Genomic DNA, 288358 nt, shown 5'->3' with positions numbered 1-288358 from the left:
CCTTTTCACCTACCTGTGGGATTATTATGATACTCTAATAAAACAACAAGCATTTGCAGTTTATTCCTGAAGGGATTTGACTCTTATTTTCATCTCTTACTGCCAAGCAGCAGCCTTATATTGAAAGGTATTAGATTATCCTCTAGGACTCTTCCCAGCCTTCACTGACTGCATATAAATTCAAGGACTCAAGTTTGCTAAAGGACTCTGCTTGTGATAGACTCATGGGAAAGCTCTGAAACAAAACACTTCAAAGGTATTTCCCGGGAAAAAAATTAAATAATTTAAATTTTGTTTGAGTATATTTGCTTGCAATTTGTGCTTCTTTTACAAAGTTTGTTAACTTTTTCTCTGAAACATGGTAAAACAATGACAAAGCATTTTTTCCACTCCTGTGTATTGTTGATACTAAAAGCACCACAATAGGCCTATAATCTAACACCTGAATTCAAAGCTGAGTTCCTTTTGGCTAATACAAGATAATTACCTGCAGATACCTGTGTAAGTCACTTTATCTTCCTTAATGATGGGTAGCTATATAAAATAACAAAATTATATATTAATTTGGAATGATTTCCTCGTTTACTGTGAAGCTTCTGAAAAAAACATATCCTTTTGCCTGTTTCTTATCTTCATTGACTATGTTAAGTGGTATAATCGTACTTCCCCCATAAAGGCAATGGATATTGTATCAGGTACACAGAAGAAATTTTATTCAGTAAGAAACTTATTGTTTCTGCAAGTCACATTTCTGACTAAAAATGCAGCTTAAATGCATCATTAGCAATCATTATGGTGGAATGATACCATTTTAACATAAAAAGAGTTCTCTTTGTGATTTAAAACCAACAAAAATTAGTATTCACACCCTGCACTTAAGAAGGCTTGACCACTGGTTAAATTAGGTTAGACACTGGGTCATTGATATGTCGCCTAAGCTAAAAGCGATCTAAATTAATCTGTGTTAGAAGCTTGTATTGGGTTTAAAAGAACCAATTAAAACTGTTGCAACTTTTGTTGCACGCAATCAGAAAAGAGATATCTCTTAAAGACCTATAATTAATCTTCTTTTTTCTCCTGAAGAATTCTGAATTATTCCTTTAAATAACATTTTTTGTCATAAGCTAGTCCATACTGCATCCTTATGCAGTTATCCTCCTACTTCATTACTTTCTTGTTGCTTCTGGTAGTTTATAGATGTTTTAAAATTGTCTTGTTTTCAGTTTTAGCCAGTCATTACCAGACATACTGATTTTTATTATCTTTATTACATAAATTCCAGCAGTCCCTTTATTTTTTTTTTGACCATTTTTTTCCTTGTTCCTTTTCTGCAATTAGAAATTTTCTACTATGGAGAAAGAACAGGAACAAAGTTCCTAACAGATTAGTATTTCCAGATATTTATAAGCTTTCTTATGTTTACACCTGACACTTAACAATTCCCAATACTGTTGTTTAAAAAAAGTATTTTTTTAGTTATGAAGGTCTTGACAAAAAATGTATAGAATTTTTGTGGGAAATGCATTTTCCAAAAGATACCTTTGTTTAAAAAAAATGAAATTAACTAAATGGAATAGGTAATGAGTTTATTTAGTTCTATTCTTTGAAATTCATATTTAGGTAAAACTATGTTAAAAATGATGGAGTTTGGTTTTTTTTTTTTTTAATCTCTACGCACTCTTTCCTTACCTTGTTCTGTTCTTAGTAGGCATTGAGAATCAAATGAAAACTTTTATCTATGTTGTGTATTACAAGGTTACTGTTAATTTTAAAAATATATTCTGGAAGAATACTTCTTTTTATGCTTACTAAATTTCTTGTGTTATGTTGGGCCACTTGGAAATAAACCTACACACAGGACAATATGTAGTTTTAGGAAAGTGTTGGATTACTGCTTAGTTCTGCACCTGAAATACGTACCTTCTGCCTGCAGAACTTTGGAGAAAGGAAAGATTGCAGGCTAAACCCCAGGACATGCACTCAGGGACACAGAGATGCTGTTCTTTTTTTCTCTGAAGTTTTCAAAGCGAACCAGAGTATCAGCTATTATTTTCCTTTCTATACCTAAGCAGGAACTTCTTACCTGTATTGTGCTGAAAGCAGCAACAGCATAAACTCGTGAACTTCATTTCCTGCTGGTAACTGAGAACCAGAGCAAAGGCCAAGAGCTACACTTAGGATATAGAGAGCTAATGGAGGCATCACTTGGCTTTTATGGAAGAGCTTTCCATGGATTCTGATGAAACAGTGATCGGTACTCAACTCACAGGCTACCAGTTTCTAAAGATATTTGGTCTTGTTTTATTATTCTTAAAATCTCAGCTGTTTGATGTAAGCAATATGTTATAACAGCATTAAAGTGACTAATCAACTGATTTTTTTAATGGATGTTGAACTTTGAAATTAAAGTGTAAGATTACTGTAAGGATGCTGGAGAAATATTTACAATGATTTTAAATGCTTAAGACAAGTTCATTTACACTATGTTTGCAGATATTTTTCATTTGAAGTTGTGACTTTTCCATTTCAAAGTGTTAGTTTCCCTGTTAAAAAAAAAAGTTCTGGTGACTTTTAAGAAAATTAATTCCTTTTAGTGGAAAGTTTTATTTCACTTTAAAGAAACTGATACTTCAGCAAATTTTACCTATTAATATGAATCTATTAATTATTTGGTGTTTAATACCAGATATTGATATGTCAGATGAGGAAAAAAGAGTTATTTAATTATGTACAACAGTCTGTGTTCATGTCTTGTAGGTAGGGAAATAACATTTCTCACAGGCAAAATTCTTCCCATATTATTCATAATAGAAGAGCATCAACATCAAAAGATGACTGTGGAGTCTTCAAAACTCCCACACATGTATTTTAATAATTTCCAGAAACAGATTATTTGTTTTGAGTTTCACAGGTTATGTCATCAATGAAGACAGTAATGTAGAAGCGAACGAATCTTGTCCTGTTACCAGACTTTGAACTGTGTCTTTAAAAAAGTCTGTGAAAGGCATTTTTGGCCAAAATGCCTGATTTATCCTCCTGAGGTCCATGCCACATGCTGTCTAGACACAAAAGAGAGGGAAATTATCCCCAGTCATCTAATAAAGTAAGGTACAAACATGTTTTTATATATTTTAATTATTATTCTGTAATAAGTTGATAAGTCAGCTAAAATTTATTAGAAACAATTCCATTGAACTGCACAATGTCTTATGCCAAGCAATAATTTAAACTCTACATCTTGAAGCTGAATCACTGTTTTTAATCACAGATTCATATGATGCATTTGAAGACATATAAAAAGAAGGAGCTTTTTCTTCAGGCCTGTGCTCCTTAGATAGCATGCTTAGGATGTAAAGTATATAATTTCATCTATTTAAAGCAGCTTAATTGGGAGAATCTAAGGACAAAACCAGAGCTGTAGGTATGGCCTTTCCTCTCGAAACGTGATCGTTTCTTGCCATCCTCCATCTTTTTATTAAATTAGTATTTGCTCTGTGTTATGCATGTAAAAAAGTAAGTTAAAAATATTTTTGCACTGATACTTTTCAGTTGTAAAGCTTCAAGTGGAATATCTTTGCAAATCATTTGCTATCTGTGAACTCAAATTACTTGATCTGTAAATGCCACCAGGAGGTCCTTGTAAACAGTTTGCTTTTTGGTAATCCAGCCTTTGATGTGCTTCCTCTGCTTATGCACATGTTGCTCAAATTTATCTCTACTATCTATCTATCTATCTATCTCCCAAATAGTATCTGAGCTTGCATAAAAAGAGAATTTGTAAAAATGTAATTTAATTTTTAAAATTTCTTTTGAGGTTAAAAAAAGTATTTTTTATTTGTTTCTGCATACATGAAAACAGAAAAAGCCCCGAACTGTTTATCTTATCTTTAATTACTTCCAAATAATTGAATGAACTTCTTTTACATTATTACTTCAATAGCACATGGTAATGCTTCCTCAATACACAGGTTTAAATATAACACCAGTGAAATAATTTCTTTTTGCAAGTAAAATATAAAAGCCATGTAGGATATATTCAAGTTAGTTTTTCTGGGCTGATCTGCTAAAAAATTAAGTTAAAAAAGAAAGAAAAGCCTAGCAACCCTTTCTATTTTGGAAGCAGCTTTTGTCTCACTGCCACATTTTCTGCCTAATCCATACACTCATTTATCCATTTTAGGTTGGGAATAAAGTTATAAAGATGCTTTCCAAAGGTATCTGTGAAATTCAGTTCATATCTTGTTTTCCAAGTGACTCAGGATTTAAAATCCTAGCTGTTGAGCATCAGTTTCTGGAAAGCAGATTGCTTTAGAAAATTATTTGTGGTCTTCAGCCATATTGGTCATTAAGAATCATGTGAAAAATTACAACACTAATTCCAAACCATTCAGTATGAGGCTCTAGGATCTAGAGCTCTTACTTTAGGACCCTGACTAGTTCAGGCTCTCTAGCTCTGTAAACCTCAGCCCTACACTGATACATTTCTAGAGTTTCTAGTTCTGGGATTAATTTATTTATGGCCAGTGTGGGTACCTGGGCAGTGGTGGAGTAAAAAAAACCATGCAGAAACACAAGGCACCCCTGGATCAGTCTCATTCACTCTTTCCTCATGGTCTCAGAAAGATATTTGTGTAAGAGCTGGGTATTGACAAGCCAGTGTCCAGTTACCTGTACCTCTCCACACCCATTAGATGTGTATGCAGAAACAGATACTGTCTTTTATATTTGAAGATAAAAGGCTATTTCAGTCTCCATGGCAAAGCATCAAGGCTTGATCAAGCAGGATCTTGTCCAAAATCATTTTGTCCTTTTCAAATGGACACTCTTTGGACTTTGTAAGGCTGTAATTGACACAGGAAAAAAGGGCCTCAGTTCTTTGTTAGAGGAAAATAGGTTGAAAAAGGTACAAGCTGCTTTATTTACAAAAGCTTTTTGCTATCTGTAGCTGAAATTGGCAGTATCAACCTTGGCAGATGTCAGAAATAAGGAAGGTGAATAAATGTTATAGATGGGTATCATAGGTATGGGACTGGGAGATCTAATATCTTCGTCCAAAAATACAATACAAACTTAGCAAACTGTTCAGAAAACCTGTGGCATCGTTGATGTTCTTATATGATTCTTAACATACTTAAGAGAAATGAACTTATGTTATCTGTGGGAAGAATAATATGCAATAAAGAACACTGCCTTCTTCCTTAAATTAAAAGTGAAAGGCAAGAGAAAATAGATGAATTGTGATGGGAATCTATTTAAAAGAAATTTTAAATTAATGGAATGCAAAAAAATGTTGAGAGAAAAAAAAACCCCTCTGCTGCCATTGTAATTTGGTAGTCTTTAAATTCTAGCCAAAGTATTTTTTAACAGTTGTAGTGCTAACTAGTCAACCTTGCAGGCATGTTTAATGTTCTATCAAGTGAGTATTCTCAGTTCCATAGGAATTTGACAGTAATTACAAATATTCTCTCTTCTTGCAAAACCTCCATGGTACAGATGATTCCTCATCTGAAGCTTAATAATAAAAAACCAAAGTGTCTGGAAAAAAAATTCTGCTGTCATTGTTTGTGCATTTTATGTTATCATTTTCTGGTGGAATTTTAGCTTCCATATTTATAAAATATGCCCTATATTAAGATTTCTGCTTGCTTCTCTCTTCATTTTCACAGTTTGAATAAGTGAGTAGTTGTGTTACAGTTACGAATCATTCCATTTCAGATATTCCTGCAAGTATGAACTTAATAGAGGTATAATCAGCAACCAGGCTCTAAGTCATTTATAGTGAGGGAAGAATTTTGGTCCAATACATGGTCTATTTTTTTATAGTAATGGGATTTTCTAGGAAAGATAAGTATTTTTCATTTATGTGAGAAATTGTTACGCACTGCTTCATACAATGGCACTGATAGGTACATTTTGTAATTATTTTAAACATACACCTCAAAAGTAACAATAGGTTTGTAAATTAAATACACAGTTTGAAGACCTGTGCACCTTCCAGATCCTTACTTCTAAACAAAACAAATCTTGTTAAACTGCAGTAGAGGATACTCACAATTAAAGTAATAAGGATAATTTTTACAGTAACTGTGGCTTTGGGACTTACTTGTTTGGTTTGTCAAGGTATGAGAAATTCTTTAGAAGAAACTGGTGAAAAAATGTTTGATACAGGCAAGGTTCTGAACAAATTTAAGTTTTTTGGTTTTGTTTTGCCAACTGCTCATAAACATCCCAGTCAAAGTCTTTAATTAAAAAAATAAATAAAAATGGAATTGTATGGACACTTTTTGAGGAAAACTAACTTGGGATACATGAAAACAGGTACAGGTTACTGATACTTATTTTGATTTTGCTGTTAACTCAGCTGATTTTGAGGGTGAAGAATTAAGCACATGCTGAGGGTGCTACGTGCAGTGGGAATTAGAAAAAAGAGCTAGAAACTGGTTATTTTATGATAATATCTTTAGTGAGGCTTGCAAACGTCTGTGACCAGGGGTTGTGTCTTGTCCTCCCTCCTTTTAGGGAGGAACAAATGAGAAAAAGCCCATGTCAGAGCCTGACCAGTTGCCTGCCTTGGAGCAGAAGGACATAAAATGAGAGAGAAAACTCTCCTCTCACATTTCTATACTTCTGGACATGAAGTAGCTCAGCAGTTGCAACATTTTGAGAAAATAACTTTCCTACCCCCTAGTGACAATATTCAGTGAATTGCTGTTACTTTCTCTGTACAAAGTATAAAACCTATTGACAAAGTAAAAAGTGAAGTGATTACTTTTTAAAAACATGCAGGACCAACGAGCATTTACACATACTCCATGCAATGAGCTGCAAATACAGGCTGTCACTGGTGGAGTATTTTCAAGTTAAATTCTTTAGCCCACTTCAAATCTGTCAAGAGCTCTTCCTGGAACAATGAGATGTTAAGAGGTTCTGAGCAAAAACATAATATCTCATAAAGAAAATCTTACAAAGGGAAGAGATTGAGGATCTGTTCTGAAATTGCAGATTTTTTTGTTACTACAGTTGTCAGTGTTTTATTAGCTTATCAGGTAAGGCATTTGGTCTTAGCCTGCCAACAGATTTAAGCATTTTTCTACTATTCTTCTGAAATTAACTGGAAATTTGTTGTCTCATAACAACACATACCAATGAAATCCCAAATGCATACAGAGAGTAAAATGCTTTTGTAATTTTTGCATTAAAATAATGCATATGAGGAAATTTATTTCCTTTTTGTGCATATTTTCCATCATAACATTTTTACTTTTTTCATAAGAAAGAAGAAAGAAAGTAGTGTATGCTAATATGCAAGTCCTTAGATGCATATTTGGATAAATAAATTTATTTTTGTTTGCTAGGGAAAACTAGTAAAATATTAACAGTAAATAAACTGGAAACCAAGTAAGAAAATAGATTAGAAAAAAATCTACTTCTACTTCTATTCTATTCTATTCTATTCTATTCTATTCTATTCTATTCTATTCTATATCTGCTTCTGTTCAAATAATCAAAAATGTAGCAGAGTACACTTTAACGTAAAAGTTGCACTTTGTGTTAGGGGAGATTTTCATTATAGGACCTCATCCTTACTTCTCAATACAATATAATTTTGTTTGGAAAATATTTTAATTCATGTTTTGAACATATGAGCATATTCTATCAAGCAAAATATTTATCTCACATGTAAAAACCTATAAATGCTTTTATGTGTTGGAGTAGGTCAGAATTAATTTATTTAATAACTTTTTAATTATTTTGGACTTTGATCCTTGTTGAGGTAAATACTTTTTTCATATGTATGTTTATATGTTTATACATATACATGTATAAACAGATATAGAACAACTAAATTTTTACTTTAGTTATTTCTTACTTTACTTCTGGCTCCATTTTTTGTTGGGAGAGAAGATTCAGGCATTCCTCTTCTATGCATTTGTTGAGAAATTCCTAGCATTGTATCGCTGTAATTTTCCATAATTTTATTTTTTAAAAATTCCTTTTTGGAATTTTTCCTTTTGGTTCATAATATCAATTTATGTGGGAATTGATGTGATTTTTACCAAGGCTCAAACTCACTGGTTCTGGAGTGGCTGTTTTCTGAATAACACAAAACTATGTTTGGGTTATGCAAAAGAATAAAAAAAAGAAAAAAAAGGAATAGGATGACTGTGTGAGATCAGCTTTAATATTTTTAAAATTAAATATATTCTTAGTCTCAATTTTGGCTCTGAAAAAAAGGCTGTAGTGTTTAAATTATGTCTGGGTAGATACTCCACCCCCTTTGGCTCAAGCAAAGATCAGACAGGGTATTCAGGGTTTTTCCCAGTTTTAATCAAAACATGTCTGAGATATTTTTATTCTTAAAGCTATTGGTCTGGTGTTCTGGATTGTGCATATGTGTTTGATCATTATGCCTCAGAAATTTATCATTCACAAATCAGGTTACAAGTCTAGCACAGAAAATCTGTGTATATAAATATACACATATTTGTTTGTATGTTATTTATAAGAAGCAGAAGAAAAGAGTTTACTTGATTGGGCAAGCAACAATTCTAAGTACACCCTCTCTTACTCCTGTGGACTATAGGAATGTTTGTGGCAGGATATTTTCATATGTCTTTCCCCAGGATATTGCTTGATTTTACCCTGAGGTTCCCTATTCGTTTTTCAGGTTGAGGAGAAATAAGAAAGAATGTAGCAACACAGAGTGTTTGGAGACTAAACCTGTGTCTTGGTGCTGTCTTTTGTATCAGAAAAACTTTTATTGACCTTCATGTAAACTTCGCCTATAGAATGTTCATAGAATTTTTTTTCTCACATAACAATACCTTTCTAATATGATGGGAATTCACTTGTGCAAGTTCAGCTGTTACAGTTGGGTATCTGCAAGCCCCTTTTCCATCGTCTGTGCTTTACTGCTGACAAGGTTACTGCTTTTCTCACAGCACTACTCTTAGATAAGGTACAGTAACTGCAGCTCTGAAATCACAAGTGATGAGTTTATATAAAGGTGAAAATCCAAAGGGACAGGGAGAAGAAAAGACTACAGCACCAGAGGCATTTCTTTGTATCTGACTTCCCTCTCCAGCACTGCTGATTTTTCTCTCCCAACTTCTAAAGAGAATAAGTAGCACAAGTCAGAAGCTTAACTGCTTTATGTTTGTTCACTAGTCTGTAAAATAGAGAATAATGTGTATGTAATGCTGCTTTCAGGCTGAATATGGTGATGTCTAAAAAGCTTTTTAAGAATGTAAAACACTATGTAAATGTGAACTATTAGCATATCTTTCTGCTTTAACAAGAGGGCAAGATTCTGAAAGAGTTCACATGACACTCTTGGAGGAGTTCAGAGCAGGCCAAACTGTCTGTGAGAGCAGTGTCCTGAGAGAATCTCTGAAGCAGCAAAAGCCCTACACTCCCAACTCCAATAGACTTCAACACACTAGAAGCTGAGTCTTGACAGACAGGCTATTAATATTGTTTCTTTTTCCTCTCTTATTCATTTTGGGGATGGTTTTAATAACAAGCTTGACATACTGACTTGGGTAAGTGCCTCACAGAGTACCGTTTAAATTGCATAACTATCCACAGTAAAAACAAAACACCCCAAACAACACAACTTTCGTCATCTCACCCTGCCTATTCTTATACAAATCCAAGTTCTAGCTTAATTTAAAGCTATTGCTGGAGGAAGGAAAGTCTCAACTATCTTGTTCACCCTAAGACATAATAATATCACAAAAATAGGTGTGCAGGCAAAAGGTCAGAATAATTGGTCTTCTGTTTGATCTAGTACACTGTGAGGAAATATTTTTGAATGGTGGGCAGAGACAACAGGATGCAGAAGCCATGGCACATTTTCACTTTTTCCATTCAAAAGCTTTTTGTATTCTGGAAAGAACAGTTAGGTTTTAAACATTATTATGATACAGCTTGTGAAGGTGGAGAGACATGGCCCTCAGTGTTTTTGTATTTCCTTTTAATAACATAATATAACAGATATCCTTCAGTTTATTAAAGGGTTTAAAGTCTACCATATCTGTTTTCTTGTTTGTATCTCTCATATTTCCATAAAATAAAATGAAAAAAAAATAGCTTTGGTAGCCGAGGGAATCAAGGTTTCCTTGTTTGTGGGTTTTTCTCCTTTTTTTAATTAAAAATTGAAACCTTTTGTTCTAGACAACTTCTATGCAGTCATAAAAAGTGCTGTGTCAGAAAAAGGACACTGGAAGGCTATTCAGTGCAACTGAAAATTTCCTGTCTCTCTGCATACCAACAGTACTGTTTATCAAGGTTTTTTAAAAATATTTCATGCGGTAGGAAAGATCAAAGGTGATACATTATGTGCTTTATTTGGCCAAAATGTGGTTTATGTTTCTATTTCTTCGGAATAGCAGTTGGACCTGAAAAGTTGTGCATTGTCATTGACATCACATTTCCCATTTTTGTAAATAGTCATGACTTCAGGAAGTATCTAATACCTGGTGTGCTTTGCTTGTGATAGCACTTAATGAGTCTTCTTCATATATGCTACATTTTAATAGTGCAAGACTCCAAGTAAAACTGGCCTGAAATGTTTTAAAATGTATGCTCAACTACTCTTCTTCAGAGAAGATTGGAGGAGAAGGTCCCATGCAATGTTTGGCTCAAATAATTTTGTGTTCTTTTTGTTAAATTCCTTTATCCCTCCAAATGTAACAGTAGAACTGTATTTATGTAGTGATACTCATTTCTGGTCACTGACCATATAAACCTAAGATTTTTCATTGTTGAGATAAGTCTCTGCTGACATTCCTGACATTCTAGGAAAGGGTTAAGATGGTCCTGTAATGGTTCCCTCCAGCCCTGTGATGCTCAAAAACATAATTAATGAAATTGCCTAATTCTTGATGTACTGATTCAGCTTAAACAGTAGCAATGCCTTTGGAGTTATTGAAAAAGAAAGGCAGAATTTAGTGCAAGGACTCTAGCTTGTTGGGTTTTTTCCAACAGTTAAGTCACAAAATCAAGAGTAAAACTTTCTCATATTCAGTGAAACTGAGGCTCATTATGCTGGCATGCTTGTGCAGAATTCTGTTTTTGTTTCTTTAAGTCTGTGGCAAAATCATGGTTAGTTCTGAAGCATAAGATGGAAGACACTGAAATTGTTTCTTGATACTGAAATAGTATGTATATTTCCATACATGGAAATGCTTATAAGGACAAAAAAAGGTCGGTAGTTGGGCTTATTCAATTCATTCTGTAGCATCTTATTTTATTATTAAAGGGTTTTTTTTTAATAGTAAAATGCTTGAATTTTTAAAAACAAACTGAACCAGACTGTTTTGAAGTTGAGTATTTTATCTTTATCCTTATATTAACCAGAATAATAAACTAATAATTTATTTTTCATATTCTTCTGTGGAAGGTAAACTTAATAATACATCAGAAGACAAGGTGATAATTTCTAGAGAAACTGTGATTTGTTCAAGAAATACCACAGCAGTCAGTAATTGGTGTATGGTAGTTTTAGACAACTATATAGACAACTATAAAAAGTATATTTTCTCAGTTAGTTAAGATTTTAAAGTGCTATGCTTTTTTTGTAATAACTGGCAATAAGATTTTGATTGTGTGCTACTGGCTGTGACTGTTACTATTAATAATTTGTTTTAACCATCTTTCTTTCTGAAACAAGCACTTAATCAAACATATTAGTGCTGTTATGAGTATATTTCAGAACCTTTCCATTGCTTTAGATATATTATCATTTCAGAGTCACTTTTCATATGTTTTATAGTATACAGTGTATGTTATTACACAATATATCAGAGCCAAATACTCATGTTGTAAAATGGAAACAAAATCAAGAATGATCATGTGAATACTTCATTTTATGTAGCCTTCAGAATTAAGTGAATAGCAAGACTGGTAAAAAGGTATTAATTTTGTCCTATTCATTTATCACTTAGTAGTTTTAGGAAAAATACAATTAAATTGGTAATAACATTAGTCCCACTTCTAATTTTGCACTTGTGCTATTAGTTAGGGTTTTTTAATTCTAACTGAGTTTGATGATTTTAGATTTCATCATTGATAGGTTTTGTGTGTATAAATATTGAAGATACATGGCAGGACCAATTCATTTGCCCTCACATTCATGTCCTCAGAAGACAAATCTATTCTTTTGATTTATCTTAATTTTATGGGAATACTTACATAAATTTAGTACTTATGAGATACAGGCCTCTACAAATATTGCATTGTTTCTTTATTCCAGTGGAAATCAATATTTCAAAATAAATATCTATGGCTGTGTATGTTTTAATTTATGATTAGATACTTCAGGGTTTTTTTAAATTTCGTAAATTTGCTGTATGATACTATTGTATTTACCAGGACAACCTTATATTGTGGTACAGAACTCCCCTGTTAACAACAGTAAATATATTTTGTCTGTTTTCTTCCTGTCCCATTATTTTTGCCAGATATGATCACTGAATACTGTAGCAGATTCCAAAGGTTTAAATTCTGGGACCTTTCATTTGAAGCACCTTTTTTGTAATTTACTAATTAAAACTATATGTGTTTTTCTGAACACCTGATAATGTCAACAGAAAATGTTGGTCCTGCTTATTAAAAGATAATTGGATGTGGCTTAGCTTATACAGAAGCATTGACTATATTGACGTTTTTTCTCTGTGTTAGACATCTTAATTTATTTGTATGCTCCTCTCACTTTATATTTTCACCCAAATTTTGGATTTAAAGCTGCAATATTAAATATAATAAAATCAGTTTTCTTCCACAAAAATGCTTCCTAGAAAATGAATGAAAGACAGGAGAAATAAAAGTTAAGTCATAAAATAGTATCTAAAGTAAAACTATTTTCCTGGGGCTATGAATAGAATATGAATGTCACTTTTCCAGCAGTTAGTTTTTTTCTCATGGACATTTTTTGCACTTTTGAGACAGTGTTTGAATTAAATTTGGGGTTGGACTGCTGTGTACATGGTTTACCTTTTTCTAAAGGACTTTTCTTTAAACTTTCTGCTGCAGCTGGGAGGTTTGATCCGAGGACAAAAAGGTTTCAATGCCAGAAATGTGAATGACAAATTTTAATTAAAATTTTGAATATTTGATGCTCTTATTCTCTACAAATTGTTAGCCAAGGAAAGAGAATCTGGGTAGAGAATTGCAAGCTTTTATGAGTTTAGTAAGCATGATATTCAACTGTGTGTGTACATATTTGCTAAGGCTAATTTAGGGAGTTAATCTGGTTCATCCCTCCAAATCCGTGCATCTTGATCCTTTGGTGCTCACGCATACATTTTGTAGATGAAAATGTTGAAATAGTTCAGCTACCCGTGTATTATGCTTGCATACATTGTAATCAGGAATTTAGTGTTGCATATTTTGAAGTAATAAAGAAGCAGGAGGTTTGCAACAGTACCTCTGTGCAATGGGAAGACAAATGCTCTTCCAGAATACCTGCGCCTGGTATTTGGGAAGAAAGCCACTTTAGTGCTTAGTCTTTAGGTCATGAAAGCTCTGGAGATGTAATGTTTGGTGAATTCCAGTTCTGACCTCAGGCATTTAAAGATATGCACCGTGGATTCTTTAGGTCTTTGTCTCTGAAGTAAGCATTTGATACATTACTGGGTCCACAAAACAAACCACCCTTTAACAGAGCAGTAATATCTCAGACTGGCTGAAATAGTTTTGGATGGGCTGGCCAGAGTGGTAAAGGCTAGTCCTGAACACTGTAGGGAGTTAGGCTGTGTGGTTTTCCATCAGTTTTTAAGTAGAAATCTTACAATGCTCTAGGGCTGGTTAGTAACAACTGTGGCTTTATTTGTTGATGCCTTGAGTTATTAATTAGTAACTCTGGTTATTAATTAGTAACCTAATATGAGTTCATGCATATTGTTGCAACAAGGGAGAAGATGCAATTGGTGTCCTTAAACCCAACTCCCAGAAGCATCATTAGTTGGACTTCCCACAAAACAGTTGAGAAACTGAAGTTGAAAGGTTTTTCAGTTTTGTGGAAACAGAAGAATTTCTTCAGAAACTGCAAAAGGAGCTGAAAAAGCAAAAGATTTCAAAGCGTATACCAAGAAAATGGAAAAGGAAGCTGTATAGGGTTTGGTTTAATATATTCAACTGAATTTGATACAATCTTCACAAGAACTAGTACATTATCTGTTAAAAAAAATCAGAATTCTTTTATTGAAACTGATTATTTTACTTTCAACTCTTTCCTTATTAAATCTAGGGAACAGTTTCCCTGAAGACATTTGCATCTATTGGCAAAGGAAATATATGTATTACTAGAAAATACTTAACCTAGGAAAATTGATGACAGCAGGATATTGAGTAATTAAATCTGTGTTCTCAGGGAGGATGTAAAGGAAAATCCAGATAAATGTAAGAGATACTTAGGTTGTCTAATCAAGCTGCTTAGTAACTTTTTTTTTCTGAAGAATATATATATGAACTTTTGGTATTGAACTCTGAGTGCTTTTTGACTGTAGAATGCTTTTTGAATAAAATTCAAAGTTTTCTGTGGAGAGTAGGAGAAACAGCACTGTATTTTTCTACACAAAATTTGCTAATTTCAACACTGAATAACCCTAGTGAATAGAAGGAAAGAAGCGAGCGTCAAGTACTCTGACAGTCTGATGACAGACTACAGATAACTAGGAAAAAAGGTCATTCTGAACATTTAACTTCTGCTCTTCTTTAAAGTAATGTAATAACTTTCTCACTTTGCTTCGTTGTCTTTTATTTTCAGTATGATCAATCTCACTATAAAAGTAACTGAAATAAATTTAATCAATTATATTTAATACTGTCATTCAATGTATTTTGAACATATCTGTCAAATAATATGATGCCCACAGTTATATTCTAGACTATTTATTCATATAAAAAAATTAAAACTTTGTGCCTACTATGCTAAGTTTCCAAAAAGAAATCCTCTGATGTTCAGTCTTTTATGTCATAAAATTATCTGAAGTTAATATGACCACACTGATAAATAAATATATATTTTTAGTTCATTTAATAACTGGTCAGGCTTCTTGTAAGTGATCTTTTTTTTTCTGTCTTGAGCCCATAATTTGGAATTGCTATGTCCATATCTGTAATAATAATAATAATTTATGTCCTGGAGTCTACTTCATATGCAGACATGACAGACAAACAGAAGCAAATAAAGGCCTTTCAATCATTTAGAATATAAATGTGCATCACACATTTTCCAGAGTCCATGTATGTACATACATATAGAGTTCAGTAGTAGTTAATTAGGCTGGTTTGATGATTTAGCTAAAGGTGAGTGTTTGATGCTTATTTTTTTCCTCCAGTTCCACTGACTTGTTACAGTCTTTGTGTGCTTAATTAACGATACATTTCAGACTGATTTTCTAAGTTATTCTTCAAATACAAAGAGTAAATAATATTTTGCAGTGCAATATTATTTGAGACTGATTTGCCTCCAGTGTTAACCAAAATAGGTGTTATTTTTCCTCCAAATTCCCATGTTTTTAATTTAAAAGCAATATGTAATCTCAGTCATTCTTATATTGAAGAAATTCATTCTTGGGAAAATGCTGACTAATTCCTGAATCATGCTGCTGAATACTGAGGGGTTTTTTTCTATATAATAACAGATTACTGTCAGAGATTCAAATCTTACACTGGACTGAGACACATAAAGTACATTGCCTTTATGTGAAAACAATGTTGAAAAGAAAGTTCAAGTGATAGCAAACTACAGACATATCTGAATTTCAGTAAAAGATTACCTACTTTATTAAGGTACACTTGTTTTGTCTGATATTTAAACACCTCCCCTGCACACAAACCCTAAAACCCCACCCTTATCTATTTCATGGCAGTTTTCTGGAAGTTGATAATTATTGGCTAACTGAGCAGAGATTGGAGTGACAGGCTTTGGCTAAACTGTCAAGTACAGTAATTAGTGATTTTCAATATTTCCATCCTCAAAAAATTACATCTGACCCTGGTTTCATTTTATTATCCATTTGGAAATATGAATGTTTTAAAACTTGATTTTGTCAGTCCGTGTGTAAGAATAAAAGATCATATTTGAAATTAAATGGGGTATGCATAAAAAAATACACTCTGTACTACTTTTTACTTACAGATATTTTTAAAAAATAATATTAAAGATATTTCCATAAAGGGATTACTTATATGTATGTTATTTTCCAGAGCAGTCAGCAATCTAATTGTTGTGGTGCTCAGTAGTTGCAAAAAGAAAGGCAGAGTTTGATAGCAGTTTTGCAAATTATTTAAATTATCTGTCTCATGATATTATCCAAAGAATTTTTTAGGTGGTATCAAATAGTATTCTTATTTTCCCTCTAGAGAACCCGTAGGTCGCCAGACATTGGTATTGTGGTCCTACTGCTCTCTATGAAGAGGTGGATGTCTCAAAATCAGTTTGAAATACCCAACTGAGGACTCTGAGTTTGTCTGGTTTGCAGAGGAGGAGGCTGAGGAGTGACCTCACAGCTCCCCTACAGCTTCCTGAGGAAAGGAAGTTGAATGTGAGGTGCTGAGCTCTTCTCCTTTGTACCCAGTGCCAGGACACATGGGAATGGCCAAGAGCTGTATTGTTCAGGAGAAAGTCTAACCTCTCAACTAGCAGAAGGCATTAGATACCCACAGTCATGTCCCATCCTGTGCATGGACTCTAACATGTTTTGAAAAGAAGACATGTACTTTCTGATGGGGGTGAGAGCTGTGGATCACCTTGAGGTCATTTGACCGTCTGAATAAATTTGTAGGAATCATATATGATGTATTGTTTTCAAAGTGAGTTCTAGAGATAAAATATTGAATCTGATGCAGGACGTGCTCCTCAACTAAGTGGTTTCAAGCATGGATTGTTTTTCTCCTTTTACTAATTTTTAGAAATGCCCAAGCTATTTCCCATGGGAAAACATGCTAGAGCACAATATCCTGAGAACGGCAGCATTCCCTCAGAGAGGAAAGTCCATCCTGATACCCTGTCTCCAAAGCAGCCAGTCAATGTCTAAAGGAGAGCACTTGACCAGTGCAGTTCTGGTTCAGTCAGGGTCCCGGGGGTGCTTCAGTGGCTGGGACTGGCCTATCCTGGGACCTTCAGTCCAACCACCTCCTGCCAAGGTCCCAGGGACATGTCCCAGCTCAACTTGGGACCCTCAGTCCCTGCCTAAGCCATGTTGTATGTGTGCCAGTCTGATAACCCCACCATAATTAAAACTATTCCAAATACTAATTAACTAACAATGCAAAATGTATTTATACTACATGATAGAAGAAATATTTATAAATTGAACAATGTTTCTTTAGGTAATAGGCTTAATGTATGGTATTAAACTAATTGACAGCCATAAGTACAGACATTTTTCAAAATTTATTAGAAAATTAACATTTACTTCACAAATAAAATCCTTTTTACTCATAGTTTTGGGATATTTATCAAGGTGTGATCTTATTGGCTGACTTCTTTAGAAAGCGAGAAGATATTAGGAACAATTTCATCTAGGATGTTGCACAATAGCTACTCCAATAACTTAGGGTGAAACTAAGACTAATATTTTGTGGGTATATTTTTCTCCATTAACTTCTTTTCCCATTTTTAAGACCTATATAAATAAGTTATAATGCTGCTTTTAAGTTGATGAAGTTATGAATGCTGGCCTCATGCTTACACAAAGTTTTCATTTTTCATATAAGTATCAAGAACAGTAAAAGAAGTACAAATTTGCAGTTAAGGTAGCATGGTCTGACCAAAAGTTAAAATAGAAATCAGTCCTCTTGGAAATCTGTGGTCCAGACTTTATGAGTGGGTGTATATCAAAATATTCAAGGAAATACTCTCACAGCTAACTGAATGTTAAATAGGGAATGATAATTGCCAAGAACTTGGTTTCTAAGAAAAGATGTATGGAATATAAATAAAAAAGCAACATTACCTAGTCACTCATTGACAATATGACTAATTTCCCACAGAATATCTACTGGAGTAACAAGATCATTGTCTAACTCTTAATGAATGAATATAATTTTCCTTTTAAAAACAAACAAGCAAACAAACAAACAAAAACAAGCAAACCAAAACAAAACTAAAAAAGAATCCAAAGAGATTGAGATTGGTTGAGATATTTCTTTTTCTAGCAGTTGAAGTTAGAGGTGAAAATGGCCTTCAAATTTATTCTTATGATCTGACCTTACAGCCAAAAAGATATTTTCTCAAGGACTCATGACGGATATGATAGATAATTTATGGGTTTAACATACACACAGAACAAGGTATTGGAAATAGTACGTTCTCAGGGGTAGAAAAGTATGTTATGGTGGAAATCAAATGCAAAGAAGAAACATTCTGACATCTCTAGAGGTATCTTCACAGTCATAGCCAGTATTTCAAACAGTGCAAATTAAGTGGCAAAAAACCCAAACCTTTTTACTTGCAACTGAAGTTATCTATACACAGTTATTATCTATATACAGTGTACAGTTATTTTTACAAACAGCTGTTATTTTGTATAGAAAAAGCAGTGTTCAGTGGGGAACACAAAGAACATCTAGCATAACCTGTGGGGTTTTTTGATCTATTGCATTTAAACATTGCTTTGGTAGTACATAATAAATACATAATTTTATAACTCTTTGGCGGTTGATACCAAGATTATTTGAGATAAAACTATTCTGTGAGCAGAGAAGGTATGTTAATATTTCTAATTTGAATATTATTTCTTTGTATTATAAATCGCCATTGGTTATTTTATATCTACTGTCCTCTAGCATTTAATACAGATTCAGGAATATTATTAGCCATCTGTTAGCATAATATTAAGCATTCAAATTTATTTTAGTGTATATGAGTTTCTGCAATATTTTTGGCAATTATTGTATCCCTAGACTAACTGTAGCTTCCATGAGCCTCAAGCACTTCTGTGATGCTTATGCATTAATTTAGAGAGTATCCTGTATATTTCCAAAGGAATCACATCTCTCTAATTAAAATGTAAAATTCAGAACTGAAATTATTATTATTAGGAAGCTGAATTCAGTTAAAAGAGCAATAAACTCTGGATGCAGACATCCAAATAAAAGTTTTAATGATCTTGCAGAGGTTTAAATTGTAACCAGTGAAATGATAAGCAATGCCATATTTTTGTCTTTATAAACTAAGAGTTTCAGCTACAAGGAGAAAAAAATCTCTATTTTTTTTCTGACATTGTCATCTGTAAATACTGTTGACTTCAGTATTTACAAAAAAATTGGATATAACCTTGTAAAGGAGACCTTTAATCACGTTAGGTTTTAACATAGAAGCCAATATGCCTTGCTAAAGTTCTATAAATAATAACAGTTTGGGTTACTCAGAAAAAATAAGAGGAAGAAAACACTGTCTAGTTTCCTGGTTTTCCTTCTCAACAAAACTGCAGTGAAAACCACCAACAAACCCAGAGAATTCAACAAACAAGATTTTCTATTTGAAATCTACTTTTTTCCCTGGTATAATAATATTTTAATTTTATAGTTAAAATATTTAAGGTAGACCTCTTTACATTTAAAAGAAGAATTATTACCACTAGAAAAAGCATTTCTAGTTAAGATTAAATATAACTTATCTACTTTTTTTTTTCCTTATTCTGCAATTCTTTTTTAAAATTGTCATAAACTTTGTGTTGTAAAATATCAGAAAATCATAGCATTTTAGAAATTCTGAACACTGCATACATTTAATGTGTTAATGAGCTGTACTTTTGATGTGATTCATAGATATTTTTTACAAGCATTCTGAAACTTCTCTTATTTGGGCAGAACAGGGGCATGATATTCTTCAATTACCTTTTCATTACAGATGTCAAGAGTGGTGCTTACCTTGTCATGTTTATGGATATCTGCATCCAGTCCTTGGCAGTGCCCACGCTCACATGCCTGGACCAATGTTTTGCTATTTCATTAATTTGTCCCAGAAATAATAATAGCCATAGAATATTTCATCTTTCTTGTGCTGTCAGTATCACAGAAAAGGTGCCAGTCGATAGGTACAATTGGTAGGTACTTATACATTGTGATTGTATCTTTAGACTAATTTTAAAAACTTAGCATACTGTTATTGCTTTGAGTTGGAGTGGTTATTGTCCTTTGTCGTGATGGTACATATCTTTGTCATGTTGGCAGTCATGGAGAGGTCTCTTCTCTCAGGAGTTTAAATAAAGAAAGGAGGGCTTTGTTTCAAACTTGAAACAGAATTTACATAATAATAAGCACGTGGTGAAAATAGGTGCCTGAAAATGTTACAGCTAACCATTACTGAAAAATTGTTTGCCTTTTTCCCCCTTTTCTCCAGCATGTATCTGCTGTATGTCTTCACTGTTTTACCTTTATGTGATTATTCTTTCTGTCCTGGCTGGCTGCCTGACTATCCTTTTAGATTCTGTTTGCACCTTACTCTCCCACAGGATACCACTAGATCTTAAACACACTTTTTTTTTAACCTAGTGGCTCTGTAGCAAGTAGGACATCTGCCTCTGCAGCATTTGCTTCTGTATTATGCTAAATGTCTCTGAGAATGCAACCATGAATGGGTGTCAAACTGGGATGTTCTGCAAGGCAAAATGAAACCTTGAGAGGCTGCCACTGGCTCATGCAGAGACTTCGTAATTGAATGTTCTACATCATTTCACACAGTTCCAAAGTCTCATTTGCTGCAGTTTACATGGTAATTTAAAATATTAGTGGAGGGCAAGACACTTGCAAACTGGTCAGAAAGGGCTGCTTGAACCATGTCTTTGACAGAAAGGTGTAGAGCTTGTATGGCTGCTACAAGACTGCCCTCCATCAGGAAAGGCAAAAGCTAGCAGTGTCAATGAGCATGATGTGCCCAGAGTCTCTTTGCGTTAGAGGTAGCACAAACTGTACAGAATATCTGAAACTATGTGAATTTCTCTCACTTCAGTGACAAAAACGCGAAAGATAAATGAGAATTTAGGTGGGAAACAGATCTCTGTTACAAGTTAAGTAACAGTGTCTGGAATATGAATCATATGAACAAGATCTCAGATTTGCACTTGTGTCTCTCTATTAAAAACATGAATGTTAAGTTCCATATTTGGGGGCCAAATGTTTGTGTCATGTAAATGATCTCATTCCACTAAGACCAATGAGATATTGTGAAAGCGCAAAGATTTGGACAAATAGTATCTATGGGAAGCCTTTAGTGTTGCTGTACTTTATGGTGTTTCTACAGGTTTTCATGATTGCACTGTGGCAGGTAGTGAGATCAATGTTGTGGTGTGTGATTTAGCAGAAAGTGTGTAAGAGATGTGGATTTATTTCTCTTCACATCTTTAAAAACTCTGAAATGAATGCTTATTTCAGCATTGCAGCTCTATTCAAGGCCTCATTACTTTTTAATCAGTATTTGAAGAACTCCTTTTTCACCTTAAGCAACATTTTTTTGAATGTGAAAATGTGCAGGTTTCTCCAGGCAATAAAAAGCCATTAGAAGCAGGAGTGAGGGGTGCTGCAGGATAGAGTAAGCATTCTGACATTTCTGAGGAAACTTAATCTATAGAAACCTTATTTATACAAGATGATAGGAGTTCTTACAGTGATGCTCTAAACAGGGAGATATTTTGCTTGTGAATGAAAATCCCAGACCAGTAAAAGAAGTTTATAAATCATCCCACCATTAAAGATGATATGGTCCCATGTAGTTCTGTGGGTACATAGATTACCACATGGAACCCCAAATCAGTTCAGATTTCTGCAGTACATACACACAAATAAGTATGTAGGGCATAGATTAGGACTTCTTTAAAACACAACAGTATCACTATTGTGAAGAAATTGGATTTTACAAGATTGAGCTTAAAATAATCCCGTATTTTTCTTTTCAATTAAAATAAAATTACATTACCTATATTATTCATACTAACCCGGGGATTTTCTGTGGTGGATGGGAGGTTTAAAATGTGCTAGCTGAAAGATCTGTGGACTGTATAAAACCAAGTGTCTTCAGTTGCTCAATAGGATACAGAATTTTTCCATTTAATATAAATGCAAAAAATCAAAAAATAGCTTGTTAAACTTAGACACTCGGGAGAAAAAAACAGGAGAATAGGTAAACCATGCAGTTTGCTTAGAAACAAAGCAAATTCAAAGTACATTGAACTAAGATGAGAAAAGACCTGAGAAAAAATATCCTCTGTGAATTAGGTCCTTTAATATTTTGTGACTATGTTAGTTTACACTTAAATAAAAGGTAAACAATATTTTTCAAAATTTAAATATTTTAACTACAGTTTCATAATATTTAAGATTTTAAAGTTATTGGACATTAAATATGAAGGTATGTAGTTTGTACGTTTTTCATTTTGGTTTGTCATTACATACATCAGACTTTTTATTTAATTTGTCACACATTTGTGTAATTATTATAATTTTATTTGTTAACAGAGGCATATTTTCCCCTGGGGAAAAGAAAGTAATCTTTCCAAATTCTAACAGCTTAGGCTTACCAAATCTAAGAAAGGATACAAAGTAGTGTAGTTCCCTTACCATCAAATAGATTAGTTTAAAATTACAACTCTTGAATGTGATTGTATAATTTGGTAGGATAAATATTTGAGCTTATTTCCTGTGCAGTAGGGAAAGGAACATTTTAATTCACTTCTATCTCAAGGGATAAAATCTGCAGGCATTGTACAGAACTGTATCAAATGTCAGAAAGAGTGATAAGCAAAAAAGAAAAAGGCAAAGCAAAGCCCCAAACATCCTGACATTATGTGAGATTAGAATAGTGTTGACAGTTTCAAATTTAGCTTCAAATATATTAAGCCTTTGAGCCACGAGATTTGTTTTCAAAGATTTCTCATTTCCCAACTGGCCTTCACCTGATGTGGAACCCCCCAGTTCCTGCACTGTGGAATGGAGAACAACTGTTGAGATTGCCTTTAAAATGCTCAAAAAAAGCTAATCTGTAATAAAAAGAGCTTTTTAAAAGACTAATATTTTATAATTAGTCTGAGTTTGAATTCCATTTTCTATCAGTGCTACCAGAGGAAGAAAGAATTATTATAAAACAAGAAGAGATAAATGATATGTCTTATCAGAGAGAATGACAGGATGGGGACTGGTGGAGCAAAGTCCCTACTGCTGTGTGTAAAGACCAGGTTCATGATTACCTGAGGAACCTGAATGTACGATAAGTCTATGGGACCTGATGAGATACATTCCAGAGTCCTGAGAGAACTGACTGATGTAATCACCAAGACACTCTTTATGGTATTTGAAAACTCCTGGCAGTGAGGTGAAGTCCCAGAGGTCTGGAAAAAGGGAAACGTTGCACCCTTCTGTAAAAATGTAGAGAGTAGAACCCTGGGATCCACTGACCTGTCAGTTTCACCTCTGTGCCTGAGAAGATCCTCCTAGAAGCTGTGCTAAGGCACATAGAGGACAAGAACATGATTCAAGACACCAGGATGGCTGCACCAAGGGCAATACCTGCCTGATCAACCTAATGGCCTTCTCTGATGGAGTGAATTCATAAGTGGACAAGGGAAGAGCTATAGATATAATTTATCTATTTATTTATTTATTAATGCAAATTCTTTGACAGGGTCTTGAACAATATCCTTCTTTCTAAAGTGAAGAGTGATGGACTCAAGGAATGGATTGTTTGGTGGATAAGAAAGTTATTGAGTGTTCACGTCCAGAGGGTAATGGTCTATTCAGAGTTAACAGCTTAGAGTCCCAATGGACATCAGTGACAAGTGGTGTCCCTCAGGGGCCTGTACTAGGAGCAATGCTATTTTATATCTTCATTAATTACATAGATTAATTGATTGAGGTCACCCCTGGCCAATTTGCCAATGACACCAAGCTGAGTGGTGCAGTTGCCACACCTGAGGAATGGGATGCCATCCAGAGGGACCTGAGCAGGATCAGCAAGTTCAACAAGACCAAGGCAAGACTGGTGGTTGGGGCAGCCCCCAGTATCAGCACAGGCTGGGGGTTTAACAGATCAAGAGCAGCCTTGGGGAGAAGGACCTGGGGGTGCTGGTGGATGAGAGGCTGGACATGACCCAGCCATGGGCACTCACAGCCCAGAGAGACAAACGTGTCCTGGGCTGCATCCAAAGCAGCGTGGGCAGCAGGGCAAGGGAAGGGGATTCTGTCCCTCTGCTCCTCTCTGGTGAGACCTCACCTGCCGTGCTGCATCCAGCTCTGGGGCTCCCAGCACAGGAGGGACATGGACCTGCTTGAGCGCATCCAGAGGAGGCCACCAAGATAATTAGTGAGATAGAGCGTCTTTTATGAGGAAAGGCTGAGAGAATTGGGTTTTTCAGTCTAAGAGAAGGCTTCAGGCTGACCTAAGTGCAGCCTTTAAATAGCTACAGAACTACAGGAAAGATAGAGAACTACAAGAAAGATAGAGAGGGTTTATAAGTGCATGTAGGGAAAAGACAAGGGAGAATGGATTCAAACTGAGAGAAAGTAGGTTTTGATTAGCTATTAGGAAGAAATTTTTTACTGGTGTGAGACACTGCAACAAGTTGCCAGAGAAATTGTGGATGCACCATCCCTGGAAGTGTTCGAGGCCAGGTTGTCAGATATCTCTGCCCATGCCAAGGGGGTTGGAACTTTTAAGATCCCTTCCAACACAAATAATTTTATTATTTTAAAGCAGTGTGTCTATCAGGAAAAGACACTTGAGAATTTTCTTCTCAGACTTGAAACGGTGTTCAAACCCAGCTTTGAGTCACTTTTGTTCTAAAGTTCTGAATGAACATCGGGAGATGACATTAAGGAAGAAGGATTACTGATAGTGTAGCAATTTCTTTTATCTTACTGATGGGAAACTTAGTTTTTTCTTGGGTTTTTTTGTTTTTTTTACTTCTAATTGGTGTAGGAATGCTTTTGAATTAAAAAAGTGTTATTTGTTTTAAATAGAAAGAATCCATTATAACCCCAAAACAAACAAGCAAGCAAAAACCTGTGTTGAACTGAAAATAGGTGATGATACTTTTTTAGGAGTACATGGAAATAATTTATAATGAAAACCAAAACTTTTCCAGAAGGAATTTGTCAACAGTTCAAGATTTGTCAGTCTTGCCTACCAATTCTTACATTCTATATAGAACTGGGGAGTAGCATGGAGTGGCAGTCTGAACTCCGTGAAAGTGCTTTATGTGTTATTTAATGACCAAAATACCAAATTAATATTCCCCTTAAGTCATCATCTGCACGTGCAAAGCACTCAGCCTTCTCGTTTCTCTTCTGGGATGGACTCCATGCAAATCTCATAATTCCATAGAGAATGCTCTAAGGAAGTTGTAGGGTATAGGATATAAAACATAGTCTGTTTGGTAGGCTGATCTCTAAAGAAACAGATATAGGAAATACATCTTTTTTCAACATGAATCTCTTCTATAGAAAAAAAAATAATCTCAAGTGAAAAAATTTTATCACTTCAGTGAAATAAAGAACTTCAGCTTGAGACGTCATTTCAGTTGAGTTGTTTTGATTGAAGCTGAGTGAAATATTGTGTTTTGTCATTTTAAAACCTGTATTCTTATGGATTTGCATTACAGTGTTTCTGGGTTTTTTTTAGATACTTGCCCTTTTCAGTCCACGTTTTGGTAGAAATATACAAGTTCTGAAGTATCACTCCAAATGTTTTCAGTTAGTTTTCAAAGACTATTTACTTGATCAATACAAAAGCTTTCTTTGGCAGACCTATATAAAATAGTAGCTGCCATGGTGCAAGAAGAATTGCTCCCAGCATGAATTATGGCCATTAACACTTCTCTTAGAGATCATGCCTTCTTCGAGATACAAGACTGTTTTTCTGGAGTTTTTCAGCAATGACAGACAGCAGAGATCTGTGTGTTATTGAAACTTATTTTCTCATACTCATCTCTGCTGCTCTTTTTATTAAAGCAGGAGAAGAAATGATTCAAAATTACTCAGGAGGGTACAGTAGGAAAAACACCCACAAAGCTATTATTAGTAAATAACATCAAAATTATGCTATTATGTGACCTGTTTACTGATAATATTTCTTCAGCCATGGGCTGTCTGGTTTTTCCTCCACTGAAATAATGGCAAATCACATTTAAAAAGGAAATGATCTCAAAATTACTAAAGAAGACTGTCTTAGAAATTTGCTTTATTATCTTTTCTTGAGACCAGCAATGTAAAAGATAATAAACAGTCTCCTTGTTTTTGGAAATTGTCTTTGGCATCCTGATCTTGAAAATTGTCACAGTTTCACACAGCAAAGTTATTACATACACCTTGCTGTAGGTCATCTTATCTGTATACGGATTGATTTACATACATTAAAATTTACAGATAAAATATGGATGAATGTACAACACAAGTATGGACAGTGTGAATTTTGAACATTACTGCTAAGTTCAGCTATCTCATCTACGTGGTGACTCATCTCTGTAAGGATATTGTTCTAAAAATAGGACTGGCAACAGATATAAATATATCATAATGTTTCATCTTAATTATTCAAATCTGAAACATAGAATTTTTTCCAAAACAAAAAAAGAATCTCTGTACCTTCTCAATAAAAGCAGTCTGTCCTTTGTTTTTGATTGCAGGCATATGGAAAAAATATGCAAAATAACTAATAAATAGGAAAAATATGGTTAGTTCTAAATAGGCCTAAAGGAAAAAAGTTTCAAATAAGAGGTAATTGAGTTGAATGCCTTGGTAATTCAGCTGTGTGTTGTCAGATCCTAGTAGTGAATTCCACCTGAAAAACTCTTATATCTCAATATTTAACACACAAAGGTACTATCAAAGGCTTAGAGGATGAAAACAAGCATGTCTTACTCAGGCTGGTGCTGCGTCTGTGTCTCATGTGTTACATGTTGAAGTATGAGTGGTTTTTTGTCAGCCATACAGCAAGTAGAAAATGGCAAAATTATTTTCCGTTTTCTCCAAAACAAGGGGTTTTATTCACACAGTTGTAGAACTTCAAGGACTTATCCTCATTCTTTCATCCACAAACAGTATCAGCAACAAACAAAGGATGTCTCATCAAAGCAGACATTCATAGTAACAAATGTGTTACAAATTCCATATAACCTCCCCAACAGATCAGACCATAAATATTCAGGATGTGGCTTGGGCTGGGGAAGAGTGATGAATAGAAGAGGGAAGTATAACCATAATGCTAAGCATGCTATTCCTAAAAGTAAGAAGAGGTGAGAGTAGCTTCCTCGAATGCAAATACCACTTTATGGCATGCTTTGTTTATACACTTTGGATTCTCCAATGTTGTTGCTAAAAATGCAAAATATTTTTATTAAAACAAATACAGAATCCAAGCATGCTACAAAAATCCTGTTAAATTCTTTGAAATCTTGAAGAGTTGGAAGCTCTTTTCCCAGTGTTTTCATGCTCAAACTTTTACTTCCCTGCTGCTACATAAACTGTGTAATACACAGGAAAATTGAGGAAAAATATCTGGTTAGTCATTCTCTGCTTTGGTCTAAACAAAACATCTCTCCTTTCATGGTTTTTCAGAGGATAAGTATAGAGTATCTGTAAATATTATTAGAACTAAGATACATCTACTTTAAATTGGTATAATGTCAGAGTGCATTACAGGTTCAATGTTTGGTGAATGAGACTTAATAAAAGATTTACTTAAACTGAGGTTTTCTTGCCGAAGAATGACAAAGAAGTTGTAGCAGTCTGTTTTTACTTTGGCATGCTCTTGAGCTCTAGCACAGAGAGCTTCAAGGATTTGCAAGAACCAATCAGAGATTTTTTGCTTTGTTTCTGACATCGTTGAAGAATCAGTTAATCAAAGCCAGAAGTCTGTTTTTGTTCTAAGATCCCTCACATCTAATTTAAATTGCATGAGTGTAACAGAAATTTAAAAATAAGGATGATGCAAAACATTTTGGATTCATTTCTCCATGTAAATCTAGAGATCTGAGACATTCTTAGATTGAAAGTTTTCAAATGCAGTTTTCCCGAAGGCAATATTTTTTCTCACCCATTCTTACCAGTATCTTTGATAAACTATATTAACTGTACTGAATCACATTATAAGATTCAGTCTGTAACAGGTGTTACCAGCAAGGATATGTCCAACATACTGGATCTTTGAATCTGCTGATTAACTTTACCTCCACATTACTGGATGACAATTAGAGGATATTTAATTAGAGGATATTTTTGTACTTCTTATTTTGTACTACTGCTTTTGTTCTACTAATCCTTTAGGGATACCTCTAGGTGTCCTGGTCTAAAGCACTCGGTGCTCTGTTTTTCCAGAGATGTTTTCTATTACAAATGCATAGAAATGTAGTTTATCCATTTTAGTCAGCCTTTATCCAGTTTCACTAATCAATATCTGAAAATGAGGAGCTAAAATTATATTTGGAAATTTTAATATGTTTATTTGGAGATTGACCATTTTCTTATTTATTGCATCAGTTTTTTTGTGTACTGGCCATAGATAGAACTACCTAACACAAAATTGAGAATGTGGACTGTGTAATAATTATATCAGAGCTATATAAGATTTATATAAGAGTTATATTAGAATTGTTTAGTAATAAAGGAATATATTAGAGACAGATTTCAAAGATTATACACTTGATTCTTTCTCCTTCCTCTCTTTATATTCTCTTTATCACCACTGGGACTCTGATTAATTATTAGAGAACTAAAGGGGTGTGCTCTCCTTCTCAGGTGATAATTAACCTTGTGTTTAAAAGGTAGCACTTCTCCAAATAATCTTGAGCAACTTGATTTAATTAATAGACACAAGGCTATTCATATGATTGGAGTTCCATGGCAGAATTTACTCTACTTTTGTCTTGTTCTTCCCTCTCAGTTTTTGAATATTTATAGGAAACTTTGGGATATCATTGACATATATTTTGAAACTGAGGATCATCATCTCTGTCTTGCATGCAAACTCTTGAATAGGAAAATGACTTTTTTACACAGTATGATCCTGCTCTCTCTCTGGTGCAGTTTGGCATGAAATTTCATCACATAGCTTTTCCTGTTCAGCTTGTGACCTGAATATAGATCATCAAATACATAGATTTCTCCATGAACAAACATCCTTTTCTTACTTAAACTGTACTAAGCAAAAGGTCAGATAAAAGTTACAACAGGATTAAAGATGAACATGTGTAACACTGTATGTAGTCTTACAGGTTGCTGAGGGAGAAACAAGAGGCTTTCATGATATTCTGGCAGCTACATCCAGTGGATCAAGTGGGTTGTCAATCAAATATTGGAAGGTTTATATTGTCATTGTAATTATATATCTGTCTATCTGCAGATGGATAGCTATAGAAAGAATATCAACAGATTTTAATGAGAGAATATATACTATTTAAAATTCATGGTTATATTCACTATATCATTTTTATCCTGTGTCTCTCTCCTAAGAAGAATATAATTATAATGTTTAAAGGTAGAAGAGAAGAGAAAATGTTTGGGGTTTTTTGGTTTTTGAGGTTTTTTTCCCACACAAATTTGCATTTTAGGTTCTCATTTGTTTAGTGTATTATTTGAACAACTACTTTCAATCACCTTTATTTGACAAATAATTTTCTAAGATTAGAGTAAAACTAACAGTTTAAAAGCACGCCCTATGTACTTATGAGTTTTAAGAGCATTTGTACAATCTATAATGCCATTTGCTTGATTGCACTAAGACTTATAACAAATATTAGCCAAAAAATATTTTAAGGTGCGTATTTTGGTGTGGAGTGTATACATAAAATAATAAATTCTTATAACTTGTATAAATATGTTAAACATATAATGTACAAAGAATGCCAAATTCAAGCCTTCTGGGTAGCTGCCTCTCATTATTTCAGTTGAGATTCTTTGTGCTTCGTTATTCTCAATACTAGTCAGCAGGTTAGAGGAAGAGAGGATTTTCCTGATACCTCCTTAAGACAATTCCATTTTCAAACTCAAGTCAGAAGTATTCTCATAGTCACTGAGACTCTTCATAGTCACTGATTCTCTTTAGAAAATGTATGATGAAAAAATTGAAAATATATATTAATTTAAAAATATCACATAGGCTTGAATATGGAAAGTATGCCATAAAGTTGGATGAACTTCCATATATTTGAACATGGATGAAGAAGATATCTTCCAGTCATGCATTGCATATTACTAATAGCTATATTTCTAGGGATTGTCTTGCTTCTCTCTGTGTGGAATAATGAGTACATTTGGCTCTAAGATACAAAAAAAATGAATTTCAATTATGATTTCAAAGAATTAAAAAAAAAAAAATACAAACCAAATCAAAAACCAAAGAAGCACAGTGAAACTATTATTTTTGCTTTTCTTGCTGCTCTGAATGAAAATATTTTTATCATGGATAATCTCAATAGGCTTATCTACCTGGTGATGCTTTGAATTGAGACATTAGGAAATCTGACCTCTTGAAGAAAATAATGGCTTAAAGAAGGATGTCCTCTTTATTAGAAGGAATGGCTTTCAATGACTTAGTCTTATTTTCACTTTATAACTTCATCATTACTGCTCAAAATTGGCAGATTGGCAGAAGATAAACAGAAATTGATTCGGTTTACAATGAATATTTATTTCAACTTCATCTGGAAGAAAACCACTAGTTACTACATTCTTCTTTTCAAGATAAGGATGCGCATATTAAACACACAACACTCCTATAGGTTGATATATGAGACATACTTATTCAACCAGCTATGAATGGATTTCAAACTGTGTTTTATTTTGAGTGATAGCTAAGAAAAACATACATTTTGTAATAAACCAGATGCAGAATTCCCCAGAGGTGTTAAGAGGCTGTGTGTCTTTACAGATTTCTGTGGCTTTTTTCCCCTCCATTTGTTCCAGCAGACAAGCATTTGCTGTGCATGCTGTTTGGATGGTAGTGATAAGAGTTCCTTGCCTTGATCAGAGATGTTTGTTTGTACCAAAGCACTTCTTTCAGAAGGCTGTGCTATGTTTCTCTCTCATTTCATGGCCTTGGTAAAAATGTCGCATTTTGCTCAGGGCAAGGAGTGTTGCTGCTGAAGGAGGAGTGGAAGTTGTTCCACATTTGCTGATACCAAGCATTTGCAACAGCACTGCAGATAAGTAGAGGAGTTACTGTACCCATACCTAATTGAGTACTGCAAAGGAGAGACAATATGTTTTCATTTTTAATTCCTTTCCTGAAGTAAATTTGCCATTTCATTAGGTTTCATTTAGACAGTTCTGTATGCAGTTTTGCTGTTTTCAAAGTGAATAGATTATTTGCCCACATGACCACCTGTTGATCAGCACAAATGATTTGTGAAATGAAACAGAAATATCCATCATGCAAAAATAAAGAAAAAAAATCTTTAATGATCTTTAACGATCTTTAATGATCAATCACTATCATTGACCTTAGTCCAAATTATTCTCAAAAATATACTGCACACACAAATTTCTGAACCTTTCAATACAACTCAGATTCTAATTAATCATTCTGTTACTAACACATAAACCAAAAGAGAATTCAGCTCAGTATAAAAAAAGATACATTGGATATACTATACTAAAAATGAAAAACTGCTGACAATACACATATTTAAAGAAAAGTAAGCCTTCTGCTAATGAACTAGCACTTCTGCAACACTGCTGCAGGTGTAAATCCAAGTTAGTAGATTTTAATCTTTCTTTTCCCCTCCCCTGACTCATCCTGTCAGCTTTCTGTAAAAATAATCTGTAGAAATCCCTGTTTGAACAGTATCTGCTGCCCAGATGAGATCTTGGCAATGTAAATCAGTTATATTCATTCCCTGCTTGCAGAAGAATGAATATTTGCTGCTTCTGACACTCAAGGTCAAAAATTGTATTCCAGAATCCACCTCTCTATTATCTGTTTATGGAGACATGTCAAGTTGCCACCAATAATTATTTTGGAAAGGTCATTATTTAGTGTATTTTTCAAAAATGCATGCAAAATATATATACAAACAATAACAAGAAGGTAGTGGATTCTAAAATGTGAAAATTTGCCTGTGTAAAGAGGCGTCCCACCCAAACATGCAAAGTAATTAGAAATCTCAACATAATTCAGTTCTTATGGGAAGAAATACATAAGACATAGTAATAAAGGAGGAGTAGAAAAGAACCCAGAATGAAAAAGTTTTTGAGCAATTTTCTTTTGTGCATGGAATATCTTCAGGGGCAAATAAAAAATATATCAATTTTAAAAATTGGTATTTCCATTGATTATGATTATGTAAATCTTTCTCTTTTATGATGCAACAGTAGATAAAACAATGATGATAACACAATATTCTGCTAGCTTGGAAATCTAAGGAGGGAACTTAGAGGTGGCTGATTATGAAATATTTTGTCTTTTCTTTGTGAATAATATTTTTTATGTCACAGTTCATTTTCTTCCTGGTTTTATTCAGACCCAGAAATGAGATTAAAGTGAGTGAATTTAGCTTAAAAAGCTAATTTCTAAAGACACTACAAAATAAGCAACAAAAGGCAAGACAAGCAAAGAATACCATATCGTAGTGTTAAAACACTGAGATGTGTTCTATTTCTGTTCTCTTTCCTTTTTTAGAAATACTTAGTACATATGAGTCAACTGAGTTCCATGTATGTTTTTTATTGTTATCCTACTTTTACTTATTTAGGATTACATTATGTGTGTGCAATTTTTAGGTGAAATAAAAGATGATGAAAAAAGAAATTAAAATGGATCTGAGTGAGGAAAGGAAATTATTGAAAATGGTATCCCTGGGTCCAAAAAACAGCTTTGCCAAATCTGCTTGCAAGAATAAGACCAGTTCCTGTGTTTTGGTTCCATGTACTGCTGTTGCCATCAGCTTTACCTGTTTTTGGATTTGCTTTTTTTTTTTTTTTTTTTTTTTTTTACTTACATGGGTGGAAGAATTTTAAATGCATCCAGTCAGTGGAAGAAAATGCATGCAAAGAGAAGCATCTCATTCACAAATCAGAAACAGGTAAAATTCCGTGGAATTTTGTTTGCACTATTTTTCCCTGGGGAAGCATGCATAATTAATTATAGCTCTTTTAGACAGACATATTTTCATTCTTTTGTTGCAGGGAATGAAAGGCAGGATCTGCCCCACTGTGGTAGTGGCAGTCGCCGTTTTTCCTCTGACAAATATGAGACTCTGAATAGGCTTAAAGTGACAGACCAGAAATGTGCACAGACAGAGTTTTGTTTTGGGTTCTTTATCTGAAGAGCTTCCCACTCTTGCGTAGCCATTGTGACTTATGGCTTTCAGTCCAGGTGTTAAGAAACTGTGCTGATTATGTCTGTCTGGTGAAAGAGTATGCTAAAGCCTGGAGATGAGGTTCCTCATTTCATCACAGGGGAACAAATTTTAGTGGATACTTCTAAATATCATATTTTTTCCACTTCTTAGGAGATGTCTGAAAAACTTGACATACACTCATTCAGAGAAGCAATTTTCACTAATAAATCCAAAATAAGTTTGTTGGGGTTTTTGTTGCTGTAGTAGCTGTTCAGACATCAGTGTGCTGGCTCTGTGTGCCGCTAGATGTAAGATATTAGCTCAGTTTCTGGGAGCATTCATTCTTACCTTCTTGGAAATTGCCAGTTATGATTGTATAGATAGCTGTCCACAAGGACTGTGCTTGAAATCATCAGGTTTTCGTATAGAGCCGTGTATAGTCTTGTATTTTTTAGTCACTCTTCACTTGGCATAAATTTGAGTTGACGACTGGGGAGGTCAAAATGTGCATTCAGAATTGTTAGTACTCTGTGCCGTTCAGTTGTCTGGAACTGGATTTGGGGAGGTTTTGTGTTTGTTTGGCGAGGTGGGGAGAATAACAATCTGAACACTAAAAGGTTTCATCTACTCTTGTAGAGGTAGATGTCAAATAGAGAAAAAGCTACTTTAATCATATCCTTTCAGTTGAAATGTAGGGCTTTTTATGCCCTATTTTTCTGGGCAATACACATTATACTGCACCACTCAACCACATTAAGTACCACACAGGAAAATCTACAAAAGATGTTGCTATGGTCTAGATTTTGAGCCAATAGCCTAGCAAGACATTTTCGTTTTCGAAAGTCAGACCTGCCATTGTATTTATGGCTTTGTTTAGATTATTTTCTTTTTTTTCTTTTTTCCTTTTTGTACATCTCCATCTAGAGTTCACAGAGTAAATAGACCTGCTGTGATATGAACCCCAAAGGAAAGATACACTGCATCTGTAATATACTGAAATGTCAGGAAATCATTTATTGAGCCACTGGTGCCTTTAGAGGCTGGTTATAATTTGCTTTGCTGTCTGATAATGTGTGTGTTTGTAAATCAATTATCTCAAGAGCCCTTTGGAGCCATAAGGTCATCTTTCGCATATTTGTCAGATACTTCTGTGCAGAGATGCCAAGTAACACATTTTTCTTCCTGAACTTAATAGATCATCTCTCAAAGTAAGTGGAAAAAGAGATTATCTGGTGATGGCAGTATTCTCAATAGTGAAGCTTTGCCATTCTTTTAATGTATTCATAGATGTATATATAGTGAACAAATTATAGGTGTTTTACCTTAAAAAAGTAGCATGTAGTTTATTTCAGATTGGTGATTGATATTTCCCTTGTGAGCACCTTTATTCAAATACCAGTATTTTAATCTTGCCTGCATCCAGGTGGACAGAAGCCTTTTGTGACACCAGCACGATTTGTCTCAGTGGTCCCAGGCTGAATAGACATTCTGGAAGCAGTCACACCTATTATGTTGGGAACAGGACTTGTGACCATCAGCAACAGTTGCTTTTCTCTTACAACAGTGGCATTTGATGAGTTTTTACTATGAGTTAAGGAGATGGAAGGAAGAAGAGGAAATGAATTCACAGTGTTTCAAACAGATTAAATTATTTAATTGAAAATCAAATAGTAATAATAACTTAATAGCACCTCTACTATGAAACTTGAAGGCACTTTAGAGAAACAAGGACAAAAGTGCAAAGGGATAGTTATATAGATATGTGATTGACTTAGGTCCAGAAAAGTAAAGTGATATTTTAATATTCCATCTTTACAGTAGAAGTTCTGAGAACCGTCCTAAAAATCAGTTCCAGTTTACACAAGCTTTACACTAATGTATAAATTAGTGTATAAATGTAAGCAGTGGCTTGCTTCTGATGTGTATAATTGTGTGATTGATACTCCAAAAGATTGATCCTTGATCCAGTGGTGGGCAGAAGGGTGACCTCTGGCATGCCATCAAGTGGTGCCATCATGAATCTGATGGGCTCAATGCAAGAAGAGATGGGGAATGTTAAGCACAGGAGAAGGGATACTAGAATAACCAATGAGGATGGAAACGACATTGGGATATCTCAGCCAATGCCTACATTGGTAGGTAGGGCTGGCCAAGATGGATAGGACCAGAAAGCAGAACAGCTGATCCTGAGAGCCTGGGGTCAGAATTCTGTGTTTTCATAATTTTTACTGTGGACTGGCTCGAGACTGTCCTCATGACCAGCCAATTGTCATTGGTGAAACACTTTTCCCTGTAGCCCAGTCTGAGAGTAGGTTTGTGTGATGCAAGACCATGCTGCAATATGAGTAGGACAATCCTGAGGGGGGTCACTTGAAAACCAGCATCTGATCTGGGCTGCAACTCAAATGCAGACCTACTGTAAAAACAGGAGAAATGGAAATTCTGAAGAGAGAGATATGCCTCTTTTACTCAAATGGCTTTTGACACCTTGTGTCCGGAATCTCCATGCCATTTAAAACTCTCTCTTTAGTAGAACATAGATTCAATTATTCTTTAAGCTGTAGAGGGAAATGAGTGAATAACTCTTGTTAATATATTGGCTAATAGACTTCCTTAAGAAACGGAAGAACTTCTCTTTTAATTTTCTTTTTCTTTTATTTATTTTTTAAATCTTCTGTTATTCCGAATCTGTGGCTGTTTAGAAATACAACTCTGTTGGGGAATAGATTTGTTCCTTTTTTACGCTAAAGAATTTTTCCCATAAGTTACCAGGGAAACTAAGTGTTGGTACTTAAGAGTGCTCAACCTAAACAAAAGGGTGGTCAGAGCTTGGAGGGAGAGATAACAGCAAGTTTTGGGGGAAGTAAATGACAGAGCTTGAGGCAGCTAGGCACTCTGTTTTTCGGCATTCGGGGAGAGAGAACATATGGGTTGCTGTTAGAAGGGTTTACTCTCTCTGGAGAGGTCCAGTTCTTGGAAATCTACCATCATCTGCTTGCCCTGGAATTCTGAGCTTCTCTGCTGCCCTACGGCAGCTGGGCCAGCCCTGCCCTGCCGTCGCGGTTTTCTTCAGCACTGTTCCTCTTGCCACAGCAAGATCCTGCATCCCCCTGCCTGCTGGGACACCTACCCCTGCCTGCCAGGACATCCTGCCATCCCAGCTACCAGCCTGGGACTTTTCCACTGTTCCAGCTTGGTGCTCTGAGGATCCTACAGGGGCACTGAGACCAAACTGCCCTGCGTTTTTGTGAAGCAAAGCCCTCGAGGTTCTTAGTACTGGTTTTGTTATTAATGCTGTAGTTGTTTTTGTTTTCTTTGTTATACATACTAGTAAAGAACTGCTATTTCTATTCCCAAATCTTTTGCCTAAAAGCCTCTAACTGCAAATGTATAATTGGGAAAAGGACAGAGAGGTGATTTACATTCTCCATTCCAAGGGAAACTCCGGCTTTCCCTGGCAGATACCTGTCTTCCCAAACCAAGACCGACTCACAGCCCTAAGGAAAGTTTTTCCAGTGTTTCCCTTTTTGCAGATGAGCCTGAGACTTGTGTAGTCATGACTTGAACTGGACTGCGAGATGAGGCAACCAACAATGCGAGACTGATGGTGCGAGGGAAAGAGCAACTACTTTGATCATTAAGGCTCTCCCTTGTGTAGTGAAAGCCAAGTATTTTGTCTTGCTGCAAATAATATTTATATATTTTAACCAGGAAATTGAGGACAACGAAATGAAAAATATACTAAAATCCATCTATTGTCAAAATATATATGTTTGCCATCTCTGTTGTTCTGTTTTAGTGAGAATTTCACTTGTGAAGTTATTTTCCATTGCCTACTTGAAATTAAAACTTGAAATCTTTATGGAATGTATATTAAAAGTTAAGGAAAACTGAACTTGGAAAAAAGATTACATAACAGTCATTTCATGTAATCTAAAGACCATAGGTGAAGACCAAGTAATATGAAGAAAATGTTAATATAATTTCTTTGGTGCATAATTGCTAATTGGATTTTTTTTCTGTGAAAATTTAAATTCAAGACTTCTAAATATTTTCAAGGGGACAGAAGAAGAGGAACAGAAAACAAGACATGTTTCTGGTTATAGAAATCTAACTTTGGAGCAGCCAGTTTCAGCCCTTTCACAGTATGTTTCATGTATATTTATGGAGGCCACTGAGGGAAAAACAATATCTTGTTTTGGATCTTTAAAACCTGATGCAGCTAACAGCTAATTTGCTTTGAGGTCTCTTGGTGTTCTAAATTTAATTTATCAGAAGCAAACTAATATGAAATTGTAAAATAAATATAAAGGTAGAAGTAAAAATAAATTTTCAGAACATAGCAACAAAAGAAAATAAGTCAGATAACGTCTAAGTTTCTGGGATGTTTCTCATTTTAATTACATTAATCCTAATTGCTATTGGACTGGTGATAGAACAGTATTTTCTACTTTGTTTTAGCAGGTAAATTTAGAGAAGGGAAGTATATGGAAATAAGATGATGCAATCCAAATTGACATCACACAAAAGTGCTTTATTTGTAGAACTAGCCATTCAATGTACCTAGGAAGATGTGTATTTGTAAGTTTCATAATTATAAAAGTAATTCCAAATTTTTTTTGTTTGTTTTTTTCACTTGTTTGTTTCTTCTGTTGTTTGTTTAAAACTTTGTTATGTGTGCATGGCTTTTATGTAAGTTTTCCATGAATTTTTGAGTCCTGAGAGTTCACATTCACAAAGAATTACTGCTGTCATTATCTGAGCAATATTTTTTCTGGAATATTGCATTTGTCTTAACATGGAGAAGAGACAATACTTAGAAGTTTTGATCAGGGTATTTAGCTAGATTTCTGGGAATAGAAATCCTAATCCCAAATTTTTCCTCCTTTTGGAGATGAGCTAGATCACAAATTCCGAACATAGTGCAAAATTTTGTTTTATGACAAATTTAATTCATAGTTCAATTACTCCATGCTTATCTCCTTTAATGTCAACCAAACTCTGCCTCAGAAAGAACTTGTAGCTAGAAAAAATTGAATTCCATTTGAGGATGCAAACAAGTGCAGGGAAGTGGTGGTTTTCTACATGCAGGTGAAGGAAATTTAAATTTGCTCAGTAAGTCAAAATTGCAACTTTAAGTTCTCTTTGGGATCCCATTTTCAGTGATTGGAAACACTGAGAACCAAGACATGGGAAGAATGGTGACAATGAGCACATGAAAGCAACAATCTTAAGAATTCACCAAGATAATAGTGCTGTATGGATGTGGGTTTTTTGGTTGAACCTTTCCTTTCTTATTTTCAGCTTAGATGCTATAGATTGCTAGTGCACATACATGCTAAAAAACTCTTTAGTTAAAAAGAGATAAACTGTCTTATGTTTAAAAAAAATTAACATAATTTTTAAAGAAAATGAAGCATTTTTAATAAGGAAAACAAGTTTTGAATTTTTAGGACTTTTTAGGAGTATTGTTCATTTTTCCTTCTTACTGTTGCTTTTAATTGTTTTGAAATTTCATTTTGTGCCTGGATCTTTTCTGCTCATAAAAAAATTACAAACTTAATCCCTTTGTTTCTTCAAAAACCACTGAACACTCTGTAGTTAAGCATTGAAACAGAAATCTGATGTCTTAGATTAAAATGCCAGACCAGTATCATAATGAGTCACGTTTGAGTTAGATTTTTTTTCCTTTCCAAGTGTATAATGGGACATCATTCCTGCCTTTTTGTTCTGTCTTGTTCGTATAGCATCCACCCCAAAAGGCAAATCAATATACATGCGCATTTTATTTTTAAAATAAGTAATAAGGCATGGAGGCAATTAAAGCTATATGAAGTTTTAATGCCATGTACATTCTTTTATCAGAATTGCTATCTCTGCTCTCTTTATCATTCCTGCTGGGGACTTTTTTGGTATAACAAAAAAAATATTGCTTGTTGCTTTTTCTCATGCTGATCATGAATTCAATAGGGATCAGCTCCTGCCAGTAAAGGCTGCATACTTATGCTATTGATTTGTGAGGGAAGGAAGCTGAGGGCTGTTTGTATTGTGCTATAAAATTAATAAATAATGATTCATTAGAACAGCATCCTGCAGCTCACGGGTGAGCAGTAATTTGCTGTGAGGGTTGTATTTCTATTTTCTACTCTAAATGTGCTTGGGATACCACAGCAGGGGAGCACTGCAGTACCTATGAGCACTGTCCTAGTCGATGTCCTCTGGGATTTGCTCTTTTTCAAGGTGGGGACATTGAGCAACAGGAAGCAGGCAACATGTCTTCTCTGCCTCCTCTCTGGGGATACCTCACTCTCCAGCAAAATTATGAGAAGATCTGTGCATTGTATGCTGGGAATCCTCAGGTGTCAGGAGAAGGCTGAGGTGCCCTTATCTTTGTTGGTTAAAATAAGGAAATCATCTTGTGTGAATCTCATAAATCTCATTTTAACTGTGTTTTTACCACAGTTAAAATGCACTGGAAACCATTAACCTGATATTGCTATGGAGTATGAAGTTAGGAGCAAAAGGACACAACAGTTTCCAGTCCCCAGCAAAACCGGTGGCCCCTGTTCCAAATTATCTGATGGTGCTATAATTGCTATTGTTATTCAGAAATATTTCAGTCTTTGGGGGCTGTTTGGGCAATGAATTTGCTCATCCTTAATACGGTGCCTATTCAGTTCTTCCTTAGGAAGAATTTAACTGGCATAGAGTATAAAAATCTGAGCTTCAAGACCACAACTGGGGGAAGTATTCAGAAGCATTATAAAATACATTGAAGCTGAAGGAAGATTTACAGTATGTTTTAATTTGGCTGTATCGGAAATATAAATTTTAACTCATTTTTGAACCCTCAGAGGATTTTGCAACATTAACACCCTATGTGGTTCTGCAGAGCGTTGTGTGGTAATTACTACCTCCTTTAAACCCAGAAACAGAAAATAGACTCGAGCATGTAAGTGGTGGCAAAGTTGCACAAAAAAATGTGAAAGCACTGATATGCTGAAAGTGGTTTGTATTAGTAAAGATTTGATATTCACATGGCTGACAGATCTTTAAGATCACAAAGTGTAAACTGCAGTGACAGGGCAGAAGGGAGACCTGTTTTTAGAGGACGGTACCAACTAGGGGTTGAAAGGCTTTAGAGATTCCAGTGTTTTTAATTCAAAAATATGAGTTTAGATGCACAACCTCTCATGTCAGCTTTTACATGAAATGTGCCTGAGGGCACTGTCTTTGTGGTGGACCAGAACTAAAGTTTAAAAAAGAATGAATAGAAAGAAAATATAGTAATATACAGTAGGTGTGCATACATCAAAACTAATAACAATACTGTCACTTGCTAGGACTTACAGACTCCTTGTTTAAAGAACAAATTGACATCTCTGATACCTGACCCGTTTCAGTGACTTTTAATTTATTTTTCAGCAGTATTTTCTCTAGTCCCCTTCCATACTACAAACTATATAACTTGCGGACTTCTGAATTTCAGTGCAATTCATCCTTGCTAATTACTCCTTCCTGGTGGCTTTAGAAGATAGACAGGAGAGTGAATAACAGGATTACAAGTACAGTATGTCACTACAGAATAAACAGAACAGAAGGAAGGAGACAGATTGTGGTGCAAAATAGCCAAATATTTACATTTTCTGCAGTAAAGCAGAGCACAGAGGAGTCATCTTCTCAGCATGAGAACTGAAGTTAGAAACTGAATCTTTTCAGTATAATTGAGAGACTACTACTGATATAAAATAGTGAAGGTGACCACCTTCACTTTTTATGCTTTGTTTGTATTAATTTGATTTGTTCATTTTGTTCGGCCTTCAGGTTGTCAAGAATCTGTTTCCTATGACAAGCTGACAGTTTGGAGAGTAGATAGGAACTTCACTGAAGCTCTGCATGCTTTTCTAAATGAGAAAAAAGAGTTTGAGCTTTTCAGGGTAGTAGAGTTAGCTATGCTGATTAGGCATTGACGGAAAAGAAAGGCTGGGAAAATTGCCAGTGGAATTTCAGGTACTGGTAGAGGTAAACTAAATTTAATATGAAAAAGACTATATAAAGACAGAAATATAAATCATAAAGAAAGGAAGGAACCAAATTAACACTATATAAATGTATTTCATGCCTCCTCTCTTTTGAACTGTTATCTTCCAACTGCACAATAGCTTATATTAAAATTTTACTCTTACTCTTCCATTAAACTTTTTTGCTAATTCATGCCTTTCCCAGATGTAGCCTTTTTTGTCCAGAGAGGTTTCAGCTGGGACTTTTGTAAACAGTTCTGTGAACTATCTGAAGTCACTCAGAGGAAAATATGTGTAGAATCATTCAGTGTAGGAGGAAAGATTATTCTAGTTTCTACTTTCAGTTCATAATGTCCTGTGAGACTAGTCTTGGTAAGGTCCAAAACCTTAACTGCAAGCTACACTAGATATCTGAGACAACCTTCAAGGCTTGTAAGAGACATCAGATTTCCTCAGTGTGGGCAGAGGAAGTAAAAGTGCTGTCAGTATGTGATGGACTTCTGGAAACATTTCATGAGTCACAGAGAAATGTAGCCCAGATCTGGTGAAATAGGTTGCTTTCTTGGCTTACATTCACAATCTGGTAAAAAACATCTTGACATCATCCTGTTATTCTTTTGAGGATAAAAACATTTCTGCTTCTGCTCTGGGTGTGCTCATCTCTGGAGATCTCTGCCAGAAAAAGAGTTCATGTCCCCATTGGCTCAGCCTGAAATGTTCACCTTTGCCCATGAAAGGGACTTGGAAATCCGGTAGCTGTGATAAGGGACAGAGTGTGCTAATGCAGAACCATTCATCTGCTCTCAGCAGGAAGTGTCTTGTCAATACTGGAAATAAGTAATGTGCTAAAGATTTACTGTCAGGTGGCTGTCTTGACCACAGCAGGGTGGAAACTTGCAGCAGGCGGATGGCTGTACATACTCAGGTCACCCATGTTTACTTTGATGAATATGTGTACTATCCTTAGTCTGGATTATTACACTGAATTCAAAGGAAGCTGTAGTAATGATAAACTCAGAAAAAAAAGCATTTTCCACCATTAACAGAGAAAATAACAGTTAAATAACTGGACATAGGAGTCATCAGCACTATTATTTTCATTTTTTTCCTCCAGTTTCTAGCACAGTGCCCTGAATTAAATTGAAAAAGTTCTGGTCATGCTGTTTGTAGTAGATAAAAATTGATTGAACAGAATGGTTGCCCCATGGTTATTGTGATTTTTTATTTGTTTTTATTAATTAAAATTTATGTCATTCATTTTGGGGTTGTGCAGCTATTAATTTATTTTTCTACAAAGGAAAATTACATCGATTTGCTTATGTAACGCTTTTGAACAACTTTTAAAAGTATTGGGAGAAAATATGCCTTTCACAGCTTGTCTGGTATTAGAAATTTGCCTATTATAAAATGCACAAACACAGGCTGTTAATCATAGAATCATAAAATATTTTGGGTTATAGTCCAACAGCCCTCCCATGAGTAGGGGCTTTTTAAAATAAATCAGGTTGCTCATAGCTCCATTTAACCTGACTTTGAATGTTTACAGGGAAACGGCACCTAGCACCTCTCCGGGCAACCTGTTCCTTATGACTCTCACAGTGAAAAATCTCTTCTTTGTACCTAAAAAATATCTCCCCTCCTTCAGGGTAGCGCCTCATTCAGTTTGAAGCCATTCCCACTTGTCCAATCACTGCATACCCCAGTAGAAAGTCTGTGTAGATCTTTTGTAGGTTCTTCTGTAGGCTCTTTCCTGTACTGGAAGGAACAGGAAAGAGCCTGTTTCCCCAGTGCCTTGTCTTCTCCAGTGCCTGTTTTAGTAGCAGAGGTGCTCCGGTCCTCTGATCATCTTTGTCGCCTCCTCTGGATTGCAACAGGTCTGTGTCCTTCTTATATTCAGCATTCCAGTGTCATAAGAGTGGAGCTAAAGGGCAGTGTCTAAACACTAACTTCTTTCACAGAAATAACTTCTATATGGATCATCTTTTTTTAAAATCCAGAGTAACTACAAACAGGGAAAACTTCCTCTGCCATACCCCTAAGTAAATACATTTACTTATAAACTCACACTGACTGCTTCCAATCACCTTCTTGCACTACCTGTGTTGGAAATGCTTTCTAGAAGTATCGGTTGACCCATCACCTTCCCAGGTAGTGAGGCATTCTGACTTGTCTGTAGCTGCCTGTATCTTTCTTCTTACACTTAACAGACTCATGTAAATCAGGCCAATTGAACAAAAGTGTTGAGGCTTTTCATTTTATCCATAAAGAACAGTTCTTGGAATTTGAGAGTGTAGATGTAAGCTTTTCCATTAATTGAAAATATGCTTTTATGCTAGTTACTCTTTTGTTATTTAGAACATTGGGGAACTAATTCTTACTTTGCTCAAAAAATGCATAAAGAAAAGCTAATAAATGTCTATCTTCATTACATTCTGCTAGACACGACACTGTTTTTAGTATTATTTTAGTGCCATTTACAGAACAGCCATTTTTCAAGGAATCTTCTGAGTTTCAAAGTGCCTCCAAGCTGCCCCAAGCACCAGCAAGTTTTTCTGAAAGCCCTAAAGCAGTGTGGTACACTAAGGGACAATTTTAATAATTCCTTCTAATTGATATGTAGTGAATCCCTATGTCATCTAAGATAGATATGCCCCCTCTGCATTTCTGACCTACATCTGTCACTGTTTTAATAATAAATTCCATGTCAGTGCTTGCTCCTAATCAAAAGGTGCATGTAAGGAAAATCCTGTATCCCAAATTACTTGATTTTCACATTTTAATCATATGTGCATTTTGCTAATCATATTTCCAAATCTAGATTTCTTTCAAACTGAAAGGGTTCAAACAGGAAAACATCAATAGTCTTGATGTTTCATGGTCAAAATCAGGTTATTCTTCAGAGTATGTATGTTTCAGTTCCTTCTCTGTCTGTGATACTTGAAAATAGAATGAATCCCAGGTTCTGACCTGTCATTGAAAAACTGGATTGCTGTAGGGATTATAAAAGATTTTCAGGCTTTTTTTTTTTTTTTTTAATCTCAGAACATTTAAACATGCTTTAAAAAATATCATTCTGATATCGTAAGTAATTGAACAAGTAATTGAAGCTTGATTTTCAGTATATAATAAGGGTACAATAGATGTTTTCTGACAGCATGAAGCAAAGCACAGGCTACTTTTCTTGTCCATCATACACTTCAATTATTAATTCATGCTGTTGTCTGGGCAGCACGCCACATGCCAGATATATTCTAGATACAGTATATGCAAGAAATTTTCTGGAAATAGAGTGTCATGTCACTCTACTTCACAAAAATGTGACAAGATCTAGAGTTTGACTTTGAAGGGGTTTTCTTCTGATATAGAGAGTGTTTCCCTTGTCCCCTTTTCTTTATGAGCTCTTTGGAAAAAACAGAAGTATTTCATAAGCATTATAAATTCAACTATGACTGGAATACAAAGAGTTAATAGCACTGGATCAGTCTTCAGGTGTCTGGAAAATTTTTTTGGTGCCAGCTAGATGTTTGATTTCTTTTTTAATTGAGATATCATAAGCAAGTTGAAATGTTGTCCGCATTTAGCTGTGAGGCAAAGGAAATCCTCCTTACTTTAGCCTTCCCACAAAGACACAAATACTTAATACCAGCAGCAAATAATTCAATTAAATACAGTGCAACACTGTGTAGTTGCATTAAAAATTACAAGAACTGAATCAAAGTGGAAGCAAATGAGTTAATTCAGAGCAGACAAAAAGACATCCTTCATTCTATTTTTACCTGCTCGTTGTAAGATAATACATGCCTGTATTCCAAAAGGAGCATGAGACAAGCATGGATATTTTGTTCCTTTCTGAGTAGGAGATACAGGAAAAAAGAAAAGTCATAGCTTAATCCTAGAATTTGTTTGCAAAAGACCTGGAAAACCAGAAAATGGAACTTCAATTTCTTGTTTTCTTTCTGAACATTGCTGTGGTTGCAATAGCAGCCAGCGCCAAGGAGAGCTTAATCTCTAAGAAACCAGATAATGGTTTTAGCTGAATAGCCACACAGAAGGTGTAAAGAAATAAATACAAAGCAGTTTTTTTACCTTTCTATTTTATGGCCACACACACACACTAATTCTTAGTGGATGGATTTTCATGTTTCTCCCATTTCATTAAGTGCTCAACACTTTCTCTTTTGATTTATTTGTCTTTCAGACAATTTTAGACTAATGATGTCCAAGGCAGAAAGAGGTGTGACCCTGTGGAAGCAGAGGACTTCCTGGAGCTACTGTGCTCAGGTGTCTTTTGCTCCTGCTGCTCCTGCTCCTGCTATCACAGCAATTGCAACCAGGCACACCTGGAGAGACACAGCCCTCACTTAAGTGAGAGCTTAAAAAGAGAAAGAATATGTCCTTGATCTGATAGGGCTGTGCTATGCTGCAGCCAGATGACTGGAGACTAGAAGGAGCTTAGGTATTTGGAGCTTGCGGCCAGGATTGTTGCTGATTGTTTTTTGTGTTGCTGTGCATGCTGCTTTGATTCCTCATGAGCAAGTCAGGATCCTCAGTCTGGAAGAGAATGAAAGGTAAAACCATGATATTTGTATTTTTGAGAAAATTCTTTTAACTTTGAAGGTGGAACTTTTGTTGCATCCTGCTCTGGTAGAGGGAATTAGGACCCAAGTCATGTAAGTCTTTAAATATTTCAAACTTGAATCTCATGGTTTAAATATTTCAAACTTGAATCTCATGGTTATACGAGTATTTAAGAACATAAAACCCTTCTTGTACATGTTCTTTGTGCCTCTCCAATGCTAGGAGAGGCTACCTGGGTGAGGGGCTGAGGTGCTCAGGATGTAGGACAGGAACCTTGCTCTGCTTTATCCTCTGCAGGAGAGAGGCAGAGGTGTGTGGCCCATACTTTTGGCTCTGCATCTTGCTAGGCGGTAGCCAAATGCAGCTGCAAAAGGTTCGTTAGAAGGAGAGTAAGAGAAATAAAGGAAATTAGTGGCACAAAGAAGCATTTTGGTTACTAAGCAAGGATTTGTGGTGGGTGGTTGCAAACTCACACTCTACTTAACTCTAGACACTGATGCTTCCATCAGTGAATAGCTCCTATCAAGGGGATGAATTGCAAAAAACCTATAAATAAATATGGTCTGCTGCATGTGTTGATTTAACAGTTTGTGAGTTTTGCCAAGAAAAAGCTGAATATATGTTTTTGCAGCAGGTGTGAAAGGGCATGGTGGCTTTACCTTCAACAAGGGACCTATGACCTGCAAAAGTGTGTGACAAATTTGTATCTCCAGAGTTTCAGTTTTGCTGAGGAAAACAGATCCTTCTAGCCCAACAGTTGTAGAGATAACAGCCCAAATGTGAAACTGAGGTGGACTCATCTTGACTTTGTTAGTGTCTTTATACAGTATATTTAGAAGTGAGAGTTTTTTTTTTTCCCACTCTGTGTGAGCTGTGATAAAATTGTGAATTTGAATGCTTCTTGCTAGCATTGAATTTTCAGTGACTCTTGGCTGAAAGAAGAGAAAGGAAAGGCAGCAGGAAGTTGAACAGGGAGTATTTTGAGTTAGAGTGGGAAAGAAAAATGTAGTAATAAGATTCTTCTGCCTTGACTTCACACCTTTGGTATAGCTAGGAGTTGATGAAGAGAATGGTTTTGATGTGTGCTTAATTTGGAAAGAAATACACTGCACATTTTTTATATATCTTTTGGCCAGGAGTTTAATTTTAAACTTATTAAATTGGTGATTCTTAATGAGAGGTGTGCTGCTCATGGCTCAAATGGCAAGAAATCCTTGTGGTAAAACCAGAGACACAGGACTTTGGTGTTTTTATCAGCCTTGTCATATTCAAGCATACAACTTCCTCATTCTGTCTCCTTTCTTTACAGTTTAAAAAATGTTGCTCTAAGCTGTGAGCTTAAATAAAATTAAATAAATGCGGGAGGGTAGGACAGGTATAGAAGTTTCTATCTTGGCCTTGAGAAAGAGACCTACTAGTGTCTAAGCTATTCTAGTCAAGTTTTCTTGGTCACTTTCCTTTTGAAATGAGGAAAATTATAAAGAAGGAAACATCACCAATATCAGATAAAATACAATCAGGCTATAAGCCATTTCAGTAAAGAACTTTTTTATATTTCTTCCTATCTCTTCTGATACACAATTCTGTAAGTCAAAAAAGCTTGAAGTTACTTTGTGGGAGAATCGCAATAGAAGAAATTTTTTTCCTTTCCTGGGTATATTTTATTCTAACAGTAATAAAAAACCAAACAACCAGAGTTACAACCAACATGTAGTAATTGCAAACTCTTGCATCTGGGAGAATGGGTCTAAAGAGAAAATATGTAGGCCAAGAATTGATGCAGCTGGTGGTGATCTGTATCAAATTCAAGATCTGCATCATTGACTTCACTGATTCTGTGCTCACTTAGCAATTGTGCCTAAACTGATTGAAAATGTATAGCAAGAAGATTATTAATCTGGGAAAAGTAAACCGTGCTGGAAGTAGGAAAAACAAAACAGTGTTTCCCTAGGATCATATGAAAAGTTTCTCTTGGTATTAGTCTTTAATCCAGGTGTTGCTTTTCTATTATCTGTATTTCTAATACCCATCCTCGTGTGGGTGTGGTTCAGTGTCTCTTAAATTTGATTGAAAGGCTCACTGGGTTTGTGGCCTTTTTTCCCCTTCAATTAGAAAAAAAGACACCCAAAGTTGAAATATATCATAGCTTAAGCCTTAAAGCAGAGTTTTCTATTCTACTGACTGGGGTATTTTAGTAGCGTCCTGGGATAATTATCAGATAGGAGAGGTTTCCAGCCAAATAGAGAGACAGAATAGAAGTTGTAGCTATATGATTGTTCCTGAAATGGGTGGAACAGAGGGACTAAAGAGCTTTTTATGCTATACTGTTGTAAAGAAACTGTCTTCCTGTTTTAGAAGCTCAGTTGTGAGTGAAGTTGATTTGTGATGATTATGAAAGTTGTGACTGTGCTTCGTGTTTGAATTGGAGATGGCTTCAGGAGGAGCTGAGAGCTAAATCAAATCATTGGTTGTGCAAAATTGTAATCTTGAGACTTGGAGAGCCTTCCTAGCAATTCAAAGTGAGAAATTTAGTACCCATTTGCTAATCTGAATGGTGGGTAAATGAACAAGAAGCAGGAGCATTATATAATATAGGTCTTGATTTGAGGGTTTGGCTTTGTTGTTGTTTGTTTGAGGGGTTTTGGGTGTGTGTGTGTGTGTGATAACAAGAATTTTTTTCCATGTTGCTATATAGAATTTAGGTTCCCTGTAAATGGAAAGCAAAGATACCACTTAAAACCTTTTATTTAGAACTTAGACATAATGGGGCTTCTGGAACATGACTTCAAATCACTGTAATGGAAATCTATCCCTTTTGAGTTGGTAATAGCTTCACAGCTGGAGAAGGACATTAGAAAAGAAAAAGAACTCTGTGCAGTCCTTAGAGTGAAACAGATAGAAAATTCATTTGACTGAATATGTGAACTTGCAAGACAGTGAATGAAACTTGACAGCCTCAACATGCAGATCTACAGAAGAAAAGGCATGAGCTACTGTATTTTGAAATAAGAAGCAGTCTCTTGTCTTTGTTAGTGTTGAAAAGTAGTTTCATTGAGAGAGATTTTTTCCCCAGATTTTTTCTTGCTAAGCTAGTCTTAAGGAATATTCAGAACTTTTTTAAGTGAGGACCATTATTTTGTGAGCAAAAGGATAATTTGTTAATCAGTTAAAATACTCATTATGAACTTTAAACATAAATTCACTTAACTGAGGAAATGTATCTCTTTACTTGACTCAGAGAGATAATAGATGCAAAATCAAGAGGAGTTTTCCTTTTATTTTTAATTTATTTTTTGATTGGGTTTCTTTTTTAGTGTTTTTAGTTGTTTTTGTTTTCTAGTTTCTTTTTTTTTTTTTTTTTTAACAGAATCTGCCGAATTAAATGTGGCATGAATTACTTTAGGATTTGTCATGTTTTCTTTTTTCTGGCTATAAGAAAAAAGAGGTTCCTGCAGTTTTGTGAGCCTTTTTTAATGACTGTTTATCTCCCTCCTATGCTGTCAGAATGAGTGCATATTATATTGATGTTCCTAATAAAATGGAAGCTTGAAAAAGTGCTATACGGAGGTAAAGGAAACAATCAAACAAAAAAACCCAACAAAAACCTACCTGCTGTCATTGTTCAACTTAACATACTCAAATACTTCCTATTTGTTAATGGGGTTAGGGGCTTTTTGCTTGCTTTTTAAAAAAAACACCCTATTTTAACCCCTAAAATAGATTCTACAGGATGAGGATAAACATTTAGGTAAATGAAATGGGGTACTCAGGGAGGTGATGGAGCCACCAACCCTGTAGGTGTCCAAGAAATGACTGGACCTTGAACTCAGTGCTCTGGCCTGGCTCACAAGGTGGACATAAATCAAAGATTGGACTCCATGATCTTGGAGGTCTATTTCAAGCTTAATAATGCTTTGATTCTCTAAAATTCCTCTTCGAGCATCTCATTTTTTTAGGCATAGGTCATAAAACTGATCATCATTAAGTTTAGACCAGCTGGAATATAGGCAATAATTTTTTAATCTTTATTCCTATATGGTGAACTGATGACTTTTTAGGACAAGAAATGAAAAGAATAAAATGCTTAATTATGTAATATTTGTGTTGCCTTTTTTTTGTTTGTTTTATTTTTTTGATTTTTTTTTTTTTTGGTAAGACAGCATTGCCTTGGCTAATTATCTCTAGAAGGTCGTCTAGTTGAGATGCCTTGGAGAGAGAGACATGGTGTTTGGTGTTTTTGCACATTTATGAAGAAAAACATTCATGGAAATGCAGCACTAAGCTGGACCCTTGTTCTCTTGTAGGGCTGGTAGCAGGGGAAGGTAACTGGCAGAGGCTTTTTCATTTGATAAAGGACCTTAGGAGTGGTACTGATAGGAATATACTTCATTCTGATGAACATTGCTCTTTGGAACCTCAGCATGGGTTTGCAAAAGGCAGTTTTTCTTGTCTTGTGTCAAATATAGCACCTCTAGGGCAGAATTGGTGTAACTCCTGAACAATGAGAAAATTAAAATAGCAATTCAGTAATTCTTCCTTGCAAATATTCCAAGCTATGACCAGGTCTGAAAAGCTTTTAAGGAAAGCAAGTTTTAATGTTTTGCCCTAAAATTATTCCACAAAACACACTTTGAACAAAAAATCACAAAAGCTTTTCCCTACTTGCCCTCACTTGCCCACTCTTCCTGTGTTTCGTTTGGTTTGGTTGGATTTGTTTTGGGGTTTTTTTTCTAGCAATCTACTGGAATGAAATGGACTAAATTTAAGTCAACTGCTCTGCTTGTGTTGTTCCAGTGACTTTTCCTCTTTTTCCACATTGATCTTTCATATAAGTTCTTTTGGGTTTTTTTTTTTTTGTTTCTTGCTTGGTTTGGTATGATTTGGAGTTCGTTTTTTAGCTGCCCACTCTAGGTTTTTAAATAATTTGTATAAGTGCCTTCTGCTATTGAGGTATATTCTGCAGCTGACTTTTCTTTGCTTTTGCATAATTTTACACTTTTGGGTGTTGGTTTTATTTATTTAGTTTAGTATATCTAAAGAAACTTCACTCTGTAGTTGACATATAATCAAATTTTACATACACATGAACATGTAAATATAAACATCTTTTCGCTTTCCTGCTGGATCCATTTCAAGGTACTTTGACAATAACTTCCATAGTAAAAAAATAAATGGTTAGAAACAACTGTTGATTTTAATTTACTTCAACATCCTAAAGCAAGTTTAGGAGTAGTTTTTTTTAAATGTAAATCTCTTGGATATTTCATGTCTTTTTACATAATAGTGCTTATTCAGAAAATTACTGCATAATAACTTCATTTGAGAGTTATATTAATAGATCATTAATATAAATTTATATCCTTATTTAAGTAGAGTAGATTAATTATATTTGAAGAACACAAGAGGCTATATCTGAATGCATCCTCTTGAGTCTGAGAAAAAAGAGGCTGCATAAAATGTCACTTTCCTAATAAACTTATCTTCTTTTTATTTTTATTAAGGGGCAAAATCACGGTAAATGTCCTGTAGCTGTTTAGTGGCTTGCTCACTCACCTGGTCCACATACAGGGTACAGCTTTGTATCCTTTGGTTCAGTGGGTCTGAACCTCAGCAGAAGCGTGGCAATCTGTGGAAGAAAGGAGGAGTCTCACATGGGTTGGAGCTGAGGTTTATTGCTCCTAGAGAGCCACGTAAAAGTGACTTCTGGGCTTTGGGTATCAGCTTAAGTACAGGGGGTGTGGAAAGGGGCAGGGGGTGATCTAGAACCAATGCCAGGTGGGATGGGAGTGACCGGAACAAGAAGACAATTAGCAGGACATCTTATCCACAAAACAGGGAGGAGTAATGGAGACCTTGCCAAATCACAGTGCAGCTCCACCAGAATTTTCCAGGCTTCTGGGCAGGATTACAGGGTGATTGACAAAACCCACCACCAGGGAAAGACCAAGGGGTTTGAACAGGGGGTAGAGCGGACCAAACCATATTACAGAAATTTGATAACCTAAGTTTCACACTGCAACATTTTTTCTGTCAGATCAGCTTCTACTGCTTTGTATTTGTCATAGATCTGAAGCACAAATAAAAGCATGGGCAAGGGATCTGGATTTTCTCTTCTCCTTCATACATTTAGTCCCAGCTCCAGTTCTGAGCCTTTTCCAAGGTTTCTTGAGTTTAGTGGCTAAATCTTTGACCAGTGATAATGGCCATGGTGACTTCGGCAAAGTCTCAATTCATATTAGCTTGTCCTGAAATCTCTCAGATAATATTGCCCTTCACAGAATGGATAGTTCAAGTTCAGAAGCTATGTTGGGAGAAGCAGTGAAATGTTTAAGTGTCTGCTCCAGCTTTTTTTGACAGTTGAGTATAAAAATGCCAAAAAATAATGCATGCCTAAAAGACTTAGTTTTTCTGGTTTTCTTTCACTTAGAAAAGTTTAAACATCTTCCCCAGAATGCAACACACATTTTCAATCCTGGCAAAAAAGACTGAACTGGAGAAAGAAAAAAGGGGGAGAGAAAAAGAGAGGAGGATGGATGCTTACCTTGCTTTTTTGGAGGGGGAGAGTACGCTTGCAGACTTATTCTGGTAATTTTTTCTGTAGCTTGTCCAGTCTCCAAGGAAACGGAGAAATGAGCAATATGCAATTTTACCACATTACTATTTTAAAGTAGAGACAATGGCTTAAGCTCGTGTTGCTTTGAATGTAATAGAGTCTTTAAAAGGTCTTTATTGCCATACATGTGTCAACTCCAGTAGACCAAAATCTCTAATTGGAGATTAAATCTTCTTTTTTGGTCCACAAGTACAGCTCTTTTCATAGGCTTCAGACAATTCTGACCATGAATTGTTTAGTGAATTATGTTATGAGATGTATAACATAACATATTTTTTTCCTCTTTTTCCTCTATTCCTGGCAAGCATTAAATGGAAATAATATTAAGTTTCAATTTATGGTATTATTTTGTAAGCATGATGAGTCATTTCTGCACAGTAGACTTCACTGTCTGAAAAAAACTTGTTCAGGATGTTAGTCTCCCTAAGTTCACCACCTGAAAGATTAGTCTGTTTCTTGTAACAATTATGCATTCACTAAAAATAATATTTATTTATTAAATGTGAATGTCTTCATTGTGCTTGTGAGTTTCTTTAGACCTTAGGACATTTGCTTCCAGTGATTTCCTTATCTGGAAATATCACTTCTCATTCATCTGGTGATAGATTAATATTTATCTTTGTTTTGTATTTGCCCAATAGTAAACCTTTCCAAACAAAACCACTGTGATTTTTAAAATCACTCATGAGAAACCATGCTTAGAGGTTTTTCAAGTATTCAAAATCTCATATGTCCATTACACTTCTGTTTTTCTCCCCACCCTCAAATTAAATCAAAGGAAATTATCACCTTTTGGCAGATTGTTTTTTCTCATAAATATTAATGTGTCTGTTCTGATTTAACTGTTTCTCCTTTTTGTTTCCTTGTTTGTTCTGGTTGTCTTCAGCTCTAGACATAGTTGACTTGGTGCTGACTTAGTAGATGTCTGCTGCTAACATGAAACAAATGCATGAATTTAGAAGTATTCTAAACAATAAAAGTCTAAATGCATCACTATCACTTTGACTTTACAGAATGACTAGCATAAGAAAAGCCTACTTTTAAGAAAAGATATCAGGAGATCATTCCTGACAGAGGAGGAATGAATTACAAGGATAATCTTGATAGCCAAGGCCAGAAATGTAAATGTGCATTGTACTTGCCACTATTTTTAAAATGACAGCAAGGTCATTTCTGATTTACTTGGAGTACTTCACTAACTGTTTGTGTGTGTATGTATCTGCAATATGCATGAGAACTTGCTTACCTGATTGTAGAAAACAGGTTAGACTATGAGGCCTAGGAATTCATAGAAATTTTCTTAATGGAGTCGAGTGGCTACTCTAAAAGATGATTGCCATAAGAAAATGCAATTGTGGCCTTTTATTATTCTGCAATTTTTCATTGTATGTAGAAGCAGTATATAATCTTTTCCCCTCATACGTTAAGATTAAATGAATCTGACATTGCAGAATTATGTTGTTCCTTCAACACTCAATTTTTCAGCATTTTTGTACCTTTTATAAAGGTGTTTATATTTTCACACTAACTCTGTCCATTAATTCTTGACATGGTCTTGTGACTTTGCAAAGATTTGATATTTCTTATGTGTTCAAAGGAATTGCTGGCTCTGACCAATGTGTTATTTTTGAATCAACCTGTATGTTAATCTCAACCAAAGGATTATAAGCCCCTATATTTGGTTCCTCTAGATGTGTAAATGCTATTTCCCATCAAGTCTATGAAACAAATGTCTGTATTAAGGGAGCCAGCTTGTTGCTGAGGTCTGTACCACCTGGTGATATAACAGGAGTATGCTCTGAGATCTTGGTGCCCCAGTGTGGGGGTTTTGTCCTTGTTTCAACATGATCTTGGAGGCTCTTGCCTTCATCACTGACTCTTGTGTCCACCTCTGGTATTTGAATTAAATGCTCACAGTAGTTTCAGCTATGAGAAGATATTGGTGGACCGTTTAAGTTTATAGCTGCTTGGATGGCTGCTACCAGTTTATTTGGGACTTCAGAAAGGGTTGAATTAATGGGGGATTCAAGTCTTTCTGCAAACATGACTGCTCTTTTCTACAATGTATCTAATCTTAGATGGTTTTTCAAGGTTGCCATAGAAGATTTCATTAAGCTTTAGCATAGTAAACAAAACATTTTCAGTGTGGTTCATATTCAGAGTACATTTTTACTTTGTCTGGTATCTCCATGACTATTACTACCTTACTATAAGTCATTGAAGGTAGTTTATCTTCATTATCTTCATTATCTTCATTTAATCTTCCTTGCATTCAGCTCTGTGGGCCAAAGTCAGCATCTCATACTTACTGTGTTATAATTCATGGGGTTTATTTGCCAAATATGACTTGGTTGAGTGATAAAAGTTATCTTGGCATAATCTTTGTAGCTTCATTGCTATTCTGCCCAGGTTGGTGAAACTAGTGCTAAAAGCTACTGAGCCTTGGACAGTTGCTGAGGAGACTTTCAGGTTGTTGCATCTGGCTCTGTACCAGTCTTATATCAACCTTTACTTTGTAGGCACAATATTGCTCCCTTGAAAACAAAGTTGTATAGTGTTTCATACTGATGTGAGCTTCTTAAAAGCAGAACAGCAGATGCATTCTCATTCATAAGCATGAAACTAATCTTTAAACCAGTAACTTTTGCTTATTCTCATGGTAAAAGTTTCTATCCTATATAAGCATTTACAAGTGTGCAGCATTGGCATAAGCAGTGCAAGAAAGTGTAATGCAAACTAGAAAGGAGGATTTTCTGTGAGTGCAATGTTGTCTGTATTGGATAGAGAAACTTCTAAAAAAGGAAAAATATCATTAAAGAGAAGCCTTTTTTGTTTGTTTGTTTTTGTTTGGTTGGTGTTTTGCTTTGTGGTTTAAAAAAACCCTCCAACTTTCAGCAACTGAATTTATTTGTTTTTAATAAACTTTGCAGACACGATTGGCACTCTTTCACTACTTATTAACTAATAAATTTCATATAAATTGTCATGTTATCCCCCATTAATTTTTTATGGTCTGTAGATACCACTTCAGTTTATCAAGTCTATGAACACAAGAACCAGAAAGTCAGCAAAATTGGATTTAATTAAAACTAGACACCTTTCAATCCCTCTCAGTTTTAAATAGGAAAAGATTACAGAAAGAAGTTGATTAGAAGGAGGAAGGAGAACATCTTTCACTCTCCATGTCACAACAAAAGGAAGAACAACATTTAACTCGAATTTCACAAGGATAAATGGTAATGAACTTGCTTATCTATGAAACCTTCCCACTTAGTGTTAACTTGTAATGCCTCTTAAAATGAATGCAAGTTGACTATAAAGGACTCTAATTCCTGAGAAAAGGAAAGGCACAATGCCAAAAAGGGCATCAACTTTCTCTTCATTTCCAGTACCAAAGCAGTGAAGAGATATAATAGAGGGTCTAATCCAGGAGGGTAAACAAAGCCCTCGCTCGATATTAATTAAAAGACTTCAGAATGCTAAGAGTCTTAGACACTTAAAAAAGAAAATTTTAATTGGATTAACTACTGGACAAATTTCAAGTTTAGATTCTTTGTTTTTAAGGGAAAAAATAGGGAAGGCTCATTTGCAATGGGAGATTTACAAATTAAAATTATGTTAAAAAAAAATTAATCATGTCTTGCCTGTATTTAGTATCTTTGGATAAAAGCAGCTTGTGTGTGGACTTGGCTGACCAGTAAGTAATATACTTAGCTATGGCTTACACTGTATTGTTTGGGAGTGTGGGCAAGGGGATTTAATTTTTGTATGGGGTCTCTTAAAACTGTTAAAAATGCAAGCTGAAGTTAGTCCTTGTGGTTACCAAAATGACACTGAAACAAATGTGTATCCTGTAGGATTTGTTTAGCAAAATCTAGGGAAATCTCTACTGTCAAATGAAGTAGATTAATCTTCACTATGAATTTGTAATCATATCTGAGAAACAAAAAAGCTTTATTTAATGGGATTAAAATTTTTATTGACATTAGGATTAATGATTTATTTGCATCACAGAATAGCTCTCCTGCATAAATATTTAATTTAACTTTAAAGAAGTTGCTAACTCAAGATTTAAGTGTGATGAACAGTAACTACTACATTTATTTTTTTCAATAACCAAAAGTAATCAGGATTTTCTATTCTTATTTTTGAACTGCCAGAACTGTCTCTTGATACTTTTTATTCCAGCCTTTATGCCTCCATTTTCCATCTTTAACTTTGCTATTTATGTATTTCTGCAAAAAATAGCATTTCTAAATTAATGTTATTTTATAATTTTTTCACCTCTAGCTACATAAAATCAAAAAGGAACTGTTTTAATTGGAAATATTGAGAAGTTTTAAGCTGATGTGCTAAAAGAAAATGCTGCACAGACACTGACACACTGTAACAGTTCGATTTCATTATTTTATTCTGTCATGAATCCCAAGTAATAAAGATCATTTCAGGTGCAATAAAAAATCTCTCATGCAACCAGAGCTGTAGTTTAGTGTATGTAAGAGCTATAAAGATATCCTCTGCTGGAAAGGAAATGTTGTACAAGGGATATTTCTGTTAATGTTTCTTCTGTGTTCACTTTGTCTCATAAATGAATATTGCTTTTTTATGCTACTACTATGCTACTCTTTTTCTTTGCTACTGCAGATAGCAAACTGCGCAATATATTTCTGTACCAATTCTGATATGCTTTGCCTTTAGCTTAAAAGATGAAGCAAAATTATAATAAGTAAACACAATAGAAAAACTAAAGTGGTGGAAATAAGGTTAGTTCCCTACTAAAAAAGGGACAAAATCTCATTTTCCTTAAAATAAAGACTATAATAACTACACGCAATTTCTCTTCAGAAAATGAGCTGAAAATTGACAATGTTGGACACTTGAGCTTGTAAAACTGGGATACGCTAAAGGAAGTGTATAACTGCTTTCCTTAGAGAACTTTGAAAGACTTTTATTTTTAGTCGTCATAAGGATATTTTTAAAACAGAAGAAATACATATTTTCTTGAAAGATTTTGAAAAATCTTGTGACAGACCTTCAGGTGTGTTCCCTAAGAACCTTCTTGTGTTCTGATGGCAGATCTGGCACAGGAAATGGAGGTTTGCAAAAATAAAAAAAGCTGTAAATTGTAAAGATGAGCAAGTAAGATGACAATGTAATCATATCCTTAAATGAAGCAAATGCAAAAAAAAAAAAAAAAAAAAGAGAGAGAGAAATGTCCTGTCTCTTCCTTATTCCAAATATCCAAGGGTATGAAGAACTGGGGTTACTGGGGTTAAGGCTACTGGAAAATAATTTGCAGGCTATGTGCATCAAGCACTGTCTGTCTTCAAACAAATATTTTACATTAAACAACACATTATCATCAGACAGAAATGATAAATTTTCAACAGAGAAAAGTTGGGGGTAGGTAAGATGATGCCAGATTTACTTTAATGCAAAATGTGGAGCAAGATAATTGCATTAATGTTGAGAGTGTCTCTTGGAGGGCTATCTGTTTAAACTGCAGCCTGCAGTTTAATAACAAAAAAAAAAAAAAAAAAAACAAAAAAAAAAAAAAAACACAAAAAAAAACCTGTGAGCAAAGGGGAAGCTGGTGCTTATCAAAACTTAAAACATCATATGAGTGGCTTACCAAAATGGAGCAGTACAAGTTCTTGCATGAAAAGGAGGTTGGGAACGCACAGTTGCAGGGAAAGCTTTTATTTGATGCTAGGGTATTGGGAAGGAATGTCATGAGGGAATTTGGGATGAGGCCAAAAGGGTTTTTGTAATTCATATCTTTTAATCCTTGATTTAAGATTTGCTTATTGAAACACCTAATTCACCTCTAAGGAAGATTAAATGAAATTGAGTAACAGTCCAAACTGAAAATGGGAGAAGACATGATCAGTTCAAATCTCTGGGAAGTTTAGGTGGCAACATTTGGATTAGTAGTGTCAGTATTTCATGTTGAAGCTATTCTGCATGTTACTTCTTCCCATGAAGACCAGAACTCAGGTGAATAAAATTACAGAAAAGCTTTACTCTTTGTTGTTTTAGTTTGGTTTTCTAGTTTGTTGAAATGAAGATAACAAGGGAACAATTGAGACTCTTTGGTAAACTAGAGCCTAATTAGATTGAATATACATTTCATGAAATTTGGTCCATGAAGGAAATAGGACAGACTTGCCAGTAAAGTTTGTTTGGATTTTGTGACTACTGATGGGGAAAATCCTTCAAATCAGCAGGAGAACACAAAAAATCTACAACCCAATGCAAAATCATTGCATTGTGCTGTGATTCTACCAGGTCTTGACACTGCTGTTGAAGATATAAAAGCCTTTAGACAATGTATGGAAGCCTTTAAACTATGTACTGGAAGACTCTTGTTCTTAGCATGTATTGAGGAAATGGCTCACTTTTTAATCTGTAGTCAAGAACCTGAAGTGTCATTGAACAACTCTGGGTAACATCTTCTGTGCCAGATTCAGACTTGAGTCTAACATCATCTTAGAGTCTCAGACAGTCCAAGAGGTGTTCTAGTGCAATTATTGTTTTTAATCAGAACTGACAGGACCCTTTGTCAAAACCAAATTTTTGTGGCGAGCATAACTATTCATTTTCAAGTGGAAGGTTTGGGCCAGGTCCTTGCCTTAAGCTATAGGAACCCCATGCAGCCTGATTATAATAGGTAAATCAACAGCGTCGTCTTTGTTGATGCTCCCAAAAACATCCGGATCCCTTTCCCAAATTAGATGACCTCTAAAAGTTGTGAACCCCAAAGACAGTAAAAGTTTGAAGACTCCTGCTAGTCACAGCACGAAAAATGAAAGACTTTTGTGTTAATAGAGCTTGACAGGGGTGGCTGGGCAACTCCCAACATCCACTTGAGAAGCAAGGACAAGCCACCAGACTGTGGTGGAAAAATGTATTTTTAAAGACATAAAACTGAGAAGAGAGAAAGCGTCATCACTGATAGCCAGTTCTGGAAAAGAACCCCAGTGTAATGACAGCCTATAGCCCTGCTCTTGCTAGTTCTTCAAAGAAAATTGATGCTGTTAGTCATAGGACCCAGGTGGGCACTACTAGGGTAAGCTTACACCAGAGGAAGAAGCGAAGCTTTGGAAGTATTTTACCTGTATTATAATTTTTTTCTTATACTGAATAATTCAAACTATTCAGAAGTTAAAATATTAGATAGGGTAACTTTTATGAAATGCTGTTCTCTTTTACAAATAGCAGCATTTTGTTCCAGTTCTATTAAGATCTGTATTTTTCACTAATAATTTCATTTTGTAACGCTGTGTAATATTAGTATGTGTATCTGAGTTTCATTTAGATGGTAACAATTTGTCCCTATAACTGCATCACTATTAGCTTTACTGGTCACACAGCATGCAGCAGGGAACAAACTCTGCCCCTGTCATACAATTACAGGAAAGAAATTATGTCCTGTGATCTGATATACTTGTCAGATCATAGACCTTGATCACTCTAAGTCACTTTGCTCTGCACGTTATTGCTCTGCACTTTTGTTTTGTGAATATCACTTTCTAATGGACCAGTGGTGCACAACTAAGACTGATATACAGAGCTGCCTTTGAACAATATACATACCTGTATAACTTTTAAATGTCCTTTGGAGCCTAAGAAATCTGTCAGCCACAATGAAGCTGAGTGTCTTAATTTCTCAGGCAGGCAATCTGTCAGCTGTGAAATGAAGCTTCTTGATGCAGCTTGTGAGCTCAAACATCGTGTGCTTGTACACGGTAACACCCAGCTGGTGACTGCCCTCTTAGTGCTGGCACATAAGAGATTTTTGTGCTGGTCTCCAGAAAGAAGAATTTTTGCTCAGCTTAGCTCCTTTTGTCTTTCCCAGGACAGAGTGGCATGGAGCTGGGTCACAATTTCCAGGGAATCTTCTAGCTGCATAAGCAAATCCCTTTTGTTTGCTAGTGTTATTGTATCTCCCTGCTCCCTTGCTTTTAATGGCTTTGTATTTTACAACTTTCGTTTCTTTCCCACAAATTTAAAAGTGTTGCAGGTACACTGAATCAGTTGACTGAAAGGACAAATGGAAAGGAGCAAAGGTGATAAATTTGTTTGGGCTGCTTTATGCCTATGCCAAGGGCTTAGTTCCTAGCTAAAAGAAAAAAAGTCATTATTGTGTATGACCACAGTATCTTAATGAAAATCATTGCAGATAAGCATGATTATCTTATTTCTATCTACTTAAATGTTAGATGTCAGGTCTAGTCTTTGCCAGCTTTATTCCTAAATAAGTGTATTTTGAATTACGCTCTATAAGTAATAATTAACCTAGAAACATATCACTAGCATTATAACCTGGAAAAAGCCTAAATTCTAATATGTACGGATAACCAAAAACTGATGAAAAGTTTGCAAAAATTAACCATTATGAAGTGTTACTTGAGTAAGAGAGCACAGAAACTGCCTGTAACGGTTAGTTGAGGCTTCCTGTAAGACTCCAATGAAACCACTGATGTGCTTTGCTATTATTATTTCTTTGGCAGGTAGTATACATACTAAAGGTAATTTGCCTATGTTTCTCCTTATGGTATTTACCTTTCCTCAGAGGAAGTACTCAGAAGGCTTGTTTGTTTGTTGTTTTGGGGTTTTTTGGTTGTTTTGACATAGAAATGGAGATATATTATCAATAGTATACCAATATTGCATACTTTCTTTTTTCTGTGTGTAAACACTCTCTTGTCTTGCATCAAGGTTTCTGGAGGTATCTGAGCTAGAACTGGATTGGAAAAGAAGATGCAGCTGACGTACTGGGTGAGAGCTCCTTTTGTGAGCTGCTGCATCGCAAACACAGAGCTGTAATTTATTGGCGTTCACTCACTCAAGTCACTGCTTTTTCCATGTAGCTGTTGATGCCTGAACAATGCAGTTCAATTATTTTTTTAAGAAAAGAACTTGGAAAGAATACTTCAAAAACTTTTTTTTAAATCTTGTATTAATCACAACTACTTTCTCTGGGGTTAAAAAAACCTCTCAAGTGTTACTGGAATTACATACGGCTGTCCATTACAAAGAATATTTTAGCTTTGCTAATTCCTTTTATGGTGAGAAAGGAAAATATTGAGCTAAATACTTGAAAAAATGCTAATGAAGGAAGAATAATTTTGAAATTAACCCTTAGAAAATGTAATGTAATCTATCTAGAGTGTGCCCTATCAGGTTAAAGAAACCTTATTGAATTAAAGAGATGTATGAATGCAGGTACAGCAGTTGCCCAGTGGCCCACGCTGACAGCTGGTGATACAAAGAGGCTATTTGGTTTATATATGCATCAGTAGCTTTGATTTATGGCACTTGTTTACTGCTCAGAAACCTGATGGGTTTCTGAGGGAAAAACAAACTTGTGGCTCTCATACTTGACAGCTATCTTTACATTATCCCCTATAGTGATGCATTTGCAGAAGAGCAGAAGCTCCCAACATCAATTGATAAAAAAACCCCCCATAACTACCTAATTAAAAAGGAGATTTAAAAAAATAATTAGCTGTTTCTAACAACATATAAAACACAAAGTCATAAGAATTTAGGGGTTAGTGGTATTTGGTTTAAGTCGCTCAATTTTTCCTAAAATTTTTTCTTTCAAAAATGCAACCGGAAATATCAATATCATGGTACTGATGTGACAACAAGTTGAGTCTCTGCTCAAGAGGACGGATTTCTTTCTCTTTGTCATAAGCACTGAGTATTTGAAAAATCCATTTCCATTGAGAGTAACAGACATCTGGGGTGGGTGCTTGCTGCTGCTGGTCTGCCAGGTCACCACTGCTCCGGATTTGCTTTGAGTCTCATTTTCTTTGTCCTAGAAAGAAATTTTCTGAAGTTGTGAGGGGAAGAGAAATGTTAACCACATCTTCAGTTCTCAAAAAGTTTCATTGTATAACATTTATAGCCGGTGATGACATCAGAGCAATGCCAGCAGTGATAAGAAATGTGAAATGTTATCTAATTCAGTGACACTAGAGGCAAAAGCTTGCTGCTTTCCTGACATGTCACTGTTCATGTGTTGTGCTATCTTTTGTAACTCCTGACAGGATAGGTGTGTCCCTGCCCTACACACAGTGGAGTGTCTGCTTTCTGCTGTCTGCCCTGAAGCACACTGATGCTGAGTGTGCCCTCCAACCATTTCAGAGCTGATTTGTGAGTGCAGTTGTACCAACTCTGCCTAGTTTTCCTCTTTTCAGACTTTTGGAAAAGAAGCTTCTTTTTGTAAAGACTGGTAAAACTCTCAAGCTGTGCAAAGGGAAATTTAGGTTGGATATCAGGAAAAAGTTTTTCACTGAAAGAATAATAAAGCACTGGAATGGTCTGCCCAGGGAGGTGGTGGAATCACCATCCCTGGATGTGGCACTCAGTGCCATGGTTTAGTTGAGGTGTTAGGGCTGAGTTGGACTCCATGACCTTGGAGGTCTCTTCCAACTGAGTGATTCTGTGATTCTACTTACCTGTGTTTCTACTGTAAGGGTTTCTATTTACCTGATTGCCACGCCAGATAAGACAACAATGCTGAACAGAAAGGTCCTGTTTAAAGGATTGGTGAATTGGGAATTTAAGAAAAAAATCTTGGAAACACAGATTGTAATATTGTTATTTTATGGAGATGTTATAACAGATGTTATTTTAGGGAGAATCTATCTATATGTCTATTTTTATTTTGAGGTTTAGGTTTTTGGTTTTTTTTAATTGCATGAATATTTTAAAACAGCTTTGACATTTTTGAATAGTGTTCATTTAAAAAAAAACATTGTTTGTCTATTCTTAACAATATGGAGTTTTGTTTGATTTTTTTCCCTTTTTTTTTCTATTCCCTGTGGGTACGCATTTAGTCATGAGGACACCTTCTTTAAAAGTAGAATGAAGACTTGAACTGGATGATGGCATTATTATTTTTAATTATTAACACTATTAACAAGTCCAAATACTAGTTCCAGACACTGAAAAGGTGTGAAAGCTGCAAGAACTGTGGACATTGATTAAGGCCTGGCATTCCCTAATGCTATAAGGCAGGCTCCCCTGGCCTAGAGGTAAGTGGAAGAAAATTAAGATTGCATCAAACATAGCATAAAACTAAAGTAAAAAGAATAAATCTACATGGAAAGGCAGTGCTGTCTCTTCACAGGCAGCTATATTTATTAATTAGTAGTCTCTCATTTGCACTAAATTTCAATCAGTAGCCTCACCTCTCTGACATTTCATTTACTTAGTTATTAAAGTGATGTGATTCATCAGGCTTGTGATGCCCTTTTGTGTGTCAGGCTACCCAGAAAGTGTAGGCTGCAGGGTGGGCTGTCACTCCAGTGTTTGACAGTATAAATTTGGCAGAAATCTTCACTTTCATTTAGTGGCCCACGTGGTACCAACGATGGCAATATATGTATAGAATATTAAATACTGAGCAGTAGTCATGGCAGCAAAAGCAAGTTTAGTACACACATGGTACCAGGGCAGAGCTGCTTTTTTGACAAATATGAATACATCATGGCACTAATAGCTTCCTGTGTTACACAGTTATCTAAACCCCTTCAGTGTAAACACTGTGACAAACATAAACTCAGCAGATTAGTCTCATCCAAAGCGAATTTTGAGGACTTGCACAGGGGTCTAGGGCAGTGTTTGCTATGCTTTAGTATTGTCATGGCATCATTCTACCATGGGAATTAATTTTAGGGAAATAATAATGTGTTGAGAGGAAGAAACCAGACATTGTATCCAATTTAAATATCACACACACTGATACAGTTGTGATTCCTTGACAACTGAATGAAGAAAATGGTGGTTTCTTCTCAATTATTGCTTGGAAAAAGTAGATCAGTAAGATCCAGGCATTGGACTTGGCGATTCTGATGGGTTCTTTCCACCTGCACCTATTTGGTGATCTCTTGATTCCATGAATTGAATACTGACCTTCCCAATGTAGTGGCAATTCCCTCAAAAGAGCACAGATTAAGGATTACTTCCTTCTTTTCCCCCAACACCCATTTCTTGTTTTTGTTCCAAGTATGTCTGCTCTAAAATTTACTGTGAGTGTTGAAAACAAATTTTCATTTTATGTAAAATGTGTTCTAATAGGGTACAGAGTGAGAAATTAAAAGACAGGATCAAGAGTTCAAGCAATTGGAATAGGCTGCTTTTGTTCTGCTAGTTAGAGAATATTTAGCTGTTCCCTTGCTATTCCATAGCTATTCCCTTGCTATTCCATTCCATATTTATTTTTAATATGTACAAATAGTTGAAAGACAAATAAACCACCTGTGCACTAAGAAATGCCTCACATAGAAGTCCATTACAGGAAATTTTACTCAGATGAAGGAAATAAGACCAACTAGTTTGGGAGTGCTGCTGGAATTGGATCTAATATTAATTTAGGAGTGGTTTCTTGGCCCACAGGCATAGGCAGGAAAACTGGAGTAATTAAGTGTAGGAATAGTCAACTATCTTGCTGCTGCTCAGTGTTGACTTTCAGCTTGCAAAATGCATTATTTGTTTTCCCTCCTCCTTTTCTTGCATTCCTGGCTCTGTAGACAGAATCAGAAGAGCTGTAGCACACCTAGTCCACCCCCTTGTTATTCTGAGGAGTTTACAGCAAATTTGCTTCAGAAAATGGTTTTGGATATTTAAACTTAGAGGCAAAGTGATGTCTTTCCTGAGTTTTCTAAAAAAACTCCAACAAATCAGGATGAATATAGAAGTTCATAGGAAAAGGTATCATACCCCTGTTCCCTCTGCCCCATTATTCTTTGACTTAGTTTTTGTCATACCCATCATTGCATCAAAAAACATCAGGACTTTGTAGATCCTTGTCATAGTTAGCACATATGTACATGTACATATGTGTGGCTTCTTTGTCACTGTAGGCACCCTTGAAAATTTATAATCTTGAGATGCTTTGATTATTTTAACAGAACTGTATAGTTGTGTAATGAAAGCTCTACCTGCTGTTTCCTGAACTAAAACTGCTATGCATCTCCAGGGCTGGTTGTTGGCAAAATCTTTGGAGTAAAAATTATTTCAAGACTTCTGCACATTTTTTTTCTCTGATTGTAAAATCCACTGACAAAAAACTTGACATTTAGCAACTTTTATAATTTCAGATGCTGTGTGCAAAGGTCTAGATGAAAACACCAGAGTCCTTTTACACTTCTGTCTTATTCTTGTTACACTGAAGTGGAATCCAGGGGAATCCAGGGAGATTTTTATATCATAGGGAGGGAAACTAAAGCATTTTGTTATTGATAAAATGCATAATTGTTCTTTCTTTGCTGGGAATAAATGCCCCCATAAATATTCCTTCTTTTTGTGTTTAGTTTATTGTTTGATAGGTAATTACCTGCTAACATTTGTCCCCACAGGGGACCTTACAATCTAAATAAAAGTGAATAAAACTTTCTGGTCTGGAATTGCTTTTCCTTTTGTTCTCCTCCTGAACTTGCTTTGAAGCCTTCATGTAGCAGTGTCTATCCTGTGGAAGAGTTGCATTGATTTTATTTCCTACTCAAATGTGTTTCTTTGTCTCATCCCTTGATAAGAAGGGAATATTTTTTCCTTCATTTGCTTTTCCCCAAAGTATTAATGGTACTCAAATAAGAATCACCCTCTTGTGTGGCAAGCAGGAAGCTTATTCACTGGTCTCATAGTGGAAGTCTGGTCTCAAAGTTGCAGACACGAATGCCTTACTTCCTAGTATCTATTTTTAGGGGTTTTTGCCTCCATAAGTTATCATTTTATAGGTGCATAACAAGACTCATCTTTCAGGTGAGTGTTATTTGTGATACAGAGTTTATGAAAGATTTTCTGCTTTTTGAGGCCTTTTTGTTTGTCTTTTATCATGTTGTTTTTCAGCATGTGCCTTCTTTTGGCACTTTGCTTCAGTTTGGATTAAAGTTGCTGATTCAAGGAAGAGATATAAACAGCACTATTCTTACTTGGGGTTTTTTTCCCCAACTATTTAACATAAAAGCAAAGAGTTGAGCTATATTTTTTCACTGCACCTTTCGAATGCTGAACATAGAAAAAGCAGCTTTATCTAGTCATAAATTATGTCCAGCACAGGACACAGATTTCCTTGCAAAGTGGATTTTGGGAGGTGAGTTTGTGGGAGAGCAGTCATTGTGTTAGCTTGCATTTGTGCATTTAGCCCTCCTGTTCTAATTGTTTTAATACACAGTTCAGTTCTCATTAGCTAATTTTGGATCAGAGGTGAGTTCAAGAACAGTTCTGCTCAGCTTCTGCCTGAAGGGTTTATTACACATACCCCCTATAAAAATTATTGGGGATTTTACACATGTGTTATTTAAGGATTAAAATATTCTGAAACCTACTTCCATTTTAAAATTTTAGGGACCTAGACAGGGACAGAACTGCTGCTCTATACTTTGCTGAAGTGAATCCCTTTACAATGGCATGTCCCTGATCTCCAGCATGGTAAGGAAAAAAAATTAGCTCACTCAGACCTGCATGTTTCTGCTGAAACTTTCAGCAGAAGACAAAATTGGTGGTCTGACAAGACACCCCTTGAAATGTGACTGAAGCTAGCATTACTCCGTTGCATTGTGAAGATCAAGGTGCTTATGTCAGTGCTGGCCATGATTTTTCAGACTGCATCCTGTTCTTCTATGTCTACTAAGAAAAAAGTGGTATACACTCCATCAATTCTTCATCTGTTTAATTTATGGTTTATGAAATTTGAGGTGGTTTAAGTAAGACTATACTGTGTAGTGGATTCTACAGAGCTTTCCAAAACTGTCTGCCTTTGTGCAGTTGATCACTGCTAACATTTAACTTTTTTTCCCTCAGGTATTATTCTCCATTTGAAGAAGTAACTACTTACAGTAGGTACCATGGACATGAAATAACTCTTCCATCAGTCCCTTAAGATTTAAGAAAGACATAACTGCTTTTCACTCCTTTTCAGAGCTAAGCACGCCTCTTTTACTGTCACCCAACAGACCATATTTTCTGCATCTCCATTCTCCAGCTGTCATTCTCATGTTTCAGGTCTCCCTTGAGGCATGGTCCCACAGTGAGATACAGTATTGTTAAGACATTGTCAGTTTAAGGGGCAGAGAAATGGCTGTAATCCTGCTGTTCATGTATGCCAGGCAGATTTGGTTTTTCTACCTGAGAGGATGAAAATTTCAATTCCTACATAGCCTGTGATACTTTTGTTTTCTGGCCAACTGGTTTTAATCAGTCCTTTCCCAACTTATGTTTGTGCTGCAGATTAATCCTCTCTCTCTATATATGTATATATGTAACTCTTATACTGGTCTTTTTTCTTAGATAATTTCTTTAGTTAGATGCCAATAGTCTTTCCCTCCAACTGATTTCCTAAGCCGGCTTTATAATACCTCTGAATTTAATAGCAACTTTTTTCCTTTTATTATCCTTATTATTGGTGATGGTGTTGCATATGTCTTAAGTAAGGGGGGAACCTTGAATTTCATTTACAATATATGTCCATACTAACTACCCATATAGAGGTGTACGTACAATTCTAACCATTTTTCCTATTTTCATCTGTTGTTTCCCTAGGATACTTATGAAAATATTATATGAGTGGTAAAAGCTGAACTGAGGTCTTGATATAAAGCTTTTTTCTACTACTTCTAGAAAGGAAGACAAAAGATACATTGTCACACATAGAAAAACATTCTTTTTTCTAGGATTTGTTCTTGACAAATATTGTTTGACTTGCTTTTTGGGAACCTGAAAATTAGTATTTTTCTTCTAATTGAAGGTGCAATTATTAGATCATCATTCCTGTCCTTTTTTTGTTTTGTTTTGTTTTTTTGGTTTTTTTTTTGTTGTTGTTGTTTACTTGGGGTTTTGTTTGTTTTGGTTTGTTTTTTTCCTTTTAAAAGCAACATATTGGCTGCTTATTAAGATAGATGTTTGCTTTTTCTCCTTACTTGGTCACATGGCTTCAATTATAATTAAGGTTCATTATTGAATAATATTTTAACAATTAGAATGGTTTATATCATCTACAATTCCTCACATTTTGTATAGTAGCTTATTGTTACACATTTTTAGTAATTATAGCTTTCAATTAAAGAGAGTTTTTCATACTTAGTGTAGCTTTTTTCCAGTGCCTTTAGTTACCTAGACTTTCGTCACATGGACCCTTTAGACTGGGGTCAAATTCTTAATAATCAGTACATTATATGCTAATCTAAACTCAGAGTTTGCGTTAAAAGAACATATGTCTTCCTTGGAGGAAAAAGGTGATGGCGGAAGCATCCCTGACCACCAAGAGATCACAAGTTTTTCTATCCAGCAGCAGTTCTGATCTAAGTTTCTGGGACTTGCAGCTGTTTGATGCAACAGGCAGTATCTCCTGTGCTGTTACCCTTCCCTGTTCTACAACTGGTGTCACCAGATCCTGGAAAGAGTGTTTGGTGGGCAAAGAATCTTATTGCAGTGCTGACAGGGTTTGTCTGCTCTGTAACAGGAGCCATCACATCTTGGTGACAGCAACAGTGGTGACAAGGGGAAGACATAAGTGGTTTGACACACGATCAGCATGGTTACATATTGCCACCATTTGCCTTAGGAAAGGGTGTTGGTTGTGCTAACCTTATTGCCAGGGCAGGGAGGTCATAAACTATGCAAGTTTCTAAAAAGAAAAATGACTAGAGCCAGAGAAAACCACAGAAGATCTGCTAACTGCTGTCCTTCTGTAAATGTATTGCTAAATACATTTAGTTGTCACTTCTATGTCCCAATTTGTACCAACTGCTCCAGGAGCTGAGGATCTCACATATGTCTCACATCTTCTGCAGAATTATATAATTTTTTTTTAATTCTGGTTGTGCACAAAAAGTTAAATGATAGCATAGGTATTTCTTCCTCTACTAAAACCAAAGCTATTTGTTCAGTGCTATCAATCCTGCTCGAGTCACATCTTCATCACATCCAGTTCTTAAAATGTATATCTGTCTCAAAGGACTTGTGGTGGTCTAACCAGAAAGTTAAAAATGCTGCACTTTATATAATGACAATATACACAGCAATGTAAGTTATTAATAAAATATTTGTTTAGTGCTTTAAGACCTAAATGACAAATGGTCTTAAAGATGTTTTCCATATGAGAGCAATAGCTGAATAATCTGGAGATAAGGGTGAGAAGAGGGATACTTCCAACAGGATCTCATAGAAAAAGTAGTAAGCCTTCACGGTCATCTTCCAGATTGCTGCAGAAACCAAACAATTTTAATGTTACTGGTGGCAACACTTGCAAATGAAAAAAATTACTGGTATTATGCTGAATCATGAGTTGTCTTTGGGGGGAAAAAAGTATATTTTTAGCCAAATGAATCATGAATTTAGTAGGAAAACAGTGGTGTCATCATAGGACATGGGATTATCCAAAAGGCAGTGGTTATGGTACCATACAGTCAAGTCAGCCTGAGCTCCCAGTGGGTGAAGTTAAAACTACTATACTCCCTTGATACTGTATTCTGAGGATCAAATTTGAAGGTATGGTGTAACTAGTGACTGAATCCAGGAAAAAGATGGAAAAAAGGATAGTCACTTTTCTTAATAGCTATGACTTGCAAATGTATGAAGAACTTTGTTTAGGTCTAACATGAAAAATACTTGCTTATTTTTTCCCGAATCTCTAGTGTTCAAGTTATTGGGGGTAGAAGAATGTAGAAGCTGAATGAAATATTAAGCATGGATATGAAATCACTTGTTAGGCCTTACATTTTATTAATTGCAATCAGCTAATTAAATATTTAATAAGAAGCAATAAAACAATTAAAATAGGTTGGGTCTGAGCATAATAAAATATCTGGTGATTAGTAACAAAAAAGCCATTAAAGTGGCTGGAAAGATATATATCCTGGAAAGGTGCTGTATTTTATATAAATATAATATGGAAATTTATTTCTCTCCTGAGAAATACAGGGAACTATAAATGGCTGCAGTGAAATTCAATTTCATTGTATGAAAAGTGGCAGTCTGGCCATTTGATGTTCCCCTCAATGACAGTGGTCAATGACTTTTTTATAAAGTATTATATTTATTCATAATTTCAACTTTATAATATTAAAATAGAAATGCATAAGCAAAATAACATAGATGAAATAGTGAAATAAATATATTATAAATAAAAGTGTACTCTACTGATAATAACATCCAAGGAGAATAGAGCACATCTTAAATTGAAAGTCTCATTTATTTAAATGAGACCAGCTACCTCTGGTCTCAAGGGACAGAGGATTAATCAGTCCCAGGAAATATGAAGACTATTTCTAGAATTTTTAGCTGCTTTCACTTCTGTCTTTCCAATATTCTTGTTTTATCTAATACCTCTTATCCTTGGTATAGATGTTGTGAACCATATTCTGCTTTCCAAATTCACTTAGAATAGAAGAATGGGCAATATTTCTTGCTTTATTACAGAAATTACTGAACTCCATAGTTAGTCTCATCATGCTTTATGCTATATAACACATTTACATGATGCAGATGTTATTTCATAACAGGGATTTTCTCATATCATTACTAAGAATAACTATAGATGTTAATTCCAAGTGTCAGCAAAAATCTGCTTAATAACTTGTTTAAGGGGATGACTCCCACAGATTAGCCTGTGCAAATATCCTTTCAATTACTGCTCCCAGTAAATAAATGCTTATTCTGCTTATTTCCAATTTCAGAGTAACATCTAACCATATGGGATTCTTGTGCAAGAAATTACTTAGGATCAGACTTTCAGGCTGACTTTTCAATGAGTGCTACAGACTATGTTGTTGAGGTACAGGTGCAGAAACACAGATTCCTTTCACAGAATGCTTTAGGCAGAGACAAAACACTTGTCAGTAAACATCAGGACGATATGTCTAGAAACTTCTTGCTTCAAGAAGATTCTTGAATATCAAGTACCAAAAAAAATTTACCATATTGGAAGGAAAGTTCTCCCTTTGTTTTTTATTCACTCTGGAAATATCCCACTGGTAAGCACATAGCAATACCATTTGCAAAATTTTTGTTGAGCACTCTATTTCCCTGTGGCTTTGGTAATACAACTGAAGACATGTGCTGACGGCTGACTAACCTTGGGCTCTATGGCCAGAAAAATTGCAGCAGCAAACTTCACTTGACCTGCTCTGAGCTGCTTCCAGGGCTAGCTGGACTAGAAAGCCTTTGTTAAGCAGGAGGTTTTAGGTTGGCTCCCTTTCTCTGTGTATCCATGGCACAACAAACAGGGATGAGACCAGTCACAGAACTGGAATTACATGAGCAGTCCCAGCCTGGGAAAGCAGAGGGAATGTGAGTTTAGCTCACGAGATGTACTTTCTGATGTGAACTCTGAACTTTGAGTCCTGCCTCTGAAATAGGCAGCAAGGCTATTTGAACTGATGCCCACAGCCTCTTGACGAAGAACAAAGGATGCCCTCGACCTGCACAGCTGAGAAAATAGCGTGTGCTTATGTCAGGTCTGCCCCCCAAAAATATGTAACAGCTTGTTTTATAGTAAGTAGAACATTTTTTTTTCATACAGGGGTAAGTAACTTGGATAAAAGTTTCAAAATATGTTTTAGACCATAATTGTAGCTCAATCTATGAAACAATTCTCTCCTCCCAAATATTTGCACACCTCAACCAAACAGTTTTCTGGAAACATGTGATTTATTTTTTTTTTTTTACTGGAGATTTTATTTTGATCTCTAGGGATGTGGAGATGAGGATATGAAGAAATATGTTTCTAATCAGAATATGTGTTCGTTGACCTTTAAGATCAGGCAAAACAGAGCCAAGAAGATTACTTCTGGTGAATTTAAGCACCTATTAATTCACTTCTCCCAGAGGTAATCACTTCATAGGTAAAAATTTCGATCAAGTTTGTAAATGAATTTATATTTATTTCCAATAGGGAATGATGTGCCTGTTACTATGGCTTTGGATACAAGTAGTGGGAGGGGGATTTAAAAGCAGCAGCTCCTTTTACCTTGCTTTCCTATGTCAATAGCTTATGATAGATGTGTAGGGATTAAAATGAAACAGCTCCAGAAGAATAGCAGTCAGAACAGCAGTACCTTCCCATCCAATGACCTTTACAGTTTAAAGGATGAAAAGATACATTATGCACAAACATTTTGTTATCCTCAGGAACAAAGTGCTTGAAACTGAACCCTGGATGGTGGAGCCTGAATACAAATGAGCATCCTAATTGAGCTGGTTTGATCTTTCTTAAACTATAGTCCAAGTCAATAATATAGTGTTACTGAAAGAAGCAGTCCTCTCATTAGAGATGGCATAGCATGACAGAGAGTATCCCACCGTGGCATCTATTCTGTCATTGATTATGCACTGCTAATCAGTGAACCGTGGCATTAAAATCAAAGGTCTCCCTTCATCTGTTAGCTTCTTATTGCCAGGTTTTATTTTTAGACTCATTTCTTGAGTGAAATCAAAATTTTACCAAGAGAAAACACAATCTTAGGCTCATGTTGTTTCATTAGGTTTTAATTTTTGGGGAGCTTTTGTCTGGTTTTGTTGTTGTTGTTTTTTTTTTTTTTGGTGGTTGAGTTTGTTTTTGGCTGTGGTTTTTTGTTGGTTGGTTGGTTGGTTTGGTTTTTTGGTTTTGTTTGGTTGGTTTTTTTATTTGCTTTTTTTGTAAATTTGGTGAAGTTTTTTTCTGGTTGGAGGGGTTGGGTTAGTTTTTGTTTTGATTTGGTTTTTTGTTAGGAGAAGAATAAAAAAATAATGGCAAGTGATGATTGTTAAAATAGTGTTGCTTTGTATGGCATAGTCATAAGATAGTATAAAAATCAGTTTAGAACAAAATAGAATTACTTTCTCTAGTATGATCAAGAAGGGTTAAGAAGAAAAATTACACTTTTTTAGTAGTGTGCAATTCAAAAAATATCCTCATTTCCTTCTTCAAAACACTATGTTAGAAATCCCTTTCAACTGGGAAAATGCTATTGTGTGAGAAATGCAGATAACAGTTCTGACTGAAAACTGAAATTGAGATTGCATTCATGAAGTCTCATTCCTTATAGTCATTCAGAAAGCAAGATTTGTGGCATGTCTTGCTTCCTAAAGCACATGACACCAAGGTGCCATGCATTGCATTTGCTGACTTGATTTCTGTTGCGTAAAATCCCCATTTATAAGGCACAGATGTAATGACAGATCCTGGACCTGAGAGCTGATTTTCAACCCGTTGAACAGAAGTTGCTAAGTGACAAAGGTGCTTGAATTGATTCCTCTCAAATACAGAGGAGAGAGAAATGACTGCTAGTACAATTTTGATTATGCCCTTTAATTATTTAGCTACCATTCGGAAGTTGTGTATGTCTGCTTATTTCCTTGACCTTTGGGAATACGGAAAACTGTTCGGTTTGTTGCTTTTTCCCCCATGTACTATGTGGTGCTAACAAATTAATCTATGTAAATTTCTTCAGAAACTGAATATGCCTGGTAACCTTTCCTCCCCTCCTTAATTATTTATAAGGCAAAGCAAATAAACCTAAAATTCCTCCTTCTTTCCTCTCCTAACCTGTAGTGGTGCTGTTCTCTGCTGAGCTGCTTCTGCGTTTTACTCCTCCCATGGCTCTGCTTTGATGGGGACAGTGAAGATGCTTCTGTATAAATAACATGAATGATCACTTAGTAGAGACAGGGATTTTGGATTAAAGCAGACTTATAAATGCAGGTTTGTTATCAACAGGCAACACATTTTAAAAGGTAGTGGTGTGCCAAATCAGAACACAGTTTTAATTTAAATAAACCTTTCTAAAAAGTTCTGACATGTTAATTCAAAGTTGAAATGAAGCTCTGGTGCTTTAGCATCTTTTCATAATGAGCAGATTCAGTGTTTCTAGAGAATGTCTTACTTTGGACTACAACTGAAATTAGGCCACGTGCTTTACTTCCTATACACCTCCAATAAATGTTGCAGAAATGGTATAGTGAGATTAAAGTAAGCTGTGGGTGGGTTTTGTTGGTTTTTTTGTTTTCCCTGTGCTGAATTTCATATAGTTGCATGAAACCATATGAAGGTGTTTTTTGCTTGCCAGAGATTTAAGTATTCAGCTGGATGACTTTTTGGCTCAAATATCCTACTAAGAATAGAAAATTCTTAAATCAGAATTAGTGTGTTTGCTATTCCACTGGCTTTTTGTTTGTTTGTTTTGGTTTGTTTATTTTTAGGGAAAAAAATAGCTGAAACTTGCTTAAACTTAGTATAAGAATCTGATTAAATCTGGGCTCTAGTTATATAGTTTATAGTGCATAAATTAAACATTGATCTTGGTAATGTTTTGTTGCTCTTGGTTGCAATGCTACTAGAAATGAAAACTATGAAGGAAGCATGAAGAATGTACAATTTTTATTTGTTTTGGACTACAATTATACTTAAATCAGGTTAATATTTAATCTCATTTACTTTTCAACCTGCTTTGTTTGTAGTTTGTTCCAATTCAGCCTTGTTTCCTCCCCTTATTCTAAGACTTTTTGGCAGCAAAATGGTGGAATTAGCCCATTCTTCTGCAGTGATTAAAATAGTGCATATTACTGCTGTCATGGATAAGTCAAGGTGAATGAAATGGAATTGGCTGCTTTGCATGGCAAGTTTCTAATTTTTAATTGAATTTTTTTAGTTCTGTTTGTTGCAAATGGTAGGCTGCACAACTTGGATCACACTAAATGCAGGTACTGGGCTGGGACATTAGCATTTTTGATAAGAACCCTGCGGGCTTTTGTCCCAAAGGTCTTTTCCATGCTTGCCTTTGCAATTATTTATGCACAAAATCTCTTTGGGCCTTATGAAAATACCTCATTTTGTTGATACAAACTCTGCTATTAAAGAGACTCCTCTGTCTAAATTTCAGCTTTTTTTCTTTCTTTCCTCCTTCAGTCATAGTTAGGCAAATCTTGAAACACATGGTATTCAGGTTCCTCAGATAAATCATCAAGTAATTTGTTCACTTTTGCCATTATGAATTGTGAATTCCGTTGAGAAATAGCTTATGTCAGTAACATGAAATTTCATTGCCGGTACAAGGATGGGTGTCTTTCTGTAGTTTGGAAAGTAAGTGGAGCTCTGCTTGTTCTGCCAAAACTGGTTATTGAGGACTACTGGTGTTGAGAATTGATAATCTACCAAAGGACAGGCCATTTTTAGGTGTCCTGTGTTTAGGGACGATTATGATTTGAGCAAATGTGCAGATGCAGTATTATAAAGATGAAGTCACTGTTTGGCCTTGATGGTTGACGGGCTCTGCTTTGGAGCAGTCTCTCTCATAACACCATAAATCATAAATGCTTTGGAGAGGGTCCCTTGTTGCTTGCTGTGTAGGTATAAAGATTGTTGTACTCTGTCATGTAAAAGTTCTGGCACCTTACACTAAAAATGTCTGCTTGTGGATTCTAGGTATGTTAGAGAAATAGTGAAAGGGTTCTTTAAAAAATTTCTTAAAAAATACCTGGTTTGGTTTGGGGTTTTTTTCTGTTACATTACAGATAAAAAATTACAAACAGCTTTTGCATTAAGCAGCTAATTAGAGACTTCTAAAAAACTTAAAGGTTTGGATTATTGCTGACAATAATTTCCTTTCATTGTCAAAATAAATTAACCCAGATGAAGTAGCAGGTGTGTTGTAGCAAAACAGATGATTAATAAATGCATTAGAATTGAAAGACAAGAAAGAAAAATACTTTTTCATTGACCTTTGAAAACCAAAGACTTGTGAGAAAAAGCCTCCAACAATATACTCTGAGATTATTGTAAAAATGAAGATATTTAAGGGTTGTTGTGGGCTTTTTTTATTCTCTAGCATTCATTACCTATTGAAAGTGACAGAGTTTAAATACAAAGCATTTCTCTGCTTGATAAAGACAGTAGTTTTTGCAGACAGTGTAAAGGCAAACTAGTATATGCTGTCTTCAAAGAGTTTTGATATAGATCTCCCCAGTTTCCAGGGATTATTTCTTCCTTTCTGCATTTTCATTTGCAGCCATCATTTTACTTCTGACTGGGTTTCAGCTTCCACTAAGGAGAAGCTCTGTCTTTGATTAGAAGAGTTGCACAGTCCAAGTTTCTGTCTTTCTTTTGCTTCTTAAAATATTATTAATCACACAAATATTGGTAGGCTGGCACTCTTGAGCTTGTAATATTCTTTGGATAATTTTTAGCTCTTACTCTTAATAGCCCCAGTGGCCTCTCTCTTTCTGAAACCCTCATATTGATTCCATCAAATCAAAACAAACATTTGTTTTCCTTAAATAAATAAGTAAAACTGTTGACTCTTATGGAGTGCAGAGATTTATGGACCTATCAAAGTACATTTATTAAGTCATTTTCTCTTATGACTGTGACTTATTTCCAGTGAGGTTCTCTGTTTTGTTGATTCATATCACGTGCAAGTTTCTTTCACTAAAATGTCTCTGCTTCCCTTTGCTCTTTAATCAGTTTTGTGTTTTCTATTCTAGTTTGAGCACATATCTCATTGACTATCTTATTATTATAATTCACCCCACCCGCTTTTCCTCAACACTTCTACTCCCATTTGATCAATTTCTGGGGGTTATTTTCCTAATAACAACTTCTGATTTGATTTCTAAACTTTTCAGTCCAGCTTTCCAGAACTGATTTTAAAACAAATGTTGTTTTCACTTTGACTTTCATATGTAACCATGTTGACATTGGTCTTCTGGCCACTTATTCACCAGTGCAGTGTTTCATGATGTATTTTTTTTTTTCTTTTTCTTCCCAACAGTATCCAAAGGAGAATCACTTTCCCAATACTATGTTTGTGGATTGTGAACAAAGTTGGGTTTCTTAACTCGGTATCAGTACAGACACCATAGAACAAAACAAAAAATTCCATAATCATCCTCCTCATGCTTCCTCTAACACTTTTAGAAATTTTTCTTTCTGCATAACTTCTTTCATACTAGCCATCAGCTTTCACCATTATGTAAAATGTAATGCCTAATAACAGAGAGATCACATGATGTAGAGATACTGCAGTATACTATGGGCAAAAACAATGTAGAATTATGTATATTTTCAGAAAAAAATACTAATATAAAAATTTAATTTACAATGCTTTGTTGGATTTTTTTTTTTTTGGTCATGTAAATTCCTTGCTACTGAATACTGAATTGTTGTCCAACTTCTATGAAAGTTGAGCTCTACTAAAGTTTCCATTAAAATGCTTTATAATTTTTCGGCTTGAACAAGTAGTGTCACTAGAGGGAGCTTTAACTAGTTATATACTTGCAGCCTGTCCAGGGCAGAAAGGATGACAACTGCTTCTTACCGCTGACTGTAATGAATCATGAGTGCATAATATGCATAAAGTATCAGTGAATTATGTCTTTTTGAAATTTTATCTTTGATTTATGGAAGTTAATGACCTGGGGAGAAAGCCTGTCTCTGGCTTTCAAACAGTACACTAAGTTCTTGTGTTTAATGGTTCTTGATAGAGTGGTTTTTCCTCTTTCTCTGTCTTATCCTTTTTATTTTTTACCCATTTTTGTAACTTTTCTTATTCTCTCTGGCAGATTTTTAGTTAATAATATTTTATCCATATCAGCCATTCTCCATGTCTTGCAAGAGGCAAAGTTTTTAATCTTGTGATTTTTAGTTCTCAGATTTTTTAGAAAAGAGTCGTGGTGAAGCTCAACTGTCTTGTGAGTCCCAAGTCCTTCAGGTCCTCTTTGGCCAACGGGGTAATCTTGTGGCTTAATTCTGCCATAATTATAAGGAAAAAATGTCCAGCTGGTATTCCTGTTGCAGTTGTAACTCACTTTCAAGTATGGCTTTTTGATCTCTTCTGTGTCTTCTCCTCAGAGAATGTGAATCTTAGTGCCTAGTTGGCTTTTTTATCGTGGTTTTCAAACATAAATTATATCAGGAGATATGTTGTCAATATCAGGCATCTCTGGAAGCAATGCACTGAACTGTCTAGGATAGTTAGTTAATATCTTGGAACTTTTAACCTTTTGTGGGTTATCCAACCCCTATGTATGAATATTTTTCTGTTGATAACTTATCTCACACTTTTTTAGTAATTTTCTTTTGCTCTGCTTGAAAGACTATCATCTGTGACAGAATCACATTTTCATGCTGTTGAAACAGCAGAGTGATTTTAATCACGAGACTTAATAAATATTAATTATTATTTAGTGCTTCTAAACTTAAAGGGTATAACTATTAACAGTAATATTCTGAGCTTATTAGTTCAATTATTGTTGGTCTGCTTCCTCCTTACACCTGTTCTGCCTTCCATTTTGCATTACACAGACTAATTTTCTTTTATCCACAGGCGATACAACAAATTCTCATAAAGACTGATCAGAACTGAAAAGGAGAAAGATCGTGAACTAATTGCTACATAATCATGCCTGAAAACTGCAATATTGGCACTAGGCTAAAATCTGCTCTCATTTCACTTTAGATAAACTTCTGTCTTCCCCTGAAGCCAATTACAATTCTTTGGTTTTGCAGCTGGAATTCAGTGCTCTTCATGTCTGTCTTTCAATATGGCTGCAGAGAGCACTATCCCAGACATGCAGCATTCCCATTCATAAACTGAGTCCAGAAGCTGACAACAATCAATCTGGCTTTTCTGCAACAGGGAAATACCTCAAAGTATTCTGCTGATGCAGTCGTTGAAGATGTGGTGTGTTTTGGGAGGCACCTGTTGAGGCTAAGAATTTTCTCTTGAAAAAATAAAAGCATAAAAGCTGAGCTATCTCCCATATTGTTTTATTTTAATTTGGAATTTCTATGTGAAATGCTGCACAAAATTTGTCTCTCAGTCAATACACTATCACATGTCACAGAAGGAAATTGATTAGTGGAGACTGATTTACCTCAGTTGAAATTGCAATCCTGAGCTCTAAATTTTTCAGGTAAAACAGTCTGCTTCCAGCACTATCAACAGACCATAGGAAATAATGTTTCTTTATATATTTACATAACTTTATTTTATGGCCAGCAGCTGACCATTACCCCTAAACACAAATCTCACAGACACACACAAGGAACAGTGAAGTTTTCCCATTACAACAGCAGCAAAATTCTTGTTTTATATGGGGCTTACAAAAAAAGTCAGAATTTTTAATGACACAAGTTTTTACTGGAGATTTTGGCATATGCTTACCCAACAGCCTCTAAGACTCTTCAGAAAATATTTCTATAACCATTTCAGGTTTTGAACAAATTTGGAGCACAGTGTAATTAGCGTGTTCTTCTGCCATCTTGTAATTCTGGAAGAGGTGTGTGTTGTGTTCTTGACATTCCTTCTAAGGGTGCAGTAAGTTTCCAAAGTACCATACAACTACTGACATGATTTTTGGGGTAAAAATTGGGAACATAGGCTTCATGGTTTGCAATCTGTGACCTATAAATTATATTTCATAGGCAATAATGCATGTTGCTCCATGGTAAGCATTTTCTTTCCTAAACATTAAAGGAACACTAAATGGATTTTCAGGTGAGTAGAACAGTTTTTGGAAGTGGTACCTAGGTTTGATTTTTCTGCGCCTTATTGCTGCCTGTATTGAAGTACAGTATATTTTTTGCTAAATGTTTTGTACGTGTGTATTTTGCCATTATCAACACTACAAAAAGGGAGTATTCATGTTGATGGTGAGATATTGGCTGAGAAATAACAAGAATAGCTGCCTTACAGACTGTCAAGTGAACAGATTGACATCTGTATTTTAATATCATATTAGAAACAGCAGAACAGATAACATGAGACAGATTTTTGCACTACCATGATATAAAAGGTAATTCAGTGCATATGAATTGCAAAAAATATAAAATACAATATACCAATGTATTTTATGTTTTTATTTGAGAACAAGAGGCTTTTTTTCTTTTTGATACCCTTAATAAACAGTTAGCAGCAGGGGCAGTAAAACTGAGATAGGAATAAATGATTTGACATTTCAGCAGAGAACTTTGTTAATGAAGACTGATTTGAGGTCAAGATAATGCAGTAGTTGAGCAATATCTTTTCATTCTGTAAATAATACAAAATACCTTTATATCAGCTATTCAGATATTACCATATTATCTTTTCTTCTTAGAAGCAACTAAGGAACATAGTTGATACTTATTTAATTAATATTTTTCCTCTAAATTCTTGCCTGTGGAAAGCTCCGTCAGTCTTTCTTGTACTATTTTTCTGATACTTTTTTAAAATCTATTCTTGCTAATGCCACATATGAGAAGTCTAAGCATGAGGATTAATTCATAGGTCTTCATTTGTGATTTCTAAGCTCCAAATATCACATGATGGGCCTTGAATTTGAAATTATTTGGAGGAATTTTGGCATAAGTCATACCCCACTTCCATAATCTTGAGCAACCTCTGAAAACACACTTGAAAATAATTGTAGTAATTTTCAAAATACATGTGTGGGTACTTTACTTCACAGCATCAAATTGTGTTTGGGCCTTTGTTTATATATTTCCTGGGTTGATTATTTTATTCTTTTTGATTGCCAGCCATCCTAAGGTATCAATGAGAAAGGCCATAAAACTCACTGCAAGTTTTACTTAAATGGTTATTTAAGTAAACTCCACTTTTTTGTATAACAGAAATGGAGGGGAAAACTGCAAACTTCTACTTATAATAATAAACCTTAGAGTTTTATTGCCCTGTTTGAGGTAGTTCCTGCAATGGTGTAGGGCTTCTCTCGGGGCTTTCGCCTTCTTTCCCTAGCTAGCTCTGGCACTGGCGTTGCAATAGGGTCTGGTCCTGTATTCTGGAATACAGTTCTGATCTTATAGGTTCTTGCCTCAGCACAAGTGTGAACAATGTGAGAAATAAAGGGATAGAACTCTGGTGGGGGACTTCAACTGGGTTTTATTAAATTCTCACGACTTCCTTTCACCCAGGAGTCAGCCTGCCAAAGCCAACTAAACTCGTGGGTTTTTACCTTAAATATGGGGGTGGGGGAGTGGGAGGATACAACTTGGAAGCAATTGAGAATGGCAAGGGAGTGACCCTGAACTTAAATGACAACTTATGGGACAAATCAAGGGACAAATGGGGAAGGGGGGCTTGGACCCCACCAACCACTCGATGTCCTCACCAGAACTTTCTAGAGATCAGGGTGAGGCTTGGAAGTGACAGGCAGGACCCAGGTGTCACATAAGCAATGACTGATTAATAACAATAACTGGGGTAAAACATGGGGTACATGGAACAAACCATTACAAAACAAAGAACAAAAGAATGCAGAAACTTGATAAATTCCCAAAAGCACCACAAGTTCCTATTTTTTCTCAAGAATATTTTACTGGTACACATATACAGGAAGAAAAACTCCTATGTGCATGTGATTCCAAGTGTATTTTATCAGTGAAACTAAAAGAAGATGCATGGATGCTGGAAAAGGCTCATTAATCAAACAGATGTACTTTCAGTAATTATGAAATCTCCCTATTAAGCAGAAGCAGTAAGTCATTAAAATATCTTCACTGGCCTTTTGGCTAAGATCAAGCATAGAATGTCTTCTCATTAGGATAACGGATTTCAATAAAATGATATTCCATCATTCTCCATAAGGGAACAAAATGAAACTTTTTGGTTAACTGCAATCACTTAATCATTCATTATATCTTCCTCCAATCTTGTTCAAGCATTTATAAGAGAAAATTAATTCTTCACAAACTCAGCCTACTATCCTGGCAAACTGCATTGACCATAAAAGTTAACTTTGTAAATTAAATTAAGGGTGGCTTAATGAAATTAATCCAGAAAGTAAAGTGAACAAAAGTAAAGAAGTATATGGTTTTCTTTTTTTTTTACAGATATTTTTTTAATTAAGGAAGGAATTCATAAATGAAATTTTCAATTTCATTTTCAATTCATATCTGTTAATAGATACCAATTCTGTTACTTTTTAATTTCAGGAGAATTTACAGAGGAAAATTAGAGGTTTGTTGCATAAATTAATTTAATTTTTTTATTGTCTTTTTTGCTTGAATTTCACTTATGTTGATTGTTTCCTATTTGTTTTCAATACCTTTTGAATTAATTTTTCTTTGAACTAAAGATCTAAATTATGCATGTGTGATCTTGACATATCATTTATGGATTCAGAAACAGGAGAGAAAAAAAAAAAAAAGGCTTGAAAAGCACCATTTTATTTGGCATATGATCTGACAGATTTTATTATTGGACATTTTCCTTATCCTTACTGGCTGTTCTTTATTTGTAGTTGAATGAAAGTATTAAAATATTTTACTTTTTGCTTCTAACTTTTTGCTGATCTTCACTTTGCCACTTCTTATCCAGAACTACTCTGTGTAATCTAGTCATCTGTAAAAGGACAAGGCGTAGTGTCTTCAGTGCATTGAGTAAGTCATATGAGGTTTGATGAAAACTTTTAAATCCTGTTAGAGGCCAACATGTGAAGACTGTCTTATTGCAAAGCTGAATTATCACTGTGTTTATGGTGATTGACAACACAGTACATTTAAACTTTCCTGCACACTTTTGAAAATGCAGACAAGAAGAGACTTTCATCTAACCAGTATAATTTACGTGATTGCTGGCGCATATATGACAGGAATGGCAATTTAAGAGATGTAGAATAGCATGTAAATTCATGGTAGTTACCATGCTTAGTATGAGAAGTTCGCGTAACAAGTTCATTGCCACAGAAACAAGTAGTGAATCCTCCAATTCTGCCACTGGTTTCAGGCATTGGTGCCAGATATGGGATTTGCAGCCCAAGCTCAAGTTTGAAGAACTGCTGCCTAGAGCAGGCAAGTAAAAAATATTCCTGGGTCCACTCTTTCATTTCAGGAGAGGTCTTTCCTCTTCTGACATCCAGCTGTTTAGGCAGCTCTTCTGTGCTCATTAGAGGGCAAGCTGAGCTAAGCTCAGGCCTTTGCCAGTGTTTTATGTTTCTTAAGAGGACAGCATATTTGAGTTCCTTTGGTTTCTCTTCCCTATTTCTTTCATAGAGGAGGAATGTTTATCTGGATTATAGAATGGTTCAAGTTGAAAGGGACCTTAACAATCACTTAGACCCTACCGCCTTTCCACGGGCTGGGACACCTTCTACTAGTACCCCACGTTTCCTTTCAGTGGGATCCCAAGAGGCAGTGTCACAGAGAGATAAAATTCAGACCTTCACAGATTTGTTCTGGGAGTGAATATTAGGCAGTTAAACATAAGCATTAACATACAATTAAACATTATACATTAACAGGCAGTTAAAACTTGAAGTAGAAAGCTTCAAATTTAACTTTGCAGAAATCCTCTTACAAATTAATTTGAGGTTCTTTAGTTCTCTCAAATAGATCTGTAAAAACCTCAGCACTTATGCTTTTACCTTGCATTTAGTCAATACCATTGGCATGAATGTCCACGGTGTTTCTGAAGAGCAGTGCATCTGATGTCTGATCAGCAGCTTGGTGGTCAACCCTGGCCAGCTGCCAGGTCCCCCCACCCTTCAGGGGGAAAATAAGATGAAGATGGTTGTGGGTCAAAATAACCACAGAGAGATCATATGCCAACTACCTCATGGGCAAAATATATTTGACTTGGGAAAACGAGTTTATTTTATGCCAATAAAATAAACATCCAAAAATTTGTAACATCCAGAGGTGGATGTTACAAATAAATTAAACCTAACAACATGAAATGCCTTACCTCAGTGCCTCTTCTTTTTCCAGTCTTAACTTCATTCTTTTTCTGCTGACTCTTTTCTCTCTTGACTGAGTGGCAGAGGAGGATGGGGAATGGGTGGGGCCATTGTCTTCTCTGCTGCACCTGCTCTCTCTGTTTCTTTGCTCTGGTGTGGGCTCCTCTCCATGGGACTGGAACCCTCCAGAGGAATTTGGCAGCCAGAATCATCCTGTCCCTCTTCCTGTTCTCTCTTCAGGGCTCACAGGGGAGAGCCCCTTTTCTCACTCTTTTTTGCATCATCCCTCACTTCTGGCCAGTGTTTTGATAGCCACAGAGTCAAAAGACCCTTGCCAAGACCTGGGCAACTCCAGCTGGTATGACTGGAAAGTCCTGCAGGTGAACCTGCATTGCAGTACTTACGTACGTATACAGATTTTGCAATGTATTTACAGGAGGCATTCTTCACTTGGAACATAATGGGAGTTCATGACCCAGGCAAAGGTAGTAAACTGTAATGTTAGGAACTTAATATTCAGATATCTGATTAAAATTGGAGGGAACTGACTGTAATAATAATACACCTTCATTTTTCAGATATGCTAATTTAACTGTGCTGTGTTCTTTTGTTGACATGTTAAACATGTAAGAATAAGGTTGTACCAAGCATAATTATCACATTCTCTTGGCCTTAAAAATGCCTCAGTTGTAGCTGAGCATGATAATGAAAATACAATAATGGATGCTGCTGCTGTCAATACTGTTTGCATTTGATAATTAGAAAAACCTAACAACTTATATGTAAAGAATGCTATGTGAACAGCAGGATTAGCTGGATAGCTAAAGCCATTGTAAAACATTTTGGCTTGAATTTCCATAGAACATTAAAATAAGGTAGGTGTGATTGTTTAAAATCAGGAAGAGGTGAATTCAGTGCAGTAAAACACCACATCTAAAAATATGTCTTTTAAAACCCATATATATAGCATCTTTCTAGCCAGCTTTTAAGATTAATTACATTACAATTCTCTTCAATGAGTGTTTCCTAATTCAAGAGTTCCTGATGAGAAAAAAAGTACATGAGGAAAGGCTGTGGGCTTTTTAAACAAACAAACAAACAAAACAACCCAAAATAAATGTTGGGAGCATATGAAAATACCTGGAATTGTAATACTTGCACAGTGAAAGGGAAATGTGGTATACTAACCCTGCTCTTGATTAAGCCCTTTAACAATTGTTTTTAATGCACAGTAAGTTCAGAACTGTTTTTCCTACTTTGCATTTTCTTGTCTTGTGTTTCTGTCTAAAGCATTATTTCTCTTGTCCCAGTAATGCACTGGACAAGCACAAGTAAGAAAAAGCTGTTTTTACTGTGGGTGGAAAATATGATTTGATTTTTTTTTTTTTTTGGGATGCTTAGTTACCAAAGACAGGTGAATTTTGCCTGGGGCAGTGCAAACACTGGATGCAGGAGAAGTGCAGCACCACCCTTCCACCTTTTCTGTTCAATCTTTGCTAGTGTGATAGAACCATAAATATTTGAATTATCAACATTGATCAACACAGGCAGCCCATGTCCTCTAACTTACACTTTATAGTCGGGGTAGAAATTCTTTTCTCAGTTAGGTATCAGAACTCTTTGGAAGTGTTCACACTATTCGTTTATTTTGTACAGACAGGACAATGCATACACATTTTTGCTTTTTTGGGTGGAGGAGGCTGGAAAGAAGAAAATTCAATTTAACCACAATGTTCTTTGTATACATTAGGAACCTGTTATGTTGTACATTTCCTGTGGTATTCTTAGGGCAGAGAAGCTTAAAATATAAGCCTTTCCTCTCAGTAGCTTCAAGAGAAAAAATACAGCCAGAAAGTTTAATCTGAATGTGGATCTCAAAACATGGGGGTGTTCTGTATCTCTTGTGTTTGCATCTCACTGTTTCATTTGACATCATGACTTGCTCAGGTATTCTGGGAAATATCAGTAGAAGTTGTGCCTTTTTGACTGAACATCACCCTATTACCAAAAGAAAACCCAGATACCACTATGCAATGATTGATTGTTACCTATCCCTCTCTTCTGCCCCTCTAAAGCTGAATGATAAAAATTATTAATGAATGTTAGATCTACGACTAGTTTTGATTCCCTAAACATGAAAGGAAAAGTACAAAAAAGCAGATCTCATGGTAACTTCTTCTGTAAAATTGTACCTACAGCTGGATCTCACATGTCATTTACTAATATTCCTACTTTACAAAAAATTTCTGCTGCTCTAAAATTTGGATACATATTTTCCTGATAAGTGCCATGGTTTATGCACTTGAATCTCACTTAAACTTGTTTGAATTCTGCATCTGATCGTGATTTTTTTTTTTTTTTTATATTGATTCCTGTGCTCCTCTTAGGGGTTAATAACGGCTGACCCTGGATTTCTTTCCATTGGAATTTAATTCCTTTTTAAAATGAATATAGACCTGAAACACTCAAAATCAGTATCTCCTCCCACTAATGATGAAGCCATCATAGACTCACCATCCCCTCCAAGATTTTGTTTCCTGCCATGAATATAGAACTAACAGCTAGAGTTTGGATACACCACATTTTCTGGAATTAGAAACTGGCTGTCATCTCAGAACTGGAGATTGCGCCTTTGACTGATATTTCTCACTTTAGAAAAAAATTGACCCATCATTCATACAGATATTTTTAAATGTTTGCAATTTGCTTCTTCTGGCATTTAGTCCCTTAGTTTAAACATTGACTTTAATCCCAAATTTTACTCCTAGAAAACCATGAATCCAAGCAGACTGATGAGGAGTTTGCTTGTGATGCTTGTTGCCTGGACCTGTGTCAGAAGCAGGAATCCTATAAATACTTTACACTTGTGAATCAAGCATTTTCATCTATCCAACCTGTAAGTCTATCAGAAAGAAAAATGTTCCATTCAGCTTCAGATATGTCTCTTAGTGTCATAATGGTGGGATATAGTTTTTCATTTCTGGGGAAATAAATAATCATTCTACCTTTAATTAATAAATGCTAGATGCGTTCAAACCTTGGGGAATATGGTAAAGTGCATCTACAAAATGTGTGCTATGAAGGTATGCAATTGAAGCTGCCTATCTGAACTGATTTGTACTTTGTGTTGTTACTTCTGTGCTTAAGGATGCTGAACACATTGGAACCAACTTGCAGGTTTTTTATCGGCATATGAAAACATTTGTTAGCCTGTTCTGACTTACATATATCTTTTCTTCAAGGTATTAGTATAAGAAAATTTGGGACTCTAGTGTCAAAATTCATAACCACGTTCTATAATTGGTTTGAGTTTCCCAGTATGTATAACAAGTCTCAGAGAATATTGTGTCTCACAGGCTGGCTGTAATGCAGCTTGATCTTTTCAGTCTAAAATACAGAGAATTCAGAAATCTGAACTATGTTCATATTTTTCTGTTATCAAATGTTCCTCAATTTTTTTTGTTGTTCTTCTTTCTTTCCTAGCCACAGTTCTAGCCAGAATTTTGGGCCTAAAAACTACAGAAGATATCAGCATGGTTTAAAAGCTTATGGTTTTGGAAAATCAAATCAAGACCAGCATGATTTAAACATATGTCATATATACCCTATATTAATGCAGGAGTAAGGAAAAAGATCAAAACATATGTCATATATACCCTATATTAATGCAGGAGTAAGGAAAAAGATCAAAACATATGTCATATATACCCTATATTAATGCAGGAGTAAGGAAAAAGATCAAAACATATGTCATATATACCCTATATTAATGCAGGAGTAAGGAAAAAGATCAAATTTTGCTGCTTCTTTCACCAGCAAAAATACCTTTTCAGAACACTTTGCTGATGCTTTGGTGAAATCAATGTATTATGACAATTTAATTTCTTTAGTCACTTGATACTTCTTCAGAAATGTGAGAAAGAGTGCTTTTAACAACAGAGTTTACAAAATGCAATCAGAGTTAATCCTCCCATACACCAGTGATAGGACTTGAGAAAGCATATATTTTAGTCTTCGTTGGAGGTTAAAATCTTAAAAGAAGAGGCAGAAAACATAAGTTAGACCTTCTTTGTCTTTTGCATAAAGGAAAAGAATAATCTGTCAGTATAATAAGGTTACATTCATATATCACGCGTTATTTGGCTTTTGCTTCTTTCATCACTTCTAACATTAGACAACTGATAAACAGTAGGCTGATATTTTCTGCTATAAATGACACATCTGTTTTCTCTAACGGGGATACGAAGGTAAACAACAATGGACAAACATGGAATTAATAATCCTTTTGAATAAACCCCTGATTTTAAGCTTAAGCGATATTTGCTTTCTGCTTTGCAAACTGAGAGACCATTCTCTGCTGCATTTGCATGACCTGCTAATTTCTATTTTGATTCTCATCTAATCAAAGGCTAAATGTACTTTGCATTCTTAATGGTATTAAATATTTTGTCTGCCTGGTAGGAACAGTTTCCTCCCTAGCTACTATAGGGAAAGTGTAGTTTTGTGGCAATACCTTCAGACAGGAATCTGCAGCTTTTGCTCTGAGTTAACTTTTTAACAAGACTTATGTTAAGCATCTTAACCAATATGTGGGTAGGTAGATAGCCTCATTGCAGATAATACAATCTTTTGAACTTTTTCTTTTTAATTATATGATATTCATTCTATATACTAAAACATCTATTTTTCTGTACCTGTGATACATTGGTTTGTGAATTAATGTTTGGCTTTCTGTAAGAGTGCTCTTATTGTTGAAGTATCCAGCAATTTTAAAGCGACTGTTTGCTTTGACCTTGCTTAAATTAAATTAAATTAGATAAAGCCTAGTATAACGTCTGTAAATTCGGAACAATTGCGTTGATAAATATCTGCTAAAAGTAAAGAGACCATTAAAATAAGTAGGACTTTGAGGAAAAAATCCAACGTATTTTGTTTTTGCTAGAGATAAAAGCTTAATTTTAAAGATGGAAACCTGCTAAAGCAATGATGAAGAGTAAAACTGAGAAAAAATTTAGAAAATTAGTTGTTACCCATTAGTGTTTTATAGTTAGGTTCTGAAAAAAAGGATCAAAACAAGAACAGAAGAAAGCCCCACCCAAAAAAACCCATGCAAACGAACCCAACTCTCTCCCGCCAGACACACACATATCAACAATACCAGTTGATATAAAGTTGATTGAGGAGGAAAAAAGGCTAGGTTATTAATGAAATTTTTCTAATTTAGATGAGAGTGGGCAAAATAAATTGTGAAGATTTTAATCTTTTTCTTGATCTTTTTCTTCATCATTGTGGGTCCTTCTGCCTGCTATTCTAAAACTTCGCATAATCTGACTTCAGGTTTCTTCATACTTAACTCAGGTATCAGGCTGTGAAAAATCAAACATACCTGTAAAGACACCTAAGCTGGAGCTTTGTTTGCTGTAAAAATCCTTCAAAATTCTCAGGTGTTTTCAGTAGTGAAAAGGTTAAGTACTGTATTTGCATGCCAAAAGGTTAATAACCAAAGAGTCATCGAGGGCTGGATATGCAAAAATATGAGTTCTATTTTGCATAGAATTGATAGCCTACTGTTGCTTATGCACTAAAGACAATTTAATGAAAGCCCAAGCATACAACCAGACTGATTGGCTTTCAATTATTCCAGGCGCCATTGACCTGAGTAGTGGAGATTATTTAAATGAGAATAAAAGATGCAGGTTTCTCATACAACTGAGTTTCACAGGGTGCAAAACAGTTTACAAACGTGTTCATAAAAGCACAGTAAAAAGGGTGGGAACATTTGATGAATTCCCGAGGGACTGTAGACTAAAGCAGACCCGAGGCAATCCAGGTGGGCTGGTGTTTTAGAGTTATGTAAAAACTGTCACTGTCCACTCACTTCCAACAAAAAAACCCAAAACAAATCAAACCTCAACCTCAAGCCAACACCAGCTGTCTAGGTAGGCTTACTGTAGATAAGCTTAGACACTATAAAACCCCCATATTTAAAAAAAATAATTTAAAACTGAGTTTTACTAAATGATATAATAATGCATACATTTAGTTTTGATGTGCATTGTTTTTTGTGAATGTAAAATACTAAATATGCACTTTGATAAATGAAGAATTTAATACTATACTTTTCTGAAAAATTGAATTAGGCAAATTTTCAACTTTTCCTTTGTGAAAAGTTGAAATTTTGATAAATTTTAATTTCAGGAGGCTGCCTTTGCATATGTTTATATTTACAATGATTCCATACTGAATAATTTAATTAAAAAATAAATCCTAATATCACTGGTTAAGTTGTAAATCACAGTAATTAATTATGTTAGCTTTAACCCTTTTCTCATTTTCAGTGGTTAAAAGCAGAAGCTTGGACAGTACTGTGGATTATGTTGTACATCACTTGACAATGGCAATGCATCCAGGAATGTCTCATAGTAGTCATGTAGTACATTGCACATTGATACAATTCTTATGATATTTTCATTTCCAGTGTTTCCCAGGGCTGTTTAAAAATGTTTATTAAAAATTCCTCAAACCAAGAACGTTTTCCTACTTATTCAAAACCTGGGCCTAGTGATGGAATAAGATGGTAATATTTACCAATCAAAATTTATAGCCATACCATGACCTTTCAGATTATTAAGTCATTGGTTACTCTAAAAATTGGTCAATAGGTATCAGAAATGAAGTTCAGGTGAAAAGATATTGTGGAAAATCTTGTAAAGTACTATCTGTCTTAGGGCATCCACATGCACTTTTAGAAATGGCCCTGGTGATGTATTCAGTATTACCTAGAGATGAATTCCTGATTCAGAACCAGAACAAAGAAACAGATCCTACTGCCTGTTCACTGTTCTGAGCAAAGTAACCACTATAAAAAAATAATTTTCTGATACTTGTTCCTTTGCTCACAGACCTCTAAAGAAAGGCTTGATATTAACCTCAAAACAAGTAACCTTTAATGCTTAAGATTTGTGTGAAGACCACCAAGTTAATGTAATTTATTATTTCACCTTGGAGGGGGAAATAGAGGTGCTACGTTTTCTTCCATTCCATAAGCAGCTAACCTTTTGAGCAGCAATGTATTATGTGGAACTTGAAGTAAAATTTGAAACATCCCAGGTGATCAAAATGAGTTGCTCTAATCTTTTAGATTACAGCTGAGCTTGAGCAATACTTTCAAAAGAGCTTCAGTGACACTTGGGTGCATTTGCTCACAAAGCTGAATGTGAATTTGACTCCTAAACAGTCCATCAAGAGTGTTGTGTGAAATGTCATGTGGAGAATCTGCTAGCTTCTGCAATATGGAAATAGGTGGGACAGAAAAGGTTGAAAAAAATAAGCTTTACTCTAGCAACCATCATCCCTATTTACTATCTAAAGAGCCTCAAGAAACTTGGGGAAGAGTAAAGTTAGCTTGTTATCCCAAGAAAGAGAAAAATAAAGTAGCAGTATATGGTGAGTTTTCTTTAAACTGCATTCCAAGCCAAGAAAAGCACAATAAAACATTGAAAGGCAGAAGGTTGTTTGTTTGAACCAGCCCAAATGTATCAACGGCTGGTTCCTTTGGCAAATACACCTGACAGGCAAGTATTTGTTTTCCCCATAGAAGAAGGTTATCTATGATAAACTCTTCACTGATTTCTTTCTGACTTAGGTACTTGAGAGCATGAGGTATACTCTACCTGGCTTTTTTCAGCTATTTATCTGCATTGCTGTCACACATGATCTAAAGTTTGGATAGAGGCATACCGTATCAGGCAGCAGGGTTGTGACACAGGACAAAGGATGAAATTAAACTGTGCTCAATAACACCTGCTGCTAAATTTGATTTTTTGAAGGGGTTCCCATTGATTATGAGCTACTTTGAAGTATCTCCTGCTTTTTGTCTTGCATCACTTTAAAAGTTCATTTGAAATAGTGCATAAAATTTTCTAACAACTTGTGCTTATTTATTCCTACTCTTTCAGGAGACACAGGCTTCTAAATTAAACCTGGTGTATTCTAGTATTTATTTTGGATTATAAAACCTGCCTGTGCTATATAGAAAGTGAGGCTGTCTCAGCATAATAATACACTGCAATCCAAACCAGCAGCATTAATATTCCTATTGGTTGTCATTGGAGATGTGCCAGTTCCCATATGTACTTACCCACATTTCACAGTGTCCTTGCAATCTCATGACTGCTTTTCAGAAGTGCTTGCTGGCTCATTCTTCCTCCTCAGCACACTACAGTGGAATTATGTATTCAAATTGGAGGGGAAAAATGTGTTTAGGATAACTACCATTTAGCACACAGTGCAAATTAAACCCAGATGATATAATTCTCTCCCTTGCTCCCTACCATTTATTTTGGAATTCATATTAAAGCAGGAGTCTTTTGAGTTACAAGTAAAGATTGAAATTGCTTATAACTTTTTTCCCCCTACACTTAACAGGCATTCTTGTATAATTAATTAGTTGGATATACTGTTAATCATTCAGAAATTGTGGTTTGTATTGTAGATGTTCTGTTTGTCTAGTGTAAAAGAGAACTGATTAGGACTTTTGGTTAGAGTGTCAGAGCTTTGGATATTTCATGGCAATGATTTTTTTTCAATGCTGATACAGATTGAGTCACCTCTTCCATCTTCTGCTAGTGATTTATTATGGTTATTTTTAATTCAGAATACAATACTGACATTGCAGTCATCTGCCTTTTTGAATCAAAGTTGTTCATTTCTGACATAAACAGCTTTGTTTAGTAATTTTTTTATTGGCGGCGTGTTTGTGTCTTTGATCTATCCTTCAGCAAAATTGTTGTCCTAGATTTAAATTTGATAGGAAATCTTGACTGAAGATTTTAAAGCAGGAGCGGTGAACTGTGGATTTGGGATTTGGTATTTATTTAAAGGTATGTTCCTCAGTACACACTGGACCATGTGATGTAAAAACCTTTCTTATTCAAAAGCATACTTAGTAAGTCACCATCACTTATTTCTGATGAATTACTGTTATCAGTATCCAAATATTTTTCATTTTTATAACCACTGTACCCATCAAAGCTGTCTTTTTACTATGCTGACAGATTCTTTGGAAGAACTTCTGAGACACCCTCTGATGCAGCTTCAAGTTATTAATAAAAACTACCTGTGACTATAAATGTATATTGTTCCCATTTCTTAGTATTTTTAGTTAGTTTTTATGCATTCTTACCTACTGCTAGATACAAATGTCAAGAAGACACAGATGAACTGCAGATTAGGGGTTTTTTTATCTACTCAGACTACTTTGATGAGATATGTCAGCAACTTTACAGGTGACCTGTTTATTGATCAGGAAGCATTTCAACAGATTTCTGTGAAGTGAAGCATCAAGGTATTTTACTCTGCTTTGCCCATCAAAAGTCATTGAAGTGATTGGTGTAGTGAGGATAAACTTTAATAACCTATGGGGTTGATAAGAGAGTTCGTGTGTATATGGTCTGCTTTGTGCTGCAATCAACTGCTGTCCCTTCAAATAATGTGGTCCTTGTTCCCCAAATAGTTCACAGACTAGTAAGTGGAAATTAAAGGAATTGTAGGCAAAATAGGAGACAGGCCCTTTTTAGTTTTTCCAGTATGATGGGTAGGATGTAAAAATAAGCTGTAAATAGACTGTAAAACAGGAAATAATGGGTAGATATTTTTCTTTGTTGAGTGTGAATGCCAGAAATATGAGAGGCTGCAGGACGAGATACATCTCATCTGGCATCTCTGCCTGAGAGAACACGTAAGAGAGCAAATGCACAGCACAATTTTGTTTCATGGATTTTTGGGTTTGAGGAATTTAAAGATTGGGGATTGCAGATGTTTTCCATTTGTGTTTATTGTCATTAGGTGGCCTTCATTCCATTGATCTATCTATTAGAATCTTAAGAAGACTTCTTTTTGATGGACTTATACTTGTTATTTCCCTTTGAATAGGGAAGTCAGAGTAGCAAATGTCATCATACCTATGACAAAGTTATAAGTTCGCTTGATCTAAACAGAATAGAGTGGAGTGGAAGTGTCTTTTTGCTTCAAAAAGTTAGCATTTAAATGAATCTGAGGTGCCTTGGCCTTTAATATATCACTGAGATAAAGGGAATAGAGGAGAGTTTATTTCTTTCCTGCTGTCATGCTGGCAGTAGAGTGTGCTCTGTAATTGATTAACAGGCCACAGTGCATGGACTTATATGGCGAAGGCTATTATATCTGAGTAACAGGAAGGTATATATGATTCTGGTTACAGTAAGTGAAAAATGGGATTCTGCAGCGAGTAACTAAAACTGCTGGAAGAACAAAAGGTTCCCAAGGATTTTTTTTTTCTCTTAAATCTGTGGTATAGCAGTAATTCATATTCTGACTGAAGTTTAAATAGTGCAATATATTTAGTGAAACTTTCATACAGGGCTAGAAATATTAGCTTATGTAAGCAGTCTTTTAACTTTTGTTCTGTTGGACCTAAAGTCATGAGTTAATTATGAGATATAATAACTTTTTTTAAGTGTATTAATCTGAAATATAGTCCTTCCATACGATTCATACGCATTTATGGTGAATTTCCCATATTTTAAATCCTAAATGAGCAGGCAGATTGGGAGGCATGTTTTTTTAAAACAATGAGAAAGTGATATTTTTTCCTATTAGTTGGTATGTCAAAATAGACATAGGACAGGATTACAGTTCCAAACAGCAGTGAAGGCAAACGGTATCAACTCAGGGTTTTTTCTTAGCCCCCACCACAGTATAGATGATTGCAACCAAATTAAGAAATCAGAGGGCTCAGATTAAATATTTCAGAAGCACACATACATCATATGAAGTATATTTATTGCTGCCTGTAAAAATTGCGACCACAGCGGCAAAAACAGGGAGGCTCCCTGTGGGTTTGGGTTCTTTTTATTATTATTTTTTACTAAGTCAAGCTTCTCTGTCTTATTCCTTTAAGAAAGAATAAGCCAAGAATATGGGTTAGTGAAACAGAAATAAGGCAGACCATTAATGATTTAGAAATTAGTATTCATTCAAAATAAATTTTCCATATTTCCTTTTGTGCATCTTCAGTGCTAGCACAAATACAACAGCTGTCAAATTGAAAGAAGGAGAATTTCTCATTAGCTACTGGAACCAGTAAAAGATCTGAAGGCCTGATGAGCTTCTATTGTTGGGAGAGGCTTTTTTTCATCTCATGTTTTTTCTGAGCTCAATGTCAAAAATTTATATTTATTTTTGTTGCAGAAATGAAGAGTTTGCTCACGTCTTTAAAATAACTTTTTAAAAGTTTATGTTTTAAGATCTTTTATTTCACAAATTTTAGACTACAGTAAACAGTAGCCTCCCATTATATAAGTAACAAATCAAATTATATAAATTTAACACCTTTTTGTAACTAAGTTTTATTATTCTAATATTTTTCCAGGAAGATGCAGGTTTTTCCTCCCACCCCAGTTTGAAGCTATGGGTAGCAGGAAATTGTATAAACCTAACAATTTACTTTACAAAATGTATTTAAAAGCCCTCAGGAAACAGAACAAAAGTACATTTCATTACTGATGAGAACATGTTTTTTTTCTTTAAGGTTAAATATCATGTAATACAAGCATACAAAATTATATAAAGAGATTTTGTTATGTATTTTTAAAACTTCTGATTGTGTGTTGTTCTGCTTTTAAATGTTTCATTCCATTTTTACCCAGAAAACAGGATTAATGGCAAATGCCTTCGAGTCCCTAGCTAGGTAATGCTAAAAAAGAGGTGCAGCACAAGCACTTTGCAAGTTAAAGAGAGTTATTGTGATCTGCAGACAATAAACCAATAGATAAAGAAATACTTGAGAAAAACTTTGTCAAGTAGTTCTGCATTTATGCGATTGTGGCACTTAGGATAAAAATTGACAATTTTGGCAGTCTGCTACTCACTTCTGTTCTTAGCTCTAACCTTGTACCCCCTTGACTGAAATAAAAGCAACCTGGCACTCGGGATCTGAGAACAGAGGGCTTTCCTGTGTGTCATATCTCTGCTGCCAGGCAGAGGTGTGTGCTGCTGGAGAGGTGTGGTGTGAGGAGCAGCCAGCTCCAGGCTTCTGATCAAATGTGCTGCTCTGCTGCAGCTAAAGCAGAGTCAGGAGGAAATCGATCTTTCTGGTTTGTGGTATAAGCAATAAGGTTTCAAACCATTTATCTTCCTTTGTCAAAATTCCATCATTAAATACTGTGGTAGTGATCTTAAAAGTCATTGGAATTATCCTTTAATTCAGTCCAAAGCAGCTGCCCTTTACTCCTGCTTGTGCTTGTGTGGATTTTTTTTCCGTTAATGTTTGCTAACTTGGAGATTTGTAAAGGACACTTATTTTCTTTGTTAAATGTCAAAATGCTGATTACTGAATGAATGTTCTTTTGTATTTCTGTACTTCAGTTTCTATTCAGTGAAAATAATTTTATTTTTCACTACATGAGACTGCACATTTTAGGAGAATTGCATTGTTTATTACTTGATTCACTCAGAATCCGTTTTTTTTTCCTCATAAAATTCTTTAGAAGGTAGGATTAATTTGGTGTCCACATGTGATACAGTCTGACCAAACTACTGGTTTTTAATTGTACCAAAACTATGTGCTGTGGCTGAGCACCAAATATGCTGCTTATGGATATAGAGACGTATTGTGAGCCACCTATGGTGACCTAATGCTTTCTAGATACATAGAGGATATTTCCACTTACAGCAAAGACTGTGCTGCAGTGTATATGTTTAAAAAGATTAGTTGGGCTGACTGGTGTATGCTAAGCATTTTTTTAGATTTACCTGTGTTGCAAATGAGTAATTTAAGCTACATATTTCTCCCATCTGTCGAAATATCTACAAAAGCTCAACAAAAAGCAGTACATGAATTAAGTATTTGAAAAATCCTGAGCCAGTTCTCTTCATTCTAATTTGTATCATACAAAAGAGGGAGATTTGGTTTACAGTTTTTTTTCTTCATAGGAAGGCTAAGATACTGACTTTGAGGTTTTTTTCCCATTTTAGATGCTAATACCAAGTTAATCTTCTTTATAACGAGGTAAAATGGAAGTGAAGTACAGAAATGAATTGTAGAGATTAGTCAGTATAGGTTTTTTTTAGTGAATCTGTAGTATCTGATAATTCATAGGCATTCATTAATGTTCCCTATTTTCTTTTTTTTTTTTTGTATATCAGATTTATCAGCACTCCTATTACAGCAATGAAAATGTGTATCTTATCTACTTCTTAGAAGCTGTCATGATAATAATTTTTTAGCACCAGATTTTTGTGTCATCAAAAACATCTCAGATATATCAGGGTAGGCTTTTTGTTCAACACTGCATCCCTAAGGAGAGTGATGGCTCATGGTTAGATATTACTAGTACCTTATTTTGTCGATGGTTGCAGTCTTTATTTCCTCATGTTAGTGTGTGTGTCTGTGGTTTTTTGCAGGCTTTCTTGTGGATTTTAAGTTGAGTTTTTGTTTGTATGATTGGTTTGTGTTTGTAGGGTTTTTTGTTGAAAAGCTATGATGTAGCTACATGCATTCCACATGTACAAAATAACAAGGATGTGTTATCACCCAGGGGGAAAATAAAGGGCCCATTGTCACTTAAAACCTATGAATAATTAAGAGCATAAAGTGAACCTGTTTTCTTGTGTTTCAGAAAAGTGTGATGAACCTCTGGTCTCAGCATTACCCCATTCCTCCTTCAGCAGTTCATCATCCATGACAAGCAGCTATGTGCCAGGGTATGCCAAGTTAAACAAGAGAGGAGGTAAGGGACATTCTCAGCCTTAATGTTTAGATATTTCAAAAAGTGATAAATTATATTTTTCATGTGTAAATGTGTTTTATGTGGAATCCTATTGCTTATGCTTGTTTGAGCAGACTGTTTTTATGAACTGAATTAATTTCTCTTTCATTGTATGGGACAGTAATTTCACTGCAGGGAGAAGGGCACTATCAGTAACATGTAGCAGCATGGGCCACATGTGGATGGATTCATACATAATTGACTTCACATAAAAGCTCATACCTCTATTCACTGGGAAAATCAGTATTTGCTAGGTCAGGGTTGAAGTAAAAATAAACAGCTTTGATGTGATTTGTTGATGCAACTTGTTCTCACCTCAGCAATGACTGCTGTCATTCAGGTTTTTCTTTCACCATTGGAACTTTGGCTTTTGTATATATATCTCTAATGCAATGAGTATGTGTAATATTTCTTTGTTCAGATAACAAAGCTGCCTCAGACTTAGTGGTTGGAAGAACAGGTGCATCTATTTGATGGCACCTGTTATTAAATTAAATCACGTGTATTGATTAGCTCTACCTGGTGTAATGATACTGAGGCACCATCCTGATGCCTTGAGAGGCTACCTGGAGCAGAGGTTGGACAGTGTTAAAGGAATAAAGTAGGTATTCATTAAAAAGGTCTTCAAACTATACACGTTGGACAGTACAAGGGCCTGGCCAAGGCTACACCCCAGATGGACAACGGGTCACACGTTCCTACACTTTTATAAGTTTTGGTTGCTTTATATATTTGGGGTAATTGTCCAATTACATCTTCAGGTTATGATCCATTCTCCCAGTTTGCACTCCTCAAGTTACTACTGCTTATACTTTTCGGGCCCAGAGCTGCAATGGTGTCCTTGGTTTTCAGGCTGGAAAAGGATTGTTTTGTCTAATTAGTTAGACAAACTGTGAAGAGAACTTTCTAAAACTTTATATGAAGTTCAGAGTTACATACTAATGCAGTAGAGAATCTGGAAAATATGAAAGCTAAAACTTAAGGCCTCATTTCCCCACTTTAGACACAGAGCGAGTAGTGCTGGTAGCACTGCCAGCTCGGCCGGTTGTCTGGAGGTCATCATGTAGGAAGGGATGAGCTGGGTCCAATGTCAAGCCAGGAAGCATAATCTGTAAGTGGGAAAGAATATAGGGTGGGTCCAGGTATGGATATTCCTATGGTGTAGCTCAGGTAGTACCTGGAGGCTAAAAAGGGACTCCTGGTCTCACTGGCAGTGTGAGTGGTTCTTCACTGGGTAATGCAGTTATGACCTGTTGGTACTCTCAGAGCCTTAATACTGATCTTGGTTTACTGTCCTGCAACTTCTCTGTATATTTCTGTTGCACAGATGTAGAAATCGTGTTCTTTGATGTCTTTATTTACTTTTTTTTTTTTTTCCTTTGTTCTTTAAAATCAGCTTTAGGCAGGCCCTGGAGTCACTTTAACAAGTGGTAATTGACATAGTGAGTTACTTATAGCCCTGCTTCCTCTGATGTCAACCTGTGCCTGTACATTTAATATCTCTGCTATCATCCCATGATTGTGGTCCTCTACCCTACATTTTTATACAATAACAGAATACAATCTATTCTCTGCAGAATAGATATGATAGGTACAGAAATATATCAAAATTATTATACTGGTAAACCCTAGCCCATGCAATCACATAGCTAAATTAAATATAAAACAGATGGTTAAGTTACTGGTTGTTAATGCAGCTAAGCAACTAAACAAAAGCCAAAGACTAGCTTAGAGAAAATATGATGATGAGCTCTAGTGCTACAGGCCTGCAGATCTCATCCAAAGCCTGTGGCCAGACAGGATCATTGGCAATTTCTTTGGTTTTAGGCCTGCAGACTAGTAGATAACATGGTTTATTGCTTCTTAATGAAAATAAATGTTGCCTTATTCTGATGGTAGGCTTTTATTTCAGTGCTCCATGTATTTTGTTGCATGCAATTTTTAGTTCTCAGACTTTCTGTTGCAATGTGTTCAAATGTGTGTTTTGGTAGGCTGTCAGATCCTGTCAGTTGTGTCTTTAAATGTTCATCAGATGAAAGGAGTGCTACTTCAATTCTAAAGCACTGATCATCATTTAGGTTGAATTCTGTTGTATGACCATAGTTATGTCCATTTCCATTCTATTTGCTGCTCTAAATTTAAGAAAACATCATTAGAACCACTTCAATAAAATACAACTTAGTATCAGTTTGTCTGGGAGGATCTTCCTTTGTTTTTAGATGAGTATTTCTCCTTTTAGTTTACAAGACAACTTACTATGTTCTAAGTGAAAGGCAGATTGACATTTTGATTTTAATTTTTCCTTTAATTATATTTACCTTTCCTGTTCTTACATTTATAATCACTAAAGTGCAGTTTCTTTTAATGAGGTTTCTTTACCAATATGGATCAGTGTTGTCATTAATCAAACACTGGCTTTATTTCCTTATTGGAAATTTAGTTGCACCTCTTTGTTCAATAGCAGTTTCATCTCTTTGTTTAAATAGCAACTTTGCCAGATTGTTGTTATCCATCTCTTAGTACCTATGGAGCATAGCACAAATACTTTTCAAAACTGAGGGTCTATGTACGTAAACAAATATAATTTTTCCTAATCCTAGTGGCAGTAAAAGTACTGCCGAATTCAGGAGTGTGTTTAACATAGGAACTTATCTATCTGTGTTTATGCTTCTGCTTCTGCAAGTGATAGAAAATAGCTCAGTTTTAATACTGGGCTATTTTACAACTTCATGGAATTACAGATATTGCTAATCAGACCAGTAATAAGTGAATCCAATTTTTTTTTCTCTCTGTGGAGTCATTATCAGCTAATAGATTCCCAAATCAAATGTGCTATTTAAACCACACTGTGCTCAAGTCATTAAATGGAAAGAACTCCCCCTTCTCTAGCCTCAGACCCTTTAAATTAAAGAAATGTACATTTGAAAATTCTACTCTCCAACCCAATTATTTTTCTTTCCTGTTTTCATGGCACTTCACTCTAGACTGGCAAACATTTTATTTGAATAGATAGCATTTTTTATTCCATTAATTAAGATGCTGATGCACTGAACAGCCACATCACGTTATTAAGAAGGTTGGAGTTGTCACTATAGTTGTTGTGGTTCAGTTTCCTGCTGTAAATGTTGCAATTGGAAGGATGCACACCAAAAATAATTCAATACCATTTTAATTTAGGGAAGAAATTCTACATTATTTCAACATAATGTAATGTTATATAATATAATAGGAAGCTGCTTAAAACTGAGTAGAGTCACAGAACTTCAGAAATAATCTCAGCAGACAGTGAAAGTATGAAGGTCATAATGAATTTTTGGATATGTGGAAATTATCCTTTGCACAGTGGGATAAAAAAGAGGAAATTTGGCACCCAGGGGTTCTCTTTTAAGTCCAGTATTAGCAGGGAATCTAATGCTACCAATAAAATTGATAATGTAATATGAAAGGAAGTTTCTGTAAAGCAATTGATGTTCAAAAAACAGTCCTTCTAACACCACTGTGTAACTCATATCTAGGCTTACAGGTTATCTTTTAATCAGTGTACTGACCTTGGCCTGTTATCAGAGTTAATAATGTGACTATAAAACAAGCATCTGAAACTTTAAGTGTTGGCATAATTGTGACAGGGGATTTTTTTTCTCAGTGGAGTTTTAAATTCTGCCTTCTGTGTGGAAGATGCAAGAATTTATCTATAATGGGATATAATTCTTTTATTCCCCAGATCATTTCCAGTAAGTCAAACAGATCTATGGCAATTGTTCTATTAAAAAATTGTAAAAATGATTGCTAGAGCCTTGCCTTTGAAGGATTCTAGGGAGATCTAGCCTAGACTCTTTTTGTCTTCATTTTTAAAATCTCCAATACTATAATGAATATCACTACTTCTCCAATTGCTTATTGCTATTGTATAATGTAATATGAGAAAGATTTTATGTAGCTTTCCTTTTGGCAAAGTGAATGTGGAAGGAGCAGTTAGCATCAGCCTGGACTGTGTGAGCAGTGTGGGCTTGTACCTTCACAAGACTTGCCCGGAATTTAGTTTGTGTATGAATCTTAAAGTATGGAAGTTCTCCCTCTGAACTAACATTTGTCCAAATGAACAGTATGGAGTTAGCATGCAAACTGTAGGTCATCACCTTAAATATTATGATCTCCTTGTGTTGACAAAGACACCCTTGAGCTGACTAAGTATACCTGTACACAACACAACTCATTGTATCTTGATTAAAACCCTCTTAAGAAAACAGTTGTGGAGTTGCCAATGATTTGGAAGTTCACTATCCAGGTTACAGTATATATTGACTTTTGCAAGTAGACAAGATCCTGAAAGTAATGAACAAAGTAGCAAAAGAGAACTGTTAATTTCATGAGAGAGTGGTATCATCCACTTAACTTTTGTATGTCTATAAGACAGCTCTTGTTGACCTAAACCACTAAAATATGGTTGTCTTTTAAAAAGTAAATAAACTGAAGTTCTCCTTCTTTAAATATGTGCTTTAGATAAACTTAGATAAAACTAAGTTTTACAGTCCACTTCAGTAGGTTTGCTAAAACCATCTCAACAGTGTCAAGAAAAGGATAACCCTTTTTATTAAATAATTACTTATCTATTTAAAAATATGGAAAGCTACTTATGGTTGAAAAAGATAAGTTCTATTGGTTCACTTACTAATAGACCCCACAACACGTTTGTGTGTGACATAGCATTATTTATGCTGCACACAGTATAAGCAGTATTTCTGGAATACTTTGAGGAGAACATAAACAACTGATGTTTTGTATTGGAGGAGATCTCTGTGTTGTTTGAAGTTTTTTGATTTTGTTTTTGTTTGTGTTTTTTAATTTTTTTTATTCATTTCAAGACATGGCTCCTTTAGGAGCTCCATTACCTGTGAGAGTAGATGAAAGCTTTTTCATTTTATTAGTAACAAGTCCTTTTGGTATTGCTCATAATAAATTTTTGTGTAGTACTAACTTCATCCTCTGGGCTTGTTTCTGTTTTTCTTTTAAAATCCATAAATAATTTGGGTTCAACTCATTGTTTGCATCACAAAAAGGTATAAAATTTTCTGTCTTTATCTGCCTATCATATAATCAGTTTTGTTTATTCTTCACCTTCAAAATAAATAGTTATGCACTCCACTTTGGTTTGTAATGTAACCCACAACCCACTTCAGCTCCATAAACAACTACATCTCCTTTTAGAAGGTAACTGCGATTGCCACATGGTTGAAAATTGTTTTCTGGGCTTTAACGATCTGACCAAATGCAATATTTTTCATAAATACCTATTAGTTGTAGAAGGAGTTCTTAAAAAGACAAATTAAAATATTTGCACTATCTCATTCCTCTGAAAAACATTCCAACATTCATTGCAAGAGGAGAGTGAATTTAGTGAAGGTACAGGAAAACATCACAAAGAGGAAAGAAAAATGCTAGTGTATATCCAGGACAGACTCATGCATTGAAATAATCTTTAGAAAGGAAAGACATCACCCTTTTCGTTCAAAACACAATCCAAGAAACAAAGTCTGTAGAGAGTGAAGCTCAAGTAATTGCATTAAAAAAAGCATCATTAGCTTATGTTAATTTACCATAGCCTGATGAATACAGAAAGCATGACCGTTTTTTCCAGTTCATAACTAATTTGTTAATTAAAGTGTTCAGAATACCTAATTGGCTTATTTCATACATTTATAGATGGAGAGGAGGAAAAAAAATACTATGCTCTGCAACTTTATAAATTATTCGTACGGCAATCATTTGCAGAGGCAGCAGTTCCAATCCCAGCTAGAGACATAAGGCAAATGGGAAGCTTTCTTGGGCAACAGGGACAGGGACACCAGATCACCCTGGCTTTACTGAGCAACTAGCTTTTTCCAGACAAAATTCAGCTTAGTTCATTAATTGTTTCTGATGCTAATTGGCAGCTAGGCATGGCTGTGCTGGTGGCAGAGAGGAGGCAGCCTCATAGAGAGCCAGATTGGATCCACAGATATACTTTTCCCATATCTTTACAGTACCAGTGCAGCTCTGGCTGTTTATCCCCAGAGTAGCCAAATTCTGAGCTTTCAACTCCTTTGAGAGTTTAATTTGACTGTTTCTTAAATAGCATTGGGGCATTAAGTAAATAGCCAAGAAATTTCTTTTGGTGTTCTTACTGGCTTCATCTTGAATGAAGACCTGATTAGCTCTCCTGCTCTACTCAGAATACTGCTATGGTTTAAGTCAAGCTGGAAATTAAACTTGGGAAAGAGGTTTTGGGACGACCTTATAGCAACCTTCAAGTACTTAAATGAAGCCTGCAAGAAAGGCAGAGAGGGACTTTTTACAAGAGCATGTAATGACAGAACAAAAGGGAAATGTCTCTAAACTGAGAGGAAGTATGTTTTTATTGAATATTAAATGGATATTTAATTAAATATCAAAAGTTTTAAAAAGGAAAAATTCTTTACTCTAAATTTGGTGAGGGAATGAAACTGGTTGCTCAGAGAAGTTTTAAATGCCCCATCCCTAGAAATGTGTAAGGCCAGGTTAGATGGAGCACTGAGCAATAAAAGGTGTTCCTGCACATGACAGGAAGCTTGGGAACTCTATGATCTTTAAGGTTCCTTCCAACCCAAAATATTCTACGATTTTATTTAGAAAACTGGCACACTACAATTAAATCGTTGACCTAATATAAATGGAGATATGTCTGAAAAATGCACAGTAATGACATATTAGAGTTCAGCTAGATGCCCCTTGAAACCAATGCCTCACAAGGAACTTGTCCATACCAGTTGGCACACTGAATAAGCAAGTTGGAAAACTTCATGCTCCTCAGACAATGGGGCTACTTTGTTTGCAAAGAACAGTGGGAACATGCAGGATTAGAAAAACAAAACAAAACAACAAAACAAACAAACAAAACAAAACCACCAACAACAACAAACCCAACAAAAAAATCCCCAACAACAACAACCAAAAAAAATCCACCAAAACAACAAAAACTCAATGCAGGAAAACTTGGCCAACCCCTTTTGACAAGTCTGGTACACTTAAAAGGAGAGACTGAGAGTTTAGATATATCCTGGACTTGGTTTTATCTACAGATACTTCAGACTTATATAGAGCACTGTGTAAGTACAGAGCTCTGGAATTAAGGCAAAGATGTGTAGTGAGCTTGCAAAAGATGCACTGTCAGCTTTTCCCAAGGTCAGTGCCTCCTGCCAGATGCTGTGAGTGTTTCACCCTCTCCTGCACACAAAGCTCAGGTTTTCCTTACACAGATGGGTGTAATGCAACAGATAGATTGCTGCTTTGAGCATTTGAGCCAGAGCATTGCCTCTCCCAAATAAGTCATAAACAAGCATAAATGCTGGTAGAAATGGGAGCTATTTGGCTACCATTATAACCTCCCACTACAGTTATATGCTGAAAGAGAGAAAAGAAATAATGTGATAAAATGAGACTATTTGTTGCAGGATGGGAGAGTGCAGCTATTATTCATGTTTCAGCTTTCACGATGAGATTATTCACAAGAAAATCTGAGCTACACAGTTAGAGACAGAACATTAATACTTGTTTTTCTGTATGAAAGTTACTACATAAGTCACAAAAACATATCTCTGAATCTGGAGGAGTCTGACTTAGCATCCAGTCTCATGTCATAGATGTGCTGGTGGTTTCTCTTTGTTTTCTCTCACTTTGATGAAATTAATTTTTAACTCTTTTTGCATGTAAGACTCATTTTAACATTGATAAAAATAGGCCTAATTTGAAGCAGTAAATCAACTTTTGCTGAGCAAAATTATTTTCTTTAGAAATCTTCAGCTTTACACAGGCTCTCTACAGTGAATTAAAGGTGGAAAGGGATTAATGACAGCTCAGGAGTATTGTATAGATCTCCCTCAGAGCTTTTTGAGCAACAGAATATATTTGCTTTGAGTGAGGAAGAATAATTTTTCTCTATTATGTTATCACTGTAGCTGAGATTTGAGAAAGCTCCACTAGACCTACAGTTTATAAACAGAGAAGGGTTGGTGGGAGATGTGGTGGTCAGAGGCCATCTGGGGTACAGTGACCATGAAATAGTGAAGTTCTTAATATTCAGTGAAACAAGAAGGGACATCAACAAAACTTCTACGCTGGACTTCCAAAGGGCAGACTTTAGTTTATTCAAGAGACTGATTTGGAGAGTAACTTGGGAAACAGTTCTTAAAAGCAAAGGGATGCTGGAAGGATGGATATACTTCAAGAAAGAAATCTTGAAAGTGCAGGAGCAGGCTTTCCATATGGGCTGAAAAAGAAGATAACAGGGAAGACGACTGGTCTGGATGTGCAGGGAGCTTTTGCAAAAACCCTGAGAAAATAAGAGGGTGTTATCACCTTTGGAAAAAGGGGCAGGAAAGTCAAGAACTGTTTAAGATGCTGTTAAGTCATGTAAAAAGAAAATTAGAGAGACGAAAGCTCGATTAGAACTTCAGCTGGCCACTTCTTTAAAGGATAACAAAAATGTTTTTATAAATACATTGATAGGAAAAGGAGGGGCACGGAAGCCCTCCATTCTTTATTGTGTACAATAGAGGCTGAGGTACTTAACACCTTCTTTGCCTCAGCTTTCAACAATAAGAGATGTCCTCCTCAGGGCAACAAGCCTGCTGAGCTGCCAGATGGAGATAGGGAAGAGAATAGTCCCCCTGTAATCCAGGAGGAAGCAGTTAGTGACCTGCTGAGCCATGTGCATGCTTGCAGGTCAGTAGGACCAAATGGGATCCATCCTAGGCTCATGAGGGATCTGTCAGAAGGGCTCACTAAGCCACTGACCATCATTTAGCAACAGTCCGGCTCACTGGAGAGGTCCCAGATGATTGGAAGCTGGTCAGTGTGACACCTATCCATAAGAAGAGATGAAAGAAGGATCTGGGAAACTACAGGCCTGTCAGCCTGACCTGCCTGGGAAAGTTATGGAACAGTTCATCTTGAGTGCAATCACACAGGACCTACAGGACAACGTGATCCAGATGGCATGGATTTAGGATGGGCAGGTCCTGCCTGACCAATCTGATCTCATTTTGTGACCTTTTATGACCAGATGACCTGCCTGGTGGACGTGGGGAAGGCTGTGGATGTTGTCTACCTGGACTTCAGCAAGGTCTTTTGTGCCACCTCCCACAGCACATTCCTGGAAAAGCTGAAAGCCCATGGTTTGGACAGGAGCACTCTTTGCTGGGTTAAGAACTGGCTGCATGGTCGGGCCCAGATAGTGGTGGTGAATGGTGTTGCATCCAGTTGGTGGCCAGTGGTGTCCCCCTGAGGATCTGTGTTGGGCCCAGTCCTGTTCAATATCTTTATTGATTATCTGGATGAAGGAATTTAGTCTACGATTAGCAAATTTGCAATTGACACCAAGCTGGGAGCAACTCTCCATCTGCTGGAGGCTGGGAGAGCTCTGTAAAGGAACCTGGACAGGCTGGATAAATGGGTTGAGTCCAATAAGGTGAAGTTTAATAAGTGCAAGTGCTTGGTCCTGCACTTTGGTCACAACAACCCCCTGCAGCACTACGTGCTGGGGCCAGGGTGGCTGGAGAGTGCCCAGGCAGAAAGGGCCCTGGGGGCACTGGTGACAGCAGCTGAACATGAGCCAGCTGTGTGCCCTGGAGGCCAAGAAGGCCAATGGCATCCTGGCCTGGATCAGGAATGGTGTGTCCAGCAGGAGCAGGGAGGTCATTCTGTCCCTGTACTCAGCACTTGTGAGGCCACACCTTGAGTGCAGTGTCCAGTTCTGGCCCCTCAGGAAGGATGTTGAGACACTTGAGCACATCCAGAGTAGGGACTACAAGGCTGGTGAAGAATCTGGAACAGAAGTCCTGTGAGGAGCAGCTGAAGGAGCTGGGGTTGTTAGCCTGGAGAAGAGAGGGCTCAGGAGATGCCTTATTGCTCTCTACAACTGCCTGAAAGGAGGCTTTAGCCAGGTGGAGATTGGTCTCTTCTCCCAGGAAACCAGTCAATGGATAAGAAGACACCTTTAGGCTGGATATTAGGAAGTAGTTGTTCACAAAAAGGGGTAATTGGGCATATGTATGGGCTTCTCAGAGAGGTGGTAGAGTCACCACCCCTGTGGTGTTTAAGAAAAGGCTGGATGTGGCACTCAAAGCCATGGTCCAGTTGACAAGATGTTGTTAGGTAATAGGTTGGACCTGATGACCTTAAAGATGTTTTCCAACTTATCTGATTTTGTGATTGTCAGGTGACTATAATGCTGCAAGGTGATAAACTGTTGGAAGAAGAAGCAACAGTTTAGTTACGCTGACACAGATAGCTGTAGATAAAATGAAGAAGTTATACTTTATGTGTTCTCTGCATAAAAATTTGATGTGCTGGAGTTCAGTTAAGGACCAAGTAATGTTAAAAAAATGTTAATAGTGATTTATCTCTTTTCTCCTGCTATCTGCAATGGTTTTTGTCTTCTGAAATGATCAGTTTTTTGGCTTTGGTGTGTAGTTCACACAGGAAAATATTATTCTATATTGAGCATCTTTGACAGTTTATCAGCCAGTTAAGAAACAAATGAATATCAACAATTAACTAATTTCTTTTCAGAACCCTCACCTTTTCTGACTGTTTCTAGGACAAATCCTTTTATTTCTTTTAGGACAGACTTATATTCTTTATGACAAAATTTGAATGATCAATTTTCCAAGTCAAGCAGACACAGAGTCTCTGCTATGAATCATGAGGCTGTATAATGTGATAAGCAACGGGAAAAAAAGAATTAAAAGCTAGCTTCCTTGAAATCTGCTTTTTGAAAAGTTGTCTTTTAGATGTCTTTGCTTTTCAGTATTGACTACCATAAAATTTAACATTCCTGCTGGGCTTTTAGAATCTCAGCTCCCAGCGAGCTAATTTTGCTTCAGTTAAGAAAGTTGTCAGAAATTATTTGATTTTTGTAAGGATCAAAGGGTCCTCTGGTATTTTAAAAGAGGCACTTGATCATGTCTATAATTACATAATATTTATAAATCAGGAATAAGTTATCCTATAGGTATCCCTGTGTTCCTTGTTTTTGCCATCCATAGACTGGATGATATGACAATGATACAGTTTTGAAGGAATATTCAGGTGTCACTGAGTAATGTAAAAAGATAAGTAAACAAGATTATTGCTTAGTGAAACAGGGCAGAGTGCTTTTGCTGAGATAGAAAGCTTGGGTATTGCATAGTGGTGTACTGAGACAACTTGAGCTAACATTCTGTCGAATGCAGAGCATACTGGATGTTTCTTTTAATAAACAAGCCAAAATGTTTAATAGATACAGTGGGAGAGGATACTTGAACTGCTTTCTTCAATATCGAATTGTCTGTTTCCTATGGCAGAGAATAAAATCCCCAACAAAAGCTAGTGCTGGAATATTTGATTTGCTGATTTTAGAAGCTGGTCAGCAACATCCCCCATAACACAATTTGAATACATTGAGGTGATTGTTTCTTATACATATTAGTTCTCAAGTGGGATGATTTTTTTTTTTTTTTAGGAGGAGGGGGAGATGTTTTTTCTTTTATAATTGTGATTAACTAGTTTCTAAATTAGGCTAAAATGGTGCTCACCTATCAAGAAGAAAAAGTTGAATGCTAAGTTTTTAAAAAAAACTGGTTTTGAGAGACCAGAGAAGCTGTTAATTACAAGTTTAATTCTTATGGGCAACCTCTAAAAGTTGCTTTAACAAACTTCTAGTTCCTAGGCAAAAGCAAATTCTGCATATTATGCGAGGAATATATGATGTTAAGCACAGTGGTGATAATGCTTTAGCATTTTCCTTATCTTGAAACAACAAACAATGTGTAATTCAGCCAAGGCAGCAACCAACACATTGACCAGCAATGGCTGTTCAGTGAGCCATGTCCAAAATCATCTGGAAAGCTGATGGAGTTCCATACCTGGGGACCAAAGCAGAGACACCAGAAACTGGGTAGCAATTGGCAAAAAGTATTTTTTAAATTTCAGTTCTCAGGTTTCCACTAGACTTTAATTAAGAAATTGTATTGAACCCTTCACAGAGAATGTTGTTGGGTTTTTTTTGCAGTTGGAGCAGAGGCTGGAGCACCTTGCTTTTAAGTCAGTGGTAATGGGCATCCTTTGAGAAAAAGCTGCTAGTTTACCAGCTCACTAGGTGTCATATGGCACCTCCTGTGTTCTTATCTTGTTCCCTTACAGCTAGTCCCTCCACGAGACTGGAGTCACAATGGCAGGGTTTGATGGGGAGATTTACAAGCTTATCCAATTTTATGGATGACTGCAACACTTTCAGCCTCTCAGACTCATCTACAAAGGCAAGGAAGTTTAAAAGAACAGGAGAAGTTGATAGCAAATAAGAAGAGACAGAAGAGACCTCAAAATAAATTGATTTAACCTACCAGCATAGGTCCAGAGCTTATTTAAAAATATGACTAGGGGGTATGATGTAAAAAGTACAAATAAATTCCTAAATTAGCAGAGATAAGAAAATCTTTGGTTAGACAAGGTGTTATCAGAATCATTAAGCCGTATTATTTCTAGTCACCTGAAAAGGTTTGTTCCATGTTCTCTCCATCTTCTATTCCCTGAAAAGAGAATTTTTCTCATTTAAAGGATTTTGTCAATGACAAGCTTTTCTTTTCCTTGTTTAGAAGGTTGCCACATTTTTTAGCTGGAGCATAACAGCAAAAATAGATTGTCTCCATAGTCTAGCATGCCTCATGAAACACAGCTGAAAGCTTAGCTGTAAAAGTGCTTACAATTATTTCAGAGACTTACCATATATCACATTACAAGCAAGTAAATAGAAGACTGTAATTATGGCTTTTATCTTGCAAATTTGCCGTAAGAACTTCAGAGAGGTCTAAAAATTACAGCTAAGGAACAAGATGCTGCTGATCAGAGTAACAAAAAGCATAGTGAGATTTCAGCTTTCAGTCAAGGTGCTAGAATGTATTACAGAAAGTATTCTAATTATGTACTTTATCATCCATAACAATTAAAAATTGACTGGTTTATTTCCAAAATTTTCAATTAAATATAGACATTAGTTTTTTTATAACACTAGAAGGTCATTGTTATTATTTTGCAGAAAGCCTTTGCCCAGCAGAGGTGGTGCTGTTAAGTACTCTGCTTTCTCTTTGTGTATCAGACAAATGCTGTTAATTCCATCTTGTGATACAGAAACCTGCAAAGCCCATGATAGTGTTCCAAAAGATGCTGATAGCATAATTTAAAATATAATTTTAATACTGGAAATATAAGTTGCTTTTATGCATGATTTTAAACTATCAGCATTATCAGCTAAAGAAAATATTTTTGAATGTATTGAATGTGGAGTCTATAAAAGACTTAATTCAAAAAATTATGCCTAGTTTTAGTTTTTAGGTTGATCAAATAATAGTAATATTAGTAAGTATTAACAGAGTTTTAAATAACGAGTATATGCAATTTTCTGACAAAATTATATTTAAAATTTTGTGGAGCATATTTTGTGGGAGCATATTTGAAATATGCTCCCACTTCCTACTCCACACAGAGATTTTAAAGATGAAAAATATATGAATGTTTTAGCAAGTTGAATAGGAATGATCTAAACTATAGATGTTTATATGAAATCAGGAAGACAAGAAAAGATTTGTAAATGTGTGTTAGAAAACTGAGCCCCTAAATTTCATTAATTTTCCAAGCAAGTCTAGAAAAGAAATCCATTTTTGTTCTTAATGTTAATGGAGAAAGTGTCAGTCTTTTTTCTTCATAATTTACATGGAAAACATAAGGTAGGAGTAACATGAATTCAGATCTGTTCAAGCCAAGCTACACTGATATGCAGTGGCTACAGAGCTAATTCAGTAAGCTGCTCTCAACAAATTAGGACACACTTTAAAGTGTAGCTGTCACAGCACACTGTCTGGTTCAAATTGAAAGGATATGTTGCACTGTGGATAGTTTTAGTGAAGGAAGATTATGTAAAAAACAGGATCATTTGTGTTTGTTCCTAAAGGGACCCTCAGGCCAGAGAGTTCGTAAATGTCTTTCCTGGATTTTATTAAGCTAATGTACCATGTCTGCACTTGATTTCTTTTTGTTCCCAGAGGGATTATATTGTTCTTTTTAACTATGTTTGTTTGAAAGTATATAATGTGCTTCTACAATATAGAGTTGAGCATCTGAGCATCAAATTTCCTTTGCCAGATAGACAGATAAATGAAGTTCACTAAGAAATCCTTTGAAAGAAGAGCTCATGCCAAATAAAAGAAGTAAACTCCACATGATAAAGATAACCTTTTATAAAAATTATCCCTCTATAAAAAGAAGGATTTTTTCCATGAAAATTTTTGGTCTTTGTTGGTCATTTAGCAGAGTCAATTAAAATCCCCAGAAGTGCCCAGAAACTCAGTTTAACAGCAAAATAAAGTTTGTATATGGGTGGGGATGGGGAGGCTGTATAAAGATATTTGCACTTTGTAGATACAACAAACAAATTCCCTTCTCTGGATGAGGAGATCAATGACAGCTTTCTTACAAAGCTTTTTCCCATGGAAAGGAATCTTTCACAGGTGAGAAGGTTTTAGCAGTTTGCTTGCATTTGATACTGCATAGTAATTTAACTTCACCAAAAAGGACATGTTTAATCTATTGCAATACTGGTACCTTCTGTGTCACAGCCATTTCCATGACCTCAAATTCTATCAACAGTTATCCACAGCTGATGGGAAATCACATTACATCATGAAGAGGGAGATTGCCAAGTTTTAAGAAGTTGTAGCATATTAAAAAGATGATGGCTGTAGCAGAGGTATTGTTAAGACTTTGACAGTGATCATCAGCCTGACTAAAAACTGTGTAATAAGAATTGTTGTGTTTTTGGAATTCTGGAATGTACATGGAGATTTTACAGATGCTAGATTCCCGAGGCTTCTCACTTCAGAAACTCAGCTTTAGTGTTGAAGGAACTTGTCACTGCAGATCTGGCATGATAAAGTGTAACACAATACGTTCTGACTTGCCTGTAATCTTTCAGCAGATGAGTGTAGCTCCAGGGATTTTGACGTGACACAAGCTACTGTTTTAGGTCATTTTCCATGGTGCTTGGCAATGCTAGCCTTAAACATGAATTTGTCAGGCAAAGTTGCACAAATCAGGAGAAAATCAGTGGCAACTAAAACTCTTCCATTTACTGTGGATTCAAGGACTTTTATGCTAAGAGCTAAAAATGTTACAATGTTGGCTGTGATCCAAACCTGCATTGAGCCAGGAGAGATGCACCTGAGAGCTTGGAGTCTGTAAATAAAGATGGGTAGAAACCTTAGACCCTGAAGAATGTTGTGTCCAAAAAACTTCACTTTGTTTTGCTGATTAAGAATCAAGTATGATTTTTTTTTCCTTCCAGATCTTTGATGAAGACTATTAAATCATAGTTATCTTGGCTTTTAAGTGAGTTTGTAAACTCAGCACTTGACCTTGCATGTTGCTGATCTCATTGTCTGGTTCCATAAGATGCACTTGTGTCTCCTCTAAGGTCATTGTGCAGAAACTGACACTATTCAATACAATGAGCTGTAAGCACAGTGTTCAGTATTCAGCATTGTAGCAGAATATTGATAAAGATAGCAAAATGGTTTTGCTATCTTTTAGGGCAAGCTAAACCAGCTCTTAATTTTGCGATTCTATTATTTTTTGCATTGATGCAAGCAAATGACAGCTGAAGGAAGATGACAAATTTTTTAGTCTCATTTCATTGAATTAATTGTGAAACTATTAGTAAATATTTTGTGAATATCTTTGCTTTTAATATATTAGAATTTTTCTTCTTCAAATCCCTGGCATTAATTCATAGTTTCCCTTACAAGACAAGAGTCTGAAAGCTAGTTTTCTAATTTTCTGCTCTTTTTGTGCCTGTTTCTACTTTGAGAATGAATTCAAGAAATTCACTGTATGTTTCTCAGTCTCTGGGGGCTCATGGAGGTTTTTGTGTATTTTGGGGGGTTTTGTGGGGCAACCCTTTTACTTCTCAAAAATACCTATTCAGAAAAAAAGTGAAGATTGTTGACCATGAGATATCAGGCAGGAAAACATGAAAATTGAAGAAGTTCACTTCCATGGCAGTAAGATTTCCAAATATCAAGAATTTTAAAGAAATTTAATATAAAGAAATTTTAATTTAATTCTAAAGAAATATAATATGAAGTGATCCAATGAATAAGTAGAGCTCCATGTCATATGGAAAATTAATGTGTTATCCTGATATAGATAATAGTTGCTAGTGCTGATTACGCAATACAGAGCAATTTTTTAAAAGGTAAAATAAAAAAAGCAAGTGTGCAAAATCATGAGAATTTATTACTGAGTTGTTTTCTAGAGCAGAAATATTACCTAGCTTGGCAAATTTAGCAAGAGAATTTCAGGAAAGATTCAAGCCCCTGTAGATTAGAGGTTCTTGTTTCAGGAGAATAGGAAAGCTTTCAGGGAGTAGTGCCCTTCTTTTATGATCTCAACAATGTGAAATACCTTACTCCACATAAGACAGTTGGATGATACAGTATTTTGTCATCTCATCTCTTTTCAAGGCTGAACGAGGCCTGGTCATTCCGTCTCTCCTCACAGGATGAATGCTCTAGTTCTTTACATTTTTGGTCCTCCACTGAATTTAGGGCAGCACAGGAAAATTACTACTCCCAGCTGAATGGGAAAATGGTGTCTGGGTTTGGAAAATAAAAGCTGCAAGAACGACATCAGGAGGAGAAAACCAGAGCAAAGAGATACCTCTCAAGTGATTCACACAACTACACACAGACTGAGAAAGTAGAGCTTGGCCTGTCATTGAGACATTTGTGTGTCAGGGTCCAAGAATAAGCTGGTGAGGGGTGAAATTTTGTCAGGAATGTATTACAATCCACAAAATTAAGATGAGAAAGTGGGTGCCATATTCTCTGAACAAATTAAGAACATCTCCAGATTAGATGTCTTCATTCTCATCCAAAACTTTAATCTCTGACAGCTGCTGGAAGGGCGTCACAGAGGGATGAAGTCAACCCAGTTTTCTGGAGTGTGTCAGGAATAACTTCATGATACATTGTACATTTTGATAGATCAAATTAGTATATGTTACAGACATAAATGTTTTTACTGAAGTAACATTTGTGACAAATTTGCTTTGTAAAATTTATGGCAAATAAAATTTTGTTCTCCAAATGATACTTTGCTTTTACTAATGAAAAAAAATATTTTACTAATAAATATAAAAGAGAAAAATTGTTGCAGAAGCTTCATAAGCATTGGCTAGATCTTGGAAGTGACTCTGATTTTTTTGATGCTTCATTGACATTGCCAAACCAGATCCTAAACTATGGGATAAGATGCTTTTATACCCACAATTATTAGCACATTGTTTTTTCTCATTCATTCTTTTCAAAACCATGTATTTAAATCTATATTCTAACCATAATGGATAGAATTATCATATCTCACTTTCTCTTCTTAGGCCACGTGGTTTTGCCTGTTTAAAACATTTTCATCGCACAATAATCATAGGATTCAATTTTTACAGAAGTATTGATTTAGCTACTTTAGTGCTTTAGAAGCTCTTTCTGCATACTTATTTCCTAGGCTTCTGCCATAAGGAAAATCCCTCTGTCTTCAGTAGGAATCATATCCATGTAACTGAAAGCAGAGAAACACGCACTATCTGTGAAAAGTGTGTTTCTGCAATATAAAAGTGAATCAGGAGAGCATGGAAAATCTGTCATACAGTTGCATGGATGTTCCTGGACAATTTATCTTGAGCTGCAGTGCTGTTTCCTTGTCCAGGTCAGCGGATGGAAATTTCCTCAAAGACTTTCTTATTTCAGCATGCAGGAAAAAATGTGACTTTTACTCAAGAAGAGAATGATGTAATTTCTGTGAGATCAGAGCAGCAAGCTCTATGGGGATGGAACCCTGGGTTGTGCATTTATGGTGAAGTAGGAGAAATTACTAGCTTTAGCAATACAGCATTCCTCATAAAGTTTCAGAATACTGCTTATTTTCTCAGTTGTCTGTGTGAGGTGAATGATGCATTACAGGGGCTTACACACACACACAAACTAAAGCTATATTTATACACTACTTAGGTGTTGGGTTTTTTTTTTGCCTGGGCATTGCTTCTGCCAAGTTAGATGATTTCTGTCTTGAATACTCCTTTTGTTGCTGTGGTGTGGTTTGTTTCTTCATCTGTCAACTGCTGTTCTATACCAACAGAAATTACTTAGGTCCAATCCGCAGTCTAGCTGCAGATATGAGGTGGTGGGATTTTTTTTTTTCCTCTTTGTTTGGAGAGTGGGGATATTCAGTTAGTACAGACATGCAAAAAGTTCCTTTTTCTTCTCAGCAATGTTGAGTCTTGACTGACAGAGTTGAAAAAAAATGCATTCAGAACAAGTATTTCAATCTGTAGCCTGAAGAGCTTAAATGAAGAGTGTGGAAGCTGCAGAGAGATTAATTTCTGCCTGGGGAGCTATGCCATCCTGAGTGTTAGAGGGCTAACAGAGGCAGGGGGAGAAATGGGGATGATGCAGGACACCTGAAGTTAAATCCTGCTTTGAATCCTCCCCCAGACTATGTATGTTGAACCTTCCTACTCTAAAGCTAACATTTCCATATTCTCATCCCTTCTGTGGGTTAAAATTTTTAAAAGAAGGGTTGGAGTGTGCATTTGGGGCTTTTAATTTATTATAGTGTAATTTTTGAAATGCTCTGCTGAATGAACTTTGAGTTCTCATTAATTTATATTGAATAAAAATCCTAGCAGAATTTCTTACCCTGATTAGTGTCGAAACTGTATCAGATTAGTTAATCCCATGAGGATAAATTAACATTTGATATCACTGATAAGAGCACTGATACTTTTATTAGTGCTATAACTTTTTCTGCAGGCTTTTTTTTTTTTTTTTCCCCTCATATAGTCTCACATGATTATAATGATTTCTGTATACAGGGCTATGTTTTGGCTCCAAGGAGTGTAAACTCACTAGGGAATCCTCACTGTTTATGCATAGTTTACCATAGACTTCAGGCAGATTGCTGCTCTAAAAAGTTTAATTCTACTGTCGTATAGTTCTATCTTGAAATAAACATATTATTTTGCACATTAAAATAAAAAAGAAAATTGTTCTTCTGATGTTTTTGCGACTCTGCATATGATATTAATAAATGTTTTGCTATTAGGAAAATAAAAGGCATAATATGAGCTTTCATCACCAAAATGGATGCAGTAGAGGGTAATATTTAAAAATTGAATGTATTTTCTTAATGAAGAGAAAGGATAAGGATCTCGTTATTACTTGCAATAGATGCATTAATGAAAAAAAATTATCTTCTATCTTTACTAAAACAGAAAATGGCACAAGTGCCTTGAATCAACCCTACATTGGATTTCAAAAGTCATCTCTCACTAGTTCACAATTCTGTGCTCCACTTTGTTGAAGGAAAGCCAGAAGAATTAAGCACGTTTACTGGGACAGATTGAGCAGTACCAGTAGCTGATATCCATGCATGGCCCTAGTGCTATCAGAGATCCTGTGATATCTTAAGCAAAGTATGATTTGCAGAAGCATCTGGTAGTAGTGGCTAATCAACTATGCAGATAGGGAAAGTCTTGTTCTCAGGACTGGGGCAATACCGCATTGATACAAATAAGAGGATAAGCATATCTCCCTCTAACTCCTAATTTTCTAGGCAATTCACATATGGAAAAGACTCACAAAACTATTTCTGACTATTCAGAAAATTTCAGTTGCAATGACTGATTTAATTTTTTACTTTCAATTATTTTATTCCTCTTTATGAAAATTCATTAGCTTCACTTGTAATTTTTTGTGGAAAATTATCAAAATGCACAGTGATTTTACCACTAAAGAAGGAAACAATATTTCAGACTGCTTTATTAACAATTTTGATCTTTGAGAAATCACCACCATTTGGGTTGAGACCAGCTGCTCAGAAATTCCTGTAAAATGGGAATTCAAGTTTGAAATCTTGAGCAGATGGAAAAGTGTATAGAGGAAAAGCAGGTTTAGCCTGGATAGGAAACACTAGGGAAGAGTCTTCAACCTGAATATATTCCTGAATGGATATTTTTCCTTGCCAATCTCTAAAGAAAAAACTTATCAAAAACGAAGTAAACTAAAAACCCCAAACCACACTAACAGCAGTACAAATAAGAAACTAGTAGAAATGTAAAAAGAGTAACAGAGGAAAGAGTGACCAGTCTTCAGATTCTGTACCAGTCCAGGAGCTGAGCCCAAGTGGTATTGGTAGAAGCCAGCAAAAGCTGACTGTTGGCAATCATAAAGGGAGCTGGACTTCATAACTACTGTATTTAATATCAGGAGCCAGGTAATTTGTTTTTCCTACTTGGTGGGCTAAGACTCTTTAAGGGCCTGAAAGAGGCTTCTGTTTTTTCACAGTGAGCATTTCACTAGAGTGTTGTCTGCATACAACTAGAACACTGGTACATACTTAGGCACGATGGTAGAAACTATGTTCCCTACAGGATCTCACACAGCAAGTCTCTCAGACTGGAGGTTCAGCTTTTATCTTTTGGGGTTGAAGACTTGTCACAGAACAAGATATGTCAGCCAGAATTACATCATTTAATGATTTTTCATGTGCAATCATTTGAGGTAAAAATATTAGTCAGGATAAGCTGGAACACCATGATATAACTTTCAGTAATTCAGCTTTGCCTTCCATCAATTTGTGGGTTCAACTAATGGGAACAGGAGATGACTTAGGTGACTTAAGTGTTTAGGGATCTCATTGCTATTGAAATGTTATAAATCAGTTGCTGGAATACCTCAATTCCTTTTCCTCTGTCATCTCTACTAAGGAAGGACCACAGCAGTTGCAAGGAAGTATCATAATGAGTTTGTATTTGTATTTTAAAGTGATATAAATGCTATTCAATCACAGTCAGTAAAACTTTGCTATTTTTGATCTGGCCATCATGAAAATTTTGGGTAAGTATCTACTAATCAGGGCTCTATTGCTCAGCACAGACACTGCAGAGGTAGTATCCGCTCTCCATTAACTGTACACTTGCTATTCCTTGCCAGGGATATGACCTGGGTTGTCAGGAAAACCCCAGTGCTGCAATGCATAAACAGACAATGAGAGATTTGTGCTGTGGTACTTGCAAAGGTATTGTGAGGAAAGGGAGATCTCTCTACTCTCTACCTCATCTTTTGTATGCCACTGTGGTTATTTTGTATGCAAGGGATTTGTATGCCAGGGTGCAGCGATCCATTGCCTTGCCTAAACTTTCTGCCTGAAAAACAAGAAAACACCTCATGGAGAAGAAGCTGCTTGTTGCCTTGAATACAGATGATGCATGCAGAATATTTACATCTCCTCCAAGTTTTGTTTAAGATTCCATTAGGATGTTGTGAATGAGCTTCTTTTTGCATATGTAATTAGAGAGCAGAACAGATGGGAAAGGCACAGTTTAAAGTGATGTGTTCATTAAAATAATCAAAGCTGCAAAGTGTTTGCTCCCCAACACTGAATTCAAAATATGAGACTCCTTAGGCTTCTGACTTTTTCCCCCTACTTTCAGTCAGGCAACTATGAATGACAACAGTGAGATCTCTTTTGCATCAGTTTTTGTTAGATATCACCACTGTTCCTTAGGGCAAATTGATGTTCATTCCCTCATACGTAGTGTGTGCTCAGTTAAGATATACTAGGAAGCAGTGGGTATTAAGAACCAGACGCTACATCAAGGGATTTATTTTAATTGCATTTACTGTAAGAATGATCTGTTGGGATTTAAAAAATGATATAGTGATTTTAATGTTCTTTTTAAAAAGATTTATGCGGACTGTATCCTGAGAACTACTGTTATCCCTTGGGTTATTTCTACTTTTAATTCTCAGGTTTTTAAATGAAAATGAAATAATTTTAAGAAATATAATTAGGGGTTTTTTGCATGTACAGACTCTGTATATTTCTTACTATAAGACAATTCTTCTAAAATTAGTCTTACAATGTCCAAAAAATATTTGCTAAAGTGAATAAGGGATGATCCTGACACTCCTCCACCAAAATAGAAAAAAAAATTGTTTTACATTTTACAAAATGAAAAGCATACCCTCTTTATAGTCTTGCATCTTTCAGCTGCTAAGAAGGAAGGCTAATTTGAGGAATGAATATTGACCCTTTCCAATCTTCTGCCCCTGCAAAATGTATTTTATAGGGAACTTAGAGCTTCAGAGCTTACTGTCTCTTAATTCTTGCTGTACTTCTAGAAAACTGTTGAAACTCATGGAGAAGTAGGTCAAAGGTTGGATCTCATTTGCCAGTTTTTAGTAAATATGGTTTGATTTGGGGTAAATTCTAATAATGAATTCTAGAGAAGAAGATATCTAGTAATCATTTTTTGCTTCCTTTTTCTCTCGTGCTGCTATTTTCTCAGTATTTTTTGCCTTCTAAATGTTAACTTTTTTTTTTTTTTTTTCTTGAAGCTGAATGTTCATCATTGGTGTTTTGCATGGTCTTGTCTGCAAATGCATCCCTGCTGTTATGTGCTAAAAAGAAGAGCTCTTCAAAAATGCAAAGGCAAATCCCCACCCTGAAGATAGATGGAATGGATTATAAATCCAAATTTAGCTAGAACAGCAGATGGATACAAGAAATAAACAAATGCATGCTCTTTATGATAGGGAAATAAACGTTTGTCTGTGCCAATATCAGGAAAAGATTGTTTCAGTTAGAAGTGAAACCCTGTAAGAGGACTGAAGCATCTTTGTTGGAGGACTCTATCAGTACATGGTAAATGCAACCTTCCCTCAAAGAAACTTGAAGTATGAAGTCTTTAATTGCTCAAGATTTCTGTATAAGCATAACTTTTCCCAGTGTAACTAGGCCCACTGTAGCATTCCAGGATTGGAAGGGACCTTAGAGGACATCTAGTGTCCTCACCTTCTACCAGACCAGAAAGTCCTCCTCAACCTTGAGCATGGCCAGGAAAGGGGCATCCACAACTTCTCTGGGCAACTCGTTGCAGTGTCTCACCAGGCTCAGAGTAAAAAATTTCTTCCTAATGTCTGACCTAAATCTACTCTCTCTCAGTTTGAAGTCATTGTCCCTTGTCCAGTCACTAAACACCCTTAGGAAATAGTCTCTCTCCATCTTTCTTGTAGGCACTGGAAGACTACAGTTAGTTCACCCCAAAGCTGTCTCTTTTCAAGGCTGAACAATCCCAACTTTCTCAGCATGTCTTTATAGGAGATATGCTTCAGCTCTCAGAGCATCTTGTGACTTCCTCTGGACTTATTCCAATAGCTCCACATCCTTCCTTTGTCAGGGACCTCATAGCTGGAAGCATTTTATTTTCTCTGAGTAATGTCTTTATCTACACTGTATTATAAAATGGACAGAGGAAGACAAGCCAAAAAATGAAAACCTCCATTGATGTCCTGCTTAACTACAATGGTGACAAAGAGTGCAGGTAGATTTATGCCATTTAGGAGTTTGGGTCTCTTATATTGTTTTCTAGGTACTGTAGAAAATGGCTGCCCATATTTTCTCTGAAATGTAGTAAATGAATGATCTCAGTATTTCAAAGATTTCTTTTTGGTCTTGATTTATCTTTTGTGTTGCAGAATGACAAGCTACGTCTTGGAAAATAGCAAGGTGTCAAACCATATTGATTTCATGCTATTGCAGTGACCTAGAAAGTGTGACTTTTCATTGAAAGATTATGTTGTGGTTTTCCCATCAAAATAAGATTATTCAAACTCTAGGAATGTTTCAGGCTATTTTTATGTAATTATTAAAAAAGGCCTTTTTTTTTTTTTTTTTTTTTTCCTGTTCTGAAAGGCTATAGAATTTTTCTATGATTAGATAAAACAACCCACTGAATTGTAACTACCCCAAAACCTCCATCTTACATCTATAATTTGTTTTCTAATGAAATTTCTGGGTATGAATCCTATTCTTTTTTAATTCATGTAATTGAAACTTTTTTTATTACTGATTTAGAAGGATTAGGACACTAGACTTACTGCAGTACTGGTTTTTTTAATTTTGTGATTTGAAGTAGAAACAAGAATTCTTCCCATGCAAATTAATGTTTCCAGTTTTCATCATGAATGAAAATGGAAGTCCCAAATTTTCAAAAGAATGTTTTCTAACTGAAACAGAACAGACATTTTCAAAAATCATCAGTTTCCCCCTTCTTATAGGTCTGTAAACTCAGTGTCCTATGACAGTTCAGGTAAAAATATAAAATTTGTGAGTCAACTCCGTCTTTACTGCTTCCTGACAATTCATTGTGGGGAATGATAAGAAAGTCTTTATTTGCAGTAAATGTGAGGTAATTCCCTCCCCAAATTCGAATAGGCAGCTGAAAGGTGTAATTAATTAAAAGGAATTATATATGTAAAAACAGGCCCACATTGCCTTAAATTCTTTATACTCCTAGAAATAAATTGTGCATGTGACATTCAGAGATAATCTCTGTTTTTTATGCTGCTTTCTGTTCCACAGAATGAACCTGTGGAATAAAATGCAATAAAAACAGAAAACATGTTGGAATATTCAAAATTTAAAAAAAAATAAACCTTTGAACTTAAAACTCTTGCAGTGAAGCTAATACTGTTTGTTAACAATCATTCTTGTTTGGTGTAAAATTATTAACAATTTCCACTTTTACAAATTCTTAGCATTCTGAATATAGTTTTGTGTCTTCTGCATAAGATGTGTTGTGTGCTTGTTTCAGTAGTTTGGTCAGTCTGCAGTAGCAGCAGATCAAATGCCTTGTTTAGAAAATAAAGTTTTATGAAATCTTTCCTAGCTACCTTTTACCACAGGTATGCTCTGCTCTTATCACTGGCTGTGCTGGTTAAACTTACAGACTTTTATGCACAGGAAAGATTCTTGGATGCTCAAAGATATTTGGGGCACATACTCAGTAATGACTTCAGCGTTGCTGAACTTTGAGTTCTCTGTTGACAAAAGCTCATGTACAGTCATTCTTGCTCAAGTTTAAATGAGTTGTCCTGTGTGTGGTGTAGAGTGCTTTGTGGTATAAACCAGTGTATCATAAACCAGTGTATGATTTGCTTGGTTCATGTCAGTGGGTCAAATATTTTGGCTGCTGACCACATGAATTTGTTTAATCACATTAAATTCTTGAAGAACATAAAAATAAAAATAGGAAGCAGATATTGTCTGCAACCCAATTCATTGCACCATTGCTATCAAAAATCTCTGTAAATGCTCCTCACCCTTTTAGGGTAAGTAAATTGTACTAAATGCATCTATTCAGTATCTTTAAAACCATTTTTTTGTTCTAACCTCCTTCTAATCCATAAGTCTATTGATTTCATGGTATATTGCACTATTTGTTAAAAGGCAATACATGAAATAAAGGGAGCATGATATGAAAAAACATATATCCAATTCCTTTTGTTCTGCCATAATAAAAAGTGGAAATAATAAACGTAATAAAATTCAGGATATAGCCTACAGCTATTAAAAATTAACAGTTTACACCGAGGTGTGAATAATTACTCTGAATAGCAATTATTCAACAGTTTAAATACACCACTCTAGTTTCAGTGTGATGTAATATTCCCTGTAACTATTAACATGCTGTTATTTTGCTCCTTTCCTAAAGATAATTCATTATTCTTTTATAATGTACTGGTCATAAAGTTCTGTTCATTTCAAAAAATAAGGCCATATTCTGGAAATTAGGTTTGATTTTGAAATTTCTCACTCATTCAAAAAGGCAAAATATATTCTTTATCAGTAACTCCTCTTTTCCCAATCCAGTATCAAACCAAATTTTGAATTTCAGTGAAGAAGAAGTTTTATTCAGCAAAATGTTTAATGATATGCAGAACTGTGAGCATGTGCATATTTATAGAGATATGAGATTTTTGGATTGAATGGAGATACAAATATACTTAATTAAATTCCTCCAGTGAATTCAAGATTTCAGAGGGGAAAATTGTATGCAATGCAACATTTTCATAACTTATTTAGAGCATGCACCTGAAAAAAGATTTTGACGTAAAAAAATAATGCTTGGACCACTAGGGGTTACATGTATCAGCAATAATGTGAACAAAGTAGGCATCTCCCCCAGATTACGTAGCTTGGAGAATCAAAGTGGAAGAGGACAAATTTGATTGATGCTCACTGGATGCTTCTGATGCCTGCCCTGCCTGCTCAGACTGACCACCATTCCTTTACCATGCTGGTCTGCTCAGCAGCACATTTAGCTGCAATGCAGTGTGTTTCCCCTTCATCCTTCCAACTATTTATTTCTTTAATTGCTTGGAAAAGCCAGAAGGCAAATCATAAACTGAGATATAGGATAATATTGTTAGCTGCTCTTTGCAACTTTGACTTAAAGTTTTGTCTCTTGTTTGTTAGAAATGGTTACAGGGCAGTCTGTCTTGCAAAAGAAGTGTTTCCATCTCATGGCCTAGATGTGACTATTGTGTCACATCTCTCACTTTTCTTAAGCATGATGTGAAAAAGGCTTTCCAGTTCTTTTACATAAAAATAAATGCTCGATTTTTACAAACTTTTCAAAGGATTTGTAGGTGAGACTTTTGGAAACCCAGTTGAAATTTACAATGAATTTTTAATCAATTACAGTAGGCCAAAATCTTGTCTCAGTAACATGAATGTGCTAAATAAAGAAATTATATCTTGTTATGCTTCAAAGTCTTTTCCTTTAAGTGTGCTTAACAAAATCTCCTGGTTTAATGTAAATCTCTGCATTATGGTAAAGCTATAATATCTATTTTAACCTTCATAACATTACAGTATGTCATGCTTTTTCAACAATTGCTTTGATGAAGGAAATTTCATTGACTGACTGTTTAATTTTGTCTTTCATAAAACTTTTTAAAAATTCTCACATTGGAACCTTTTTTTTTTGGTAGCCACCAAAGGGTATTTTTACAAAGGTGGCTTTTGTACGGTGCCAGCTTCTTATTTTTTATGTGCCATCAATCTCAGATACATCAATTTGATGAGGATATTAGGACAGGGAGAGAAAACATCATCTCTGCTATAACAACAAATATATAGAGCTAACTTTTCCAATCTCCATGCATAGAAGTATGAAGAGGCTGCATTCTGTTTTGAATGATCAGTCTGCAAAACTAGATCTAGTTTGAATTTGGGTATATGTGGGAATATTTTTCCTTCAAATGCTCTTCAGTAAGGGTGGGTTTTTGAGTTTATTTGTTTTAAATAACACTTGAGTATTCCCTACAGCTATAGTATCCTGTTCATTTTACTGGGTAGAGCAGGGAGAAAGCATCTATTGCAAATCTTGGGAATTTTAACAGATTAGTTGTCATTGATGCAGTGCTACACTTTTAATTACAATGAAAGGCAACCATATGAGGTATCAGATTATCCCGTTGAAATTACAACATTAAAATATCCAATGACCTGCAAACGTTAACACCTGTGGCAGCTAAATGAGTTTTAGGGTAGTCTAAGCCTGAGGCAATGCTGCCGCCTAATGATGGGAGTATATAAGATGCAGTATAGCAAAGTTGCTTGTTTGGCAAACAGGCGAGGCTTGTTGTTGACGTCAGTTGAAGACTATAAGTGATATTAAAAGCAATAAAAATTGGCCCATGGACTACACTACATGATTTGCTGGTGTGCCAAGACATTTATTTGGTTCAAAGCTAAAAGCAAAATAAAACTCCTGTAAATCACATCAAGTCTGTAAACATTTTGTTTTGTGTGTATTAATGTCTGTTATGATTATAAAGAGAATGATACTCCATTTTTTCTGTTTTGATAGATGAGGGTTTTTATTTCATGTATTTCCTAATGCTTACCATTATAATATCTATCTGAAAAATTTTATTATTCTCTGAAGGATCCTAATACAGTTTACCCCTTAATATTTTTATTTCAGAATAAGAAATTGCATTAATTAGTGTCTCAATACTATATTTATAAATGCATCACTGGGCTTCCTTATTTAGATTAGTTTAATGCTGTCCAGTGGCTGAGAAGAATATTAATAGTATTGCTGCCAAGTTAATTCACAGACCCATAAAGAGCAATAACACTTGTGTAAGGCATCTGCCAATGTAAATCTGTGACAGCTTGTACAACAGCAGATCAAAACTGCATCTAGCCCTGTACTTGCTTCTTTCTCAATTCTTCTGTTAGATCTTTCAGTTTGGGCTCTATAGTGAAACATAAAAAAGCAGAGAACTCGCTCTTATTTCCTCACTTTTTATCTATATTATCTCTGCAATTTGAAATGTTATTGAAAAGGCATAGAAAATAAAAAAAAAAAAATTGATTTGTGCCTTACTCCGAAAAAGAACTTCATGGAAATTTGGTCAACCCTTGAAAAATTATAATTTGGCAAAAAGTAATAAGCTGTAATTAAAGCATTATAAAGCCATTGATAGGTTAACAGGCATTCCATTAAATCATTGTAATTATATAAAAGTATGATTAGGGAAATAGATTTAATGTACTTAAAGCCTGTACTAAAGTTTGTTCTGCATTTTTTTAATGGGAACTCATATTTCTTTTGTATGTGTTCAAATATTTTTGGTATTGTATTCCTCTCAGCTGGGCTGACTTCCCGCAATCAGCTTCTTCACAATGAGTTCACATCAAAGTAACTGCCTGAGATCTAAATCTGCCTTCTGCTTCTCCACAACAGGTGCAGGAGGTTGGTCTCCATCAGACAGTGATCATTACCAATGGCTGCAGGTGGATTTTGGGAGCAGGAAGCAGATCAGTGTTGTTGCAACTCAAGGCAGGTACAGCAGCTCTGACTGGGTCACTCAATATCGGATGCTCTACAGCGATACAGGGAGAAACTGGAAACCATACCATCAAGATGGAAACATCTGGGTGAGTAATTGCAGCTAAATGGGGGCATGTGCTCATAATGGTGTTGACTGTCAGTGGTTTTTTTGAATTCTATGACTTGTACAACTATTCAGTGTTTATATTAGGACAGAAGAGAACTTTGCTCAAAACACAGTGATTCAAGTTGCAGTTGCTCTCAGGAGGGCTATCCCCAGATTAGCAAACACATTTTGGAATGATGGTATTTAGCAGAACATGCAAATATTTTTGATTGATGGTATTCCTCAATGGGTCTCTTATGCTTTGCCTTCTCTTTGCTTTTAACTAATTTCATGGAGTGAGAAAAAATAGGGTTTTGAAAATTCTCCTGTTAAAATTTTGGAAAGTAATTTTTTCCTTGTGTGTACAGGTAGTGGAGAGAAATGTTATGATGTATGTGTTGTTTTCCATACAGGTGCTGCAGGGTTGTGTTTGTTTTAGCTGGAATGGAGAGGATTTTCTTCACAGTAGCTAATACGGGGATGTGCTGGATTTTTGTTGGGAAGAGTGTTTCTAATTCAAGGATGTTTTCCTTACTGCTGAGCAGTCATTGTACAGCCTGAAGGCCTTTTCTACTTCTCTCCCTTCTCCAGCAAGTAGGCTGTGAGGGCACAAGAAACTGCGAGGGGGGACAGCCAGGATAGCTGATTCCAACAGACCACTGGGATATCCTTTACCTTACCATGTGGAGTCATGCTCAGCATACAATGCTGGGGAAAGGAGGAAGAGGGCATGTTTGGAGTCATGACATTTGTTGTCCCAAGTCACTGTTACATGTGATAGAGTCATGTTTTCCTTTGGATGGCCACACAGCTGCCTGCTCATGGAAGCGATGAATGAGTTCCTTTATGACTTTGCTTGAGTGTGGCTTTTGCTTTACCCATGAAACTGGCTGTATCTCAACCCATGAGTTTTCTCACTTTTTCTATTCTCTCCCTCATCCCACCATGGGGGAGTGAGTGAACAGCTGTGTGATGCTTAGCTGCTGGCTGGGGTTAAACCATGCTAAGGGATATTTATGCCATAATAATTTTAGGAAAAAAGCATATAATTTGGCTTTGGTTTCTACTTTTTTTTTTATGGATAAACTGCTGATTTCATTCTTGCTGAAAACAGTAGCCTTCCATTTTGCTGACAAAAAAATGATAGCTATTACTTAACATGCCTATACTCATAGTATTTCTTTCAGATTATGTCCTTTTTCAAAAGTATACTTTGAAAAAAGCAAAATGTTATTATTCTTTCTGAAACCAAATTAAGTGATTAGCTATTATGTCAAGGCAGACGAGATTTAACATAATGATATTTTAGATTTGTGTTTTTGCCAGGTGCTTCTTTTATTAGGGTCTGTTATTAAAAATGAATGTCAAATACAGAGCTTAAGGTGAATGATTTTATCTGTATAAGAGAAACTCAATTAATATGTGGAGTGCATAGAAACAGTCATTTTTTATTACAGTATTGATTTATTGAAAAAATATCCTCCATGTGCCAGATAGGATTTTGAAAGAGGGAGAATTTAAAGCTGGGGAGGTAGACAACCTTGAAGAGTAAAAATATTGGATTTTGGCTTAGATTCCTTAGAACTTGGATATGAGTGTTATTCATCAGGGTAGGGGACAAATTATGTTTAAGTGTGATGAATATAAAAATTTCTCTTTTAAGACAACTTACTGTAAACACTAAATGCTATAAATATTTTTATATACCTACTCTAAATGTATAAAAGCTTCTCCAATAACTACTGTTGAAATCACTGAGAATGGGAGAGAACCTTGCAGCTGGATGAGTGAATAATATATAAAGCAGAATTGTTAGGCTGAGAAAAAATATGTTCTTAATAACTTCTGGTGATGCCTAGTTTGGTTGATTTAGTCACAGCTATGATTACTTGTTTCCAAAGCATAACAGCTTTCTGAGTGAGGGCTTTGTAGCAAGTCTTTATGCTTATACCATCACTTAATACAAAAATACTGATAGGTCCTTCATCCAAGAACATTTCTTTTCTCTTTATTAGCACTTATGTATGCTTGATGGATTCAGGGGAGTGCTACTGGTCTGTTACTGACCATTGATATCACTGGCAAAAGAGTGTGATGCTCCATGCAGGTCTGCTGCTTTTATTTGGAGTGCTGTCTTTGGATATATTTTAGCAAGCTGGTTGCTTCAATACTGCTATTGTTCAAGTCCTACAATTTTTACCAAATATTAGAATAGCAGACTAAAAAATAAATGCTACCTTATCCTTGCTTTCTTGTAAAAGTGGGCTGTTATCAAAAAAAAAAAAAAAAAAAAAGCCCCAGTTCTTGACTCTAATTCTAGTTTGCCTAAAATAGTATTTCTTTACTGGTTAAATGATCTTTCAGCTTTGGTTTTATCTTGGAAACATTGGCTATTTTAGTTATTAATAAATATTCATCTTAATATGCTCCCAAACAGAGGAGGTGCCTGAGCTTGGAGAAATTCTGTGGTCCTATTGTTGCAGTAGTGTTCCAAGGAGACAGACTTCCCCAATGTGAAAACAGAGGGGTGTAAAATTCCCATCAAATCTTCCATTTAGCATCAATTTGTACAAGAAGGAAAGAAGTTAAAAGCAGTGGTAGCTGTTAGGATCAGACTAGACTGCATAAGCCAAGTGTCTATTATAGGCATTTTAAACTGGTAAAATCAGATTCCTCCTGACTGAAATGACTGTGGTGATCTTAAAAATCTCATTATTCTGGTGCCCTAAGGAATCTTATTAGAAAGAATTTATTCTTTGCCTTTGGATTTGTACCTTTTAAGAGATTTACCTACAGGAGAAATACAGTATGTAGCCTTTGTTTAGAATCCCTCTTCCATCATCTCTACCTATGAGTGTCATTGTTTTCTGACAATGATAAATTTAAAATTAAATGCAAATATATATGAAAAAATGAAAAGAGAAGTGCAAAGTTCAACAATATTTAATACTAAAGAAGTTATGATATCAATTGACAAAAAGTATGAGATGAGAGAAACAAAGGGAAATAAAAATAAAGCTAAATAGTTGAATTAGAGAAAGAGCAAAGGAGCAATAATTTGCAGTAGAGATCTATTCAGGAACAAACCATTCTAATCTGCATAAAAGGCTGAAGTGAACTCTTTCTGTATGTGTTAGTCAGGGAGGAAAAGAAGTTCTGTAATTACCTCCTAAGTAGGAAAGAAATCAAAAGGCTCTCAGGAAGTCTGTGAAGGGGAAACTGCTTTCAAGGTGAATTTAGAGAGTAAGCTTCCCAGTTCTGTGAAATAGATTTTGTGACCCCACCCCTCCTGGGCTTTTGGATATTTTAAACTTTCATGAATTTTAATAAGATGAGTGAATGTAGCCTCTTTCCATAAAATGCCTAGCAACTAGAAAATTTTGATCACCTCTCCTACCTTCACTCTTGTAGTCTGAGATTCTAATTTTGATAGGTCATGAGGTTTCCCTTTATATATCAATCCACTGGAGTGTTTCATGTACACACAAAAAGAAGTCTTTATTTTGGAATAGGTGCTCATTTTAGTCTCTGTATCAGCACTAATGAACACATACCAGACAGGATTCTATATATCATATTGTTTCTATTTACTAACTCACAGATTATATAAATTTCATGTTAAGCATAATGCAAATCTGCACTGTAGCCATAAGAAAATGCTGACATCTTCTGAAACATTGAGACTCAAATTATATGCTTCAGTGGCAGAGGCTCAGCATGTCTAACACTGAAATCTCTCCTAAAGGAAATTGGAAGATCCTTGCAAGAATTGAAAAGGTCTTATGAAGTACTGTCTTCAAAAATCTGATTAGTAATCAGCCCTCATTCATCTTATCATATATTATTGAGGATATCACAGTCATAGAATCAGAGAATAAGTTGTATTGGAAGGGACCCACAAGGATCAGAAAGTCCAGCTCCTGGCCCTGTACAGCCCCATTCCCCAGAGCCACACCATATGCCCCAGAGCATTGTCCAAACTCTTCTTGAACTGTGTGAGTTCAAGTGGTGTTGTGAGTACTTCCCCAGGGAGCCTGTTCCAGTGCCTGACCACCTTTTTCTAATATCCAACCTAAATCTGCTCTGGCACAACTTCAGTCTATTCCCTGGGGTCCTGTCAATGGTCACCACAGAGCAGAGATCAACCTCTGCCCCCCTCTTCCACTCACAAGAAAGTTGTAGACTGCAATGAGGCACTCCCTCAGTCTTTTCTGTGCTGAACAGACCAAGTGACCTCAACTGCTTCTCAAAATGCTTCCTCTCAAGGCCCTTCACCATCTTTGTTTTCCTCCTTGGGACACTCTCTAATACTTTCATGTCTTTCTTGTATTGTAGGACCCAAAACTGCCCCCAGAACTCAGGGTGAGGCTGCCCCAGTGCAGAGCAGAGTGGGACAATCCCTTCTGTGCCCAGCTGGCCATGCTGGGCCTGATGAACCCCAGGATGTAGGTGGCCCTCCTGGCTGCCAGGGCACTGCTGACTCACATTCAACTTGCCATCAACCAGGACCCCCAGGTCCCTTTCCACAGTGCTGCTTTCATTGCTCAGTCTGTTCATGTATCCCAGGTTACAGAACCCGGCACTTTCCTCTGATAAACTTAATATGGTTGCTGATTTCCTAGCCCTTTAATTTGTCCAACTCTCTCAGGATGGCCTTTCTGCCTTCCTCAGAGTCAACAGCTCCTCTCAGTATTGTACCCTCTGTGAACTTGCTTGTCCCTTCCAGTCCTGTGTCCAGGTCATTTATGAAGTTGATGAAGAGCAGAGGGCTGAGGATGGAGCCCTACAGAACCCCACTAGTGACAGGTCTCCACTCTGATATCACCCTTGTAAGCCAAGGTGCTTACCCATCACATAATGTGTTTATCTAGCTGTGGACCACACGTTTTTTGAGAAAAAATATTTTAAAAAACGGGAAAAGATAGAGTATAGACTCTCTGCACATGACCTCCAAATCATGTTCTGTACCTGATTCTTATCTTCAGCTTCAGTGAACATCAATGGAGCTGCAAAGATGTAAATGAAAGCAGATTTTGTCTTATTACAGAGAATTTAGACCACGACAAAGTGACTGCTGCTACAGTTGAAAGTCATTATATATTTCTGATATCGTTGTTTTTCTTTCGGCTTTAATTAAACTTAGAGTGTTTTATGTATAATATCAGCTTTGTTGTTATTTTTATTATTGAAAAGATATTGAGTGAGTACATAGTTTTCACTAAGAATAAGGATTTTTTGTAAAGGAGTTATATACTTACCAACTGGTTTTAGACCCTTTTTTAAAAATAAAATTTTAATACTCCTGATTCTCTTCATGTTTTAGGTGAAATAGGCAGGAATCCACTGTGTTAACTGTTTACATTTCTCTGGGAACTGAGGAATAAACTACTATTTGAGAAATATATTCTCTTCATTTACGTGAAGGGAATTTACATGGTTCTCCTTAGTATTGAAGGAAGTTGCTACAGCACAGTGGGTTTAGCTATTACAGGAAAACAAGCTCTCAGCATTTTTTTTTTCGGAATATTTTGCTACCGGATTGAGCCAAAAGTCATCCTGAAAGAAACTCAAGTGAGTTAGATAATTAACTTTTTCAAGCTGTGTGAGACTTCAGATGTTTGATACTCTTGGGTGCCTTTGGAAATACCAACCATCAGACAGGCCTAAAGTAACATTTAATTACTAGATCGATATAGGGAAATCATATGCAGCTCTACCTAGCTGAAATTATGTGTGAGCCATCTGCTCAGAATTTTTGTTGATACTGGCATGCAATTTCCAGTGAGATTATTCCAAGAAAAAGTTGCAACCCTTTACCGCATTCCCAAGTTCCTTCCATCTGCTCTACAGAGCAACATTTTCAGCTAACCAAGGACTTAGTGCATACACCTTGGAGGACAATGATTTGTGTATAGCAACAACAATTGAAAATGGATAAATTGCAATATATGCCCACTATGTTAGGACATGTGAGAATTATTTGCTTTGTGAAACCTGTCACTGCTTTTTCCCCTGAGAGGAAACTTATTTCCAATACCTTAAACTGGATATTAATGAAGGATGATACGAAACAGTTCTTGAGTTCAATATTTAATGTTGTTTTCCTTTTTTTGTGTTCACTTCAAAGAACTTAACTGGAACTTACATCATAGAAAGATTTACTAGGTTAAGAGACTTATAGACCTGGATATTTTGTCCTTTCTTTTAAGTACTTCTATTGAATTACCTTATTTTATTAAACTAATTTAGTTTACATGATGTTATACTTTTTTATAGCTACGGGAAGATTTAGAAAACATCAAATGTGATTAGAATGGTCTATGACCTGCTATTTGCTGTTTCTGGGCTGCTACTAGAATATTAGATAGTGTGCAGACCTGTTTAAACAGGACGAAGTGGTTTGATACATTAATCACTTCAGAAATTTTGGCTAGAGTTTATAAGTCTTTTGGGAATGTTGTTTTCTATCTAATGACTCCCTGACTTATCCTGTTTGGAAGGATTTTGTCTGGTATCTTGTTGTCTCTTTAGAAATGTCTCAAGGTTACCAGTGTCATATTCACTGGCTTTTAATTCTCCAGATAATTTATTACTAGGAACAACTTTTTTATTTTTTTTTCTTCCCCTCTCTTTTTCACTTTCCTTTTATTGTGGACATAGCAAGGGAGAAAATTTTCATTTTTCTCTTGGAATTTTCTGTGTGACTTTTGTTAATTTCCTCATGCCTTATCCTGCCTGGATGCTATGCCTCTGAGTACCTGTTTCCCATAACCTTATCTTATAAAGATTGCTCTATTCGCTTGCAACAGCCCATATCACCTTTATGGGTGTATTGAGAGAATGAGAAGTCATAACTCCCACCCAAGTCACTTTGTCTCAGCACTTAGTGGACATTGCTGACCTATACATTGAGGGCCTCCAACTGATATGAACACAGGAAAACATTTCTTTTACTGTAGTAAACCAAAATTCTCTTATAGATCTAATGTAATAGTATCCACTATTACATCATATAAATATAATAAAGTTTTGATGGGACACCTTTAAAAATTCAGGAAGTTGCTGATATGGAATTTTTAGAAACTCTGGAGAAAAGTTGCAGATAAGCATCAGTGCTATCCTGATGAAGCCTGTTTCCTAATCTACTCTTCTCCATGTGGAATCTGTTAAGAGAAACTGTGAAGATTTTTAAATTCATTTAGAGAAACATACTTGGGGTTATCTGAAATACCATGGCAAAATATATCTATACCAAATGCTGTCACAGCCACAGACTATATTTGTATTAAAATGTCAGAAGATCTGATAGCCTTTTAAATGTTGGAATAAGATTAACACCAAACTGGGCTAAACAGTAATGCTAGTTTAAACTACTGACTTTATCTGAAAAAATAAACAAAAAAAATAGATACTTGTGTGTCTTTATCTAATAATTTTATGTATGAAGCTATATCCTGTTTATAAGACCTTCTAAACATATTTTTGCTTAGAATCTTTGAAATCATATATTTTTTTGCAGCAAGAAAGACCTTTTATATTATTTTTAGCAGAAACATGGGATTGGGAGTTTGCATATAACTTTAAATAACATCTTTAAATGGAAAATAAGCTGGCATTCAGAAACAGATTTGATCAGATGGTAAGTTATTATTATTTTCAATCTAAGATGCTTACTTCTGTTATTGAAAGAAAGATTATATAGTTAGGCTACCTCCAGAGGCACAAGCAGAAATATTTTTAATCCATCACAGAGTATTCTAGGTAGAGAGAAGACAAAATTCCTCTTGGTGGGGTGGCAGACAGCATCCCAGCCCTGCCTTAATTCTGTACAGGCCATTAAAAAAATTGGGATAATATATGAGAAGTATGCAATGTAGCCTGATAAATAAAATTCTAAAGGATTATTTTCTAATCTGTAGTTTTTAGCCTGAGGACTACTTGTCTGCTTGTGTTAAACCATCCCATTATAAACACAGACATCTAAAGGCAGGCACCTAAACCCATTTTTTAGTTCTCAGATGGCTTGGTTTTCAAATACCTAAGTGTGCCATCATCTCACAATGAATACAATGCACAGGTCCCTAAGCCAGCCCAAAAGGCTGTACATGGTGTACTTAATTAGCTCAGCTATAACAATAGTCATAGTCATGGCTCCATGGCATCCCATCTAGGCTACCATATCTTTGTTCAGTGCATTAATTGTCTCTTAAAACTCCTAGCACAGTTATCTAGGTCACCCTTAATCCCCCCAGGAAGCCTGAAAACATGCTTAGATGATAGAACCAGAATTTTCAAAGATGATACATCTTTACAGGCTCTCTCTAGAAACACTTTCGAATGTCTAGATTTAGTCTACTGAATGTGCCGAAGCAAAATGGACAGTAGTGATTTCCTTGTGGCTTGCCAGCCCTCTTGTTTGGCTACAGTGTACGAATATACCAAAAATATTTCTGTGACTCTTATCAGCAAAGAAGGACAGCATATGACCAAAAGTCTACTTTAGAGCACTTTTATTGTTAATAGGTACTAATTTTTAATTTTATATCGCATATTGGATAAAAAGGTCACACTAGTGTAGCATAGCTAATGTCTCATTTGATAAAAGTATGGCTAGAAATAGGAGTTCCAGTGATCTCCACAAATGTAAAAAAACTCCAAGCAAGTCATGATAAATATATCTGATTTGCCTTAAATTAAATTAGAAAATGTAGAGTTACAAAGCATGAGTGTTGCTTTTAAATTAGTCATTATACATTGTTATATTAAAATACCTCTACAATATATTTGCCTATAAGTGCAGGGGGAAAACCCCAGTATCAGCACAGTCTGGGAGATGGACAGATCGAGAGCAGCCCTGGGGAGAAGGACCTGGAGGTGCTGATGGATGAGAGGTTGGACATGACCCAGCCATGGACATTCACGGCCCAGAGAGAAAAACGTGTCCTGGGCTGCATCCAAAGCAGCGTGGGCAGCAGGGCAAGGGAGGGGATTCTGTCCCTCTGCTCCTCTCTGGTAAGACCCCACCTGCAGGTCTGCATCCAGCTCTGGTGTCCCCAGCTCAGAAGGGACATGGACCTGCTGGAGCCAGTCCAGAGGAGGACACCAAGAGGGTTTAGGGGATGGAGTGCATATTTTTTGAGGAAAGGCTAATATTTGAGTTTGCTCAGTCTGGAAAAGAAAAAGCTTCAGGGTAACCTGATTGCAGCCCTTCAATACCTGAAAGGAGCCTACAAGAAAGATAGAGAGGGACCTAAACCTACTCTTGTATGTAGTGGCAGAACAAGGGGAAATGGTCCTAAATTGAAAGAGAGTAGGTTTAGACCAGATATTAGGAAGAAATATCTTAACTGTGGGGGTTGTGAGGGACTTGAATAGGTTGCCCAGAGAAGACATGGATGCCCCATCCTTCGACCTTGAGGCTAGTTTGGATGAAGCTTTGAGTAATCTGCTCTAGTGGAAGGTTCACAGCAGAGGGGTTGGAACTAAATTATATTTAAGTCTCTTCAAACCCAAATCATTCTATAATTCTATAAATGTACTTCTATACATAGCTGTTGAAAATCTGATCTATCAAGAACTTCCTTAGCTTCTTCCTAGTTTTTTCACCATGAAACTCAAGAAGTTATTCAAAGAGGTTTTGAGTGAGCTGAACCAAACAGACATGCAGAATATGCAGAAGTTCCTTACAGCCTTTTGATTCTGGATGATGTCTAAGATTTGCCCAAACAGCTAACTTGTTGAAATTAAAAGGCAAATCAACTCTAATATATTCTGTATTTGATGCATATGGCTTTTATTTATCTTTTTAATTTACAACTGGCTTCAGTTTCGGTGGTGAGATGCATCATAGGATATCCATAAACATTAGGAGACTTCAGATATTAGTTGTAAGTTAAAGGCAAATCCCATGTGATAGCACCACTAGTCTACATTTACTTTTAATAGTGCATATGAAAAGTGATTTAAGTTCTGATCCATGAAACACTCCTGTGCCAAACTTCAAATGTTAAAGTTATAAAACTAAGTGTTTTAAATTGAGTTTGCATGACCAGAGAGTATGTCCAAGTGTTGGTATAATATTTACAAAAAAAAAAAAAGTGCAATGGTTTGACTGAAATTCTTCGTGCAGTACCATATGACATGATAAAAACCTTAGTTAAGTGTTAGGCAGATGTAAAACAGGAAATGTTCTCAACTTCTTTTGATAGGCCCTGGCAAAAATGAAGCTGTGTACAAAGCTGTGGTGCTTCAGTCTGGTTCTTATTTGATGGATTTTTAAAAAAGTTTTTGGTTCTTTCTTAGTTAATTAATTTTTTAAAAAATTAATTATTATTTAACTAAACTGAAAGGTACTTCTGTCATGCAAGCTCTTAGGTTGAGACAGCTACACACTGCAAATATTAAAATCCTTATACAGGGTGATGGTCATAGACAGTGCTTTGTTTTTCTCTGTAATATGCCCTGTAAGTATTTGTGTTTGGCAAAACAGATGGGTTTGTGCTAGCACATGAAAGGCATGGTTGTGGCAATTTAGGTGAAACCAAAGCCCTTTTCTGTACTACTTCTGTTGCCTGGGAGGTGTGGTATGAACAGAGCAGAGCTTGTAAAAGTTGTCTCCCATTTGCCACTTGGTTCATTAGGTTATCGCTCTGCTGAAGATGAAGTTAATTATCTGGGAGCAAGTGGTGGTTGAATCAGTGAGCATTCACTTCCATGTATATTTTTTGGCTAGTCCGTATATAGAATTGTACTTTTAGCCTCTGGCTCTCCCTAGAGAATTGGTATTTGCTTACTGGGGAGACTGGAGACTGAGATTTGCAAAAAAGAAAGTGAGACAATGCATTGTGGGAGGCTGGCAATTTAAGGCCAAGAGACTGACTTGAAAATCATACAGTTGCTCAAGTAAAATCACAAAAAAAGATTTACTTCACAAATATATGTCATTTGAAGTCCCCTTAATTCCAGAAAATTGACTCCTTCCTTTATGAAATCACTTCCCATTCTTTTTTCTGATATTGAAATATAAAATTTAAAAAAAGGTAAAAAGAAGAAAACACCCTAATTTCTTTACAATGTATAAACTCTGATCAGCTTGAGAGGAGAAATTCATTTTACGGGAAAATTTGACTATACTGCTGCTGATGCTCTGTGGCTGTACAGATAATTTCAGCCTGAAAGATCTTAATCTGACACCTTTCATGGGTGGTAAATTGACATCTAAAATATGAAAAAGTTGGACTTGGGCTAAAGAACACTCCATTGTACTATTTATTAAATTTTCTTCTTACCATGTATTTTTTACTTTTTAAAAGTATCCTCAAGCTACTTAAGATAGTGAATAGCACATTGCTTACTGGCACAGATCTTATTCAAAAAGGCGTATAAAAAAGCCCTTACCTTTTAGATTTAATTTAACTCCTATTAGGTTCAATAGAAAGCATGAAGTAAAATGAGAGCAAATATGTGCTTAACATTTTTCTGAACAGTAGTGCTTTTGTATCATCATACAGACTGTACTCTCAGCAGTATTTGTTAAAATTGTTTTTATATAGCAATTTGTTAAAAAATAGTTGCTATTTTAGTTGTGAGAGTATTTTTCACTACTTTTTATAATGTATGTTCTTATGCACATAGATTATGAGTTAATATTTATTGAAATCTGTTTTAGGAATGTAAATGAAAATAAAAAAAAACTGTGTAAGTTTTCTGAACTGCAATATAGCAGTGTTAGATATAACAAACATGTTCAAGTGAAGCATTGATGTGGATTAATAGTACTGTAACTCTAATTTCTTGTGGACAAATAGTAGAAAACGTGCTTTAATTTGTTTCCAGTCTCTCAAATGTGTCTATTACATTGCTTCTACATACATAAATTTAACTAAATTGACATCTTAGAAACTCACAAAGCTATAATAAGATTTTTATTTGTGCAATTACACACCGCAAAACCTGGTTCATATTGATCTTTAAAACCTTATGTGAAACCATTTCTCCCAACTCTACTTGAATTCAGCATAAAATACCACAACAGAGGAATAAGTCTTGACTGCTGTAAAGACTTGTCTTAGCTATAGTAAAAACTAGTTTGTGTGCTTGGTGATATCCTTACCAGCCATGATCAGCTGAAAATGATAATTTTTATTTTTAAATAATGGCACAAATGTCACTGGCTGTACTGGATTCTGGATAGTGTTAAATGCCTTTTTTTTTTTTTTTTTTTTTTTTTTTTTTTTTAATTAGCGCTTTTTCCAGTGTGCTTAGTTAAAGAAATGCTTGGTGAGCATTTGTCTGTGGATTCATCCTAATGAGACCACCCACAGGAGGAAATTCTTCCTGTTTGGAGGATTAGATGCACTGTCAAAATTGTAGGAAGTGCCAAATAATTGTTTTGTAAACTGTTTTTGCAGAGCATTATTCTGACTTTGTCTTGCGAATTCAGAAAACTTTAAAGTATAATAGGTTTCTTACTCTCAGATCCAGCCACTGAAAGTACTAGAAGAAAGCTTATACAATGAATCAACATTATTCTGAGGTTTGTTTATTTTCTTGCTTAGATTATAAACTAAATAAATTCTAGGAGGAAGTTACTTTTAAAAAAATAGGAAAGTGTATATTTCTAGAAAGAATAGCCACAAACTTTTCCAAATCCAGCCAATTGCTTGTACAGAACAATTTGCAAAGCAAAATCTTCTTAAACTTTGAAACATTTGCATTGACTGGATGAAGAGGAGAAATATTCTGTTCATCTCATAATTTCTTGACCTTAGTTATTTCTTTCTTTTGAAATATTTAGAAAAATGTGACCAGACTCTGATCTGATCTCTATACTTTGTTACAGTATTTCAGTGCTCAGGTAGAAAAAAATTGGTGCCATCTGAGGGTAGATTGAGTCTTTTTAAGAAAAAATAAAGCAAATGAAAAAAAACCCTCCACAAAACAACAACTACAACAAACCCCTCACACACACACAAAACAGCAACAACAAAAAGCACAAACCCAACTTTTCAGCTTTGATTTCCATGTAATAGATTTACTGGAAACCTAGTATAATTTTGTACGCACACTTTTCCTATTCTCATCAAGCTAGCTTCTTTAATTCATGACAGATTTTGCTGAAGTACCAGAGAGATAGAAAAAAGGGTGGAGAGGAGGAAGAGCACTGTTGGACAAACATACTTAGGATGTGCCTCTCTAAAGCAGCATTTTCAAAGTAATAAAGTGTTCATATTCATAAATTGAGTAAGTCCCAGTGCTTAAAGAAATAAGGCAAAGCTGCTGACGCAGCACTGTTGTTAAATTTCCTTAGAGAAAATGAGTTCTGGTTGGGGTAACTGTAACACAGGCTTAAGACTTTTGATACTTAGAGATCATGATAACTACACTCAGACTTTTTTTTTGTTGTTTAGATATAAAAAAGATGAGTAAGCATTTTACCTCAGCAGAGGTAAGGGCCTAGGTTAATATTTAGTTAACACTGGAATAGTAAAGCAGAGGCAAAATTCTCTCAGTGTATAAGGGAATAAAGAAAATATATCAACATTGTATTGTGTTAGACAATAAGACCATGAGAATTCTGCAGATACTACACAGTTAAAAAATTACTATGTGTAGTTAAAAAAAAAGCTAAATATGTTTGTTAGCTTAAGTAGAGAGAAGGGCGATGTAACCCTGTCAGCCTCTACTGTTTAATCAGCAGAAACAAGCCAGGAGAGAAAGAATTCCTTGTGCATGAAAGCAGATGTTAATGATAGATCTCAAGCTGAACTCTCTAAGAGCTTTTTGACATATCCATGCTGTCTGTGTAAGGTTAAAGAAAAACCCACAAAACGCCCCCCCACCCCCCCCCCCCAAAAAAAAACCTGACAGTAAAATAGATCAATAACAAGAGGGTTTTTTTTATGATCTTACTAGACAACCTATTGATTAGATCTTTTCCCCAGATTTCATTCAAGTTTGTGCCTAGTGGAGTTTTTTTATTATTGCCTTTGTTGTTTAGCATGAAGTTACTGACAGGTATGTTAGTTTGAATGGCTTTCAGATTTATTATTCTACCATTATTTTCAAGGTTAGGTTGATAGAAAACTATTAAATACTGCTCCTTTCACTGATGAAGACCCAAAGTCTAGAGATACTGTGTCACTTCAGAATAGAATTCCTTTGAGCACCAAGTGCTCTACAATATAGTTTCTGCCCAGAAATGACTGATAAAGACTGACAAAGTCTTCGTCCTTTTCAGGACTTCTGTACCACGACTTGTCCTGACACAAGTTGCCACTAAGGGGCTAGAATCCTGCTCATATAGCTAGATTTTAATGATGAAAGTGACTTATTTTTTGTTTTAGGACATAAAAACTGATTCATAGCATCCTAGCTCTCACATATACAATATTTTTCCTGTCTTTAGACTACTTGATATGTGTAAGGAATATCTTGGGACTGAAAGGGGAGATGAATACATAACCTGCTTATTCTTAGCATCTCTGGCTCTTTTATGAGAACTGGTGAATTTATACATCTGATGTAAATCCTTTGACATACTCTGCAGTGGAGAAATTTTCTTTAAGTAATGGTGCAGACTCCCTTCCCCCCCACTAGAACTATAGCTGGAAGAGCCATAAAATCCAAAATTATTGTGATTTAAAAGTATTCAAGTACTGTTGTCATAGTTTGAAGGTCAAAAAGCCTTAGTCTTTGAAATCTGATTTTAAAGACTAATTAGTTCCTGAATAAGGGATATAAGCATTAATATTGTAGTTAGAGCACACAGTTCCTATTTATCTAAAGACTGCAATTTCTATACAATGACCTGTGATACTTATCACACATGCATATGTAAGTACAGTAAATGCAAAGAGCTGAAGAGATACATTAGCTAAAGGAACATTAAATTTTCATCCTATCAATAACTCGTGAAAACATGCCATGTCATACAAAGCAACTGGTTAAAGCAAATCAAACTACTAATAAAGGTAAAAAAACCCCAAACAAACAAAAAAAACTGAGGTACTGCTGCTTTAAAGTACAACACTTGTAGGAAATTTGCATGTATCAACACTGGCCCACTCCCTAGAAACAGCAGAGAATAAGTGGGTAGTTTGCTCTCTCTGAAGAGATGCTTAAGAGGAGTTCATGACTTCTTCTTCTGAATAACATTCAACTCTATGCCTGATTTACCAAGGGAAGGTAAAACTGTTAAAGGTAAGCAGTGCTCACTGCTCCTTTCTGATCAAGGTATCTGCATGAAGTCACCATTTTTTCATCTGGCTATACTTAACCTCTAGTTTGCTTGGTTTGGTTTGATTTTTTTGTTTTGCCTTTTCTTCAGAGGTGTTATTATACACACTAGAGCCACATCTTCTATAAACAAAATCTGCCCTTGATCTTTCCCCTAGGTTGAGCCTACTTTCCTGCTGTCAAACAAATGATATTGGGTGTAATGTGCCTGAGTAAAATGTAATGGATTCAGCTTGCTGCCAACATTATTTTCTTGTAGCAATTTTCATTGACTTTTCTCAGATTTTTTTCTGTATTCTCTCTGCATTGGAGATAAGAAGAGACTTCAGTTACTTTGGGGTTTTTTTAAACTCTTCAGAAGATTTTAAACAAACCTTTTTTCACAGGGAAAGACGCACACAAAAAAGGATTGTGAGCAATTTTATTCTAGTGTCTTGGTGTTCCTAGCCTGAATACCAGGGAACTTTCCTACTTTTTTCTTTCCTTATCTCTGCTGCCTTCCAGCATTAAAGTGTAATGGAGTACTTTCAAATAGGAAAATTGAAATTTTCAGTTTTGTGGAGACATTTACTGAATATTCATACTTCATAATACAATGAGCAGCTAAGGAGTTGCTCCAAAATGTGGTTGTAGGGACTAAATTATGCAGTATCTAATTATCTAATTATGCAGTAATCTAATCAGTAAGGGTGGACCTTACACCTTGAAGCATTTAAAGGGTAAAGCAGGAAAATAGTAATACATAAGGGGTTCAATGTGATACTTGAAATGGTCATTCTTTCTTGCTATAAATTCTATTTTTTTTTTTTTTTCAAATAATGGCATTATTATGCTGAACAGAGTGCATTATAGAGCATGGCTCAGCATGAAAATATTTTGATCTGTTTAAAAACCTGTGTGTGTGGCAGAGAGACAGAAAAAGTAAATTTCCCTAACCTCCTTAAGAGGAAGACTTGTAGAATTAGTGGCCGAGTCAAGGAGATGTAATAGCAATTTCAGTTGTTCTAATAATGTTAAAACACTTAATGTTAATAGACAATTTTAAATGTTATAGGTACTAAAGGTTTTTCTGGTATACTAATTTCCTTGTTATCATTGTCTCTTTGCTCATTGTTGAAAGCTGGAGCCCAAAGAACTATGTTATCATAAAAAACAACAACAAAAAAATCCTATTACAAATATTATAGAAGATTTTAGAAATACATTTATAGAAGATAAAGTTTTTGGATGTTGTGTTTGTAAAGATGGATGTCCCAAGTATTTGCTATACCAATCCCGAAAAGTTTTGCTGTACACAATGGGTAATATTTTAAGTTTAATATGTAATATTTTTAAGAGGGTTTTTTTTTTTTTTTTTGCAATAAATGGTGTTTTCTTTTGTCTTTCATTTAAAAAAGAATCATACTAGGCTTTCTTGGTAAGCTGTGTAAGAATTAAGTTGTGAGTTCTGAAGTTTGAGATAAATGCAAATAAGAATATTTGAATGCAAGTTTGAACTTCAGCTTTGCACTGAAATTCAGCTTTACATGTAGTAGCAGTCTATAGTCTCCAGAGTGACATTTATCTTCCTTAATCATGACATTACCTCCTTCCAGCAATTTTTTGCATTGCTTACTATGCATCTTTTGGCCAATTCAAGAAATTAGTCTGGGGGGTAGCACTCAGGAAACCATTAAGTGACTAGTGTGTAACAAGTGTATTGCAGAAAAAATTATATTGTGCTACTCATTACAGGTTATACAGTAATGCCTAGTGCAGAAAGTAAGTTGCAAGGGGAGTGCAACTTTCAGGAATTTTTAGTGCAAGACCTGACAATTGGTTCACATTCTTTTCACCTAGCTATAAACACCAGTTCTTGCGAAACTGAGAAACAGAGGTGTCATTTGTTTTTTCTCACTCTGTTCTTCATATCAATCTCTCCTGATTTCACTCTTCATTGTATGCTATTGCCTTTTCCTTGCCCTGTCTCCCTCTAGCAATCACAGCCAGTTTTCCCTTGGTCCATAGTGAGCAGGCTGTGTTAGATCTGGTTCACCTTCTGCATTAATGTAGTCACAGAGCTTTTGAGTAACAGCTGCCTGTTTTCCCATAGCAGGATATGTCTGATATTTCCCTATCATACCCCCTTGTCAGCCAGCCTCTCATCAAATCAAGGCAGCACCAGTGCATCTGCTCAAGATGGCAGATATGCTTCCCATCTCACATGTGCTTTAAAGGGTAAGGAAAATTCAATGATCAGTCTCAATGTGCTACAGGTTCGAAAAATTCTTAAGCAAAGCCGAACTGGATGATTTTTAACTGAGCATATAAATCTGACTTCTTTGTTTTTCCTTCTCTAATGACATATCCTGTGTCTGTCTTCCATATCTTAAAGTGACAGGACCCTGAGACCTGATATGATTTTATCTCATGTAGTCATTGTAACTGGTGCCATTGTCATATCTGTGAAACATCATTCTTGGCTTATGTTCCACTGGGTTTTTTTTGTAATGCAGTAATAATCTGTGCACACTCATCACTCGGAATAGTGAACATTGTGGACTGTAGTTTGAACTGTTCATTTCAGAGGAGTGTAATCTGCAGATGATGTTGTCTCTGTGCTGCTGTATCACAGAACACTTTTTAACTGTAAGAAAATATAGTCTTACATTAGGACTGTTTCATTTGCTGAGGATAGGATGACTTATAAAGCCACAAACTAAATCCTTAGCAGCAGAAATAGCACCAATATCTAAAGCTGTAGGAAAGTGTTTTGAGACCAGTTCACAATATTTGACTGGAGGCAACTCAGCTAAAAATGGAATTATTTTTGATATATTGTAATGCAAGCCGCTAGGGAAACAAAATAATGCAAGTACAATGATAACATCACGATGGTAAGAGTCAGAGTTCGTGTTTTATCACTGATAATAAAAAGTGCATGTCACATAGCCTCTCATTTTACTCTTGTCTCTCTGAAGTTATCTGATCACTGGAGTCATTGTAGGAAATCAATCTGTACACTGCTGACTGCTACTATTGGCATTATCCCTATCAAGTATCTCCACAAGGCCAGTAAATTTAACCCCATTTCTGTTGACCAAATAAGAGGGAGCATAACTATGAAACACTATGGAAAAATGCTTCAATACCTGTAGTCTGTTTCTTCCTCTCACCCCAAAAGCAAACCTTTTATGTCTGGTCTTTACCTGTTTAGGTGCTACTAATGTAAAAGCACTTTTGCTCTGTGCTTTCTAACACTAGTTTGTGAAAATACTGCCTTTTAGTCATCTCAATCTGCAAAAGATGTAGTGTGTGGGAGTTGTTTGGTGGCAGGGTTATTTTGATGTCCTTTAGATAGACCCTTTATACAATAAATGAACTAAGACATCACTGCCGGAATACATCAAACAGTCCTACTCAGAAATCCCATTTTACCAGCCAAATAATTGGCTTGAAAAATGACTTCCAGAGATTTTCACTGTAATCTTCATAAAATGAGCCTTTGCTGATGCTATGGGAGAGAGTAGGGAGGACAATGAGGCTTGCTGCATGCACTATGCTCTTTATATGGCTCTTACTGGTATTAAGTCAAACTTTGTCAGCAGACTGTGACTAAAATAATGAAACCTCCTGTGACTTCAGGTGTAGCATCTCTTGGGATTCTTATGGTGTTATATTATCAAATAGAAGAAAGAAGAGGAAAATACCTGTAGACCTAAAGGCAACTTTGCAGAAGATAAGTAAATTTTGAATAGATAGAATTAATAGAAATTTGAATAAAGAAGTGTTTAATGCATCTGTTGCACATATAAAAATCTAAGTTATTGTCGAGGTATTCACTTAGTCCTGAGCTGTCCTGATTAATTCTCTGTTTTGATCTCCCAGGTTAAGAGTTCATTATTCTTTTACTGGAAAAGGAATGTAAAACATTGATTATGTTATTCTTGAAAGTATCTCTTTAAAGATGTACAGATTATTTCATGTAATGTACAGTCTCAATTTCCAACTTTAAATTATTTTGTAATGACATGTTCTTTTGTTAACCTCCTAACTTGAAACTATTTGCTGTTGAATGATAAGTCTTCAGAAGTTTGTACTGTGTAATTGGGCTAGGCATAAAGTTTGTGAAAAGAAAGATTTATTTGGATCCAGATTTGGATCATATTTCTTAGCTGAGCCTTGTGTTTGTTGCATTAGGTGAAATCTTCTCTTTTATGTCTTATATCACTCAGCACTGTGACCTTTATGTAATAATTTTAGTCTCGATTGTCCTACATAAACTGAAAGCATTAGGAAAGAATGGAAGATTCAGGATTTATTCTGAAAGAAATTAGCTAAAGCAGCTGTTCAGTTATAGAAACAAAGAAGTTGGTTGAGATTAGGTCGTTGAAATGCTAACAACCCTTATTCAACAGGGAAATCTTATTCAAACTACAGCAGACATGTGATAGCCTTTGGGAAGAAATTGGGGAGAATTAAGAAGAAAATTCTAATGCTGTATTCAGAGAAACCATATGAAGCTTTCAAAATAACCTTTTGATCTGAGAAAAAGCTACATGATCTGCTAATACTAATTGGAAAAGACCCATTTTTGGCCTGAAGAGCAAGAACTTTAATTAATAGTGTCAAATGATGTTTCATTAAAAGTCTAATATTAATGAGAAATTTTAATATTCCTAAGTATCACAAGAGCATAAACAGAAGCAAGAGTCTAGAAAGATGACTGGAAAATTCTGCTTCTGATGGCTTGTACAGGAATAGACCTGAACTCAGGATTTTAATGCTGGATTGCAATTGCCTTTTAATTATAGATGGGTCTTTAAGTAGCTGTTGTATTTTTCTTGCTTGTGGGATGCACTGATGGAAAACACAGTTGTTGGTGGGATTTATCATTTAGGAATTATATGTTGGTATTGACCACTTACAAGGAAAAGATATTTTCTGATTGAAATAATGATTTTTCAAGGCTTTTTCCGAGCTATTCATACACATGTTGCAAAACAGCAACTAAAGGGGCAGACTATACTAAAAAATATTTTTACTAACATTCACTGAGTGAATTTGATTTATGGGAGACATTTTGACCCTGAACGTGAGATGGAGCATTCAGTACAGGACAGGTAATTGAAGAGGGAATCTGACATTAATCTTTTAAAAAGGAAAGTTTTTCTTGCACTAAGGAGAAAGATTCAGTTCCCTGTCTAATACATCCCCATGGGGTTTATTGCTTTGTCATGTTTTATGCCCTGTGTTGTTACCTCTGCACTTGTTCATGTTGGACAAATCTCAGAAACAACATGGACAATATTTGTGCCAAAATAAATATTCTGGAAAGATCGTACCAACGACTAGATGATTCTTTCCAACAAAAGAATACAGCAAGAGGGAAAAAATACTGCAAATCTGTTCATATACTACTGAAGACAGATGTAACAGATTCATGTAACTTAGACTAGAAAGGACAGCTCATCAATTGCTGCACAACCTGAGGTTGGACTCCATTCAGAAAGATGCTACATACTAGTCTCATTTATTTGAGGGAACTTGAGAGTCTTTAAACACCTTTCACCAAAAACTGCCACCAAATGACAGTAGTAAATACATGTTAAGCATGTAAAAACAATTTAAAAAATGTCACAGCAGTTTAAAACCTGCAGTCAATTTGAGATGCTTTTCTGATAAAGCACAGTCAAAATGGTCTTTGTGAGTCACTGCCATTTCTACTTTTTCAATTTGCAGAGGGAAATCTGAAGTCAGATGACAGTAGTTCTCAGATCTACTACCACCATTTACAATCATATGTGTTGCTTTGCTTGTTTTTGACTTCTTGATTCAGCAGGAAGTTGTTTGTCATATAACCTGAGCTGTTCACTAGCACTTAAGTTGAGCTTGGAGCCATACGGGGATGTGTAAATGCTGAACAGAATGTTTTAGAATTTTTTAAAAGCCTCCAAGCATACACTGTAAAGAAGAGTAATATTTATTTTTGTAGACAAACTTTATCAAACTAATAATTTTACACATGAACCTGTGCTTTAAAATTAAATTATTATTTCAGAATCTTCTCTCAGACTGCACAAAATATCAGTATTACATTTGGGGGCTAATGATAGGGAAACATCTATTTATTTATTTGACAGTCAAAACATTTCCTGATGGTCTATATGATGTTTATAATAAATGAAGTCACCTTTTACAATCTCAGGTTGGTTCATTCATAGTTTATGGAATGATAGCTCTGTGAATCTACAGGACAATTTTTATTCTTCATTTATCTGTCAAAATAAATTTCATAATTGCTATAACTTTAGCAAACAGCATTAATAGCTAATCATCCATTTAAATTTTTCCACTATGGTAAAGGAGATTTGTGCTCACATTTGAGTTTTTTTACTTAAGTGAGTTATACTGTTTAGTATTAGTCATCCTGTCATTTCTTTTTTAGAGACATCTAAGTAAGTTGAGGTTATGTACCTTAGAGAAATGGGCATTTAGCATCTGCAAATTGCTTTTTTTTCATATCCAGTCAGTAAAAGAAGGTATAGAGAGAAGGGTCACAAATGATGATGGGATTATATGATGTGAACAGAAATGATGCAGTTACCCAGCAATCCCTCTTACTTGGGGAAATAATGCTCCTTCCACATGGACTAACACTTTTTTATAACATGTGAAAGTTTCAGACCACTGATTGAAATGCACAGTAGAGGAACACAGATTACTTTCCAAAGTTTAGGTTTTTACTGTTCACTAGATTTGAGAACTCAATTAACAAGCAAGCTCTCTCCTACTTTACCCAGGACTCCATGTCCTACCAGTCTTGTGGTCAAATGCTTGACTAGGAACATCAGCAGAAAGTTATCCTGGAACTAAGTATGGATATTTTGGATATGGCTTTCAAGTGTTTTTCCTCCACAATCAAAATGACTGGGCAACATGGAAAACTAGTGGATGTGGAATATCATGATACATAGGCTAGTCTTTCTATGGAGACAGATGCAAAAAGGGAGCAAATTTTAACTTTGAGATATGTTGCTTCTCATAACTCTTATTTCTCTAGAGACTTTCAATTTGCTTGTTTTTAAGGCTTTCCTACGACAGCATCTCTGGGCTACAAAGTTTTTGTGGAAATCTAAAATGTTCCCTTTTTTACCGCTTTCAGTGGAAAAGGTAGATTAACTCAAGGTGTGGAACATATCAATTACCAGTCTAGCTTGAAGAAAATGGGGAAGCTGATTTTCCTCGTGTCAGAAGTTGTTCATTGTTACTCATTTAGAATGTGAGTACAATAATCTTAATCCACCAATATGAATAGTATTATAATGAAAAGCAGAAGCAACAGTTACAGCACTACCTGCTATAGAAGCACAGAACAAAATCTTTCCTGTTCTTCTGAACCACTTTCCTTCCAAAAAAATATTACCAGATAAGCAAACAGAAAATCACACCCAAAGACATGCTTTTTTGTCAGTCTTTTATGTCGACAGTTGTTCTGCAGTTTTGTGGCTTCACTGAAGGAATTGTGATGTAATTAACAGCTCTTTGAAGCAATTTCTTCTAAATCTCTTTACTTCTTAACTGTTTTCACTACAACATATGATCTGTAACCTTAATGGCAATTTTTCTGCAATTTCTGTCAGAAATGCTACTTAGTAATGAGGCTTAATAGCTATGCAGTGCCTGACTGGGTTTCAACACAGCTGGAAATTATAATTTTGTTTCTATGGATGTGAAATTCCCATTTTCCTCAAGAGTAATGAGAGAGGCTATGATGACCTCTACGTCAGTAGCATAAACCAGCTGTCATGTGAAAACTTACTTCTGAGCACAGGCATGATCTTTTGGAAATATTTGGAAGTTTAAACTTGAGCTCAGGCAGTAGCCAACACGCCCTCTGCAGTGTACAGTACTGATAACGGCCCAAAGCCTTCTGTCACTTAAACAGAATATTATATCACTTCTTTATGACAATCTTTATTTAAAGAAATCCAGTAAACCAATGTCTTCAAATCCTTCACAGATGTTATCTTGAAATCCTTCAGAGATCGTTTATAAACTCTTGATGTATTTACACTGGCTCTGACAATACCAGATTTAATATACCTTCAATCCTGGTCCCTGGAATTCCAGTTCCCTGGAATTTTGTGTTTTATGCATCCATTTTTAGGCTTGATTACTATTTTATGAGCCAGTTGTCCATTTTGATTATAAAAGCTTTTCATTCTGGTGTTACTTGCAGCAACCACCATGCCCACCATGTCAAATGCTGGGGGAGCAGGAAAGGAAGGCAGGCAGGGGTAGCAGTTTTAAGCCTTCTAGGTGTTGTAAAGTGCACAAAAACATTTTTTATCATCTGTTGATGTAGCAAAAGATAAATACTATTCAGTGCTCATCCAAATGAATAGAACTTAATTAAGAGAATCAGAAAGTTAATCGTTGGATTACCAAAGGGTAAAATACAGTAGAGATGCATATTAACTGTGCACAGCTCAACACATGATTAAATTGAGCAAAACCCTTTGTCAGACAGGTTTTAATAGTTTACACTGTCTTTCCTTTTTTCCTATGATCTAACAAGTTCATTATTCTGCTAAAATAATAATATTAATAAATGTATATACCTGGTAATGCTTAATTTGTGCATTAAGGTTGGGGTTTCATAGAGACCAACTTGCACTGTAAATAGTTTGAGAATTCAAATGCAGAGAAAATGGATTAAAAATAGAACAGTGAATATCACCATCATGGTTACATGGAGACTATTGGTGAGTTGGAATGTTCAATGTAATTAGAAAACGATGACTCTTCTCGCTCAAGTAACTGAAAGCTTCTGTCTTTCCTTTGTCACATAAAAGTATCTATTGTACTAGAGGATTACAGAATTGTTTTGCGGCAGCAAATAAATACTTGAGGAGGTGTCACCTAAGACAGTCCAAACACCTTCCTCATAACAAATTTCCATGAAAATACCTTGGCAGTTTAGACCAATTTGCCTTGGTAGCTAATTATGAACCACCAAGTTATATTGGTGAAGGTTTGCTAATGCACGTCTTCCCACTTGATTCAAATTAATTTCTTGATGAGACAGTCTAAATTCATGCGTTCTGCAAGGGCATTTTTGTTTACATTTATATCTGTTGCCCATCAGAGTTTCTGATTCTATATAAGAATGACAGGAAATGACAAGGAACAAGTAAGATTAAAATGAGGAGTTACTTGAAACCCTCAGCCATGAATAAGTATAACATAAAACATCTGGTTGTAGTATGATTTCAGTAGCCTTGATGAATCTCATTTATAGTTCTGTTTTTCTCCCCAATGAAAAATGCACAGCATTAGGAAACTGAGAATCTTTATATCTTCTGTTTCTGATCACTGGGACTACCACAAGCACCAGTTGGAAGTCGTCTACCTATAACTGGTTCCTTTCAGTGTAAAAGGACAGAGAATGGTAATAGCATGGTAGCAGACCAGTTGTTTGAAACAGACTCCCCTCTCCTTTCCCCAAAACATTCCTGAAGCACGGAGCAAGTTGAAAAAGGACAAGTTTTAATCCAGTCCTAAGCTTTCTACATAAACAAGGTAAAATTTCACTAAGCATTGGTAAATACCAGACTTTTGTTGGGGCTGGAATAAAGCCTCATAAAAGATGTCCAATAAATCTGTTTGTGTGTCTTTGCTAAAGACTTATTTTATATGATAAATGCACCAAATAGACTTGTAAACCATAGTAAGGAAAGTAAATGTGCTGTGCAGTACAGTGGTGGTCTCTTGATGTGAGTTTGTTTCAGGCATATGAACAAAGCAATATACACGTTCCAGGCAGGGGGTTGTTATTTGCATTTTCCATGCCAGTTGAAAATAAATGATGAGATAAAATCTTAATAATAGCAGAATGGCAGGTTATTTCTTATTTTGCTTAAAAAAAACCCCAATAAAAACCAAAAAATACTTGGTTCTCTGCACAGGCATGTATTGGAATCTGTCTCCATTCATAATTCAAATGGGTTCTGAATTTTTCTCTTGTGGGCAGTGTCTTGTATCAAAGGGATTTTGCAAGTAATTTGGTATGATTCAACCAAGTTAATGGTCTCTGTTCCTATGAGGCAAAACAAAACTTTAGCAAATTTCTCCAGAGAGCCCAGATATTTTGCTAGTTCTGAGAAACTAAGTGTATTGATTGAGGCTGTTTAGGAAATGCTCCTCTCAGCTCAAGGATCAGAAAGGGAGGGAACAACTAAAACTGCAACCTTATAATTTTATCATTTCCATGTATAGAGCAGATTTCAGGAGTCCAGGGTTGCCTAGAGGCAGATCTGGACTTAGTGCAGACAGATATAACATTATTTATATTAAAACACTAATTTTTATTGTCAAGAAAGTGATCAGCAAAAGAAGGGGTGCTCTCCTCCTTTTCAGCCATTTTTAACTTGCACCCTGATTCAACTTCCAACTGAAACAGAGCTTTGTCCTAGTCCTGGTTTTGGCTGTCCTTTATTGCCCAGGGCAATTTTTGCAAAGGATTGTAGCCTATGCACTCTCCATCATCTTGGTAGCCTATAGCTGGATGATGTTTCTTCACCTGGGTGCATAGAACCCTTGCTACCTGAAAGCCTCAAGCCAAGTCCTAGGCATACCTTTCTCGTGTTGATCAATAGTGTTATTATAAAGACCATTTTCCATGCATAAAACAAAAAAACAATTGAAAGTGTGTCTTCCCATAAGCCTGTTTCTGCATTGAACTCCTCTGTGCTCAGTTTTTCCACAGTTTCTGCATGAAAATTATGGTCATAATTTCTATTCATAGTCCTGTTTATTCATTCAATTATTCTGGGTTTGTTTGTTGTGTTTTGGTTGTTTTAGGGATTATTTACTTGGTTCTTTAGGTCTCTCTTTTGTTGTTGTTGTTGTTGTTGTTGTTGGGCTGTTGGGTTTTGGAGATTTTTGTTTGATTGGGTTTTTTTGTCTGGTTGGGGATTTTTTGGGTTTTGTTTTGTTTGGATTTTTGTTTGTGTAGGTATTTTACTACTTAGCTGTTGGAAGAACTTTCCAAGAAAAAGCATACCAATACTTGTGTATGTTTCAGAATTCAAAGGTATTGCTGTAATGAATAATAGTAAAGTTTTGGTACAACTTCAGAAATCAATAGCTTCTTTAGGAAGAATAAGACAAAATTAGAGATAAACAGATTTCTGTTGTAGGTTAACCTATAAAAGTTATATTGCATCATGTTAACAAGGAAGCTACTACAAATTTTGCAGTTTGTTTCTAAGTGCCAGTGTAAGTTCATGAAAACTCTTGGAGGCCTTTCATAGAGAGTTGGTTAAGTCCTACAGGTAAATTTTGAGTAAGAATGCAAATTATTCTTTATTTGATATGTTTGGGATTTGGGGGGGGAACATCTCTTTTGACTTCTCTTTGTGAGCCCTTCATGCATATACATTTCATCCATGCATAGAAGAAGTTGTGTATTTACTATATTATGATTTGACAGGTCTAGTTCACCAGCTATTACCAGGCTCAATATAAGAACATATTTCCTTGGGAGAGATTGAAAGAACAATAACACTGAAACTACTGTTTCTTCTAATATGAAACTTGACTGATCTATTATTGGATGGGTATTATAGGATTAATATATTAATATATTTTTAATTGGGGAAATTCAATCATAAGCACTATGAGTACCCAGGCGAACCTGTTATAATGACATTCTTCTGCAGAACTGAAGTCCACTGCCCTTTCTTAGCTGGTAGTCATTTTTCCTAGCACTGCTCTACAAATACAGCAGCAGTCCAGGAGGAAAAGGTGGGAGATACTTCAGGGAGCTATTTTCAGGCCACTGGGCAGGAAACCAATGCTAGTATTGTCACTAAGGCCAGGTCATCTGTTGGGTGTGGTGGGCACGCATGTTCAGAGCATGAAATTAATTCTTGCATAAAAAAATCTTTTTCCCTTTTGCCCAACTACTTGGCTACACATATAGCAAGGACAGAATAAAAATCATCATTTCGTTCTTGTAGGTAGAATAATTTGGATTATCCTGGCAGTGTAATAATCTTGAGATCTGTTTTCTCCCTTTCAGAGCTCTTTTTCATGAAAGATGAGTACAAAGGCATTTTGAGTATAGGACTGAATTGTATGAGAGTTTGAAAGGACATAATTTTCTTAAAGGTGAGACTGCAGGATTTTTTTAAGGTGTTCTTTTATACCATCTTGCTAATTACATTCTTACCTCACTGAGCTAAGGTAAGTACAGATAGGATGCTTGTGACCACTTTTGTGACTTTTTTTCTTCCTCAAGCAAATTGCCAGATTCAGAAAGCACCAAGTTTCATCAAACTTTTAAGAAAACGAAAAGTTTGTCATAAATGTCACAATACCTAATGAAATTGTTTCCTCTCACAGATTCAACAGGCATCAGCTGGCTCACAACAGAAAAAAATTCCCATAGACTACCTGAGCTTTAAGCAGATTCTTAATTTTGATAATTACTGGCTTTCTAACCATATTCCTGCAAGCACAGAAGACTGCCTTAGTGCTGTTTCTCAATACCAAAGTAGCTGATTATATTTGATTTTCTGTAGGCAGTAAATCAGATCATCTGAGGATGCAGAAGACTTCTGTAGCTAGTCTATCTCCCCTAAAGAAAAGACTCGCTCTCTTCTTTTATTTAATTTCATCTCATGTTTCTCTGCTTGCTCAAGAACCGTCCAAAGGTGAAAACTTTCCTTTGTTCTCTTACCTTTTTCAGTACCTCTTGCTGTATTCCAAAGGAATTCTGTATTCTGCTTTCAGAAATACAGATTGCAGTTTTGTACTTATGGACTAGTAAAGGCCTTGTAAATGATGGGTTTCAGTTCCTGGCAAGCTTGCATAACATGCCAAGGATCAAGTTAGTCAAAGACAGTATGGATCTTGCCAGCTGAGATATAAAGATTCTTGGACTGTGGGAAATTTATCTTTGTAGGCCTGCAAACTGTTTCAGAATATGCACAAGAAATTCACGCCTCTCCTGAGCAGATGAATAGGTGATCTACAGGAGCCTATCTGCAGACCAACCCAGAGCCACAAGCTCATTCCCAAGGCTATCAACTATTCCCATAGTTAAAGTCTGGAAAAATATGTTGCTATGTTATTAATAAATATTTTACAGAATTTCACCATGTGAGCATCATGCAGCCACTCTCTGAGAGGCTTCTTGGCAGTGGGGCAAATTTTCCACTCATTAGTTTATGTACAGTGAGGAACTTAAGAAGATAATGCAGACTCTTTAAGTTCTGTAGCTGTTGTTTAGGAGTGCATTATCTACTTCTACACAAATGAATCTATATATCTTGGAGAAACTGGAAGCTTAGGCAAGGTGGAAGGTCAGCTGAAAATAAAATCACAGGAAAACAAAAGATAATAAAATAGAACTCGAATTCTCTTGTTCAAGAGCTTTCCCTGCAATTATTTCACCGAGTTACTTTTTCTGGAAATAGCTGAGTGCAGTATGCTGAGGAAACATTAACAACACACAGTCCAGGGTCAAAATTCCTGCACATTTCTGGAGTATGTTCTCATATTTTACCATCAGCATTTTGTAAGGTCATGTCAAATTCCCTGTTCAGGTGAATGTTTGGTCTCTGCCTTGCTGTTTTTCCAGTGAGTCTAACTTACTGCTTTTTTAAACAAAGCTGGTTTATGCTCATGATTAACTATCTAATATGTTGCAGATTCTGAAGTTACAAGACTATTATCAGAACACTATAAAATTTTGCCCAGGCATGACTTGGCTGAGTGATTAGGAAATATTGCTTTTAACTTTAACAGTCTTAAAATATGTTTTCAAAATAAAATTTATTGTCATGATAGTTACAGCTTACATGTTTTATGAGAAAAGCTTTTGAAGATAAATATGTAAGCTAAGAATCAGTTTTCCTTATATATGGAAAACAATTTTGAATATTCAGAAAATATGCTGCAAGAATTTTCATACAGGCCATTCCACCTTATTTTGCTAAAATATATTCATAATGTTCCAAACAGAACAATCGTTGACGTTGCCCAACTTGAACTCTCATATGGACTCTACAGTGAATTATTAAAAATAATAAAAATGTTTAACGCCACAAAACAGCCTTTTATAAATTGAAAGGAGGAAATGGTACTTGTTAAATTGCTCAGAAGCATTTTAAAAATGCATATAAATCTTCCAAAGATCATGGCAAGATGGTGTTTACAATAGGTCATTTTTTTTATGATCAATATAGGTTGCATTCCCAAATTTTTGCCTCTTTTCTAGCAAAAGTCCCCTTACTCTAAGAAAAAAAGAACCTAAGAAATCCTGAAAAAAAAAAAAAAAAAAACAATTGAGGGGGCCTTATGATGCTCTCTATCTGGATTCTCAGTTACATTGTGAAGTGAGAAAGCAGTATAAGTTTTTAATAGAATAGATTCGGGTAATTCAATGGAAGATACCTGTCAGGATCTAGGACAATAATGTAAAAAAAGAAAAAGAAAAAAAAACCACCACATTTTCTAAGAAAAATCTCAAACCCTACAAAACCCAAAACACACAACAATTCCAAATAAAAAAACCCTATTTGCCAGACCTTATTCTGGTGAGAAGTTTTATACACATTGCTCATGAGTGCAGACTGCTAGATGTGGAGCAAATATCTTCATCCTAGAGTCTATAGTTGAGGGAACAAGATTTCTTATTGGGATTTGAATTTCTAAGAAGCTTTGACGCAATTAACAAGAAGCAAATGAAAACAACATAATCAGATATTCATAAATAGAGCATAAAGGAAAAAGAGACAGCAACTGGAGATTTTTGATATATGGAAGACTTGGACCTGATGGTAGTCTTAATGCAGAAGACTTCTGTCAAATGTTAATTTATATCTTATATTTTAAAATTGTGGAAGATATTTTATATTTTGTTCTATCAGTGGATTTTTGTCGTATGATATATGAACATAATAACATTAGATCATATGAGGGCTTGGTTGAAACAATAGGAAAATTGGAAACGAACAGGACAATGTAGCACTAGAATAAATTAGAAGATTATGTTATGACTGTAAGGACAAACTAGCAGTGGTAACCTCTGTTGGGTTTGAGGGATGGGTTGCAATATCTCTGGCTGTTTCCTGTAATGGGAAGAAATTGCTGGGAATGCCATCGAGGCAGCTGCCTACAGCAGACTTGTGGTGGTTCTGCCTTACCCAGAGAATGGCACCAGCCCTGAGACAGCTCAAGAGTTATACTTTCATTCTGCATCTCTCACCCTGTACTAGACAGTGTTAAATATATGTATCTGTCTTGAAGATGGTAAGCAATTTTAGTGTACATCTCAACAGACATCATTCATTGGAGAATAATTGATACACTGCTGTGTAAAGCTTATCTGGCATTTGAACACAAGAACTTACCTAAGAGAAGTATCTGTCTAATGTATGAAATCTTCAAGCTGAGAAATTAAAATCAGAGGATGACTGATCTATGTTTTGTGCTAAAAACATACTGTTGATAGTGCTGCTGCTTTTTCTAAGAGCACTCATGTTAAGCCTTAGGCACTTTCAACCCTAAAGCTATTTCATTTATCTTGTGGAAGAAGCAATTTGCATATTGGTGAAGGTGAAGAAGGGTTGAGTGATCTTTGAAAAGATTATTTATAACATAAACATCTCATCTAAGGACTAAAACATTGAGAATTTATTTACTTTTGGGGAATTTTTTTTTCAGAATGCTAAAACCTATTATTTTCATTTTTATTTTTATTTTCAGAATGCTAAAACCTATTCCGCTAAAACCAGAATGCTAATCCCTTTCCTATTTTCAATATGGATAGGGATTGCCCACACCAGTGGTTTTAAATTTGCTGTTGAAACTTCTTGGTCTCAAATTTGCTAGACTGTGCTAATTTTTACTAAATTTTCTTTTGGTGTATGGGATTCTTATATGTGGAATGAATAGAGTCCTTGTATACTGTCATAAATTACAATTTAAAAGACACCTGAGGATACGTTTTACGAATGTCTGAGCTACTTAGGTAAAGTACAGTACAAAGAATCGGTTTGTTACTTCTTGAAAAAAAAAAATTGAAATGGAAATCAAGAACTTTTCAGTATCTCTAAAAGTAAAAGTTCAACTAATACAAGATACATACAGAAAGCTTGTCAAATTCACTAAAAATTCATAAGGATGCCTCCTAGGTTTTAAGCCTTGTCTAAATTAAAATTATTGCTCTTATCCTAATCTTTTGAAAATAAAATATAGAAAGAGACCATGTATTTTTAACTTTGTTTTCCAGATCTTTCAGGCATTTAAAATAGATCAAAAAAACCAAACCTGTGATTCTGAGAAAAGGTGTGGGTCTAAAAGTGATAAAACTGGTATATCACAAAACTTTCAGAGAATAAAAAATAAAAGGAGGGTACAGTTTAGATCATTGTTTTGATTGCTGTTTGGAACCTGTCTTGGAAAAACTCCAGTGATTCAAGGCACTACATTAGCACATTCTGTCTACATACCTGTTCTTGTTGCACAATCACAGAGCCTTGAAAGGCCTGGGAAAACAGGTTTTTACCAACCTTCTGATGACAAGGTGCTTGATAGCTACCTCTGAGACTCAGTATGCCAGAGGAGCAGTATTTGGAGCCTTAATCTCATAAGATGTGGTTGTTTGTGGGTGGATTTATTATCATTAAAAAAAAAAAAAAAGAAGCGAAGATCTAGTGGGTTTTCTATGCTCATCTAGCATAAAACTTGTTATGAAGGGGAAAATGCAGCCAAACTGATGCTGTCCTGTATTTTCATGTTATCAATAATTATGGAAAATAGTTGTGATCTTCCCAATCAAAACATTGTGCAATTGCAGGTTCTTAGTTTTGCTCCAGTTTAAGTTAACAGCAAATGTCCAGCCATATTTGAAGTTGACTAGGTTAGGATAGTTCAACTGCTCTCACAGAGCAGCAGCAAAAAAATGGGTTTGTATTCCCTGTTTACAAACATATTAATATTCTGGTTTATGGCCATACCCTTGCTCAGTATCAGCCTTGTATTTGAACTCTGGAGTTTGTAATTCCTCATCATGTCCTCAGACCATTTTATCTTGACCTTGACCACCTCTTCTCCATAAAAAGGTGAGAAAAGAAGTTAGTTCTTACATGAAATTGATTTCCTAAAATTCCATGAGACCGCTTCTCCTCATGATACTTTGCTAACAAGTTAACGATCCCATTTATTTTTTAATCAATACGCAGCAAGGGACCCCAGTGACTTACCTCTCGGGCTTTCAAAACATCTATAATTTTAGCCTTGAGGATGCCTTATAAAATTGGAACATGCAGTCATTTCTATTCTCTTCTGCTGAAGAGCAAATGCTTGCAGGTACAAAGGAGTTACCTATTCACCATATACTTGGAGGCTCAAAGACAGAACAATTCAGCGTATTTTTGCTGTGTCATATTTGGACAAGAGATTTTGCTTTATGTCATTAGCTGAAAATGGGTACTTCTGCTTATTTATTAAAAAAAAAAAAAAAGGGGGGGGGGCAGGGAAAGTGAATATACTTGGAGCTTAGGGATTTCAAATGTGATTTACCTGTGCAATAAAAGAATGATGTTAGATGAAAGAAAGCTATAGAAGCTGATATCTTCCCCACTGCTTATTTTAATACAGCTTGTAATTGGAGTTTTTTTTACTATCAGCCTCATCCAAATGCAGTAGAAACTGCAGCCACTATGAAGAAGTAATCTGGTCTTGAGACCTAATTCACCACTCTACAAGGCATTTTGTATGCATTTTATAACTAATGTTGAAAGTTATTCTGTAGTAATTGATGCTGTGTGTGAGTCATGAGAATTTATTTTGGCTTTGTTTACTGCCCACAATTAATACCTCAGCATTGTGAGAGTATCCATAAAAGGTCTAAAGTTTCATATTTGTGATTCTCGGGGACATCCTGCATGGGGTTTGGAGTTGGACTTTGATAATCCTTGTAGCTTCCTTCCAACTTAGAATATTCTGTGATCTTTTTTTCTTCTTCTCTTATTTTTTAAGTGTTCAGGACTTCAGACAGACAAAGCCGTCTTCCACTCTCTCAGATAAGGTTTCTAGAAGTGAATTTAAATGGATGCTGAAGTCACTCCTGAATCTCCATAGAACAGTCAGACTGAAAATGTAGCATTGGTAAGCTTTTCTGGGTAGGAACGATTTAAAAAGCACTTACTGTCATGAATAGTCCTTTCTTTCTCAGACACCCACAGTAATGTGCACTTAGGTCTTATAGCTACCTCTAAGCAATGAATGGCTCTATTGACTTCAAGTACTAAAGGGCTTTACTAGATCAAGTTTATTTCAGGGGACTTGTCAGATGAGAAAAGGTTTACAGAATTAGATACACAGACTGATATGAACAAATTTCATCAGAATATTGGAGATGGAGGGGGACAAAAACAGTCAAGGATAAGTAAAAATAATGTAAGTAAAAATTATTTTCCAATTTTGGATCTGGTGCATGGATTCTGTCTCAAGGCAAATGCACAGAATTAAACAAACACAGCTTTTGTTTATAGCATGTCCGTAAAGGTGGTATGTTGCAGGCATTTGCTTTTTCCCCGTTATGAATACATGGCTCCTTGGCTCCTGCTTGTATCAGATCTAGCTGGAGTCAAAAGGCTTTGTCTGCACAGATGCACAGTTTCCATTTCCTTTCCTGAAACTCACATTTTAACAGTCCATTTTGCTGATTTTTTCCCCTGATTTAGCAGTTGTTTTTCAGGTATATATCTGTGAAATATGCTCTAAATGTGATATGCCAGCTTGCTGTACAAGCTCCAACAGATTTCAGGAATAACCCTTTGAGTTCACCAGCCTTTCTCAGTGATGTGATTAAGGGAGAAAAAACTGTTCCACCTCCCCCAGTTAAATGCTTCGAAAAGTCTTTTTTAACCCTTGCACAGTGCATGTTGGTGGTCCTCTGGTGTGTGGTACGTATATCTTCTCTGTGCAGGTCTGTGTGGGACTGGATTTCCCTGTTCCAGGACCTTTGAAATAAATTAATTGGCTCTGGGGAAGCTGAAGCAAATAAGCCCTTTGCTGGGAAGCTGTCATCTGGTAGGAGCATCCCCTGGGGAAACCAGACATGACATATGACAGCCACCTACATATACTTACTAGGAATTAAGATTTTGTTAAAAAATGTTTGTGGTCTTTTTCAATAGATCAGTGAATCTATCAAGAAATGGATAAGAAGAAATATTAATAATTTTTAACTCCTTACTAAATTAGAGGGAAGGAAAGAAACTAATTTCTTGTAGCTGTGTTTCCACTGTTGTGGTAAACCTCATAATCATGAACAAATATTTCAGTACTACCATGCTATTCAGGGTTAAAGCATCAACTGGAAAACTAAAGTTACTGTGTCCTCCCATGGTAATGCAATTCCATGCTTCTGACCACTTCTCAGACAGGACAGGAAAGGAGAAGTAGTTTTAAGAAAATATCTGTATTATGTACTTCAGGAGTTCTTGGTGTGCCTGGTTTCTGTCAGAAAACCCAATACATGGGCAGTGAAAAAGCGTCAGTATGCAGGTCTGTGAAGTTTGGGTAGGAGGGCAAGACACCTGCTGGACACCTGTGAATTATTCCCACCCCTGGGAGAGCCCCATGACCACCATGGGTAGCCTGAGAATGAGTGAAGTGTGCTGAGGAAGCCATGTGCCCTGCAGTTTACAGACAGCCGGGAAATACTACATGTCATTCATAAACCATTGGAAATTGAGATGGTTTTTACCTGTACCAGTGACAAAGGCCTTATGAAGACTCTCAGTGAGGGTAGGACACTCCGTGTTGACTTATTTTGGTGAAATCAATAAAACAATGCCATTTTCCATAAATTTATTAAGATTCACAATCTGTACATAAATTGCTTGCATCACAAATTGTGCCAAACCACCACCATTGTTATGGTGGAGGAAATTATGTGCTGTTTACAGGCACACTCTGTAGTAAGTTATTGATTTAAAGCAACCAATCTATTACAGAATTGCAGTGCCTCTCAAAAATAGATTTTCTGCTGGTGTAAAAGGGATTATTAAATTACTAAAATGGATTATTTGTCATTTAAATTTTTATTTATATTACCAGTTTCAATTCACACTTGTAGAACAGCAAATTTTACACAACAAACTTTGCACAATCGGATAATATATTTTCATTATCTTTTATCTTACCATTCTGTCCCAATTAAGTATCTGAATAATACAGTAGGTATTAATTTTTATGATACCTATACAAATTCTCATTTCATAAATAAAAATGAATATGTAAAGCATTTAAATCTATGTACCTTAGAAGACACACAAGTGTATGGAAAATCCCATGGTGTTTTTCACTATTCTGTGTGTTTTCAATGTGAGGAACCCAGTTGTTTCCTTTTCAGCTTTTTTTTTTTTTTCCCACCTTCTACACATTAGAAAGAAAATCTGCCTCTATCTGCAATTGAGGTGTCATTTAATTCAGAATTCAATGAAAAAGCAGAGTTTGTGGTGTGTCCAGCAGACGGACTGTCAAGTCTTTCAGCTGTTTACCTCCAAGAACATCAGAATTCCAGTGTGAGCCAGCACTCTGTATGAGGTTTTCTGTGCTTTCACACTGCTGTTTCCAACCCAGATATTTTTTTATGTGCTTATTTAGAAACAGGTCTGAGGCAAAGTTTAGACTATATACGCTCTAGGGGGAAAAGATGCGAGAATTGGGTGTGTTAAATAAGGGTGTGGTAGAGATCTTCATAAATGTAAAATGATATGTGAATTCGAAGGAAGTAAACTCTTTGTGCTAACTAGGCAGAAGAGAACTTTTAATCACAAGTGGCAGTAAAGGACACAGAAATTTCTTTTTATCTGCATAAATATTCAGACATTTTAGTATAATCCTTAAGTACCTGTTTGTCATCAAACTCTAAGAATAAGTCAAGTAAAGTTGACAGGAATGGTTTTGGTGCTCTTGGTTCCCAGTTGCTCCAGGTATTTGAATGTCTCAAGCTGTTCCAAAATCCTGCTGTATAGTGATGGTGAAGTATGGAGTGTTTTGGATTGTAGCCCTCAGGTGTATATGCAGCCGTGTTGGATGCAGCCGTAAGAGCTGTGCCTACTTCTACAACTATCAAGATTCAGTAGACTCACTCCTATTGCAAACAGTGCACTTATTTCTAAAAAACCAGGCTTCCAATATTTGACATGAAACAACCAAAATGAATTGCAAATGCATTTAAAATCTAGAAATATGAGAATTATTTTCTTAATTCCCATATCATTTATTGGAAAGAAGAAGATTTTTGATTTTGGTGCATTGAAAAATGGAAAGTAAAAGCATAATTTTTCTATGGTGGAATGGAGTTGAAATATTTTCATTAAACATTGGTTGATATGAAGGAGAGATCATTTTCAATGGGGAGAGTGTTCTTTTTAATGACATAATTGGGTGTTGGGGAAGAAATGGGGTTTTTTGAGAGGGGAAAAAGAAAAGCTGTTATGCTGCCTGAGAAAACAGCATAATGTAGTTGTATCATGTGGCAAAATGAAAGATAACAATCCTCAAACTCCTGTGCTTACACTCATAGTGTAATTTTCCCTGTTTATCTCCACTTTTTAGCCTTAATCCTAGGATCTGATACTGCAGAAACATTACTAGGTTTTATGTTACTAATGAGCATGTACTGGGGATTATCATAACTTGTTTCCCCATGATTCTATGACTTTCTTGACTAACTGGCAATTAAAAGAAAATAAAACAGAAATACCAAAAATCCCCCAAAACTCAAATCAGTTGCCAGGGTGTTATATATGTTGTGTTCACCCCCACCTTTCATTTGGAAAGGAAGAAAGCAGCACAGATATGTCCAGGATGTGAGAAAAGTTCTTTTCCTTTTATGTCTCAGTGGTTTCTGTAGTCTATCAAGAAGCAGAAATGGGTTCACTGACACTTTCAGCTATCAGCTTGCCTTAAACCTTCTTCAAACTTGCCACTTGCAAAGTTTTTCAAACTGTCCAAGACTTTCCAAACTGTGCTGTAGTGGTCTGAGATGGGCCTCCTTTGATTTCTCCTGCTGGGGAGCCCTTCTGTTTTGAATACAATACTTGAACAGGCTGCTGGACAGACAGGAGAAGGTATGAGTGACACTGTAGGCTGAGGGGCAGAGCAGTAGCCCCATGGGCTTCTCTGCTCTTACCAGCACCTCGTGCATACCACATTTGGGTCATGTACCAACCATCTGTCCCTGTGAAGACTCAGTTAAGATGAAAGCTGAAAAACCCTCTCTTTGAGCTACACAGAGCATCATGTACATCAGAATATATTTTGTCTGATAGTTGATCTGTCATCCTATTGCAGCTCCAGATCTCCTCAGGAGACAATTAAATTTCAGTCTCTCAAATTCTTGGGGATTACTAATGTACTTAAGGACTGAGCTATGGCATAAAATACAGCATGATCCTTTCCTCTATTTCCTTGTCCAATTCTTTCCCACTAGTGCTTTTAATCTATTATTGAAAAGAATTTACTTTTGTAGATAGGTTTTTTTCGTGGTGTAACTTATCAGGGGAGAGGCAAGAGCTCCAAATATGCCAATGGATGCTTTGCACGTGTTTGAATTTTGCTTGTTCAGGCCAATGTAGGTGAAGGTTATAGGTTTCATTGAGACAGAGTGTACATAATGGTCTTTAAATGTATCTGATTAGTGGGGGTTTTTAACTTTATTAAATTATTTTTCTCAGCAGGGAACTGAGCCACAGAGATAGTTTTGCCTTCCACCCAAGCCCTTTTCTAGTGAATTTTAGTGTTTCAAAAAGATTTCAAAGTACTCATAGTATTCATTCTCCTGGCTTTTACCTAAATTATTAGTAATGCATGTTCATTTCTCTGCTATTATGTCAGCCACTTACAAAATGAGCATATTTTGCAATGCAAAAAAAAAAAAAAAAAATTAAAGAATTACATTTTCTGTTTTCTGAAATTGTTATTAAGTCACTTCATTTTTTCCATCATTATTTGAGCTACTTACATTTGAAAAGTAGTGGAATGCGTTTCCTTCATTTTTAGAGTATAATCAAGATTTTAAATGATACTTTTGGAGAAGTAATCCTTTCTTTTTTATCCTCTTGCTGGCTAAGCTGTCTCCCTTTAAGAATGAATGGGTGTCAAAATCCATTCAGTTTGGTGCCTTGAATGTACTGAAAAGAACAAACATATCCTTAAGGAAATGGGTTTTAGCTTTCAAAAAGGAAAGAAATGCAACAGAAGTTTCCTACCTTTTTCTACTCTTGTACCCTACACTCTGACAGTTTCATGCATCATTTTTGCTATAAAAAGGCATGTGATTGATCATCTGATAGATAGTTATGTTATCCATCCCTTTCTAAAATTCTTGTGAATACAAATAATTCTAATGGTACTATAAGAGCTGCTAGAGAAGCACAGATTTAGTAATTTCTTTCATAGTCACAGGGAATTACTCGGGAGTAGAATTGTCCTAGCTTATATTTCTGCTTCTACTGCTCTTCTTCTGCTGCAAAATCTGAGAATACAAACATGTACATCTCCAGCACCCATCTTTTCCTCCTGGTAAAGCAGGGATGATAAAATTCCCTGCTGTTAGGAAACCTGTACAACGAAAGTAATTAAAGGCAAAGTTACACAGTAAGAAGTGTTATGTTTGAAACCCTACCAAGCTTTTTGAAAAATCCTCTCTTTTATCATATAATAGAGAAATGTGTAAAATCACAGCACACAAAATTATTACTTGATAGATATTTTGGAATTGTTTTCCTTTAATTCCCATCCTCGTACATTCTGCGTCACAGTACAGATGGGCAAATATAGGAATAAATTTAGTTAGTGAAAGTATTATAGGGAAGAACGTTTGTCTGCATTCTCCTAATGCTCTAACATTTTACTTTCTCTTTTCTTCTTTTAAAAAATGAAGACAAGTAAAAGAAAACCAAAAACAACCTCAAAAAAAATGAAAAAGGAAAGTGTTAGGTTAGTTCATTCCTAGCAAATTTTACCAAGTTTGAATGGCAGAGTGGTACCCTCTGAGAAGATGTCTCCTCTGCAGTTCAAGAATATTGCCATCTCATGTAGTGTTGTCCTTTTGATAGAACTTATTATAGAGAAAATCTGTCCATACCTTGCCACACTCTTGGGTCCCCTCGCTAATGAATGTTGCGAGGTTGAAGCGGATAGAAAATGGAAAACAGAAGTTTGGTCATCTACATAGCTCAATTCTGCATTCAGTGATTTGTCACCTTTTATTTTAGTTTCAATAGGCTTAAGGAGGGCACTTCCTTGTCAGTGTTAGGGTAAGCCCTAACACTACACCCCAAGTGCCAGGAAACCTCATAAAAATCTTCCTATCTCTCAGTCATCTTCTGTGATTTTTGAACAATCTTGTCCTAGATTTTTGTTGTTTATGCTTGGTTTCTGACATCTGTGAGCAATGATGCAGGAATTCTGCTTGGAACACTGTAAAAATGGAGACAACTGCAACTTTTCCTCAAGGGAGGGGGAAAAAAAAAAAAAAAAAGCCTGAAGGTCTTCAGGAGATGATTTGCTGGTGTGTACAGTTCTGTGTCTTTGTAAAGGTCTTTTCTTAGGAACATCCAGCAGATGTTCTGAAACATTATCAGGTTTAAAGCACACAGATGTTAAGGGCTTTCTTTTTTCTTTTTTTTTCTTTTTTTTTATTTATTTTTTTTTTATTTTTAACGCATACCATCATCACTTGCTTGTAAAGAGCACATCCTTGTCCAAAAGTGTGTTTCATTTTATGAAATTCTGACTTTTAGCAAGGAGTATTAAGGGTAATGGGGAAAAGCTAAAGAAATAAACATATGCATTGTTAACTTTTATGACTTTTTTAATGATAGTATTCTGAGGAAATGAGACAAAATCTAAAAAGAGTGCTAGATGACTGCTTGTTTTATCAACAGTTTTGACTGTCTCTTGCAAACTGTCTTTGCATGCTTTATTAGAAAGGCCACTTTTTCTTATTTCTTGAATTTGAGGAATGCTAGTTATGCTAAGCATAATGTGCTATGTTGATAATGGTGGTGATATCTAAAACCACTATAAATTTGAAAAAAATTGGCTTATATTTGCAATAATATTTCCAAATTCTATTCCAGTATCTGAAACAATAGGTACTCCTCATCCTGTGTGAAGCAATTCTCAGGCAGATGGTTAAGGCTTTTTTCCCGTTTTTCCCTGCTTGAAGAGAGGGACATTAGAGAGTACAGGGGACTTAGCTGACAGAGAACACTGACATAAAAGAAGTCACAAATACTGTGTCTCTTTGATATAAGAAGAGCACAGGGTTAGTGGTGTGTCAGAGGATGGGAGATGCAGACACATCTGACTGGGAAGCTGCACAGTCACTTGCAGATGAGGAGCAGCTCAACAGTCCTGATTTCAGTCCTTGCACAAGGGCTCCCCCAGCAATAAAAGTGCCTCCTTGACTTTCTGCCTACAAATTTGGCAGCTGAATTTTATTTTATTTATTTTATTTATTTTATTTGTATTAAAAATATTAACCTTCTACAAACACCAAATATTATCAACCAACCACTCTTTCAAGATCTCATTTGATAGGCTTTCAGGAAAATATTACTGCTTAAGGGGTTTCTTTTGTTTGTGGTTTTTGTTTGTTTTGTTTTGTGGGTTTTCAGTTTGTTTGTTTGTTTTTGTTTTGGTTTTGTTGTTTTGGTTTTTTTTTAAGGGATTCCTGCAGGCAGTCTTAACACAGGCTCAGTGAAAATGGAGCACTTTATAATAACCCAAGGAAAAATGATTTGTCAGTGCTTCCCAAATGTAATGTCACTTTATGTCAAACATATTGGTCAGGTCACGAGAGGAATCTTATAGGAGATAATTAATAAATTGTCGCGAAACTGGGTGGATTTTTGCAAAGTAGGTCATCTTTGATATATATTGCAAGAAGTTCTGTGTGGAAGAAGTGCCAGTCTGTACAAAATTACTTTCACGAAACAGCTGCCATAGAGTGTAAAAGAGTTTGTTTAATTTTAGCCTGCTAAACTGATGGCATGAAATGGAACCTGTGAATATGGCAACCTGTATATCCTGGATTCATAGGACAAAATTTGAGATGTCCAGTAGTTTCAGGTTTGAAGTCAGTATCTTGTCATATTCTAGATAGATCCTATTGGTTGAGGAAATGGGCATATTAATCTATAAATGAATGGGAAATATATGAAGAGTCCGTTGACTTGGAATGATCCTTTTTATCTTCAGGAGAGAACTCCTTATTCTCCTTTTTCTATTTGTGGAAAAACCTAAAATCAGTAAGTCTGAGCTCTTGAAGGAAAGCAAAAAACTCCAGAATTCAAGAAAATTAAAATTCTAAACTGACTGTGTGCAATTCATGTATTCCTGTCTTAATTCAGAATATGCAGATACTCTGAGTATCTTTGATGTTTCTTCATTCTAAATCACTAAAAATATCATAGATGTGCTTTCTTGCTATTACTACTCAAATACAGATAATTTAGATGCAATTTTCCTCCAAAATCCTGAGAACAGTCTCCCTCTTTTCCCTCCCGGCAGAGCCTGCATTGTAGAAAGAAAATAACATTGAAATATTTATTGAAATATATATGTTGAATGGTGGAATTGGTGTAGCAAATACCTGGATAACTGGTGCAAAACAATGTGGTTTTCACAGTGTTCTATAAATGTTAAAAGAGTTCCTACAGACAGCTGGTGATTATTAAGTTTTCATTTATTTCTCTTTACTGTTTCTGTAAACAGGTATTGATTAAAGCAGTAAGTGCTACTGGACTGAATATCTTCAGAGATGTTATCTTATTCTGGAATATGATAAGAGAATCTTGGAAAAGTCAGCTGTTTGAAAACAAATGATCTTTTGAGATCTTTTGTATTGAAACATTCTCTTTGCCAATGGAGGAAAAACCAGATTTTTTTTATTTATCACAAATCTATAACATCCATTATATTTTCTTTACATCATTGTCTATAATGTGGAATGGATTTGCTCCAGCACGCAATTACTGAGTACCAGATTGAATATTATAATTTCCTTCCTGTGATGTGTGAGTTCAAAGTAGAATTTTTGGGACACCCTAAAATACACACAAATTGCAAGCAGTTGTCCTAGGTTCTCACAGATTTTAGCACAGTATCCCTTGTGATCCATGAGTGAATTCGTCATTTAAGTTCCATATAATTATGACTTTCCTTTGGCCTGGGATATTGTATTCCAGCTTTTATCCTTCTACCCAGAGCATGTTGCCAGGTTACTTAGTTTCTAACATGACTATTTTCAGGAGGTATAAAGCAAAGGTGGTTTAATGTGCTTTCTGTAGTCAAGAAATCCTGGAAGTCTCTGATTGTCAAGACTTTGGTACATATTGTGGTGAGCTTCAGTAGGCACAGAGGAGATGTAACTCATACTTGTGTCTAGAAAAGCAGAAAATGTACCTTGTTAGGTGCTTTGTTCTTGGACCACTGTGCAAGGATCAACTGCAGCCTGATCCACAAGTGCTTTTGAACAAAAATTTCCCGGGAATGCTTTGTGCTAAATGGGGACAGAAGTTGACAAAGTGCAACTGGTGCTGACAGGGAACATCTTGAAAAATCATCAGCTGTGCAATAAACCCTCAAGTGTCAGCAACTGCACAGGAATCCTTTATGGTTGCTGTAGGTTTTACCTGACACAAGACTGTAGCTCCTGTCAGGAATGGTTTTATATGTTTCCAGCCCCAAGCAAACAGGCAGGAATGTGTGTGTTGTAGCTACATCAATTACACTGGTTCACAGCACAGAAAACTCATTTTGAGAGTGAGGAACTGTTAAAACAAGACCTCAAGTCAAACTTCTTTTTAAAAATAGGATTTATTGAAGTCTTTGTCTTGTTGTCTTTTCTATAATTAGATGATGCTTTGAAAAGAGCTTGGTAAATAATGAGAAGCTGATTCACCCAGGGATAATTTTAGCCACATTCCTGATTCAAACTTACTGTCAAAAACATGCAAAGAGCAGAAATGTGCTAGAAAACTCCTCCTAGCTTGAATTCATTATCTTCAAAAGCACTGGATGCTTTAAAACCTCATATATTTTATTTGTAAAGAGTGTCTTAATATTTTCAGACAGCAGTTGTTACTGTGAACATCTGGAACTTGATGTGAAGCCATGGCACATGTAAATCATTACAATATTGTCTATAGGCAAGAAACTGTGGTATTGAAAAGTTAATGACAAACAAATGAAATGCGCTCTAGCCACCAATGATATTTTCATCTCCTTAGGGTTTCTTTAAAAAACTCTTAACATTTTCAACCAGAGTGTAATTTATGGCTCAGGCTGGGAGAACAGAATAACAGCAACATGATAAAACAAAATTTTCAAATTTGAATACAGTATTCAGTTCTCTTTATACAATTATATTTTCAAGAGGTTAATGGAAATGTTTCCTGTATAAGTCTAAAGGTTTTGTGAATAATCTTAGTTTGGGGACAAAAAAGTTGTCTGTATAAAAAAGCTTAGTGACTTGCTGGAATTTCCAGAAAGTCATAGATTCAATCAGTTTTTTCCTCTCTTGTCTTTGGCATCAGCTGGTGTCATACACCAGAATCATTAAAAATTACATAACCAACTAATATTCATAATGTGACGTCAGCCAAAGAGAGGTATATAGATCTTAGCAATTTGTCTCTCACAAGATGGCAAGGTCCTGGTGGAGCCAAGGCACAGTAAAGAACTCCTTCACATTTGAATCATTCAAATTAAGAGACTTCCATGGGTGCCTGAGGAAGAACTGCAGTCAAGTTGTGCATAAATGTCCTTGTGCATAAATGGGTGCGCTATCCACACAGTGTATCCCAGAAGTGATGCCACTCTTGCATCACAAAATGTTTATGAAAATTAAAAATACTTGCTAGTCATAGAGAAATACCCCAATAAGAATTTCACATGGTTATTTAAATTCAGCTGTAGTTGATTGTCTCAATGTCACGATTTCTTTCTAGATATTTCTTTTCCAGGAAGCAAAACTTGTTAGTGTCTCAGCAGATGAATACCTGCTAAGTTTGTTTTTTTTACCCTGAAGCCCTTGATAATAAGCATAAACAGGTCATTTTAGAATCTTAACTTTTTGAAAAATCTAGCATTTTAAACTAAAAATGTTTAATTTGGAAAAATGGATAATGTAAAGATGACTTATGTGTGTATGTGATGTGCTCTTCCAGTGCTATGCTCTTTCATCTAGCTTTCTGACAAATCCTCATTGGAACTAAGCATGTGATAAAAGTAACAGCTTCTATCTCAGAAGTACAACTGCAGACTTGGGTAGTAGTTACACCTGGGCTTGTTGCAAAGGATGCAAAAGCTGTAATTTTGTTGCACTTCAAGTAAGTAAGTCAGATTTCCTTTGAAGTACTACAGACTTTTCCCTAGTTTCTAGGGCAGGAAGATCAGAAAGATGCTCCTGAATGCAAAAGTTATGAGACCAAATTACTGCTGACCTTTGGCTTGGTGACAAGCATAGTTTTGGTTTCTGGTGGGACTGGGCAATTGTAGAAGTTAGTTGCAGTGTGTGACAGTCTAGTAAAGGTAACTCAGATATTTCTAAGTGACATAGCCATTTCACTGCAAGCAGGATGACTTAAGCCAGACTGACGTGTCTGCTAGCCAGAATTGGGTCAAGAAGTGCTGCCTCACACATCATTCCACAGCACAGATACCCCAAAGAGTCTCTTGCCCTTAGCTTGTCTTCTCTCAATCCCGGACCTACTGAACTAATGCTCTAATCTGGCTGTAAATCTTAAAATAGTTTTACTCTATCTCTGAAATGAAACTTTCTCTGTAACAGGTAAAGAATCACTACTCTCTTCATACACATATAAAATATTTTCCGTGTCTCTTGCCTGCCTGCATGGAAACAAACATAGATGACTTTTTATTTTATTTTATTTTATTTTTATTTCTACCTCAACTCCCAGTGCCCCGAGAGAAATGAAAGTAGACTACGAATTTCACCTGATCATTTGTTCACATAGATACAATACTGAAATCGTACACCAGTGTTCACATCAGTGAAGATATTTACAAATAGTTTTCTCTTTGTTGGTTTAATTTCTGTGGGTTGAGGGTTTTTTTATATATAGCCTTTATACAGTAATATAAGGAGCGATTACATCAAAGCCATTTTTATCAGATTGACATTAAAGTGTCCGCTTTCAATATGCATGGTGTCTGTGGCAACTCTTCACAGGCTACCACCAGATTCTCTGCTTTAGATTTGTCGTCACCAGGCATTATAGAAGTGATGAGCTCAGTCAAAATGTGCTATACAAGTGGTTATCTCAATTTTCTGGTTCAGCAAATTACATTGCTCCAGAGGTTTTGTGGTAATAGTTTACTGCAGTACAATGTAAAATGTAATGGTGTGAAGAATATTGGTGAGCAGCTAAAGGCTGAACTCATGGAGTTGTTTGAGCTAATTCAGGGGTAGTATTTGAGGTTGTAGTAACATCCTTTTATGCATTCAGTGCTAAATATAAATGCCCTTAATCAGTCTAAAATAGTGAGTGAAATAGCATGCAAAATATGAAGTGCTGCTTATCTCTGGTATTCATAAAAAGTTTCTTCTCATTGGCCAAACTGATAATATTTCAAAGGTTTTGAGACTTTACTGTAGTGTTCTTGATTACTTTTATGGTCATTTAGACTGCTAAAGCTTCAATATTTTGGTATGAAGCAGAAGGTGTTGGTGAGAGGGAAGACTGTTTCAGACCTTAACATTCTAAGGATTTCTGGTGCTAGACAGTGCTGAAAGATGTAACTAGAAGAACCCCTTTTTACCAAAGTCATAAACATATATTAGAATAAACATATAGATATGAAATTGAAACCATGTTAAAAAAAAAATCAAAACAACCCAACACAATGCCTAGCGGCAAAACAAGTGTGAGGATGAAAATAATGTAATCAATCTTGGACACTTCACATGTCTCTGAGAGCTCTTTACAAAAGAATGAGTTTTGAGATTCCTTTCACCTCCAATGATCAAAAAGTAAGCTTTCTATGAAGCCACTTTGATATCACAAGCACCAACTTGGCTTCAAATGTTGCCTTTGTTGACACTGCGTCCAGAAAGTCCATGAGCAATTCTAAAAGTTTCCATTAAATTTTCTCACTCATTCCCTTTATTCCCAAGTCTCTCTCTACATCTTTTTTTGACTACTGTTTTCACTCTGTTTTCTCTTTCCTTTTTTATTTCCCTCCTGGTTCCCTAGGGAGATTAGCTTCATGGTAGTTAAATGATTCATAGAAATAGCTAAGAATCAAAGCTAGCAGGTCTGGGAGTCTAACACAGTAGGCTGAAACACTGGGTTGCTTTCAAATTTCATCTTTTATCTTGCCATGCCCTCACTATCTGCCAGTTAATGCTCTCAGCTTGGATGTTCCCATGTTACAATCAGATGGCAAGAGAGTTACTCTGAATGGTAAAACACAAGATCATAGAAAAACCAGTGGTTTTACTGGGCGGATACAATGTGCGTTATTAAGGAACAGTTGTTCACAAAGGTGAACAATAATGCCTCCAGTAAGGTAACTTTTACTAAAATTTAAGTGATTTTTAATTTAATAATAGAAAACCAATTTGAAATGTTAACACTGACTTGAGCTTACAGTTTAGAAACAAACAATCAAAGGTAATTTTGCATAGCATAGTGGTGCCTTTTTTGTTTGGCTGAGAAATTTAATCTATTCATTTATATTCATCAGAAGAAGCTTTTTGCATTGCAGTGTATGATCATAGCTCTCAAAGTCCAAATTACATCTAGTACTTTTGCAATGTCTTTATAAAAATGAGGAAGGAACAGTCATACTATTTTCTTTCCTTCTTTTACCTCCGAAGACGCCAATTTCATTGACAGGAAAGGTTTAGATTATGTACTAAATGGAATAGAGGATGAAGAATGTTAGATTAGACATCTCTAGAATTAAATGAAGCTCCCCAAAATTGAAAAAAAAAAACCTATTAAATAAGATCTAATTAAGAATTATCTTTCTCTACTCTCCAGCTTTCTCAAATATTCCTGGAACAAGGACTCCAGATTTCTTACTCCCCCCATGTTCCTTACTTGTGGTAGCCCATCTATTTCTTTTGAGAATCCCATCCAAAACAGGGAATCAATCTCCCCTCAGTAGTAATTTGACTACAGACAGTTTATTTTACAAGGCTGCTGGAACTAGGCAGGTTTAAAGATCTTTAAGGATGGAGGTTTTGGGACTAAGTGATCTTTGAGGTCCCTTTCACCCCTTAACATTCTACAGTCCTGTAACTCTACTAAATACTTCCATGCAGCATCATTATTTAATGAATATTATTGATTCATGCAACTGTAAGATGGTTTTGGCTGAAAAGAACCTTAAAGATCATCTAGTCTCAGCTCCCCCCCGCAATGAGCAAGGACACCTTCTACCAGAGCAGGTTGTTAAAGGCCTTATCCAACCTGGCCTATATATCATATAGTTTGGTTTAGGTGGAATAGATATAAGTCTTTAATAATAACATTAGGAGGTTTAGATTCTTCCCTAGATGGAGAAACTGTGACTTCTTTCAGTTTTAGTACAGCTAAGCATATTTTTTTGAGAGTTAGAAATGGAAATAGGGCTAAAATCCAAACCTCCTTGGAGTATTCTTTGGAACAAAATTCACCCTTCTCTTCTAAATATTAGAAGAGTTTACTTTGCCTTGCCTTCACATTTCCTTTGCCATTTTCACTGGACAGAACAGTATGAGATCAGAAATGTTGTTCTTAATTGCCAACTTCCTCCTCCAGACACATTACAGTGCCAGGTTTAATCTTGATCCACATGTTTGAAGAAGCTGCTAAAGACAAAAAATCTTCCCTCACATCAGTATAAGCAGAGGATACATATGTTGAAATCAGTGAAGTGTCAATGCAGTAAGAAAGCAAAAGCAGGTCTCAGAATGGAAAAGCCCATCTTGCCCAGAATATTTTACCTAGTTTTTGAAGAAAATTAGTTTGTATTTTTAAACATTATCGGTAACAGCTACATTCAAGAGAAAGTTTGAGAGAGGTGAAACTGATGAAATTACTTTATTTTCCAATTTAATGTATCAAGGATATTGTGACAAACAGGAAATCTGCCTTTTCATGTCATTGGATGGGGGAGGCAAGCACTGGTGTATACAAGATCATTGTTTATAAGCATTTCTTTGCAAATATGGGTGAAGGTCCAATTCTCAGCAACTCTGACAAAATAATTCAATTTTTTATTCTGTTGGTATGCTAATGAGACAAACTTTACAAATGAACTTTAAGGCTCTTAAGGAGTCTTAAAAGTGAGCAGCAAGAATGAAAAAATTAATAAAAGTTAGAGTAAGATAAAAACAATGAGCTGGGATTACTAGAAAGAAAGTTGAAAGGAGTAGGTTAAAAATTATATAAAGGCGTGAATCAAAATTGTATAAAGCTCAGTCAGCTGATTGTGGAAGGCAGAGGAATAGGAATGCACTTACCAGTTAATGGAGTGCACCAGTTGACTCTATCAGTCTCAGACTACTGTATAGGCAGAAAACAGTGTGTTTTATTTATTGCTTGCTGATATAAACTTTCTTTTTTAACATAAGGCCTCTTTTGATACGTAGCCCCTTGACATTAGGACCTCTTACAGAACTTTGATTTTATTCAGTACAGGTAAAACTGGCAGATTCTAACCTTTTGTAAGATTCCCACAGTATGTTCACTGTTATATATTCTCATATACTTGCTCATTATATTGGGGAAAATCTTTCAGGAACGAGCCTCAGTGAATCAAAATTATGGTTCTTTATGCTATTTTAAGGATATATAATACTAAAGTAGAAACAGTCTTTTAACTATATTTTATGGCTATCCTACTAGATCAAAAAATATGTATTAGTCTAGAACAGATGATGTTGCAGATAATAAAGGTGCACAAAAAATTATGACTTTTGGAATTGAAGCAGGTATGATAATTCTATAGAAACACACTTTATCTGTTTCATTGATGGTCCTAATTAGGATGAAATATTGTTAATATATAATCAGAGAAATCTAGGAAATTAGGTTTGAAACACCAACTTTATAAGTAGGAAAACAGGAAAAAAATTTGCATTTTTCTATTTGCCTAATCATCATTCCAAGCCGACTTTGAAAAAAAAACCACCAACAACAACAAAAAAGCATTAAACCCCAGTGTATTCTATTGTACTTGCCAGCTACTTTAAAACACAGGTAAAATGAAAGAAAATTCACCAGTGCATTCAGTTGCAACTGTAAACATCTTACTTTTGACTAAGTGACTAAGGACCTGTTTACCACTATCTTATAGTTTATGTAGATTGAGGAAATAAATTTATATTTTTCAGTTTTCTACATGTCAGAAAGTATAATAGGATACCTGTCATGACAGGAGGCTACAGATCAGTGCCCTCTAAGAGATAGCTGAAAATAAAAGTACTGGCTCAGAAGTAATTGCATTCCATAAGGACCATAAAAGCTACTAAGCAGATGATAATTGGAATCGGATTTTCCAGTGAGCTCCTCAGGTAAAATTTCAGATTACATGGAAGAAGACAGAAGAATGTTTCTCCCTTCTTATCTTTGCCCCCCCCGCCCCCCCAATCTTCAGCATCATGGTTTGAAACTTCTAGATTCTTTAGAGTAATAATAAGCATTAGGAATTCTTTGCAATGTGAGGGGGAATCAGAGGACCTTTCTTTCAGTTTACAGCGTATGTTCAGCCTCACCTCATCCTGGTTCACTTTTCAACCACTTAGTCTGTGCTCATACTCAAAGGCTAACCCTGCCTATTTCCATATGCTTGGGAAGAATGCAGATAAATAGTGTAAAGTAGTTCAGCTGTCTAAGTAACATACCTCTCTTATCCCTGCTTCTTTTTGACTACCCTCCAGAAATCAGACCTTCTCCAAGCAGCATCTCAGGGAAGGAACAGATTGCTGAATTTTGATATATGCTTACAAGCATTTGGTGAGATCTAACCCATCCAAAAGAGGATCACATTGTGTAAATATCAACCCTGCACAACTGCAGCTCAATCTCCCAAGGGAGTAGACTTGCTTTTTGGGAACTGGTGGACTCAGGTCAATAATCTCAGGATTATTTTAAATAGCTTAAGGTGTAGTTATTGATAATTTCATGAGTAAAACAAGCATGCTTTTTGAGGCAGCACTGGTACTTGCAGAGATTACCACATTCCTAATACTAATTTAATGGAAAGAGACATTTGTCCTTTACAGGTAGACTTTGAGAGATTTGATTCTCTCATTTTAAGTGAAGAAAATAATTTTCAGTTGAAGCACAGTTCTGCAACACTGAGAATCTTATAAACTGTTTCTAATTAAGAAAAACCCATGTCAATCTGAAGTGGAAGTTTCCCATTTATGTGTTAGGCTCACAGTCCTAAGAGAAACCACACAGTATTACTGCTAGCTGGCAAACTGGCTGTTTAGACTGTAAGGCCCAAAGAAATGTGGTGATTTGTTAATGCAATTTAATGATTTAATTTAAAAACTCCCAAAACATAGTAGCCTCTTCCCAGCCTTAAAAAACCCCAAACCAAACAAATACAAAACAAAAAAAGAACTATTAAAAAAAATAACTACTCCCCCTTATTTTTATGTTAACTTCTAAGAAATACAATATTTTGAGCTTCCAGGTGAAATTTGTTTGTCTCTTCCTTTCATTTTTGGATGATATACCATAGATTCTGCACCTTGTGTATTTTGACAACCTCTGCAGACTCATTTAATCTTCATTTTGCTCAGTACAGTAAGAAAGCCAACAAATGAAATAGAAAAGCTTTTACGAACACAAGGGCTTCAAGGATCTAATAAGAAAGTAGGATCTGTAAAACATACAGTGACAAAAAGGCATCCTGTACATGAGTGTATCATAATCAGATTACTTTTTCACTGATACTAAGCACAAACCTTTCAAGAACTGCATTAGCCCCTCAGTGAGATGTCTATACAAAGGAAAATCCAGCTGCTGGTCTCCTTTGGAACAGTAGTAAATGAAAGGATGTGGCCCACCAGCTTTTGACTGTAGAACACTGGTTTAATGCTTGCATTCACTTTCATGTGATTGTTGCTAGTGTTTTGTTTTTTGGGGTTTTTTTGTTGTTGTTTGTTTTTTTTTTTTCCTTAATGTTTGGAGATATTTGAAATGTTTTTTGAAAGATGAGGTAAGTCTTAGGAAGTACACATGAACAAACAAAGAGCTTTTTGGTATTTCTTCACAGTTTGCTGACATGAAATAAAAATGTCAATATTGTCATTTTTTCCATCCATAGGCTTCCTCCCACTGCAGGAAAATGTGCAACTTAAATGGTTGCAGTATGCACTCACTGCAAAATATTGATGTATTTATTAAAAAAACTTCATCTTGCCATTACTGTTCAGCCCTAGATAGAAATTTGAAGAAAAACTCCCAATATTCAGAGATTTCTATTAAAACAGAAATTAACATTCTCTCTGTGACAGATAAACTGGACTGCAGTACTTGATAAAAGCTTATACACATAGACTAGGGATCTAAAAACTGTCAAATTTGGGTTTTTTTGCAGTAACTTTTTGTAGTCTCTAATTGTACTTTATGGAGTATTTGTCTGTAGTACGATCTGTTGCTTTCAAAAAAAGTCTCAAAATGACTGGCTTATTTCAAAGCAGGTTATTCTGTTTTATTTTCCGTACACAAAACATCAGCCTGTTCCTTGAGGCTTGAAAATTATTGTGGTTACTAGAAAAATGGAAAAATGGAGAATTACAATGAGAAATATCTTCTCTCCCTCTTTCTTGTCTAATGTCCATCTTAGATTGCCTACCATTTTTTGCTTAATATCTCATCCAGTGGAGAATCATGAAGTCCCGTTTCACTTACATGTGATGCACAATTTAAATAGAATAATTAAATCTCCTCCTTGCTGAGCTGGAGACACATCAATAAAATGGAAATATCATATGAAAAAGTTAGTTTCCTTATAACTATCAAATGATCACTAATGAAAGGGCTAGAGTAGCCCATAAAAGCTAATTCTGATAAATTTTGTTGTCCTTGTCCTGAACAAGTGCTTACTGTGAATAAAATTATAATTTCCAGGCAATTCACATTTTCATCCCTAGTCCCTCAGAATGAAGACACAAAGAGCAAGTACAAACATTTGTGTTAAAAATTAGTTGTTACTGGACAGAGAAGTCTTATTTTTAGGTTTTAATTAATTCTTATCTCAGTTAAAAGATAATTAGAAAGAAGTCATGTTCTTGTAAAGTATCCATTGTCTGATTTCTGATATAACATGTAGCTTTAAGAGGAATTTTGTGAGCCACAAGAATTCCTTTTCTTTATATCATGTGCCCATTAGTGAGTGGGGAGAGGATCATGGTTGATTTGAGTGTGTATTTGGAATCTAAGAAAGCCAAAACTAAATTAGATACACTTTGTCAAATGAACTAATAATGCTTGAAAAAATAGACAAATATATGTACCCCACATGCCTTATGGCTGTTCTACATTTCTTTTCTTTTTCTTTAACAAAATGAAAATTCTTCTTCTTTAAGTGAACAATGTGGTGAATTAACTGAATGAAAAAGTTTCTGTTTGATGAGGGATGAATAGATTGCTCTTTATTCTTCTTGCCAAGGAATTAATTACTACATTGGTACGGTTGGTTGTTAAGAGTTGTACTCTCAAAGGCAGTCCTGCTAAAAAAAGATGTAGTTTTTCATGTGAGAGAATAATAAGTTCTGTGTGAAAGATGAAAGTAGCAAGAAAATGTCTGTTTTTAAAAGTTCCTAGGCTGTATGGCTTTCACCATAAGCTGGTAGACGCATTTGTTTCAATTGGAGCTTGAAGTAAATTAAAGGACCTAAGTGTGCAGGAGTGAAAGTGCTCTAATGTTGCAACTTGAGAGCAGTTTTTCAGCAACTTGGGTGTTTCAAAACTGTAATTTTGATTAAAATATTGGCAGAACTACAGCTCTAACTAGCTCCCAGTGGATATTCAGTGTCCTAAAATCTTATTAACTTCAAAGCAGCCTGCAGTTGAACAGAACACTATGGAATATGTGTCCTCCACAGAGCACTGAAAGAGAGATTAGAGGATAGTCATTAATGCTCAAATTTGGAAATAATGCTATATTATTTAATGCTGTACACATGTTCCTAGTCTCCACACTGTATATTCTAGCTCAGCTATTTCCAACATGTATATGTATATATACATTTTTTAATATGTATAAAATTTATAAAATTTAATTGATTTCTCAGTAGTTGCCTGACTTCCAGAGGTGAGGTTCACCTAACCATTTCCATCTCTTCAATCTTTTTCACATGTTTAAGAATTATTTTACGAATTTAGTTCTTTCCATATCATATAAAGTTTTTATATATATATAATGTTAAGGTCCAATTGGTACAGGCCTGTGCAATGAATCAGGTCTGTAAGGTGATGAGCAGTGGTTGTGCAGAAGGCTGGCACAGAGAACAAGATTGCAGGCACAAGATCACACTCAAATCAGTGTATTGATGTTCTCAAGCATACACTACAAGTATGAATAAGTCTTGCCTTACTGGTCTATTGACCATTCTTGGCAAACCTGCTGAGATTTCAGGAACTTGGGAAACCCACTGGTTCTTTCTCAGCCTCTGGAAGCCCCTGCAGAATCTTTAAGGAACTGTAAGACTGGGGGAATATTGTAAGCATTGGGAAATATTGGACTGCAATAGTCACATATTCTTCCTTTCAGTTTAAAGTATCTTTGAGGCAGCAGTTTTTGCCTTTCGGAATAAAATACATGGATGACATGATTAATTTTCTGAACGAACAGTAACATTTCTCTCTAGGAACACAGTAACATCCTCTCATGTTCTGCCCAAAGGTGGCTATAACGGCCATGGAGGAAATATTGTTCCTAATAAATAAAACATTTTGTTCAGTTTAGATTGAGATTGCTATACTTATATCTCCATCTCTTGAGACTTGAGCAGGTGCCACTTTCTGAATTTTTTCATCTCTTGTACAGAAAATCTGAATTATAAAAGCTTATCATTTCTTTTGTTTTTCTTTCAGTCTAATCAAGATTTTATGCTTCCTGCTTTTCATGTTACAGCTTTGACTGTCACACTGAAAACCACATACATTATTCCAGAGCACAAAATTCAATTTTCTCCTATCATGTACTGCTTCAATGACTTCTCTTAATTCTGTTTTTAAAAAAAGGAAAAGTAAGAGAATCTGCTGAAATATTGCATGAGCACACACATTCCTTTGTCACTTGATGTGACAACTGAATGGAGAAACATATACCCATAAGCAATCCAATTTATTTCTTCTTGTTAGTATAGAGCGTGATTTGGTGCATTACATTGATAATAAAACTATATTTGTTGAAGTTTCTATTAATAAGCAATAGCTATTGCATTTTATCCAACCTCACTTATTTGCCTTAAGGGAGAATATTTAAATCTCGAAATAGTATTTTAGAAATCCAGTGGAAATTTTCAAATAACAATGTTTTTATTGAAAGAGAAAGTACTGCAATTTCAATTAAAACATTTAAGTAACATGACAAAAAAATTAAAGGGCATTTTTAAAAAAGCTTATTTATATTTTTTAATGTAAAACTTGGACTAAATATATAAAAAGTTATATTCTAAATTAATGTAGATGGCAAAACTATTTAACCCAGAAATAAATACTTAAGTATTTTCAGAAGTAGATAATTATCTCGAGATTCAAAATTTATTTTTTTAAAAAAACTTATAAAATTTGCTTTATGTTGTGATGTTTTTACTTGTTGAATTTCTCATAGAATTTTTTAAGCATTTATAGTTACATTTAGATAATCAAGACCAATTTAGATCTCTGTCAAATTAAGGTTTTTCTAATTTGCCTTTTTTATTGCCTTTTAAACAATTCAGTGGAATTTTTGTGCATAATATTTATGTATAGTACTTGTTTAAAATGGGAAGAAATACTTGATTAATATAAAACTCATAGAAATTCCTCTTGCGGTAGAACTTTGAAAATTAAACAAGTTATTTTCCTATGTCAGGGCCTTACCTGATATTACTAATCCCCTGCCTTGAAACACTAAATCTTGTTGTGTGCATTGGTCATCTGTTTTTCTTTTTTAATTAGCATTTAAAGCATCTTTTTTCCCCCTGCACCCTGGGAAACGTAATATAGTTGTTGGTTTGTTTTTTGTTTTTTTGTTTTTTTGGTTTTTTTTTTCAAAAAGGACCGCCGTTGCACACTTAAGAATTGCGGTTGACTTCTGGAAGCATTGGTTTCTTGGGATAATTATAGGGTGATCGAACTTTGCTGTAACTTGGCAGTTCCACAATAAAATTATGCCCCAAGGTGTATGCCATTGCAGCTTCCTTGCTGAGTGGCTTAGGTAAGCTCTGTTGTTATTTCTTAGCCAGTATGAATCTTGGAGATTAGCAACTCCTAAGACAAGGACTGAAATATGCTTGCTGTGTTAATGAAGTCTCAAAATCACGGTATGGAAGAAAGCTTTCTTTGAAGTGCTGATAAATCTCTTCCTACAGATCACTGCCTGCAAGGAGAGGAATACCAGTTAGGTATAGAGATAAATCCAAAATATTTAGTCTGTAACAAAAACAAGCTAAACAAATGATGCTATTGTACCCTGTCAGTATCACATTGAGTTTGGGTTTTGCAACACAGTAAGGGGGAGATCCTTCTCTCACTCCTCTGGCCAAAAAATAGTTCTGTAACCCACAGAGAAAAGTTATGTCATTGCTCCATACAATCATTTTAGTATGGACATTGTAGAAATATTTCTAGCACAATTGCATGTTAACATGTGAGGACACATAGTATTGTGTCCTCAGCCATTTTAACATTCCATTTTCCTACATTTAGACTGCTCTTATCAGGCTCACAGCATTATATCTAAGTGTTTGTGTCATAACTTCTGTAGGTTTACTAAAATATTAGCAGTGTTTTCACGTAACTTCATTCTTAATTTATATTAACGTCAAACTGATATGACAGTAACATTAACTGAAATATGAATCTGATTTTATACTCCTGCCCTTCTGGTCATCTAGCTTCACTTTCTTTAAAGTAAGAAGAAAGGGTAAATTAATTAAAGCACAAGGCTAATTAAAGCATCAAGCTAAAGTTTCGTCTATCCTATTCATAAAGCCCATTTCACAGTCTTATGAGCCTGACTTTTGCCATTCTAGAGCTTTTTCTAGTCCTTTGAACTAAGTAGATGGCACAATATGTGGGAAATAATGTAAAACATCATAAGGTAGTTGTATGATCAAACTGACAAAAAAAGGAAAGATTTCAAAAAATTCTTTCATTTATATGTAAAGTAAATCATTCTTCCTCCATTTATCTTTTGTTTGAATTTTTTATTTAGCTGTCCTTGGGAAAATGCCTTATGTCCCTGAGCACCTTTTGTTTAGATACAAGGGACAGTTCTTCCACCTTGTGTTCTTTTTCGTTATTCTTTGTTTGCCCAATACAGTCTTACTGCTTTCAGAGCTCCTTCCACTTCCAAAGGTTATGCAAACACAAGTTCCCCTGTCTGCCCCACAGCTTTAAATCTCCACTTGCACACAAAGAAAAACAGAATGCAGAAGCAGTGTTTGCTGCAGCTGAAAAAAGTGTATCTATAGGTTCTGTAAGCAATGAGGCCTCCTGGCATCAAACACCCCCATTGTCCGCACAACCATACTTCCTTAGCTGCTCAAGTATACCAACCATACAGGTTATTGGGAATGCTATCTGACCCATTCCATCTCCAAAACGTGGCTGTTGTTTGAAAGGTGACTGGCTGCCTTCGTCCAAAGCCACACCAGCAAAATTAATAATCTACTAACTATTTATTAATTAAAAAAAAATAATTCAGAGATGTAAATTGATTTGACCCTAAAAAAGTAAATGACAGGTAGGATTACAACTTGTGTTCCTGGTTCCTATTCCTGTAATATTCTTCCAGAAAATGCCTTTTACATTCACTATTGATTCGTAGTTTGGGAAGGAGTATCTTAAGGTTCTACTTATATTGTGAAAGTACTTTAGGCACTTTTCGTCGCTTTTCAAGTCTTCTTATCTGGTGTTTGTTATGTAATTTGAATACAGCTAACTATTTTAAACACCCCCTCTTACCTACACCCCCATTATTGTGATTAATAAGAATACTTTGAGTATCTCATGCTGTATAATTCTTCATAAAACTTGCACTAATAGAATACTTTGATTATAATTCTGTTTGCATTTTCTGGGGGAAAGAGTGCGATTGTTATAAATAACAAGTCCAATTTCATAAAAGAATGCAAATTTATTGATAGAATTTTGTGAAATAGAATTTTATGGAAAAAGCCAAAATCAATCAGGCAGCATTGATCCTGGGATCAATGCTGGGTGAACCTCAGATCTGACAGCATGCCATATCCTCCTTGGTTCACGAAATCTGCCCAGGCACAGTCCAGTTTTATTGAGCTTTTCTTGCTCAAGGCAAAAAGTTGCCTCACCCCGTTGTCCACTCTGTTGATGTTTCAAATTCTTATTTCTTTTCTTTCCTTCTGCTGGTCTGGTGAAGAGTTTTCTGGACAGTGTTGGGGTTCCTGATTAGATTTACGGGAACTTGGCGTTCACATGCCCACTCTCTGATGTAGATAAGATCCTAATCAGGTGTTGATCACCAGGTTGTTGGCAATCCCATCTCCGGACACCCTTCTTTGTTTTGCAGATGAATGGGTCTTCTATTCCTGGAAACAACTTGTAGTTACACCACACTTTTATTTCAAGGAGGTGGAGGCATTTGATACAGTATATATTTTTATACAGGATATGTATCTAAAAAGAACGAATTAATTCCCCAATATTTATAACATCATAATCAGGTACCATTTCCATTTACCTTACAACTTCACCATCTAGAGTGGAAGAGAATATATTTGATCTCAGATTACATATTTTACAGATTTTAGACATCTTCAATCTGAATGATTCTCTTGGCCCAGGTGAGTGGTTGCATTTCATCAATGCCTCCATGTTTTCTTTCATCTCAATCTCTTGTTACCTATACACTGGCCATTCTTGCTACTTCAAAGAACAACATAAGTTTGGATGAAAATCTCTTCTAAACAGGCTATGAAGCTTAGTTGTTGGGGGTTAAGTTTGTTCCTTTTTTACTCTAAAGAATTTTTTCCTCATAAATTACCAAGGAAACTAAGTGTTGGTACTTAAAAGTGCTTAACCAAAAACAAAGAGGTGGTCAAAGCTGAGAGGGAGAGATAACAGTGAGTTTTGGGGCCAGTAAAGCACAGAGCTTGAGGTGGCTTAGCGCTCTGTTTTTTCAGTGTTTGGGGAGAGAGAATGGCTGAGTTCCTGCTTGCTGCTAGAAAAGTTCACTGTCACTGGAGGGGTCCAGTCCTAGGGAATCTACCATCATCTGCTCGCCCTGGAATTCTGAGCTTCTCTGCTGCCCTGCGGGAGCTGGGCCAGCCCTGCCCCGCCATCGCGGTTTTTTTCAGCACAGTTCCTCTTACTGTGGCGTGAGCCTGCACCACGTGCCCTGCCAGGACATCCTACCATCCCAGTAACCAGCCCAGTACTTTCCACTCTTACAGCTTGGTGCTCTGGGGATCCTACAGGGGCACTGAGACCAAACTGCCTTGTGTTTTTGTTAAGCAAGGCCCTCAATGTTCTTAGTACTGTTTTTGTTATTAATGCTGTAGTTGTTTTTGTTTGCTTTGTTATACATACTAGTAAAGAACTGCTATTTCTATTCCCAAATCTTTTGCCTAAAAGCCTCTAACTGTAAATTTTTAATTGGAAAAGGTGTGTGAGGGGGGCGAGGAGTGGTGTTTGCATTCTCCATTCCAAGGGAAACTCCAGCTTTCCCTGGCAGATACCTGTCTTCCCAAACCAAGACAACAGTTTAGAAGTCTGTCCTGTTATAAAGGGACCCAAAATCATTGGTTACTGAGCATGTATGTGAAGCCTCTACATATCTCAGTAAATTATTTCATACAGTGGGGGAGTTGCACTCTTCACTCCGTGTATCAATACAGGCTGGGAATAAATAGATTGAGAGTAGTACTGGGGAGGACGACTTGGGGGTACTGGTGGATGAGAGGCTGGACATGACCTGGACACGTGTTCACAGCTCAGAGAGACAAACGTGTCCTGGGTTGCACCCAAAGCAACATGGGCAGCAGGGCAAAGGAGGGGATTCTACACCTCTGTTTCATTGTCATGCAAATCCACCTGGAGTTCTCTGGCGGGATCAGGGATCCCCAGCACAGGAAAGACATAGACTTGTCCGAGACAGTCCAGGGGAGAGCTGTGAAGATGCTCAGAGAACTGGAGCATCTCTACTATGAGAAAAAACTGAGAGAGTTGGGGATGCTCAGCCTGGAGATGAGAAGGCTCTGGGGAGACCTTATTATGGACTTTCAGTAGCCAAGAGAAGCCTACAAGGGAGTTGGAGAATGTCTTTCTACAAGGACGTGTAGTGACAGGACAAAGGGGAATGGTTTTTAACTAAGAATACATTTGAATTGGATGTTAGGAAGAAATTCTTTACTGTGAGGTTAGTGAGGCACTAGACCAGATTATCCAGAGAAGCTGTGGATGCCCCAACCGTAGAAGTGTTCAAGGCCAGGCTGGATGAGACTTGAGCAATCTGGTTTAGTGAAAGGTGTCCCTGCCTGCAGTGAGAGAATCATAATGTTATGATTCTCTAAGATGCTCTTTGGACTGTGTTTTCTGGGGAAGAGCTGCCTGCACAATACTGAGAAGGAAAAGCAATTAGGACAGAAATGTTTGAGCTACTTCAGCCACTGCCTCTGAGCACACCTTCCAGCAACAAGATTGGACTGTTTTAAATGTATTCAAAAACTGCATTTACTGGGGAGAAAAGAAAGCAGCCATCAACAGAAATGCTTCTTACTATTGCTTTAAAATATTCAGCTAATGATATGAATGGTGGATGGCATTTTTGTCAGTGTGAACAGCTGCTCCCCTCAGCTTATTTTGCGTTTACTGAATCGTCTGTAACAAACACTCTGCTCAGGAGAGCCCACAGGTAGCTCAGCACTTTTCATTTACAAAAGTAATCCATGTCTCTTGTCACATTCAACCTTGCTAGAATGTGGCAGGAGTTTGCAAAAGTCACACAGACTTCAAGGGAAAACAACTTCTACTGAACACTCCTTGGCTGGAAACATAAAATATTTATACTTTTGAAACAGGCAATTTGATCATTCAGTCACTTTATATATACCTCATTGTGTAAGCATTCCTCTGCAGGCTTCTTTCTCTGTTAAATATGGGTATACTGTACATAATTACCAAGAATAAAAAAGGGTTGTGTTTGCTATTTTTAGTAGCATGAATGATGAGCACAGCATTTATGAAGGAAGAATTATTATGGAGTTAAAATTCATGCATATCTATGAAAGCTTAGCTTCTTCCTTGAGAACTTTGGAACAAGTCCAACCTTAGAAAGTTCTCATGGGGTTTCTTGAGCTGTGTAAGTTGGAAAACCTTTCTGTTTAAGTTGCTGATACTTAAAATAACCAAAGGGCAGTTTTAAATGTTTGTCGCTAAAAGCAATAAATCACTGCTCAGCACAAGCTGTGTTAACTCTGCTGTCAGGACAGGTGTCTGCTAGGCTCCCTGAGGCAGTCAGCAAACACAAACTAATGTGCAAACGACAGTAATTTTTTGTGCCAGCTCTCCCATTTTTGAGTTGAATACTAGAAGGTCTTCATACTGCTGTTTTTACAAAGTGACCTGACCAAAGCCGTGTGATTGAGTTCATCCACCTTGGCCTCTGCATGGAAACATGTGAGACAGCTGCACCTGAGAAAGTGTTCTGCTGATAAGGGTGTGAAGCTGTGTGTTCACACACAACCTGTCTGGGGCTCTTACTTGTAATGGCCAGAAGGTTTTCTATATGTTCTTTTACAAAGAGAATAATACTAGATCTGGCTTCCAGAGATCAGTTTTTCATGGATAAAAGCAAAAAAAAGGCCAGGTAAAAAAAAAAAATTGGTTTTACAACCATGTAAAGAAGTTGCTGATGTACCTAGTAAATTTTTGGCCTGAATTAATGATATTGAAAGGACTAACAGAGTCAATACCAACACTGTCTCAGTGATTATATTGGAGTGGAATGCTTATGCTCTTAAGTGTTCTCATCTTAGTTCATGCAGCTTTGGGAGAAAAATTTGCACAGATTACTTCTAGGATTTCAATACACATTTCCAAATAGTAGTTTCCTATGAAGCGCAAATTTTTTCCACTAGATGAAACAATGAAGCCATCCTTACATATTTGCACATTCATTCCTTATTGGTAGTTACTGCTAACTCATAGTTATGACATGATTATTTCCGTACATTGACCTTGCTGTATTCATCCAAGCAGCTCTATAGATACAAAAAGGAATAGAGAAATGCATCTGGCTTAAGTGTATCTACTTAATATATAATACGAGCTGAATTTTAATTGTTTGTAAATAAACCCTGAAATATTTTTTTTTCTGAAAACCTTACCTATACTTGGGTCACCCATATTTCTTTTATAAACCTGAAATGCTTTTCCAGCCTCCTGCATCTTGTACCTCTGCAAGGCACGTGTCATAACCTGCTGTGTAAGGATTCAGTGTTTTGCAATCAATTTCTTCAAATCTAATACTACTAAATCTGGTAAAAGACAGTAGTGAAACAGCTTCACAGTCTAACATTTCAACCCACCAGGTCGATTTTGTGTGAAAATACCTTTTTTTTTAACCATCTTCTTCAATAACACACTTCTTTCTTCTCCTCCTGGAATAATATATTCTATCCATAAATTGCTCATATTCAGCCTATTATAGCATTCAAGTTTCCAAACAAGAAAACTACCCGTCATTCACTATCTGGTTATCCATCAGGATTTGACATTTTTATTTTTCACGATAAGAGCAATTTTGTGTGATATTTAAGGGTTTGACAAATGAATTAAGTAATTTTCTTCTCTGTTCTCTATAATTAGACTCACACTTTCTAAAGAATCTCAGTTTTACAGTCTAATAGGATGAAGAATAATTTCAATAACCTAAAAATGTTTTTGGATTTTTTTAAATAAACAGATAACTTCCAAAGACTTCAAAAATTTGTAGCATTAATAATAATTTATTGCAAATAGATAACATACCATGTGTCAAGTTACACAAGGCACCTGCAACTGATTAAACCCATGAACATGAAGTCCCGAGATAAGTGCCAACATAGTATTTATGTGTTTTTAAAGGCAAATGGTAAAGAAGTTTCTTTTTCAAAGAAATTTGCTCAAATAGGGGAAAGGAAATAAAGGAATGGTTCATTACAACCTAGTTTTATCACCTATTTTGCTAATTTTTGCATGAGGGACAGCTGTTGATTAGCATATGATAACTGAAGCCATCCCAGTAAGAGCAAGAAATGCTGACATTACTATAGAAGGAAAATTAAATGGGAACTGAGTAACTTTAGAGATATGACTGACCTGTCCATGAGCCATTTACATTTTTTCTGCCTTTGAAAAAATTATCAATTGTTGCTTCAAGTCCCCTTTAAATTTAAAGAACCTATGAAACTGTAAGATGCCTCAATAGGAAAAATAATTAGCTGATTGTTTTCATAATCTATAACTATATTGAGGAAAAAATAATTAAATACTTCATTTCATACATGTAATTATCTATTTCTTGCAACCTCAAAGAATTATTTTTAAGTATTTTGGTGTGCCATGGAAACAGAATGTGGTAAATTTTTTATATGTATTTCAGTAATATTTGAAGGAGGCCCATCATAAGGAAATGAGCTTTCAGTTTCTTAATGCTTTTTCTCTGCCATTGACTTTTTTATAATTTCAGTTGTCTTTTTTAAAAATATAAAAATAACCCAAATTAAACACTACAAAAGATTGCCTGAATTAAAGGTACCTTTGTTTGACGCCTTTCTGTGTTCTGTGCATGTTGTGTGTGTGTGTTCGTATTGTGTATAAAACCAGGCTCTTGCTTTCATACTTCCCCAGCTCAGTCACAGCTGGTAATAGACCTTACGTGTGTATTTTATCTTCTGCTTGACATACTGCTGGATGCATATGTTCAAATGCAGCATTTCATTCCCAGCCTCACAGATGACAGAACAAATTCCAGTATACGTTTCTGCAGATGTCAGAAAGGTCAAGGAAGACAGATACATACAGGCTTGCTCATGTTTTAATTTCCTGAAAAATCAGAAGTAATTATGTAGAAAATCAAATTACTTTTTAAACCTTATCTTTGTAACATTTTATTTTTTTATTACTAACTTATTAAATAAATATTATATTTAAATTTATTCCATGCTTTCCTCCTATTTATTAGCAATTTGTTAAAGAATTCCACTATGAAAACCTTCATAGGTTGATCGAGTAGTTAAAAGTCTTTAGGTTTCCACCTACCAGCACATTTCAGGATTTTACAAAAATAAGTAATGTTTTATTTTTATTTAAATTGCTCAGCTAGGGTACAAAGGCCTAACTAATTTAGCAAATGCATACAGAGTAGTCAATTTTTCTAGTTTTCTGACCTACATATTTTAAAAAATGTGTTTCTTCTAAAGTCTTCATGTCAATATTATACATACGATTTTACAATATTGAAACAATTCCAAAAGTTTTGATGCTGAACACACAGTTAAAACTCCATTTTTGTTTATTTAATTTTGCTTTTTTCACTTGGTTTGACTGCCATGGGAAAAGAATAAATTTTTGGCTTTTATCTATATTTTTGTCTTTAAGTCACACTGCTAAAAATATTGGGGACTAGAATGGCAATGTTGTTGTTAATGCCTTAAAATTCTCACCTATATGATCTTGTATGATCATATGATCTTGTTAAAATTACTTTAAGAAATCAACGTGGGGATTTTCCTTCCTGTTTTCAGAAACTTTGGATTACTAAAGACTTCCAAATATATTTTTTAGTCAGAGTTACAGTTGGATTATTGTAGAGGGAAAATGGCTGGATCCTGATTTTTCTGTCTTTGAGTCTTCTTGGTGTGTAGGACCTTCATTCTAGTTCTTGGACATCAGAAATAAAAACGATTTTTGTTTTGTAATACATACTTTGATAAATGGAAAAATGTTGTCATTTTCAAAAAGTAAATATTTTTTATCTGATCAATAAGTTTATTAATCTTGTGTATTGGTAATGTGGGAAAGAGTAGAGCAAGAACACAGGAGACAATGGCTGGACTGAAATAGTGAAAAAGTAATTAAAAATTAATTAAAATGAAATACCTGAGATCATGTTTGGGAACCTTAACAAACCTGGTAACTTGAAGTTTTGATTCAGAAAAACTAAATAAAAAGCCTTGTCTAAGTGATAGTCATTGATCTTTCAGTACTCTCTAGTATAAAATTTATCTTAAATTAATTTTTGGGAGGCATTTCTAAGTGGCTAGGATAATATTCATGTTTTTTCTAGTTCTGAGCAACAGCAGTTCTTCAGAGGAGCATTTTCTTGGTTTTAAGTTGTAGTGCAATCAGACTCAATTTTGCATGCTGATGTGCTGACCAGAGTCAGCATTTTCGATTTTACAAGCCAGGCACAAAAGGTGCCTTGACTAGGTTAATGTTTTTTGAGTGGGAGCATCTGATTTCTCTTTCGCTCAGAACTGGAATTTGAAAGCAGGTAGAAATGCTCTGCTGCTACCTGGAAATGATTAATAGAAATTGAACAATTTCAATTTCTGTGAGCTGTAGGGTGAACAATAATAAAACATACAAACTTGGTATATTTGAAATATGTTAAGACTACCTAAATGGAAATAACTTAATTAACTTTTCAGCCTTTCCTAGAATTCTTTGGAGAAAAAAAAAAGTGGAAGAAATCCTCCTGTTCAGTGTTCATTTTTTATTTTATGAGTTTGTGGTGTTTTCTTGCTTGTTGTTAAAGCAAGGGCATGGTCTTCTAAATTTCTGTGGCAGCAGAATTGTTTCCTCAGAAGAGGAAGCTATTGTTCTGCAGAAGAAAATAAGAGTTTATTTAAAAAGTAAAAATCACATAGATCTGCAGTTTGTTTCACAAAAATACGGAAAAATATGGCCCACATATGCAAACCCTTTTGCTTCTAAGGGTATGTTCTGTAATCTTGTTAATATAGGCATCACTTTTAGTTTTCTTCTTGTGGGGAAGACAGAACAGCAAAAGAAACAATGGTCCCCTTTATCTTCCACTGTAACTTCAAATCTCACAGCTAAGGCATATGAATTAATGACAATTCTCAGTGTTTAAGGAGTTCTGCTGATGTAGGACTACAGTCAAGTTCAAGTGTCATCTTGGCTCCCTAAGCCTGCTCAGCTGCAGTCTTCAAGCAATGGAATTCTTTTAGAAATGTTTTCTTTGAAAATGCTGCTGGACTGGGCAGATGCAACACCCAGGTTTCTGAGTGTGAGCATGCATCACACACAAATTAAGCACTGAAGAAATTTCCTTCTGTAAATTCAGAATGTGTGAGCATGAATTCCTAAGAACTTTCTAGTATCTTCTCTGCCATATATCAATCCACTGGAATTTTGGGGGACCATATATTAGTTGAGAAGTGGGTTAGAGGTTTTTTGTTCGATTGGATTTATTATTTTGTTGGGGTTGTTGTTGTTGTTTTGGATTTTGGATTTCTTTTTTTTCAGCAATTACTTATAGAGGAGAAAATCCTCAATTTTCCCCATAGTGTTAGTAGGGAATAATCAGATGTATTAAGGTAGGATGTTTCTGTTCAACTACTCAGCCAAATACTTCTGACTGTATGTTATTTTTGAGCATCAGTAAGGGGCAGGAGTGACTTGCAGCAAGCTATTTCTACTTGAGAAAACTGCCTCCTAATTTTGTGAAGTTCTGAATTTTCAAAAGGAAATACTGAATAATGTAAGGGAGGAATTTTCAGGTAAAATTTAGAATTGCTGAAATATTAATTTGTTGCCTGAAGTTAGGCTACTCTGGGAGAAAAAAAAAAAAATTCAGAGAAAGATTTAAAATATTCAAATGTAATGCAAAGGCCTTTCTTGTATAACATCAGATACCAGTGCAGGCCCTGCCTGGGCTTCCCTTCCACTCAGCTTACCAGAATGAGCTATAGAAGGGCTTTGCCAGTGAGGGATGAGGCTCAATGGAGGCTCTTGTGTGTCAGTCAGACTCCGCTTTAGCAATCAGCCTAAGCACACTTCACACCAACAGAGTTCCTTTTAAAAGTGTCCAAGGAAGGCAAGGCTTGTCAAGAACAATGTGTTACAGTACTGTGATGTGTCCTGGTTGTATCCAGGCCACCAGAGATTGCTTCTCATTTGAATGTCTTCCTTTGCCATTTCATTTATGATCAAGGATAGTACATTTCTCAACACAATTACTGTATGAAAGCTTTTAGTTTAAAGCAAAAGGAAACTTGTGAGCTCTTCTCAGCAGGGTAAGTGTCATCTTTGGTCTCTCTAAAGCACTTACCCCAACAGGGCTCAAAGCATGCCCTGCCTGATCTTGAAATAGGAGTCAACAGTCCTCACCCTGATTGCAAGCTTCTTTGGCTCTGCTGAAGTGGAAAATTTGGCTTCCTAATTCTAGTTTTGTGTACTCAAAGGATGAGTAATTTTGCACTGTCTGTCAACTACGTGTCCACACACTGTTCATCTGCTCTGATTGTGAGTGTTTAGAGAAAAATATTGCATGCTAATACATGGCTAACAGGTGGAGATTGATTTTGTCAAAACCAAATTATAACAATGTGATAATTTCTGTTCATGCTCACCACAGCAAGGCCTGATCTAAGCCCTCATAAAATGTTTGAACAACTTCCTGTGCAATCCTGATCCTTTCCCCCAGAGAAAAGAAAGTCTGTGTAGAACTCTGATTTCCATATGAATCTAGTAACCGCTTAACTTTTTCTTAACTCTGTGTTGCTGGGTGTATGTAACCATGTAAGAATTCTTGCTTTTGCATCTCTCTCAAAAAAAGCAAAATGCAAATTAATATTTCTTGTGGAGAAAGTTTTGGTATTCATGGAATGATTCCTTTTTCAAATTGCTTGGTAGGTGAAGAAGAAATAAAGTAGTCATAGAAATTAAGTTATCCTGTTTTAGAGAAAGAAAGGTAATTTTTCAGTAATGCTAATACAGAATAAAAGAAATATGCCTTTATTTCTGCTTTTTATTTGCAAAAGAGTGTAATAATGTTTTTCCCAGGGTAAGATGATAAAACACATTTTATTTGTTCACAATGAAAGGTGAATTAAACAATAATTATTAGTGCTCAGAAGAAGATGAAGAGGTAGCAAGGTTAGAGATGTGAAAAAATCTTGAATTCTTTTTTCTTTTTCTATTTTTTTACTGCAGCACCTTTTTCTAACTTATTGAAAGATCTCGGTCACTATAGTAATTACTTGCTTATTGAAACTAAATCTTATCTGAAAGTAAGGAATGCCTTATGAATAATTTATTTAAACCTTGACAGCATTTAAGAAGTACTTATGCATGCCTATTACTTCCAAATAATACCAAATATAACTAGCATGAAAGGTAGAGCCGCACTGTGCTCTAAAATTTGTGTACACTTGAATATTTCTGAAATAAGGCAAGGGAAAAAAATGAAAGTATACTTTTAACTGGTCTTTTTGTTATGTTAGGAAGATTTTTAAAATACAGGTCTGTTGTTATAATGTATTAACAACAAACTACCATGGTATTCTGCAACAAAGTTAATTGTTCCTTTTTATATTTAAATTATTTTAAAATAAACCGTATTGATTAATAGACATATATGCACACATATTCTTGAATGTAACTTTAACTTTGTGTGAGTGTATGTGAGGTAGTTTAGACTAAATTTATACTCTTTATAGTCCAAGTATAGTCTGTAGTGTATTTATAAACTATATAGTGAAATTTACTGTTTAGTCACATAAATAGCATATAAATTTACTGTTTATTCACATAAACAGTTGTGCAAAAATAATTCATTGGGAAAGTCAGGGCATCAAAATGAGAGCCGAAACTGTAAGACAAGATGGATTGAAAAAGAAAAACAAAGCCGAAGAAGTCAAACATAGAAACATTTGGAACCACTATAAAAGCTTAGAGATTCACCAGTTATGCAAGAAGGATCTTGGATTTTTTAATTCTTTGGTAGTCACTTTGATAACTTCTGAGACTGAGTGATGATTCTTGGAAGTGTGCTTACCTCAGTATTGAGGTAACTGAAGGGGTTTTAAAGGAATACAAAGCAATGCAGAAGAAAAGAAAGTGGCTGAGCAGAAGTCAGGAACAGGAAAGCAGAAATTAACTGTCTTCAGGTTAGCCTAATCTGAATTGAAAGGATCAGGAGCAGGGCTTGACCATTGGAATGACACAGTACCAAGCCTCATGAGAAAATGACTTATTGATTTTAGAGTCCAAAGAAGTAGAGTCTGAGTTTTTGACGTGAATAGTTCAAACAGAACAGTGTAGGGGGTAAAACTAAAGCATAACCTAAGGATTTTTGGCATGTATTATCAATGTTTATAGCAAGATATTGGATTAATTTCTCTATTACTAAACCTGCAAACATTATTTTTTATTTCTTTGGGTTTTGTTGGGTTTCTTTTTTTTTTTTTTTTTGGTTTTGTTTTGTTTTGTTTTTTGGGGTTTTTTTGGTTTTTTTTTTTTTTTTTTTTTAAGAGACTGAAGAGATGTTTCTGACCTCTCTATTTTCTTAGTGACTTTTCTCAGGTGCTTGTTTTCTGGTCTGATTTGCAAGGTTACCACACTCTTACCACACTCTTTGAACCTTTTTTGTAGGGAACCTATTTCATGCCTTTGTCTGAGAGGTGTCCCATACTATAAAAGATAAGAGAATGCAAATATATATTTCTCTGTACCATTTGTGGTCCTTGTCACGTAAAAGAAAAGCAGTCACAGTGTCTGTGCAGTCCACCACCCACACAAAGAGTGTGTCTAACCTGGAAACCTCAGGAGCTTCCTCATTAACCTTTTCTACGAGAACAGTGTTACTCTTGTTTTTTCCTGCTTCCTATTTGTTTATAAGTAGCATCAGATATGGTCCCATCCTCCTACTTATGTCGAGATGGGAAGCAACTGTTTGATGCTGAAAAAATGGGACCTTTTTCCACATATATTTCTAAATAGAACACAAATACTGGCTTTTTTTTCCAGTGACTTCAATATATAATCACTTCTATTTTACCCTGGTGTTTTAAGGAGTTTTGAGTACGTGCACTCAAAGAAACATAGGAATTTAAATCAAGTATTCTGCTTTATAATGTCCTTTCATCTCAACTACAAGATCTTTTCTTTAGAAGTGGGTTGAAAAATGCACTGTTAAAAGCTGTATTTTGCAACCTCTATTCATTCTTAAGGATACTGATGAAAAAAAAGATCTACTGTCACGTGCGAGTATCACCTCCTCAAGGTGCCCAAATCAACAAGCTTGCATAAGGCTGAATCACTTGTATGTGACATGGTCTTTTCTTCATGATAATGAAAACCTTGCACTTTAGCTCATATCCCTGTTTAATTTATACAGAGTGCCTCATGTAAAGTAGGTGTAATCAGAGAGCTGAAGTGGTTTATTGGTGTTTCCCTTTACTTGCTTTAGAGCTGTATACAGTTGCTATCATCAAGAATAACCACACATTTAAATGAAAATATAAAAAGTGATTTGCAGTGATTTCTCACACAGACATGTTTTTTAGCTCTTCTTGGCACAGCTGCCTGGATGTTAAGATCTCAGCTGAAATAAAGTCAGAAAAACTATAAATACATTGCTAGGTCAGTCTGCTTTTAAGTATGGAAAAAGCACTCTGTCATACTGTGTTTAGGTTTGTTTGATTTTCCCCCTTGAAGCAGCTGAACATTCTTCTAGTTTGCTACAGATTTTTATCCTATACATGTGCCTTCTCTTCCCTGTGACCTTCATTCCCCCTGAGACATCCATTCCCCTAGTGTGCTCCTTGCCCACCTATCACCATAATGCTTTATCAGCAGAGGTAGGTATCTCTCTACCTGTGCCCTTCTTGAATGATCTACTGGCAAGTATAATCTCTGAGTTAAGACTACGTTTGAATCCCTCTACTTTACTTTCATGAGTGTCACGTTAAATTTGCTTTCTGTGAAGGTATTCAAGAATAATGTTGAAACCTCTCACCCTCTACCAAGCGTGGTTAGCAGTGGTTAGTTTGTTCTGAAGTTGCTGAGAGGCACTAAAAGAAGGGTGGGGAAATAAACAAACAAACTAAAAAAAGCAGGATTTACACTTAAGGATGTTTATCAGTGTGTGGTGGTGTTCACATGTACAGTAGAAGTCGGGATGCTGAACGTACCTGTCTTGTAGCAAATGTCTCTGATCCTTTTCTGAGCAGGGGCATTTTCTTTCTTAGTGTAACTGACCAGATGAAGAGTAAATTTTGTGTAAAATCCTTTATACATGCTCTGGGAGAGCTTTTAATGGTGCATCAAATGGTCAATAATTGCAGTCACATGAGGTTCAAATGCTTGAGCAGAGAAGATGCTAGAAAGAAATAGCACAAGTGGAACATTTTAGGAGCAAGGCCTTTTTCCCAGTAAGCTGTCAAGTTAAATTTAGCTGCCCCCAATGGCCAAATGGGTTTTCTCATGAGCTACGTCTATGCTCTTAGCTTATTACAACCTTCTCTAAAATACTGTTAGTGGAATTTTATATAGTCCATTAAATTTATTAAATTATTGTTGTGTTACTTACTAACACCAAAATATCTTATTAGAGGTGATAGCAGATCAAGATGAAATGATGATCGCTTTTGGCAAGGGGCAATGTTGTCTTTTTATGAATTGTAGCATAGCTAGGGTTGTTAATTTAGCTTCCAGATTCTCATACGTCTAGAACTTAACTACTAGATGTAATACTTTGATAATTTTACAATGCACTTTTTTTGTGTAAAATAATGCATGAAAAATGAAAACAATGTAAGTAATCAAGATGGGGTGTTTCAGAAATGCTGTTTATTTAAAATAAAACAAATGCTTATATAAAAACAATTTTTTATTGAATAATGAAATTGTAAAATAAACAAAGGTAGAACTAGAAGTATTTTTGTTGGTTGGTTGGGTTCATTTTTATTTTTTTAATAGGGCATAAAATTAAAATTAAAGTATTTTAAATCAGAATGATTTTTTTTGGTCATGGGGTCATGGTCAAATGCCTTTTCCTGGAATTCTCTACCAAGCCACGGAAAAATCCTTGCCACTATGTTCAGACATAGATAAAGTAAAGCTAAAAAATCTCACATCTATAATAAGAACTTGTATGCAAATTAATTTGGTTTCATCTTACAGTTTCTAGTCAGTGCTTTCCCTTTAAATGGAGGCAGAAAATAGATGTATGGCTGAAATACAGCTCCAGTAGAAAAGGCACTCACCTTATTATTTTGTGGAATGAAGGAGGATAAACAATCATTTTACACAGTAAACACAATAACAGAATAAGTTAAAAAATTGCTGGTAATAACATGCCCAGAGTCTATAAACCACTGGACTTCCTTCTAAAAAGAAAGACTTATCCGTCTCTTTAGTTTAGCAGTTTTCTTAGGAAGTACTAAAATACCAATAGACTAAATCCATCTGGCTTATATAGATAGATAGATAGATATGTTTATATGTAAGTATATATAAATATATCTTTTTTTCATATATATAGTCCTAATTTCTTAGGAAAAGCTTTTAATTACATCCAAATGGCTTAGAAATATTGGGCGAGGAGGGGGCGGGGGGGTGGAGTTTGATGCAAAGAAAAATAGGAACAGTTGCAACAGAAAAATATTTGAAACAGGTGTATATTCAGAAACCCAAGATACTTTGAGAAATGTACATAATTAACTGTCATGGATGATGCACCATGCAGCACTCACTGTGCTATGATTCTGCACCCAAGTTTTCCTTCCTTAAATTAATGGGAAAACTCTCCTATTAAGTGCAGGATGTAATTTCATCACTTGAGGTCTACTCTTAAATGAGCCAATGTAACTAACAACTTCTTGCACTAGATATCAGTCTGCAAGCAAATAAACCAAAAACAATCTTGTGTAGCTTGTGACACTGCAGCATTTCTGAAAACCATTAGTGAACACTAACTATAAATCACAGAAGAGTTGGAAGGAAAAGTGCACCAAATGCAGTCAAGTGATTTCAGAGACTTTTCTGAAAGTTTTCCTCTGTTTAAAAGTTACAGCAGTCAGTAGGAGTTATGAATAAGAAATAAGAATTAACCAAACACTAGAAATACCAAGTCAAACTTCTGAACAAAAAAACCATGGTAAACAAGGGAAAAGTAGTAGAAATTGAATTGCTAGTATAGAAAATAATGGACTGTCCACAACAAAGATAGCCACTAGAGAAAACTGTTAAGCTGATGTGGTGGTTTAGTATGAATGTGAAAAGTTTTTTTTCCGAAGTTCTCGCATGGATTGTGATTGACAGGTTGGCTGACGAAAGGGAGTGTTTCTATGTCTCTGGAAACACAGTCTTGAATCACAAGTCCTAAGTGACTAGTTCTTTTCCTTTTCTGGCCAGCAGGGAGGTAACTTCACCATCTCGTCAGTTGGTGTTCAGGCTGGGTCCTCTGGGGCCAGGCTGCAGGGTCTCAGGGGTGCCCTGCCTGTGGGACAGTGGGAGAGCCTGGCCGTGTCCCCTCTGTCCCCTCCCGGCTCCTCCGATGGGGAGAGGAGGAGGAGGACTGCAGACCAGCAATCTGGCCCTGCGCCAGGACCATGGTGGCCGTGCTCTGGGCCTTGGTTGCCAGAACCACTGGTCTGAAGGAGGAGAGACATTTTAAGAACTTTTCTCTGGAGCTCCAGGCAGCTGATCCAAGATTGAGTCCCTTTAGATCTGACCAGGGAGGAGGAGGTTTTGTCCATCAGCGTTCCTGAGCATGCGCTCTCTCTCTCTCCCCCTTCCTCCCCCCACCATCACCTGTGGTCTTGAAGTTCCTGGAGTCCACTGGAGAGAAAAACTCTGGGCAAAGACTTTAACCCTTTTCCCTCCTCCATGGAAGACAGACAGTGTGATTTGAAATGTAAAGAGACAGTATTGAGACAAAGTCAGTGAAAGAACTGAGAGAGACTATTGGAAGATGGGATGGAGGAAGTGGACATTTCTGACCAGACTTCTCTAGATGTGAATTATGGGGAAATGGACTGTTTCTGTAATATCCTAATGCTGCTTGGGGGAATGCAAGGTCTAGCCAAAGGGTTGTGCGTATTAATATACTTGAATTTTAAATGAGAATTTTGATTCGAATATGTCCCTGACTCCTGGGAAAGAACAAGGAGGTCTCTATTTCTTTTGAGATAGAAGTGAATTTAGAGATGGAAGAGAATCCCTGTTTTGTACTAGAAAAGCATTCTTAAAACGATACCCCAAACATGTGGAAGCCCATAAACAGCGTGGAAAACTGTTATATGGGTGAGACTGTGCAGAATCTGCAGAAATTCCGGGTGGTTGCAGATCTGTGGCCTTGAAAGCCATTAGATTTTTTTTTTTCTTGTGGCATGTTCTCCATAACCCTAGAGAGGCTCCCCTCCCAAGGTGATGTAGAATCGTGTTTAAATGGTGACAACTGACTGAAAAATCATAGTTTTCTCTCTGCATTGAGTGGGAAAGTAAAAGTTTGGGGGGGACGGGGGAAAGGTGTTTGAATGTCTCAGGATGTCTCATTTTTTTTCCTCTCTTTTTCTTTGGTGTATATTAATAAAATCTACCTGTTTTTACTTTTAAGTTGTACCTGTTTTGCCTTTTTCTCCCAAAGTCCTATCTCCCAGTTGATAATCAAAATTTGGCGAATGTGAAACCATGACAGCTGGTCAAGAGTAAATGTGATGTTATGGGGCTTAAAGAAAACAACTTAAAAAGTGTTAATGTCAAAGAATTTTCTTCTGTTTGCTACTGCAAAAAATGAAACATGAGAAAAACCTGACAGTGTTAGGACAAAGCTAAAATCCTTAGAGAATAAGTTACTGTGTTTCTATGTTTGTGCTTAAAAGCATGGACAAAAGGTAGTCACTAATGTGTTTGATAAGAAACGTGAAAATACTTGTTCTTCATGAAAATAGTATAAAATCTCACAAATAGTGTTGCTATTGGACTGGCTTTGAAGGTTAAACGACTATCTCTGAATCTCAACATTTCTGTAAATGTTGATTAATTATCAATTATCTATTGATTATAAATTAATTATCAATTATTCAGCAATTATTATGAATTAGGTTATTTCATGCTATGAGATATACCTCATGTGTGACAGAATGCCCTGAAGTCAGCACTGTGCTTTGTTAGCTTAATTTGCACAATTTTTTGGATAATAACAGAACATGTCTGGTCCAGTCGACCTGCCTAGTTGGTTTGCAGCCATCTCATCTGGGACAGACATTTGTCAGATATTATAAACAAATACATAAAAACTTTAGGCTAAATGGTTTTGGTTTTTTTCTATTTTGGACTATTTAAGTGGGATCAGTGGAATATTCTGTAACATCTTGCTGATGTAGAAGCACATTTTTTATGGTCTCTATCACCAATAAAAGTCCTGTGGGGCTGAATATTTGCATCATAAATCTTAAAAGTTTTGCCACCACCAAAATACTTACGAATTTTAGGGCATTTAGGTCTCACATGAACCAGAGTGCTCATATATGCAACGTAGAAGATCACCATCTAAAATCCACTGGTTCTGTTCACTAGAAGAGGGCAATAAATTTAAAGTTGATTAACCGATTGATATTCTATGTGATTCAACTTCCCCTACTTCAAGTTCTGCTGAAGCTTTTGCTGCAGTTACATTTAATTGCTGTCTCTGTACTTGGTTCTTGTTTTAGGAATGAGAAACAATACTGCTATATGCCCAATGGAATTCAAAGAGTCCATGAGGCATGTTTGGATTATTAAAATTGAAATAGTACATGCACATATAAAATTTTCTCTGTATTTTTAAAATTTTTAATGAGAGTATTAATCAATCATCTGGGTGGAGTAGATATATATCATCTTACAGTGGTATTCAAAATGATCAGATGGTGCAAAAATCTGAAAAATGAACTTTTTTGCCTTCAACCTGAGGACTCTGTTTGGAATAGAAGGAAATCAAACACTGTCTTCTAGTTAAACTGTACACTTTTCATAAATAATTTAGCACTGCAGACATAGCTTCAATCTATAAAACATGGCTGAGAAAATAGCAAAGGATAGATGAGACAGACAGTAGCTAAAGAAAAGTCAATCAGTTTGAAATACACTGAACAGTAGTTTGCAATATTAGACATCCTATGACCTTTCAATATCTTTTGCTTGTTATGCCTTAAACACTTAGAAGGAATTGCCATCATTTTTTATGACATAAAGAATACTATACAGGAATATATTAGTATTTTATGTTTTTTTAAAATTCTTTAAAATAAACATGGAAATTTTTTTCTGTAAGTTCAGAGTGCTACCTGTGTGCTTTTTTGAATTAAGAAGTGCTGCTAAATCACTTGCCTACAAAAGCTGGAGAAGAGAAGAAGGTGATAACATAATGAGAATTAGTTTCGATTATTTGAATTTTTGTTATAGATCCTCAAGGCAAGGATGGTGTAGTGTCATTTTGTTTTTTATTACTCTAGCAAAAATGAAAAAAAGCTGAAGTTTAAATTTAAATACCTAAGACAGTAATTATAAATTCTGATAGATGATACATCACACAATAGTAAGTTTTGAGCAGTTTAATGGTTCAGGAGCCCTTTCTTTTACTAGTCAATGGTCACAGTGTATCAATAAAGCACTCATTAGTTCTCTTGATTGTAAAACAATTACTAGGTGTATATCAGTTTTATGACTTTCATAAAATATATTTTTGGTGTATGAAGGAGTGGAACAGATAAAACCATAGATCTAGCCTTCTAAAAAATTTCTACAGGTGGATATGAATATATGATAGATTAATAAAGTGATGTAAGTAATATATATATAACTACTTGATTAGTTCATTGATAATACACAGAATATAATATGATAGATAAGTTCTTTTTAGACAAGATTTGTCTTGAAAAATTTATCCCCTGAAGTAACTACTCAGAACACTTAGTAGGAAAATGAAAGAGTGACCTAGCCAAATCAGGAGACTGTTACTTTTTCTTCTGATTCATCTTCCTAGTCAGTGAATGCAAATTTCACAGAACATTTCAGGATGCCATTTGCCTTTGCCTGAATTCTTCCTGATACTAAAATAGAAATAAACTGTTACTACTTGTGTTTGCTGTTTCATTTCCTGTTGTGCATCTATGGAGAAAGAATAAAACATATGAAAAACTATAGTATCAACAAAATATTATTGATACACAAGGGTTCCTCCATCTTACTAAATATAAAAATGTAAGTATGAAATATGTGTGAGACTTTACATTTCAGAAGAACTATAAAGAAAAGCATAGAGTGGGTGACAAAACATGCAAGTCATTTATGATATTGAACTTGATCAAATATAGTTAAAGTTTTTGTTTCTGTTCTTAGTATGATTGAGTAAAAATGGAAAAAATAACTTCATTTTTAAAGTTGCAGAAGATTCCATGAAATTCCACAAAATTCAACTGTCAAGGTCTGGAACACTATTTGAAAATGTAATTTCCTTTTTTTAAAGCTTTCGACTCAGTTTTCATACAACCATAAAATAAATATCTGATCTTAAAAAAAAAAAAAAGTAGTGAGAAATTCCCTGTTATTTTTACACTTGTTTGTTTGTTTGTTTGTTTCCCTCTTTTTTCCTCTGAATACCAGGCTTTCAGGATTTTTTATGAATTTTGGTACATGTATGTGGATGCACAATCACTGTGATTGCATGCTGTACTGGGGATGGATGTAAGTAGGAAATACAGCCTTCTATTACAGAAATACCAAATCTTCTTTATGTCCAGTGGTTTATTATAGCCAAGAGACTTGGCCAATGTTACAGCAAAGAAGTGAGTATTATTCCTTAAACCTAATGTACTGAAACATGTTAAAATTACTTCATATCATACTGCCTGGAGTGGTTTTGAAACTTGTTCAAGTGTTAAATCTCTCCTTGAAAAAAAGCTTAAATAAGCTTAAATAGTTAAGGAGAAGACGTTTTTTATTTTCCTTTGTAAAACTGCTGTTGTCGGCTCATGTACTGAAGTACCTTATAATGCACAGTGTAGTCTGGAACTGGGAACACACCTGGGAAACTAAACACTCAAGTACTACCTACTCTTCCAAATTTGTATTAAAAAAAGAGAATCTGTCTCTGTCCAGAAAAAATTCAGCTGCATTTGGCGAATTAATGTCGTGTCCGTTTAAAGAACCAGATCTTTGAGAGGATGCAAAATTTTGAGTAGGAAAATAATACAAAAAATACAATCATAAGAATGTAAAATTCTGCTACAACATTCTCTATTATCATCTAAGGCATATAAAAATTTAAAGAGTGTGTGTGTGCGTATATGAAAGACTTCTAAACAATAGAAGTGCATTTCCTATTGCTCTTTCCTTTAATTGAAAATGTTAATTCTTACCCATGTCAGTGTATCTTCTGCTCATATTCATTAAGGGATTTCTTTCTGCTTATTCCTATTTATTCCCATTGATATCACAGCAGTTTTCTCAGTCACAGAATTTGTTCTTGTTTCACAGCTCTCCTGCCTACTGTTGGTGGCTTTTTCTTTTCTCTTACTTGCAGATGCCATCCCAGTGACTACAGCCTCATTGCTAATAATTCACTGAGACATCTCCTTTTTTACCATATTTTGCCTTCAGCCACATGCATTACTTTCATCAGCAACCTTTCTTCATTTCCCAATAATTGCACCCTCTTTGCACTTTTCTCAAGAGCCCTTTCATTAAGGGCTGTAGGCATCCCTTCTCAGCTTCATAATCCCCTGTTAAGGTTGTGAAGAAAATGATCCTCTGAGAACAGAGTATGTCTAGGCTGCTCCTGATCCCCAGTGATTCGTAAACATATATATATAAATACATTATTTTATATGAATGATTTTCCATTTTGATTAGAGATCTACTTTGCTCATCTGACCTCTCTGACACAAAAAATATCACTCTAATTGAACTGTGATACTACTACGGAGATCACCTTCCATATTTGCTGATGCAGAAACCCTAGATTTCACTTTGAATCCTCCTTTTGGTTTCCAACATTTGATTTAAATTTCCTGGCTTTTCTGCAAAGTTTTGCCTTTTCTTATTTTTAGATCCTTCTTCTCTATTTTACACTGCTCTCTGCACAGCCTACCTAGGATTTTTTAGACCACCTAGAGTGATCTTATTATTAGGCAAATTGTAATGAATAATAGTGAAAACGTCCTTCCAAATTATTATTTCTGTTAGATTTCCCGATGTCTGCTCACGTCAATGGCAGTTCATCCTTGGTCCAAACTGACAAGTGGATTTTTTTGTGAATAAAGCTCCCTCCATAGGAAAATGTTCATAAGGAATAAACAATTTTATTACCAATAATAATTTTTCATTGATACATACATGGATATTTTGAATATGAGGAATTCTTACGAAGTAGAGTGGAAAATTTACTCTGTTAGTATGAGTGCTCACTGCCGCATAGACCACAGATGAAGTGCTCCTCACTGAACAGAATTGTGTTGTAGTTTATATTACATTAAAGAGGAATATTTTTCCTGGATTTAACCAAGAAGAATTATAAACATTGTTTAAATTAAATCATGTTAATCACAAGAAAAACATGCAGTTTTGTCTTCAGTGTATCAGCTATTTTTATCCAAGAAAAACCAAGTCATTCTCATGCACCAAGTTTGCACAGTTTGTCTTACTTAGCGAATAGAGATCACTTCTGGGAAACAGTTTCTAGTGCATCAACTGCTGAAGTAGGTGTTTGCACATGAATTAAACATCAAGCAACCTGGTATTTGACAGCTGTCCTGTTTAATTTTCTGTAACTGTGATAGAAACTACAGCTACCAGTTTGACAGAAATAAATTTCTTAGTTTGTTGAGGCATTCTGACACAATCTGGTCAAAAAATCTGCTGAAATTCGCCAAAGTGAGATTATATATTGTTTTAAAATTAATTTTTCCATTTAAAAAAATCACAAAACCTGAAACAAACCCCCATTGATATGAGCATAGGAAAGGGATCTAGAAGAGACCTCTTAGATAGGTAATATCTGGTTGTGTGACCTTTCTCTGTAGCAGCTACATTTGAGTACAAGCTTAGAAAAATGAATGCTCTGCCTCTGAGTTAGATTTCCTCGCATTGTTAACTGTTTGAAATTTATGTCATGATTTTCCCCCTGATGCTGATCAGAAATATTTTCCCAACTTCTAATTTTAGTAATATATACTTGATAACCACTGCAATTTTTTATCACATCTTTGTCTTTTTCTTGCCAGCATTTACTGGCAAGTAAATCATTCAATGATTTTAGAAAAAATAGTCATATTGTATTTTTTTTTTTGCTTTGTGTCCTGTGTACTAAGTGAATCTGTGGTTCTCTGGTAAGACAGACTTTGTTTCCCTGCTTCATCTGAGTGTATTTTCTATATACACTTCTATGTTTTAGGACTGTAAAAATGGATTGCTTGTACAAAAAGCAGGGAAATTTTCTAATGCCTTGTAAAATAGCATTAATATTCACTTTTTTTCTGATGGAGGAGAAAGAATTTGAAACAAATGAAGTTGAGATATATGAAGATGAAGTTTATCTTTCCTATTGCAAAATAGTAGGGACTCAGTGATATGTGCCTGTACTACATAGAACAAAATAAGAACAATTTAAGCATGATCATAATTAATCAGATGAAAGATCCTTCTGTTGTGTCTCCCATATTGGTAATAAGGAAATGCCTGGGGAAAAATAAAATTGGAGGGAATATATATAATGCTTCCATGTAAAGCACTTCTATCTTCTAATTAGTTTCAGATGAAAGACTTCTTGAGTCATGTCTGGTATTGTGTGTTCAGCAATCCTCAGTGGATCCTTTCCTATTGTGTTTGCAGCTTTCATTCTTAGACAAACACACAGGTCTATATTAGCTATGATTGTGGTAATAAATATTATAGATTGCTGCCCCTTTTCTGAGCTTCTTATTTTTTTGATATGTTGAACCTACCTTCTTTTGATTCCCTGTGTACATTCAGGCAGAAAGAAACTGTGAAAAGCTGATCCCTCCAATGTTCTCTTCACATTCCTTGTGATTTTGTAGAGCTTCTTCATATTTAAATAAATTGATTTCTTTTTCAGATCAAAAATTTACAGATCATTCTTCATAAAAAAGTTTCAGTTCCTTTTTTATATCCTTTTCGAGGTGAAAGTCTGGACCTCTAAGTTATGTCCAAACTGTAGGTGAAGCACTGTTTACAATGGCATAACTCTTTTCTCTGTACTCCAGTACTAGCATTTAATTTACTTTTTAACTGCTACTGAGCATTAAAATGACTGTTTCATTGAACTATTTATTATAATCTTAAGGTATCTCTTCTGAGTAGTAATGGTTAGCTCAGAGCTCATCATTTTTATGTGAAATTAGGATATTCTTTTCCCATGTGGCATTTTACATTTATCTACACTTAATTTCAGTCATTCAGGTTCATAAGACATATTCTGCTGCAGTTCTTCACAGCACTCTCTCATCCTTACCACTCTAAATAATTTAGTACCACCAGCAAACTTTCTTGTCTCTCTGCTCACCCTCTTTCCCATGTAGCTTGTGAGTGTGCTGAACATTACAGGTATCAGAACAACTCCACTGCAGGTTTCCACTGTTACAATTCAACATTTTCTAATATTTCTCTTTTAACCACTTAAGGGCCTTCTGTGCACTCTAAGGCTTCATCACCTCAAAAGCCTTTGGTGAGGAATATTTTCCATAGCTTTACCAAAAACTTAGTTGATTACATTAACCACATCACATTTATCCATATGCACATTTGCTCTTTTAATGGACTTCAGTGGATTGGTAAAAATGGATTATTTTCTAAAAGCCAAGCTTATTCTGCTTGAGTAGATCATAATTACTTGTGTGTCTGCAGTAATTTCCTCATTCTAGTTTAAAAAATTTTGTCTAACATAGATGACAATCTTACCAATCTGGTTTCATACCTCGCTCCCTGATGGACACTTTTTTAAAATGGACTCCCTCCTACGGTGAGGCACCAAAGCAGTTTCAGTTGAGAATTTATTTACACCATTCTTAATAATTCAGCTGTCTCATCCCTGAGTTGCTTTAGAACCCACAGCTGAATACTGTCTGGCCTTTGTGGTTTGTTACTTTTCATTCTGACTATTTGTTCCAAAAACTGCTTCAAACTGAATCATTGACAAAACTCCTTAGAAAAAAGAAATTCACAAGGGACATCACCACAGTTTCATCCAGAGACTGCAAAGAGTGCATTTCACTTTTCTGCCATTGCTTTCCTTTTATATTCTGCTTATTTATCTGCTATTATTTCAAACTCTCTAGAAGTTTGTGTTTTTTGGATAGGTTTGAAGAAAGATTTATTACTCATTTTGTTTTGGTATCTGTTGATACATTCCACATTACTTTCTTTATTCCTTATTACCTTCTTTTGCCCCAAAAAATAGAAGGCATCATTTGCTTCCTAGGTGTGGTCCTTTGGCTTTGCTAGCTCTTAAGCTTTAGTGCATTGTTCATGTTTGATTGTTTTTCCTTGACCTTGGAAGAAACTTCAAACTTCATGTCACCTGTGCATTCATTATCACATGCTTTGCTTTCTTGGCCAGAGTTAACAATGAAATAATGGAAACCCCAAAAATTATTCTTGAAAAACTCGACCAAAGAATTCTCTTTTCATGGTTCGCTTATCATATTATCTTGGCTCCTTTCCAAAGCTTACACTATTTGCCATCTTCCCTATCTCAATTTCTAATGTCCCATGAGTGTATAACAAACAGTACATTCAAATTTGCCTATATTTTATCTCTGTTATCTTTAAAAAAAGAAAGCAAAAACAACAACAACAACAAAACCCCCACTTTTTTTTGGAAAAGAAAGAAGACATATCAGATGGGTTAGTTTAGCTCTGCCATTGATGGATTTTATTGTTTCATGAAGATTTATACATCTTTCTTTGCTTAAAAAATTTTCAAAAATTATTTAGTGTTCAAAGTCTGTAGTTTTTTAGGCAGCTGTTTTGCCTTTCTTGAGCTTGACAAATATGTAGCTTATTTTCAAATACTTGTCATTCCCCATGTCTTTTGTTCCTTACTCCCTGTTGTCCAAATCTGAAAGTTTCGTGAATCCTGGCAGAAGGATTTACCATTACATGTGTAATTTTCTCCATTCTTCTTTGGATAAAAATTATCTTGTCTTAGTTGTGTCAGACATTGTATCTACAGGTTTTGTTTCTGATGTGATCATTTTCATTTCAAACCTTTCTTTTTTATTAGTTATTTTGCTTTTGCAGCCCACATCCATTTTTATCTACATTAAGGAAATAAAAGGCCACCTGAGTATTCATTTCCTAACACCAAGTCTCTACTTAAATATCACAGCATAGTATTTTTTGTGTTGTCTCATAATTTCTGTCATGTGGCAAGATGACCTTTCTATTTAATACTTTTTGCTCAATCCACGAGTAATATTCACTCTCTTCTATCTGAAACTTCATTTTCTAATCTCTCTCTCTTTTCAGACTGTAAGTGAATAAGAGGTCCTACTTAGGGGAGATCTATATGGAAAGAGAGAATATCACAACACATACGTCGACCATGACATGTACTCTGTATCTAAATTTTCCTGTGATCCAGTATGTTCAGCCTTGTTGCTTAAGGAGAGGATGTTTTGGCCATCATTAAAGCAAAAACAATGGATAGAAAATTGTATACAGATTTTCACTAACAGAAGAACTTTTCATTAAAGTTAGGAACATATCTATTTAGAAAAGTACTAATGAATTTATTTTAAAATTTTCACACAAAAAATTAAATTATTAATATTTTTTGCTGTTGCTGTTTTTAAAAACTCAACTCCATCTAACAATAATAGTAAAGGATTTTTTGAAAACATACTATTTCTTCACTGTACAAACTTAATGAAATTCTGGACAGTGCTTTGGAAGGCTCTGCTTGTACAGAGCTCTACTCTGCAATCTGGGAGTGTCTTATCATGTTGAGCAGGCAGTACTTAAAGTTTCTACTGTTCCTGAAGCATGAAATCAACTTGAGATAGAGACTTAATCAGACCCAGAAAATGCCCAATGTAACCAATGGCTTCCAGTTTTCTGCTGTTCCCACACCTTTGTCACCAGAAGTTGACAGAAATGTGCATGTATTTGCTGGATCTATAACTGCAAATTACGTGGTGTTTTTTTTTCATGTTCTTTCTTCTTCCCTACACTACTGTGTTCTTTTCCCCTTTTTAAGGCTTTTGAGAGTTCTATTATCTATTATCATAGTACTTAATGTTCTGCTCTTTTTACAAAACTTTGTTCATTCATGACTTTTCTGGCATTTAAGATGCATCAGTACACTTACAATCTGAGAAGACATATTAACTTTTAATTCATAATATAGGTAAAAGTATAAATAGTTTAGAAATCTTGTAGATGTCTGAATTGATAAACTTTCTCATGACTAGAAATGTAGTGCCTCACTTGGGCCTAGAATGGGTCAGGTTGCTTGCTCAAATGTTTCAAATATTATGTCAAGATGTATCTGTCAAAGGCAAGTGCATTGTTTCAGCTCCACACAACAATTTTTCAGCATAGCCCTAAGGGTTTAATGCTACTTTCAGCATTGCACAGCCATGATTAGAACCAACTTATTATATATTCTCATCATTTACTGCTGTAGTTCTTTTTCCCTTAACACAAAAAAAAAAAAAAAAAAAAAAAAAAAAGCCCTGTGAGAAGCCAGTATTCTAACTTACCGATGATGTGCAAAGAAAGCAGAGCTGACTTACTGATTGACCTGTTGGAGCAAAAGATAAGATACTTGGTATTCTTGCTGAGAAAAGTTCTAAAATCCTTCCTCTTAGAGGGACCTCTCATGAGCAAGCAAATCACCTTCCTAAAAACAGGCAGTGACTTAGATGTCTAGGTATTCAGCTGAGATGCACTTGGGGTTATTTGGAAGTAGAGGTAAAAAACTGAGCTACAGTTGTAAAATATAAATGAACATTTAGAAACTTTTCTTTATATTCTTGCACTGATACCTAATTTTGATGTATTTTTATTTTTTAACAGTTTTTATCCTCATGAAAGAGCAATATAAAGTTTCACTGTTTTAAAAGTAGGTTTTGTTAGCTATGGAATAAATGAGCAATAATAAAAGCCTGTTATATAGAGATTTTATTTTTTTGTAAATATAGAACTCCAGTCATATTCTTTAAAAAAATCAAACAATGTCATTCTATGTTATTTGTACTAATTTTGGGCACATGATTTTTTCATTTTACTGTTAATGGTACCACTCCACAGATCCAGGTTAACACTTTAGGGGCTTTTTGCTAGACTTCAGAATCATGGTTTGTTGGCAAAGTGATATGAGGCAATTATTTGACTTAATTATTATGTCTAAACATAGAGCTGAATTTGCCAGCCCAGACAAATGGCCCCATCTTAAATACAATCCAATATGATTTTGGTATTTTTTTGTTCCTCAGTTTGACAGCCTTCTGTCAAAACTGAGCCCAAAATACACTGATCCCAAATATATAACTGAAACACACTGACCTGTATAACTGAGTAAATGTATATGAATTTTCATGTGAACTTTCTACTCTACATATTTCTATGGCATAGAATACCTAGAATACATCTATTTGTAGAAGTAGCTATTACAAGAAAAGCCAGAATTTTTATCGAAACTTATTCACTGAACTAAATTTCTATTGCTAGAAGATAAATAGAGAACCCCAGGGCAGGATTAATCTCACACACTGACACGTGTTCTATGCACCTACTGTGAAAATCCATTTCCTGAGTTTAGGTACCCAGCACCAGTTGAGACACCTCAGGCGTGTTGCATGGCCACAAGCTGCTGGTTAGTATCAGACCACCGGTGCCACATCTGCTGAGCTGGTAAGGGTCTCTTGGTAGTCTAGCATGTCTGTCACTTCAATTTACCACCTAAATTAAGCTCTTGAATCATAGTCATATAGACATAGACATATAGACATAGTTAAGGGGTTGGAATGGACCTTAAAGGTCGACCAGTTCCAGTGCCCCCTGCCATGTACAGGGACACCTCCCACGAGACAAAATTACTCAAGTCCTTATCTAACCTGGCCTTGAACACTGCCAGGGTTGAGGCATTCACCACCTCCTTGGGCAACCTATTCCAGTGCCTAACCACACTCACAATACAAAATTGCTTCTTAGCTAGCCTAAATTTCCTCTTTCAGTTTGTACACATTACTCTGTGTCCTATCACTACAGTTCCTGTAAAAAGCCCCTCTCCAGCTTCTCTCGAGAATTCTTCAGATACTGGAAGGTTGCTGAGGTCTCCACACAACCTTCTCTTCTCCAGGCTGAATAGCCCAACTTTCTCAGTCTGTGTTCATAGGGGAGGTGCTCTAGTTCTCTTATCAGCTTTGTGGCATCCTCTGGACTTGCTCTAACAGTTCCAAGTCCTTTTTATGTTGGAGAAACCAGAACTGTGTACAGTACTCCGGGTGAGATCTCCCATGAGCAGAGTAGAGGAGCAGAACCACCCTCTTTGAACCTCTGGCCATACCCCTTGTGATGCAGCCCAGGATTCAATTTGCTTTCTGGGCTGCGTGCACACACAGGTGGCTCATGTGGAGTTTTTTCATCACCTGTCACCCCCAAGTCTCTCTCAGCCACTTTTCTGCCCGTTGGTGTCTGGGATTGCTGTGACCCAGGTGTAGGACCTTGCACTTTGCTCTGTTGAAGTTAGAGTTTGCATCAAAATATCTCTCAAGACTGTGAGGGTCCCTTTGGATGGCATTATCCCTCCTTCCAGTGTCTCAGCTGCACCACCGCAGAGATTGGTGTCATCAGCAAGCTTTCTGAGAGTGCACTTGATCCCACTGTCCAAGTCACCATCAAAAACGTTGTATAGCATTGGTCCCAGTATTAACCCCAGAGGAACAACACTTGATACTCTTGTCACTGTGGACCCTTTGTGTGAGATCATCCAGCCAGTTCTTTATCCACCCAATTGTCTATCCATCAAATTCGTATCTCTCTCTAACTTGGAGACAAGGATGTTCTGCAGGGCAGTATCAAGTATACTTGGCATAAGTCCAGATAGGCAATGTCTGTTGCTCTGTCCCTGTCTACCAGTGCTGTAACCTTGTCATAGAAGGTCACCAGATTTGTCAGGCATGATTTCCCTTTTGTGAAGCCACCTATTACCAATCATGTGTTTATTTTCCTTATACCTTAGCACAGTTTACAGGAGCTTCTGCTTCATGACCTTGTCTGGCACAGAGGTGAGACTGATTGGTCTGCAGCTCCTCAGGTCTTCTGCTTTTCCTTTTTAAAAAATAGGACTTACATTTCCCTTTTGCCACTCATCAAGGAATTTACTTGACTGCCAGGATTTTTAAAAAATGATGGGTAGTAGCTTAGTAACTGCATCTGCGAGCTCCCTCAGGACCCATGGACTTGTACACATTCTCAAACCTTAGACAATCTCAAACCTGATCCTCTCCTACATGGCGATCAGTGTTTTCATCCTCCCAGTCCTTGCATCTGCCTTTCTCGACTTGGGTGATGTGACTGGAGCACTTGCCATTGAAGACAGAGGCACAGAAGTCATTGAGAAGCCCAGCCTCCTCTTTGTCCAGCACAGTCAGGTCTCCCTTTTCCTTCTGGAAAGGGCCCACATTAGCCTGGTCTTTCTCTTGCTTGAAACATATTTGTAAAAGCCTTTCCTCTTATCCTTAGTACTCCTGGCCATATTCAATTCTATCTGGGCTTTGGCTTCTCTAACCTTGTCCCTAGCATCCCATACAATTTTCCTGTATTCTTCTCAGGCCACCTGTCCTCATGTCCACATTCTGAAAGCTACTTTTATCACTTTGAGTTTGCACAGCAGCTCCTTATCCATAGAGGCCTCCTGGCATTTTTGCTCAATCTCCTCCTTGTTGAGATACTCTGTTTCTGAGCTTGAAGGAGGTAATCCTTGAAATTCAGGCAGCATTCTTGAACCCCTCTGCCTTCCAGGGATCTAGCCAGTTTTAGAGAAAGAGCTATAAGAAATAGGTCCTTGGAGAGGTCGAAGTCTGCCCTCCTGAAGTCCAGGGCAGTGAGCCTGCTGCATGCCCTTCACACAGTCCTCAGGATCATCAACACCATCTCTGGTCAATGCAGCCAAGGCTGCCTTGAAGCACTGCATTCCCCGCCACCTCCTCACTCTTGGTGAGCAGAAGGTCCAGTGTGGCACCTACTTGTTGGCTTTTCAATCACTTGTCTGAGGAAGTTAACCCATTTGAGGAAGCTCTGGGATTGCTTGTGCCCTGCTGTGCTCTCCCTGCAACACATATCAGGTGGTTGAAATCCTGCATGAGGACCAGAGCTTACAAGTGTGAGGCCACTCCTGTCTGCCTGTAGAGGGCTTCATCTGCAACATCCTCCTGATTGCTCTGCCATAGGCCCTCACAGTCCCTATCCCTGTTCCTATCTTTAATCTTCACCCATAGGATCTCAGCTGGGTCCTCATCCTTCCCCAAGCAGAGTTCCACTCTCCAGCCAGTTATTGACATAGAGGGCTACACCCCCATACTTGCCTCCCTAGCTTCTCTTTCCTAAAAAGCCATTCCATTCCAATAGAATGTTTGATGAGTGATGACTCACTCCCTAGGTTCTGTGCCTTAACTTTGTGACCTGCCTGCAAGAACATGTGTGTGCAAACTGCTGTGCCACACCCTTCTCATGTGCCACAGCCTGTTTGCCCACTCTGTTTGCTCCTGGCAGGGTTGCTTGCACTCCCTGGAAACATTTGAATGGCAACGCCCTAACAAGGGCTCTGGAGGGCTGCAGGCCCTGAGGGGGCTTTGGGCAGCTGATTAGGCGACCCTGAGCTTGGGATCCTCCCATACAGCGCAATCCAACAGTTCCCACAAGACTGACTTCAGTCGCCACTGATAACTCTGCTATTGTGTCTTCGACTGACTCTTGAACACTTACCCCAGCTCAGAGAAGTGTCTCATTTCAAGAAGGCACTTAACATTTTAGCCATTTAACCTAATTCTACATAAGTGGGTGCACGATGTGAAGTATGTGATTGAGATGTCCTTGATGTTCCATATATGAATTCATACTTCTGTGCCTTATTTCTTCTATTTTCATCTTCTGTCCTTAGGGTAAATCTCTGTTTGTAGATGTAGATGCAGTGCCCTCTCCCTTGCAAAAATGCAATGCCTTGGACTATACTTATCATACTTCAGTGTTGCAAGCTGTAATGTCTCATCTTCAGGGCCTGGGTTTTGCTGCTTCCTGTTTTGCTCAGACCATGTATGTGAGGGAAGGATATACCATGCTGGCATATATTTTTATGCTGGCAGACTCAGATATAGTGGAATTAATCCTATCACTATAAACAGGATGGATCAATTGTCCAGCTGCAGCCCAGGAGGAGATTTTAACTCTTCTGTGAGATGCCATCTACTCCTTCCTCTTTACACTAAAAACTGTCTTTCCAGTGTGGCTCAAGACACAAATCATGCCAGGCCTATGGGAAGCTACTGGGAGAAAGGGGCTCTTGGGGTACTTGCCTTCAGCCCTCCCTCTGGCTTTTCCATTGTCAGCTGTTTTTCTGTGTGCTGTTGTGATAGGGAGCAGAAGTAAGATTTCCTCAAGTGTTGTAATTCTAGTAATAGCATCAGTACTTGAGATATACAATGTAAAGTTCTTTAAAAGCCCAGCAGTCATCTGCTGCTTGAGATAGATAGCTTCCAAAAAATAAATTCAGCAGCGTCTCTAAACATGTTCTTTAATTCTTCACTCTCTACATTTCTTAGGGATGGAGAATGTAAATCATTTTGCATACATCAATGCAAATGCAATTCAACTTAGCACTGACATGCAGTCTAATTGGCTTTAAAATGGAATTTTGTTTTTTGAGTGCTAATTTTCAGGTAATGACTTTCTAATTGATTTTCTTTATATGAAGGACCATTGATTCACACGCTTCAATGAAATTCAGTTGGCTTCCCAAGAGAATTTATGAAAAGCTGTTGAAAACAAGGATCTATCACTGCTGCTTTCTTCCCACCTTGGTTTGCTCTTCATTCTGTCTAAAGTTGTTTTTTTTTTCATTTTTTCCATGAGAAAGCCTATCTGAACAAGGCTAAACAATTATATTGTACAGATATATGAGTCTGAAATGGTCCCTGTAAAAAATCCCAAGCTTCTTTATTCAAAGATGGATTGAATTTCTTTGTTGCATTCTTCCTAAAAACTGGCTATTAACCATGGCCTCCAATGTACTAATGACAGCTACTTAATATTTAATCTATCAGTTATTCACAATAAATGAATGGAAATCCATGCTGTTACTTTAGTTTGATTTTTCACATCCATTGTGGGAAGGGAGGAGGGAAGCTAGTGGCTTTAAAAGAAATCTTGTAAACGTTTTGCAAGTCATATCATGTTGTCATTTTGCAAGCTGTCCCAGACAAATTACAGATTTTACTCAATTACCTGATTAGTTTAATGTTATAGAAACAAAGACAGTATTTTCTCATCCTAGTTTGCCAAGTTCTTAAAAAGAAGTTATCCATGATAGTGAACTATTCTTGGACATAGAGCAAAAGACCTAATAAGATCCAATGACTGGATGAACAAACCAAGTAGAAATAATGCATGTATTTAACACTGAATATAAGTGTGGCAAAGCTTCTGTAGGAGTGTGGTAAATTTGATTTTTCTATCACTTTCAGTTTTGGAGTCAAGACCGGATAACTTCATGAATGGTGCACTATAGCCCAGACTGCGAACTCATTACCAGAAATATGGCATGGGAGTTGGCATTGTGTCTACTGAACTCTAGAGCAGATTACCATAGTGCTTCCCTCTGGCCACCAAAGTCAATTAATCTCTATTATTATTATTATTACTATTATTATTATTATTATTATTATTATTATTGTTATGATAGTGAGCAGGGATGTAAAAAATGGTGAATGGATTGGTTTTGTTTTTAAAGGATCGGTGCATAAATAATAGCTAATTAATTCTCAACAAACACTTCTGAAAGAATTATCTCTGTCTTACAGACAGGATGAGTTTCAGAGGCATTGGGATGTCAGTCTGAGTTCACACTGTAAGTACGCAGCAAACACAACTGCCAGCAGTCATTCCTGGCTGCTGTGCTTATGCTATTACAAGTATTTACAGAGTTTTATCAAATGTCTGTAAAGACATTACCTGCAGGTTCTTTCTGTGATCCCTTGGAGAAACAGAGCAGCATTACGATGGCCTCTTTCATCTGAAGAGCTCCAAATTCATTCTGAGCACTCACAAGCATGTTTTCAAAGTACTCTCAGGCAGTAAATAAATAAGTCTAGAAGTCAGGGAAAGGGAAAGATAGGGAGGTCCTTGTACTTTTGTCTTTCCACTCCTCCTTCCTATAAATATCCACAAAAGGATGTTTTTGGTTTCTCATGTATTAGTTTTAGAGAAAGAGATATAACAAACTAGTAGCAATGAGATAATGGTATCTTCACTCTACTAAAGCTAGTGATGCTGGAAGCGCTTTCCCTTACTGGAAAACAGCAGTGTCAGTGTGACATAGCTTCAGAAAAAAAGAATATACAGGAAGATTCACTGAGTATGTTCCACCCTTTTCCTGTTCAATTTGGGCCCTTGCATAAGAACAGAACCACAGCCATCTTCTCTGTGCTGTAGCAAATCCTTGTCACAAGCAATCAGAATAATGTAAGACCAAGTATTGCACCAAAGTAATGAAGATCTTTGTAATTTCAATTTTTTCCTTCTACATGAGTAGTAAAACAAATGAAGGTATTAATAACAATGATGTTGCTCTACTGACATCCAACTCTTACTTTGAGTTAGTGGCTGTGGAGGCTGTCAATCGTGCTCATTGATAGAAGAGACTGCAATGAAGTTATGCTAAACTGAAAATGTCTCTGCCTTCTTGGCCAGGGAAGCTTGTATCCTGAATGCCAAAAACAAATAAACCAGAAATATCTGAGTCAGATAAAATTGCCAATGCTTGTGAGGGGGAATAAAAATTACTTGCATGCAACTAGTAATCAATTGGCTCTAATGTTCAATCCCCTAAGATTTATGGCACAGCTTAAAATTAAATTTAGGAAGTTTCTGTTGAAAGAAAATCAGGCCATTACATCACTTTACTACTTGTTTAATGAATGATAAGGAAAGAAGTGGACAGCTGATCAAAATTTTAAAACTCTTCCCTCTTTCAATTATAATTTTCAAACTAGATTTCCCTTTGATGATTATTAAAAAAGGTTTTTGATTTACGGAAGTCCTCTTATTTCAGATGCTAGCAGCCATGTGAAGGCATTTCAACTAAAAGGTGCCTATACAGTCACCTTTGGAGTAGTAGTTGATGCAAACCTGAACAAAACAGCAATGGAAATTGCATATTATCTGCATCATATGGAAGATGCGTATTATCTCTGCAAAAGGGAAAAATAAATCTTCTGAAAGCATACAGCTGCAAAAGAGGTAATGGTATGAAATCAAATTATAGACTTTAAAACAAAAATAGGACCTTCAGTATTTCTATTCCATTATTGTCTCTTTTGTTAAGATATCTAACAGTTTACTAAATTCACAGGGGTCTCAAGTCAAAGATTATTTCTTACTCTGAACTTCTCATATAGATACCAGGCACTTTTTGTGTGAAGACTCAGAATGGACTTGAGCAGAAACACAAAAATTCTGCATTTGTCTCAGTATTCTTTCAGTCATGCTCATCTTAGCAGAAAAAAGGAAAAAAAAAATGAAATCCCTGAAGAAGGAGTTAGCTTCTGACAATTCAGATATTTCTTTCCACATTCCTTTGTAAAATATTTTTGTGGCTTTTTGGTATCATTTCAAAAAGCCAAGTGGTTAAAACTGTCTTTATTTTCTTAGAAAGATGAGCAGCTATTGCATGCAAGTTGAAGGACAAGCAGGCGGAAGCCTGTCACATACTGTAATTCTGCCTTTGGGGATTTCTTAGTAATATTCCTTTGATCAGTTTGAAAGGACTATTCTGAGGAATCCTACTCCAGGTATTCTTCCCGAGACAGGAATTTTGTGTTTTCTTCCATGCCATTTTGCTTATGATTCTCTGCATCTAAAGCCCTTTAAGCCTAACACTGCGTTTTAGAAAGGGTCTACACATTTTTCATTGATGTTCCTCACAGTTACATTTTTGCTACATACTTTTACTCTTGTCCTGGGTCACAGACTGGAAGGTTCTAAACTTGTGAACCTTCGTCAGGAAGATCTTAACTGATGATTGTGATTTTTGGAGTATGGGCTCTGCTTAGGATTAACAGAACAAAAGGAAAGAAAAATGATTAGTGACTTCTAGTTCATAGTTGACATTGATAACTGCAGCACCCTTTGGAATTCTTAACTTTAGTGTATGTGAAGTATTTTAGATAAGTTACTTTTATTTTCTTTCATCTTGGTGTATTCAGAGAATACTGTAGCTACAGCCAAAAACTGAAACCTGTTAGTTGTTAGATGGGAATAGTGCTATTTTTCCTTTTTTTTTTTTTCTTTAGCAATTTTTTGCTAAATTGTATCTTAATACTATATGGGAACTTCATTTATTTCATAAACATTGGAACTTGGAAGCATGCAAAAACAAAATAATTCAAAATTCTTTCAAATGCATACTTTTTATGTTTCTATAATTTTAAATAAATTTTGTAATGTTTTAATATTATTTAAGGACAGCTGAAATATGTTTAAAACAGCTTATTGGCTTTTCTTAATCCATTCTTACTTCCCATTACTGGGAATCTTATCTGAATTATGGAGAATATAAGTGCTGTTTGCAATTAACTGAAATCCCAGAATTAAATAGATACTGAGAGTATACAAGAAAAACACCTGATTATTTAAATTTTGAGTTCAAAGTTTGTTTATTTTATCTCAGTACACAATATTAACTTTATACATGAAGCAATTAATACAGAATAACCATATTTTATTCCTCACTGATTGATTTACAATTGTACTCTTGCAGCTATTTCAGATATGCAATTTTTTTTTTTATGATATGCACAGTTATTTCTTACATGCTATTAGTCTAGTTAGAATTGCAATGATCTGGAAAGCAGTCTCTTGACTCCTCTGCGAATGAAACATAGGAATGAAAATTATTCATAACTGAGAAAAGTTTATCTTAAATATTGACAATCCTGATTTATATATGACCCAAAATAAAAGACTATAAAATCAGCAAGTGCAGTAACTTTTATTTATAGTTATAACCAGAAGTCACAAATCATTATTTTCAATTATGAGCAAAGATTGCTCTTTAGATTTATATGTACCTAATTAAGAGCTAAAAAGCTTTCTTTAGTTGCTATGTCCTTACTGAAGATAGATGATTTTCAACAGTATTTAAAATAGATTTTGCCTTTCTACTTTTTCCTGCAGGGAGCTTTAGTCTTTTAACCTGAAGCACTAAGTCAGAGGGTGTGGAATGACACTGCTGAGTTTGTGCTTTCCTCTCCTAAGTGCACCCTCTGGTAACAGCTTCAATTCTTTGGGTGGCAAGTAACCCAGTTAGAGTAGTGGGGCTGTGCAGAAGAGATACAAGAAGTTTGAGACAAGAGTGGTGTACAACGAATAAGCACTGTTCTGAAAATTACTAAAAAGCATTTAAAATCATCAAAGTATGCAAAAAATTTCTAAATACATTAGTAGTGGAGAGGGAAAGAAACTAAGGACCACTCTAAGTTCCTCTATGTTTGACTTTCTTCTCAAGGTGAGAGCTCCTGTTACTGCTCAGCTCTGTGGACCAGCAGCCAGTGATCAGAGAGCTGCTGCTGTTTTTATTTTAGTAGTGAGTGTGATTGTGCTTAGGTATTTTGGAAACACGTTCTTCCTGTCTCTCTTTCATTCTACAGAGGATGCAGCAGACGCAATTTTTGGTGTATTAATGAATAAAATTTCACAATTCCTGTAGAGAAAAGCAGGTTTTATTCTGTCTGTACAACCATTTCACACTGATTTTTGTATTCTTTTTCTTTTAACATGAATCAGTTGGTGGGCAACTTTTGGAACTAGGGTGTTGATCACATTCTTTATTTTATAGAATACAAAACATAATATATTATAATATTGTGTATATATATATGTGTGTATATATGTGTGTATATATATATATATGTGTATATATATATATATAATATTGTATATGTTAAAATATTATATTGTACCCAGGCAAATTTATATTTCACTGTGCAGCAACTGAAGAGTGGCAAAATTTTAATTTAGTTCCTATCTCTCACTGTGCTTCACTGACCACAAAAGACTCAGCTTTTTAATTTAGACGCCCATGTGAATGTTTGTGACTAGGTGCTTAATAAGAGTTATTTTGGTTTCACAACCCCACAAAATAATTTAATTTTTACTCAATGTTTTATTTGTGGAACAGAGACAGTGAAAGATTAAGTCAAAACTACCTAGTCATTTTGTGTCTCCCTTGAGCTATACTAAATGCCACTGAAAATTTTTTTGCAACTTAGTTGTCTAGTGTCACATGGGAACTGTCGGAAAGAGAATCCAGCACCTGTGCTGTATGCACAGCCTATCTGTTACCTTCATGGAAGATAGCTCATTTCTATCTGGCAATCTACAGATGTCTTGGTTTGGAAAGACAGGTGTCTGCTAAGGAAGGCAGGAGCCCCCTTTGAAGATGTAAAACCTGTCCCCCTGGATTATTATAATTTTGCAATTAAGGGGCTCTCAGGCCAAGATACAGGGATAAGATAAACAGTTCTTTATGAGGAAAATTAAAATAAAAATGTAGTAGTACAAAAAACAACCAAACATAAAAACCCCACTGACAGAATCAGAATACAACCTGATACCCTGTTGGTGTCCAATATCAGTCAAATTAAACCATGGCTGCAGTCCTCATGGAGTGACAGGTGTGGTTCAGTTAAAGCAATGATCCTGTAGAAGGGTGTAGTTTTCCTCTGAAGGTCCAGTGGTGAGATGGGTCAGGTCTTCCTCTGGGAATCCATTGGAAACAGGCTGTCCTGGTGTTCTGACTCTCAGGTTTTATCCAGGTAAGAATGCTTGGCTCCTCCCACTGGGTGAAGCATCTCACAATGGGATGATGTAATTTCATCAGTCATGCAGTGAGCCTTAATGGCCCATTAACAGAAGATTCCCCCTGGAAGGAGGATGTGTCCTGGAAGAGATAAAGAACACTACCTCTCTTGGTTTTAACAGCTGGCCCATTTACAGAAGATCTCCTCCTGGAGTAATGAGGGATAGGTCATGGAAGAGACAAAGAACAGTGCCGCAGTTGGTTTTAATGGATGGTAATAGAATACATACATTTGGTTACATCTTGCATTGCAACCTAAGACAAACAGCCTTGGACACTGATCGTACTTCATTCTGTAATGTAAATAAAGGAGCTATATTAAAGATACCAGTCTTACTCATTATCAAACCCCAAGCTGCTCCTGGAGTGTGTCCTGCAGTGTCTAAGTGTTAAAATCTGTTTAGTTTATTTAAGACTAAGACTAAGATAACAATTACTCCCCAATGTGTTGAGAAGTTTTTACTAAAAATGCAATCAGTTGATCTTAACAGTGAAGATGGAATGTTATTCAATGTTGGGAAGGTTGTATCCAGTGTAAATGCTGGATACTACATCTTAGGAATAAATTGTGAAAGACTAGAACAGACTTCCATTGGCAAAATTTTCCAAATCAAGCTCATGTATTTTTCCTCTTGAATTTAGATATGGTTAAAAATGAAAAAACAAAACAAATTACCCTAAAGCATCAAGGTATTTCTTTAGTGCATCAGGATGAATAATCACAATTTTCTCTCTGGGAATTGTATGAACCTCTGGGGAATAAATATCAGGTAATTATGTAAATAAATAAATATCATAATGATATTCAGGAGTTCATTAAGACCCTGCAGGAAACATAACTTCTACTAGTAGTGTTGACTTTACTACCCTAAGGATATTTTAATATTCTTTGTGTATAGCTTAGGTTTTAAAGAATTTTAGAATTGTTCCCATTTTATGTCAAGTGTAACAAAACCTATATAGTACAAGATAGGGGTTGAAATTTCTTTTTCATTATACAGGCCTAAAAATAATTTAGGAGCTTTCTGGATATCTGTTTAAGTAATTTTTCATTATATGTTTGCTGTCTTCCCAAAAGGGAAAAATGTCTTTACCAGAGAGATATTTCAGATATATCTGGAATACTGTATTTAATTTCAGGATATAGAGAAACATGACACTGTTGGTGCTTTTGCTGTGATGTTCTGATGTTGTCAAATCCCAAAAAGTAAAATTTAACAGTATCTGTACGTCTGTGCCTCTTGTTTATGAGTCTAAAAGTTAGGAGAATAAGGTTATTAAATGGAGTTCTGGGCAAAAGAAAAACAAACAAAAGCCTCCAGTCTGTACACATGTGCATTGTCAGATGTCCTACCTCCAATATTCCAATAATACAGTCAACAAAGGGTTGCTGTACAGTCCTGAAAAAAGACAGTTTCAATAGCAAAATTCAGATAATTTGGTAATATTTCTGTGCATAAATAAAGGATGAACAATTGTACGTAGAAGTATATGAGAAAAGCAATTAATTATTGGGTTTGAGACATATGAGCAAGATGGATAGGTAGTTCTTTGTTTGTTAAGGCTTTAAGCTTTATTACTTAAAGTACGTTAAACAAAGCTAACATCCTACAACAGTTCCAGAAGACAAAACAGTGTTTCACTTACATCCAGCAACTGAGTCATGTTCTGGAAGCGGTAGCTGGGAGGATGTGGGGATTTTTGGTTTGTGTTTGTTTGTTTGTGTACAGGAGTTTCATTTATTAATGAAGCTCAAATTTGTAATTTTTCTTTCAGGTATCCAAAATTATGCTCAGATATCATATTTTTCTCTTCAATTTTCTGTCTTTTTAAAACATTTTCTAGGAACATTATACAGAACTGAAATCTCTATGACTTATCTGTGAATAGAAAATGACAATATTCCTTGAAAACTCTTTGAAACTTACTGATTTCTAGAGGATTTTGTTAAAATACCAAAAAATCAAATTCCTGTAGAGGAGATTGAGTTATTTTTAATAAAACAGTAGTTATCAGGCTATAAAATATTGGCATATTTTTTTATAAAGATCAATAATGTTATGTTGCTAAATCATTTAGTTTTGTTTGGAAATGTGAAAGGCTAAAAGGCAGTAAATAAGCTTTTGGCTTTAGTCTTTGCATGTAATGAGAATTCCATTATATTTTTCATTAAATTATGATGAATACATGGTTAGAATGGGTTTTCAGCATACAGAGAATCTGAAGTTGAAAACAAACTTCCAAGGAATCAGTAGAGAATATAAGGGTGTAAGGTGAACAAAAGAATGAACCTGATTAAAAAATGCTAGGAAATGTTTTGAGCACAGAAAAAAACAGTGTAATCAGTTCTAATGAAAGCCTGCAACTAGATGTTCCTTACTTTGAGTATGTGAGCAGTTTTCCAGAAATTTTTAGCACTGCACAAATAACATTTGGGTTATATATAGATATAAAAAAAAATGTGTATGTGTATATATAAATATATATGTATGTATATATATATACAGATACACATTTATATAAAACAGAAATGTGGCTGATGAAAGTATATGGATAGCTACTGAAATTGGGATTTACTGTCAGCACTGATAATAGAATTAAGTTCATATGAGCTCACCATCATAAGCATTATAGTGTTTAGATGATTCCCACTTGTTAATCCTGAGCTCTTAGGAGTTCTGGGCATTTTATAACCACAAATCTCATAGATGAGATTCAACACCTGGTGAATCTTTTGAGGATTTAATCATTTGTGATAAGGAAAATACCTGCTATAGCTTTTAATTACTTTCAGGTACTTTTATTTTTTCCTGTTCAGGCTCATTTCTGTGTGAGGTGATTATGCAGGATGCTGTAGAAACTTTGTTTTTCTTTGTTCATGTCTGTTTTTAGGAAAAGAGAAGAGTATGCAAATTGTAGTGTTACTGACCGTGCTGCTCAATGGAGAAAATGAAGTGTTTCTTCAAGTAAAGATTACTGCTTCCTATCACTTTAGTTTTACTCCCCACAGTACAGTACACAAGTACACAGTACACAGTACACAAGTACAGCAACCTGTCAAAACTGAGCTAAAATGGACATAACCTAAATCTGTTTCTTTCTGATGCATTATCTTTTTCTCTCTCTATTTGCTGTTATTCTTTCCTTCTGCAACCTGTTTTCCTCCCATATTTCTTTTATATCTTTCCCCACCCCCGCTTCTTCTTGAAGTTAATCTCTTACATTCTCCTTTACTCAATCCTCTTATGTTTGCTGTTTGATTTTGTATGACACAGGTGGGCTGGGTTTTCATAGGTATTGAACAAAGGAATGTTTCACCAACAAAGAGGAATTGATGAAGTTCAGGTTTTCTCTTTTTTTCTTAAATGTCCATGAGGTAAAATAGGAACAATTTTTTGAAAAGTCTTGTCTTCTCTGAAATCTGCTGTGGATTTCAGTCAGCCTGTGCAGAACCAGTTCGTGATGTGAATTTTTCCAGGGTCAATGGATTTGAAATGGCCTACAATGCTAAACCTCATTCCACTGCACTGCTGGTGGAGAGCTTCCAGCACCCAGCCAGCCCTGTTCTGCTTAGTGATGGTGCAGATTCTTGAAAACACAAGTGAAAAACAGTTTCCAGATTTTCTTCTCTGTGCAGTCAGAGGGCTGGCAGCCATAAACAAAGCTGTCAACATCTCACTTTTGTACTCTTTCTAATTTTTGAAAAATTATTTGGTTTGGAAATTGGGGGATTTCCTATAAAATAAAAAAGTTCAAGGTTTAATTAGGTTCATGCTTAGCTCACCTTGGAGTGCCCCGCCCCAAAAAAACCCGAGTTATATTTCCTGAAGACATATTCTGCCTGTCCGTGAATGTTTCCATATTTTATAATGGCATTTCTATTTCCTATGTCTGCCATTTATAGAGCTATAGTACCATGGAACACAGTCTCTGTATTTTTTTTTACTATTGCAGTGTCAAAAATAAAGTGAGAAGCATAGATTTTTTTTTTTCAGATTTTTAATAGATTTTCAGAAATTTATGGACATAAATTATTTCTTCCTTTGATTAAAAGGCAAAAAGTAACCATCAAGAGTATAACAGTGAGTATCAAATCAAAGTAGTGAAAAAAAGTACTAAGAATTAAAGAAAGTTATGAAAAAAATTGGTATTTCCTCATACAGAAAAAGAAATGTCATCCTACTCTTCCATGCGTTGCTCTATTTTTGCATCATCCTAGAAAGAGCTTACACTGAAGCAATTTTAGTACTTGTCTCTGAATAGGTTATTAATTTGGGTGGAGAATTCTTCACCTGAATTAAGTGAGGTGAAGAATAAATTTTCTCCTTAACTAAGTTAGATTCTCTGGTATATATGTGATGATATTTTTCAGTGAAGTGCAGGGGTTTTTTCTCTGCTTCACAGAGAGCCAAGAGATTACAAACATTTTTTGTTTATTTGGTTGGGGATCTAACCACCATCCTTCCATCATTTTACTCTTTGGTTAAAGTGTGAAAGCTTCCACTTTTGTTCACTTGATAACATTCCAGGCATTTCTGTGCCTCTTTATTTCAGAGATTAATTCTTTAATGCTGAGAATTTCTTTTTAATCTTTTGTTGTAAAAAGCATTTTCCAAAAAGGAGATTTTGCAATGTTTTTGATTTGTCCATAGAATTGAGTACTGTAAAACTGTTGCAAACTGTCCTATTACAGGAAGCCAAAACCATTTAGACCAGTTTTATTTACACACTACTGTTAAGCTATGTGCTATTTCTTTACGATACTTATATGAATTTATAATTTAGCTCTACCATTTTTAATTACTAATTAGAAAGTAGCTGTTCTTTAAGTACAGGATAAAAATTTGAGTCTGATCTTAACTTTCCATAGCTTTGCTTACAAATTTGCCAAACCCTTACCTTCACTTTTCATCAGGTTCTTTAGCTATGCAAAGATAATTATATTGAGTGCCTCTCCAGTGTCCCTATGTACAGTGGGGTGGATGAAGCATATTGCTAAACCCAAAGTGAAATTTAAAAATCACACAACTTTTGCTGCAAATTCTGCTGAATGATTGATTATTTATTTACGTAATGAATTTTTAACTTTATTAGTTGTCCTGGTAAAATTTGTTATCTGTCTTATAAACCTGCCTTGTTAAAATTTGAAAATTATTTGGAAATAAACAGAGTTTCTAATTGAGTGACAAACATCTTGGTGTGTATGTTTGAAAGCTCCATTCATTCAATGTATGTTCAAAGCTACTGTTTAAAAAAGATTTTGGGATTTATTTTCTCATCTTTTTTCATTCTTACTCTGTTGCTGTCCTGTGGAGCACTACCTTTGAGAAAAGTGGTTGTGGCTAATAACATTTTTGTTATTGATCATTTTTCCACTTTGGGTTAAAGAAAAAAAGCATGCCATCTGGCAATAATATTTAAGTGACCTAATGACATTATTAATCTGAAAAACTTGTTTAATTTATATAGGTATAAGTATTTACATTTTTTTCTGAAAAAAAATAGTTTTGCCAGGAGGTTTCTTATTGTAAAATTCTATATTTTAGTTATTTATTTTTGTCAGAGATTCATGCCTTGTTTTAAAAAAATCTCCTATTAGAGATGTGGATCTAAATTATACTTTTAAATCCTATTTGCCAGAAACAGAGATTTTAGAGCAATTGTGCATAATTTTCAAGGTCCCATCAATTGATTTTTCAGTCTTGCAATAATAGATTTCGGCCTGGTATTTGCATTATCCACAAGGCGTGTGTTGCTGTTCCCCATTTATTTAAATGAAGTCTGTGTTTAAAAGATACTGTTCTGCTGGAGACTAAATGGAATGTGTTTTATTAATCTGGGACTGCCTTATTCTCTGTTCACTGTGTTTATGTATTCAGTAGAGGTTACTGATTCATATAGCAATAGGAACCCTTGAAATGCCAGGTGCCTGTTGGGAACAGCTCTCATTCTGACAAAGAACTGGTAGAGCTCAAGTCAGGGTACAAAGTTTGGAGAGCTACAGAAAATACTTTTGGTTTTGAGAATCTTTTTCATAAATAATTTAATTAAATTATGTAGAAAATATCATGTCTTCCTATCATGTCAGCTTCCTTTGACAATAACACATATAAATTTTTTAAAAAAGCAAATAAGCCTGGACCAAAACAACAACCAAACCTCTACATTTAATAGGGTTTTGATAAGATTACACCAAGCATGATAAAATTAAAACATTCCCAAATGGAATTTGCTCTTGAACTATGGAGCATTACCTTGTTTGCTAAGCAAAATATACATTTTTAAAGGAATAAAAATTTTTATTTCCTTCATGAAGTTCTGTGATTTCTAGAACAAGATTAAGAAAACAGGCAGCTGCTCAGCAGGAGTTTTTGTTGTTTTGTCATTGTATGATTTCCTTTGTCTTCTCTTCAGCTCAGAAGAGAACTGTTCACTTCCTTATACCACTCAAATATATAAGTACTTCAAAAACACTAATTAATGTCTCTTACTAACTTATCTATGAAGTGAGGAGTGCCATCATCATCATTTAGCACATCAATAGCTGCAGAACAAAAAAATGAATGCAAATGTAACATGTTATAATTTTGTGAGTCTACCAAAGGAGGGTTCCTGTGCATCTTCCTTACATCTACCACCTGGATCTACTATGCATGGTACAAAATAATTACTCTTCTAATATATATTTCTTGAAAAAGTAGTATCTGAGCATGCAATTAGCTATTCCTGTAACTGTAAGCAAAAGACCAACTTAAATTTTATCTCTTTCAATATTTTGATGACTACAGTTTTCAATAGTAGTCTTTATTCTTCATTTTTTTGTTCAAGTATTGATACTTATTATAGGATTTATATGTATTTCTTCTGATGCCAACCATAGAGGCACTAGAACTAATATTTTTTTCTTCTTCTTTCTCTTAGGCATTTCCTGGAAATACAAACTCTGACAGTGTGGTCCGGCATGACTTACAACATCCAGTTATTGCTCGTTATGTAAGGATAGTTCCTTTGGACTGGAATGGAGAGGGACAAATTGGATTAAGAATTGAAGTCTATGGTTGCTCCTACTGTAAGTTTTTCCATGATGATCCTTTTTTTTTTCTCCCCTAAATAAAAACTCACTTTGAATTTTGGATTAAATCCAGATGTCAAAAACTTTTGCCTTAGTTCCTGGATTGCTAGTTGTGTTACTCAGGGCTCCATGAAATATTTGTTGGAACTTTAATTCTGAGTTGATAGTTTGTTCTTCTCTGGAAGACGGCACATTGGAATTTGCACTAATGCTTTGAAGTTTCTCCTTTTCATCTTCATAGTTTCTGTTGTAGAAGGCTTTGGCTATTGTACAAGCTTGATTGGGACATTTGGAGGAGGAAATGGTATTCAATCAAATGTCATGCTGGGTCTTGAGAGATAAAAATAAAACAGGACCTAATTTATTGTCTGGTACAAGAGACAAAATTAAACAAATAAATAAGAATTCTATCAGAATAGCTCAGATTGTCTGAATATCTGACATGTTTTCTGAAATATTTTGTTGGGTATTTGAATTTCTTCCCAAATTCAGGTGAGAAATGGTAGAAATGCTCCGTAGTTAAGAGCAGAACTGATAATGCTTTAGGAAATTAGTTTCTAATGACCTTCTTCAGTTCAACCCAGACAGTGTTTAAGTTTGCAAACCTGCAAAATTGAGTTTATGATATCCTATCTCTGTGTAATTTTTAGGCAGTATTCTGGATTTGCTGGTATTTTAGCTGGAAGATGTTATTTGAGATTTGTCTTTTAATAACCAGACACTAGGATAAAGTGAGGAAGACTCATCATTGACTTCATTGGGTGACATAAGACCTATTGGAGCCCTTTGCCATTCTGACTAGCAAAAAAAGCTGTGATTTCAGTTGTTTTGGGTTTTTTTATTTGATAGTCAAACGACTCCATAATTCCATTCAACACCAATAGAACCATGAAGAATAGAGTTTTGATATTATTTTTCTTATTTCCATACAATGGATGTTTTAAAAATGCATATTGAATCAAAGAGAATTTCTCAAGAGCTGCAGGAACTTAGTTAAGTAATTAAATCAAACTTACTGGTGTATTGGTGCTGCTGTACTGGGAGTACACGTGGTTGTTAGAAATACTGCAAAAATACAAGAGCAGGACCTTTCACGATAAGACAAAGCATAATGGCTTTACACTAATAGGGGTGAATTTAAATTAGTTATAAGGAAGACATTTATTACAATCAGAGAGCTAGAACACTGTAACAATTTACCCACAGAGGTGGTGGATTCTTCATCCCTGGAAACATTTAAACTCAGGCTAATTTGGGCTCTGAGGAAACTGATCTAGTTGGCCTCACTAGAAAGGCCAAACTAAATGGCTTTTCCAACCCAAACTGTTCCATGTTTCTCCGCTATCAGTTGCCTGAGGAACTGTAGGTTATACTAAAGTTAGTTCTTACTCAAAGGGAATTGAGCTTCTGAACTTTTAGGTACAACTCCGATTATTCGGTACATAGGTCTCAATTAAAAAGTGTTTACCATCATACCACTAAAATGTTTTACGTGCTGTTTTAAATATACCAACCACTACAGCATGGCTAATTTTCCAGCATAATAAATAGTTGCTGCTGAGTCTATCACCTTGCTTGTACATCAAATGCAAATTCAGGGATTTGATAGAGGAAATGAACATCTAGTTTACTGTCAAATAAAACTCTCTTTAACAGAATAAAATATAGCAAAATCAAACAAGAAACCCCATGGTATTTGCTGCAATATTTACACATAAAAATGGTACATTTTGATGAAATGAATAGACAAAATGCTGTAGGTACAAAACAAGATAATTTTAAAGACTTAAAGTAAAGGTGAGAAAAAGTAAAACACAGCTTGTTGACAATTATTTTAGTTGTTTGATGAAAATTGCTTGCTCGCTGAGCTTTTGGAGGAGAATAAAAAGTCTCTGCCAAGGACACAATGTATGGAACCATAAAAATACTGATAAAATGCATCTTCACAGAAGAACTAAGGTGGTCCAATATAATTCCATAGTTTTACAGAGGAAGTATTACCAGTCTGTTTGTATTAGAAATTATTTCAGTTAATCACTGGAGATTTTTTAATGTAAAATTTTAAGCAATATATTCTGGTTTTATTTGTAAAGGGATTTTTCTTTCAACAACTTTGTTACGAAGTGTGGTGTGGTTTTTACATGCAGGAATTGGGCTGCTCCAAAAATGGTATCAGTACAGAGCAGCAGAGCAGCTGAGAACAAAAACTAAAATATCACTGTGTAAAGAGAGAAGAAGGCAGCCTTTTGGTATGAAAGCTGTAACCAGGGAGTACTGTTTACAAATTCCCAGCTTGTCTTCAAATGAATTATTTGGAGCCAGATGTAAATGCTGCAACTTTCCATGTAGATGTGTCCTTTGGCAGAGGCCAAGTTCTTAACCTTCTAATTGAAGTGCATATATTTGCATATAAATATAAGCACTGCCATTAACCAGTGTGATTTGCAGATTAATCCTGCTGTCATTTAAGAAACTAACCACTTAGATAATCACTAATTTTAAAAGCTTGATTAAAAGACAGGCTTCTAGTCAAATCTGCCCAATTTTTGGAACTACTACCTAAATAAAAAGCTGTCTGATATATCACTATTTTAATTTTTCTTTTAGTTAATAAATTAATACATTTTTTATTTAGATATCTTCAGATACAAAAATTAGGTTTTCTCACGTGGCACACAATGTTTAATTGGGAAGTCATGCACAGTGACTGTAAAAACCTTTTCCTTGCACTTTGCTGCAGCCTGGTCATTACCCTCAGACATTTAAGAAAAATGCTTCCTCATACTGAAATGCTTATTCAAATATCAGGTCACTAATGGACATATTTCTGATTCCTATTTTGTTTGCATATGCATATAAGATACACATTTAACTTTTTTGTACAAGGGATGAAATCCATGTCCTCCCTTGCCCAGCAAATCTACTTCAGAAAGAGGTGTGTTTTCCAGAAAGAAATTAGACTTCACATTTGTGCCCTGATGGAGTTAATAACATTACTAAATCTTCTTTTTTTTTAGTTTTTGTTTGCTTAAAGTTTAAAATCTGTTCTGTCTTTTAAATTTCATCTCTGTATTTTATGTGGATGAGATCTGTAGTGTTGCCTTCTAACAGAAGAGTCCACAGAAGTCATAGAAAAAGAATTAGGATCTCACTCTACAACAAAGTTCAGAAAGAAATTTTTGTTCTTTCTTTTTCTATGGTGGAAAACTAACTATCTTATTAAAAAAAAAAAAAAAAGTATTAAAATTGGGTAAAGAACTTGCTTAATAGCTAAATTAATGGAGAAATTGCATGAGCAAAATAAGTTTGAAATAGACCATTAAAAATACATTTTTTTGGTCAATGGGAATTTTAGCTTTTATTTTAAAACTTTGAATTTCATAAACCATAGAGGGGAAAAGGGTCTTTATGCCTGAAGTAACACCATATATCTAAAAGCAAGTCACAAAGAAGAAAGCAATATAACCAGAGCCAAAATAGCCACTGAAATCAGTTAAATGAAAAGTGATGGCTGAATTTTACTCACGCTCATTTGGAGATAGAAAGCAATGGCACATGACATTGATCTTCCACCATGTTCACTTTTATGAATTTCTGAGACAGGCAGCAGAAAGGCATGGCACCTGGAGGCCACAAAAACTACAATATAGTACTTTTACTACTGATTCATGAAGATCATAATAAGCTCCTGTAGAATCATTGCCATATGAATAGTTCCCTTACTCTCCATCCAATGGCAGATGAATGCCTACAAAAATGGGGCAATAAGCATATTATTACACAGGCTTTGGCTATGCTTTTCAAGGTAACTGTATGAAGGCTTCTGGATCGAGAAGTCCTATGAACAGAAAGCACTCATGACGCCTTTATTCACAGAGGAGTTTTTATATGGCTATGCTGATTTTCTGGATCTAAATAGTACATTTGTGTCTCTTTGATGCAATTGCACAATGATCTTACTGATGGTAAGAATTTTCAAATTCCAGATGACTTACTTCTGAATTGTAGGCTATACTTGGAAAAAACCCAAACAACTGGAGATGGCAGAAAGCCATGCAAATATTCAGTATACTCAAGGTAAATAGGTGGCAGGAACAATTATAAAGCTCCATAAATGGCTGCAAGCCAAGATGTTTACATTCACTGACCAGCTCTATTTGCTAATACTTAGGAAGCAATGGGACTGACAAAATGTCACATGACCTGTATTTGCAAATCTGTTCTTTTTCAAATATTAGCTGTACTACATGTACTGCTATGTCAAATGTTACTGTTTCAGTTTTCTGACTGGTGACTGTTTGGTTTCTTTTTAGAGAGGGAGGAGAAAGAAAGAAAAATAGTAACCACAGTCCTGTGGTTATTGATGAAATAATGAATACTTTTATGGTGAGCATTTATTCTACAAATAGTAGAGTGAACATAATTTTAGTCATGGAATCATGTTACAAGAACTAAAATAAGATTTGGAGGTGCTCTTAAGGGGTGAGCCAAATGAATATTTGCAAGAACTGATTAGGAAGTATTGAAGCGCTAAAACCTGAAGGCTGAACAGATATTTTGGTTATTGTAGTTAATCTTGTTTGCCTGCAGTGACTTTGAGTAAAACACTGTTTCCTTTGACAGTTAATTGTGCATTCAGCAATACTTAGCTGCTAGGAAATTCCCTTGTTTGAAATCTGCTCAGCTGGGTTTCATGCTATAGGCACTAACTATCCATGTCCCACTAGCTGTCTCTCATGGTTTCCATACACACTTAAAAGAGAAATTTCCATATTGTCCGGAACAATCTGTTGTGTTCAAATAACAAAATGACTGTTTAAGGTAGAAGAGAAATCTGCTTTATTTCCCTTTTGTTGGATCTTATCAAATTTCACTTGTCCAGGTTCAAAGGTGTACCCTGGACATTTTGTTTCACCAGCTTATAGCATTAAAAAAAGGATGGTCCAAGGTCTCTTGAAGGGTCATGATTCCTATTGAAGTACCCTATGGTAAATAAAATACATAATAACATGTGTTAATAAATGTATGCATACATATTTTCGCTCTCACACTTTTGGTATGTGTGTGAATGATGAAGGTGCTAATGAAGTACAGCAATCTGCATTAAATTTCCTAGCTCTTATGATATTTTATTACTTGCAATAAATGTGCCACAGTTTTCTGGTCAGATTTTTCTGTCCACCTAAGTGATGAAACTTCATAAAAAAATTAATAGTTACAAAGAAAGAATAATTTTGAAATGTTAATTTTGTGAAATTATATAATATTGCTAGAAACCTTACTACCTTGCTGTGATTGACAGTTCCTAGAATATACAGGGAGTGTAATGTGAGGGGAAATCAGAACTGAAAGAATCATTTAGCAGAGGCTGCTGTGAGCTATAAAAGCTTTCCTTGTGTCAATGGTTTGGGCATTAAGAGTTCTGCTAAGCATCCAACTGTTTTTTCCCTTTTCTCTTAAATTTCAGTATTTCTATTTCTATTCAGACCTATTTTGGCCTACGTGTTTGATTTTTAGCTTTCATCTTCACAGCTCATCAGTGGCAAACATAGCTTGATATTCTCCTTGTGACATTAAAGGTCCATGATTGAATACTCATATCTAAACTATGGAGAGTGAGGGAAAAGAGCTGTGAACTTTTTCTGTGCAAACTTTTAAAGATCTGCTTCAATTTGTGCTCTGTTGGTAAGTTTGTTTCCTTGTTAGTGTATCTTTTTCTACATTTTTGTCAGACAAGAATTTTATTTTTTTCCTGAGGTCATGAAAATGGACACTTTTTATCCTCCAGATAGTCTCAGGTCATGTTAGTCATTTAAATAGTTTTGTAATTTAAGACCAAAAATAGCCTCTGTCTTTATAAGTATTCTCAGTGCAGACTTTTCTTCTCTATGGCCTCTCGTAGTAGTTTAGAATGGATTGTGATTGACAGCTCGGCTGACGAATGGGAGTATTTCTATGCCTCTGGAAACACAGTCCTGAATCACAAGGGTTCAGGTGACTCAGTCTGTTTTTTCCTTTTACGGTCATCGAGAAGGTAACACCATCTCCTGAGTCAATGTTCAGGCTGGGCCCCCCGGGGCCAGGCTGCAGGGTCTCAGGGGGTGCCCTGCCTGTGGGACAGTGGGAGAGCCTGGCCGTGTCCCCTCTGTCCCCTCCCGGCTCCTCCGATGGGGAGAGGAGGAGGAGGACTGCAGACCAGCAGTCTGACCCTGCACCAGGACCACGGTGGCCGTGCTCTGGGCCTTGGTTGCCAGAGCCACTGGTCCAAAGGAGAACTTTTCTCTGGAGCTCCAGGGAGCTGATCCAGGTTTGAGTCGCTTTAGATCTGACCAGGGATGGAGGAGGTTTCGTCCATCAGTGTTCCTGAGCATGCTCTCTCTCTCTCTCTCTCTCTCCCCCTTCCTCCCCCATCATCATCAACTGTGGCCTTGAGTTCACTGAAGAAGAAAAAAACTGAGCAAAAACTTTAATCCTTTTCCCTCCTCTGTGGAGACAGCATGATTTAAAATGTAAAGAGGCAAAGTTAGTGAAAGACCTGAAAAATACTTTTGGAAGATGGGATGGAGGAAGTGGACATTTCTGACCAGACGTCTCTGGATGTAAATTATGGGGAAATGGACTGTTTTTGTAATATCCTAATGCTGCTTGGGGGAATGCAAATTCTAGCCAAAGGGTTGTGTGTATTGATATACATGGGCTTTAATTAAGAATTTTGATTAGAATATGTCCCTGGCTCCTGGGAAAGAACAAGGAGGTCTCTATTTCTTTTGAGATAGAAGTGAATTTAGAGATGGAAGAGAATCCTCATTTTGTACTGAAAAAGCATTCTTAAAACAATACCCCGAATATGTGGAAGCCCATAAACAGTGTGGAAAACTGTTATATGGGTGAGACTGTGCAGAATCTGCAGAAATTCTGGTTGCAGATCTGTGGCCTTGAAAGCCATTAGATTTTTTTTTCTTGTGGCGTGTTCTCCATAACCCTAGAGAGGCTCCTCTCCCAAGGTGATGTAGGATCGTGTTTAAATGGTGACAACTGACTGAAAAATCATAGTTTTCTCTCTGCATTGAGTGGGAAAGTAAAAGTTTGGGGGGGACGGGGGAAAGGTGTTTGTATGTCTCAGGATGTCTCTTTTTTTTTCCTCTCTTTTTCTTTAGTATATATTAATAAAATCTGTTTTTACTTTTAAGTTGTGCCTGTTTTGCCTTTTTCTCCCAAAGTCCTACCTCCCAGCTGATAAACTAAATTTGGCAAATGCCAAACTATGACACCTCTCCAGGAGAGAACAGTTTTGATTGTTCCTGTATACATGTTCATATATTTTGCCATGAAAAATAAGTGAGAACAGACTTCAGTCCATTTATTACCTTCGGTTGTTATCATTGACAAACATAGGCCTCTTTTGGTAGTAGATACTGCTTCAATTTTAAAATAATAATAATAAAAAAATTGCATTTTGTTGTTTGGGGTTTTTTTTAGCGCATTAAGAAATAAACTCTAAAATAAGAAGATTCAGGCTGAAACAGTAAAAAAGTATTTCCTAATACCTTATTGTTTGATTTTATCTTTTTTTCTAAATCAAATATTTTAGAAAGATTTGACATAAAAGGAATTTTTAGTAAAAAGTATTTATGTGTTATTCTTCACCTTTTGTTAATCTGATGCAATATGAGTTTTTTCCCTCTCTCAACTTTTTGCATTCGGTAAAAAAAATGAAAAATCAATTATTTTCTACTTGTAATTGTGATGAGACTACTGGCAGATATTTTTAAGCATCACAGCTTTGAGATGTGCAACAACCATGTGCATTCTTTACAGGTTCATTTATCAGCTGGCAGGTAAAGTATAATCAGTGTGCTGGTTTCACTGGTGGTGGAATTAATTTTCCTCACAACATCTAGCATGGGGCTGGGTTTTGTATTATTGCTGAACACAGGGTTTATAGTACAAAGATTTTGTTTGTCTTTGCTGCACAGAGCCAAGGCCTTTTCTATTTCTTGTACAGCCACATTGACGGAAAGTTGGTGTTGCACGGGAGGCTGGGAGCCGACACAGCCAGGACAGGTGACCCAAACTGACCAATGGGAGATTCCAGACCGTATGGAATCTTGTCCAGCATATTAAGTGGGGAGAAGAAAGAAAAAGAGGGGGATGTTTGAGGTGGTAGTGTTTGTCTTCCCAAGTAACCATCACACATGGTGGAGCCCTGCTCTGCTGGAGATGGCTGAGAGACCTGCCATGCCATGGGAAGTGGTGATTGAATTTTTTGTTTTGCTCTGCCTGGGTGTGTGATTTTTGCTTATCCTATCCCTAAAGATAGAAGCTATCTTTACCTCAACCCATGAGTTTTCTACATTTTACTCTGGCACTATTTTCCCCAAACCTGCTGGTGAGGGAGTGAGTGAGCAGCTGTGTGGGGCTTGGTTACAGGCTGGGGATAAACCATGACAATCAGTCATGATTATCATAATTATCATGATTATTTTGTAGGAATACATGACCCACCAGGTTGTTCAGTTGTATTCCTACAGAGTTTTCAATTACAGTTGAATTTTTTTTAATAATTTATAATTTCCTTTAGAAGGATGCAAGCAGCTGACTTGGTAGAAAAGGTTATTTTAATTCTTTTTTTTGCTGTGGAATGAAGGAAAACTTTTCCCTAATATATAAACTGATTTTCTGGCCAAATTTGACAAAATCTTGCAGGGTTTGATGAACGCTTTTAAAGTCAGATCTGGCTCTTGTATAAAAAAAAGCAGACTAATGTTTTCTAATCAGTTTTCCAGCAACTGCCCACATACACCACGGAAGGAATCTTCCATACAGTGGTCCATAACCAGTTAATAGGAAGATGGATATTTAAACATTCCTCCAATAACCATCTGAAAACATCAAAACCAGAAGCAGAGCTGGAGTGTGCCTTTTCACAAAGTAAGAATGATAGCATTTAGGTAACTACAATAAAAAACTACAGTCTAATCAATTAGTCTTGCCTTTAATCTTTTTTTGCCTGAATGAAGGCTCATGATGGCTGTGCCCAGCATTATTTTCTTGCATTCCTGTAAGTGGTGATTGATTCATTTGTCCATGGTGATTTATTTACTAGAGAAATGAGGTAAGGTTTTTTTCTCTTGAAACTAAATATTCAGCAGATTTCAAAGCCTTGGTTTTATGCCATTGATTTGAAGCCTGAAGGATCTCATTGGTATTTGTTTTCTTGAATGAATAAAATATATTAAGAATGCAGTTAGTTACAGATCTAGTTCAAGTTATTCTGCTTTTTCTCAGAGGTCTGGGTGAAGATGATGCATTTTGTATTTTTTTTATTTTAGGCATGGCAAGTGGAGTCTTACTGTGAGTAAATTCTTATTTCCGCTCTGCCAAAGGTTAGTGTTTTCTGATTAGAAAGTACGCATATCAAAGAGTCAACATTACTTACAGGAATAAAACCCCAAACTTCTTCATAGTAGTACTTTTACAAGGTGAAAATGAGCCTTGGTGTTTACATGTAGCATACCGTTATACAGAGTTATGTTTCTAGACAAAGTCCTCTTTCAAAGTTGGACTCTCATCTTCATGAGCATACCTTTAGAGAGTTAGGCCACTGCCTCTCCATGAAGTCTCTAAAACAGGGAAAAAGTTCGGGTTTTTCCATCTCAAAACAGTGGCTTTGCATGGCACTTGTCTAGTGGCCAGTAAGTGTCCTCTCACCTTTCACTCATTGCTGCTATTGCCCTTCAAAAGAACAAAAGAATACAGCTGGAAGGATCCTGCAAGAATCCAGTTGCTTGACCAGTTCAGGGTTGACAAAACTTAAAGTACAGTATTAAAGACATTATTTAAATGTGTTTTAAGCACTGTTGCTCTGTTCACTACCCTTGCCAGACTGCATGTGATGCTTTTTAAAGCTAAACCGAAGAACCCTCTCAGCTGTACATTATCATTGTGTTAATGGTTGTAAGCATCATCTCTGAAAGAGAGTCAGAAAAATAAAATTAAAACTTGTTTCCAGTTGTAACCTTTGTGTTATATGTCTTTCAGAGACCACTGGCATTTCAGACAAATACTGGCATTGTTATTTGACACATGGTGAGCACAGGGAATGGAATAGAATGGAATAGAACAGAAGGGAACAGAATAGAATAGAGCACAACAGATCACAAATGAACAGTTATGTTTTGTTATGCCCAGAGTTCTTCATGAGAAAAACAACCCAGGTCTGAGAGCCCCACCCTGGAGAGCAGCCCTCTGCACCCTCCCCAGGTGGCAGGGCCATCCAGGAGACAAGGGCCAGTGTCATCACAGCTCTGGAGCGAGACCAGAGATCCCAGCTTATCTTATGTGCTTGTCGTACTGCTTCTGTTGGTGAACAAACATTTTAGAAGTACACTTAAATTCTTAGTCCTCCCTGGAGCAGCATAAATTTCCCAACAGCATTACCACCCTAAGACAGTGCCTTGCCAACCCTTTCCTTACCTTCAGCTTTACTGATGGTATCCCCATCCAAAGAAGGAACAGGAATTTACTTTTCTGTCCAGCCTCTCCTGCAGATGCAACTAACTGGAGAATGAGATAAAGCTACCTACAGTGTCCTGCTAACATCTATACAGTCCAATAATTCTCTTTTGCTAAAAGCCCACAAGAAAACAAACTTCTGGGTGTGTTTATTTTACCAGTGAATGATACTAAAATAAATATTTGGCTTAACTAAGCAACATCCAAGGGCTTCAATTATGAGGGCATCAAATGTCTCATAGACTTTCTGAGATTGGAGTCTTTGCTGCTTTTGTTTTAGTCTAAGTATTTCTAATGCTGTCACAAGTTATTAATTCACAATGGCAGAGGAAGTGTTCCATGCAGTGCTTAGGGAAAAGTGTTAGCTCTATTCAGACGTAACCCTCTTCATTAGAAGATTTGATAAAATATTTTAGGCTTCATGATGCTAGAGTATTTCTGGTTTTATTCTGACTGTACAGCAAAACAAAGGATTTTTTTCCCTTGAATATAGTTCAAGTTGAAGTACTTTTGTATATAGTTTCATCCGGATATTTAGATGGCTTCCTAAATTGCTCTTTTAATAGAAAAGACTTAGAGAGTTCACTTACCAAGCACCTGTTTGCACTTGGTGCAGATTGAGGTGAAGGACAATCCTTTAAACAACAATAGTTGTGATTTTTTAGAAATGCCACTGTGCATCAGAGATGATTAAAGCCTTTATAGTGCTCTCTCTTTTTTATAGTGCATGTAGTAATAATAATATGGATGTAGAAATGTGAGAAAAAATTTAGCTGTCTTTTAAACATTAAGAATTGATGGGACATTTAGAATTTGACTATCCTTGAGGAATTCATGGTGGAACTGATTAAATACTGCAGGAAAACATCAAATGCTTTCATAGGTTTTTGCACATCAAATTGAAATTCTGTTTTAACATTTTGCAAATGTTCAGTCAAACAACAACAAGGTACAAGCTAAAATGGCAACTGTAAGCAAAGAGTGAAAATTCACATTCAAATTTGGGTGTAGTCTTTGTATTTTCATGGTGACTTGAATTCTGAGATGTAGATTCATTAAAAAGATCATAAAGTTATGTTATATGAACTGTAATAATGTGCAGGCATACCTATTTCAAGTACTTGGTCTGACCTGTTTCTAAATAAGCAGCTGCCATTCCTATACTATCTAGAAACATAGAAAACCAAGCTCTTCACCTAAGTGATTATCAATTCCATAATTCAAAAGTATATCTTTCAATAATCAAGAAAGCTGTAGAAATTTTGAAAATAATATATATCAATCCAAAAATGAGAAAAAAAAGGTGATTTTTATAGCTTCTAATTCTGTATATTCGTCAGATTTTGTCAGGCTGAATTTGAAAGTTTCATATGCATTACTGTTAAAAAAAAATGAATATCTTAATAATAAATAATAAATACAAAAAGTAATGAATAGCTTATGGGATAGGATCTGATCCTACAAATCCTCCATACTTCTTCTTGCATAGTAATATTTCCAGTAATATTCATATTACTACTCCTAGTAATATTCTATTACTACTTCTACTACATATTCATAATACTACTTCATAGTAATATTTCTGTCTTTATGTTTGCAGATTCATAAGGTAGTTGGAGTTTAATGCTTTTAAGTAGGGACATATTCATTATACCTTTTTTTTTTCTAGTAGATCATATGTATTTAATTGTCTTCTTGGTTTTAAATGAATTGAAGAATTTGAGAAACTGGCTTTCTAAAGCCACAGCTATTAAAAAAAAAAAAAGCCTTGGAGAGCCAATAATTTCCTTACCTAAAAAAAGCCCTATAAATTGATTAGGAAGAACTGCAATTTTTGCACCAAACCTTTATGCAAGACTGGCGATGCTGGTTTTGTTTTGCTAATTAACTTTGTTTGCAGTGAGTCAGACCCAGGGTATTTTGTTAAGTGGTAATGAATCAGTAAAGCGAAGCAAACTTTCAGTAAACATGTACAGCCAGAGAAGGTAGTTTCTCATTTTCTTCCAGGTGGAAAGGCGTTTTTCGTACCTGTAGTAGAGGATGTTGGCAATAGTGTGAGATGAGAAAAGACAGTTGAGATTATGTCTTACAATAAATACTTTTTAATCTGAGGCAATAGTTCTAATAAACACCTTCAGTACAGCCCTTTTATTGACTGCTGTTCCAGGAGAGTCAAAAGGAACCCAGTAAATCCCATGTTTCAGTTGTTTATCATTGCAGCCTTTCTCTCACTGACCTAATTTTTCTCTCCCTTCAATTTTTCCAAGTTGTTTTCTCCAGAAGTCCCTGCTATGAGTTCTGTCTCATCACCTTAATTGTGTATAGTTTCCTGATTCCAGTCCTTCCTTGTCTGATTTTTCGTAAGTATGAAAAACAAGGGAACATTCAGGATTTTTTCTGAATTTTGAAAGACAGCAGAACTGCACAGTCCTTTTCATACATTTAGGTAATGAATTTGTCCAGCTTGTGAGCAAAAGTTAATTGCCTGAAAGTCCTCACTTGTGGAAAAATGTTGCAGTGATTTGAGTGGAACTGTTTACATAATCAGTGGTTTTGTACCTCAGTATCATTTAAATATTTTCTATAATATGGATATGAGACAGTGAATAGTTTTTGGAAATGTCAGGTTCTGGATATATGATAAATTCCCAACTCAGCTTTCAGGCAGAGTTTCACTCCATTCAAAACTCAACAAAGGACTTAAATAAATTTAGGAATATGATTATTTGCAGCAACTTCAGGAGAGGCTCTTGTTCTAATGCAATTAATCACAAGTATTAATCATATACAGCATTGGTTTTGGAGGAAAACTGGCAGGATAATTGCCCAGGCACTGAGTATGCCTCTATAAGCCTAAACAAGGTCGTATTAGAAGTCACCCAGTTTGAAATCTGAAAGAAGGCAGTGAAGTACCATGTCTTACCCACTGCTGAAGATTTCTACTAATTTGAAGTAAATTTTGGAGGTAAAAAACGGGGAAAGAAATCTGTTGGAAGTTTTTTCCATGCACACTTTTAGGAAGACCTGGTGGCATCTCACCAAAGGCTTTCTGTCAGTGATGATTAAATACTTACACCATTTTCATGCATTATGTTCAGGCAAGACTTCAAATCAAACAAAACTCTGAGTTAGGAGGTAATTCTACTGAAAACCTTTAATTTTGCATTATTCCACCTTAATTCTGACTCTAGGCTTGACAGCTGTGTCTTAGGATAGCTGCAGACACTGTGAATGAAATCTCCCTTCGTACCACTGTATTTTCCACAGATGAAGTAGGGGAATTTGAACGATTGATCTTCTGTCATAATGCAGATATTAAATACTTGTTGTGAATAAACCAGCCTCTTTCTTTTATTAAATCTAGCTGTAAAGAGGAACTTTATCAAGCTAGGCAAGCACATACCCCCCGGTTATTTCACCCAAGACAGATCTCATATATATTTTCCATGCACTTTGAGTTTTATTTATGTTAGTAAATGGATAAAGTGAGTATGATTCTTGTATTTGGGTGTGCATGTTACTATGTTTCTAATAGAATCCTTAGTCTGAGCTGAAGGAAACATACTTTGAACAATTCAAATTCCATCAAACTTCGGAAAAGCACCTCTCCAAAATTAGGACAGGCTGAAAGTTGTTTTCCTTTCCTAATAAATTCTGATTATTTGGAAAAGTTTACTGCTCAGCTTTGGGAGAAAGGCCTAGAAATTTAATTCCTGTTTTTTTAACTTGTTTTACTTTCTTGCATCTTAAGAGTTGAAAATACTTAGCGTAACCAAGTTTTGTTTGCAAAAGAATAGAAGTAAAAAGACTTCTCAATGCTTAATAATCTTTTCCTGTAAAGTAAGAAGTCTTCTTGTCTAGTTGTCACAAATTTTACAAACAGCTTTTGATGCAATTTATCTTTGCATTTTCTACAGTTTTCTATTGACGACTTTAAGTTAAAGAATCAGCAAATCATCAGGTTCTGCTGAAAAACATTCTGCTGCAAAATTTTCATCCATCCATACTAAATACAGTAATTGCAAAATACTTTTAAATTTGTGCCATAGTTTCTTTCATAGAAATTTTCCTTGTTCTTCCTGAGGTGCTATTTGCCTTAACTTTAGGGGAACAATAGTAAAACTGTAGCTGACAGCTTAACAAAAATATAGTATTTAAAATTACGAACAAAATTACTTAGGAAATTTATAGGAAATTGCAATAGTTGTGTGGGGGTTTTTTTGGTATTTTTTGTTTTGTTTGGTTTTTTTTTTTTTTAATGACTTTATGCATTCTTTCTCCTGCTTTGAAGAGCTCAAGAGTAGAGCTTATACAATTTACCTGTTTAGGAATGTTGGCATAGGATGTACCTTAATTCTTTTCTTCGTATGTAACAGGGTATCAGTCCGTTTCTCTCAGCTTTCTGGAATTACTTTTTTTTCTCGACTCAGTTTTCTGAACTCAAGAATTACTTGTCTATGCAATCAGTATTGTAAACATGATTGTAAACTGCATTGACTCTTAAGAAAGTAACACTGGAATTTCTGTCCAGATACTACCAGGAGAGACTCATGATGAGCCTGCTGTTCCTGGGGGCTGTTGCTGATTTTAGCGAACTTTTGTAATATATGTGGCCACATAGTCTATACCCAGTTCAGGGTCAGAATTATGCAACCAGTGGGGATAATGCAGGTTCTGGGAATAAGGGAGAAGTTAGAGCCACAGAAGATAAATATATGGTTTTAAAATAAATGTTGTTCTTTATTTCTTCCTTTTCCCTCCAGCATCTGCATTAAATCCTACATTCTAAAAAGAAAAGTGATGTGAGTCCTTTATGATCTTGTCCATCAAGTAGTTCCAATTTCTGATCTCTCTCTTCAGGTCCATTGATTTTCAGTCTTCAGGTCTTTCTCTTTGTCAGACACGATATTCACTCAGTGTATTGCCTTTCTGCTTAGATTTATTTTAGCCTCTTTCCTTTCGAGAGTTTTCATACTTTTGTGAACAACTTTATAGTACAAAGTGATCTGGACTTCTGTTGTCTTCCAAGATTTAAAGTGTAGACTTTCCCCAAAGCTTCTGATTTTAACAGTACATCAGATTTGTTTAGATGTTGTTTCACATATATATATAACAAACACCTTAATCAACATTTTATTGAATTTTATAAGAAAAAAGTCACTATTAAACTTTCTGAATTTCTGGATTTACATGATTTATTTAATCAAACCTTAAAAATTTAATTAGACTTTTTACAGATTATAATAAGCAATAAAGCTGACATTAATATCTGTTATTAATTTTTGACTGTTAATATTGAAAATCTTTTTTTTATTCTTCATGATGGGTAAGAGATGAGGTGGAGAAAGAAGCTGGCATTTTCTGAGGAAAGAATACTTCTGTTTTAAGCTTCACAGTAAAACAAGTTATGACCATCTACATTGAGGACAGTATACTAATTTGAAAACAAAAAAACTCAAAGTTTATGCAATTTTTAACATTTATGGTGGTGTATTTTCTCCTTTAAAATAAAATAATGACCAGCTTTTGTAATTATTTTTTTGTTCAGGACACACTTAGCAACGCACAAACCGCCTCAAAGCCCAGCAGGCATTTGCAGTCCAAATGAAATTTTGCCCAAGTGTTTCAGAGCAGAATATGCTAAGTGGGACATTTTAGTCTGCCACTTGAAGATTGCAACTTAGATCTTGTGAAAGGAAAAAGAAAAAGAAGTCATGACCCTAGAATCAACATGCTACAGAATAAACAATAAACAGAAATAAAGCAAAGGAATCAGTATAGTCATTGCAGAAAGACCCTTGAATCAATCTAGTAATGTGTCTATAAGAAATAATCTAGAATGATACATAAGGAGAAGTGTGTTTTACTTGCTTAGTGCTAGAAAACTTAAAATATGTAGCAATAATGCCATAATGAAAGCATACTAACAATTAGTGCATGTCATATTAAAACCATATAAACCTGTGGAACTATGCATTTAAAATGAACAGAAGAAAACCAAGCTGGCCATTTGTTGTTAAGTCTCAAAACTAAATTTACAATTCACAATACAATTCACTAGAGCAGCACATGTTCTAGTTTCTCAAATAACATGAAATCAAATGCTTCCCAAAAGTAAATTAGAACTGGTAGTAAAGGGATCCATGGACGAACTGAGAGAGGGCAGGTTGTCCAGGTTCTGGGGAAAGTTTCTGTGGATGGAAGTAGTCAAGCTTCCTTGCATTCTTTGCTAGTGTGTAAGAGAGAGAGATGGACATTTCTGTTCTTGGCTACCTTTATTTGTCGGCTTCATGTCTTTCACAGCAGTAGGGACATGAGAGCATTTCTACATCCTGTAATTTCATTGAAATTTGCATGGTATACTTATTAGAATTCTCTTCCAAACCTACATAATGTGAAGGAGGAGTATTTTATTTTTTGTCATGATGTCTAGGCCTTCCTTTCCAGCATGAAATCCAGCATATCAAGATCTAATCTTCCTGTCTTGTTACATGCTGAGAACAATAATGCTGCTATCAAAGTTAGCATGCCTAATCTTAAATTTCTTAGTCTTTCTACATTTAAAAGAAAAAAAAAAAAGCTTTTTCAAAGCTCTCTGTGCCTATAAACTTTACTGTAAGTATTGCACATAGCTTGTTTTAAATACTTCGAAAAGTTCATGTGGGCTGTTTCACGCAGTCACATAAAGAGTTGTCAGCATTTAGGAATCAATTTTGGGAACTTTGCATCGAAAAAGTGTTCCTAAATGTTTTCAACTTTACAACCTATATAAAAGGAGCAGGATTACTCTGACTCTCTTGATGCTTAACTAAAATAGTTTCTCCATATTGTTGCAATCATTGGGCAATATTTGCTTTTTGATGTCAGATGGGTCACAGATTAAAAGATTATCTGGGTTATGGCCTATGTATCCCAACAGGATGCCCAGATGACTAGAAAAGCCCTTTATTTTGTACAAGGCTTTACTGTAGTGAACTGCATTTGTTACCTACAGGGATAGTTATTTACTTTGCAAGAGAAATCATTGAAGTAGAAACAATACTGATGCAGCTTAATGTTCAGCAGTATTGTTCTAGAACCAGCTGCACATTAACCACATAAAAGTTTGAAATCTATAAAGTTGCGTTATGGAAGCACTGTAATTTTTTTCTGCAACTCACTGAATTTGCTACATTCTGTGTTTCCACTAATTCCTTTAAAGCTTTGTGTATAACATTGTCCTGTTTCTCCTTTTATTTGCACAAAATTTCATTTACCCTGTTACTTGAGCTGACACCAGCATGATTTTTCATGTTACTGTACAAGCCATTGTGATAGGCTTTGACCATGAACCTAGGAGTGACTGCCACACAGCTATTAAAATGGGATCCAATTATTACATTGGTGCCTAACTGTCAGTGTCAGTGAAACAGAAGTGCCCATGCATTAGCAGCACCTTCCAGGTGTTCCTCAGAGCCATCAGCTCTTCCTCAAGGAGGCCAAAGGACCAGGTTGTCTCCTGCAATGATACTGATCCAACATGAGTAAAGCACTAAATAATGGCTATGCTTCATATTTTAGAGGTGAAAATGAAACTTAGATATTGAAACTCTTGGAAATAAAAAAGCGTATAAGAAAACTGCTGGTGGCATTATACAAGGTACTGCTAAATGATAGACATTCAATTCTTTGCCTTCCTAAGGTTTTCTTTACAGAAACATAACATAAACCAAACTAAAGTTAAGTGCTGTGCCAACTAAGATTGCACTGTTAGTACAGCATCACAGTGCTCATAAAAATGAGTATTTAAAACTATACCTTTTTTTAACAATTTGGGGGTTTTGTTTCTTTGCTTCTGAATGTCTCATACACTTCATTTGTTACTCCTATCAGCTGATTTTCATTGTGGATGAACCATAATTTCATGACACAAAATTAAATTGGAGCAACTTTATTATCTTTTCTGTTTTCTTGCATCTGTGTATCTAATAATATTCTCCATGTTTTTCCATATTCCTACTCAGGAGCTATGAATTTAATGAATGAAGGGAATTATTTAGCATTTCTTAGAAAATTAAAATTCCCATTAATTTTCTCTACGGAAAGACAGAGTCTAGAATTCATATTGAAATTGTTTTCTTTCACAGGAGGCATTGTTGGCAGAAATTCAGTAGCATTTTGGATAACCTGAAGAGTCTTTGGTCCCTTTACATCTATTTACTGCAGTTTGCCTATAACAATAATTAAACATTTATTGACTTACTACAGTGTTCAGAACTTCCTCTGGATGAAGGAATTCAGCATTCTTCTGAAATGTTTCAGAGAAGTAAAACTCTTCCATGTGTTTTATTGCACTTCCTTGGTACTTTTCTTACTTTTCTAGTGCAATTTTTCAGTGCAATCAGTTTTTAAAGCATTATACTGGTGATGTAGTAGGTAGAGAAGCAGCACAAAAATGTCTAATAATGTTCAGAACAGCAACGTTAAGGCTATTAACCACTGTATTCTCTGAAAAATCCGAAGTAGTTTCTAGCATTGCTAGCAAAATATGTTACTAAATCAGATCACAATTCCCATCCTGTAATTTTTTCTTGTCCCCAGGCCGTACAGAATTACTAATTCATCTCTGCCATGGAATAATGATGCAGAAAAACATTGTGATTACTCTAGAGGAATTTTCTCTGATTTTATGTTTATTTTACAAAAATGAATTCGTTTTTCAGAATTCCTTTTCATTGTATATGGATTTAAGGGAATGCTCTGTTTGCAATTTGGGGTGTTTTCTTGTCTGATTATCCTAGAACAATTTCATTCCATTTAATTAAATCTCAGATTTTACAAAACACTCAAATTTTTTAACACTTCTTAATAATTTTCTAATTAGTCAGCCAGACGCAGATTCCACTAGACTCAAATGCAATACTATGCTTAGCTGAAACAGCAGCATAGTCTATAAATAATATTAATCTTAAAAATGTATGACATTAAGTAGGAAAACATGGTCATTTAAGTATTGTATCTTGTACCTTTGTTCTGAACAGATGTGTGAGCTTCTTCAGTAGGATCTACGAAATTCTGAGGGCTGCTGTTATTTATGTGGCAAAATAAGCCACATCCTTATTTGAAATGCAAATGTATGCTTGCTAACATTTGGTAAAAAGGGCATCGTTACCCATAGCTTCATATACAGAAGTATTTTTCACAGAATGAGTGATTATCATTATCATTAGATAAGTACATACTTCTATTAGATTTACATTGTGACTGTGTCTACTGTCTATACAATTCTGGCCGATTGTCTTGAAAGAAATAGAGCTCCCAGGGTTCCTGTGCTTCTGGTATTTAGCAAGGGAGCTTTAAAGAGCAAAGCAAAGGACTCTCTTTTATGTGCTCCATATTATCACAAAACCCAGGTAAATGTCCCCTGCTTTAAAAACACTGTGAAGTTCACCAGGTGCATACACACACAAAAAGTGAATGAGCATTTATAAATCTTTGAAACTTTTCACAAGTAGAAATTAAGGTTTGAATGTGTTGTCGTATTATTATGTATTGCACAGTGAAAAGGAGCTGGTTTTAAAATATTCCTTTTTATTTTTATGAATGAAGTGTCAAAGCATAAAGAAATTCTGATAATATTCAGAGACTTTTTTCTTGCAATCAGTACTAATTCAATTCAACTATATTACATATTAGAAATCGTTGGCTTGCCATTTATTATGATTGCTCAGAAGGAAAGAAATATTAAAAAAGTAAAAAAAAACCCACATTGCTATTCAACAGGCATGAGATATTTGGTGTTCACCTTTGTTGCAAGAATAACATTATCCTTCAACTGTGTGCACTGTGTAATCAGAAATCAAAAAAGCCTATTTATATAAAGGATTACCTCTTTTCTAGCAGCTCAGTACCAGTCATATCAGAGATATGAGATTTATCATGGTATGTCCTTTGGTAATAGCAATATCCACACTCTTAAGATGTTTTGTTACTGAAACACCAGTGTAGTCATCTGGAAGCTGTCCAAAAGTAATATAGATTTTACAAAGAAAATGAAATTATGCACATCTAATGGAGGAAAGCATATAAGAACTGAGGCACTCATAGGAAAATAGCACTACTGGCTTATGTCAGGAAAGTACTTGTCAGTTTAATCTGTTTGTGGGTATGTTGAAACACAGACACAGAGAACAGCTGAACAGGGTGGGCTTTGTCCCTCTTACAGAGGAAATTAGGCACACAGTTAAACTCTCCTTTGGGAAAAGGCTGTGAGGGGTGGTTTCTGCAAGAACCTGAGAGGAGGCTGTAGCAAGATGGGGCCTGGTCTCTTCTCCCAAATAACAAGTGATAGGCTGAGAGGAAATGACCTCAGGGGAGGTTGAGATCAGATATTAGGAGAAATTTCTTCACCAAGAATGTATCAGAGCACTGGCACAGGCTGCCCAGGAAAGTGTTTGATTCATCACCTCTGGAGGGATTTAAAAGACCTGTATTTGTAGTGATTAGGGACATGGTTTTGCGGTGAAGAGGGCAGTGTTAAGGTAATGACTGAACCCAGTGATCTTTGAGGTAATTTCTATCCTAAATCAATTTATGATGATTCTATGATTTAAAAAGCATAATATTTTAAAAATGTACATGTCTCTGCATCCATATAGAAAACACAGCCAAAAAAACTTCCTTTCACTAGTACCTGAGTGTTCCCTGGTAATGAAGACTTGCCACCCACCAAGTATCTGCAGTCTCTCAATAGTCTGTAAGAGATACATTCCTCCTTCAGTAGTAGTATTTCAGTGCTTGATACACTTAGTGTACTCTGTTTTGTTTGCATTTATATCTTCACAGACATGTGTATTGTGGCCTGTCAAGTGGTGTGTGGTCATAAAAGCCTGAGAAGGAGAAAAGCAGGAAAAAACTATTCTGAGGTTCAATTTGTATAGATAGTTGAATGCTTCTGATACAAAACATTAGTGTTAGATACTGACTTCAGCAAAGAAAGTCATGCATATAATAAATCATCAAGCTATAAAAAGATTCATATTCTCAGGCCCCAAGTATTACCAGTTGGAGTCAGAACAACAATCAGCATGTCCTCTAGTGGTTCAAGAGCACGAGAAAAATAAGAATTTGGACAATAAAGATAAAGATGAAATTTATAAACTATAAATTCAGACAGAAAATGTTGTACTGGGATCAATATATTCAGAGAAGAATATAGAAATTATAAGATTTATTTTGGTCTAATAGCTTAGTGGGGGTGGTGGTGGTAGTTATTTTCATGGGGATAAGGATTTTGGTTGTGTAGCCTAAACTACACAAAGGAGGAATTTAAAATGAGAAACAGACAACGGGAAGGTGCCTTTCTTTTCAGTACGTTGCAGGATACATCTCTTTCCATATTTAAATTATAAACTTATCATCTACTATTTTATTAAGAATCCTCGGTTGGTCATTAGAAGAGCAGAGAGAAGTCCCACAGTACCCAGACTCTTGCTGAAGCATGATAATAAATGGCGTTTAAGATGTGAGAAACACCTCCTCTCGTCTGCTTTCCTGATTCTATGTCTAAATATATATATATATATACATATATATATACACACATGCATATATATGTGTGTATATATATACACCCTAAGGCAGACAGTAGAGCAAAATGCATGCTTTTTGAATTCCTGGTTGTTATCAGAAACACTGTTTCATTCTGTTCCAAGGTGAACAGCTAATTCTTTTAAAAAATGTATTTCTGAAGATTTTAAGAAGAGATACTACCCTGTTCATGCATACTTGCAAGCATATATTAAAAGTTCTAGTTCATCTTGTTGAAGTTGAAAATTATCTGCCTAGGGTATACATTTGACAGACAGCTAAGTACATGGACTCACTTGTTGAGAATATGTGGTATAAACCGCTTTAGATTTGTACTGTGAGCCCTAATGGTCAGAGGTCAGAGCCTTAGAAACACTGTCAAGAACAGGTCTGGAAAGAAACAAAGAAAAGTAGATTGTGTAAGACATAGTGAAGGCTCTTCACAAGATGGAATGCTCCCCTCTTAGGAAGAAGAATTCTGCCCTGTTTCATGGCCAGACTCCCAGGAAAGTCTTAAAGTAGGTATTAGTTTTCTTGTGGTTATTCTGATTGCTGTGCAATTAGTTTCTAATGATCTAATTCTAAGAAAAGTAATTTCCACCTAAATATCTATTTTTGCTTTTGAATATTGACTTTAATCTTCCAAAAAGATAACTATCAAATTGCTAACATCTGATAGCACGTGAGGTTTTCTCAGAAAAAAATAGTTTCAGTATAAAACTGAATGTTGGTTGGAGGCTGTGGTGAGTCCACCTACTCTGCCTTTTTTGACTTCCCCCTCAGGAAAAAGAGGAAAATGTAAGAAATGTGAAAACACTCATGTACTGAGATTACGACTGTTTAACAGAATAGAAAAAATATGCATGCACAAGCAAAGCAAAAAGATGAATTTATTCACTATTTCCCATCAGTGGGAAGATGTCCAGCCTAGGAAACTGGGCTCAGCATGCCTAATTTGGGAAGACGAATGCCATAACCACAGATGTCTACCCCTTCCATGTCCTTTCTCTGGGCTGTCATTGCTGAGCATGATGTCATTTGTGATGGAATATCCCTCTGTTTGGGTCAGCTGTCTTGGCTATTTCCCCTTCCAACCCTTTATCCAGCCCAAACCCACTGACATTTGGGGGTGGCAAGTATGTGGAGACAGACTCAAGTGATAACTCTGGAAAATTTCAAAGATGCAAGTACTTCTTTCTGTCTGATTTTTCTTAGTATGTTACTGATAATCACCCTGAATCGATGTAGTATGTAATCAATTAGTATGTTAATCTAGTAGTACTATGATAGACTTATCTGTCATACCAGTAAGATGGAAAAACATAAGTGATGTAAGTCATAATAAATTTATAATGCATTTATTATTTTGCAGTCTAATAATATAGCCTATTCTAATAATGAATGTCTTGTTTGTCAGTCATCTATTTTGAATGGGGTTGTAGGTTAGAATTATTTTCCCTGCTGTCAGAACATATTTGTATAACACTGCAGAGTACATGCTGGTTTGTGAATCTCATAGCATCAGAATACTCTGTGAACCTAAATGCAAGTATTCCATTAAGATTTTTTTAAATTATTTTAGGAGTCAACAAATTCAATAGATAATTTAGCAATGTTATAAAATAAAATATTTCAACCAAGAGTAATTTCCCTTGCACGTTGCAATTGTTCTGAAATATTACTGTAGGGCCTCCAGTCATGTCTGAAAAGTACTTAGAGACAATAATCTGTACTATTTTGATATGAAATGTTAAAATGCCTAAATGGATACAAAGTTTAGCTTTGTAAGGATAGAGAATACTGAGGAGAAGTTAAAGAGGGACTCAAATCATCCTTTCGCTGTATATGCCATGGTGGCTTTTGAAACAAATAAAGATATGTTCAGCAGTTTGAGACAGTCAGCTTTGTCTCTGATTGTGAAGGCCTCATTGTCTTGTATTTCTGATTCTAAGGTACATGCTAATGTACATACCAAATTTTATAAAATGAGTTTGCACAAGTCTGTGTACCCAGGAGAAAGAAGTAAGGGATGATGTAGCTATGTGTGAGAATAATTGGGAAAAGAGAAACACACCGCAGAGTCCTGAAATGTGCCTGAGGTCTGGGCAAAATGCTGGAGCACAAGATAATTTTTTGTTGTTGTTTGAAGGTTTGCTGGCAACCTGCTTCCCACTACAAAGCATTTGGGTTGTCCAACATCCTGTATGTCAGCCATACTGAGTTCCTGCCTACTAAAATGACATTTAGAATTGGACTCATACCTCAAGGCATTTATGCAGTGCTGAAATTGCAATTGTGATTGGAATGTGCCAGGAAGAATTCACCTGCTCTGAGGAATTTTGTAGGTTCTGGCAAAACTTATAGCTGTCAGTGAATAAAAGTAAATATGCTAAAATTTGGAAGTTTTAGCATAGTTCACAACATGAATAATTTTTTCAGCAGGACAAATGAGTTCTTCCTAGGACAGCAACTTCCATGTAATATCCATGGAGAAGATATACCATATCCATGGAGAAGATATACCAGCACAATATTTATGGGATAGTCATAAATAGTATAACTGTCAGGCAAAATGACAGAAGGAGGTGTGCAGAATAATGTCAGTAATTTTTCTGTTTCTGAAAATGTGTTATGCCCCAGGTGAGCCTGTCTATGTTAATAACCACACCAGACTGAAGAGCACATCATTTTCCTCTAGAATTTGAGGCAAGGTGATCTGAGGTTTGGAGGCATTTTGTTGTTTATTGGAGGAGTTGATGAGATCACTGTCTCTGATAGCAATATTTATTTTATACTAAGCTAAACTGTTCATTGCAATTCTTGGAATTATTTACATCAGAGTACTTAGGGATACATCTAAAAGGCACACAGATGTCTAGAGATTCTTTTGTATTAATCTTATAGAGGGGAGTATCTTTCATTAGTTTGAAAACCCTTCTAGCTGTCATTCTGGATCTTGAGGATTTGCAGTACTATTAAAAATGTGGTCTTCAAATTAGAAAAAAAAAGATATGTCTCTCCCCATACCACATACCAATTAGAACAATCTAGATCAAACTAATTTTTTTCAGGCTTCAGAAACCTTACATGTCAGATATTTTGAGAAGTCATTTTTATCTTTTGTATTGGTGTAATGTTTTAAATATTTTTCCATAATAAGCTGCATGCCACCCATGACGATAGAAATTATGCACAGCAAAGCATATAATTTTCAGTTATGCAAGAAGCGCTTTCATTTCTCTAATCAGAAAATGAGATGTGAGATGAGTTACAGCTGATTTTACAAACCACATTTTATCAGAGTTAAATTTCAAAATAAAGTGTTCCATATGTCAATACAAAAATTTAAAAAGAAACAAACTTTTTTATTTGTTTCTATTAAATCAGCTAGTATATTTGGTATAATAGTTTGGGTTTTACAGAGGTATGGTGATTATTTTCATTTTTTATAACTTTCCATTATTTTGCCTTAAATTCTTTTATGTTTTTAATCAAAAAATTGTGCTTCAGAACTAAGTCTGTTATTTAAAAAATATTCACCTTTAAAAATAAAAGCTCTCTTAGTAGGCAGGAATGAGCAAATAAGACTTTTAGAAAAAATTATGTAGAATTTATTAGCATATTCCAGAAGCATAAGCTACTGAAAATGTAGCAAGACTCTGGTGCCAGCTTCTTGATATCTTATTTTTTCCCCATCAAACTATTAGATCAAACTATTAGAAATTTGATCTAATTCATTAACCAACTCTCCTAAAATGCTTAAAATTATATATAATCACACATGACTAGTGTTTTTACTTTTTATACTACTAGTAATAAAGATCCATTGCAATAATGAAATTAAATTTTAGGCCAAATTCTATAATCTTAGTAGTATGAAATGGAATCTGTTTTAGAAGAAAAGCCAGCTCTGGGTGATGGAGAATAAAGAAGTATCATGAAACACTTTAGTTTCCAGTTAGTCAAGATGTACTAATGCCCCATTTCCCAGCTCATCATGATAACGTATACTCTGACATATGAAATGTCAGAATATAATAATATAAGTATAATAAAATATAATGCTTTAGGAATTCCAAAGACTTATACCAAATTTTATCAACTGCTCTTACAAGAATACTGTGCTTTGTTGATCCCATTTAATTTTTGTGCTTGTCATATTTAAAGTGTTTATAAATTTTAATGACAAAAATAAGATACCTCTAAGTTTTGGACATTTCATAACTTTGGATGTCAAAAAGAACCTCTAGATATTATTTTAATTCCTTTACAAGAATATTAATGAAGGGTCAAAATTGTTATATGTGATATATGCAACAGCTTACAAGAAGAATCAGATGAATTACATGGTTGCTTCCACTATTTTTAAAAAGTATAAATAGGTTTATTTCAGTTTAAAATAATAAAATTATTATTTTTAATATCTAAATATAGAAAGTAAAATAATGTGATCAGATGTGTCATTTGAATCTTCTGGTTATTACTGCACCAATTCTTCTGGTCATAGTAATTTAATTCTCAGTGATTTCCAGGTTAGTATAAATTGCTTTCAGAGAAATTGCCTGGTGAGTCCTGAAAGTTGTGAGCACTACTGATCAGTGGGACCTTAATTTATTTGCCACAACCAGCAGCCTTTCAACTTTCCTGGTCTCTGGAAGGCAACTAGTGAAAGGGCAACCAGAAAAATTAGTCCTAAATTCTGAAGAAGAGAATTTTGGCTTGGCCAGTGACTTTCATGGGTTTTTTGTTGTGGTCTTGTTGGTTGGTTGGTTGGTTGGTTTGGTTTGGTTTTTTGGTGGTTTTTTTTGGTTGGTTGGTTGGTTGGGTTTTGGTTTTTTTGGGGTTTTTTTGTTTTGGTTTGTTTGTTTGTTTGTTTGTGTGTGTGTGTGTGGTTTGTTGTTTTTGGTTTGTTTGGGGTTTTTTCATATTTGTATAGTGTTGTGAAGAAATTCAAGACTTATGACTTCAGTTCTTTTGAATGCATGCACGCTATTGAAGCGTGTCTTTGAAGTGCCACTTTTGTATGATCTCACAAAAGTTATAAATTAACTTTAAGGCACTTCACTGTGAATTGCAAACACGTAAAAACAGATAGCTTTGTTAGTAAAACTGAGGAAGAAGCAGGAAAAAAAAGAAGGGACATGGCAGAGAGAGAAAAGGAGAAGAGAAGCATCTCACTGGTAGGAATAAGAATTATTTACTGGAAATAATCCACATCCTTCTTGACAAAAGGCTGATAAGGTTGTGGGTATGGGTGGAAGAAGATGAGGCACCAACAGATGCATAAACATCACACATAAGTAATTCTAGCAATAAATATTTCTGAGCCTCCCACCAGCCTTTGCCTCCTGCACTTCTTTATAATTTCACTGACTTATCTCTGCAGTAAAAAAATCTAATTAGTTTGCAAAGAGTAGCACATTAATTAACAGATAAACTAACAGTATTAAACAGCAATAGTCTAGAAGCTGACTCTGGTCTTCCTAATTAGGCAGCTCTCTCAGCGTGAGGTAGGAAAAGCAACTACCACAACAATATAACATAAAGGGCAAGAGGACCCATTATGCTGGTAGACAGTGAAGAAAAAGAGGGACAGAAGGAAAAAAAAAAAACAACCTGACCACTTATGATTAGTGATCTATAACTGCTCCATGAGTTGCACTGAGATTATGACAGATTTATATTCAGCTTATTTGATAAGTGCTAAAGTCATCCATTTTTCTTAGGAAAAACATCTCAAAGAGAGATAGCAGGGATCAAAATGTTGTCTTTGTGTTGTCTTAACTGAGATGAGAGTTGTGTAATTATTTATTTAGGCATTTAGTAGAAATGTTTTTTCCTATTCATTTTTTAGTACTGAGCTGGTCTTGGTAGAATAGGGTTTTTTATTAAATTATTATTTCAAGGTATTTCAACTTTCTCTTTCAAGTTGTATATTTCTTTTATATTGTTTTACTGTTTCACTTTTGTATTTTGCTACTTAAAGTTCAATGAAAAAGGGATGTGCCTGAAACATTTTCTGTATATGAAGGACATTCACCAGCTGAGAAATGCCCATTAAGTTCAGTGAGATTTTTGCCATTAGTAGCTCAGGCAATGAGGAGCTAATATTGCAAATATTAACTCAAAAGCTCACTACCACACGTTCACACATCCCTTGAGAAAAAACAGACTTCAGAACTGACCTGTACAGCATGCTCTGAAGATATGCGGCACATCTAGAAGAAGCAAAAAGAAATCTTTTTCCCTCACTGAGGCTAAAAAGAACCTGGAATATCCTGTCTTTATTTTAAATTTAATTTATTTTGCAGCTCTTACACTATGAACCAACTCTAAATCTGTTGCCAAATCAGTGTATACAAAGCCTGTAAAAGAAAGAATAGATAATTTGGACGTTACTGGCTGTGGTAAATGAGACAACATATTTGTTATCTCTCTGCAAAGGTATACTTAAATATCAGTATTATTAAGTGGTTTATTTCATCTGGTAAGAGGAAATGCAGAGCTGTTCCTTAAGAGTTCCTTGAATTGGAAGACTGAATAAAGCTTGCCCATAGGAGTTAGGGACTAAGAATTGTTGTTTATGGTGAGGCCATTTTGCACTAAACAAACAAAATTTGCCATAACATGGATACTAAGATAGGATATCAGCAGATGTTCTTGAAAGAACTGCTGTTGCTGTGTGATCTACTCTAAAATTCAAAGCAATACTGATGCTACTGAAGCTGAAATAGCTTTGGTAGTGATGGGATTTTCTTGTAATAATTCTTCAGTGTAGACAAGGTCATCTAAAGCAGTTTAATCACCTTTAAATGAAAAGAGTGAATGAAAAGTCCATTTGATCTCCCCTTGGCTTTAATTACATCTGCCTGCACAGCAGTGCCCTAAAGGATCAAGGATCTTTGGAAGAAAACAATTCTAAGGATTCAAAAAGTTACTGTCAGAAGGACCCATTCTTATTAAAATAAATTAGTGCAAAGGATGTGGATTGAGGTTTTTTGATTGGTTTTGGTTTTGCTTGTTATAGCTCTTCTCACATCCTTCTTTAAAAAGATAATGCTGAAAATATATTTACTTAAATATGTTAGAAAATTTAGTGAAGAACTTTTTCGGGGGGAGTAGAAAAAAGAATAAAAGTCACTAAGAACTGAGGACCTAAGATCTTGTAAGATCATAATTTTCAGTATAGCTAGAGGTTTTTTTCCCAAAGCCATGAGGTAATGGGGAGATATGTTACTGTTGTGACACAGAGGTCAAAGACTATTGAGAAGCTCTTAGAGTCCCAGGTATTTCTCTACAGTGTCTTTTCCTACTTTGTGAAATAACTGGAAGATTGCTCTGCACTGAAATCATAATACTTTGAAGAAGGTTCACTCCCCATAACTGTACCAAGAGGAGCTTGGTGTCTGCAAGGCTGTGCAGAAAAAGTTTAGGTTGAGTTCCACATGATGTGATATCTCAGGTACAACAGCAATTTGCAAACTCTTTAATTAACTTGGACAGGCAGCGTCTCTGCAAAATTCTTTCCTCATTACCATACGTATCTTGCAAAATCCTTACAACATCCTGAAAAAAATCATTTAAAAAAAGCCTGCATGTATTTTACCTTTTACCTTTCATTGACTTTGTGTTTATGGCTTGTTGCAAGTAAGCCTGACTTTCCACTGAAGCTCAGTTGTGTGGAGAGGGAAACATTGCTATCATATAACAATAAGAGTAGTGTCTGATTTCTCTGTGAGTTTACAATTATTCATCAAAAAAGAAACAAAAATATCCTTATTTCATTCCAAAATGAACGCTATCAATATAAAGTTTTATATCCTTGTTCGTCCTCTTCCTCCAGCACCTCAGGATTTCTTCCTGAGCAGTTTTAGGATATGTAATTTGGGTGTCTTCTCTCCTCGGGATTTGATTTCTAACCAGACATACCTCCTATAAAACACTAGGGACAGCCTTTCTGTTATTTAATGCAGTGGCTTAGGCAAGCCAAATAACAGAGAAGGAAACACAATCCTGGCAAAGATCCCCACAGGCTGAAAAAAGGAAGAAGTGAAGCAGTACTGTACAGACTGTATCTGCTAGAAGGCACTGAGCTGGTGCTTTTCAACCCAGTCTAGAAATTATTAGAGAGTATTATTTTTAATCATTCTCCACAGCCTGTTAATGTGCATTAGTCTACTCAGTTTCAAGCTACTTACCTAAAGCAATACTGTTGGACCAGCATAATTCCATATTTACCGAGGTGCAAACACAGACACGTACAACTACATGTGGACAGCATTGCATGAAAAATTTTCATTGTTCAGGAATACAATTTTGTTGGCATTGTTTGACTGTGTTTGCTTGTTTGACTTGAAAATGAAAATTAAAAAAGGAAAATACAGATTGTATAAAAATGTCCCTATTACTTATCGCAGTAGTGCTTTATTACTCATCAGATCAAGTAGCATTTTGGTTTCGTTAGAAAAACTACTGTGAGCCATTTGTTACAAGAGCAGAATTTTTAATCAGTTAGGAATTTTTTTCTCCTTATTTGTAATTCTGTAAAAATGATAACTCATCTTCACTTGCTACACATTAAATATTTTATGCATTTCTTGTATCTACAACATTGCCTTAATGATGTTGAAATTTCAATTAGTATTTTAATGAAACAGCTCAGAAATTATTGGGATGTAATCTATAGGTAAAAATCAAAGGTTAAAAATAATTTCAGTACTTTTGTAGAGGTTAAGGATATAATTTTTTGAGAAAATACTTACACTTAGTGGCTTGTGAACAGAATTTTTAATTTTTCTAATTAAATTATCTTGTTGCTGTTGAATAGTAAACAATGAGTTTATTCAAGAATAGGATTTCATAAGCAGAAAACGGCAGTGGACATAATATAGGAGGGGTATTTTTTTTAATATTCACTAGTCCTCCATTGATTCATAAGATGGCTCTTTGTAATGAATTGTATTTGTTATTAAAGCATCTACTTGGGTAACAGTAGTTAGTCAGCAGTCCTCAAATTGATTTAAATGCATAGGAACCCGATTACAATTTTAAATATTTATATAAAATGGCTTATTTTTCTCCCATTGATTTCTGACAAAGAGTCAGATTATACTCTAATTGCTTTTGAACATAAAAAACATTTCTGTAGGTACTTATGTGCTCACTCTCTAACCACAATTTCAGAATTAATTTGGCCTCATCAAAGGTGAAAAAGTAAAATGTATGTTTAGATTTTCTTTCCTTAAAGATAATTGATACATAGCACAGGAGTTAGTCAGTTGTCTTTGTTAAAAATTTGGAAGTCTAATCCTTCACTGGTATTAGTGATGAAAAACATGGTTTCTGATAGAACATGTTTAGAAAGTCAGGAGTCTAGAAACTGACTTGAGATGATCTGCTGGTTCAGCAACACTTTCACCAGGGAAAATGTTAGGACAAGAGGAACAGCACTGACTGCACAACAAGCTATTGCATGCACAAGCTAAACATGAATTGTCAGGTAAATAACCTCTTCATGGATTTCTTCTACTGAAGACTTATGTTTTAAAATATACTGACAATAGTATCTGCATTTTTATTGGCATTGATTTTTTTGGTTTAAGATGCTGCTACATGGGCAGAAAGAGTTCACAAAAGCTTATGTGTCCATTACTTGTTACCTTAGTTAGAATTTTTCTGTTTTGATAAAGTCTTCTCCCATATCTATAGTCTTTCTCCCTGTAACAATAACTTGTTAAACCCAAAAGGAAAAAATTTTCCTTTACAAATCGAATCCATGTGTGGATATATAATCCAAGATGTGGTTATCACATTACATATTAGTCTGTATTCCAGTGTAGCAAGCCAAGACCACGTCTGCCACGTGCTTTACTTATTTGATTTGTTGTCTGGACAAAGGGTGAAAAATAACTTTCAAACACCAGATTCATCACAGCCAAATCTGTAGGGAAAATTTCTCTGAATGCCTTGTTCCCACATAAAGGAAAAACATTTGAAAAAATGAAATGTGGTGGTTTTAAGCAATAAAATTTACTTCTCCACATCTGTATTTTAAGGAAGTATTTTCCCCTTTTATTCATGTGTAGCATTTATTGCTTCATGATTGAATAGTAGCATCTTATGAAGCTGGAGTGAGCTGCCTATACACACTTGCATAAATTTCTTACATGCTTGGAACAATCTTGACTGTTATCCTCCCTTTCCTAATTAAACATAATCAATTATAGCCTAAGTAGGGTGAAATTTCATCCATTGTGTGAATATGCATATTTGCTTGTAGTGACAGTCCTTACATACAGAGCTGGTTGGATTATTTTTAAGAATCAGATACAGGTTTTTGAAAATTACTTGAAAAATAATTTCATTAATTACATCATCTCAAAAAATCTTGCATAATTTGAAGACTGAAAGAAAATGCTTTTTCAAATAATCTGCAAACATAGTTTGGCTGCCTCTAATAACAGATAAATGGTCTCAAAAAGAAAAAATTGCTCCCACCTGAAAGAAAAAATCCCTTTATTTGGGGGAAAAAAGTAGAATTTGACAGGTTTTGGTGAAATTTCTTTTCTTGGAGATACAGTCTTATGATATTTTGAGCCTTCCAGACATTTCAAACTGATTAACCAAAAATGTAATTTCTTTTCCTTACTTAACCTGACTATTCTATTAAGCAATAGGTTTAATTTTTATTCCTCTGTCAGGAGCCTGCAAATTTAGAGACAAACACTAGAAAAATGTTGGAAGTGAAGCAATAGTTTTAGATTCCAGTAATAATACTTACTTTAGAGCTTGAAAACTTAAATGAAATTAACCACTTAGTTCAGAGAAAGTAAATCAGTCATCATGGATGAAGAACTGAAATTATAAGAGTAATGTACTTTGTGATTGCAAGCATTGAACCTGCTGCATGTTAATCTATGTTAACTGGATGTAAGCAGATCCCTTACACTCTTCCTGAGAAGAAACTCTCATCTTACTGTATTTTTTTTTTAGCTTTTGGTGATGGAGAATAATCCAAATTTCAGGAAACTGAGTTGCTGGCACTGACTGAGCAGGGAAACCTGAAATGCGTGGTACAATTCCTAGGGGAGGAGCAGCCAGTCACACAGTTGAGGTACCGTAAGCAAACTCCTGCTGGAGAAACAGTTCTGGCAAGTGCAGAATTTTAAGGTCTTAAACTCTGCAACCAGGAACTCAACCTGTAAACCCGGCTAGAAGTTATAGATAAGTCAGGTCTGGCCTTAGGGAGGGAGACACAATGTATCACTGACCTTGGAAAGCACAGCCTGATAAACACAAGGAAAATCACTTGCTGATAAAGCAAATCTTCTGTTTCCTTGTTCAGTAAAGGAAAAAAGGTGAAAACCCACTTAACTGAAACTTGATGCTTCTGGCAGAATTAAATGTATAGATAAACTCTAGGCATGTGGGTTGTACTAGGTGAAATCTAGAGATCCCTCTGAACCATCATGATCTTGTGACTGTGTGCTCTTACTTGAAGAGCATTTTTGCAACAAAAAGGGTTTTTTCCTCTCAGGGAAGTAGCTCACTTTGTATGTGTGACATAATGCAAGTTAAGTATTTCATATTGCTATATATTGAATCCTTCTGGGATTTTCTTTCCCAGAGTGTAAGCAGTGTTGCAAGTGATACTGATGCAGTACCATCAATCCCTACATTTTTTCTAATTGTGTTTCAAATACAGGACTCATTGCCTTAAAATTGGTGACTGTATGCCTTTTTACAGTAGCATCTTAATCCTTGAGGTTGTTTACATGTTAAATTATTAGACTTTCTCTGAACCAAGGCAGAACCTTATGAATGTAGATCATCTGAAAATAAAGCTTTGACTTGTAACCTTGAGTATGTGTGGGGCTTTTACATTGAACACAGTAAAATAAATACAATGGATAGAAAACACTGGATTCAGCCATCAGGAAATTCACACTTGATCTATGCATGAGAGAGTTTGGGGCTCAGATTTTTTGGCTTGCAAGTTTGGAATCCAAACACTTTCTTATATCACAATGTGCAAGACGTCATTGAGTAAGGAGTACAATAGAGGTATACATGATCTGAGATATGTTGCATGTTAGGCAGGAGAAGAAAAATAATTTGACTTAATTACTTATTTGGAATTATTTGTCCACAATCAAGTTCCAGTGGTGTGCTTTTCCTATGTTGTGCTAAACACAAGATATTTATCTCTGAATAATTTGGAAATAAAACAGTGAAACTGAACTGTACAAATGTGCAAAGTTGTTCTGATATCATTTATGCTAAAGAATTTTCCTCTATTAAATCATCATTTTGAATAGAAATACAGTAGCTGAAAGTAGCAACTCACTTTAGTTTCTGTTTCCATAAAATGAATTCGTACACCAAGATGAAATTAGCAGCAGCAGCAGGAAAGGTCTAAACATCTATTGGAAATGGGGTTTAGTGACACACATTTTTAGCCCTTAGGCAATAGAGAAGTTACTCTATAATAAATGTGAGTGTCTCATGGTCAGGCCTGTCTCAGTCTTGCACTCCATGCTCTTTACAGTCTACTGCAGAAGTTTGTATGACAATTGTGGCATTTTTGCTGTATGAGACTTAACTGAGCACAGGAGCTTGGTGTACAAATTCACCCGTACTCCTTAATCATTGTCTATGCAGCTCACTTTGAGAGTTCAATTTAAATACGAGCTCTATGGATGGAAGAAGTAAAGAATATGTGTTTGAGAGTGATTTTGTGAATAAAGGATATGGAACATGATTGAGAAAGGAGAATTTGGTCTTGAGTAATGGATGTTCTGAGAGCATCCAGTTATTAAAAGACATGGAAAGATTATATACCAGGAGATGATTGAATTGGGTGGCATCAGCTCAAAAAGAAATCAAAAAGAGAACTTCTAAACTACTATTTTGTAGGTCAACTATGTGTCTTCCTGTTTTCATGTAGCTGTAAACATTAAAACCAAAGCTCCAGCTAGTCATCTATCTCCTTAATGTTTTAATAGATTGTCTTGTCCATTTTATAGGTCATTTATTCACTGTAAACAGAGTAAATAGAGTGTAAATGTTGTAAGACACAGTAAAACTTCTTTCTTTCCTGTAGTTCTTTTTATTAAAGTAATGAGTAAGTTCAGCAGTGTAATAAGAATTGAGACCTGTTTTGGCCATTTACTGTGTGAGAGTCAGAGCTGTCTTTTTTTATTGACCTGGAGCTCTTGTGATTTACCTTTTTAATAAACAGTGAAAACATTACTAGAGGCTGGCTGTTTTCAAGTAAATTAAGTTCTTTACTGTACCTGGTTTTAGAGTTTAATTATATACTTTAATGTTCCCATTGAGATACAACATCAAATAATGGGTTTCAAAATGAAGAACAGAACTAAATGTATTTATGATTGCAAGGAATGCTTCTGGCTTATAAATCAGCATGATAAAATGCAAAAAAAGCAGACTTTCTTTAGAGTATTTGAATTATACATATATTTTTACCTGATTTATATTAAAATACCATAGTCAGAGAATAGTAGATCATAGGGAATATTTTGCTGCATATAGTTCATAGTTGTAAGGTGCCTGAATTTTAATTTTCACAATTGTAAATGAATCATATAAAGCTATACATATGAAAACTTTTCAAGGTGTAAAAACTCATGTACAGCCATCAAAGCAGTATTTTTATTGATGCTGAATCTCTTTTTTTCCATAAGAATAAACTTCTTGAAATAGACTACATCTCTTAGTGTACATTGTAATTGACTTTCTGGAGTCATAAAGCAGAATAGATTGTGGCAAGAATAGTTTTTGTCTGAGATCAAGATTATCTTGGGTTACAGTCTTAGTTCTCTCTGGCACTGGTATTAGTCCCCTCTAGGAGACAACTAGGTACTGTTCAGTAGGATTTATTTTGTGAACTGTGGTTAGAATGCATAAGCTTAAAACTGAATTGCAAAGTATACTATAAATACGTTCATTTTCTCATTTGTCCACCTTATAGTAAAAACATAGCATATATAAAAAATGTTTCCATTTCGTTTTTAAATTAGTTATCTGTATGAAATTTGGAAAATCAATGAAAGAAAATTCACTTGAAAATAATCAGCAAAAAAAATCATTAACTCTACATTGTTAAGTTCTTGAAAAATCATCCTATTTACACACACCTTTAAGAAAATAACTGTGTAGTGTATTTGGAGGCCTAATCTAAGTACATAAAATTTTCAAATGCTCAGTGTTTTATTCTATGTATATGGTATCTAATGGAAGTTAGCTGAAACTGCACAGAATTCCACTGTTTTGTACACTCATCACAAAATTCTCATCTTAAGCAATAAATAGCTTGTATAAAAATTTAGTTTAAAAGCGACAGAAAGAACCCAATTTTCCTACTGAAAAAAACAAAAGCAGAAGGACACACACATACACTTGGGGACACAGGACAACTTTTAGCCATGGTCATTATTTTACATATCTTTATATATAGTCTATATTCTTTTGTTTTTCTTTATTTTAAAATTTTACTTCTACTTCTTTTTAATTTCACTTGTTGCATTTGTTTCTTATTAGATAGAAATTTACAACAAAGCCACATATTTATAGACATTTTCCCAAGGGTTAGAAAAATTAATAGTAAATACCACCATTATAACAAGTAATTTTTTTTAGTAGGAATATTATATTAGGATAAAAATACGGAAAAAATGTCTATGTTTTGAAATTCAGGAAAAAAATTTAAAGTACCAAATGTTTTTTATATATCTTCAGTGGATATTGCACGTAGAACTTGGAAAACATTCTCAGTACCTTAGGGAATACTTCCTCACAGATTTATTTGGAGAGTTTCTGGCAAGCATATAAAAAACAAGATTAAAGTTCGTGTCTTTTACCCAAGAATTGAGTTAAAAATACACCTTGAAAAAACACACCTGTACTGCTTTGATAATGCATTGCTATATATGCACTGTATGTAATGTAAAGGAAAAAAAAAGAAAAAGTTCCACACCTCCGTGCAAAGGTATTTTTTCCTTTTTCAAACATCGACATCGCTTGACAGAGTCAGGCTCAAGGCAGTGGAAACCTAGCAGGCAAGAACACATGAGATAGATTTTCTTTCACCATGTGCTTATAGAATATGAATAAGTACACGTTGTTGTATATGCAATGTACGTCTGTATCTGTATTAGGGTATTTTTTTTTTTCTTTTGTGGCAGATGCATTGCCTTTTGAAAAAAGGAGTAAAGGCAGTGTCAGTTTTTCTGCAGCAGACTTCAGGCCAGAGCTGCCCATGTCTTTACAGCTGGGCTGTAGTGCCTGAAGGCAGTGCTCAAACATTGTACCTTTGGCTTTCTTTTGACTGCTGTGCTGGGCCATGGATTCCATTTTTTTTTTTTTTTTTCTTTTTTTTTTTTTGGTGAAATGAGGTGTAGCAATGTATCTCTAATATGAGCTCAGCGGCAAATTCAACATGTTGTCATGTTGACAGCATATGGAACTACTGAAAAAGTAGATTAGGATTTTCTGAAGAAATTTCTGTATAGGTATTTTTTTGTGAGAAATAACAAAATGAGGCAATAAACAAAATGAGGAAATAAAATTGTTCTTGGTATGATTTTGAGCCTTATCCCTTGCTTTTTTAGAAAAAAACATTCCCTTTTTGCTGTTCAAATACATAAACAATACAGTGTTTATGGGTATTTCCCATAATGATATTTTAGTACCTATGACTAATAGCTATAAGTGAAACTATAGATGTGGAATAGTTTTGGCCAGCCAAAGATGCTTTGATGTTTCTCTGATATTTTTAGATAGTAGATGTATCATTATTACCATGTATTCCTATACTACCAGCACATCAGATCTAAGGTTCAAAACATGGAGGAAAAAAAGAATGCTAAAAGTGAAGATCTTTTCCCTAAAGCTCATTTAAACAGACAATTTAAGCTGATGAAAAAATGGAGAGATAACAGAGAGAGAAAATTTCACCTAAGGTTGCTGCCTGTCAGTTGTACAGAACTTTTATATTTTTAATCCTACTGAAATACTCTGTACAGGCTTTGAAGAGTCAATCACTCAGAGATCAGTAGCAATTTAAAAATATGTGTACATGTTAAATTTGTAATTTAGGAGGAGAAACATATTGCCATGGTTTTTGTTCACTGTATGGTAAACATTTTTCTGGAAAGCACTTTGCTGTTCTGCTTTGTTTTGATTGCTGTTATTTTACTGTGCCAGGAAACAGGGATTTTTTAGTAACTCCAGGCAGTACCTTGATCAAAGTAGCTAAGTAGCTGTGAAGAAGTCTCAGTATCTCATGAGTATTTGTGAATGAGCACTTCTTCATTCTTAAAGTGCTGGCACTGAGGATAGATGTATTTCTTTCAGAAGAAATGGAGTAAAGAGAAGTTCTGGAACTTGAGTGTGATTTGGGGCTGTTTCTTTATAATTATTTAATAAGTTGTTTTGGAGTATCAAATAAAATATCATCAAATAGTTTTGATGTCTTGATCAAATTTTGCCAAATCCTGCATATAGCCAGGACAAAAGCATAGGATAGGAAAGCCTGTGGCTGAGGATTTAACTTCCTCTGAGATTTGTGAATAGGGCCACATTTGTCACCCAGTCCTGGCAATCTTTGCAAGGCTTTCTGAAATATGTTTAGAGGAAAATTGAAGCTTCATTAACTAATGAGAGGACTTTGATATGGTCTCAGACATTTACTGGGAGAAGGCCTAACACATCTCCCTAGCCAAAGGAAAGTGGTTATATATTTTTACATTTTTAGTAGTGTTTTCCAATCTATCTGTACAATAGGAAATCCAGTGGGGCAGAAATCAAATTGCAAGTAATCACATTTGTACTTCCTATTTCCATGTAGTTAAAGAAAATAAATTCTCAAGTTTTCTTTCTCCCTTCTTTATTCATTTGCTTCTCTTTCTCCCTCTTTTTTTTTTTTTTAACTTTCTCTTCTCTTATGAAGATTTTCCCCATTGAAGCAGTAGCCTTTGACAGCAATCACTGACTGCAGGTAAACCTACTTCATGTGACGGCTTAGGTTTCTTTCTTACTAATGCTGATAGATAAGAAAAAAATATATATTTATACTGCAATTATAGGAATTATATGGTTTACTGTCTGAGCAGCATTCTGCGCTGTGGTAATTATCATGGTATTAAATAGCTGAGTGTCATCATAGAAAGAACACAAGTCATTATTACAGTCTACATATGATAACTCTTAAACATAATTACTATGTAATCAGGTGATTGAATTATTATTCAGACCCATGCTGACAGTAGAGCCATGTGTAAAAAGAAATTTGCTTATTCTTTTGAAAACATGGAAATTCAGGGACAGATTCTACAAAATGTGGCCTTTTTACTCAGCTTTGTTAAAGGATGTGATATAAATGTTCTTCAAAGAATGAAAACACATGTGCAACTGTAACAATGATGTAGGAACAGAAGGAATACTTGCCTTATCATGGAACTCTTGTGAATCCACAAAACCACATGGTCCTGATCAGCTCTGGGTCAGATCCCTGGCTGTTAAATCAACTTTTTCAGATATTACAAAGTGGTACCAGATGGCCCTTAGGGGAAAACTGATATACCTCATAAAAGAGTTCTGTAACCATCAGAAAGTAAATTTAAGAAATTTTATGGAAGACAATCTCAGATGTTGCCTGAGAAATCATCTCTTTATCATGTATGGTATGATGGTATGAAGGTTACTCAAGGTATAACAGCCATCAATTTTCTTTCATTTATAACACTTGTGCCAGGCAGTTGCATATCTTTTCAAAAGAACAAGATCTCTACAGCAAATTTGCTTAACATAAAAATATGATTTTTGTGATAAGAGTGCCTTTTATGCTACATTTTTTCTATAAATAGATTTCTTGTTTTTCTAAAAGTTGGTTTTAGGGTTTTTTTCCATAAATTACATACAAAAATCTTAAGAATTAATTTCTCAGGTCTCTTGACAACTTGCAACTGGTTCATATAATCTTTGTAACACTGTTTTTCTAACAATTTACTTTGTTTCCTAAAAAATTTAATAATTCCAGAAGTGATGGATTTACTTGAGTCATGATAACCCCTCTTCCAAAATCCCATTTGTTGCTTCTGAATACTTCTGCATCTATGCCCAAGTAAATGTGTCCTCTTTCATGCTGATAATTTCAAAATGGATTTATGGCACAACAAATGCAACATATCATTTTGATTTTTAGTTTCAAGCTGACTCCATGCCTGGAATTCCAGGACACATGGAATGGAAGAACCAGATCAGGCTGAGATTTCTAGTTGTGCTTAAAGCTTATCCATATTTATTATTGAAATTCACAATTTAAGATGTGATTTTCTAAAGAAAAGTGATATTTCTAATATTTATTGCTAAATTCAGGCAAAAATGAGATTTATGGTGATAATTATGGGATATCACAGTCATTGTAAAGCTCATGTTTTAGATACTGAATAAAATTATTCACAATTTAGTGGGCATAAACAATAAGGGGATCACAGTTTATCACTTCTTTGGAAGTCTTTACGGGTTTAGGAAGACATTGCCATGTAAATTCAAATTGAAATATATGCAGTTAAGCATAGCATACACAGAGCTTTAATGGAGTTTTGAAACAGTCTTCTGTGTTAATTACACAACAGAAATGTGTTTGTCTCTGTGTTTTTGAGAGGAGATGGAAGATTTAAATTAATTCCCAGCATACTAACGAAAGCAAGTTAGGAATTTTAAAAAGTTGCAGGCAATCACTGAAGAGAAGACCACAGAAGAAGGCAAAAATCAGAGGTGGTTGAAGAACATATGAAGAATATACAATGCCATCCTTCTTTTCATTCAGAGCATGAATGAATATGGTATGTCAATAAGGAGTATGAACGCTTTTGAAGAACATGAAGAATTTTACTTAATGACTATTCAAATTGTTAGTTGTCAACAACGAGGATGAAATGTTCATACAAATAGTTGCTAAGAAACTGCTGATTTGATTATTAGCAGCTTACAAAGGGGATTTCTTAAACAAATCGGTGTAAGTTTTTAGAGATAAATATTGGTTTGAAATCTTTTACAGAATTCAACTTAAGTGACAAGATTCAATATTCAGCATAAATGCATCTGTTGTATGGAACCCAGTTCTGAAGCTATTTTTACTGTGGATCTAGCATCCAGAAAAGTGTGGAAAATAGGTGTTCATTTTTTAAAGTAGAGGCTATGTCATGAAAATAAAGCAACACAAAATTTTATAGTGTTAATATGCAATATTTATATTAATATTGGATTAACCCTAAATGTTTGCATCCCTCAGTTTCCACATATTTTGAACAAAACCAAGCATGACAAAAAATTAGTTCAAATAACAGAGGGTTTTTTTTTCTTCTCAACATTACTTGAGGTCACAAATTACCTGCCATTTCCTGAAATAGACAAGGCTTATGTCTGTTTTACATAAAGTCTAAAATTGCCAGGCAGTTACTCCGGGCACATGTTTTATTGTTTGCAGTCCTTACACATACCTATAGTGAATTTTAAAGAAGTATCAAATTATTTATTAATGACCACACAGACATTTATCTTTCATTTTGAGCTATAATTAGGAAAATCTACATGGCAGCAACTGTATTTGAGAGAAATGGAAAGTCACTGACTACAGCTATAGCATTTTTCCTCCTAAATCTGATTTGTTTCCGTTTTTGTATTATGTGGGTTAAATTTGTATTCTGCCTGGGTCTTACTTTTTATGTTATTAAATTGTGGTCAAAAGAAAATGTATTTACAATGCATATCACATTTGCACATTTTTTATTCTGTTCAGGTACAATCTCCCTATGGCATGCCTGTTTTTCCAGTGGCCATAGAAATATATAATCACTCATCAATGATTTTGTTTTCTTTTTCTTTAGGGTCTGATGTTATCAATTTTGATGGCCATGTAGTGCTACCATACAGATTTAGGAACAAGAAAATGAAAACACTGAAAGATGTAATATCCCTGAAATTTAAGACCTCTGAAAGTGAAGGTGTAATCTTCCACGGAGAAGGACAGCAAGGAGACTATATCACCTTGGAACTGAAGAAAGCCAAACTTGTTTTAAATTTAAATTTAGGTATGTTTTGATTATTAAGTGTTGTGGTAGTTTTTAGCTCTCCCACAAAAAATATTAGGTTAAACACTTCATCCTCTTTTCCACAGTAATTTGATAAGCCACATTCAGATAATTTGTTGAAAATGTTGTTAATTCCCTTTCTATATGTTGAGGGAGTGTGTGTGCATGTTCAGTTCCATCCTGTCCCTTTTACTCTACGTGACATACTATGAAAAGAAGATCATACAGAAAAACAAGATCAGCAATATATTGTCAATACAACAAACAAAAAAATAAAATAGCTTGCCAGAATTATATTTGGCCTCAGCTGTGGCTTTGTGTGAGAGAATGGCACTGTCATCACTTCTGGAGGAATAAAGGTCACCCTTAGGAACCTTGCAGAAAAAAAATTATCAGTCCAGGAAGCTACAGGCCAAATGAAGTTGGAGTTCAGCAGCTTTCCTAGAGTCTGAGAATGAGGGCTAGGAAAGGAAAAGAGACAGATTGTTTTATCAGGCAATCTTAGATGAAATCCTGTATATAATACTCTAGTTCCAGTCCTCCCAGTGGAGGACTACAGGCTCATAAGTGACTGGGTTTATAAAGTACATTTGTTATGAAAAAAACCCACATTTATCTGGTTTCAGGTAATTTTCCATTCAAACAAAAGAACCTTAGAAAAAGATTTCATGCAATTTTCCCTAGTTCTCTTACAGACATATGAAGAGTAAATTGTCCCATTTGTTATTTACATTGAATAATACTTATTTCCACTAGCATTTTCTCCTATTCTTTTTCTAATCAACATGAACAGATGATCAGGAAAGCACACCTTCTTACAGCAGTTACCTATTTTTAACGATTTTAATTGCAGTAGTAACCCTTTCATTTCCTGTTCTTCTACATTCTTCATCACCAACCGTCTTTAAAGCTATTATAACCTCCATATGTGAATTTGGGGAGGATTTAAATCATTAGGCTGCTGAACGGGATTAGGCCCTGTGACACTCAATAAACAGATGTAATTCTTTATGGTGTTCTTATTCCTCTGTCTGAGAGTATTGTCTTTGCATCAGACATAGTAGAAAAAGATGCTCGTCTTGCCTGGTGAGATCCAGTGACTTAGTTTCAAACACCAGGGACTGGGGAAAGGATGGGGAGACAGAAGGGGATTTAGGTTTCACTTTGCACTGCGTTTGACTTTACATTGAAGAAACTGAGGCTCAATGACAGGCATGCAATTCTATTTTATTTTTTAACCAACAGGACCATTGGCCTTCAGCATTAAGGTAGGATGGTCATTCGTAGGGAAGTAATGTCTTAAGCCATGAAAAGTGTGATTTGCCAGAATGTGTTTTCAGCATGCACAGACTTTAATGTCTTAGTTGCTGGCATTCTTGAGGGTTAGAAATTCTCAGCCTCAGAAATGCTTTAGGTCCTCATGTATTCAGAACATGGAAGATTGCATTGAGTTATTGAGCAGTGCAGCAATTTTTTACACTTACTGCTGAATTAGTCATTTGCTGCTTCAGTTGGTATCCATGCTATCAACCTTTGCTGGCTTAGCTGTGTCAGTGAGCTGGCAATGAGATGTGATCTCTGACTAGCTCAGCTACACCGGCAAAACCTCCTGGATAACACAGCAGAGAATTGCAAAATTGTACTCTTGCTAGTAGTTTGACTTCCAGAATAGGAAGATTGCTTCAGGATAACAGACTGAAATAAGCTGTATTAGCAGAAGATGGTTTTTGCTGTTGTTAGCTCAGTCTGCACTGAGCCTTTTCCTCTCTGCTTGCTGGTAAAATGATACTGGCAAAGACCACAAAGCACAGAACTCAAGAGTGAAAAGGCTTATTTTGCCAAAGTCTGTTATCAGGCTCCATGTCCTCCACAGCATTCATAAATCAGTACAGTTCCAGTTCGGCTCAGAATCTGGCCCAGATGTGACAGCTTTTCTTCTCTGCAGCATAGGAACAAAAGCAGAAAACCCTTGATTAAAACATCTTTAAAACTGGAAATTGGTCTTGCTTCTCAGGTTCATTTCCAAATAACTGCTACTATGAATTTATACATAAATTTATACAGTTCAGTGATAAGATGCTTCCTGTATTTGATCTAGCTATTTGTATTGGTGGCAGCAACTCTCCACCAGGCAGATCTCAACTTCATAGGAGACTGTGTTCCTCCAGTTTATTGCATGTCTGGTATGATTCAGGTGAAACATTGACAAAGAAAGAGGAAAATGTTTGCCTAACTAGTATGAGGCGAAAAATGCTATTGTTTCTGTTCTCAGGCAGCAACCAGCTTGGCTCTATTTTTGGCCACACATCTGTGACGACAGGCAGCCTCTTGGATGATCACCACTGGCACTCCATCATCATCGAACGCCACGGGAGGAACATCAATCTCACCCTCGACAGACACATGCAGCACTTCAGAACAAATGGAGAATTTGATTACCTGGACCTGGACTATGAGGTAGACAGTGAACTTCTTTCTTCTCATTCAAATTGTTTTTTATAAAGATAAGGTCCAAGAAGAAAGCTAAGATAATTTGTTTTCTTAACTTTTCATACATTTGTTTTGTTTACTTATTCCCTTAAATTTCCTGAAACTTGCTTTCCAACAGTGTTCTCTCTTAAGTATAAATTATGTTTCTTTTAATTAGCCTACCAAGTCCCATGTGGTGTAACAATCATCTCAGCCTTTTGCTTTTAAGTGGAAGATCTCTGTTATTTAGCAAGATAAGCTAACACAATTTAAAAATCTCTAAAAGCAGCTGCTCTACGCAGGAAGTATATTTCAAAAAGTATGGTGCAATCTGTTGTTCCACTCAGGTGATAATTTTGCTCTTGAATCAGAAAGCCTTAGTCTGTGGTGTTAGTATTTATTTTTAGCAATGGAAGCAGGTTAGAACCTTTTTATTAATACAAATCTTCATCTGTCCTGTCTTAGGTAGGTAGATAATCCCTGGTATTATCACAAATATAGCATCAGTAACTTCTTTTTAGAAAGAAGCAATGAAGAGTTAGGAAAGTTGTAAGAAAACTTGTTTAATCAATCAGGTTAATCCGCACAAGTGCTGGTAGTAATTAAATGCAGTTTTGTTGTTTGATTAAACTACAGCTTCAGCTATTATGAATTTGTTCAGCTCCTCTAATCTGTACAAGAAGTTCAACAGTTCTTTATTGCAATCTTTGTATAAAGTTTTCTTACACTCTTTACTGTTTCTAATGAGAATTAATTTGATTGGCTGCATCAAATATGTAATTTCTACCTTTACAACTTTTTAAGATGTAAGAGTCAATATAAATGATATAATGGAAAAAAGTTTGAATTAACTTGTGTATTTATATTTTTACAATTTTTTTGACCAAGAATATATGAGTGTCTGAAAAAAGTACTTATAATTGTAAATGCTTCTGAGTCAAATATTTGATTATATTCCAAAAAATGTTTATGAATACATTATTTGCTGGCAGTTCTAATGAGAAAATAACAAGCAAATTTGCCTGTACGTCTATTAATAATTGAGCACTGAAGGTCTGAACTGAGCTACTTAAAACTCACATAAATAGATTTTATTAAAGGCTTTCAAGTAAATGAACTACAGAAAAAGGCTGAATGTCATAAGCCAGGGTTGTGCAATTTGTGCACATACATACATACATACATACATACATATGTGTATATATATATATGTGTATAATGTTTTCGTAAGAAAAATACTGCATATAAAAAGTGTATCCCTATAAGAGATGAATTTAGTGCATTACTCTTCCCACCCTATCTGCATAAAGAGACCTCACTGGCAGTTCTCAAAGATACCTTTCATTTTCCATGTACATGATCTCCTTGTGTTTAATTGAACTTACTTGAGTATGTGTGTGTGTCGGGGTTTTTTTTTCTTCTTCCATGCCCACGCAGTGCCCACCTAGGGAAAGCTAATTCTCGGGTTTGGTTCTCTTTTCTCACCCGAGATTCAGAGATTAGTGGTTCAACAGAGTCTTTTGCCCTCTGAAGGCCCTGAGCCAGACATGAGAATGAAATGGAGTCTTCAAGGTCTTGTTTCTTCTTGGTTTCTTGCACTGTTTATTAATTCTTATCTTACAATGTTCTCTGTGCCCGGCCGAGGTGTTCTGCTGCTCAGACACAGGACAACTCCCCCTCGATGGGAGGTCGCTACTTTCTTACACAAATAATTTCGTGTCTATTATTTACGGTTATGCACCAATACCTATCACCTGTACTAACAGGGTCATCTCTACTCTGACTCAATCCCATTAAACTACTTTGTGCCACTGTCACATCAGAAGATGGAGGCCAGGGGAGAAGAAGGAAGAACCAAGGACACCACCCTAAATCCTCCACCTTGTTCCCCATATATATATATTCTAAAAACCCAAAACTACAAAATTTTCCACCCAGTGATGCGCTACACTACTGTCTGTCACACCTTTGTGACTTGTAGTACTTCTCTCCGTGTTGGAAGTTTTTTCCATGGGCTGAAGTCAAAGACTGTGTCCTCTTGGGTTCTGTGCCAGGGTCTACAATCCCCCTGTACAGCTGCAAGGCCCTCTTGCTTGAGTCCCAAACCTCTCTTTTGAGGTCTGTGACCTTCCAGGGCATCCAGAGGAATTCCCTGGACTCCAACGTGTGTGTATACATTTCTGTGGTTCTTATAAACTCAAGAGAACTAATCTCTTCTTCTTTCTTTCCTCACTCTTATATCACTGGTCTTGGACCTAGACACAACAGACTAAATTTAAAGGTATTGTCTTTGTGATTAACATGGAATAAAGCTGAAAGAATCAAAACAGTTTTCCATAGACAAAATAGTTTGTAGGTTTCTCTTTCAGAAAAGTTAAGTAAACACAAATGCTTATGAACTTATGTAAGTTCTGATTTGAGATCAAAAAATAGTCCCATAAGTTGCTCTTAACTCATTATCATGTTATGTGTTTTTTTCTTCTTTTCTTCAAAATTCTTTTCTTTTTATTTAATTTTTACATTTGATTTAATCCAAATGCGAGATTATAACATGCATAAAATATTTGACAACCATTAAAATATTACAGTCTCATTCTCCATGTGAAGACCTGTATCTTCTCTAAAGTCATGTCAATTTTCAATGCTTTAGAATGTCCCCCACAAGACTTTTGCACACCAAAAGCTGGTGTGTGTGGTTTATAAAGATTTTAGGTTTAAGCTGTATAGTTTTAGTTCTCTGTATATACCAAGTGGAAGGCTTCTCTTTGGGATAGAAACTGGTATCTCACATGCATTCAAAACTGAAAATGCTACCCTAGAGCTCTGTTTTCCTGCTGTTGGTGATAACAAATGGAATTGACAGTGAATAATGTTTAAAAGCTTCATTCTGCCAAATCTCAGCAGTAGACTACAAATTGATATTTTTCTGAACATTTGTGGGGCAGGAAACAAGGTGTCATTGCTATTAAATATACTATTTATATTTCTTTGGGCTGCAAAATATTAATGAAAACATGTAACATAATTCACTTCCAATCATTTCCATAAGTTATTTCCATTATATGGCGGAGACCTGTAGCATCTCTATGGAGTGACAGAGAAAGAATTCATCAAAGATGAGCACCTTTAGTTTGTAAATACTTGGGTTTCTAAGCTTTTTAGCACTATAGATTATGGATAACCCAGAGTCAATTACCCAGGGTAATGAAATTCAGCTGTAAGACAAAAACAAATTCCTATTTGAGTTTGATGGCTGAGTGTTTGCAGTGGTTGTCTTGGTCTTCTCTAAGGAGATGATTTGACCAGAAAAATCAAGGGGTAACTCCTCACTCACTAGAACTACATGATAAAAGTGTGTTCTTGGTCTGTCTTTCTACCAATGGATTGTATCTTTAACTGTGTGATTCTGTAAATACTTCTAGATGAAGTAGATACGTAAGCATTAAAGCAGAATAACATGCTACATTGGAGTCCACCACTGCTGTGCTGTAGTCTGAGCTCTTGATCACAGTTAGAGCTGAGTGAAGGACTTGATTCAGATTATCTGGCTAATTTCATGTCTACTTTCGTTTAGAAAAATACTGTGATGGAAATTTGTCCAAATTTCTTTGTTTGTAATGCTTATTTTTGAATAGCAATCAGAAGAACAGTTCACATATGAATAACTCTGATATGTGTCTGTTCACTGTTTGGACAATTGGAATAAAACTTGGGTTTGGCTACCATAAATAATTAAAAATTAGTTACAATATTTTCTCTGCTTTTGCAGTATTTATTTTGATACATCCTTTTTCTGTAAACAGTGCTGTGAGCTCTCTATTTTGCCATGGTTGAATGTTCAAAGAAAGTAAATACTTGTACAACAAAATTCTTTAAAAGTCTTTGCCTTCCTGTGGTAGTAACTATGCCATTTTTCTGTTTCATTTGAAGATAACCTTTGGAGGCATGCCTTTTTCTGGCAAGCCAAGTTCTAACAGTAGGAAAAATTTCAAAGGCTGCATGGAGAGCATCAACTACAATGGCAATAATATCACTGACCTTGCCAAGAGGAAGAAATTAGAACCTTCAAATGTGGTAAGATTATAATTTCATGGTCATCTACCCTTCTGCTTCTCCTTCTAAAGAAGACTAGAAGATTTTTGAGGATGTGTAGCTGATATTCTTCTGACATACTGAAATAATATAAAACACAAAGCAAATTTTACCACAAACCCAAAGATTTTATTGTATGCACATTTGTGACTTAAAAAAATGTCATGTATGAGCACTTTAGTTCTTGGGTCTTGTTTCATCTTTCAAAAATTAACCTTTAGTGTCAGTCAGATTTGGGTTTGTTTTGTTTTTAAAGAAAATCAACTGAACCACTAAGTCCTTTTTTCCTTTCTTCTCAAATTATAGTAGTCCAAAACCAGTGCAGACAAGATTTATTATTAAATGAATTGCAGCTTTCTTGTGGCTTTTAAATCCTGGTAATATTCCATCCCTGCTGAGCTAGTTGGATTGCTGGAGTGCAAAAGTCCTTGGATAAGAATGCTTTTACAGTCTTTTCTGATGCGTCTGAAAAACCTCAAGACACTATACTTGAAAATCATTATTTGCTTATTAATATTACAGAGGTTATAAGCATTTTACTCTATTTTTGCTGTGGCTTAAGGGTTCATAGCTGCTTTCATGTTCAGACTTGTGGCTTTATGGACAGGGTGATTAAGAAAAATGTGCTTTAATTTCTGTGGTTTTAAAGTTCTAAGCGTTCCTCTGAAAATGCTTGCTGTCACATAAAGGCAATATGGATAAGAAATAATTGTATTAGTGCCATGAATTTGAGATGATTTGAATAACTTTTCAAGGTTTTCTTCCGTGCAAGCTTACACACTTCAGAAATTCCTGCTAACAATATGTAGGTTTACACAATTCCACTTACTTTAATGTAGTAAATTGTAAAGCTATACATATGTAGTGATGATGTCATTCAAAGGTTGATTATCCTCAGACAGTAAAACTGAAGTTTCATGTCATTGTACAAACGTTATGACTAAATGGTCAAGGAGATCCAGAGGATAATCATGAGTATGTGATGTTTGCCTGTACAAACTCAGTAATACAGCCTCTCAGCTACTACCTTTTCAACACATAAATTTCATCAGTATTGTCAAAGGCAAAGAATATTATATATATTCCATTCATTAGGATTCCAGTTTTAAATTTTTTTCAACCCTATCTAATGAACTGCTGAAACTTTAAATTTTTATATTTTTTTTTCATAATCAAATGAGATTTCTTCCTGCAGGGTATTTTCAGCTTTAACCTAAATATGATTTTGAAAGATTAATGCCTGATTTATTACAAAATCTTTGTACAGGAGCAATCTTTCCATTTTGTGAAACCAAGTCCACTGCAAGTTAGTAGGACACGTTCTTAAAGCCTCTTTCTGAACAGCAGTGTTGCTTAAGAAGTTCCAATAGTGCAAATCCTGTCCTTTAAAGTTCTAGCCTCTCAAAAGTGTGACATAGCTAGCAGATATGTAAAGTCTCTGAAAAATCATATTTCTAATTGTTTCTTTCTTTGTTTGTTTCTTCACTTTTAAAATTCTATTGCCCATAGCATGAAAGTAAAATCCTCACAAGAAGCTCTGGGAATATTAGTGCCACATCAAGAGGTGATATGCCAGTTTAATTGGATGGTTCTGTTGATTTCCAATTCTGAAAATGACTAGAAAAATAGAAGGGACCTTTGTTTTCAGCAGAAATACTTTAAATTGCTTCAGCTCTTCAAAATCAAAATCAATTTTTCTCCAACTTAATCAACATGCATTTTTATGTTTTTTACAAAACCATTTTTTCTCCTAATTTTTGCCCTGATTTAGTGAGAGAAATAGGCTTTCCTGAAACTATTGTTGTTGATAAGCATGTTTATGATGATGGCACTCAAGCAATCCAAGAGGGATCAAAACTCTATTGTAAGAGATCCTGTACAAAAACAAACAGGAGACACACACCTTCCCCCAAAGAGAGCACTATCTTAAAAGGCACGACACACAATATAATAAGACTGAATACAAGCAAAGTAGTCAGTGTGGTCGTGAGAAGTATTACAAAGAAAGGATACAATCAGAAAAAAGTAGAATTTTAAAGGGGTCTGAAACAAAAGAAAATAATATTAATAGATGAAGAGAGTTGAATTTCAGAAGTCACAGAGTGAAAGGGACTTGACAAATTAATTGTACATAATGAGGAGGCCCAGAAAATCACAGATGATAAGAGGATTATAATATTTATTTTTCTCTGAACAAAATTAAATTTTTAAAAAATTATGTCTTGTGTACATACATGTTACGAACAAAAAAGCACCACCAAACACCTTTTGTTTTGCTGATGACTGAGGATAAAAAGACAAATTGAGAACATTTTAAGTTTAAATAAAGTACAATCCTGACTTCAGTAACATATTTGATTTAGATTCAGAAGGTAAAGGGGAAATATTATTTTGATCTTCTGTGATATTTAAGATGGCATTAGCATATAGTGCATTGCATGTACTGTATGATCCATCCTGATTTAACAGGTAATATAGCCTTAATAAACTTATTACCTATCTTTTGGGAGCTTCCTATTCAGCCAGTAGGTCTTTTAATCGGGAAAGGTATTTACAGTAGTATTTTACACAAATGACTATGTTTGAATGTGGATAGGCAAAATTGATTTATAAATAAACATGAATCTAATTTGTCATATAGACGAAAGATCATGGTATACAACTCAAGCTACACAAATTAAGCTGTTTTTACCTTTTCTCTGTCAACATAGTATGAAAAATTCTCTAATATCAAGAGTTCAAATATAAATGCACAGTATATATATGACTTCCAGATGTCATTGCCCAGAAAACTATTCAGCAAGTCATTCTGAATCTCCAGAAAATGATCTCATTCTCTTTGAAAAATGAAGAGGCTATTACAGAGACAAGCTGCAGATTAACTCGAACCCTTGACCTAGAACTAGTGAGCAATCTATATAAGATGGCTGTACTTAAAAGAGGAGTCATCTTGGGAACTACAGTCATAGAAGGGATCAATAATCCAGTTCATATTAATCTGAATAGCTCTGTAAGGAAAATGCTAACTAGCAGGGAAATTAGAATTACATGTTACTTTCTCAAGAAATTTTTAATGCAGCTAGGTTGTTCACGGGAAATGCATTCACTGATGTGAAAAAGGATTTGAATGCATTCAGTGCCATTAACACTAATAGGTGTTATGCATGCAAGTATCCAAAACACCAGGATGACAGGAGAGTGCCAATTGGATATAAAAGCCTTCTTGTAACAAGGAAATTGTTAGTACCTCTTGGTAAAAAGGCAGCAAAAGGAACTCTTTTAAAACTCTAACAGAAAGCCCTCTGAGCACTACTTGATTGGCATCTGTGGATGAACAGTGAGATGACATCTCTCAAAAAATTATATAGCCTTCTGTGTCTACACAGGACTGCCTTAACTATGTAACAGAAGTTGCTCCTGTGTTTAGGGTGACCATTACACTGAGAACAGTAGCCAAGGGTTGCAGAGAGTATTTCAGACACTTTTTTTACTATATGCAAAATTCGTGGTTTAAACACAGGTATTCTGTGACAAATTGTGGAAATGTTTCGATTTAAACTACTCAAACATATGAGTTAAGGATTTTGATTTCATGCTTAGTTGGTTAAAAACATAAAACTGAAAAATCTCTAGGCAACTTTTAAACCTCACCACCCCAAAAAAAGAAAACGGAAAGCAAAGCAAAACCAGAAAAAAAAAAAAATCCCAGAATTGACAAGCATCTTAGCAGGGAAGTTTTTACTCTTTATTCATAAAGTAGCTGTAATTTCTCTCATCACATAGTTTTCTAAAAGCTATCTTTAGTTGTGTCAACAATTTCCCAATTCCTTCGATTTTTTTTTTTTTTTAATCCATGGAATTTGGGCAAAAGAAAAGTTTTAATGCTGAGATTTTATTATAAAATTTAGGAACAAATCTAGGAGATCACTTAAAAGTAATCTCTAATTCCAGATTATGGGAAACATCAGTGTTCCTTAATTAATTACAGAGGCTGCCAACTAGATAGTATTGCTACGACTAATTCTACTGGCCTTTAGAGGTAGACTCTGAACAACTTCTGATGTTCTGCAGGAACAAGAGGTTGTTATGCAGAGTAATCTAAAGTATTTATCCTATCCTAGTGCTCATGAAAATATTTTTTTATTCATTTGGTTTTTACATGGAAATCTAATATAAGAAGCTGAATCTGCCAGACTTGTTCTATCTTGCTACAATACAGATAAGCTGTTCTCTGATGTGATGCTCTTTTAAAAAGTGATAGGTTTGGACATTGGCAAATGAGTGCTAAAACTTGCTTATTGATGTCATCCATCATCTCCAGTTGAATATAATTACTTCTCAGAAAAATTTACTTAGGTCTTTCCTCCCACACTTTTTCAGACACAAAGTTCCTATCTTGCATCCAAATTCTCTACTTTCCCTCAAGAGGAACTGTCAGATGCATTTATACACTATAAGTACAGAAATGTGACATAAAAGCTCAAATCAAGAAGTCAGCAATATGGAATTTAAAAATAATTATGCAATACAGATAATGACTGACTTCTACTGGGATTCTGAACACTGCTTAGGTGGACCACATCTCTAAACATCTATGTACCTCCAAAAATGTTTTTCAAAACTTAATTCTTTTTAATGTACAAATAAATATCAGAAGAATTGCTATCTTGATTTTACTAATACTTTGTGTACTGCATGAGATAAAATTCTTTCTTCTCAAGTAGAACTAAAATTGTCACATAATTTCCACCTGCAATAGTGCATGAGAAAGCCCAATCATAAGATAGGATCCACTTTGCCACGTATTATAGGAATTCTTCAGCAGAGGAAGTTTTCCTGTTATATTTGCATTCTATAATAAGCAATAAGTTAATTCTGAACACAGATTACTACAAAGTATGATTTCTAAGGAAAAAAAAAATGATAATGCCCTACCTATACTACCAAATGGTAATATCCTACCAATTTGGTCTTTCATTGTAAGAAATTACATGAGAACAAGAGAGAAAAATTCATGTCCCTAATTCTAGTCTTGTTTACAGATCCATTTAAAAGCCTTGTAGATCCATAAAGTTGACTGGATCTTTTGTCATTTTCCTGAAGAGTAATTTTTTACAGTGTGGAAACTGCAGTCTCTTTTACAGACAAAATTATCTACTTCCAAAAATATTAGATGTTCATGATCAGCTACTCCAAATCCTTCTGCTTCATGAATTCAAATATTAGCATGTGTAGTATCATTCAGTTGAAAACATAACAGACAGGTTGACTGTTCAGGTATCATACATCATTATTTTGGAACATCATGTATTGTATTGATTAACACGTTGATATCAGGGTGTTAGGAAATCTGCACTCTTTTTATATACTGTTCTATTATAGGTTTCTATGAGGACCACAGACAAGCCCAAGTACAAAATATAAAGGGGTCACTGGTAGAAAAGAAACAGAAAAATGAGTTTTTCTAAAAAAAACCCCAAAAATATTTAGTAATAATAATAATGGTAACATTAGTAGCACATCTTTATATGCAGTGTACATTGACCAGGCTCTAGGCTGAATGAAATCTAGAATACTTTTCTAGAGGTAGCTACGAATTTAGTAGAATCTTACCTTTTTTACCCTTTTTTTTTCTTTGTTTTGTTTTGTTTTGGTTTTTTATTTTTGGTTTTGGTTTTTGGTTTTGTTTGTTTGTTTGTTTTTGTTTGTTTTTCTTTTTTTTGTGTGTGTGTGTGTGTGTTTTACTTAGGGAAATTTAAGTTTTTCTTGTGTGGAGCCACATACAGTGCCTGTCTTTTTCAATGCCACCAGTTACCTTGAGGTTCCTGGTCGTCCAAGCCAGGATCTGTTTTCAGTCAGTTTCTTCTTCCGGACCTGGAACCCAAATGGACTTCTTCTCTTCAGCAACTTTGCAGATGACCTGGGGAATGTTGAGATTGACATAAATGAGGGCAAAGTCAGTGTCCATATCAATGTCACTCAACTGAAGAAAAATCGGATCGACATCTCATCAGGTAAGTGTGTTTTGGGTTTTTTTTATTTGATATTGTTTTGTTTGGTATTGTTCAAAATCATTACGTGCCTAAAGACTGGAACAATGTTTTACAAACTTTAAGATGTGTATTGCAACAATATTAAATCCTTTACTGTTTCATTGAGTAAGAGGTACAAGAATGTTGAAATAGTTGTTAGATTAAAATAAAAGATATAAATTCTCTAATTCTGTCAAGAAATCACCCTTTAACATTTCTTTTGCATTTCTTTTTTCTTCTTTCATTCGGTCTTGTAGTTTTTTCTGCAAAAATATTTGGTTTCAAAATCAGAGACTACTCCCTTTCTAGGTGTAGTCTAATAATTAAGCTGCTCCTAATATTTTCCAATAATTAGAGAATCTATCGTAAAAAAAAAGAAATCCATTCATACAGTAATTATTTGTATGGATTTTTAGATCAGCATAGCTATCCTGCAAAAACTTAGATTTGTTTCAATACTTCATTGTTATTTTGTTGCAACAAGCATTTCAGTGCCTGTGAAACTAACTGTGTGTGTGAACACAGAAAGGGAAAATACAGCATCTGTCAGGTAAGGCTGCAGAAAAAATGCTGGTGTTGTACAGCAAATATCACAGCAAACTTCTTTTTCTCTTCTTCTGCAGGGAATTAACAGATGATATAAACCTACTGAGTTTTCTAGAAGTCAAAATGGTCTGCCTTTGGCACAAAGATTTCTGACCATTGTGGTCCTATTGATAAAAAGTGCACAGTTTTTTCACTGGCTGTTTTTAACAGCTGACAAAGGAGAATTTCACATAGTCATGTGGGTGGCTTTCTGCATGTGCAGAGTATGAATAATTCTATAGGGTATTATTAATAGACTCTACTGGGAGGAACGCAGCCTAGTTATCACAAAATATTAGACTAACACCACTAAAACAGCCTCAGTGCTGTTTTGGGTTTCTCAAAACATCAAAAATTGCTTTGGGAACAGGAAACAGATGTTTTTGGGAAAACAGCAAACAACAAAATCTGGTTTGGGTTTCATATCTGATGTATCTCTGCCTGTCACCTGTAACAGCATATTTTTTCCAGGAGCAAGTTAAAGTCTCTTAGTCTTTATTCTATATACTTCTCATAATTTACAAACTTTATTGCATTGACAGCTTTTATGTCAGTTTTTGAGTTAACATGGGGGCATAAGTACTTCATTCTAGGTCACAGTGTAGTGCTGGTTATAGAAGCAGTAGCTGTACTGACTGGTAGGACTCACATGAGAGAGCTGTAAGCTGATGTACAGGTGGCAGAGTCTTGTTCCTTCACAGCTCTGCAATTCAGGTATTTATATGGAACAGAGTTCTGGTTTGTCTGGTTTTATTTGTCATGATTTCCCTTGAATACCTTAAAGTTGCATGTACTGACTCAGGGAGCTCTAACTTAGCAGGCACATATTTCAGATAAACAGAAGAGTCTAGCCTCCCGGTTTTTCAAATACAGCTGACTTCCCACATTTCTCACTTGTAGCTCAGCTCTAACCTAACCAGCTTCTAACCTCCTTACCTAACTACTGCTTTATGAAGTGCTTCTTGATGAGGGATCCCTCTAAGAAGGATCAGACAGTAGGACAGAAGTTTTTCTTGTTGACTTGACAGAAATTTCATAGGTAATTCATGTGAGCATTTTGTTTAATGAGAGAAAGCCAGCTGCAATTTTATATAGTTTGATGACACTTTGCAAGAGTAAAATGAAATAATTATGCATAGAAGTGCAGTGAATGAAGGGATACAATACTCTAAAATGATCAAATAAAAAGAAGGAATGCAAAATGGTTAACTTTTGTGTAAATACAGTGATCATGAGAGATTACATAGCATGCTGTGGGAAAACATTTGGATAATAGTAGGTGATTCATTGGAGTCATGAAGCAGACATTGCTTTTCATTTAAAATCAGAGAAATGGAGAGCTGCCATCAGGCATTCTGTTCTTAGCAGTTTTCTTTGTCTCCCTGCTGTCTGTTCAGTTTTTGTCAGGGGTCATTTTTTCACAGTGTTAACAGATCCCTGCTAGAGTCTCATTTCATGTTATCCTTTGGTCTTCAAAAAGGCACTTAATTGTTCCTTCATTTATTTAACTGTGTGTTCTACCTGCTGGCAATTTCACTGTATTCAAGTCTTCATTAAATTCTCTCAATCTCTTGATCAATTTTCTTCATCCTAACTGTCAGGATAAGTCATCCCACTACTTTATTGGAATATGTAAAAGAAAAATAATATTGTTATAATTATTGAAATGGTATTGTGTATCTGAAACTTCTTCACTCATTGTTTGGAGTTCAAAATTGTCTTTAGTATGAGACATTTCTACTGTCTTTCATGCCTGAGTTACCTCTCTCACTCTGTTGTTAATACTTTTAAAAAAACATATTTGATATTTGCATCAGCAGCTTCAAGAAAATTTTCTAAAAATAACTTCTGGTTTTGGCAAAATATATTTTATTTTCTTCTTCAGTTATGTTATATACTGTTTATCTTGCTGCTCCTTTCATGTCTTCAGTCACTTTCAAACCACAACCTCAACTATACACATCTGATAATTAAATCTATCCATATATGAACATTTCATAATTATTTTACCTGAGCTGAAAAGAAGCAGGGATGGTTATACATATTGTAATATATAGTAGGTATGATTTTTGTGTTACAATTAAAAAACAGACCTTTGTGTTGACCTGGAAAAACAGAATTTCAAGTTTTTATTGACCTGGCTGTAAGTTGTTTAAAGTGACCAAGTGACTAGTCTGTGACCTGTCCTGGGCCTCAGAGAGGTAAATGGTAGAGGCAATAAAGAGCCTGTAATAAACAGTAATAAGTGTTCTACTGTATTAGTAAGGTGAAGACTCTGACACCCATAACAAAATGCTGAGGGTAACAGAGTATTTTAGATTAATATGAATATGAACTTTCGGTTTGTACATATGAGAAGGACAAAGATAATTAGCCCTTGTAGTTAGACTTACTGCCTGATTTTCTTCTCGAGTAAATTATTTTCTTTTTTTATCATCTTGCCAATTGTACTTTCAAAACAGGTTTCTAAACAGTAAAATAATCCCTGCCCAACATTCTGTTAAGCATCTAGTAAGCACTGATTAGCTGTGAACAGACTGGCAAAACTCTTATACAAAGTCAATAACTTTGATTTTGCATTTTTCTTATATTAGTCTCATTAAAATGTGCATTTGATTGATGAGAGCTATATTAATAAACTTGCTGTTAGTAAGAGGAAAATCAGGCCCACTGAGAGCTGAAATAAAGATTTAATTAGAAGAAATAAGCTACTGACTGTGCAGAATTACACAGGTGAAATACTTAAGGCTTGAGTATAAATCAAGAGTTAAACATCCTATTGACTTTTTCTTTGCAAACTTTGATTAATACCTGTACAGTAGTGTATGCCCCAGCATAGGGATTAATAATAGGAGAGAATCTCAGAAAACAGTCAAGAGATTTATCTTTACTACTCTGCATAGTTTTGGACTAAATTCTAGTTTTGGCCTTATGAGATTCAGGCAAACTTTATAGAAATTGTTGGATTTACACAAGGGATTGATGGAAGTAATGCTAGACTGACAAGATGGAAGAAAGCTGTGATCTTGCTTTTAGAACTTTTTGGAAGCAGATGTCCAATATGTTTTTGCATATTAAAGGATTCTGATATTCTGCTTCAGTTTAAAAGTAATTTAGTTTGAATACATACTAAGAACCTACTCAATAATTTGTAATCTTGCAATTAGAATAAAGTGGTGAAGTTGTGTTTATTTCTAAGCTTCAACAAGCTAATGTCTTCTTTCTGAGCACAGAAAAATCAGCAACTGGAAAATGTCATATTCCCAAATGTCCCCAAGTGTCTCTTAGCTTTAAAAACTTTTTATGAAACTTTTTCCCAAAACCATATGCAAATGCAGTTCAGTGCAGGGTTAAGCCACAGCCTGTGCCCCAGTTGCCTCCCTTTTTTCACTTAGTTTTATCTACCTGCTTTGGCA

The 288358-nt window shown here is 35.5% G+C and overlaps 2 protein-coding genes across 3 annotated transcripts; both read left to right on the top strand.

Annotated features, from left to right (window-relative positions):
- Positions 1-45906: 45906 nt before the first annotated feature.
- LOC136363380 (contactin-associated protein-like 2) lies at positions 45907-272226 on the top strand. Of its 2 annotated transcripts, XM_066322578.1 has the most exons (5): positions 45907-45969; positions 97811-97921; positions 126663-126856; positions 229414-229561; positions 271561-272226. In XM_066322578.1, exons 2-5 carry the CDS (start codon positions 97873-97875, stop codon positions 271773-271775), a joined length of 606 nt encoding a protein of 201 aa, XP_066178675.1. In that variant the 5' UTR covers positions 45907-45969; positions 97811-97872; the 3' UTR covers positions 271776-272226. The 2 variants fall into 2 exon arrangements, 1 of the variants encoding a protein (XP_066178675.1); XR_010743983.1 differs by lacking the exons at positions 229414-229561; positions 271561-272226 and adding an exon at positions 147814-147880.
- A 1788-nt stretch (positions 272227-274014) lies between these two features.
- On the top strand, positions 274015-285606 carry LOC136368676 (contactin-associated protein-like 2). Its single transcript, XM_066331443.1, has 4 exons — positions 274015-274221; positions 278164-278307; positions 284075-284339; positions 285536-285606. The coding sequence occupies exons 1-4, from the start codon at positions 274015-274017 to the stop codon at positions 285604-285606; spliced, it is 687 nt and encodes a 228-aa protein (XP_066187540.1).
- Positions 285607-288358: the final 2752 nt, after the last annotated feature.

Source organism: Sylvia atricapilla, chromosome 1 (genome assembly GCF_009819655.1).
Source record: "Sylvia atricapilla isolate bSylAtr1 chromosome 1, bSylAtr1.pri, whole genome shotgun sequence".
In the NCBI taxonomy this organism is placed as follows: domain Eukaryota; kingdom Metazoa; phylum Chordata; class Aves; order Passeriformes; family Sylviidae; genus Sylvia; species Sylvia atricapilla.
This window is presented reverse-complemented; position numbering and strand designations above follow the sequence as displayed.

Excerpts from the sequence above, each read along its gene's own strand:
- LOC136363380 (XM_066322578.1), top strand. The coding sequence starts at position 97,873 with ATGACAAGCAGCTATGTGCCAGGGTATGCCAAGTTAAACAAGAGAGGA. Across the intron at positions 126,857-229,413 it reads ATCAAGATGGAAACATCTGG|GCATTTCCTGGAAATACAAA; the intron begins GTGAGTAATTGC and ends TCTTTCTCTTAG. Across the intron at positions 229,562-271,560 it reads AGTCTATGGTTGCTCCTACT|GGTCTGATGTTATCAATTTT; the intron begins GTAAGTTTTTCC and ends CTTTTTCTTTAG.
- LOC136368676 (XM_066331443.1), top strand. The coding sequence starts at position 274,015 with ATGCTATTGTTTCTGTTCTCAGGCAGCAACCAGCTTGGCTCTATTTTT. Across the intron at positions 274,222-278,163 it reads ACCTGGACCTGGACTATGAG|ATAACCTTTGGAGGCATGCC; the intron begins GTAGACAGTGAA and ends TTTCATTTGAAG. Across the intron at positions 278,308-284,074 it reads AATTAGAACCTTCAAATGTG|GGAAATTTAAGTTTTTCTTG; the intron begins GTAAGATTATAA and ends TGTTTTACTTAG.